We start from the raw sequence: 288,358 nt of genomic DNA, 5'->3' as shown, positions 1-288,358 counted from the left end.
CTCGGATGGTAGCAGCTGGATTAGATTGTGGTTGGGGTGACTCAGCTTTCCAATGACCCTAAGGGGCCCATTTTTACACACCTATTTTTGTAAATGTCCTGAATCATGGGAAGTTCACAACTACAGATGTGCTGGGCTGTCCGCACCACTCTCTGCAGAATCCTGCGATTGAGGGAAGTACAGTTCCCATACCAGGCAGTGATGCTACCAATCAGGATGCTCTCAATTGTGCCCCCGTAGAAAGTTTGTAGAATTTGGGGGCCTGTACCAAATTTCCTCAACCGTCTGAGGTGAAAGAGGTGCTGTTGTGCCTTTTTCACCACACAGCTGGTATGTACAGACCACGTGAGGTTTTCTGGTGATGTGGATACCGAGGAACTTAAAGCTGTTCACCCTCTCAACGCCAGACCCATTGATGTCAATAGGGGTTAGGCCGTCTCCATTCTTTCTGTAATCCACAATCAGCTCCTTCGTTTTTGCGACATTGAGGGAGAGGTTATTTTCTTGACACCACTGTGTCAGGGAGATGACTTCTTCCCTGCAGGCCAGCTTCTTACTGTTTGAGATCGGGCCAATCATTGTAGTGCTGTCGGCAAATTTAATTAGCAGATTAGAGCTGTGGGTGGCGACACAGTCATGGGTATACAGCGAGTAAAACTGGGGACAGTACACAGCCCTGAGCGGCTCCTCTATTGAGAGTCAGAGGGGTGGAGGTGGGGGAGCCCACTCTTACCACCTGTCGGCGATCTGACAGGAAATCCAGGATCCAGCTGCACAAGGCAGGGTGAAGGCCAAGATCTCTGAGCTTCTTGTCGAGCCTGGAGGGAATTATGGTATTGAAAGCTGAACTGTAGTCCAAGAACAGCATTCTGACATAAGCATCCTTCTTCTCCAGATGTGTAAGGTGGTATGTCTCTCTCTGGCTATCCATCCCATAGGATGAAGACGGTTCCTTTCAGTCAGTTAGTGGGGTTTGATATGTGCGTCCTGGAGTGGCTGTACAGGACGATCCCTGACAGGCACTGCTTGTCACATACTTGGCAGGTGAGGCCTGGAGGGGCAGCAGGGGCAGAAGCTCTGTTGTGGCGCTTCCTGTGCCTTTCCTCTGTTGCCTCGTTGGGCTAGTTCTCAAAAGTGTCCACACCTTTTCTGATGGCATCCCTCACTGTGAGCAATCTTGAACCAGATCCTCCCATGTTGGTGGGGCAATGTCAGCTTTCTTGAGGCTCCTGTGCAGAACATCCTTGTCACTGGCCTCCTCGTTTTCGCGTACCACTGGACAGTTGGCCATACAAGATGTCCTTTGGCAGTCTTCCATCAGGCATTCTGACAACATGTCCTGCCCAGCGCAGTTGGGCTGACATCACCAAGGTTGAAACTGCTGGCATTCTGGCTCGACAGAGGACCTCGTCTCGCCAGGTGATCTTCATCAGAGAACATAGGTGACGCTGCTGCAGTTGGTCAAGCTGGGGTAAGTGTCTTTGATATGGGCACCATGTCTCACATCTGTATGACAAGGTTGATATGATAACGGCCCTGTATACCTTGCACTTGGTGGCCAACCTGATCTTCTGTGACCAAACTCGATCTTTCAGCTGACCAAAGGCAAAGCAGGCTTTTCTGGTTCTTGACTCAGTCTCTACATCCAGAGAAGCTGAGGATGCTATTATGCTGCCCAGGTAGCAAAGCTTGTTGACAGCATTGAGACAAGTGTCATCAATGAGGACAGTTGGTTCTTTGTAGCTTGAGCCAGGAGCAGTTGGTACAAAGCTTCTGTCTTTTTCAGGCTGATTGTCAGTCCGAAGCTTTTGGCTGCACTGGCAAAGGGACCGGTGATCTTCTGTAAGTCTACGAGACAGTGGGCAACCCGTGCACAGTCATCAGCTAACTGTCACTCATGCGCCACAATGTCCCTGATTTTTGTTTTTGCTCTCAATCTTGTGAGGTTGAGGAGCCCACCATCAGCCCTCGTTTGTAGGAAGACCCCCAACTTCAGGTCTGATGTGACATCCTGAAGAACAGCAGCGAAGATTTAGATTAGGAGCCAGAGCACCACCCTGTTTTACGCCGTTGCTGATGGAAAATAGGTCTGCCAGCTCACCACACATGTTGATGCAGCCTTCCATGCCTTTGTGGAACTGACAGATGATGTTGTTTAGGCGTGGGGGGCAACCAAATTTTGGTAGGAGCTTCCACAGACCATCTCTACCAACAGTGTCAAACGCTTTGGGTAGATCAACAAATGTGACATACAGACTTCTCTGCTGCTCAACACATTTCTCTTCGAGCTGCCTCAGTGAAAAGATCATGTCCACTGTACTACGGCCTGTACGAAAACCACACTGGCTTGCTGGAAGGACGGTGACACTGAAGTTAGACAGCAAGCGTCTAAGGACGATCTTCGTGAGGCATTTTCCCACAACTGACAGAAGAGAGATGCCACGGTAATTGTTGCAGTCTCTCATGTCTCCCTTGTTCTTGTAGATGGTCACGACTGATGCGTCTTTGACGACTTGTTGTAGTTCTGCAGCTCCCCACTTTGTGAACAGCTGATGCAGGCATGATATCAGTGTGTGACCACCATACTGGTAGATCTCGGCTGGAATACCGACAGGCCCTGGTGCTTCGTTGGGTTTTAGCTGTTTGATGGCTTTGATGACCTCGTGAAGAGTAGGGGGGAGCATCTAGCTCGAACAGTATAGGTCGAGGGTGTACTCTGCCCAGTGCTTCATCGGTGATGGTTCCTGGTCTGTTCAGCAGCTCATGAAAGTGTTCTTGCCATCTTTTCATGTGCTCTGAATTCTCAGTAAAGATGGATGTACTGTCCTTGCTCAGGAGTTGTGAGGTACCTTGTTTTGATGGACCATACACAACCTTGATTGCTTCATAGAAGCTGCTTGAGTCATTAGAGTCAGCGAAGGCTTGTAAGTTCTTGGCCTTGTTCGCCCACCACTGGTCTTTCATAGCTCTGAGCTGCCTCTGAAAAGTTGATTTTGTACTCAAAAAGGCATGTTTTTTGGAGTTTCAAAGAAGAGCCTGGTGGGCAGCTGCCTTAGCTCTTAGAAGGTCTTGCACAGATTGGTTCTCTCATCAAACCAGTCCTGATGCTTGCGCTCAACTTTCCCCAAGGTGTCCTGGGCAGCGCTGTAGATCGTTTCTTTGAAGGCATTCCAGTGCTCAGTAATATCGTCTGGTGGATTCTCAACCAGTCTGCTTAGAGCAGTTTCCATAGAGGATTTCAGGGCATCAGCACACTCGTGATGTTTCAATTTGGTGGTGTTCAGCTTTTTGGGTGGTTTGGCAGCATTCAGTCTGCGTGGAGGTTTGATCGATAGACATAGATCTGACCACACCATTTGATGATCAGTTGAGCACTCAGCTCCACGCTTAACTCTGGTGAAACGAACATTAGCGATGTCTCGTTGTCCGGTGATGACATAGTCAATGAAATGCCAGCGTTCAGATCATGGATGCATCCATGTGCATTTGAGCTTGTCTGACAATCCAAACAGTGTGTTAGTAATGCACTGTTTGAATTCTGTGCACATCAAGAGGAGCAGTAGAACGTTACTGTTACTGTTGCCAACCCGTTGGCGTCCAATCACACCAGGCCACACAGTGGACTCCTTGCCAACCCAAGCATTAAAGTCTCCCAGCAACAGCAGCCTATCGGAAGTTGCCACGCTACTGATGGTGGTTTTCAGCTCACTGTAAAATGCCTCCTTGACTTCACTGGGATTAGTCAGAGTTGGGGCGTTAACGTTGACTATGGTGAGGTGGCATTTTCCTTGCAAAGGTGTATGCAAGGTCTGGATTCGCTCACTTACAGCAACAGGCAGGGTTGGTAGCTTTGCTGCGAGGCCGTTCTTGATAGCCAAGCACACACCAGATTCTCTTCGTTCTTCTTCGGGCCTGCCAGACCGGAAGAATGTGTACCCTCCTTTCTCTTCACAAAGCGTGCCCTCTCCAGCGAGTCAGGACTCCTGGAGAGCCACAACGTCCATGCTGTAGTCCTTTAGCACACGAGCAACAAGTGCAGTGTGTCTCCCTGGGCGATCTGAGTTAGCATTGTCCAACAGAGTTCGTAAGTTCCATGAGGCGACAATCAGGTTTTGTCCAGACCCACCCTCTCGACATCCTCTCCCACAGCCAGCGACATGGTGGGGTCCAAGATGGCTGGGGAAAGTTCTGTTGCAGTGAATGGCCAGACCAAGCTTCGATGCAAGGGATGCCCTTCCCGCGCTTCATGGCACGTGTTTGCAAGATGGCCGTTGATCCTATGAGAGGGTTCATCCGCCCTTTGACAGGTCTTGTTTTTCTTCCTGCAGGGTGTCTAGCCACCCTCCTCACCAGGCAAGCCTGGTGGGGGAGCCGGTTTAGTCGCCGACCACCCGACCATGCGACAGGTAGTACTGGGTTACATGGTACCAGTAGCACTCAGACGATGGTCTGTAGAGCAGTGGCTACAGCAGTGGGAAGCTGAGGGGATGATCAACAGGACACAGAGAGGTAGCTACACCCACGCTTCAGGACACAGGAGGAGAAAAGCAGACAGGCAACCACTGCAGAGTGCCCCTGTGACCATTCCCTCAACAGCAGATTGTTGCCTAAAGATCAATTGGAAGTCAAGGCCCAGTGGCTGAAGCACTTGGTCAATGATCCTGAGGTCCCTTTGTATACGGTTAGGAGGGATAACGTAGTAGAACAGACCCAGCACCTAACAATGATCAGGTTTCTGGCACCGAGTCTGGTTCTGTGGCGCAGGAGGGAAGGGGAAGAAAAGGTGAACTGCAGTGATAGGGGATTCATTGGTGAGGGAAACAAACGGGAGGTTTTGTGGACAAGAACGAGATTCCTGGATAGTATGTTGCCTCCCAGAAACCAGAGTCAGGGACATAGTGAATCAAGTCCACAGCACTCTTAAGTGGGAGGGTGAACAGCCAGAGATTATGGTCCATGTAGCAACCAATGACATGGGTAGGAAGGGTGACGAGGTCTTGCGTGGTGAGGTCAGGGAGTTAGGTGCCATGTTGAAGGACTGTGATCTGAGGATTTTTACCTGTGCCATATGCTGGTGAGGCCAGATATAGGAAGATCATATCATTTAACATGTGGCTCAGGAGGTGGTGCAGAAAGGAGGGCTTCAGATTTTTGGATCATTAGGCTCTCTTCCAGGAAAAGAAGGGAGCTGCGAATAAGGGATGGTTTGCGCCTGAACTGGAGAAGGACTAATATCCTCGCAGGAAAGTTTGCTAATGCTGTATGGGGGTGGAGGTTTAAACTGGAGTTGCAGGGGGGGTGGGAACCAGAGCACCAGAGCAGATAGTGGAGCGGTTGCGGGAAAAGATGTTGTTAAGCCTACGTACAAAATCAGGAATTGAAAGGTTGCGCACGATGGGACTATTGTTCTGCGTTGTGTATACAGTGTTTTAATGCCTGGAGTACAGGAAAAGTGGATGAGCTTAGTGCATGGATCCACACATGGAGGTATAACATTGTCGTCATTATTGAGACTTGGTTGCAGCAGGGCAGGACTGGTAGCTCAATGTTCTGGGGTTCCCTTATTTGCGATGTGATAGAGTGGGAGGGATAACATTACTAGTCAGGGAAAATGTCAAGGGAGTAATCAGACAGAACAGACTGGAGAGCTCATCTACTGAGACTGTATGGGTTGAACTGTGGGGTAAGAAAGGGATTTAGAGGAGCATAGTTGTAGAGAGTTCACAGACTGTTGCAAAAACAAAATGCTGTAAGAGTAGGTGGTTTTAGATGACCACATATTGACTGGAACTCCCATATTGTAAAAGGACTGGATGGTATAGTGTTTGTCAAATGCATTTAGGGGAGTTTCCTTAATCAATAAGTAGTGATCCCAACTAGGATACTAGAACTCCTATTGGGGAATGAATCAGGGCAGGTGACAGAAATATGTGTAGGGGAACACTTAGCATCTAGCGATCATAAGACCATTAGTTTCAAGATAATTTTGGAGAAAGAAAGATCTGATTCTCAGGTTGAGATTCTAAATGGAAGAAATGCCATTTGTGATCGTATCAGAAAGGATCTGGCTTTGGAATATCCCAGTATATTCAGCAGTATAATGGGACAATCCAACAACAGGTCTGGGAAGCATTCTGGGAGCAGGTATCATTTGTGGACTTCAGGAAGGAGAATTTGGGAAAATGCGTGCCAGTCTTCATCGAGGGGTCAGCAGTGAAAAAGGTGAAGCTTCACATTCCTGGATGATAACATCTTTGAAGATCTATCCTGGTTCCAACATATTGATGCAATTACGAAGAAGACATGCCAGTGACTATAATTCATTAGGAGTTTGAGTATATCACCAAAGACACTTGCAAATTTCTACAGGTGTACCCGTGGAAAGCATTCTGACCGGTTGCATCACCGTCTGGTACCAAAGATCAGGACTGAAAAAAGCTGCAGAGTGTTGTAAACTCAGCCAGCCCCATCATGGGCAATAGCCTCCTTGCCATTGAGGACATTTTCAATAGGTAATGCCTTAAGAAGGATCCTTATCATCTAGGATATGTCCTCTTCTTGTTGCTGCCGTCAGGGAAGAAGTGCAGGAGCCTGAAGACACACATTAAGTGTTTTAGGAAACGCTTCTACTCCTCCACCATCAGGTTTCTGAATGGACCATGAACCCATGAACACTACCTTACCATTTGTTCTTTATACTTTACTTATTTATTTTCTATTATATTTCTTATTGTAACTTGTAGTTTTTTTTATGAATTGCACTGGACTGCTGCTGCACATTTTTTATAATGTATGTCAGTTATAATAAATCATATTCTGATCTGATTCTGGGGACAATCCAACACCAGGGCATTGGGATGCAAGCACCACCAGGAGCCCAATCGGCCTTGTGAGACACCGCTGGTGTGCGGATGGTCAGTGGTTCAGCATTTCACACCCAGAGAAAGGAAGGATTTACATTAAGCACCAAGTCCAAGCAACAAGTGAATTGTAGGACCATCGATGTACTGGACTTGTTTATTTGCCAAGGATATTGGATGTTGCTGCAGTGACTTTGAATGAGTCATGCAGAGACAGAAACCATAGGTGTGACAGGTCCTTTATTCAGCATGATGACCAGACTGTCTGGAAGCATTTCTCTTGGACTGCATTGAAGTTTTATACTCTGTAAGGGGAAAGGTAACTGCAATTGCATAAAACCTGTTTCAATGGTTATAATCACGTAGTTTGCTTTAACATTTGGGCAAACAATTTTATTGAGTTGCATATTTACAGAGGGCATATCTCAACTGACAGAACACCTTTTTGGATATTCAAACACCTAGGGGTGATCTGAAGGGTTCAAAGCTCTTGACATTCAAAATACAATTCTTTTGTTACAATATTGAGGCACAACTTCTGGCATATATAAATGCCACAAATATTGATAGACAGAACAATTATATATTTACTTATGTACTAAATGGCAGGAATGTGTCTTTAACAGTGCGGTAGGTTAGCTAGAACAACCACTAGCTGCAAGATTGTTTATTGCTCCAGTTGAGGAACTCAGCTGGTCAAGCAACATCTGTGGGGAGGGTGGTGGGGGGGGGGAGGGAACTGTTGACATTTTGGGTTGAAACCCTTCATCATGACTGCATAACATAAACAGTCCCCTATTGTTTTTTTTTCCCTGTGTTACTTAACAACAGTACAAAATCAGAATACCTCACACCAATGGCCAATTTCAATGTCTTTAAATTAATTAATTAATTAATGTATTGATGTATGTCATATGTGAACAGTTTTTCTGTCTCATCTGTATTAATGGCTGCTATATACATTACAGCCAGACTCAAATTGACATTCAACCCCTAACAGTTGGTAAGATGTTTCAATAGTGCAAAGTCGTGTTGAGGTTCAGCGATATGGATTGGGATTATACAAGACTTTACAAAGAAAAGGGAATAGCTGTCCTACATGTCATCCTCAGCCTTGGTTTTGCCATTCTCTTAATGCCCTGGTCTACCTCAATCCTTTAAGCTTAGGTTTCAGGCATCCCTTGGTCTTCAGCCTCAGCAGATTCTGAGACCAAGACAGCCAGATTTCACTATTGTTTGTGTGAAAAACTAATATCCCTTTTCTAGAAGTGTTCTACCAGAGGAAAGTGTTACTTTCCATCAGCCCCATGAAGTCCTCTAATTACCCTGAATACCTCAGTGAGGCTACTGTTTAATCTTCTAATCTCCAGGAGTGTAATCCCAACTACTACAATTTACCTTCAGCTAGCATTGTATCCATTCCATGGCTGCCCTGAGAGATGATGTGCAGAAATGAACACAGAGCTCCAGATGCTGAATAACCAAAACAGTATACAGCTGTAGCAATCCACCTAGCCTTTGTATTAATGCATTCTTGAGCCAAAGACTAAATTTGTTTTTTTTTTAATATACTCATCTTCTAGATTTGAATAGTTTTTATTTGTCAGTTTTGACTTTGTAACCTCTCCCATCACTATTTCTCAGTTTGCCATCATTTAGAACTCCTTCTGATTCAGTCCTTTTAAATATAAATAAGATGACAACTTCCCTCACTTAATGAGTCATGTTTAACTATCAAATATATCATGCTTGTTACTGTCACATCAGTTGATGCCATTCTCAAACTTAGATAAATGACCCCTCTAAGCTGAATACATAAGCTACTTTTATGTACTCACATAAGTCACTGATGAATATAACAAATAAAGATCCCAGTACATATTCCTCTTGGGAAGGGATGTGGTATTTGCCAATAGTCAATTGAAGCATAAGGTACTGCTCCCTCATTCCCGCCTTCAAACTAATTCCCTTCCCATACTGGTTTTCATTTCACAGAGCTTCACAGTATTTTCCTTTTGTTACAGCAGTAACTGTACTGTATCTCTAAGGAGGAGCTACTTCCTCAGCTGTGAAGAGATTTGAGACAACAGAGGTCATAAATGGTGTGATAAAGAAACAAGTCCTTCTTACTGACAAGGTTGCCGCATGCCTTCCAGAAACTTATTCAACCAATTCCCGCAGACGCTCATCCTCGTCCAGCCAAATGAACACTATGGCCAAGTAAGCACACTTACGCCTCTACTTCCTCAGTAGGCTAAGGAAGTTCACCGTATCCGCGAGGACTCTCACCAGCTTTTACATACACACGACAGAAACCATTTTATCAAGGTGCATCACAGGCTGGTGCAGTGACTGTTCTGCCCAAGACTGCAAGAAATTACAGGGAGTTGTGAACACAGCCCAATCCATCATGCAAATCAACTTCCCATCCACTGACCCTATCAATACTTACCACTTACTCAGGAAAGCAGCCAGAATAATCAAAGGCCCTCTCACCTAGGGCATCTTTTCTTCTTCTACTTCCTATTGGGCAGAAGATACAACAGCTTGAGAGCATTTACCATTAGGTTCAAGGACAGTTTCTATACCACTGTCATCACACTCTTGAATGGATCACTAATATGCTAAATGATTAATTCTTTGTCTTCATTGTTGCCCATATGCTTTATTTGTCAATGCGCACTGCACTTTCTCTGTAACTGCAACACTACACTCCACATTCTGTTTTCCTTTTGACTATCCTGTTGCACTTATGTTAGAATGGTCTGTCTGAATGACACAGAAAACAATATCTTTTCACAGTAACTCAGTACCTGTAACAATAATAAAACCAATAATAAAACTAGGGCATCAAAGGTTATGGTGAGAAGGCGGGGGAGTGGGACTAAATGGGAGAATGGATCAGCTCATGATAAAATGGCGAAGCAGACTCGATGGGCCGAATGGCCGATTTCTGCTCCTTACTCTTATGGTCTTAATTCCCAATACCACATTAGTAACCACCTCTTTAATGATCACTGGGAGTCTAATACCAGAAACAACTCTGCAAAGGCAATTATTGGAAGTGGAAAGCATCAGTTGTTCCCAGGCCCTCAGCCACGTCAGCAGTGCTGAAGTAATCAGAGGGAGTGGACTCTGCGATCTCCATTACCTCTCAGGAAAAAAGATCAGACAACATATACCAGGAGGAGGCTGTGATGCATCTTTTCATTTAAGGGAAGGTTTTCGCCATTGCTGTGGTGGAAGGAAAGGATCATTGACCAGCAGATAAGCAGTTAAGAAACATGAGTCGCTGTAAGGAATGACAAGTGACATAATGATATTTCTTTAACAGGAACCTTGTATTTGCATTGACCAGTTCAACAAGCAAACAGACCTTGCAGGGTTAATAGAACTTCTTTATACTCTATTTGTCCAGTTCTGTTTAAGAGGGGCAAAAAAAACAAGATTAAGGCCTGCATGCCAGATGGTTAAGAAATCTTGTCTAATGCACAAAGGATTAGGTGAAAGCACTCTGAATAAAACTGGCCTGATTACCCACTTCTTGCATGTCTGAAAGTACATTTTAAAATCCCATGACCTTATGTTGGTCTACTTAGTCATGGTGAATGCAGTCTGATTTTAGATTCAACTCAGGTCCCACCTGCTACTGTCATCAGATCTAAAAGCACCTCTGTTGCACAGGAAATATGCAAGATCCAGAAATGTGTTTTTTAATTGTTTGTCAGTGAAGTTGACAATGTTCCCTGTCAGTCATGATTAAGTAGAAGAAAGACCTAAGAAATTAACAAACCATTCATAGCAGAGGATATTATTTTCCTTTAAAGTTTTAAAAAAATGTGACCGCAATTTTTAGGAGCTTTTACAGTGAACAGGTACCTCACTCTCCAGAGCCAGTAGCAACTCCACTCAAGAATCATCCACAAGAATAAGTTAAAGCTTTGCAGTTACAGAGCACATTTGATGAATCACACTTTCCCTAGGCACACTACAAAAGCAGAAGGTGACCAGAAGTTTGATCAAAGGGGTGGCTTTTAAATGAAGAGTAGTGATGGGGGGTGGGGGGGAGAAGAGAGAGAGAGAGAGAAGAAAATTTGAGAGCTCGGGTATGCAGCTTAAGGCATGCCTGTTAATAGTGGAGCTATTAACATTAAGGTGCTCAGGATGACAGAGATTGAATCGTAGAGATTCATGGCACTGGGACAGGCAAGTCAAGGATGGATTCCAACAAAAAAACAGCTCTTACATTTGAGGCATGACTAGAACAGGAGCTAAAGTAAACCAGAGTGTTTTGGGCCACTCTACTTTAGTGCAATTTCCTCACACAATCTAATCCTTTGGTGGACAATTACAACCTGAATTTACCATCTACGTCCGGATCATTAATTTTTAAGTTACATTTCCTATCATGCAATTCATTTATCAAAGACCAAAGGTATTTGCAGAGCTTTCTTGCTCCAATTCAGAATCGTGGAAGTGTCAACAACGTCATCACAAAAGTTCCTCATTTTTGAAGGTAAGTGAGGTTTCTTTCCAAGTATAGCAACAAAATCCCTCATCCCTTTTGGATGATCTTTGCTATTTCCACATCAGCCTGTGGATAGGCATGGTCAATAACAAGGCAAATAGTGAATGGAACGGAATTTTACTTTCCATGTTACTGGGATCCATTGTTGGATGAATATTCCATGCAATATATTTAAAACAAATCTGAATGTGTTAGGACTGTAGCACAGAAGGATAACTGCAACATTCTATCTCAGTTTTGTATTAAAAAAAATTGATAGTATCCTGAAAAAAATTTGAAAACCATATAATACATGAAGCAGATTCGCTAGAATGATCTTTAACTGGCAGGATGTTCAAAGGCATTTTCAATCTCTCATTGCTACAGTTGGCAGTTCCCAACTGCTTCAAAAAGGCAACAACTATACCAGTGCCCAAGAAGAGCACGGTGAGCTGCCTTAATGACTATTGTCCAGTAGTACTCACATCTGTGGAGATGAAGTGCTTTGAAAAGTTGGTTATGGCTAGAATCAGCCCCTACCTTAGCAAGGACCTGAACCCACTGCAATTTTCCTATCACCACGAAAGGTCTACAGCAGACATGATCTTAGTGGATCACCTGGACGATAAAAACACCTACGTCAGGATGCTGTTTATTGACTACAGCTCAACGTTTAACACCCCATCATTCCTACAGTTCTGACAGAAAAGCTCAAAAAACTGGGCCTCTGTACCTCCCACTACAATGAGATCCTCAGCTTCCTAACCAGAAGACCACGGTCTCTGTGCATTGGAAATCACACCTCCACCTCACTGACATTCAACACTGGCCCAACTCAAGGATGTGTGCTTAGCTCACTGCTCTATTCTGTCTATACCCATGACTGTGTGGCTAGGCACAGCTCAAATACCATCTATAAATTTGCTGATGACACAACCATTGTTGGCAGAATCTCAGATGGTGACTAAAGGGCATACAGGAGTGAGATATGCCAACTAGTTGAATGGTGTCACAGCAATGACTTTGCACTCAATGTCAGTAAAACAAAGAACTTCTGAAACAAGGAAACATCCACCAGTCCTCATAGAGGGACCAGAAGTGGAGAGAGTAAGTCGCTTCAAGTTTCTGGGTGTCAGTATCTCTGAGGACCTAACCTGGACCCATAATATCAATGCAGCTACAGAGAAGGCAAGACAGCAGCTATAATTCATTAGGAATTTGAGGAGATTTGGTATGTCACCAAAAACACTCGCAAATTTCTACATATGTACTATGAAGTGCATTCTGACTGGTTCATCACCGTTTGGTATGGGGAGGGGAAGGGTCTACCGAATTGAATTGACTTTATTACTTACATCCTTCATACATATGAGGAGTAAAAATCCTTACGTTACGTCTCTGTCTAAATGTGCCATGTGCAATTTATAGCAACTTGTAATAAATAGCGTGTGCAACAGGACAGTCAATATTACATAGAAATATAATTGTATCAGTATGAATTAATCATTCTGATGGCCTGGTGGAAGTAGCTGTCCTGGAGCCTGTTGGTCCTGGCTTTTATGCTGCGGTACCATTTCCCAGATGGTAGCAGTTGGAACAGTTTGTGGTTGGGGTGACTTGGGTCCCCAATGATCTTTTGTGCCCTTTTTACACACCTGTCTTTGTAATACTCGAATAATGAGAAGTTCACATCTACCAATGTGCTGGGCTGTCCGCACCACTCTCTGTAGAGTCCTGTGAATGAGGGAAGTAAGCTACAGGAAGTTGTTAAATTAGTCAGCTCCATCATAGGCCAGCCTCTGCAGTATCCAGGACATCTTCAAAGAACAGTGCCTGAGAAAGCAGCATCCATTATTACGGATCCCCACCACCCAGGACATGTCCTCTTCTCATTGTTACCATCAGGAAGGACGTAGAACAGCCTAAAGGCGCAACTCAACAATTCAGGAACAGCTTCTCCCCTTCTGCCTTCTAATTTCTGAATGGATATTGAATCCATGGACATTACCTCACTACTTCTTTTATTTCTTATATTTTGCACAACTTATTTCATTGAACTATTTAATATATTTATTTACTTTTTTGATTCCCATTTTTTTCCTTCTCTATTATCATGCATTGCATTGAAATGCTGCTGCAAAGTTAACAGACTCCACGACAGAAGCCAGTGATATTAAATCTGATTCTGATATTACTTGGTTAAAATGAAGGCTAAACATTGAAAACATTGATAAAAATGCAAACACTCATTCTTTTGGTAAGAAAGCAAATTCAATGATTTCAAAATGGGCAGAGTAAATGATACAGTATTAGCCCACTCAGAAATTGTCCTTCAGTGCTGCCAGAAAATTTCAAAAGATACTATAGGACTGGCGAACAAATCATATATGGATTTCTAGTTCTAGAGGATTAAGTATGAGAGAACAAATAATATGGCAAACCATGAAATAGACACAATTAACCCTCCCATACATGCACTCAAACATAAACACGTATATGCAAATATATAATGCACATCTGCCGTATACTTTTGTTTCTAGCTTTTTACCAGGAAATAACTAAAGCCATTAAAGCTAGATCCTTGTGTTTTGAAGTTGATGAGCTGGGAAGATAAAAGCATATTAACTAAGCAGCATGAAAAGGAAAGGTTGAGAGCTTTATTTGGGTAATGACTCATCTTCCTAGAATCCGAGTATAAAAGTATATTAGCATAAAGCTGTACAATGGTGAGGCACCTTCATTGAAAATTAACTCTGAATTCATTGACGTCTCCTCAAAACGAAGCTTAAAAATAAAATGATAAGAGAACATGCGTTCTAAGATCCCAGAGATACGCAGGTATCAAGGGGGAAAGGAGATCACTCATTCAGAATTTCTATAGGTAGACATGGACATTGGGGAAAGGAGATGGGGATGTATCCAGGAAGAACAGTAGAAGGAAATGTCAGTGTTGAGTAGTAAAAACAGCCTGGCACTCTTGACTTTAGCTACCAGCTTCCTGCATTCCAGGACAGAGATTAAGTTCCTTTTCACTTTGTGCCCCAAAGTCAAAGTAAAGTTATTTTCAAAGTATGTATACACCCTATATACTACCTTGAGATGCATTTTCTTGCAGGCCTTTACTGGAAACTAAAGAAATACTGTCAGGCCTGCACAGCCAGGCATCTAACAGGAGTCACCTATCGCTCATTTCCAACTCATCACCTGCAGCCACATCCACGATCTTTTTCACTCAATGAAGCAACCAGCGGCAACTAGTTGCTCCTAGCCTTCAGTTACCTTGTTGCGTCAGTTAACGGTTCTGTCTTGATTTGTGCCCCCTCCCCACCCTGTGGCTTGTTATTTTGCAATTTATTAGTAAAATATCATTTACTTCTAAATTGTCTCTGCTGTTCTGTTTTTGGGTCAAGCTTCCTCTACAATTCCTGATAGTATGAGTGAACCCATTGATTGACCCAGCAGAGTATACTTGCCTAAAGGAAATCATCTGTTGACAGGAGCACACAGCCCCAATGCAGCAGGAATCTGCTTGCAATTCTCTGTCTCGATACAGCAACCCCACAACAGTCAACCTTCTCCCTCAGAGCCCCAGATTCCAGTGCCCAAATGCTTCAATAGATCCGCAACTCAATGCTGCAACTTCCTGTCCCAGAGTGTCTTACACTTCAAGCTTCAGGCATCTCTGTATGTTATGAACTGAGCCAACATTGCCTCCATCATTTCTCTCCCCTGACTGGATGAGTTCTAACCTGGGCTGCCACTAACTGGGACAATAAAACCACCATTTTCAATAAATATCAGGAACTCACCGCAGATGTGTGACGGGTTTTCAACCATCTGGGAAGTGGAAGGGGAATCAGATCTGATACTTTGCCTGTGTCAAGGCTCACGGTTGGTGCTGGATTATGCCGTGGAATTCAGGAACCTTGTGGTGGAGTGCAGCTGGAATGCAGAAGTGCCACTGGCCCATTACTACCTTGACTTCTCGGATGGTTTGAACAATGAACTGCCTACCTGGCATATGCCCACTGACTTTGAAAGCTTCATCACACTCACCCTCTGAATTAACAAGCATCTCATGGAACCACCCTCCAGATCATCAGTCAGAACCCCAGTTCCATCCCCAGAACCATTTCAGGCTGCAGGACCCTCGCCATCAATGCCTCCTGAACCCATGCAGGTAGGGAGCGCTCCCTTAAACTCCCCACCCCCATGAGTGTGAGTGTCAGTAAAGAAACAACTTGTGCACTTACTTGTGCACAGGACATAAGTCACACCATGTTCAGCCTTTTGATTTCTTACTTCGTCTGAGGTCTTACCAACATCTGTCTCCACAACTTTTCCACTTTCTGTTCTAGCATTTTTCCACTTTCTAGCATCATTCCCCTGCAACACTAGTTCAAACACACCGTGTAGAACTAGCAAACCTTCCCGCTAGCATATTAGTGCCCTTCCTGTTCAGGTGCAAACCGTCTCTTCCACATAGGTCCAATCTTCTCCAGAAGAGAACCCAATGATCCGAAAATCATATGTCCTCCTTCCTACACCAGCTCCTTAGCCACATTTTAAACTGCATAATCTTCCTATTTCTGGCCTCATAGCATGTTGCATGGGTAGCAATCCCGAGATCACAACCTTGCAGATCCTGCCTTTAACTTAGTACTAACTCCCCAAACTCACTTTGCAGAACCTCTTCACTATTCCTACGTGTACCACAAACTCTGGCTGTTCACCTTTCCACTTAAGAATACTAAGGGTTCGATCTGAGATATCCTGAACCCTGGCACTCAGGAGACAACGTAACATCCGGGAATCTTGTTCTCATCCTCAAATTTTCCTGTCTATTCCCCTAACTAAAGAATCCCCTATCACCACAGTTCACCTTTTCTCTCCCCCCTTCTCTTCTGAGTCACAGAGCCAGACTCAGTGCCAGAGATCAGACAACTGTGACTGTCCTTTTCTAGGTCATCCCCCCCAACAGTATCCAAAGTTGTTGAAGGGGGGGCACTGGCTGTTTAACTCCTTTCCCCTTTCTGACTGTCACCCACTTTCCTGTGTCCTGCATCTTGGGTGTAACTACCTCTCTATATGTCCTATCTATCACACCCACAGCCTCCCAAAAGATCTGGAGTTCATCCAGTTCCAGCTCCAACACCTTAACATGGTCTGTTGGAAACTGCAGCTGGATGCACTTCTCATAGGGAGACTGGAGGTCTCCCTGCCTTCCCACATCCCACAAGAGGAGCATTCCACTATCCTGCCTGCCATCTCTACTATTCTAACTGAGAAAATATAAAGAAGGAAGAATAATAAGCTGTGTTTTTATGGGGAGGGGAAAATCTACCGACGGCTTTTTTGCCTTCTCTGACTGAAGCCGCACCTTGCTGAAGCCTTGAAGAGCTAGAGCCTAAAATCTCCTCTCTAACTCTGACCAGTCCACTGATGGCCACTCCACTTGCCCCTGCCTTACTTTAATTTGTTCTTGCCAATCAATCCTGAATGCTGATTGGTCACTGTTCAAAGCACTATTATGCCCTGAGTCGCTGCCCTTTCTAATCAAACAGCAAACCTGAGTAAGTTACTTTGATAATAAATTTGCTTTGAACTTTTATTTGAGGGTTACATCAAGAATTTCACAGGAATTTGCATGTTACATTGCTGCATGAACAAAGTTAATGGAGAGAAGTACTGGTAGATATGAAGCAATCTCTTAACTTGACAAAATGAGGTACAGCAGGCATCAGATGGAGACCCTTTCGGAGGAAGTAAGTCTGCATGATCCTACACTACACGATACCTTATATGCTAAAGGTCAAAGGACAATTATATATTTACAATGCATCCACAATGCTTTCTTTGAATTACACACAAACTTCACAGCTCCCACTTTGTACTCACACCGTAGACATTTGAATAAATTTTAATTAGTGTTGTCTGCTCCTCCAATTAACTGTGATTCACGGTTCTTTGGAACCCATTGTTTCGAGCTGCATTTAAAATTTAATCCATAGTTCATATTTGTATTTGAAGTTATTTTCTATGTGTGCTAACCCAAAAAGCGCTCTGGCATACTGCATGAGTTTACTTGGGGTACTCCAGTTTCCTCCCCCATCCCTAAAAAGGAGAGAAGATTGTGGAAGTCGGTCATTTCTTCGGCAGTTGAACAGGGCATGACTGCGCAAACGCGTGTAAGTCAGGTCATGAGGCAGCGGGAGTGTTTAAAAGAGAGAAGATTAATGGAGTGGGCGACATTGTAGCGGGCGATGGAGTAGTGGGAGACAGAGTAGGAAGGCTTTGGCTCCTGAGGCTTCGGCGAGCAGAGGCTGAGGAAGAGCTTCACTCCAAGTGAGGTAAGGCTGGGTGAGTTCCTTTAATAAATCTAATTACCTTAAGAGTAGGTAATGGAGGCGGCAGTTAGGGCAGTTGAGTGCTCCGTTTGCAGTGTGTGGGAAGTCAGGGCGAGCACAATTGTCCCTGATGACTACAGCTGTAAAAGGTGCATCCAACTGCAGCTCCTGACAAACCGAGTTAGGGAACTGGATGAACTTCGGATCATTCGTGAGGCAGAGGCAGAAATAAACAGGAGTTACAGGGAGATAGTCTCCCCTAAAAGTCAGGAGACAGGTAGCTGTCAGGAGAGGGAAGGGGAATAGACAGAATGAGCAGAGCACCCCTGTGGCCATTCCCACCGATAATAAGTACATCATTTTGGATACTGTTGGTGGGGACGACCTACCAGGGACAAGTTGCAGTGATTGTGTCTCTGGCTCCGAGACAGGACCCTCAGCTCAGAAGGGAAGGAGGGAAAAGAGGAGAGCAGATCTGGTCAGCGATTCTGTGTACAGTTCTGGTCACCGAATTATAGGAAAGATGTCAACAAAATAGAGAGAGTACAGAGAAGATTTACTAGAATGTTGCCTGCGTTTCATCATCCAAGTTACAGAGAAAGGTTGAACAAGTTGGGTCTTTATTCTTTGGAGCATAGAAGGTTGAGGGGGGACTTGATAGAATTATGAAATTATTTAAAATTATGAGGGGGATAGATCGAGTTGACGTGGATAGGCTTTTTCCATTGAGAGTGCGGGAGATTCAAACAAGAGGACGTGAGTTGAGAGTTAAAGGGCTAAAGTTTAGGGGTAACATGAGGGGGAACTTCTTTACTCAGAGAGTGGTAGCTGTGTGGAATGAGCTTCCAGCAGAAGTGGTTGAGGCAGATTCGATGTTGTCGTTTAAAGTTAAATTGGATAGATATATGGACAGGAAAGGAATGGAGGGTTATGGGCTGAGTGCAGGTCGGTCGGGCTAAGTGAGAGTAAGCGAACGGTACAGACTAGAAGGGCCGAGATGGCCTGTTTCCGTGCTGTAATTGTTATATGGTTATATGGTTATATCCCAAAGACTTGCCAGTTGGTTGGTTAATTGGCCACAGTGCAGATGAGGGTTAGAAGCTGGGGAAGAGTTAATGGGAATGTAGGGAGAAAGAATAAAAACATAGAAACATAGAAAATAGGTGCAGGAGTAGGCCATTCGGCCCTTCGAGCCCGCATCGCCATTCAGTACGATCATGGCTGATCATCCAACTCAGAACCCTGTACCAGCCTTCCCTCCATACCTCCTGATCCCTTTAGCCACAAGGGCCATATCTAACTCCCTCTTAAATATAGCCAATGAACTGGCCTCAACTGTTTCCTGTGACAGAGAATTCCACAGATTCACCACTCTCTGTGTGAAGAAGTTTTTCCTAATCTCGGTCCTAAAAGGCTTCCCCTTTATCCTCAAACTGTGACCCCTCGTTCTGGAAAGATTGTTGTAAAAGTGGGTAGCAGATATTTGGCACAGACTTGGTGAGCCAAAGAGATCAGATCGACCTTGTCTTCAAATCACTAGGCAAAATCATTCCACAACCAATAATTTAAGTCAGCTGGTTGAATTCAAGACTCCTAACACATCTTTCTCCCTAAATTGATACCCCGCACAGTCAACAGTTGCCAAATTTGTGCATCTCACTACTCGATTCCTGCTGAGATTGTGTAGAGAATGCGTATACTCTGAATCGTTTAAGCCTGAGCAGAGATTTGGTTCAAAAGCTCTTTGTTAAGAAAATGCATTAATCAAAGCAAGAGAGAAATATAAATGAGTAATTTGACTGTCATTTGAGGTGGGCACTGCCAGAAATATCTGGCAATGCTCTAAAGAGTTGGATGATTTGGAAACTGGAAAGAAAAGGCTGTCATGAGAATCGAGTCATAGAGTCATAGAACACTGCAGCACAAAAGCAGGCCCATTGCCCATCTAGTCCATGCCAAACCATTAATCTGCCTAGTCCAATCAACCTGCTCCCAGTCCATAGCCCTCCATATTGATGGGTATGTGGATGCTGGGGGTTCAGAGGGCTATGGTCCTGGTGCAGGTTGATGGGAGTAGGCAGTTTAAATGGTTCAGCACAGATTAATGAGCTGAAGGGCCTGTTTCTGTGCTGTAATTTCAATAACTTTTATTCCAAATTCTTCACATCCATGTATCTATCCAAATTTCTCTTAAATATTTAAATCGACCCTGCATCCACCACCTGTGCTGGCAGCTCTTTCCATACTCTCACCACCCTCTGAGTGAAGAAGTTCCCCCTCATGTTCCCCTTAAACACTTCATCTTTCACCCTTAATCCATGACTTCTAGTTCCAGTCTCACCCAACCTCAGTGGAAAAAGGCTGCTTGTGTTTATTCTATCTATACCCCTGATAATGTTGTATGCCTCTATCAAATCTTCTCCAAATCTTCTACATCCTAGGGAATAAAGTCCTAAACTTTTCAATCTTTCCCTATAATTCAGGTCCTCAAGTCCAGACAACATCCTTGTAAATTTTCTCTGCACTCTTTCAATCTTATGTACATCTTTCCTGTAGGTAGGTGGACACAATAGGACATAATACTCCAAATTAGGCCTCACCAAAAACAAAAACATAAAAACATAACATCTCAATTCCTGTACTCAATTCATTGATTTATGAAGGTCAATGTATGAAAAGCTTTCTTTATGATCCTATCTACCTGTGTTGCCACTTTCAAGGAATTATAGATCTGTATTCCCAGATCCCTCTGTTCTACCACACTCCTCAGTGTCCTATTGCTCACTGTGTAAGACCTACCCTGAAGCAACTCGAAAGTGAAGCCAAGAGAGAAAAGAGAAACGGTTTCATTACAATGACCTTGATTACCCACTCTCTCCATCCCCATTCATCATATTATGTTCACAATATATTGCAGGGATGAGGTCTAAACAAGGATCAAAGATCAACATTACTCACCAAGTAAATTTGTATGTACAATGGGTTCCGGTTACTGGGGTCATTCATTAATCGGGGCAGCTGCTTATTTGGGACAACTCTTATAGAATAAAAAACAAATCAAGAAAGAAGCCAGGATTCCCTTTGTTTATTTGGGACACTATGTCACTTAATTGGGACAGGAGACTGTTGCCGATCAATATCTAACTAGTTTCAGTTAAGTGCATTTCATGAGGATATTAGAGACTACACCATGCTTAGAGCGAACAGTTTTTAAATAGCATCACTTGCATGCTCTTTGGTTCAAAAATGGTGATTTTTGTCACTGATAGTTGGTGAGAAATAAGCAGTAAGACAATTCAGAACTGTTTTGCTCACTGTGGTTTCAAGCATTCAGGCTTGGAGATGCCAAAAACAGCTGGGAGTGAAAAATGAAACAATTTCACCACTTCAACAAGTTAGAAACTACAAAGAATTTGTGGTATCAACAATCATCTTGAATGTTTGAATGAAAATGAAGATTTGGAGGATGCAATTGTTGAAAGCACTGGGTGGCTGCACTGATTTTGTTCATTTCCAGTCAATCAAAAGAACATCGTAGCATGCACTGAATTAATTCCTCTGTCAATAACCATTAGGAGCTAATATACAGTTTTATAGTACAATAATAGTTTTGGTAGTGTTCTAATTTATTCTGGATTTCATGTAGTTACATAATTTGTTTCTCAGTTAAGTGATAGCTTGTTTCTTTTTAATGTCTTTTTCACTATTTCCATTAAACTGGCTAATTTGGACAGCTACTTAATTGGGCCAATAATGTACTGGCCCTGATGTGTTCCAATTAACTGGAATCCACTAAGTTAGGAACTTGCTGTGGTGTGCTGCATGACATGCAACAAAAAAAAACAACAGCAGAATAAAGAATTACATAAAAATAAAGTTAACGGGTTAAAGGACAGATATGGAATAAAGTTTGCATAAATATATAAATACCAGCATGTATTAAGAATGTAAACAGCATTATAAAAAGTGACATTACCATATTGTATGAGTCCTGATGAAGGATATCCGCCCAAAATTTCAGCTGTTTATTCCCTCCATTGATGCTGCCTGACCTATAGACTTCCTCCAGCATTTTGCGTGTGTTACTCTGGATTTCCAGCATCTGCATAATCTCTTGTGTTTACTATATGGTATATTAATGAATAAGCAAATTGTTTTATTAACTCTGCTGACCGTACTTTAACTCACCCAACCCTGCCCCTCCAATTTCTGGTCTGGAAATCCTTCTGTTTTAAAGTCTCCTTTCTCATTAGGGTTATGTGATATCATGGGAGCAGGTGGAGAATGGTCTTCTGAGCTTTCTGAGCTTCTGGTGTATATCACAAGTCCTAGTTATGCGACCACTGACACCAGGCAGACAATCTCTGAAGAGTATTGATAATGGCTGGGGTCACCTGTCTTGTAAAGACACTGCCTGAAACAAGGCAATGTAGACAAATTTGCCAAGAATAATCATGATCATGAGACTATGATCGCCTATGTGATAGGACATGGCACATAATGATGATGATAACAAACTATGCTGACAACTATGAAATTAAAACATCTTGCATCTTGCTACTAATCACCACACTTAGATAATCACATTATACTTACTGAAGAGGAGAAAGGATGCTGGAATGGGTATGAAAGGATGTAAAGAACAACTGGTAATAAATTCAGTAATTCTAAATCAAGCCCAGCAGAAAAGCAGAAATCTTTTATATTATTATATTGAGTACCAAAAATCATTTGATTCTGTCCCACACTCATGGTTAAAAGAAGCTCTTAATAGATATAAACTACACTCAATATTTGAGAAACTCCTACATCAGATAAAGCATTGATCTATTAACATCCAAAAAAGAGCAACCACTGTTATCAAAATAATCCAAGGCATTTTCCAAGTCAACTTTCTAAGACAACAATGGTTTGTCTAGCTTTAAACCTGCTCTTTACTTTACTGAATCAGATGAAAATAGGGTATCAAATCAGGCAACCAAATGAATCATCCCTTGACACACCTTCTATACAGGGACGATTTGAAATTATACGCTCCTTCATCAGTAAAGCTAAAGCAATTATTTCAAATTGTAGAACTATTTTCGAAAAATATAATCATGAACTTTGCACTACATAAGTGCAGAACATTAAACCTAAAGAATGGTGCAATAGAGCTGGCAGAGTATAAAACAGAGCAGCAGAATACAATACAACCGATGGATGAATGTGAAACATATAAATTTCTGGGATACCAACCAGCAAAGAAAATAGATCATAGTGCGATAAAGGGAAAACTTTCAACAGAATTAACTTCAAGGCTTAAGAAATTCTGCCAAACAGAACCTAATAGTAAAAATAAAACAAAGGCAATAAACATTTTTCTATACCCATATTAATGTATTCTGTTGGCATAATATCTTGGTCTGAAACCAATCTGGAAAATTTACAAAGAAAACTAAGAACTGAGATGGCAAATTTTAGAAAACACTATATATACTCAAACTCACTTAGATATAACACTTCTTAGGATGGAAGGAGGAAGAGGAATTATAGGCATAAAACTTTACACAACAGTTAGATAAAACTTCTAAGGATATACTTTCATCAACAAAATCAGGATTCAGTACTCCATACGAGCATATGCAATTCTGATCAGAAGTACACAACACTAAACTTACATGAAAGCGCAACCCATAAAAATGAAGAAATCATCAGAACAGAAGAAGGGTTAATCAAGGGAAATGCTTGATCCTCCAAGGAAGACGTCCCCACAATCTGAGCAGAGTAGATGCCAACAAAGAAGTGTCAAACACCTAGCTCAGAGTTGTAGACCTCTTCCCAGAAATAAAATGGGTATGTGTGGCAATGCAGGTGGTTAACACAAAAGAAAAATTGAAAATACATAAAAAAGATCAATGAATTCAAGATGGTAAATGCTGAAAATGCCATGAGAAACCAGAAACAATCCTGAATATTACAGGATCCTGCAGCAATTTAACTCAACCTGACTGAGCTGAGAAACAAAACAAAAATATAATCATAATAAGAAATAAGTAACAAATATTGAGAACATGAGTTGTTGAGTCTTTAGAAGTCTGTTAGTTGTGGAATCAGTTGAGAGTTGGGCTGAATGAAGTTATCCCGTCTCATTCAAGACCCTGATAGTTGAGGGATAATAACTATTCCTGAACTTAGTTGTATGGGACATGAGGCTAATGTTCTTCCTTCCTGATGGCAGCAGTGAGAAGAGAGAATGGGCAGGATGGTGGGGGCCCTTGATGATGGAGGTTGCTTTCCTGCGACAACGCTCCTTATAAATGTGCTCAATAGTGGGGAGGGCTTAACTTGTGATGGGCTGGGCTGTATCCATTACTTTTTAGGGAAGGAAACATGTTACTTCTCTCTCAAGGGAATCTGCGGATGCTGGAAATTTAAACAACACAACAAGCCAACAGCATCTATGGAAGGGAATAAACAGGATCGAAATGTTGACTGCTCAGTACTCTCCATAGATGCTGCCTGACTTGCTGAGTTCCTCCAGCATCTTTTGTGTGTTACTTTTCTCTCAGTCTTTGACAAGACGTGACTGTAGGTGCAGGGCAATGTGAATGTCCCTAGGACACAGTTAGAGACAGACATCGAGTGCTGCTGGAAGATTATGAACTAGGTGAAGGACTCTCTTTGTTTATCTGAAACATGTTGGTCTTCCTGCACCGCGTGATGTCCGTAAAGGATTGCTGCCAATCAACACATTCCAGGCTGCATGGGTACTGATAGTCACCCTAATTCTTGGTGCAGTCAATGCACAGATTCCTTTGGGTGGGGTGTACAGTCTAAGGTCAATAGACAATAGGTGCAGGAGTAGGCCGTTCGGCCCTTTGAGCCAGCACCGCCATTCACTGTGATCATGGCTGATCATCCACAATCAGTACGCCGTTCCTGCCTTCTCCCTATATCCCTTGACTCTGCTACTGGTCCCACTGCTACTGGTTAGTGAGGTGTTGATTCCAGTGGAGAAGCCCCTCAAGCAAAGCAAAGTGTGTATAACTCTTGGGGTCTATATGAATGGCAATGGTTCTAGGTAGGAAATAATTAGATTAGATTACCTTTATTTATCTCATGTATATTGAAACATCAAAACATTGAAACAAAATGCTATGGTTGTGGCAGTGACCATGCAGTCTAACGATGTGCTGGGGCCCGCAAGTGTCACAATGCTTCTGACAGCAATGTAACATGCCCACAATTTACTGCCCCTGACCCATACATGTTCGGAATGTGGGAGGAATCCGGAGCACCCGGAGGAAATCCATGTGATCTTGGGGAGTATGTACAAGCTCCAAACAGGCAGTAGCAAGAATTGAAGCCCGATCATGATCACTGGCTCTGTAAAGCGTTATGGTAACTGCTATGCTGCCAGCTGGTGGTGCAGTAGCATCTGCACTAGAATTCAAGGTGAGTGGTCCTGGGTTCGAATCCAGCTGGCTCCTTGCAAGCTTTCCATCCGTGCTGGGTTGAGCGTCAGGCTAGCAACTAGACCTCTTAAAAACAGACAAATGTAAAGAAATGGTGAAGGTTGCCGCCTGATGCACCAGAAGGTATGGAGAGGAGCAACAATAACTGCTGCTGAACGTATTTGATCCAAAGCAACAAGAGTTTCTTCACCCCAAAGAAACTGCTACATCCACTGAGTACCTCCAGCAGATTGTAAGAACAGCTTTTCCCTCCAGCTTCTTTTCTTCCCTGTGTATAGTCTAGCCCACTGCACACATTCCAGTATGACAGAAGCACATTTGAAACAAATTACACAGCCCATTTTAGTTCAATCTGATGCCACCAGCACATATCCTCACTCCATCAGAGAAATACCCTCTGATCCACCCATTGTCCCACCATCTCTCCTATACAAACCAACTTGCTTTTTTAACCTCCTCAATGTCTGAAGGGTACATTTTCCTGAATGTCGACTGTTTCTCCTTCCCACATGTGCTGCCTGACCTTCTGAATATTTTCATTTTTTATCATTTTCCTTTTTATATGTAATGGCTGCTCTGTAATGTTTCACTGCTAAGGCTAATGAAATGACTTCTCTGTAATATTCACTGCTGAGGTAACAGTTTCTCTGGAGCAGCAATGTTTGGGTTATGGCTGGAGATAACAGGACTATGGCATGCATGTTAGCCAATCAGCACTTTGTTGCTCTGTCTTGTGAATCTGGAAGGAGACTTTTTGCGATCTTTGGTCGAGGAGAGATGAAGAGGGAAGACGTGTGGAGAGAGTTGGTAGACCACCGGATGGAGTGAGCTGGGATCTGAGGGTCTGAAGGTCAGCAACACTCAGAGGAGATCGACGGTGGAAAAATGGTGAATTCGTGAGCTCCAATATGTGCTTTTGACTTTTCCTTGAAATAGGCCCTTTTTAAATTTTCATTACTAACCCTACATTCAGAGTAAGATTCATAAAGTTCAATCATTTAATTCCATATGGTGTACTGTCTGATATTTTGTGTTGTGGGTTTGTAACTGTGTCATGGGGGGGGCGCTGGGAGCAAACCCCCAGCAAACCCAAATGCAAGACACAGACACTGAAGAACTAGGAATAGGACTTGACTAGAGAGCTGGGACAAGAACACAGACTTGGGCTAGGACATTGGCTAGGCAAGCAGGACCAGGACAAGGAACTGGAAACTAGGAACCTTGGGCATGTACTCTGAGCCAGAGACTGGACAAGGACACAGAACCTAGGACTTGACTCGGGCTCGGGCCCCGAACTAGGCGAGGACACGACGAGGCTTGGGTTCCTCGAGGCAAGGACACGACGAGGCTTGGGTTCCTCAAGGCGAGGACACGCGAGGCTTGGGTTTCTCGAGGTGAGGAGACTATGAGGCTTGGGTTCCTCGAGGCGAGGACACGACGAGGCTTGGGTTCCTCGAGGTGAGGACACGACGAGGCTTGGGTTCCTCGAGGCGAGGACATGACGAGGCTTGGGCTCGGACTCCGAGCCAGAGTCTGGACGAGGAACCAGAACCTGGGTCTTGACTCGGACTCGGACTCTGGAACTAGCCAAAGACATGATGTGGTCTTGAGAGACAGGAACTTTGGAGCCTTGGACGAGGACTGGATGCTCAGAGCCTTAGACGAGGATGACAGGAACGCAGAACACAGAGCTTTTGTCTTTGGAGAGACAGGAACACAGGGACATGGAACCCCGAGCCAGGACCCCTCCTTGGGAACAGGACGTGGGGCCGGGGCTCTACACAGAGTCAAGACCCCTCCTAGGGAGCAGGATGTAGGGCCAGGACTCATACACAGAACACTGAGACAGTTCGCCACTCAAGGTAGTGGCAAACGGCCAGACCTACCTAGCAAAGGTGTGGACACAGAGACAGTTCTCAACTCAAGGTAGCGGCAAATGGCCGGACCTACCTAGCAAAGGCTTGGACACAGAGACAGTTCGCAACACTAGGTAGCGGCAAATGGCCAGACCTACATAGCAAAGGCGTGGACACAGAGACAGATCTCCACACTAGGTAGCGGCAAACGGCCAGACGTACCTAGTGAAGATGATGACACAGAGACAGTTGAAATCAACGATAGACAGTTCCTTATCTTGCTCTGGCAGTTGAAATTGACAGCAGAGCAGGTGAGGCGAGGCTTCAGGCAAGGCTCCGGTGGGAGGGGAAGGGAACAGTCCAGCAAATGAAGCTGAACCCAGGAGCTCTTTATGTAGTAGCCCAAAATCAGAATCATGTGCTTCAATTAAGGCACACAACAGGACAAGGTAAAACTTGAAAACCTGGAATACGGATTGATGGAGCGGACCGTGAACCGGAATGCAGACTTCACGGACTAAACCATGGCAAACTGAGCGGTACATTACACAGCATCCACACAAACGTTATTTCTCAGTTTGGCGGGGCCAGAGGTTGTTTTCCCCTAGACAAACACGAGCTGGTCGAGCCTAAGGGTTAATATACTGTATATCATGTTGGCTCAGTTTTTCTTATTCAATGTACTTGTGTAATCTGGCCTGCTGAGCAGTTTCTACAGCCTTACCATTAACTCAGTACACTGATGTGTATACTGCTAATTATCCCAATTGAGATGCTTTGGTTCACCTTATCTGGAAATTCACTTTGTTCTACATATCCCTCCCTCACATTCTCTTCTACTGAATTCTGACTTGTCTTTTTCTTTCTGATATTTCTGATGAAGGACCACAGACCTGGAACATTGACTGTTTCTTCTTATTGCAGATGTGATCTCATTCATTGATTCCATGGCATGATCTCTTCTTATTTCAGGCAATGTTCCACTCTTCCTCAAGCACTTTAAGGTCTTTTAAGAACAGTGAAATAGTGAATGGGATATCCTCAGTCCTCCAGTGAAACAGTCTCCACCCTATCTTTACAATAACATTTACAAAGTGCCTCTAGAGGCTTCAAAGGAGTGTTATGAAATGAAACCTGGTTTTGAGGCGATGTAGAAAACCCGGCTAAAGAGTTATGAATTAAATAATCCTTTAAGGAAGAAGAGAAGAAGAGAAGGGTCTAAAAGGAGGATTAAGAGTTTTTGCTAAGTTGTTGTCACCACAAAAACAATAAATATTTTGTTATGCAATAGGTTAGCACTGGGAGAGATTCTGCGGGTGCTGAAAATCCAGATGGACACATAAAATTCTGGAGGAACTCAGCAGGTCAGGTAGCATCAATGGAGGGGAATAAACAGTTGATGTTTTGGGCCAAGGCCTTTCATCAGGACTAGAAAAGGAAGGTCAAAGATTGAAGGGATTGGGGTGTGGTTTAAAGGACAAGATCCGGGAGGAGGATTTGAACCTATAATCTTTGATCCTGTAGTGGAAACGCCATAGAACCCAAAAGACATTGACTGGGACTGAAGTGGTTGGATTTAGCTCTGGGACTAATGCAGGGAACAATCAAGACTGAGATTGAACATTATGAAATGAAACCTCATAGCTGGCTGGTCATGTAGAACAAATGGACTAATGTTTTAATGTCTCTGGTGCACTGTGGATCAGTGTCTGTACCACAATGCAAAATTTCGCAAAACATTTGACTTTCTCTCTTTTTTCCCATGGAGTAACTATTTTTAATTCTGATAATGAAATGGGCCTTGGATGCCATCAATGGAATGGAAACATTGAATAATTCCTGATATTTTTGAAGTCAGCTCTAAGAAATGCAACCACTACTGGAAATGAAAGGCTGAAGGAATGAATCATTATATTTACTGTCCAAGAAGTACTTCTGCACTTTCCAGTTTTAACTCTCTCAGTGATAATGGACTGTGGCATTTTAAATATTCATTGATGTGAGCTCATAGCAGGGTGGTGTAACCAATTAAAGAAAAATAAAACATATCTTTATTTACCATTTCACCAGGGTGATAATACATCCCAATGCATCTCATTGCCATTACTTTACTTCCAAATTGCACTCAAAGCTGTAATTAGTGGAATTGTTGTTTTAGTCATGCATGGAATGTCAAGGTTGTTGGAAAGAGTTCATTTATTGCTTATTTCTATTCCTCTTGAGAATGGTGTATTAAGCAATGTTTCCAGACGGCAAAGGTTGTTAGGGAAAAGGTTACCGCAAGGATCAGCAGTTTATTGTTTAGGCCAGGATAGTGTGTGCTTAGGAAGAAAATTTATAGATGATGGCTTTGCTAACTGTTGCTACCTATTTCCATCTGGGAGACAGAGATCATTCAGTCATGCAGTTGGGGAGAATCTCATCATTATTGGCGCAAAATATTAATGGTTTGAAACTGAGCCCCTGACCAGCAAATGGCCAGCTTCTGTCCCACTCTTGTATCCCTAGTAAAGATTTTACTTGCGAATTATGAGAATCCACAAATCCAAAAGTTAGTTAACGGAGAATAGTAAATACATTGTATGATACATCTATATGCAATTTTCAAGCTCCTTATCACCCTTTGTTTTGTATCCTCCAGTGTACTCCCTCATCTAAGTCCTCATAACAGTGTATTTGCTCTTCACTTTCTCTCTATTTCATCCTTCCCCTCCCCCTCTTCAACAATTACCATGGACCATTTTTATACCATTACTCCTCCTCTGTGATTTCTGTTGCTCTCTTGCTCTGCAACCACACCCATCTCTTGCTCTGTCCCGTCCATCCACCCTTTCATACAGGCTGTCTCCCCTCTATATACCAGTCCAGATGAATGGTTTCAATCCAATGTATCCCTTCCTAAAAGGAGAACTGAGATTGTTGCTCCTTTGCAGCACATTCTCACTGACCACTGGAGTACTACCAGAAGACTGGTTGATAACAAATGTTATTCTTTTATTCAATAAAGTTGATAGGGATAATCTTGGGAATTATAGATTAGTGAGTATTACGTCAGTGGTCGGCACTTGGAGAAACATTGTCAGGCCAGACTTAATCAGCATGGCTTTATGAGGACAGGCTGTGCCTCCTAAGCCTGATTGAATTCTTTGAGAAAGGTAGGACAGTGGATATTGTGTACAGGTGCTCAGCAGGGCTTCCCTTGGTCGGGTCATTCAGAAAGCCTGGGGACACGGGATCCAGAGAAGCATGGCTGTGTGAGTTCAGAGTTCGTTTGCCCACAGAAGGCAGATGGTGGTAGTTGATGGAGCAATTTCGGCCTGGCAGTCAGGGACTGATTGTGTTCCACAGGGATCTGATTTGGGACCTTTCTGTTTGTGATTTATATAAATGACTTGAATGAAGAAATAGAAGGGTGGGTTAATAAATTTGCAGATGACACAAAGGTTTGTGTAGTTGCTGTTGATGTTGTAGAAAGTTGACATAGGCTAAAAAGTGACATTGATAGGATGCAGAACTAGGCTGAGAGGTGGCAGATGGAGTTCATTTCAGTGAAGCGTGAAGTGATACCCTTTGGAATGATATTGAAGGTTTAGTTGTGAAATTTACATCGATGACATTTAGCTTTGGTTGCTAAGTTTACTGATGATGCAGAGTTTGATGGCCGAGTTAATGGTGAAGACTACACCCTAAGTCAGCAGGATTGCTGAGGGAAGGGAGGAGTTCAGCAACAAATCTGAGAAATGCAGGGAGCGACGATAACTTGTGTATGGATGTTCTTCAGAGGTGAAGGAATGGCCGCATAGCTTGGTTGGCCACATGCCCTTTATTTCTTTTGGAGCTAATTCAGTTGAAGATGATGGATGGAAACCAAGCTAAGACTCTGGAGCCAGCAGCTTGGGAAAAGGGCGGAGACAGCTGAGGAAGACTTTGACCATGGTTTTCCCTGTGGTGGATAGCAGGGAGAAGCATTGGCAGTTACTATAGTTGGATTTGTCTCCTTACTTAAGGATGGTCAAAACTCCTGTGCTTTTGCAGTACTCCAACACATCATTATTAAGGACCCTTCTATCCAGAACATGCCCTCTTCTTATTTCTACCATCAGAGAGGATATGCAGGAGCTTGAAGGCACCACTCAGGATTTTAGGATAGCTTTTTCTCCTCCATCCAATTTCTGAACAATCCATGGACACGACCTCACTATTTTGCTCTTTGCATGATTTATTTCTTTTATGTTTCTTATTGTAACATTTTTGTGTATTGCACTGTACTGCTGCTGTAAAACAAGAAATTTCGTGACCTATGTCAATGGTAATAAACCTGATTTTTATTCAAATTTTGATTTCCCTCTATCCATTCTCTTTGTCATATCCTCAAATGTTACAAAAAATCTGTCAAATATGACTTGTCTTTCACAAAACTAAGGTTAATTAGTCAAGTATTTCACATTCTTAGAAGTTTAAGGTGATTTGGCATGTCCTGGAAGACTCTGCAGACTTCTACAGTGGTACAGTGGTACAGTGGAAAGCATTCTGACCAGTTGCATTATAGCCTGGTATGGAAAGTCCAATGCACAGGAATACAAGAGACTACAGGGAGTAGTGGGCTCTGTGTAGCCCCTTGAGAGCGATACTGCTTCACAGGAACAGGTGTTGCCATCATGAAGGACACTTACACGAGTAGATGCGTCAGGAAGGTGCATTGCTTGATGCTGTCATCAGGTAGGAAGCGCAATAGCCTGAAAACCCACAATTCAAAGTTAAACAACAGCTTCTTCCCCATTGCCATCAGATACTTGAAAGACCTGAAAAATACTTAATACTACCTTGGGCCATACATTCTTTCCTCTCACTCAATCATACTCTAATCTATTTATATTTATTTTGTTGCTTACTTTGACATGTGTAAGTTACGTATAATTTTCATTAAATTAAGTTTATGTAAACTTACGTGTGTCCTTGTCTTGAAATAGACTGCATTGCTGCTGCAAAGGTAATATTCTTGCCATTTATATCCATCCTGTGCATATATGCCTAGGTTGTATGGAGAGTCCAGGGAAGGGGTGAAGCGGCTTGTCATGTCCATTCTGGGCCAGCTCACTCACCTTTGGGCCTCACCAGACACTCATCTCTCACCTGTGACTCATACCACCAGTCCCAGACTTCCCAGGTTGAAAGAGTGGAACTCCCCCACTACAATATTTTTTTCTACTTTAAAAACTCTTCCATATAGGTCTTCTGTCATTGTTGGATACGACAGACAACCAACAATAAACTCTAACTTGAAATTAATTATCTGACTTTCTGAAATGAACAGTTATTTCCTCTTCGATTATTGATTTTGGCATCATTCCAATAATACCTGTTCAGCAAACTGGGCTGTAGTTCCTCTGCCATCAGCCTTTCTCTTTTCTAGAATAAGGGAGTCACATTGGCATCTTCCCAATTATTTGGCATTCCTCCGGAGTTTCGCAAGTTATAAAAGTTTTCAAACTATTGAAGCACACACAAAGTTTTGGAGGAACTGAGCAGGACAGGCAACACCTATGACAAGGAATAAAAAGTTGACATTTTGAGCCGAGACCCTTCATCAGGATTATCTAATCCTATCAAATCCTAATCAGGACTACCTTCATCTTGCCTACTTACTCATTGAATTACAAGCTCTGCATTCCAAATCATGAAATCAATCTCAAGTGTTCTAAAAGGATTCTTTCCTTGGCGCCTGTTGGCTGCACAAAACTTATTCAATAACTTAAACAGGCACTTGTTGGATGCAACAAGCTTATTCAATGGACTTCAAACAATGGCTTCACTATCTCTGCCACCACTTTCTATAAAACCCTAGAGTGCAATCAGCAACATTTAAAGCCTGCTGGATAAGTACGGTACATGGATAGGAGAGGTTTAGAGGACCATGTGTCAAACAGATACAGACAGGGCTAGCTCTCTGGGCAACACAGTCGGCATGGACAAGTTCAAAAGTTAAAGTTCAAAGTTCAAAGTAAGTTTACTATCAAAATACATTTATATCACCACATACTACCTTTTGATTCATTTTCTTTCAAGCATTCACAGCATAACAAAGAAATACAATGGAATCAACGACAACCTACACACAAAGACTGACTAACAACCTATGTGCAAAAGAAGACAACTGTGCAAATAAAGCAATAATAATGAAAAAATAAATAAATAACACCGAGAACCTGAGTTATAGAGTCCATAGGTTGTGAAATCAGTTCAGTGTTGAGGTGAGTGAAGTTACCATAACCGTTCGCAAACCTAGTGGTGTGGGACCGAAGGATTCTGTACCTCCTTCCCAATGGCAGCAGCAAGAAAAGAACATGGTCTGGATGGTGGGGATCCTTAATGATGGGTGTTGCTTTCTCGAGGCCGTGCTTCTTGTAGATATGGTCAATGGTGAGGAGGGCTTTGCCAGTGATGGACTGAGCTGTAGCCATCACTTCTTGTAGGCTTTTCCAGTCTTGGGCATTGGTGTTTCCATAGCAGGCCATAATGCAACCAGTCAGGATACTCTCAACTGCGCATCTATAGAAGTTGGTCAAAGTTTCAGATGACATGCCGAACCTATGTAAATTTTAAAATTTGTTTTCCACTGTACTGCTGCTGCAAAACAACAAATTTCATGACATGTGCCAGTGATATTAAACCTGATTTGATTCTGAAAGTAGAGGCATTGCTCTGTCTTCTTTGTAATGACATTTGTGTGCTAGTGCCAGGACAGATCCTTTGATATGATATTGCCAAAGAATTTAAAGTCACTAAACCTCTGAACCTCCAATCCGCTCATGGGCACTGGCTCATGGACTTCCAGTTTCTTCCTCCTGTAACTAGCTCTCTAGTTTTGCTGACATTGAGTGAGAGGTTGCTGCCTTGGTACCGTCCAACCTCATTTTCAATCTCCCTCTTATATACTGATTTGTCACCAACTTTGATTTGGTCAACAACAATAATGTCGTCAGCAAACGGGAATGTGGCATTGGAGCAGTCATATGTATAATATGTGTAGAACAGGGTGCTAAGCATCCAGCCTTGTAGTGCCGACCTGTGCTGCTGGTGATGGTAGGGGAGACGCTGTTGCCGATCCAAACCAACTGGGATCTGCAAGAGGGAATTGAGGATTCATTTGCAGAAGACGATATGGAGGCCGAGGTCTTGGAGCTTAGTGATTGCTTCAGAGGGAATGGTAGTGTTGACTGCCATGCTGTAGTCAATGAAGAACACCTTCATTGTGCAAGTGTTCCAGAAGCTGAGTAAAAAGCCAGTGAAATGGCTTCTGCTGCTGATGGTGATGGTAACGGTGACGGTGGTTGTGACAGTAAGCAAATTGGAATGGATCGAAGTCGCTCCTCAGGCAAGAGTTAATTTGCTTCATGACCAACATCTCAAAGCCCTTCACTGAAGTGGATCTAGGTACTACAGGATGATAGCCATTGAGGCAGGTCACCAAGCTGTTTTTGGGCACCTGTAAGAGTGAGAAGGTAAAGATATCAGTGAACACTCCAGCCAGTTGATTAGCACAGGTCTTCAATAATCGGCCAGGTACACCATCAAGGTTGGATGCTTTCCATGGGTTGACCCTCCTGAAGGATGTTCTCACATTATCTTCAAAGACTGAAATCACAGGGTCTTCAGTGTCTGTGGGAGTTTATGAAGGTGGCTGCTTGTACTTTCACTCAAAGTAAGCATAAAAGACATTGAGTTCATCTAGGAGTGAAGCTTTGTTGTCATTTATGTTACTAGGTTTTGCTTTGTGGAAGGTGATGACATTCAAGCCCTGTTGAGCATCATTCTGTGATTCAAGTTTAGGCTGAAGAACCTGTTTCCATGCTCTATCACTCTATGTCTCTATGAGTAACAGAAAATCTAACCACTGAACCATGATGCTCAGTAACATTACCCGTACCAGGTCTCTCACCATTGACACTCAGGGAGTTGTCACTGTCCCAAAATTCAGAAGGAGTGAAGAATTCAAAAGGCTGCTCACCACCACTTTCTTGAGGCCAATCACACATGGGAAGTCAATTTTACTTCCACCTGCACCTCCAAATAATAAGCAACTAAAGTCCATACAGTATGTGGGTACACACCAAATATTAGTTGCTAATGTTATGCTTTGTAACTCCAGAAACTAATAGAAAGAAAAACACAGAAGCTGGGGAACAGGTTCCACTTAGTTTTACTTTAGTGAGGTGCACAAATATGATGTGGCATAATGGCAGACGTATGTTATTCATGTACTTCTTATATATAACCCATAATGAATTACAGAAATAAACAAAGAATGCTTAATCAAACAATATATTTAAAATATTACTCAAATATTAGTGAAATATTAAATACACAACACTCCTCCCTGCTTAGCTATGAACTTCAACTCTACATAGAATGCATTTAACTCCAATATGCAATGTACTGAATGTATTGCTCTCTACTCATCCATATATATAGATGACTGCTTCTCCAGGAGCAAAACATTGAACCTCCTTCTTTGAAAAGCCTCCAATTTGTCTCAGCTGTTTATCCTGCATGCTCCTTCTGAGTTTTAATTTCAGGAGATCCAAGCAGGTGTGCAAGAGACAACCCAGGGACAGCATAGCTGGTGAGTTGTTGGTTGCGGAGTGTGCTACATTGCGACATGCAGCGAAGAAAAATAGCAAGCTTCTGGTTCAGCGTCAGTGTGGTGTGTTCTGCTGACATTGCTCGCAGTGCGTTCTTTTGACTCTGAACAGACCTTTCCTTCAAGCCATTTGTAGCTGGGTGGTACAGTGCAAATGTAATATGCCTTATTCCATCATTTGAGGAATGCAGAAACTGCTCTTCTACAAACTGTAGTCCATTGTCACTGATGAAGTGTTCTGGAGCACCAGTGTTTGAGAAGAGGATTTTCAACACATCGGCAGTGTGCAAGGCTATTGGGACCACTACTGGCCACTTTGTGCCCATGAATGGCCCAGCAAAATCCACATGAATCCTCTGCCAGGGCAATCCAGGCCATTCACAAGGTCGGAGAGGCGTTGCTCTTGGCATCTTCTGGACATGTTGGCAACCCAAACAGGCCTGGATGACCAGCATGTAGCTCCTGCAACACTTTAGCTCTCAGATTGCATGGTACAATAACTCTCAATCCCCACATAAGGCAACCCCTGTCAGGGGCAAGTTCATCCCAGCGCTGTTAAAAATGGGAGATCAGGAATTTCTGCTCCATGTTCTAGCCATTTTGGGTTGCCATGTAAGTCTGAGACAGAGTCTGGTCCTTTCTGGTTTCCCTTTGGATCATCTCTGCTATATAGGGAGAAGTTCAATTTGCATGAGGGAGAAGATGCCAAGAGGGATGGACCTTTTACCAATTTTTCAGGTATTTCCTTTACCAAGGATAAACAGGACAATCCATCATCATTTCTATGATTAGTTGACCTCTTGAATTTGATCTTATAATTCTGTTCTCCAAGAAGTGAGCCCACCTCAGCGTTCATGATGCTGCTGATAGTGGAACACCCTACAATGGATTGAAAATGGACTCTACTGATTGTTGACCAGTAATGAGGGTAAACCCTCTCCTATACAAGTACAGGTTGAAACATTTCACACTCTAAACCAGACTCAAGACCTTTCTGTCAACCTGTGCATATTTTTTTCTCTCAAACTGTAAGGGAACGCGATACAAAGGTATGGGGCATGCACTTCCATCACTTTGGCCTCAATACGTTCCTGTGCAATCGGATCCTCGATGTCCTCCCCAGTCAGTTTGGATTGGCAACAGCATCTCCTTAACAATCTCCATCAGCAAGCATACAGCACAAGGCTGTGTGTTTAGCCCCCTGCTCTACTCGCTTTACACTTATGATTGTGAAGCTCAGCACAGATCCAATTCCATATTCGAGTCAGCTGATGACACCACTGTCATAGGCCAAATCAAAGGTGATGATAAATTAGCCCATAGGAGGGAGATTAAAAATCTTTCTGAGTGGGTGCCATAACAACAACCTCATACTCAATATCAGCAAGACCAAAGAGCTGATTATTGACTTCAAAAGAAGGAAACCAGAGGTCCGTGAACTCCTCACTTCATTAGGAGTTTGCAGAGATTCGGCATGACAGCTAAAACTTTGACAAACTTCTATAGATGAGTAATGTAGAGTACATTGACTGGCTGTAACACTGCCTGGTATGGAAACAACAATGCCCTTGAATGGAAAATCCTACAAAATGTAACGGATATGGCCCAGTCCATCACAGGTAAAGCCCTCCCCACCATTGAGCACATCTACGCGAAACATTGTTACAGGAAATTAGGATCCATCATCAGGGACTCTACCACCTAGGTCATGTTCTCTTCTAGCTGCTGCCATCAGGAAAAAGGTACAGGAGCCTCAGGACTCACACCACCAAATTAAGTTATTATCCTTCAACTGGGTCAGCTTCACTCAACTTCACTTGCCTCATCATTGAACTGTATCCACTATCAATGAACTCACTTTCCAGGAGTTTTCATCTCATGTTCTTGATATTTATTGCTTATTTATTTATTATCATTTCATTGATTTTGTATTTTCACAGTTTGTTGTCTATCATCACTGTTGATGTAAGAGCTACCGGGTGATAGTCATTAAGGCAATTCACATTAACTTAATGATCTCTCAGTGAATCATTAATCCTCTCATTGAATTGATAATGATCGGACAAGTTCTTCAATTCATTGCGTAAGCTTAAATGAACACCCCTTCTTTTTGATTCCATTTATGAAACTTAAAGCGTTCTGCAATCAACAATGGTTTTGGTTCCAAATGCAAACGTTCCTGCATTACATTCACAATACATGTATCAGTAAAGTTCATTTCAGCTGGTTTGGTTGGAGCAGTTAAACTTCTCAGCAAACTGTATGTTTTTCCATCTATTGTACTCAGTAACAGTAGCACTCGTTTTTAATTGACTATTTCATTTGCTTCAAAGTACTGCTCAAGTTGCTCAGTATACATCATCCAGTTGTGCAGTCGAGCACTTCTAAATCTCCAACACAGCCAGCCATTCTGCTTACCCAGTACTCACTGTTTATGAACTCATGAATTTCACCCATTTTCTACCTTTTTTTAACTTGAACATCTCAAACCAGGTTTGTTTTGGAACACCTCATCGCCTCTGTTATGTTTTGTAACTCCTGAAACAAATTGAAAGAAAAAGATAGGGAATGGGTCCACTTAGTTTTAGCTTTGTAAAGAGCGCAAATATGATGTGGCGGAGAAATGATGTACAGCATTCAATTATTTATTATATTTAACCTAAAAGAATTAAGTAAACAAATAATGAATGCTCAATCAAACAATATACAGTATCTACAATAATACTCAGGACCCAGGCTGTAAAAATAGGGGACAAGATCTCCTCTACAATCACTCTGAGCACCGGTGCCCCACAAGACTGTGTACTCAGCCCCGTGCTGTACTCACTGTACACCCATGATTGTGCAGCCAAGTTTCCATCAAGCTCAATATATAAGTTTGCTGATGACACAACAATTGTAAGCCATATCTCGGGTAATGATGAATTTGAGTACAGAGAGGAAATTAAGAATCTGGTGGCATGGTGCGAAGACAATAACCTATCCCTCAATGTCAGCAAGATGAAGGAATTGGTTGTTGATTTCAGAAGGAGTAGCGGACTGCACAACCCCATTTACATCGGTGGCGCACAAGTGGAACGGATCAAAAGCTTTAAGTTCCTCGGGGTCAATATCACAAATGACCTGACTTGGTCCAACCAAGCAGAGTCCACTGCCAAGAAGGCCCACCAGCACTACTCAAATATTACTGAAATATTAAATACAATACAGCCAACATCCCAAGTATTGTAAAGTGCAGTATACAATGCCAGAAACTCAAGCAAGACTATGCTGCTGTTTAATTTATAAGAAGACATTAAGATGTTCACAACTGAATTGAGCAAGTCTCCACGGAGTCTGTCTGTGATGTGATTAATTGTCTCTCTGATGGTCCTTGATCATCTAATATTATCTATCTCTACGGCAACTGCATAATTCTCAAAATCGCTTGCACGACTCATTGTGAAAGGTAAAACAACTGGGAGACATTTGTTATATGTTATGGATTAAATTCTTCAGCTAATGCTATTTTTGCAAGAAAACAGGGGTTGATAATGGGGCATCTTAGCATTGAATTGTTCTGCAGAGTTCTCGTAAATGTTGGCAAAATGAAAAAGTTATTAATTATAATAACTGTTCCCCATCTTAGGTTCAAAAATTATCACCTGTTAGAAACCTCAGTGAACTGTATTTAATGGTGTTGGATCCTGATGTTTTTGTGATCTGGAGGTTCTTCAGAAGTCATAAATGAGTTATTGAACTTGTTGCTTACTATCATTTTCTTCAGTGTTACAAGAGCAAAGAAGGAGATGAAGAAGAAACATGGCAAGAGACAAATGAAAGAGAAAAAGATAGTGTGGTCTTTTCATACCAGATTACACAAAACAGAAATGTCACTGATAACAACTAACCAATAAGAAAGCCAGAATTCAGTAATATGACACCCAGCACTGAAACCAAGAAGTTTCCAGAAAAATACAGAGGCAACTATAACTACTGGAAATTCACTGAACTATCACATACATACAGATGATTATATAAAAATACAAACAAGCTTAAGAATGTTAAGCTACAATTAAAATACAAGAAAACAACAGTTCTACAGCTCAATCCAGCATGCTTGCTTTTAGATTTACTTCAATGAAGCTTCAATATGGATTAAATGACTTTACATTTTCTGCAAGTGTGGAAAGTGCATTGGGATACCAGAGGTGATGCGGGTGCACTTGTTTGAATGTGTGTGTGTGTGCGCGCGCACACACGTACATACATGCGCATTATGTCAGAATGCATAATATCTACGTATCTACATTATCTATCTTGTAAGTCCATAAGTGACCCTGAGATTTATACTCTTCATAGTGTGATCATTGTAATCTGCTCTCAGTACCTTGGAGACACCATTTCATCATGTGCTCTGCAGAACCAACTTATGCCTCTGGTCTATATTGTTTCATACTCTATTTGGCTTAGTTGGTGAAAATTGGTGTTTTTCATACAGAAAGTGATTTATTGACTATATTGGCATCTCAGTCACTTTAACCAATATTAAAGTCTCATAGTACTTCTTGAAATGCTTTGAGATCTGCATTGCATTAAGAACATGCCACATAATTTCAAGTCAATACTGCTGCATCCAAGATTGGTCCTGGAGGACTTTTAATTACCATCCATGAAAATGAAAGGGTTCAAGAGACAAGAGGTTGAAGAATTCTACCTTTGTCTCTGAATGCCTTGAAAAATGATGGTTTCATTCAGTTGAACAGAATTTATCCTTCACTGTAGCTTGTAGAACTAGATTTATCCGTATGTATCAGCTCAAGTCCTAACAGGAACTATTGCCTCAATTGTAAGGACAACATGCCATCTGTAGATCAGACAGTTTGAGTGAATGGATGTATTCCTTATGCAATCTCCAGGATTTGTTTATCCAATGGTTTACTTTCTATCTGGAATATCAAAGAGAAAGCCTAATCCCATTAAATCACTCCAAATGATGTATGATGTTTGATGTTTTGTGGCTTCAAAAACGTCCAGATTTTGTGAAGTAAATCCCAATGCTTCCATCAGAGTTTGTTTGGAGAGACATGAATGTGAAACTAAAGGTAAGGTTTTGCACAGCAGCCTTAACGTATGTTAAGAATCCAGGGAAGAAAGGAAGGGCTGAGGCTTCAGGGATGAGAACTACTGCTCCAGTAGAGGGTGGGTGGACTGACTGATTAAGTAAACTATTTCTTAAACTATCATCACCAACCTTGTTCCTCCACAGCCTGAAATTTGACAGATGGATTAGTTAAGAATGTCCTCAAAGGAATCCTGAGCTGACCAAACCTATTACCATTAACCTTATAGTACATTCCGACTCACTGACTCCATCTGCCTACCTAGCCCATACCTGAGGCAAAACTAGCATTCTGTTAATTCAACTGTGGGTTGAATGCTTTGCTGTAAAGCCAGCACTTGCTTCTCGTGCCCATGACTTGTAGATGCAGATCCTTGCAGAAGATCTGGTGATTAACACACAAGTAACCATTTAGCTGCGGTCTAGAATCACACATAGGTGAGACCGGGTATAAACTATGGATTTTCCCCTTGGAAAAAAATAGTGAACAGCTGAATTTTCACAACATTTCAGAAGTGCTAATACAATAAAGCTTGGATGATCTGGCAGCCTCAGGCAATGTCAGATTTACAGATTTACTGGACCATAGAATGATATTCTTGTCAATACACCAACACAACTTTAATTCAGTTTTTTCAAAGATATTACACAGCAGTATAAGAAATTTGTTGTGAACCTGTTGAGCTCAACACACAGATATTAATTGTAAATGCTCCTTTTCCACTTGGAGCAGTCAAGGGTGTGGGGTTTTCAGACTTGCAGGGATACATCATATTTTTAAGGGGAAGGGAGTTGTCTGAGAGCATCCTTGATCCTTTTGCTCCCATGCTCACTTGCGTGACAGATCCAGCAAAACCTGAATTGGGGTGACCTGCCCAGCAGAGCTGACTGAGTGTGACTGAGACTTCACTGTTGGGAATTTTGGCCTGGGGGAGGATACTGGCGTTGGTTCAATTATTCTGCCAGTAGCTTTGGGAGTGAAAAAAAAACTACAGATGTTGAAAATCTAAAATAAAATGCTGGTCATGAGCATCTATGGAAATGTATAAAAAATCGCCGTTTCAGGCTGAGACCCTTCTTCAGGACTGGAATGGAAGGAGGAAGATGCAGAATGAAAAGATAGGGGAAGGAGAAGGAGGATAGCTGTAAGGTAGTAGGAGAAGCCAGGTGAGTAGGAAAGATAAAGGGCTGGAGAGAAACAAATCTGATAGGAGAGGAGAGTGGACCACAGGAGAAAGCCAAGGAAGAGGAGGTGATAGGCGGGTGGGAAGAGGTAAAAGGCCAAAGTAGGGAATAGAAGAAGAGAAGAGGTGCTGGGAATTTTTTTTAAACTGAAGGAGAAATCAATATTCATGCCATCAGGTTGGAGGCTACCCAGACAGAACGTAAGGTGTTGCTCCTCCACCACAAGGGTGGCCTCATTGTGCCGCAAAAGGTGGTCATGTGCTGACAAGTCGGAATGAGAATTAAAATGCTTGGCCAATGGGAAGTTCTGCTTTTGGCTGATGGAAAAGAGGTGCTCGACAAAGCAGTCCCTCAATTTACGATGGGTCTCACCAATATAGAGGAGGCCACATCAGGAGTACCTGAAATGTTGAAGACTCCCAGCAGACCTGCAGAGAGTGATACAGACGTAAAGTTTCGCACTGAGGTCCCTACAGAGTCCTGATGAAGGTTTTTCAACCTGAACTGTTAACTCTGTTTCTCTTCTCACAGGTGTGGCCTGATTTGTTGTTTCCAACAGTTTCTGCTTTTAGGCGGATTTGGAAGATTTTGTGATTCCTCCCCAGGGCGTTGAGGCGTTTGCTGTAAGTAGTCCAAGTCTCAGAAGCATGCAGGAGGGCAGGGATTACATGCAGTGCCTCATGATTGGTGTGAAGCTCCAGTAGTAAGCACAATGAAGGGGTGGTCAGTGGGAGTCAGAGGAGCTGTTACTGGACTGCTTCAAGTCAGTGGCCTGGCCCATTTCAAGAACTCATCAGAGGATCTGAACAAATACATCACAGTTGTCACAGACTTTACAAAATCAGTCATGAACGAGTGTGGTCCCACAAAATTAGTTAGTGTCACCCCCAACCAGAAGCCCTGGCTGAACCAAGAAATCCACATTCTGCTGAGGGCCCGATCAATATTCAGGTCTGGTGACCAAGTAAATTACAAGAGCTCGAGGTATGGCCTCCAGAAAGTAATTGCCAAGTGGTAATTCTGGACCAAACTAGAAGCAGTAGCAGGGATTGAATACTATCACCTTCTACAGAATAAAATCATGTGACATTTGTGACAACAAGGATTCACCCCCAAATGAGCTCAACACCTTTACTGCTCACTTTGAACGACAAAGCATGGAGGCACCATGGCGAACTCTCACATCTCCAAATGACCCTTGATTTCAGTCTCTGAGGGTGACATGAGAGCATCCTACAGCAGGGTGAATCCAAGCAAAGTATCTCGCTCAGATAGAGTACCTGGCCAAGTAGTGGAGACTTGTGTTGATCAATTGGCTGGGGTGTTCACTGATATCTTTAACCTCACGCTTCTGCATTCTGAGGTGCCCACCTGCTTCAAGCAGGATTTATTTATACCAGTGCACAAGAAGAACATGGTAACCTGCCTCAATGATTATCATCCAGTAGCACCTATATCCACAGTGATAAAGTGTTTCGAGATGTTGGTGATGAAACAAATCAACTCTTGCCTGAGGAGGGACCTGAAGAAGAAGTTGGCTACCAACACCACAGGTCAACAGCAGATGTCATTTCATTTGCTCTTCACTCAACCCTGGAATATCTGTACAACAAAGATGCATACATCAGAATGCTCTTTATTGACAAAAGCTCAGCATTCAATACTCAAAGCTAATCGATAAGCTCCAAGACCTGTGCTTCAATATTTCCTATTCATCTGAATCCTTGATTTCCTCACTGGTATATCCCGGTCAATTTGGATGGGCAACTATATCTCTTTCACTATCACCATCAGCATTAGTGCACCACAAGAACGTGTGCTTAGCCCCCTGCTCTATTGTTTTATACTTATGACTATGAGGCTAAGCACACCTGCAATGCCATTTTTAAGTTTGCTAACAACGCCACTGTCATAGGCTGCATCAAAAGTAGTGATGATTCAGCATATAGAAGGGAGATTGGAAATCTGACTGAGTGATGCCATAGCAACAAACTTTCATGCAATATCATCATGACCAAGGAGCTAATTATTGACTGCAGGAGGAGGAAATTGGAGGTCCATGAGTCAGTCCTCATCAGGAGATTAGATGTGGAAAGGATCAACAACTTTAAAGTGTTCAGCATTATTATTTCAGAAGATCTGTCCTGGGTCCAGCACATAAGTGCCGTTACGAAGAATGCATGGCAGCTCTACTTTCATCAATATCTTCGACAAACTTCGATAATTTTACTCAACTTTACTCACCCAATAATGTATTGTTCCCACACCTATGGACTCACTTTCAAGCACAGTCCATCACATGTTCTTATTATTTACTGCTTATTTATTTTTTATTATTATTTGTTTTTTTTGTGCTTTTTATATTTGTATTTGCACAGTTTGTTGTCTTCTGCATTTTGGTTGTGTGAAGTTTTTCATTGGTTTTATTGTGCTTCTTTGTATTTATTGTGTAGGCCCACAAGAAAATGCATCTCAGGGGTTTATATTGTGGCATATATGTACTTTGATAATAGATTTTACTATGAACTTTTTGAACTTTGAACCTGCCTTCAAACGCTCCCGCAGTGAAAGGCAGTGCTGGCAGGGAGGCCTCTTGGCAGATGCTGCACTAGGATTTGCTTTCTTTCCTATCAATTTCATCATCAGTTCCTGCCTTCATTGAGAGACGCCTCTCAAAGAAAGGAAACAGTCTGTGTTTTGCCAACTTTTTATCATGGATCTTTATGGCTGGGAAGGGTTAGTCGAGGACCTTTGCTTTGTGGAGTTAAGTGTGAGACCTGTTATTCTGAATGCTTCAGTGAGTGAGCCAGCTATGGTTTGTAGTATGGCCTCCAAACATACACAGACACAAACATAATCTACTTCCAGGAGTTGACTGATAAAAGATGGGCAGACCTTCTACAGAGACAGTAATATAAGTTGTACAGTTTCTTGTTATTTCTTCAGCTAAGATACTTTATCGTGGAAAAATTGTTGGGGGTGACAGGCACTTCTATGGTGAGGAAGATTGAGGACAGTGCTGGAGAGATGAAGCAGCTGTGTTTGACATGAGTCTACATTGAGACTGCATCTGTTCATTAGGATCACAGCTTACATGTCATCAGGTGGCAGACACCAGAATTCTGCAAGAAGTCAAATTTAACTGTCTCCACCTGTGACACACAGCAGGGAGACCCCTTGGAAAATGGTGCTTCCTTTCCTATCTACGACCATTTCAGTTTCTTTGAGGTCCCCAGGCATGGGGGATGTGAGGCTGTGACACATAATTTCCCTTCAGCCAAGTTGTAGAATGTCACCAGCACTACCACCTGCTCCAGGGGCCCTGTTGTTTCTCAGATGGCAAATGTTCCTTTCAAATCCATGCAGGTCAGAGGTGGCATGAGGCCGGAGCAGATCACCTTTTGTGGGAACGAGTCACAGACACTTATGTTAAGGTTGGAGTCGTGATTGAAGATTTCTTTGAAGAGCTCCTCCAAGCTGGTGCTTAGTATCTCTCTGATAGGTCACCACTCTCACTGGGGTGGGGCCTTGACAGCCGGATTGTAAAAGGCCTTGACAATACTAGAGCACACACACACATACACACACACGCACACATGCCTTTGTTCACAGCAAGTTGCAGGACTTCCTGCACTCTTTCCGCACTCCTTCTGTTCTCAGCCCATGGGCTTTCTCTTGAAGCTTAGCTTTCATGTGCCAATGGAGTTGCTTCTGCTCATTTGAGGCATGGTTGAGCTTCTTATGTTTAATGAAATTTAGCCCCTCGATCCCTTAGAAATTCTTATCAAGCCAGTCCTGAATCATAGAATCAAACAGCACAGAAACAGTCCCTTTCCGGCCGCCATATACTTTCCGACAGTAGTTCCTATCCAAGCTAATCCCATTTGCTCATATTTGGCCTACATTCCTCTACTCATTTCCTATCTACCTGTCTAAATGCCTCATAAATATTCTAATTGTATCTGACAGTTCATTCCAGATATTCACTGCCCTCTGTATCTGACAGCTCATTCCACATATTCATTGCCCTCTGTGTGACAAACACACCCCTCATCTTCTGGTATGGGGGGAGGGAGTGGTGGTGCTACTGCACAAGATAAAAGTAAGTTGCAGAATCTTGTAAAATTAGACAGCTCTATCATGGGTACCAGCCTCCATAGTATCTTCAAGACATCTTCAAGGAACGGTGCCTTAGGAAGGCAGCATTCATCATTAAGGACCAACGCCACCCAGGACATGCCCTCTTCATGTTGTTACGGTCAGGAAGGAGGTACAGAAGCCTAAAGGCACACACTCAGCAATTAAGGAACAGCTTCTTCCGATCTACCATCTGATTTTAAATGGACATTGAACCCATGAACTCTACCTCACTACCTTTTATATTTCTGTTATTTTGCACTACTTACTTTAAATATTTAAAACACACACACACACACAAACACACACACACACACACAATCCGCAGCATCTCCAGAATCTTGTGGCTCCTCTGATGTCTTTAAATTTCTCCTCCCTCACCTTAAACCTGTACCCTCTGCTTACAGACACCCCTTGGGAGCAAGATTCTGTCAATCGAACCCTTCTAGGCCTCTCATAACTTTGTAAATCTCCCTTCAGCCTCCAGTGAGAAATAACTCATCCTATGTAATTTTTCCTTATAACTAAAGCCCTCCATTCCGGGAAGGTCCTGGCAAACTTTTCCAATGCCACAGATTGGGACTGATGGTGGAAACACAGAATCAGCCGTTATATTATAGATTGGTTTTCAGATAGGAATTTAATTTCATTCTATCTTTCTCTTATCTGAACTGACTCGAGAGATAATATGTAGATTCCTTTCTAGTGATTGGTGGTTTTCTATATATTGGTGGTTTTCTCTATAAGAGTTCAAATGATCAGAATTTTGACAGCCACTGAGGTCAAGGCAGCAAGAAACCAGTCAGTATGAAATGTTTCTACTTTCTGCATTTTACACAGTGAATACTTAATTTTCTTCCATACACCACATTCAGCCCATAGACACAATTGAGTATCTATTTAATCTAAAGAAAATTCCTTACCTAACCCTGGGTTGGGCATGAGTTAAAGTTGAAAAATACTTAAGTTTTGTTTCAGGACATTGAACTTTTGTTAGACATGACCTGATAAACAGGTCATCAATCTGTTCACTATGTAGAACAGTCCATGTTCCAAGCCTTCCCCAGGTATACTACCCAACTCTTCCTCTGCAACATTGATGATTGCATTGGTGCTGCTTCATGCACCCATGCTGAGCTCATCAACTTAATCAATTTTGCCTCTAACTTCCACCCTGCCCTTAAATTCACATGGTCCATCACTGACAAGTCCCTCCCCATCTTGATCTCTCTGTCTCTGTTGTTGTGTGAATGAAATCACCAGAGAAAATTACTGGTAGATGAAAAACAGCTTCTTTATTCAATAAAACAAGGCACAGCAGGCATCATATGGAGATGCATTCAGTGGAAAGGTCTGCTGGTCCAACATGGAGCTTCATATTTTATGTGCCAAACATCAAAGGACAACTCCATATTTACAATGTATGGACAATGTTTTCTTTGAAACTACATACAACCTTCACATCTCCTGATTCAAATCCATACCACAGACATCCAAATGATTTTTTATCAGCATTGACTGGATTGGGGTTCACAGCTTTTAGGAACACATTGTTCAGAGCTGCACTCCAAATTAAGTGCACAATACATTTTCAGATGTGAAGACCGGTAACCAAAGTCAATTGCTAAATATATATTGTCCTACGCCAAAAATTGCTATAATAGTCTCTAACTCTGGAGACAAACTGTGAACTAACATTTTTTATAAACCCTCTGATTTCCATAGTTATCTGGAATATAGCTCTTCCCACCCTATCTCCCATAAAAATGCTATTGCCTTTTCTAAGTTTCTTAGCCTCCACCGCATCTGTTCTCAAGATGTGGCTTTCCATTCTAGGATATCTGAGATGTCCTCCTTCTTTAAAGAATGGAGTTTCCTCTCCCTCTACTATTGATGTTGCCCTCACTCACATCTTCTCCATTTCCCATACATCTGTGCTCACCCCATCTTCCCACCATCGTAATAGTGATGGAGTCCCTCTTTTCCTTACCTATCACGCCATCAGCCTCTGCACCCACCACATTATCCTCTCCAACTTCCACCACCTCCAAAGGGACACTGTCACTGAACACATATTCATCCCCCCCCCCCCAACTTTCCACAGGGATCACTCCCTCCGCGATTCCCTTGCCCATTCTTCCCTCCTCAATAATCGCCCTCCTGGCTCTTATCCCTGCACGTAGCCTAAGTGCTACACCTGCCCATACACCTCCTCTTTCACCTCCATTCACAGTCCCAAACAGTCCTTCCACGTGAGGCAATGCCTCACCTGCAAACTAGTATAGTCGTCTATTGTGCCTGGTGCTCCTGATGCAGCCTCATCTACATTGGTGAGAACCGTCGTAAATTGGGGTACTGCTTCATCGAGCGCCTCCGCACCATTTGCCACAAGCAGGACTACCTGATGGTCAAGCATTTTAATCCCAATTTCCATTCCTGTTCTGACGTGTTGATCCATGGCCACCCTCAGGGTGGAGGAGCAACATATTATATTCCGTCTGGGTAGCCTCCAACCTGATGGCATGAACATCGATTTCTGCTTCTGGTGAACAAAATTCTTCCTCCCCTTCCTCTATTCACTTCCTCTCAGCTGATTATTACTTCCCCGGTCCCTTCCTCCTGCCCTTTCCCCTCTTGCCCACACTCCTCTCCAATCAGATACTTCCTTCTCCAACCCCTGATCCTTCCCACCCATCTGGCTTCACCTTCTAGTCAGCCTCTTTCCTCTCCCCCTCATGGTTTAATTCAGACATCTCCTCCCTTCCCTTTCAGTTCTCAAAACATCGACTGTTCACTCTTTTCCATAGAGGCTGCCTGACCTGCTGAGTTCATCCAGCATTTTGTGTGTGTTGGTTTGGATTACCAGCTGCTGCAGAGTTTTTTGTGTTTGTCAACGATCTGTAACTTGACACAAAAAATGCTGGTGGAACGCAGCAGGCCAGGCAGCATCCATAGGAAGAGGTACAGTCGACGTTTTGGGCCGGGACCCTTCATCAGGACTAACTGAAAGAAGAGCTAGTAAGAGATTTGAAAGTGGGAGGGGGAAGGGGAGAGGGAGATCCGAAATGATAGGAGAAGACAGGAGGGGCGGGGTGGATTTAAGAGCTGGAGAAGGGAGAGGATCATGGGACGAGAAGCCAGGGGAGAAAGAGAAAGAGGGAGGGGAGCCCGGAGGATGGAGAACAGGCAAGGAGTAATAGTGAGAGGGACAGAGGAAGAAAAAGAGAGGGAGAAGAAAAAGGGGAGAAAAAATATATAAAATAAATAAATAAGGGATAGGGTGTGAAGGGGAGGAGGGGCATTAACGGAAGTTATAGAAGTCAATATTCATGCCATCAGGTTGGAGGCTACCCAGACGAAATATAAGGTGTTGTTCCTCCAACCTGAGTGTGTCTTCATCTTGACAGTAGAGGAGGCCTCCAACCTGAGCGTGGCATCTGCAGATTTCCTCGAATCTGTAACTTGACTCTGTTTTTCTCCCTCTCTACAGATACTGCCTCACCTACAGAGTCATTCCAGCATTTGCTGTTCTCATTTCAGACTTCCTGCTTATTGATTCTGAGGAGAACAAAATATGGGATTGATATAGGATCAGCATTAATGGCAAAGATTTATTGAGGCAACGGGTCTGTCTCTGTGCTGTATCTCCCTCTAGCATTCTCTATGACATCAAAGTTCAAAGTAAATTTTTTATCAATTTGTATGTAGGTCACCATACATGTACCTGAGATTCATTTTCTTGTGAGCATACTCAATAAATCCACAATAGAATAATAACTATAGTAGAATCAATGAAAACTTCGGTGATCTACAACCTTTCATAGTTCCAAGTTGTAACTTATTGATTTTTGGATGTGCACTCAAGGTGCTCTAATTATAGGAACATCTGATGGCCCTGAACCTGTACTCCCTGGAGTTTAGAAGAATGAGGGGGATCTCACTGAAATCTATTGAATATTGAAAGCCCCAGGTATAGTGAATCTGGAGAGGATGTTTCCCATAGGACCAGAGGGCACAGCCTAAGAATTGAAGGCTATCCCTTTATAACAGAGGTAAGGAGGAATTTCTTTAGCCAGAGGGTGGTGAATCTGTGGAATTCATTGTCATAGGTGTCTGACTTGGTCCAACCAAGCAAGTCCACTGCCAAGAAGGCCCACCAGCGCCTTTACTTCCTGAGGAAACTAAGGAAATTTGGCCTGTCCCCTAAAACCCTCACTAATTTTTATAGATGCACCGTAGAAAGTATTCTTCTGGGGTGCATCACAACCTGGTATGGAAGTTGTCCTGTCCAAGACCGGAAGAAGCTGCAGAAGATCGTGAACACAGCCCAGCACATCACACAAACCAATCTTCCAGCCTTGGACTCACTTTACACTGCACGCTGTCGGAGCAGTGCTGCCAGGATAATCAAGGACACGACCCACCCAGCCAACACACTTTTCGTCCCTCTTCCCTCCGGGAGGAGGCTCAGGAGCTTGAAGACTCGTACGGCCAGATTTGGGAACAGCTTCTTTCCAACTGTGATAAGACTACTGAACGGATCCTGAACCGGATCTGGGCCACACCCTCCAAATATCTGGACCTGCCTCTCGGTTTTTTTGCACTACCTTACTTTCCCTTTTCTATTTATGATTTATAATTTAAATTTTTAATATTTACTATCGATTTGTACTCCAGGGAGCACGAAGAACAAAATCAAATATCGCTGTGATGATTGTACGCTCTAGTATCAATTGTTTGGCGACAATAAAGTATAAAGTATAAAGTATAAAAAATGTCTGTGGAGGCCAAGTCATTAGGTATATTTAAAGCAGAGGTTGATAGGTTTTTGATTGGTAGATGTGTCAAAGGTTACAGGGAGAAGGTAGGAGAATGGAACTGAGATGTATAATAAATCAGCAATGATAGAATGGTGGGGCATACTTGTTGGGCCAAATGGCATAACTCTGGTCCTATGATTTAAAATGACATAATCCTATACCTATGACTTATGGGCTCATGGTTAATTCAATGAAGCATTGTTTAAATATGATGATTTAATGGAGGTAATGCTAGAATCTGCTTTGTTTGACTTATTAATCAAAACATTCCCTGCTTTGTGTCAAGTTTCCCATTTAAAACTTTTCCCACGTCAGCTTAGAATAGATGTGAAGAACACAGTATGTGTAACAATGTGGGTACGCAGGGACAGATCTAGCGTGTGTCTTGTTCTTCTGATACACAGAAGCAGCCAATAAATCTGTGGCTGGAGGTACATACAGAGGAATTTCACTTCAAGTCATGATTCTAAATATCATGTGAACTGACTGAATATCAAAGGAGTAGGTTCACACTTGGTTCTGGGAGATATAAATGGGTTTTTGGGTAGCAGCTCACAAAATTAAAACAAAGGCAGCAAGAAGCCGTGTTTTTTTTGGTCTAGCTGTATACTTTCAATCTGAGTTGTATATTTACTTTTGGACAACACTCTATGAGAGATGATGGTTGACAGCCTTCTGGTAAATATTCTCTCCCAGCACTGTTGAGGAGGTCTCCAGGACTTGGATGCAGCAACAATGAAAGACTACAACTATATTTTCAAGTTAGGTCAGTGCATGAATCAGCAGAGAACTTGTGTAAAGGTGGGGGTCCCAAGCCTTCAGATCCCTTGTCCTTCTTATTAACAATGGTTGTAGGTTTAAGAGCTGGCACTGGAATAGGCTGTAGTTAATCTTGTATTGTAGATCAAATTTCAAAGTTCAACGTTCGAAGTAACTTTATTATCAAAGTACGTATATGTCACCATATACTACCCTATGATTCATTTTCTTGCAGGCATTCACAGTAAAACAAAGGCGTACAATAGAATCAATGAAAAACTGTTCACAAAGACTGACAAGCAACTAATGTGCAAAAGAAGACAAACTGCAAACAGAAAACAACAACAAACAAATAAATGAATAAATACTACTGAGAACATGAGTTGTAAAGTCCTATGAAACTAATTCTACAGGTTCTGGAATCAGTTCATTCACTTCATTGTTGTGGTAAGAGAAGTTATCCGTGCTGGTTCAGGAGCCTGAAGGTTGAAGGATAATAACTGGGTCTGGACTTGGTCATGTGTGACCTAAGGCTCCTGTAACTCTTTCCCAATGCTAGAAGTGAGAGGGGAGCATGGCCTGGATGGTGGGTGCCCTTGATGATGGATATTGCTTTCTTGTAACTGTGCTTTTTGTAGATATGGCTTTGGAGCTATCATAAGTATAAAGTAACATTTACATCCTTCTATATAGATGGTACACATCGCAGTCTCTGTGCACAGTAATGGAGGGAACCAACGGCTTGGGTGGTGGGCAAAGTGCCAACCAAACAGCTTGGTCCTCCATGGTGTTGGGCATGTTACAAGTTGTTGGAGCTGCACTCATCCAGGCAAGACGGGAGAATTCCATTGAACTGCTGACCTGTGATTTGTCGATGGTGAGATATACCAATTTGATCAGATTTTCCTTCGTCTTACTGCATGAGGAACATGTCTGGAAGGTTTTCTCAGAAATTCATCAATTAGTCCCTCCTGATAATTGGTAATGCTCTTCAACTGAAAGCAACCATGTGATGAATGAGAATAAAGTTCAAACAAGCACAGATTTTTAAAGAGAGGCGGAGAGCTGGGACTAGTCTTTCAACCATCAGCCAAAGCATTGTGGAAAGTCACTAAAAAAAACAGTCTCAAGGTTGCAGTATTCAGAGACAGAATTTCCCTCAAGTCTTCCAGCTCTGTCTATTGTTCCCTTACTTTTTACTTGATTTCACTGAAGTGTTCCCAAAAGCTCAGGAGGTGTGTTCTAGTGTGACTTTGGGTGTGTGTACCATTTGAGAACTGATCATGTGACCAACTGCTCTCTATGTAAGAGTTGTTAAAATGTTAATATTGAAAATGCTCAATCCAGTTTGCCTATCTCTCTCTCTCTTTTCCCCCATTCTCTCTCTCTCTCGTCTCTCTCATTCACTCTCTCTCTCCCTTCTGTTTCTCTCTCTGCCACTCTCTTAAGCAGTTCAGTAATCTGAGAATCAGAAAAGTTGCATTCCAATAGCTCAGACAGATGATTCACACAACAAAGGGGGAAAAAAACTCAGCTATTCCTGCTTGTATGTACATGAACTGTATCATCAAGAATCTAAGTTAAAAGAAACAGTTAATGAACAGAGGCATAATATTCTAGGGCTTGAAAACAGTTACTGTAGCATGAAAGAAGTATTCATAACCCATGTAGTGACACAATTGCAAGTTGCTGTACAATAGGCTTATCAATCAAGTAGATCAGGCAACACTGCCTCACTGTCTTCCAATTCACACACCCATTCAATGAACTATAAAAGCAGCTAGAAATAATTTCTTTATCTAACATGTCAAACGCAAGTTTTTCAAAACTGAATCTGCAATGCAAAAGTCAGCTTGTGTTGAAATTACTGCACAAAAGGAACATTCTTCAAATAATCCAACCACAACGGTTCACATTTTATCAATCAAGAAATTTTGGTTCATTGTGCATTGAGATCTCTGGATCCCTTACAAGAGACATATATACATTATCCAACCTTCCAAAGAGAAATTGGAGTACTGTTCGAAAGGATTCAGGTAAACCTGTGCTTGTACCTGCAGGAAGCTGTTTTACTCATCCTCTGTCTGACCCATTCTCAAAAGGCCACATATCCACCACACAGAAATGATCATCCTTTTTATCATCTCCAATTAATAGCAGCAGCAGTACACCCACAATCATTTATTGACATCTGTGTGTAACTCTCAGTTGGGCTAGCGGCTTAATATAGGGGATAATAATCCCCAGCCCAGCCAAACTTCAGAAATCTCGTTTGGGTGGATGTTGCGCGATGTGTCCCCTGCTACAAATCAGTACCAATAAATAGCAGACAGTGCACAATATGAGATTAAACGATTGAGCTTTATCATTTTTAATTTGACTATATGGTTAGTAAAGAAACAAAGAAAAGAAAAGGGCCCATTCTCAGTAAAGGGCGCAAACGTTGGAGCTCGCTGATAAGGCCATTCATCCACCATCGACCTCCTCCGATCGTCGCTGACCTTTGGACCCTCGCTTCAAGTCCACTCTGTCTGGCGGTCTACCAACTCTCTCCATTCCTGTTTTCTCTCCCCATCTCTCCCTGGAAAAAGACCACAAAATCACTGCTCCCAGACACACAAGAAAGAACAACATCCTGCTCATTGGCTAACATACCCTGTTATCTCTAGTCATAACCCAAACATTGCTGCTGCAGAGAAAGCATTACCTTAGCAGTGAAACATTACCGAGAGGCCATTACATTAGCAGTGAAACCTTACAGTGTGTTACATGAGAACCACCTCCTTGATAAATGCAGACCTTCCTCGTGATGCCAAAGGAACAAAGAAATAAATGCATTATTGGTAGTAGTCACCCTCACGAGTTGGATCCTTGTGCTTTAATTTCATGAAAACATCCTTTGGTTTTCCACTGATTTTTCATCTTTGCTGATACCCTCTTTGTATGTATAGACAATCCTCTCAAAACCTTTTGCGAGCTCTCTGTGTAATAAGGCATTTCCTGTCTCATGTTAACACATGAGAAGCTAAGGAAAGGAGTCTTTTCCTGTAGGTATTCCATGTTCTTAGTTACTGTGATAACCTCAGTATTCTTCCAATTTAAACAAAAACATGTGTCAAAGCAGCAACTTATCAAGTCTGTGGTGAATAGTAAGAGCAATTAGTTTCCGACCCTGCTGAACAGATTCCAAAGAAACAATGACACACCTCTCCTTTGGGGACAATAAGCCACGGCTGATGACTTGTAGTTATTATATACAACCTGTTGCTGGATTGAGATGTTGGATAACATATTAATAATGAAGAGATTTTGCATTTGACTAGGGCTGTGTTACTTCGGTTTAATTGGAAAGCAATAGGTAAATGGAAAACATGAATATATGAAATGTGCTTGTTCAATTAACTCTATCCTTTCTGAACTTATCACTTTAAGCTGACCCACAGTTTAGGAGGGGGTCTTGACAGGGTGGATATGGGGAAGTTGATTCTTCTAGCAGGGCAATCTGGAAATAAAAGGCCATGGTTTAAAAAATAAGGTGACTGCCCATTGACATACAAGTAATGCAAAGTTCAGAGAGGTAAAAGTCTTTGGAATTGTCTTCTTGAAAGGGCAGTGGAAGCAGAGTCTTTGAATATCTTTATGGCCAAGGTAGAGCCCGAATTGAAAGGTTATCATGGGTAGGTTGAAAGGTGGAGCCAGAGATCCTATTAGATCAGCTAAGGTTTTAAATGGTGGAGCAGGCCTGAGGAGCTGAATCATCTATTCCTATTCCTAATTACACTCATTATATTCACTTACTTGTGCTTATCCTAAGTCATTAAACTAGGGAAAGTATTGGGCACTAGTGAAGCAGATTACTGTGCAAATACCTTGGTGTTCATGTGCTAAGCACAACACCTTTGGCTTGAAATTACTATCTTGGAATTTGTCAGTTCACTTCACCAGAAGCTACCAGGATCTGGGAGACAAGAATAATAATAAGGTAGATTTTATATCATTTATTTACTTATTGAGATACAGGGTGCAATAGGCCCTTCTCGCCCTTTGAGCCGAGACAGAGAGCAACCCTAGTCTAATCTTGGGAAAATCTACAATGGGCAATTAAGCTGCCAACCGGAACATCTTTGGACTGTGAGAGGAAACTGAATCACCCAGAGGAAACCCTCGTGATCATGGGGAGTATGTACAAACTCCTTACAGAGGGCAGTGGGAATTGAACCTCGGGTCACTGGTCCTGTAAAGCGTTGTGCTAACTACTACACTACTGCCTCGGAACTTCTAACATATAGTAATAAGGAATAGATTGATTTGTCACATGTACATCAAGACATTTAGTGAAATGCATCATTTGCATCAAATCAAATCAGTGAGGATTGTGCTGGGCAGGCTTCCACCGCCAACATAACGTGCCCAGAACTTAATATCGCTAACCAGTGTGTGAGGGGAAACGGGAGTACCCAGCGGAAACTCACATGGTCACAGGAAGATTGTACAGACTTCTTAAGGACAGCAGCAGGAACTGAACTACAATCGCTGGCTCTGTACCATACTGCTCTTTTTTCATATAGGATAATTGGGATAAAAAGAGCAAACAGTATGGATATTGAGACTGTGGAGAGGAAGGAAAACCAGGCAGAGGTGATAATGGTGAAGGTCAGTTTTTGTCATGGTCTCTGAGGACAAAAAAAACTTGAGCTCCTATGGAAGAATGAAGAGTTAATCTCAAATTACTCATAATTTGATGCAAGTGCTGTAAACAGGCTCTTAGGAAAACAAAGGAGCAGGAGAGTGAAAACAAATTAAAAATCAAGGAGAAATGGTAATCCACATTTTCTGCATTTAATTCAAAATGGGAAACGTTATTCAAAGGACTAGTTTGGGTTCAAGTGAGGGGGCTGATGGGGATGAGAATGAGGATGGTTGGTTTGGAAAGCTTCCAGATGACCAGCCTGTAATGACAAAAAGCCTGACGAACCAGTGGGAACTGTTATTTGGGTACTACGGTGAATGGCAGCCAGAGCACTGCAGGATGAGGGGGTATGGTGTATGCTTAGCGATGCCTCAGGAAGGGGCAAAACTGGGGGGAGTTTGGAACTGAGGACAAGGTCCATGATAAAACTACTTTGGGAAATGGTACGTATATGTGAAATAGGAATGTTTCATCAACTGTGCCAGGCACAGTGGTAACTACTTCCTGAAACAGAAGGAATTGTTTAATGGTGAAAACCTCAACAACATACACTTTGTGGCCACTTTATTAATAAACAGAGTGTATGTTACTTGTCTTCCACTTTTGTAGCCCATCCACTTCGAGGTTTGACATGTTCTGTGTTCAGAGATGTGCTTCTGCACACCACTGTTGTAACACATGGTTAGTTGAACTCTGGCCATTCTCCGCTGATCTCAAATCATTAACAAAGCATTTTTGCCCACAGAACTGACACTCACAGGATGTTTTTTTGGTTTTTACCTTTGCCACATGGACAAAGACACCAGAGAGAAATCATGGTTGATATGAAGCAGTTTCTTTATTCGACAAAATGAGACAGAGCAGTCATCATATTGAGATCCCTTTCAGAGGAAAGATATTTGCTTGGCCCAACACTACACAACATTTTAGATGTTAAAGACCAAAAGACAATTCAGGGCAATTCCATATTTACAAACACAAGAATATCTGCAGATGCTGGAAATCAAGCAACATAGACAAAATGCTGGAGGAACTCAGCAGGCCAGACAGCATCTATGGAAAAAAGTAACAGTCAACTTTTCATTCCGAGACCCTTCATCATAGATGCTGTCTGGCCTGCTGTGTTCCTCCTCCATATTGACAATGCTTCCTTTGAACTACATACCATCCTCACACTTTCCTCTTTGCACCCATACTACAGACACCCAAATTATGAACTTAAATCAGCATTGTCTGGTCTTCCAATTAACTGTGGTTCATGGTTCTTAGGGACACATTGTTCAGAGCTGCATTTCAGACTTAATTCACGGTTGATATTTGGATCTAAAGACTCATGAAGTCAGTTGCTGAAGTTGGTTGCTATGCGTGCTAACCCCAAAAAAACACTCTAACTTTACACCATTCTCAGTAAACTATAAAGACTGTTGTACATGAAAATTCCAGCAGATTAGCAGTTTTTGAGTTACTCAAACTACCCCATATGGCACTAACAATCATTCCATGGTCAAAGTCACTTAGATCACATCTTTTCCCCATTCTGGTGTTGGGTTTGGACAACAACTGAGCCTCCTGACTATGTCGGCATGCTTTTATGCATTGAGTTGCAGCCACATGATTGGCTGATCAGATATTTGCATTAATGAGCAGGTGTACGGGTGTACCTAATAAAGTGGCCACTGAGTGTATGATCTCCTGCTGGATGAGTGCAAATTTGAATCAGAATCAGAATCAGGTTTAATATCACTGGCATATGTTGTGAAATTTGTTGTCTTTGAGGCAGCAGTACAATGCAGTACATAATAAATAATAGAGAAAAAATTGTGAATTACAGGAAGTATATATATTAAATAGTTAAATTAAGTAATGCAAAAATAAAGAATGGCACCTATATTACAATTGTTCTCTAATTCATTGTTCTGTGTAACAGGAGACTCTGTAGATTAAAGTTTACAGTATTGTATTAGAGTGAATTAGTTATTTATTTAATTAGTGTAACTGCGCAGAGTAGGCCATTCTGGCCTCCTGAGTCATGCTGCCCCAGCAATCCCTGAAGACTCCGATGAACCCTAACCTAATCAGGGGACAATTTACCATGACCAATTAACCTACCCAGTGCATCTTTGGACTGAGGGAAGGAGCCAGAGGATGTGGGGAAAACACATGCATTCCGCAGGGAGGACACACAGAGACTCCTTACAGACAGTGCCAGAGGTGAAATCCGAACTCTGACACCCTGAGCTGTAATAGCGTCACGGTAACTGTTACACAACTGTGGCACCCATTAACATTGCATTGTACCAAATTATATGAGAACTTTATCTAACTGGAACAATGAAAGCATTGAATGAGTTGTTATCAGCTTTGAAATGAGTAGATCTATGTTGTTCCTGCTGTGAAGTTGATGGTTAGAGGCATTGTTCAGATTTCGCAATTTTGAATAGCTCTGACATGCACTTATCCATTCTGCTTCCTCTTCTGATTACAAAAACATCATGCAGTTCTTTGAAAAAGAGCAGCATGAATACACAACAACTTTCATCCAATTAACAGGAATGGTTTCTTAATAAACAACTTTTAGAGGGAGTAACTTTTTTGCTGGCCACAGCTTACTCCAGCCCCTATGCAATCTTGCATTACCTTCCTGATCATGTCCATTACCAGTAGTAATGCAATTGCTGGAGTCAAGTATCATCTTCTCCTAAGGGGTCTTCAAGTAGCTATAGAGGCCGATTTGGGATCCACATATTCTGGAGCAGTGTGGGCAAAAGTGGCCATACTTCTTCCATTTCGGTTGTCCTTCATAAACCCAACATCTTTACTCCTAAGCTCGTCCAGACCTCACAATACTGCCCCCTTCACCACCTGCTGATCGCCATGGGATTTAATCTGGGATGTTAGGGTGGATTCCCTTAATGGGGAACACTTGTGTGTGGCTTTGTTTAACAGAGGGAGGTTGAAACACGTGCAGCCATCACATGGTCCTTGACAGATCGGGGCCAGAGTCCAGTGGCATGGAGTGCAAGACCACTGTGGACCCTTCACTGGTGCAGCCTTCCTCTGCTTTCACTACCATTGTCATGATGAAGTGTCACCCAGGAGGGGCAAACGTGAATCTGTCTGTTTGGGAGCCGGGGTTGGGCAGGAAGTGACATCGGAAATGTGACACAAGTCGTATTGTGGAATTCCACAACGGCATCCCCAAGGGTCGGTGCTGGCTCCAGCCTTGTTCAATCTGTACCTCAGTGACCTCCCTGACACCAAATCTGCTACATTTGGATATGCTGATGATGGGCCATAGTCTTCAAATTCATCGATGTCAAATACACTGAAAAAAACCTTACCCAAAATACCAACTCCCGATCTATCTACTTCTCAAATATGAATGTCAACAAAACAGTAAATTCCATACTTCATCTGGACAACTGATCAATCAAACTTAAGCTTAATATCAAACTGAATGACAAACGGCTACCCAACGATCCACACCCATAATACTTAAGAGTCACACCAGATCGAACTCTCTCATACAAGATCCACCTTCAAAGTGTTGCAAAGAAACTAAAATCCAGAATGGCCATGATAAGGAAGATGGCAGGAACCAAATGGGGTGCTAACCAATCAGTCCTGTGAACATCCAGACTAGCAATATGTTTCTCAGTCACCGAATATTGCGCACCCACCTGTGAGAGAAGTGCTCACACAAACATCATCAATACACAGCTTCATACTTTATGAGAATCATTTCAGGAGCTCTAAAATCCACACTCGTCCAATGGTTCCCAACGATGAGCAGAATAGCACCCTGGGAGATCTGTAGTTGAGCAGCTACAGCAAAATTCTACAAGCATATCCAAAATATGCACAATAACATTCCAGTTCATAAACTCATCGAAAATTCTCCCCCAGCTTCCCAATTCAAATCCCAGAAACCTTTCTACAACTTGAAAAACCTCAACTCCTATGACAAACACAATAAGTGGAGCCAATACTGGCACACCAACATGACCCTGCCCCACCCCCACAAAGGAGATAAAATGGACGACCCCATCTCGCTCCTCCTAGGCTTTACTACTGTTACCAGAAAAAGCTGGACAGCCGCAAATAGACTCAGAAGTCGACATGCCAAAACAGTGCAACTACTACACCGATGGGGTACCCGGCAAACCCCAGCTTGCCCCAGGTGTCCCCCAACCTAGGATGTCCTCCACCTGGTCCAAACTTGCCCTCTCACCAAGATCTGAGGCGGCTTTGCCACGGTCCATCGATGCGGCCACAAATTGGAGTAGGAGCTTGACAAAAAACAGTTTAGAAGTGTGAATGAACAAACTGCTGCCATACGAAACAACAACAAGCTGCCATCGTGATGTGTCTTCACTTTTGGCCAGCTACACTCGAGGTCTTGATTGGATTGCTCTCTGTCTGGAAACTCTCCTTTGTCATTACCACCATGGGAGACCAACCAGGAGCTAGGTGCCCCTACCAAAAGCTAAACTCCTGAAGGCATGACTCTCAAGGTCTCAGGAACTCAAAAGCCTCTCCACCACAACAAAGTTGCGATCCTCAAATAACTGCAGGGTCCTACTGACCATACACACTATCTGCAGTATACTTTGGAGACCACCCATCCCTATACCAATGGTCACCATCCCTGCACTATAGTGATCACAACATTCATTCCATATGTTATTCTCATATGAATTACATCCATTCACTGCTCCCCTTGACTGGTCCCATTCCATGTACAACACTCAGGACTAACACCAGCCATCCCTTGCATTAAATTCATGATAATTTCACCCAAGCAACTGCAGCATCTGCAGAGACCATGCATCATTGTAACTGCATCCATTCCTTACATGTTATTTGTGACTGCACCCGTTTGCTGCACCGGTAACAGCACCTTTCCTTGAAGTGTTCGCCCAGCTGTACTCACCAGAGACAGAGAGAGAGGACAAGGGGTTAAGTCAAACACTGCCAATACCTAAATCAACCTGCTGGAGCACGACTTGAACCAAATACCTGGAAGCCCAAGTCAAGAATGCAATCAGCTAAGCAAAAAGACATGCTTGAAAGAGAGCAAAATATTGCAAACAAGGAAGGAAGGCATAAATAGAATAACAACCATTAACCCACTGTAACATCGGAAACTAATCAGTGAAAATAAATCTGTTTATCATGTATAAAATTATAAGGGACATTGACAGAACCTTTTTATCAAGGGAGTCGAGAACTCGAGGGCACAGAGAGGGAGGAAAATTTAACAGGGATCTGAGGACATGATTTTTTACACAGAGGTTGGTGGTTATCTGAAACAAGCTGCCCAGTGAGGTACTGGGGGCAGATAACACTAGCTAAGTGGCATTTAGACAAGAAAATGAATAGGAAAGGTGTAGATGAATATGGGCCTAATATGGACAAATGGACCTAATGTAGATACGCATCATGGTTGACATGAACATGGAGAGTCATTGGGACCTCGACTGTGTTGTACATTTCGATAATTCAATTATTATTCAATCTTAGAATATTTTGCCTGCATTATCCATACTCAAAATCTTAAGGGCTCATCCAGCTGATCACTGCTATTCACACAAATTAATAAAATCATACTAATTCATGCAGTATAATATGACTATTGATTTTGTACTACTGGTTTTTATTTTTATGCATTTTCTTTACAGATTTTCCTACTTGTAACTTTTTTGATGGTTTATGTCATCGTTAATTAAGGTACAGAGGATTCTAGTTAATCGGGACAACTCTTAAAGAACAAAAATGAATTGAGAAAAAAACCAGGATCGTCTACGTTTATTTGGGACACTCTGCTACAGGAGACTGTTGCTGAACAGTTTCTAACCAACAACACTCGTGTGCACTTGTGTGGCTGTTAGACACACAAATAATGCCTGGGGTGAACAGTTTTTAAACAGCATCAGTTCAGTGTGTTTGTGTTCAAAAAGCTGGGACTTTTGTCACTGATATTTGGTGAGAAATAAGCAGTAAGACAATTCAGAACTGTTTTACTTGCTGCGGCTTCAAGTGTTCAGACTTGGAGATGCCAGAAATGACTGAGAGTGAAAATAGAACGATTTCTCTCATTCAGCGACTTAATTTACAGTCTATCAAAAGAACACAGTGTACACTGGATGAATTCCTCTATCGATAAATATTAGGAACAAGTACACAGCTCTATAATACTGTAGTAGCATTGACAGTGTTCTAATTTGTTCATTTAAATACATACTGTGTGTCTCATTTAAATAAGCCAGAATATACTCATCCTGATTTGTCCTAATTAATCCACTGTATTAGCAATGCCATGAACTTCCCAAGGCATTAAAAGATGGCTTTAAGAAATGTGAGGTTAAAGGAAATGATTGTCTGGAGAAGGGTTTTGTATACAACTTACACTTGGCTGTTCAATGATATAAAATAGCACATTCTCCATCTCCCAGACTTTGGTCACATCCAGACCAAACAATATGGTCAGAAGTTTTCTCCCTGCTCTGGCAGGAGAGTTCCTACATAATTGGATTTGGGCAGTCTGAACATGAATTCTAATGGGTAGACAGTCACAGAGAGAAGAAAAAACTTTATAAATTGGCAGTATCTTTGAAGAAGAAATAGAGAGGGCAGGGTTGTGAGAAATGGAAATGTAGCTATTCAGGTTAAGAACTCTGGTAAGATATGTGAAGACTGCTGCACTTGACTTGAGTGTGCTGAATGTCACACCTAGATTTCAAAAGTAAGAATCTCAGTACCAACTCCAAACCAGGAATATATAAAGTCAGTCATGCCACAAGAGGTCACACATTGCAACGGCTTGTAGTGCTGCTGCCTCACAGTGCCAGGAACCCAGGTTCAACTCTGACCATGGGTGCTGTCTACACTTTCATCCTGTGACTGCATGGGTTTCACCTGGGGGTCCCAGTTTCCTCAACTATCCCAAAGACATGCAGGTGGATTGTTTAATTAGCTTTGTAGATCTCCTCCTGTGTGTGGCCGAGTGAGAGAAACTTGCAAGAGTCAATGAGAATGTGTAGAGAATAAACAAGGATTCATACATGATTAGTATACATGGGTGGTTGGTGGCCAGCATGGACTCATCAGGCCCAAGGGCTTGTTTCTATGCTGTATGACGCTGTGACTAGAACTAAAGATGAGGACATCACTAATGAATGAGGATGTTAAAGGTTATGTAACATGTGTGACATAGAGATGAAGCAAGTGGTGGGGAGGATGGGACAGAATAAAACCCAGGGATTTAAGCTTCACTTATTCCATATATTTCAGTAAAACGACCCGTTAAGCTCAATGTCACAATTCATAATCCACAGACATGCCAGTGTACACTATTTTCTGGTTAATCCCAGCAGGTATAAATCTTCAATTGCCTGATGTTCCAGAAAACTGATGAGCCTTTTCCTTAGATTATTCCACACAGATATTGGGGGAAAAGTAATTGTAACTAGATTCCAAGACAGAATTAGGGCTTATTATCAATGATATATCGAGAAATGTGTGGTTTTGTGTCATAAGGGAGGCGCTGGCGGCAGACCCAAGTGCAAAACACAGACACTGAAGTACTAGGAACAGGAAAGGACTAGAGACTAGAGTTAGGGATATGACTGGATGCAGACTAGGAGCTGGGACAAGAACACAGACTTGGGCTAGAACATTGGCTAGGCAAGCCGGACCAGGACAAGGAATTGGGAACTAGGAGCCTGGGTTTGGACTCCGAGCCAGAGACTGGTCAAGGACCCAGAACCTGGGTCTTGAATCAGGCTCAGACTCCGGAACTAGGTGAAGACATGACGTGGTCTTGGGAGACAGGACTAGGTGAGGCTACAGGACTGAACAAGAGAATCCTGGGCAAGACGAGGAAACTCCAGCACAGGACGAGAACACAAAGCCTTGACTTGGTACTCACAAACAGCCAAGCCTTGGATTTGGGATGACAGGAACCTCAGAACCTTGGATTTGGGATGACAAGAATGTCAGAATCTTGGACTTGGGATGACAGGAACTTCAGAACACAGAGCCTTGGTCTTAGGGAGGACAGGAACACAGAGCCTTGGACTTGAGAGACAGGAACACAGGGACATGGAACACAGAGCCGGAACCCCACCTTGGGAACAGGACTTGGGACCAGGGCTCTACACAGAATGATGAACACGACGAAACAGTTCATAACACTAGGTAGCGGCAAACAGCCAGACCTACCTAGCGAAGGCATGGACGCAGAGACGGTTCCCAACACTAGGTAGTGGCAAACAGTCGGACCTACCTAGCACAGGCGTGGACACAGAGACGGTTCCTAACACTAGGTAGCGGCAAACGGTCGGACCTACCTAGTGAAGGCGTGGATGCAGAGACAGTTCCCAACATTAGGTAGCGGCAAACAGCCGGACCTACCTAGCAAAGGCGTGGACACAGAGACGGTTCCCAACACTAGGTAACGGCAAACAGCCAGACCTACCTAGCTAAGGCGTGGACACAGAGACAGTTCCAACTCAATGATAGACTTTTCCTTATCTTGATGCAGCAAGGCTCTGGTCTCACTCTGGTGGCAGAACATGACAAGGTTGCAGGCAAGGCTTCAGAAGGAAGGGGAAGGGAAGGGAACAGTTCAGACTCAGGGTAATGGCAAAGACAGCCTGGCTTACCCAACAGAGGCAAGGACAGGAAGGGACAGATCCAACCACAGGGTAACAGCAAAGACGGCCTGACTTAAACCACAGAGATGAAGATGGGATACTGACAAGACAAACCAGCAGCCACACTCGAACCCAGGGCCACATATTCCCAGCCCCAAGATGAGCATCAGGTGCCTATGATTAAGCCCAACTGAAATAAGGGACAGCCGGAAGACCCGGAGTCCGGAGTCCATGGACCAGTCCATGAACCGGAATGCGAACTTCACGGACTGGACCATGACATTTTGTGGCAGTAATACAGTGAAAGACTGTTGTATTAGATTTTATAAAACATTGGATGAATGTCTGGAGGGTCAAAATGACAATTTAACTCTTTCTGTACTCTTAACATATGGGATCTGTAGAGTAAACAGTGTTAATGTCTGTAGCAATCTTGCTGATAGTAGCTGGATTCTTTCTTTGTCTTTGGCATCATTGAAATGTGAATGTCTGTCAATCGGTTTGATAGTTGGCTTGTCACTCATGTATATGGAAACATTAATGTACTTTTGTAAGTCCAAAGGAATGTTGTGTGCTGCGAGAAAAGAGGAGTGATCATTACAATGTCTAATTGATTTATAAGGGTATGCTGAACACTACGTTAATGGACACAGGATATGTTTGAAGAAGAGGCTGTGTTGAGACAAAAGATCGAAGAGTTTGGTCTGTCTGCCTTGTGAAGCTTGTGAATACATTATGCTGTCTTTCCTGACTTTGTTGGACTTCAACCAAGTGTGAGAAATCACTATCAGTGTCTAGGACCCAGGGGTAGTTTCACAAGCAAGTCACAATTTGGAATTCCTCTGACAACAGCAATAATCAGGTGGTAACTAAGAATCATGAGCCCTGAAATCTTTGTTCCTTGCAGAAATCTTTGTGACTTGCTACGTAGTATTTTGTGAGGTTTATTTGTGATTTCTATTTTATGATAATAGAATAGGTTTAAGCGACTTCGTCAAGTCAAGTCAAGTCAAGTCGCTTTTATTGTCATTTCAACCATAACTGCTGGTACAGTACACAGTTAAAAATGAAACAGCATTCCTCCAGGACCATGGTGCTCCCTGAAACAACACAAAACTACACTAGACTATGTGAAGCAACGTAGTCTACGCTTGTATGCTTGTTACCACATCTCCTGGACACTCAAATTGTTGGAACTGATTAATCCAGCCCATTATGTTTGGTGCAGTGAGCAGCGTCCAGGAAAATGTGAAGGTCGACAAACAAGTCGAGCAAAATCATACCTGAGACTTACCAGGTCCCTGGATGGGTGAGGGTTTGGATCGTTGGCTAATATTCTTAGTAAATAGAGTCTTCCCAAATGTTAGGAGAGGTATGTGTTGCATTGTCTGACAATAAGCTTCCATCTCTAGTATCATAATGCCTAAGACAGATTCTCTGCCTCAAGAAGGGTGTATTTTTCTTTTATAACATCATGGTGGCAGTTGATAACGAAACAGCTGAGCTCTCTGAGGAAAATGAGCAACTACAGCGCAAGTTGGCCTCTTTGAGTTCTCAGAATACTATTTTAAGTGACACACTGTGGGCGGCAGGAGCACGATAAACACTTTGAGCCAAAAATGACTGCTGTGGCTGACAGGGATGATTGGTATGATGATGATTCAGACGGGGACAAAAACAATGTAACTGAGTCTTGCCCCCTCTCTCAAGTTAAAAAGAAACATGGAACTGATGAAAAAAAATCAAGCTACAGCGGCTGTTCTTGTTACACAGAGACCACAATCCATAATTACACTACCACTGAGTTACAGGATTTAGCACAGAGGCTGTGTCAGCAGCTCTCCTGGCACACCCATCTATGGGATTCAAGAGCCTCCCAACTGCTTCTAGTTATGAATGAGTTAATTATGTCGGGAGGACAAGATGGCAACGCGACACAGCTCACAGCAGCCACTCCGGTGGTGATGTCTGTTATTTGTCAAGTAGGGTGCTGTGCACAATCCTGATTTGATGGAGACAGATGTGAGAGCACAGAGGAACATCTGGTGAAGCTTCTGAAATGCCTGCTTTGCTGCTGCTACTACTGTGTGGTCTAGAATCTCCGGAGGAGAAGGCCCCGAGTCCTCGGCTTTGCTTGTTGCCCGGCGGCCAGGGCAGGGTCAACGTGCTCGACAGAGGATGGTGCTTGGAGAGGCTGTGTCGGCGGGGCTGGTCAAAGGCTCGAAGTTTTCGGATGGACTCAGAGTCGGCTGTGGTCAGGTGCTTCCAATGGTGCTGCATCGGCAAGTTTGCGGCGCTTGGAGGTTCATGGCAGGGAGAGTTTCTCCCTTCTGCCGCCTGCGTGAGATGATCAGTCTATTGGGACTTTGAGACTTTTTCTTACCGTGCCCATGGTCTGCTCTTTATCAAATTAAGGTATTTCTTTGCACTGTTGTAACTATATGTTATAATTATGTGGTGTTATTAGTCTTAGTCTTGGTTTGTCCTGTGTTTTCTTGTGATATCATTCTGGAGGAACGTTGTATTATTTTTTAACGCATGCATTTCTAAATGACAATAAACGAGGACTGAGTGTCCTCATAATCTAATCTAATCTAATTCAGTGAGGGTCATTAATGACAGACCCATTGGTCCTGGCTGTATTGTAGGCTGGTCAGGTTGACAGAGCTGAACGCTCTCTGTGGGCGGTGGTGATGTGAGTTGTCCGTGCTCACGACCCTGCCCCTTTAAATTTAAACCTCCCTGCAGACTATTTCACTCCTCCATGATATGGCAAAACAATCTGCCATTTCTCATAATATGCCTTTAATGGCCATGAGACCGTTCCCATTTCACTTGGTGTGCGTACCCGTGCGCTGAGGCTCTGACTGTTGAAGAGACTAGCAGTCTATTGGTCCAACATGAAGAGTCAGAGATAGATTAAGAATAGGTGCAGGTTAAGGCTGCTTTTAAATTCCAGCAGCAGGAACAATCTGAGCGCACGTTGACAGGAACTAGGAATGCCCAAAAGCAGCCAATGACCGTGCCTTGGCAGCTGGTATCAAAGAGCCCCCCTTCCAGTCTTAGTAGAAAGGAAATGGTTCTGTCCCTGCTGAAGGTGGGACTGAACAAGGAAAAAAATTGATGGCATCCCTACTGTCATTCTTTATACGTTAGACCATGAGCATTGTAACCCAAGTGAGTTGCATTCTATAGTCCAGACAAAGGGACCAGTCATCCTTTCAACCCCCATTCTGGAACGTAATGTTAATCATAAAAAACAGGCCAGTCCCCCATTGTATCCAGACTGGGATGAATTGGACTCTGGATGGCAGGTAACTCAGCTTGTCACTTGGGGTATGGCCAGAGCATGGGACAGCAACTTATATTCCTGGTGTCCCAGAGGGAGACGTAAGGCCATACATGCCTATTACCATTTGGTGGTCACATGGTAATAAGCAGCACTGAATCATCTTGATGGACACTGGGACTGAGGTCACCTTATTACATGGGAATCCAGATCTATATACAGGGGATGAGTGTACATTCAGAGATATGGGGGGTCGGTTATGGATCCACATCTATATACAGGGGATGAATGTGAATTCAGGGATATGAGGGGCTGATTATGGATCCACATCTATATACAGGGGAGTGAATATGTATTCAGGGATATACTTTATACTTCATACTTTATACTTTATTGTCACCAAACAATTGGTACTAGAACGTACAATCATCACAGTGATATTTGATTCTGTGCTTCACACTCCCTGGATTACAAATATTAATAGTAAAAACTATTTAAAATAGTCAAAATTAGTAAATATTAAAAATTTAAATTATAAATCATAAATAGAAAATAGAAAAATGGAAAGTAAGGTAGTGCAAAAAAACCGAGAGGCAGGTCCGGATATTTGGAGGGTACGGCCCAGAACGGGGTCAGGATTCGTTCAGCAGTCTTATCACACTTGGAAAGAAGTTGTTCCCAAATCTGGCTGTATGAGTCTTCAAGCTCCTGAGCCTTCTACTGGAGGGAAGAGGGACGAAAAGTGTGTTGGCCGGGTGGGTCGTGTCCTTGATTATCCTGGCAGCACTGCTCCAACAGCGTGCGGTGTAAAGTGAGTCCACGGACGGGAGATTGGTTTGTGTGATGTGCTGCGCCGTGTTCACGATCTTCTGCAGCTTCTTTCGGTCTTGGACAGGACAACTTCCATACCAGGTTGTGAGGCACCCTAGAAGAATGCTTTCTACAGTGCATCTATAAAAGTTAGTGAGGGTTTTAGGGGACAGGCCAAATTTCCTTAGTTTTCTCGGAAGTAAAGGCGCTGGTGGGCCTTCTTGGCAGTGAACTCTGCTTGGTTGGACCAAGTGAGGTCATTTGTGATATTGACCCCGAGGAACTTAAAGCTTTTGACCTGTTCCACGTGCGCACCACCAATGTAAATTGGGTCCTGCAGTCCACTACTCCTTCTGAAGTCAACAACCAATTCCTTCGTCTTGCTGACGTTGAGGGATAGGTTATTGTCTTCGCACCATGCCACCAGGTTCTTAATTTCCTCTCTGTACTCAAACTCATCATTACCCGAGAAACGGCCTACAATTGTTGTGTCATCAGCAAACTTATATATTGAGTTTGATGGAAACTTGGCTACACAATCATGGGTGTACAGTGAGTACAGTAGGGGGCTGAGTACACAGTCTTGTGGGGCATCGGTGCTCAGAGTGATTGTAGAGGAGAGCTTGTCCCCTATTTTTACAGCCTGGGTCCTGTCTGTGAGGAAGTTGAAGATCCAGCTGCAGATCTGAGTGCTAAGGCCCAGGTTCCGGAGCTCAGGAATCAGTTTATTTGGAATGATGGTATTAAAGGCAGAGCTGTAGTCAATGAAAAGGAGCCTTACGTATGCGTCTTTATTCTCCAGGTGTTCTAAGGAGGAATGTAGGACCAAAGAGATGGCATCTGCCGTTGACCTGTTGCTCCGGTAGGTGGATTGCAAAGCCTTATCCTCAGGCCCGATTTCCAAGGTTGGCGGCAGAGGCCTCACTTCCGGCAACAGTGGATGGCCACCAATGGGGAACAGACTTATCCTGTCTCCTTGTCAAAACAGCCTCCCCTTTGATCTGCAAGTTCCTGTTAAAGATGATGTGGCTGTCTGGAGCCTTCGGCAGAAGCATGGAGGAAGGAATATGAATTTGTGTTTCTGGTCCCTAAAGCTTCCTGATGTTGCCACCAGACTCACTGCATTTGACGAACAACATCTTGTCCAATAGAGACTAAAATGCAGACGAGGAATTCCCTCGTCTGGCCCTACCCTTACCTTCCCATTATAGGATGGGTGCTCTCTGACACGCTCACCCTTAAGGCAGGGCATGTACTACAAAGTTCAATTGTCATGTTGAAGCGTTATATTTCTGAGCCGGCATCAAAGGGACCAGACAGAATTAATATAGTGCATGAACTGGTTGCTGAGTCCCCTCAGGCTATGTCACCCATGCCTGAAGCTACTCCAGTCGAAGTCTCAACTGTTGCATGGGGTGTTCCCTTTGATCTTCTGACTCCTGCTCAGCATCAGCACTCCTGGTTCACTGACAGCTCTGCGATATGGAAGAATGGTTGTCATTGTGGGAAGACTGCTGCCTTTAACCTTCTCACCCCAACAAGGTCTGAAGAAGGAAGTCTCTGATAGGTTGAATCAATATGCAAAGCTCGTAGCATTGCATAATGTCATTATGTGTGAAAATGCAAAAAGCCCATATATATATAATGACTCTTGGGCTGTTGTAAATGGTTTTGTTCTGTGGTTGCCCCTGTGGAAACAGCAGTCTTAAACAGTTATGGGGCGTCCCTTATGGGAAACGGAGTTACGGAAGGACATTTGGAGCTAATCATCGCACACTACCATCACAGTTTACCCTATCGGCACCCATTGGAAAGGTGATTTGCCGATGACAAGATTTAACAACATTGCTGACAAACTTGTTTAGGTTGACACGCTGACATCTAACCCAAGCCTCAAATACCATTATTGCCACTTGCTCAGCGGGCCCATGAGTCTCCGGGTCATTTGGGGGCACAGGGTACAGTGGAGTGGCCTAGGCAGCAGGGATTATCCCTTCCCACCAATATAGTTTATACAGCAGTAGAGAATTGTGGGTTATGTTTAGAAATTAAGGACCAACAGCTTTTAAAATGACACTTGGCTGCCATTTGCCATAGGCATGCCACCGCTGAGACTTGGGAAATAGATTATGTCATTCCACTTACTTTATAGAAGTAGTTCCAGTTCTTCCTCACTATGGTGAACACTTATTCTGTCTGGTCTTTTGATGACAATCTCTACTGTTAAAGCTGGTAACCTTTGGGGATTAGAACCTCCAGTTTCCGCATACGCTGATCCCCTTGAAATCCAATCCTATAATGATTCACACTTTTCTGTTTATAAGGTACCTTTGAACCTTTGAACAGGAGTGGGCTGTCTCGAACGGTGTATAATGGGTCTTTCATGTTCCCTATTATCTTCAGGCCAGAGGTCTGACTGAATGAATGAATGGCTTATTAGAAAAGCAAATTTGTTAGCTTACTGCTGCCTCTGCTTTAGCTGCATGATTATTTGTTCTTCCCTATGCTTTGCATCATTTGAACAAACACTTTTGGAAAGGAGAAGCTCCATTTTTGTTAATGAGAGGACTATATATTCCTTTTGTTCTTGATGGCACAACTGAACACACTGATAAAGAGCTAATTCAGTTCTGCAAGGGGGGGCTGGTAGTATAAAGTATTTGTGACATACCCATCTCTTCCTCTCCAATGGAGGGTGAAATTATAGCCGGCAGACAAAGAAATACATACTGGGTGATGGTACGAGGACAGACCTAAACTGTATGTGTGGATAAGGGTAAACTGACTCAGGTAAAATGAAAACATTTTGAACTATCTCTTCACTTTGGTTATTAAAGGTTCCTGCCACAATGTTGCTTTGTTCTGTTTTAAAGCTTGCCTTATGCTTTGTTGGATGTCAAACTTCTGTTGAGATCCGACAAGCCACTGATAAGCTTCCGATTTGTGAAAATGATATGATGGTTTTGGGATTTATCAAATGATTTATTTGATATGTATTAACTGGGGGCCCATAAGTGTGAGAGAATGTTGTAAACCCAGGGTGACTGGCTTTATATGACATTTTTTTCTGAGAGACTAATGAAGTGCGAAATTGATTGTAACTTGACTCTTGCATCCCTGGACATAATGGAGTGTTTGTAAATCTTCGTCGACTGCACCTCTTCCGAGAGATGCTGCCTGGCCTGCTGCGTTCACCAGCAACTTTGATGTGTGTTGCTTGAATTTCCAGCATCTGCAGAATTCCTCGTGTTTGTGTTTGTAAATCCTACTCATTCTTTTGAATTGTCAACAAGATGTCATTAACACTCCCTCTTCCTCCTTAGGAATGAGGACATACAGTATATTTTAATGTAAATGTTGGGGTTAATCCTTGGAGCTACATAATTTCTCATATTTCAACCATGATAATATTAGTTTTAATGATCCAAAGGATATTAATATGTAATCTTTGTTTTAAGCAGAAGGAAGATCTCTATGTGTCTCTGGCCTAAACAGGTATTCAAAGGGATGCATCAGGATGGCATGAACGTGGAGGGTCATTGGGACCGCTTCTAAATAGGTTCAGTCAAGTGCACTTTTATGGCAGTTAGACAATGCACGGAACTTAGAGCAAACAGTTTTCAAATAGTCAGTTGAGTGTGCTTGTGTTCAAAAAGCAGTTATTTTTGTCACTGATAGTTGGTGAGAAATAAGCAGTACGACAATTCAGTACTGTTTTGCTCACTGCGGTTTCAAGCATTCAGACTTGGAGATGCCAGAAATGACCAGAAGTGAAAATAAAACGATTTCACTACATTAACAAGTTATGTATGAAGCATGAAGAATTTGAAGGAATTGACAATCGTCTTGAATGTTACAATGAAAATATTTGGACGATGCAGTTGTTGAAAGCATTGTATGAAGGTAGTCCATTATCTGTCCTCAGAGTCTACTATATGCTGATTTTGTTCATTTACTGTCAATCACAAGAACACAGCAGTGTACACTGGATGAATTCTTCCATCAATAAATATTAGGAACTAATACAGTTTTATAGTAGTGTAGTACTATTGGCAGTGTTCTAATTTGTTCTGTATTTCATTTACATACATACTGTGTTACTCAGTTAAATGGTAGTTTGACTTTTCAAAACCTTTTGAACTATTTCCATGAAAACTTAGCTAACTGGGACAGCCACTTAATTGAGCAAAAATGTACTGGTCCCAATGTGTCCCAATTAACCAGAATCCACTGTATTAGCAATGCCATGTACTTCCCAAGGCATTATGTGATGGATTTTAAAATGTGAGGTTAAAAGAAATTATTGTCTGTCTGGAGAAGGATTTTGTATACAACTTATGCTTGGCTGGTCAGTGATGTAAATTAGCACATTCTCCATTCTTGAGACCTCTGTTCACATCCAGACCATACAATAAGGCTAGAAGTTTTCTCCCCGTTCTGGCAGCAGAGTATCTACATAATTGGATTTGGGCGGCCTGAACGTGAATTCTAATGGGTACACGTTCACAGGAAGAAAAACAATTATAAATTGGCAGTATCTTTACAGAAATAATAGAAAGAGCAGGGTTGTGAGAAATGGAAATGTAGCTATTCTGCTGAAGAACTCTGGTAAGATATGTGAAGGCTGTCGCACTTGATCTGAGGGTGCTGAATGTCACACCTAGATTTTAAAATTAAGAGTCTGAGTACCAACACAAAATCAGGAGTATGTAAAGTAAGTCGTACACAACAGATCACACAATGGAACAGCTTGTAGTGCTGCTGCCTCACAGTGCCAGGAACCCAGGTTCAATTCTGACCATGGGAATTATTTGCATGGAAGCTACACATTCTCCCTGTGGCTGCACCTGGGTGCAAACAGGAAGAAGCTGTTCCTGAAACATTTAGTGTTGGACCTCAGGCTCCTGTACCTCATTACTACCATTGGCAAGGAGAAGAAGGCATGTCCCAAATGGTGAAGTCCCTTAAAGATGGACGCTGCTTTCTTGGGGCATTGTTTTTTGAGGATGTTGTCGATGACAGAGAAATTTGTGTGTATGATAAAGCTGGTTGAGCCTAAAACCCTCTGCAGCTTCTTTCAATCCTGCGCTTTGGTGTCTCCATACCAGGCGTGATGCAATTAGTCGGAATGCTCTCTATAGTAGAAATTTGTTAGAATCTTTGGTATCATACCAAATCTCTCAAACTCCTATTGAAGTGGAGCCACTAGCATGCCTTCTTTATGATTGCATCAATGTGTTGTGATCAGGCCAGATCCTCCAAAATTCCTGCAAATATCAGGCTGCATCAGTAGAGGGAGAAAAAATAATAATGATTCAGACTAAAGACCTTTCATCTGCTGTTGGGACTCCGTGTTGAAGCACAGTCAATCCGGGGCATCTTTTCCAATAACAAGCATACTTGTGGATTTTCTTTTTAGCCAGAGGACATCTCACCAGACACATAGTGCTGTCGTTGCCAGTGTAATGCCCTGCTTCATATTTTTTACTGTTATGCTGTATGTATTTCATTTTGTGCCGCTCTGTAAGAGCTGCTTGTTCTGCTTTCAGCCTGTTTGGGTTATTGCTGAAGATAATGAATGATGTAGAATGTGTGCCATCCAACTAGCAGGAGGTTTTTCTTAGTGAGGGACAATAAGGTTGGCCTTGGGTTTTTGTTCGAGAGGAGATGAAGGGAGGAGATGCTGGGGAGAACTGGTCATAGCATATGGTCATAGCAGTGGGAGACCCGTTTGTTCGAGATGGATTGTGAGCGATGTTTGGAAGGTGGTGTGTGCTTTCACGTTGACCGAGGACCCAGTGCATGAGTGACAGGGAAGTTCAAGATGAGCTCCAATGCGTGCACATTTGACTGTTTAATTAGAATGGGCCTTTTTTTCTTGTTATTCTTCACCTACCCTTCAGTTAAGATTCATAAATATAATTCCTTTAATTGTATACAGTGTACTGCTTGTTATTCCATGGCATTAATTTGTAACAGGGCAGCAAATGACACAACATCCACACAAAGTGAGGTTTGTGGTGGGATCCAGTGCGCCTCACTCTCTAAAGTTTGGCAGGGTTGGAGGTTGTCTTCCCCAGACTTACGCAGCTGAGGAGACCAGGATGTTTCATCAGTCTTCTGAAAGTAGAAAGAAATTAAACATGCAAAGAGCATGCAGAAATTGTCCTTTTAGCCTCGCAACTGTACAAGCTCATGGCCAATCTCCCACTTCAATGCTGCTTTTTTCTTTACTCTTCGATCTCTTAATTCCATCAACATGCAAACAGAAAACTATAAAATACAGTTCTGAACCTCCACAGCCCTCAGGGTAGTCAAAGATCCATCACCTTCCTCATTGCAGTCTCAGATAGCCCACTCCTTATTCTGAGACTCCAACACTTTGTTCTTCTCGGTCAAGAGAAACACCCTCCTTGCATCTATTGCGCTGAGTCCGCCAAGAATTTCATGCATCTTCTGCTGGAGGGCAGGCCATCACCATGGTAATAATTTAATCAGATCATTCCCAGGCAATTTGTCATGTTGCTACAATGCTGCACATTGTTTCTCATAAGGGTGCATGCTGTGTTTCTAGCTCCTGCTGATTACTGTACCCTGATATGAAGAAATTGCAAGTGACATTTAATGCTGCAATAGATAAGTGAATGCAAACCATGAGAATAATAACAAGATAAAAAACATTGATTAAAGACTGAAGGGATCTTTTGGTTAAATAGACAAATCTGCCAATTCAAATTACATACCTGTGCATTTAAACAGCGAATTTAAATGAGACTGATTTTTCTTAATATAATCATCAGATTATTTCATAACTAGCCACAGGACATTTTGAGACTATGCTGATATTGATGAAAATTCCAAAATTGCATGCTCTTTCCAATTCTTGGATTGAACAGTGTCCTTCAAGGACAGGGTATCATTGAAGTGCTAGATTCAAATGCATTTATTTTTCACATGAATGTCCCTTGAACTCCGGATTCTCCAATAACCAGAACCCCAAACTCTAGGCCTCAAACTCTCAACTTGCCAGCTCACATACTGTACTTGGGGGATCACTGGCCTTCGTGATCTTTCCTGCACGGAACTCAGATCCCAGAAACCTTCGAGGACTCATTGGCTCAGGGTGGAGGAGGTAACCTGTAGCCCTCGTCCTCGGTGGTCTGCCAGCCCAACATAATCTTAATTAGTAGAAAGCATCTCTAAATTACTTCTCTTCTCGGGACAGGGAAGGAGAAGAGGAAGAAGCTTGCTGTTATGTATTAAGTCTTCTTTTACCCCATACCTTCTACAGGAAATGCAGAAAACCCCATCTCTATTCCCCAGACTCTGTTCTCCTGGAGATTTTATCTCACTTTCTTGGTCAATGACCCGACACAGCTGTGACACTCCCCACTTTATGACTCTTGGTCTTCAAATGGCTAGACTTATAAATAACCTCCTGACCTCTTCATCCCAGTGAGGCAGAGGTTTCTGTAATTGAAGAGAGTGAAGGGTGTGTGTGTGTGTGTGTGTGTGTGTGTGTGTGTGTGTAGGAATGTGTGTGGAGGAATGGGGGTATGGTGTGGACAGTGAAGAGAGTGGGGGGGTGGGTGTGGGGATTGAAAAAGGAGGAAGATGTGGGTGAGGGGGAGTAAAGAGAGGGAGGTATAAACAAGCAGAATATGCTTACTTAAAGGAAGTTGTCCGTCAACATGAGCACATGATACAGAAGCAACAGGAAACCGCTGACCATCTGCTCACCACTCTCATTACAGCATTACAGCAACCCCATGCCAGTCAACCTCCTCCCTCAGAGCCCCAAATTCCAGTGCTCGAACACTTCAACAGATCCTCAACCCAATGCCGCAATTTCCTCTCCCTGTGCGTCTTCCATTTCAATCTCCAGACATGTTTGCATGTTACAGATGGAGCCAAGGTTGCTTTCGCCATTTCTTTCTTGATTGGGGAAGCTCTGATGTGGGCTGCAGCTAACTGGGAGAATAATACCCCGATTTCCAACCAATATGAAGATATCACCACTGAGATGTACCTGGTTTTCAATCCACCACCGTGGATTGGATGCTTCGCCTGCACTGAGGATCACGCTCAGCACTGGATTACACCCTGGAATTTAGGACCCTCATAGTGAAGTGCAGATGGAAGGTGGAAGCACTGCTGGTCCATTATCATCACAAACTCTCAGAGAACTTGAAAGGTGAGCTGCCTACCAAGGAGATGCCCACAAACCTCAATTGCCTCATCACACTGGCCCTCCGAATTGACAAGCAACTTATAAAACGAAACTTGAAATCATCAGTCAGAATCCCAGTTCTGTTCCCAGAACCACTTCAAGTTGCAAGACCCTCAGTCACTGCCTCCAGAACTCAGGTAGCTAGGGAATTCTTCCTTAAGCCTGAACATTTGTGGAGAGACAACTGTTGTGCTTACTATGGGCCCTCTGATCACCGACACGTTAAATACCCACTGTGTCAGGATGCTCTCAATTGTGCTCCTATAGAAAGTTCTTAGCATCTGGGGGCCCATACCAAACTTCTTCAACCACCTGAGGTGGAAGAGGTGCTGTTGTGGTTTTTACACCACACAGCTTGGTATGTACAGACCACATGAGATCCTTGGTGATGTTTATGCCAAGGAACTTAAAGCTGTTCACCCTCTCGACCCTAGATCCATTGATGGTAATAGGGGCTAGCCTGTCTTTATTCCTCTTGTAGTCCACAACCAGCTTCTTTGTTTTTCCAACATTGAGGAAGAGGTTGTTTTCTTGACAGCATTGCAACTGTACAGGGTACTGGTGAGGCAGCACCTGGAGTACTTCATGCAGTTCTGGTCTCCGTACTTGAGGAAGGATATACTGGCTTTGGAGGCAGTGCAGAGAAGGTTCACTAGGTTGATTCCAGGGATGAGGGGGTTAGACTCTGAGGAGAGATTAAGTTGCCTGGGACTATACTTGCTGGAATTCAGAAGAATGAGGTGAGATCTTATAGAAGCATATAATATTATGAATGGGATAGATAAGATAGAGGCAGGAAAGTTGTTTCCAATGATAGGTGAGACTAGAACTAGGGGACATGGTCTGAAGATTCAGAAGAGTAGATTTAGGACGGAGATGAGGAGGAACTGCTTTTCCCAGAGACTGGTGAATCTATGGAATTCTCTGCCCAATGAAGCAGTGGAGGTTACCTCAGTAAATATATTTACAACAAGGATGGATAGATTTTGGGGAAAAGGTGGGTAGGTGGAGATGAGTCCATGGCAAGGTCAGCCATGATCTTATTGAATGGTGGAGCAGGCTCAACAGGCCAGATAGCCTACTCTTGCTCCCATTTCTTATGTTCTTATGGGTTTGTCTACCTCAATGACACCCTCACTTTCTCCAAGGGCCCAAAGACCATGCCTGTCATGTCCGTTCAGTCCTTCAGTATCTCCTTGAAAAAACAACTGTGCTGCAAGTTAGAGAAATGCTAGTTCCTCACCGTAGTTATCTCCTTTGTGCATTGCATCCTTTCATCCAAAGGTATAAACATGGGCCCAGAGAAAATGTTCACTGTCATTGAGTGGGCCCGAATGCACTCTCTCAAACGGCCACTGTGCTTCTAGGGCTTCTCCAACTTCTACAGCCATCTCATCAGGAACTACAGCCAAATCGTTGCTCCTCTCACCTCACCCGACAAGCCACCTACCTCACAGTTTACCTTGCCTGCTGCCACAAACCACGCTTTAAAGAAGCTTAAGAGATGATTACTTCTATTCTCTACCATCCGAACCTTCTACCTTTTGTGGTGGAGGTAGACAGCGGAGCCATCCTTTCCCAGCAAGGACGAGACAGGAAGACGCACTCTTGCATTTTTTGCTCTAACCAGTTCAACTCTACCCAGCACCGTTAAGGAGTAGGACACAGGAAGCTACTCTCCATCAAACGGGCCTTGAAGGAATGGAAATTCTAAGCCCTTCTTGATCTAGACTGATCACTAGAATATCATATCCATACAACAGACCCACCAACTCAACCCACGTCAGGCTCGCTGGGCCCTCTTCTTTGAGCAATTCAACTTCACCATGTCCTAGTGACACAGCTCCGAGAACACTAAGGCGACTGCCCTATCACGATAGTTAGATCCAGCTGAAATGGAGATCAACCATCAGCCCATCATCCCATCCTCCCAGATCCTCACCCTGGTCTTCGGGGACCTTGAGAACCAAATATGCCAGGCCCCACAGCACAAGCCTGGTCCTGCCAGCACTCCTGTCAACCACATATACGTCCTGGGGGCTATGCACTCTGAAGCACTCCAGTGGGCCCACTCCTCATCCCCTTCCAGCCATCTAGGTGAATAATGGACTCTGGATTTTCTGTGACACTGGTTCTGGTGGTCCAACATGATCAAAGATGTACAACAGTTCATTGCTGCCTACCCTCAATGTGCCAAGCCCATCTCCTCCAACCATTGGCCCTCTGGGCTCCTGTGGCTTCCATTGGTCCCTCAGTGCACATGGTCCCTCATTGCCATGGACTTCTTCCTGGATTTGCCACCTTCTGATGGGGCTGCAGTGAGCATAATAGTCATGGCCTAGTTCTCCAAGGTGGCCCACTTCATTGCTCTCCCCAAATCTACATTAGATGTTGAGATGGTAGACCTGGTTCTCCAATATGTAATTTGCCTCCATAGCTTCCCCTAGGACACTGAGTCGAAACGAGACCCACAATTCAGCTTCCGCTACTGCCAAGTTTCCTGCTCTCTCCTCCGCACCCCAGTGAGTTTATCCTTTGGGTATCATCTGCAGACCAATGAACAGTTGGAAAGAGCCAACTGGCAAGTAGAGAAGTTTCTGCAATGCTTCACCGTCTCTAACTCCTCCATGTGGAAGGATCTGCCGTGAGCTGAGCTGTCCGGCAATCTACACACCTCCTCCGCTGCAGGTATGTCACCCTTTGAAGTGCTTCTGCTACCAACCTGTTGTTTGTTCCCTGTAGAGGAGCTAGTGGTGGAAGTCCCACATACCAGGACCTTGGTTTGCCAATGCCCTCCAGAGGGTATGGAGGGCCATCTGAGCTGCCAGCCATGCCTACTGCTGCCAGGCTAATCACTGGAGTCCAGCTGGACTACGCCGGCCAGGGGACCATGTCTGGTTTTCCACCCAAGATCTACCCCTGTGCACCAACTCCCACAAACTCTCACCCCAGTTCATTGGTCCCGCTAAGATTACCTATTGCATCAATCCAGTCGTTTACCATTTCCAGACACCAACAGCCCTCAGGATCACACTTGAACTACCTCAAGCCTGTTGTCCATGGGCCACTCAACCTATCTGCACCTGCACCTCCAGAAATCTGGAAGGTGGAAGGTGGTCCAGTGTACACTATTCACCAGTTGATGGATTCACGTCATCGTGGACAAGCTCCCCAGTATTTTGTTGACTGGGAAGGGTACAGCCTAGAGGAGAGCTCTTGGGTGTTATCCAGTTACATCTTGGATCCATCACTCATCAAGCGGTTCCGCAGACCTATTCGGATCATCCTGGGCTAGTGGGAGATGGCTGTAAGAGGGTGTCCTTTCAGACCTACAGATGCAGGCTCCCATCTCATCCAGCTAATAGGAGTCACCTATCACTTGTTTCCAACTCATCACCTGCAGCCTATTTAAACCCAGCTGGCTTCCATTGTCCTTATTCACTCATTCAAACTAGCCAGCCTCAATCAGTTACTCCTAGTCTTCAGTTACCTTATTGCCTTGTCATGTTAGGTATCTGCTCTGCCTTGTTTTACAGCCCCTCATGGCTTGTTATTTTGCAGTTTGTTAGTAAATTATTACTCACCGCTAAGTTGCCCGCATTGCTCTGCATTTAGTTCAAGTTCCCTCTACATTTCCTGACAAGACGAGTCTGCAATTCCTTTGGCCATACCAGTCATTAGGAAAGAAAAGGTATGTCGCATCCGGAGTTTCTCCGGTTAGCGGACGATTTCCCTCCACGTCTCTCTGAGGGACGTAGTGGGGATTTGCATACGAGGCAAGTTACAGCAGTGGTTTGCCATTGCCTTCTGCTAGGTGAGCTTCCAAAGGGATCACCAGCTCGTAACCCAGCACGTGGAAAGCGTGCAGGGGAGCTGGCTGGCTGGATTCGAACTTGGGACCTTTCATCCCAAAGTCCAACGCTATGCCACTATGCCACCAGCTGGGTCCACACACCAGTCATTACCAAATCAATAAAAGGTTAGCCATCCTCAAAGCTGAAGAACTGCCTGAGAAGAAGTTGTTATCTTAAGAGAGAGAACAAACTTCTGTCTTCATTGGGCTATCAGTTTCTAGATGTAGCTTGTGTCAAAGGGCAGAAAGCAGGTAGCTATACATTTACACAGAACTAAACTCTGGAAGGAGTTTGTCTGAAATACGGAGGTATTGAATGACATATTCACTGAAATAGACCCATGAATTGCTGATGTCCAAACTGTGTCGAACAAGACATATGACATGAAAATTTTTAAACTGGAAAGAGCATTGGATCTCAATGGAATTGAACAATTTGGATGTTCAGTTGAAGTTGACTGAACACTAATAAAAAGGGAAAAATCCAGGTTACCAAAGACAAGGAATTGGACGCATTGTTTGTTAAGATCATTCTGTACAAGGTAACACCAGATGGCTCATAGAAATCATTAAAAAAGCTTTCTGCATCACACTTCCTGAATTCTGTGATATTTCCGGAACACGAGGAATTGTGTATGCTGAATTTGAAAGCAAAGCGTCTGCAGAAACAGCATTGAAATAGAAATGGGTCTCTGAGGTCAAGGGTCAACACATTGTTATTGATTTTTCTGGAAAGAAAAGTCCATTCAATCGAAAATGAGAACCAAGAGTCCAATACATTATTATTAAACACTGTCGCAGTCAGGTACAGACAATTATTTCTTTAATATTTATGGAAAGGTGTGAATAAAATTGATATGAAACTGCAGCTAACACAACGGAATAAAAATTGAGACACAAAAAGTTCTTTAGATGCTGGAAATCTTGAGCAACACACACCTTGAGGAACTCAGCAACTTAGGCATCACCAATGGAGAGGAATAAGGGCCAAGACCCTTCATGAGGACAAATCATTAGGAGTTGTCAACCTTCAGTCAGCTAAGTAGAACAAAGGAGCATCACAACGATTTTCAAATCAACAGGAAAAGGAGGATGGAAATCATTGGTTGAGGATAAAGAAATGGTGATGGACCCAAAGAGACAGGATCCCCTCCTCGTCAACTGAGTAATTTGTGCAGCTTTGTGATTGTGGAACTGAACCCTTTTAAAAGACCTGGGGCTCAGTGCAGTATGACTGTTTATTACAATAGTTCTCCATGATTGGTTTAACAGTTGCTGAGACCCAAAGCAGCCAATCAAGTGATTATTTACATAATGAGGTAGTACCTTTATTAGCCACAGTCCTCTTTGAACATCCTGTTCCAAATACCGTTTGTACTACAGCAGCTTGAAGATCCATAATTAATTAAAAATGTTGGTCCCTCAGATATAATCATTATGCGGAAGGCTGTGAGGAAAAGGGCTGGAAAACAAACACCGAGAATCAGTCACAGCTTTACTGAAAGTCTAAGCAGAATTGAGGAGCTAAGTGACAACATGCTGCTCTTTCCCTGCTGTTCTTAAAATGACTGCGTTAGTTGGAGGCCAGTTTACTGTCAGCTGAACATTACAAAGGAGGAAATGTTGGCAGAGGCCAACAAAGCTGCTGCAAATATTCCCTCGGTTTCCTTCTTCCCTACTAATCTCCCTCCTGGCACATACCCCTGCAAGTGACAAAAATGCTACACCTGCCCATTCACCTCCTCCCTTACCTCCTTTCGGGGCCCCAGACAGTTATTTCACGTGAGGCAGCACTTCACCTGTGAATCTGTTGTGGTCGTCTATTTTATCCGGTGCTTCCAATGCAGCTTGGTGAGATCTGATGTAAATTGGGGAACCACTTTATTGAACACCTCCACTCTATCCACCAAAAGCAGAATTTCCCAATATGCAACCATTTAAAATCCTATCCCTATTTCTGTTCCGATGTTTCGGTCCATGGCCTCCTCTTTTGCCGTGATGAGGTCACTCTCAGGGTGGAGGAGCCACGCCTCCTATTCCATCTAGATGCATGAGCATCGATTTCTCTTTCTGGTAATATTCTGCTTTTTCCCCTCCCCCCTTTCCTCTTCTATTCCTCACTCTCGCCTCTTACCTCATCTCCTCACCTGCCTATCACCTCCCCTTGGTGCCCCACTTACTTCCTTTTCTTCCAGGGTCCACTCTCCTCTTCAATCGGACTCCTTCTTCTCCAGCCCTTTACCTTTTCCATCTACCCATCTTCACCTATCACGTTGTAGCTAGTCCTCCTCCAGCACTACCTTTTTATTCTTGCAACTTCCCACTTCCTTTGTCCTGAAAAAGGTTTTTGAACCTTCAACCAAACATCAACATTATTCATTTCCATAGACGCCGCCTGACCTGCTCAGTTCCTCTAGTATTTTATGTGTTTCCCACAGTTCAGCCTAAAACAATAAATGTTTCTTTTCTCCACAGGTGTTGTGCCGGTCGTTTGTTTTCATTTCAGATTATCAGCATTTGTATATCTTCTGATTTTTCGTTTACTGCCAGAAATAATCTTCTTTTACTTTAATCGGTTGGTTCTCATTTATTCATTGCAGAATTGTAGAGAATATCAAATCAGGACACAAAGACGGAATACCCTTCCCTAACAACATGACAGAACTATCAATTTGACTTTCAAATATTTCTGCGGCCAAAAGAAAGCTCCCAATCCTTTCGGTTGGGTAAAGCCTCCTCAAAGTTGACTATTTGTCTCAAAATATTTTAACGATAATCTGGGCTGCTCAGTGAATAGGAACTGAATGCAGCTTGGAATGCCAGACAATAGAAATTTCCCTTATTGTGGATGGCATAATATGCTAATTGCATTCTCATGATAATTTGCTGGCAGAACTCATGTTTTTTTTAAATCAACCTCCAGCCTGTACCAAAATAAACTAATAAGGTCAAATGTCAATTAGTAAACAACAAGGCCAATTAGTAAACAACAGATGACATTCCTGGTGAACTTCTGAAACTTGGTGGAGAAGAGCTTCTGATACAGTGACAGATTCATCACTCATATGTGGAAAAAGAGGAAAATATGTCAGGGGACCATGGGGATGTCATCATTGTGACCACATTCAAGAAAAGAGACAAATCTGACTCTGGTAAACACAGAGGGTTCTCCCTGTTGGGAAAAACAATGCAAAGGTTATTCTGAACAGCCTCTAACTGGTCGAGTCAGGATGCGAGATCTGCCCAAATAGAGCATACAACTGTCCATTCACGCTAAATTTCAGCAGAAGCATCAAGCAAGATATGTGACCTTTCAGGATATTGCAAAGCCTTTAAATCTGTCAATTGATTTGGGAAATCTTTCTCAAATATGACTGCTCTTAGAAATTCATCTCCATTCTAAATTTGCTGTATGATAATATGCAAGCTGTAATCATAAAATAGGTACAATCCAAGTCCCAAAGGGGATCAGACAATGGATCACGTCATCTTATTCTTCCTGATGGAAGATCCCACTCCACCTCCAACAAGAGTGGAGCTAAATTATAGGCAAATGGGAAGCTCTCTACCACCTTCATTCCAGAGCAATGATCATTCTAATTTTTGTCATCAATATGCATTCCACAGATGATACTTGTTCTTCAGTTACATGGGGCATTGATGAGATGTCACCAAGATTGTTCCTCAGTGCTGGTCTCTTTATTTAGGGAAATGTGTTAACAGACTAGAAACAGTACAGAGAAGCTTTAGTAGACCAACATCTGGACTGGGTGGGTTGTCCTATAAGAAGGTTGACAGATTTGATTTTTATCTTGATGTAAAATACTAACAGCTCCTCTTTCCATCGGTGTTACTGTTGTATGGAGTGACTCAGGAGAGTCCAAGTGCAGGACACAGGCACGGAGGCAGATTTGGATATGACTTGAACTTGGAACTTGACTTGGACCTGGAACTTGACTTGGACTTGGACCCAGAGCCTGGAACTGGACTTGACTTGGACTCAGAGCCTGGACCTGGACTGACTCAAAGCCTTGACCTGGAACACAGAGACGACAACACCAAAAAAGACAGACGATTCATATCTTGGCTCGGAGGAGCAGCAAGTGGCCAGCAATCCTCAGCTAGACACGAAGAGACAAAATTCTCAACTCAGAGTAGCAGCAAACGGCCAGACCTGCTCAGCTGGGAATGAGATGACTAAACCAACCAACAACTGGCAATACGAACCTTGACACGGAATAGCTCATGAAGCAGCAAGTGGCCGGCAATCACTTAGCTGGAAATGAGGAAACAGAATCCCCAACTCGGAGTAGTGGCAAACAGCCAGACCTACTCAGCTGGAAACGAGATGACAGAAGCCAAACAATGACAGTCCATTTCTATCTAGACACGGAGAAGCTCATGAAGATGGTCCCTTATTCTTGCTGGCTCGGAAGATGGTCCCTTATTCTTGGCAGCTCAGAGTGGCGGCAATCAGCCAGCAGATCTCAGCCAAACATGAAAATGACAGAATTCGCATCTTAACTTGGAGTAGCAGCAAAACAGCCGGCAACTCAGCTGGACGTGAAAATGACCGAATTCACTAAACAGCCACAGGCACCGAAGCAACTTAGAGTCCACGATTCTTGGCTGCCCTGGGATGAGTATAGCCACACTGGCTATGGTGATGAACCAGCAGCGAGTTAATGTAAGCCAGAGTTTTATGCTGCCGGTTTGAATGAGGATCAGGTGCCCTAATCAAGGAGCCCAGTGGACAACGGGGAAAAGGAAATTAAAGGGAAATGAGTAATCAATGGACCAGACCATGACAGTTACCTAACCAACCCTGTTGAGTGTTTCCAACATTTTGTAACTAAAGCAGCAGTTGCTCTGTCTAATCATTATTGCGCAATTGCAATTTTATTACCAAACTCCCTGTGCAAATCCTATTATACAACACCTTTAGATGTGTTTCCATTCTCCCCCTCTCTTTCCCACCCCCACCCTCTTCCTTCACCCTCACCACAGCTCCTTGCTCCCCTTCTGCACCCATCACTCCTCAATCCCCTCCTGTACGAATCATCCCAGCTAAAATGCTTTTGTTTCCTTCCGTGACACTGCTCTGCCTTTGTGCTGAACAGTATCCCACTCACCCTCCTGCCCTGCTGCCACTTCCCAGACCACACTGTGCCCATTCTCCAAGCTGCATTGCTCCCTACGTACTGATGCATTGCTCCCACTCTCTCTACTGCATTGCTCCCTCCCTGCCTGCCTCAGTGCAGGTGACTGAAAACTCCATCTCTCCCTACTGAAGTGCATTTTCTCATGTTATTACACAACTCCTTCTGCAATGCACCTACTGGGGCATTGCTCCCTCGATGAAATAATTATCCTTTCCCCCTGCCGAACTATTCTGTCCCTCCCTGCTTATCCCTCTCTCCCAGCACCCTGCTCATTTATTAATTCTGTCACTGGAGGTATTAACCTCTGCATAATACCTTTATCCCCAGCACAAGCTTTCCAATAAGACCAGGAATGTCAGCATAACCTCTCCTCTATAAATCAGTCTGACTGCCCTGTTGAGATTGCCCTGCCACATTAACTTTTTCATAATGTTTCCAGATACTGTAAGTTTTTCAAACTTAAAATGGTGAATCTTATGAGGTGTCAATTTCAATTTCTCAACAATGTTTCCAAGGGGATATTATATCACATGCCTCTGAGCTATTCCTGTATAAATGTAATTCATCTCACAAAATCATTCTCCTGGTGTCAGAGACAGGTTTAATTCTACTTATGACTTCATTTCCTTCTACCTTGACTGTTCTGCTTCCTCTGTGCAATTACATAAGCAAGGTGGTGATGGGATTCAGGAGGCGACATCCAGTGCCCCAGCTTTAACCCCTGACTCTGCCTCTACAATCATTGATTAGCAACCTCAACCATCCAAAATTGGGCCTGTGGCCCCTGCCCTCTTTCCTGTAGTAAACATTTTCTCTCACCCCATTGAATCACTTGTCCTGCACACGGGTGTGCAGAGAAAATGCAGTCACTGGCTATTCCCCGCACTGTGACTCAGAAACAGGAAACATTTCTAAGTAGGATGAGGGGATAATGGGTCCTGATGAAGAGTCTTGGCCTGACACAACAACTGTTTATTCCTCTCCAAAGATGCTGCCTGACCTATTGAGATCCTCCAGGAATTTGTGTGTTACTCTGTATTTCCATCATCTGTAGAATCTCGTGTTAATGGGGGAGACAATGTTGACTTTTCCTTTCTTCACTCTGGACGGACAAAGTTTACTTGATCAGAGTCAAAACAGAGTTTATTTCTATATTCATAACTCGATGTATGCACAGGTGCAAATAAAAATTACATGCAGCAGCATCAGACAAATAAAATCAAATAGACAACATTCACAAGATAAACATAAATTATACACAATTCTTACAAGAAAGAACACAGGGAAAACAAAAATGTTCACTGTAATAGAAAATGGTCAAAGTGGACATAATGTTCCTGTACTGAAGTTATGATTCGTGTTGTGCAGATCGTTCAAGAGCTGAATGGTTGAAGGGACTTTCTTCAAACAGATTGTGTGGGACTTCAAGCTTCTGTGCCTCTTATCTTACGGTAGCTGTGAGAAGAATGCATGACCTGGATGGTGGGATCTTTGATGATGGAGCCTTAGGTCCCACACCATCAGGTTCAGGAACAGTTATTACTCTTCAACCATCAGGCTGCTGAATTAGTGCAAATAACTTCACTCACCTCAACACTGAACTGATTCCCCAACCTATGGAATCACTTTCAAGGACTCTACCACTGAGGTTCTCAGTTTTTTTATTTATTTATTTATTTGTTTGTGTGTTTGTTAATTTATTTATTGTTACTTGTTTTTTTTGTACTTGCACAGTTACCCAAAAGTACATGACATTTTATAATCTTAAGATAAAAGGTACAGCAGGTGATTCAATACAATTTCAATAGTTACAATGCCATCATTCACTTTAGTATTCTGGGTTGATAATACTTTCTTTGAATTACATGTCTACAGTGGGAGACACCTCTGAATCTTCAAACTCCTTTGTCTCGAAATAATTAATACAGATATTCTAAAACTTTTTGATGACAGAGAGTCAGACATTCAAAATTAATGTTGTCAGAGCTGCATCTGAATACACCAATATACAAAAAACTATTCATTGCCTCGACCTGTGACCATATTTGATATGCTAAGTGACAAAATCAGTCTGGTCTGCCAGCTGGAACTCAAGTCACAATGGGTAAATAACTTAGCCTGTGTTGCCTGGTTTGATGTATGCCAATTAACACGCCCCCATTGTCTCAAAGCCTAGCTGATGCATATGCAAACATCTCACAGTCACCATTTCGCAAACCATATCTCTTAGCCTGAGGGCCAACCTGCTTATTTGCAAAAGTGTGCTTTTAACTTTAATTGACTGCCTGCAATTTACAATCCACATAAAGAACTGAAGACTGATTCTTGTTTGAATTAGTATTCACATAACTCCAGAATGCTCCCCAACAGTCTTCTTTTGCACATTGGTTGCTTGGCAGTCATTGTTTGTGCATAATTTTTCATTGCTTTTAATTCTATCTCTTTGATCTTCTGTGAATGTCTACAATAAAATGGATCTCAGGGTAGTATATGATGATATATACATATTTCAATAATAAATTTACTTTGTATTTTTGACCTTGCCCTTCTTGAGGCTGCACCTCATACAGATGCTACTGATGATGAGGAAGGATGCCCTCTGTGGATGCTCATTTGTCAAAACTGGTAATGAAGTGACTCCCACTGGCCCTCAAACCCAGCCTCACTTGATGGTAGTGCAAAAAGGTATGGAGAGATACAGCGTGCAAGCAAGTCTTCGCACACAGACCACTAAACATGCATTTGCAATAACCCTACATTAATCCTATTTTTAATGATCATGTGGACAACAAAAGAGCTCTGAGGTGGTTTTTGATTAACAGCAGCCCAATAGATTTGTCCTAGTGTCTATAGAAAAGAGTGATAGACACTCAGGATAAAGAAGAATAATCAAAGAAAAGGATCAAAGGAGCAAAGGTTCAAAGGTTCATTCTATTTTCAAAGTATATATGCAGAATACAACACTGAGATTCACCTTCTCCAGATAGCCATGAAATACAGAAAAACCATGAAAGTCATTGAAAGACAAGACAAGACATCAACTTCCCTCCTGCATGAATAAGAAAAAGAAACAGAACTCGCAAACCCCAAACCCTCAACCACTCCTTCACACATAAGCTAACAGAGCAGTTGCTTGTGACCCTCTCCTGGAAGGGACTCCAGATAAAATTATTTTCATATTCCCTTCAAACTCATTGGGAGGATCAAAGTGTCATACCGAAAGTAAGCAGGCCATTCATCCCACCATGTGTATGTCAGCCAATAGGTACACATCCATATTAATGTCATCTTCCAGCAGTTGTCCAATACCTTTCCATGCCTCAGTGATTCAAGTGTCCTTCTTAAATGCTGTCAGTAACTCTTCTTCCACCACTCTGTAGACGCTCGCTTTCCCTTGGTTAAACAACAGAGGGGATTTAGAGGGGATTTGATCTCTTGATTAAATCCCCTCTAAACCTCTTATTCCATACCCTAAGCTCTCTTGTTTTATTCACTGCAGTGTAGGATACCTGCAGTCTATCCTATCTATACCTCTCATTATTTTATGTACCTCAAATATGTCCCCTCTTAACCTACTCTGTTTTCTGTTTCTGGTGGTGGTGGTGGGGGAATAACATAGCCTCTCTAATCTCTGATCATAACTAAAACAGTTCATCCCAGACAACATCCTGATATATCACGGCCACACCCTCTCCAGCACTATCACACCCTGGCCACTGTATGGTAAACAGAGCTACAGGTGGTACTCCAGCTGATGTCTGACCAAGGTTTCACTTCATAGTGTTAGTGATAACAAAACTGATTCTGATTTTATAATTTAGAGCATAATGTCCCTGCTCTTGTTTTCAGTGCCTCATCTAATAGTCATAGTCTTAGTCATAGTCATACTTTATTGATCCCGGGGGAAATTGGTATTCATTACAGTCGCACCATAAATAATAAATAGTAATAGAACCATAAATAGTTAAATAGTAATACGGAAATTATGCCAGTAAATTATGAAATAAGTCCAGGACCAGTCTATTGGCTCAGGGTGTCTGACCCTCCAAGGGAGGAGTTGTAAAGTTTGATGGCCACAGGCAGGAATGACTTCCTATGACGCTCTGTGCTAATGTGGCATTCTATATCTGTTCTTAACCACGTTATCCACCTGTGTTGCCACCTTTAAGGATCTTTGCACTTATACACCAAGGTCTCTCTGTTCCTTAATCTAAGACTATGATTCCTTTCGAGGAAGGGTGTTAATAGGCAATGAGGAATACCTGCAGCTCTCTTAGAGCGTCTGTCATCAGGGACTCCCACCATTCAGGACATGCTCTCTCTCACTCCTACCAGCAGGCAGGAAGTATGGGAGTTTTAGGTCCCACGTCACCAGGTTCAGGGATAGTTATTACCCTATTGTCATCAGGCTCCTGAATCAGAGTGGATAACTTCACTCACCAACTCTGAACTGATTCTACAACCACCAGAGCCACTTACAAGGACTCCACCACTCATGTTCTCTGTATTGTGCAAATTAAAAATGATATAACATTCTTTTTTTGCACTTAATCATTTGTCAGTCTTTATGTATAGTTTTTCATAAATTCTATTGTATTTCTTTACCTTCCTACAAATGGCTGCAAGAAAATTAATCTGAATACAATTAATCTCATCATAAATGTACTTTGATAGTAACTTTGACCTTGACCTTGGAAAGAGAGGAGCATCCTGAACAATTTTAACTTCATAACACTGCTGTATGTAAGTGGAAGGAGAGCTGTGCCAGTTATTTGAGGAGAACTCCCCAGTTTCACTGTGGACTGGGAACTGTTTACATACAGGCTCACTATAATGGAAGCAGTCCAGTATCCATAGCACGCCATTGATAGCTTTCTGCTGCTGACGTCACTTCTCTTCTCACTATCCAAGTCCTAACATACACTCAGTGACCACTTTATTAGGGACACCTGCTCATTAATGCACATATCTAATCAGCCAATCATATAGCAGAAAATCAATGCATAACAGTACGCAGACAAGATCAAGAGAATCAGTTGTTGTTCAGACCGAACATCAGAAAGGGAAAGAAATGCAACCTAAGTGACGTTGGCCATGAAATGATTGTTGGCGCCAGATGAGGTGGTTTGAGTATCTCAGAAACTGATTTCCTGGGATTTTCGTGCACAGCACTCTGCAGAGTTTATAGGGAATGGTGTGAAGAACAAAAAAACATCCATTGAGTTGCAGTTTTGTGGGCAAAATGCCTTGTCGATGAGAGAGCTCAGAGGAAAATGGCCCAACTCATTCAAGCTAAAAGGAAGGCATCAATAAATCAAATAACCACATGTTTCAACAGTGGTATGCAAAAGAGTACCCTCTGAATGCACAACATGTCAAACATTGAAGTGGGTGGGCTAAAGCAGCAGAGACCACACTTGGCTCCATTCCTGTACCTAATAAAGTGGCCTCTAGGTATATGTCTCAGTGCAATCAATGGTCGAATGCAACAAAGCATATATTCATTAGCAAACATGAGGGCAGTAATAAAAAGGGGGAAGTCACGCAGATCAACAGAAACTAAATTCAAGATTCAAGGCTCAAGATTGCTTATTGTCATTCCTCGGTACAAAAGTGTAAAGGAAAATGAAATGATTGCTACTCCAGATCCGATGCAGCATTAAAAAAACACACAATAAGCATAAAGAACATAATAAAAAACAAAACAAAATCAATAAATATAAATATAATAGCAATCCTATAAAACAATGTACAAGTTCCTGTTAGATACACTGATTGATTTTATGTACATCATGTGACCCTAGGTGATGTGAATGTCGTGGTGGTGGGGGGTGTTGAGTGAAATCAATCTCCCCATTTAATAAGTTAACATAAAATTCCTCAGTGTGATACATGACATCAGATCACTGCATGACAAACATGTTGAAGTGTTTTGTGAAGGGGAATTTTAATCACTGGACAAGTTCCAGGAGTGACTGAAACTCTCTGAATGGACAAAGACCACACAGACCCATAGGGATGGGTCCAATAAACTTGCAGTGCTACACAGACAAAATGCTGCAGGAACTCAGCAGGCCAGGCAGCATCCACAGAAAACAGCAGTCGATGTTTTAGGCTGAGGCCCTTCATCAGGACTGGAAAGAAAGGGAAGAGGTCGGAGTAAGAAGTGGAGGGAGGAGTGGGTGAAGTACAGGTGGTAGGTGATAGGTGAAACTAGGAGAGGGGGAGGGGGGTGAAGTAAATTGGAAGTTGATTGGTGAAAGAGATGAAGGACTAGAGGAGGGGGAATCTGAAAGGAAAAGAGAGCAGACCATGGAAGAAAGGGAAAGGGAAGGGAAGGGAGGTGATGGGCAGGTAAGGAGATAAAGGGAAACAGGAATGGGGGAATGCTGACAGAGGGAGGATCAGCAGATTTTCTTATGTTTGTGAAATTTTTATTGCTGCAGTGATCCACAAGAGATTGCCTGTGAGGGTTTTCTCAAGGACAGTTTAGCTGAGTAAACATGTCCCATGCATTCCTTTCATTTTCCCTGAGCTACAAGCTGTGCACCAGTGGGCGGACATAATTATGGGAGTCTCCAGAGTGACGCCTCGCCCTGACTGCTTCCTGCTGAGTGCACAAAACAAAGGTCCAGCCCCAAGTGTTATCTCCTCGTTATTAGATATTGCTTTTTACTCTCCATAATCAGGGACATGAATCACTTTCTCCTCATAAAGATTACCATTATTTACTTTATACTATAGATTATGAAGACACGTAGTCCTCTTTTATTGTCATTTAGTAATGCATGCATTAAGAAATGATACAATGTTTCCTCTGGTGTGATATCACAAAACACAGGACAGACCAAGACAGAAAAAACTGAAAAAACCACATAATTATAATATATAGTTACAACAGTGCAACAATACCATAACTTGATGAAGAAGTCCATGAGCACAGTAAAAAGTTCAAAGTCTCTCAAATGTCCCACATCTCACGCAGACGGGAGAAGGAAGAAAAACTCTCCCTGCCATGCCCGACCACAGTCCGACTCTGAGTCATCTGAAAACTTCGAGCTCTGATCAGCTCTCCGACACCGAGTACTGAGCGCCATCTCTGTCCGAACAATTCGACCTCAACTTCAGTCGCCAACGGCAGGCAAAGCCAGGGATTTTGAGGCCTACCCTCCGAAGGATTCCCGACCACACAGTAACAACAGCAGCGAACGAGCATTCCAGAAATTTCTCCAGATGTTCCTCTGATTTCACGTCCATTCTCCATCAAATCAGAATTGTCCACAGCCCCTATTTAACAGATACGATGTCATTTTTCACCGGAGGGCTGCGCACGCGCTGGCGCACTGCTGTCTCTCCTCCCACCTATAGTTTATACTTTATTGTCGCCAAACAATTGATACTAGAACGTACAATCATCATAGCGATATTTGATTCTGCGCTTTCCGCTCCCTGGATTACAAATCAATAGTAAATATTAAAAATTTAAATTTAAATTTAAAATTTAAATTTGTCACACGTACATCGTAATATCAAACGATACAGTGAAATGTGTCATTGCGGCAATGATCAACACAGTTCAAGAATGTGCTGGGGTCAGCTGGCAAGTGCCACCATGTTTCAGGTGCTAAGGTGGCACCCCCAAAACTTACTAGCCCTAACTCGTGCACCTTTGGAATGTGGGTGAAAACCAGAGCGCTCAGAGGAAACCCATTCAATCACAGGGAGAACATGCAGACTCCACAGTTATACCCAGAGACCAGGATAGAACTGGGGTCTCCAGATTTGTGAGGCAGCAGCTCTACCAGCTGTACCACTGTGCCAATAGTTCCTCACCATCTTAAAGTTAGTTGCATTGCTTTGAGAAGACCGTTTACCCTCTCAAGGGATATTAAGAGTGGACAATAAAAGTTGACATTGCAGCCACATCCATGTTCAGCATATGAATTTAAAATGTACATACAATCTTCCATAAATATATATTCCATTTATTATGATGCAGTGCCTAATGAGTTATACCATAGTTTTAAAATTATTGATGCTGTGCCTCAGTGAGGAGTAATACTGATTCCCTCACTGAAATTACACTGAAGCAAATTATGTATAATTCACGCTAAATCAAGTTTATGTTAACTTATTATAAACCTGCACACATGGGGCAAGGCAAAGTCATCTGCGTGCCCACTGTGCTCCAAGCGAGGAACCCTGGAGCACATCCTCAGTGGCTGTGCAAGGGCACTTGGTGAGGGACGGTACAGGTGGAGGCATGATCAGGTCCTGAAGACCATCGCTGAAGCCGTCAGCGCAGGAGTTGAGTGGGCGAAGCGGTCCCGACCCTCCAAGCAGACCATTGCCTTTGTCAGAGCTGGGGAGCAGCCAATACCTGCCAAAAGGACATCTGCAGGCATTCTGACCTCTGCAAGGGACTGGCAGCTGTCGGTGGACCTCGAAGGGCAGCTGAACTTCCCCAACCATATCGCAGCCACCACCCTGCGACCAGACTATGTCCTAGTGTCTGAGTCAACTAAGCAAGTGGTGCTGCTGGAGCTGACAGTCCCATAGGAAGATAGCTTGGAGGAGACCTTTGAAAGGAAACTCTCCAAGTACGCAGGACTGGTCAGCAACTGTCAGCAGGCTGGATGGAGAGCGAGGTGTCTCCCAGTGGAGGTTGGTTGTAGGGGATTCATAGCCCGTTCTTTAGTTAGAGCCTTCAGCATTTTGGGCATCAAGGGAGAGAGGAAGAGGAGAGCCATCCGCAGTAACACCGATGCGGCAGAGAGGGCCTCAAGGTGGCTGTGGCTCAAAAGAAGGGAGCCATGGAGTCATAAGTAGCTAGCCACCTGAACACAAGCTGGGGTCTGATCAGCCCCGGCTAGGTCACCTGGAGGAGGTTGTATGATGTTGAAAGACCCGAAACACCTGATGATTCCAGGAACATCACTGAAGATGTGTCCAGAAGCATCAATAGATGTATGTACACAACATGTTAGTCACGTTTACAATGTTCTGTATTGTTGTTGCTAAAAGCTAACTTTCGTGGCACTTATGCTCTGGGCATGCATGCCCATGACAATAAACTTGAACATCAGACTTGAATTATGCTGTCCTGTCCTCGAGCATATTTGCCGTGGACATTTTCACATCCTCTGTCAGCCAGCTGCCCAGTACAAATTCTTCCGGAAGCTTTGAGTAAAATTCGGCGTGTGGCTGGCCACAGATCTTGCAACATCAGCCTAATTGTCCATCGTGACTGCATAGGATTTTGTGAGTGAGTGAGTACATCTATATGCTTGTTTGTGCTTAGGTGTACTTGTGTTCACATATATGTGTATTCAAGTGTGTGTTTGTACCTGTGTGTGAATAGACACAAGTGCATAAAGTATGCATGCATTTTGTGGATATCCGTGCATGAATGTGGAAAGCAAACCCATCTGCCATTCATTCTGACCCACTCCTTTGTCTATATTAACCATAGCTGGCCCAGTTCGAACCCCTTCCCATGTCTTACCTGCCACCACGTACGATGGCTGCTGGATATATCCAGACGGTGCTTGGGAAGGACCAGATCATAAGACCTAAGAGCAGAATTAAGTGATTCGGCCCCTTGAGTCTGCTCCACCATTCCATCATGACTGATTTATTATCCCTCTCAACCCTATTCTCCTGCCTTCTTCCCTAATCTTTGACATCCCGACGAACCAAGAACCCATCAATATCTGCTTTAAATATACCCAATGACTTAGCCTCCACAGCCATCTATGTCAATAAATTCCAAAATTCCCTACCCTCTGGGTAAAGAATTCTTCCCCCCCACCCCCATCTCTGCTTTAAATAGATATCCCTCTATTCTAAGGCTGCATCCACTGGTCCCAGATTCCCTAACTATAGGAAATATTCTCTCCACATCACCTCTCTCTAGGCCTTTCAATATTCAAAAGGTTTCACTGAATTCCCTCCCTCTTCTTGGTAAATTCCAGCGAGTACTAGCACAGAGCCAACAAACACTTATCATACGTTAACACTGTCATTGACGGAATCTTTCTCGTGAACTTCTTCTAGACCATCTCAATGCTGGAACAGAAAATGTTTTCTTAGATAAGGGACCCAAAACCACTCACAATACTTGAAGTGTGGTCTAACCGATGCCTTATAAAGCCACAGCATTATATCCTTGTTTTTATACTCCAGTAACTTCGCAATGAATGCTAACATTGCATTTGCCTTCCTTGCCACTGACTCACCCTGTAAGTTAACTATAGGGAATCCTGCAAAAGGACTCCCAAGTCCCTTTCTAACTCTGAATTTAGAAAGTAGTTTATGTCTTTATTATTTCTACCAATGTCCATGACCATACACCTCCCTACACTATATTCCATCTGCCACTTCATTGCCCTTTCCCCCAAACTGCCTAAACTCTTCGGCAGACTACCTGCTTCCTTAACACCGCCTCCTCCGACACCTATCCTCATATCATCCGCAAACACGGCCACGAAGTCATCAATTCTGTCTTCCAAATCATTAACATATAACATGAAAGGAAATGACTTCAAACCCAACCCCTGCGTAACACCACTAAGGCACCAGCAGCCAACCAGACAAGACACACTTTATTCCCACCCTCTGTCTCATGCCAGTCAGCTAATTCTATCCATGCCAGTATCGTTCCTGAAACTCCATGGGCTCTTATCTTGCTAAGCAGCCTCATGTGTGGCACCTTGTCAAAGGCCTTCTGAAATTCCAAGTAAACAACACCCATTGACCACCTACCCTTCTTATTTCTTCAAAGAATTCCTACAGATTTGTCGGGCAAGATTTCCCCTTAAGAAAACCATACTGAGTATTGTCCATTTTGTCATGTGCCTCCAAGTACCCTGAAACCTCATCTTTAATAACGGACAAATTCCATCGACTGAATTCCATCAGGCTAACTGGCCTATCATTTCTTTACTTTTGTCTCCCTCCCTTCTTAAAGAGGGGAGCGATATTTGCAATTTTCCAGTCCACCAGAACCATTCCAGAATCTAATGATTCCAGAAAGATCATTACTAATGCTTTCACAATCTTCCCAAGCACCTTTTCCTTAGTAATAGCAACTACACTCACTTCTACTCCCAGACTCTCTTGAATTTCTGGCATATTATTCACGTCTTTCCAGTGAAGACTGACACAAAATGTTTATTAAGTTCATCTGCTATTTCTTTATCCCTCACTACTACCTCTCCAGCGTCATTTTCTTGCAATCAGATATCGATACTTGCCTCTCTTTTACTCTTTATATATCATAAGCAAAACTTCTGGTGTCTTCTTTTTTTATAATTGGCTAGCATACCTCCATATTTCATCCTTTCTCTCCTTATGGTTTTTTTTTTGTTCCCTTCTGTTGGTTTTTAAAAGCTTCCCAGTCCTCTAGCTTCCCACTAATTTTTGCTGGGTTGCAAGTCAAAGAGGTTAGTGCCTTTGACAAGCATTGGATATGAGCACTAGGTCCAACAGTCTGAGGCCCTACTATTGGCAGACTGCAGGTGTATGCAGTCACCTGAATTCTACCTCATTCCTGAACTCCCAACACAATAGTATTTCAAATGCATCAAGGAAGTTGCCCTCTTTGTAAATCCTGTGTTATGAATGGTGATCTACACCATATGTCTATTGAATTATCCTTGTCAATCTGTGTTATCTAATCGATGTACATTATAAAAGGGATCCTTGTATGTGAACACAATTGCATGATCTCTGAAATTTGTGTAATGACAGCATGTCACTTTTTAAGAAAATAGACTGACTGTGAGCTTCACTCTCTTGTTTACTGAATATATTTAGAAAAAACTGTGTGAAACAGCTGTAATGTTTATAATTTAAGCCTGCCAGATGTTGGAATCACTTTCTCAATGAATCATGTCTGTGCATAGGATAGAAGCCTTGCTAAAACTCCCAGCTGCCACAATCCACACCCTCCCCCCCACCTTCCTGCATCCCAGCACTACGTGCAGCAGGCTACCAGTCATTTCCCAACATCTGGTTCGATGTCTTCGCTGTTGAGTCAACGAGGGAAGTGAAAGGGAGGGCAGTCCCACGTCAAACACAGGAAACTGTGATCAGGCATTCCTGAGCTAAATGAAGGAAACAGGATTTCCGGATTCTTGGAGCAAGGGCTCCAATTGTACCGATTAAAGAAAGTATGTTTTTGCAAAGCAATCATGGGCATTTACAAACTATTTCAGTTTTGCATTTTGTAAAACATTTTAAGAATAGCTACTTCCCTTCCCTCCATCAGACTTCTGAACAGACAATGAACCCATGAACACTACCCCACTATTTTTTCTTTCTTTTTGTATTAGTTATTTGTGTGTGTATATATACTGTATATATTACTGTAATTTATAGCATATTTTATATATTGCACTGTACCACTGCTGCAAAACAACAAATTTCATGACATATATCAGTGATTCTTTTTTAACATTTAAGGATAAATTGGACAGATACATGGATGGGAGGTGTATGGAGGGATATGGTCCGTGTGCAGGTCAGTGGGACTAGACAGAAAATGGTTTGGCACAGCCAAGAAGGGCCAAAAAGCCTGTTTCTGTGCTGCAGTTTTTCTATGGTTTCTATGGATAATAAACCCAATTCTAACCATGTGATTAACATAAAAGAGCTCACCAAGCGAGTTAATGAGGGCTAAAGGAAAGGCAACTGGATGTTAAAGAACAGAAAGAAATATCAGATGGTGTATTTAAATCTTCTTCACTGGGCCCAGTTTAGGGCTGTGGAAGGAATAGAGAAGAATGAAGATTTAAGGGGAATTTCAGGAACGCAAAGTTTAGTCGGCAAAGACAGGGGCCTTGAAGCTCCTTCACATGACTCTAAACAAAATGGTACTGTGCAGTTAAAAAATAAGTTTACGTTGGAGAAGAGCAATATTGCACAGATTTTCTAACAGGTAATGTCCATCAGAAAAATCAGCCTATGCAGTGACAGAGAATATACGAACTCTACATAGGCAGTACTGGAGATCGGAATTCCATCCAGGTCATTGGAGCCTTAAGGCAATGCCTCTCTCCACCTGTTGCTCCACTATCCTGCTCCCTCTGTCATCACATTAAAAGTTCCACTCTGTGTTGCAAGCCTTTGTTTAAACAACCTACATTATTCCTCTTTAAGTACCTTCTATGTTTGACCCTTTGGACAAGCAACCAGGTCCATTGTCGATAGCAGAGATGAGTAGAACATAAAACATAAAAAGCAGTGGGGGCTCCCTCAGTAAATATATTTAAGACAAGGTTGGATAGATTTATGCATAGTAGGGGGAATTAAGGGTTTTGGGGGAAAGGCAGGTAGGTGGAGATGAGTCTATGACCAGATCAGCCACGATCTTATCAAATGGTGGAGCAGACTCGATGGGCCAGATGGGCTACTCTGCTTCTATTTCTTATGTTCTTATACACAATAGCATTTTGTAAATTGGTTCTTTAGTTTTATTGTTGTCACATGTACAGTGAAAAACTTTGAAGTGCATGCCATCATTTCATCACATCTGTGTATTGCGTGAGTAGAAGGAAAAGCAATAACAGAATGCAGACTGAAGTGCTACAGTTACCGAGCAAGTAGAGACAGGCAATCAGATGCACAAGGTAGACTATGACATCCAAAGTAAATTTCATCATACAAGGAAACTTCTCAATAGTTTTATCAGCAGGATCGAAGGTGTTCTTCAGCCAGGTAACACGTGCTTTCAGTCTTTTGCATCTTCTGCTCCGTGGGAGTGGGGAGGATAGAGAATGTTTGGGGTGGGTTGGGTCTTTGATTATGTTGTAACTATTTTGTCCATGTTTACCCACATTTTATTTCATCCCATGCACAAACCAGTCTACAATGCCGATTTTTCTTAATTGACAGAAGCAGTGTTTAAATGAAAGTACTTCAGTAAATTTTCCAGTGTTTTTCAAAACAAAACACCTTAATTTGTATTCTATGAACAAGTTCTTGAATGTAATCTAAATTTATATTTGAAAATAAGTATTTTAAAGGACTCAATTCCTTGTAGATTATAAATGCATTTCATTTTTTGATTTTTTTTGCATTGGTGTAGAAGAAAATCCTTTAATCTAAACATAATTAATTTCAGACACAATTCAATTGTTTACCCACTCACGTGCACAGTCTGAAGAGTATGGTGTTTTTTCTGTATTTAAATTTACTCTATTTAATTTTGTTGAAGTTTTTAAGACACACAAACAATACTTTCAAGAATCAGAAAATCAGTTAACAGTGAGTAACCCTGAGGGTGATATTGTAAAAGCAAATATTCTTGCTTAAAAACGTTTAAAAATATTCCTCTACTGCTATGACAAGCACAACCTCAGGTTGGAGCATCAACACCTCATATTCCTGCACATTTGCCCTTAATCCTGTCACAATGGGGTCACTGGTAGCAGACCCAAATGCAAGACACAAACACTGAAGTACTAGGAACAGGACAAGGATGCAGGACCTGGGCTAGGACATGGACAAGAAACAGAGAAACCAGACAAGGAACTAAGAACTAGGAGCCCGGGCTTGAAACCCGAGCCAGAGACTGGACAAGCACCCAGAACCATGACATGACTGCAGGACTAGAGGCTGGGGTCTTGAGACTTGAGGCTTGGGGGTCTTGAGGCTACAGGCTGGTGTCTTGGGTCTTGGAATGCGGAGGCTGATAACCCAGAGGCTGGAGCTTGGAGACAGACTGGGAACTGTACATCAACATACAGCCGGGACTTATCCTTCAAAAAGCTGGGACTCAGCTTCATCTCCACACCAAGGTGGGACAGGACCATCCATTAAGTAATGGCAGAACAGCTGGACTTACCCAACAGAGGCATAGACAAGACAGGCCCCCCTGCAAGCCAATGGCAGAACAGCCTGAGTTACCCCACAGAGGCAAGGACAAGACAAGACAGATCCTCCTGCAGGGCAACAGCAGAACAGCCTGACTTACCCTACCGAGGCACAGACAAAACAGATCCCCCTGCAGGGCAACAGCAGAACAGCCTGACTTACCCCACAGAGGCAAGGACAAGACAAGGCAGATGTCCCCACAGGACAACAGCAGAATGGCCTGACTTACCCCACAGAGGCAAGGACAGGAAGAGACAAACACCAAAGAACAACAGACAGTTCCATCTCTGCATTGGCAATTGAACTCGACAGTGGGTCCAGTGAGGTAGCCAGGCAGTGAGTCTGGCAAGGAGGGAAAAGACAGGGAAGGGAACAGGACAGTCCAGCAGGGAATCCCTGCTTTGCAGAGGTATTTATGTCTCAGCCCCAAAACGAGAAACATGTGCCTACAACAGAAACTGGGGAAAACCAGAAACCCTGGAATAAGGAACTATGGACTGGATCATGAACCGGAATACAGACTTTACGGACCGGACCATGACAAATCCATCCTCCTGCTCCCATAACAGGGGTAGGGTTCTCCTTGTCCTTATTTATCAACCCACACCTCCAAATCCAGTGCACCATTCTCTACAACTTGCACCATATAAAATGGGATCCTACCACTAAGCACATCTTTCTCTCCCTCTCTCTGTTTTCCATAAGGATCACTCTTGATGCCACTGATGCCCCTCCTGGCACTTACCCCTGCAAGCTTGATAAGTGCTGCACCTACCCCTGCACCTCTTCCTCATCACTACTCAGGATCACAACCAGACTTTACAGCAACACTTCACAGTGCATCTTTTGGGTCAGCCATTATAACCGGTACTCCCACCGCAGCCTGCTCTACGTCAGACTCAACACAGATTGGGGAACTACTTTGCTGAGCACCTTTGTCCTACCCATTTCAATATGACGTTCCATTACTATGGAAGTTTAGTGGGATAACAGCAGCTGTTCCCTGTGTTGTTTTGTACTCTATATTTACACAGAAATATAATTAGCTTTGGCACAGTACAATATTAATTGATTCCTTCATGAAAATGGAGAGGAGTAAGCCTCCTGGTCCTTTAAGCCTGCTCTACCAAGCAACATAAGATGGTTACTTTTTAACTTCGGGTTACAAAATTATCATCTGCCTCGATTCCCTTAAAATCCAGTAATCTATCAATCTTCAGCTGGAGTGAACTCAAAAAGTGAGTTTCCACAGCAATCCACTGCAATGAATTCCAAAGCTTCACTGCCATATGAAAGTGGAAACGTTTTCCCATTTCAACTAACCTACTTCTATTACTGGGACTGTGGACCCTGGTTCCAGATGTTTCAGTCAAGGAAGACCTCTTCCTTACCTTCACCTGTGAGGTAAACCCTCCTTCCTCTAAGTTGTCAAGTTGACTCCTTCCTCTAAACTCATATCCCACTGTTATAAGACTATTGAACAGCTCCCAAGTACAATAAGATGGACTCTTGACCTCTCAATCTACCTCATTATGACTTTCTGCCTTATTGTCTACCTGCACAGCACTCTCTCTAATCGTAACAGTTTACCCTGCACTCTATTTTGATTTTATTTTGTACTATCTTAATGCACTGTTCTAATTAACTGATCTATATAAATGGTGCGCAAGACAAGATTTTGACTGTACCTTGGTAAATGTGACATTAATAAACCAATTTAGCAATTTATCTATTGTAGGGAATAGAATTCCAGTCTGTTCAATCTCAACTTGGATGAAAAAGTTGAATAACACTGTTCTGTACTCAAGAGAATTCAGAAGATTCAGAGGTATCTTGCAAAATTCTGCAAAAATCTGACAGAACACAAGCTAAGATGTTGTATAAAACCGAGAAGGGTAAAATCTGGGAGCATTGTCTGAAAAATGTGATCAGCTAGTCAGGAATAGGAAGAGGAAAGGAATGGCCATTCATCTTTGGAATTCTCAAACCCAAGGACAGTGGATGTTCAGACACTAAGTGTTTGTGTGAGGTTGCTTAGATTTCAATGGATATGGAGAACAAGAGTGGGGAAAGAAAATTAGACCATGGTTTCAGTGAATAGCTTTTTGCCTTCATCGCACACAGAGTAATTTCCAGACACAATCACACTCACACAAACTTTTAAAAACATGCTTAATCCAGAAGCAAGTAAAGTGGCCCCAATCAAAGAGGCACAGTGAACACTATGAAACATTCCTCCACATCAGGGGATCTCTCTGTATTCAGACTGAACACCAACACAATGATGAGAAGTTGGAGGAGAGCCCATTTGTTTACACAGGAAAGGGAGAACAAAGTGAATTCATTTGAAAAGACCACATAGTTTATTGCCCTTGTTTTTAAAACTGCACTCATTGCTGGGAACTGGAAGCAAGCATGAAATTCAATGGAGGCTAAATTTGATTTTGAAAATGATACAGCATTTACAATAGTATTAACCCCACCCAGGATTTGAAATGATATTAATCCCACACAGCGATCACAATGGTATTAACCCCAGCACCAACTATTAATCTGGACAGGGATTACAATGCAAACGGAACTCACACAGGGATTGTATTGCTATTAATCTGTTTAGGGATGGAAACATATTCACCTGGACCAGGGATTGCAATGATGTTCAAAGTTCAAAAGTACAAAGTAAACTTATTGTCAAAGTACATACGTCACCATGAACAATTCTGAGATTCATTTTCTTGTGGGCATACTCAATAAATCAATAGAACAATGACCATAACAGAACCAGTAAAAGTCTGCACCCACTAGTAACATTCAACCAGTGTGCAAAAGACAACAGACTTGTAAGTACAAAAAGAAATAAATAATAATAATAAATAAATAGGCAATAAATATCGACAACATGAAATAAAGAATCTTTGAAAGTGACTGAATAGGCTGTGAGAACATTTCAAGGATAGGGCAAGTGAAGTTATTCCTGTTGGTTCAAGAGCTTGATGGTTGAGGAGGTAATAACTGTTCCTGAATTTGGTGGTGTGAGTACTGAGGCTCTTGTACCTTCTTCCTGATGGCAGCAACAAGAAGAGAGCATGACCTGGGTGAGGGGGATCCCTGATGAAGGATGTTGCATTCCTGCAACAGTGTTTTGTGTAGATGTGTTCAATGAAGGGGAGGACTTTACAAATGATGGACAGGATGATATTCACTACATTCTGTCGGATTTTTCATTCAAGAGTATTCCATTCAAGAAATATGCCTATTTCATCTGGATAAGGATAGAAATGTATTATCCCTATATGGGAATTGCAATAATGTTAATCCATGACTTAAGACATCAGTCATCACCAGGTCTGCTGTTGATTGCAATTTATCAAAAGCGGTAGACTGAGTTTTGTAAGTAGTCTACTATAAGCCTACTGACTCTCACAGCTATCTGGACCATTCCTCTTTTCACCCTGTCTCTTGCAAAAATGCCATACCCTTCTCGCAATTCCTCCATCTCCGCCGCATCTGCTCTCAGGATGAGGCTTCTCATTCCAGGACGAAGGAGATGTCCTCCTTTTTTAAAGAATGGGGCTTCCCTTCTTCCACCATCAACTCTGCTCTCAAACGCATCTCCCCCATTTCACGCACATCTGCTCTCACTCCATCCTCCCACCACCCCACTAGGAATAGGGTTCCCCTTGCCCTCACCTACCACCTCACCAGCCTCCGGGTCCAACATATAATTCTCCGTAACTTCCGCCACCTCCAACGGGATCCCACCACTAAGCACATCTTTCCCTCCCTCCCGCCCCCCCAGCTTTCCGCAGGGATCGCTCCCTACGGGACTCCCTTGTTCATTTGTTCCACCCCGGCATCCCTCCCCACCGATCTCCCTCCTGGCACTTATCCTTGTAAGTAGAACAAATGCTACACATGCCCTTACACTTCCTCCCTCACCACCATTCAGGGCCCCAGACAGTCCTTCCAGGTGAGGTGATACTTCACCTGTGAGTCTGTTGGGGTGATAAACTGCGTCCGGTGCTCCCGATGTGGCCTTCTATATATGGGCGAGACCCACCGCAGACTGGGAGATCATTTCACTGAACACCTACGCTCTGTCCACCAGAGAAAGCAGGATCTTCCAGTGGCCACACATTTTAATTCCACGTCCCACTCCCATTTTGATACGTCTATCCACGGCCTTCTCTATTGTAAAGATGAAGCCACATTCGTTCCTTCAACACCTTATATTCCATCTGGGTAGCCTCCAACCTGATGGCATGAACATTGACTTCTCAAATTTCCGCTAATGCCCCACCTCCCCCTTGTACCCCATCCGTTATTTATATACACACATTCTTTTTCTTTCTCTCCTTTTTCTCCCTCTGTCCCTCTCACTATACCCCTTGCCCATTCTCCAGGCTTCCCCCTCCCCTTTTCTTTCTCCCTAGGCCTCCTGTCCCATGATCCTCTCATATCCCTTTTGCCAATCAACTGTCCAGCTCTTGACTCCATCCCTCCCCCTCCTGTCTTCTCCTATCATTTTGGATCTCCCCCTCCCCCTCCCACTTTCAAATCTCTTACTAGCTCTTCTTTCAGTTAGTCCTGACGAAGGGTCTCGGCCCAAAATGTCAACTGTATCTCTTCCTAGAGATGCTGCCTGGCCTGCAGCATTCACCAACAACTTTTATGTGTGTTGTTTTATAAGTGTGTACTATGTTTATAGTATATATGCTCTATGCTATATACAGCATATAGGAGGGAGATTAAAAATCTGGCTGAGTGCTGCCACAACAACCACCTCTCACTCAATGTCAGCAAGACCAATGCATTGACTAATTAATACAGGAGGAGGACAACAGAGTCCATGCGCCAGTTCTCATCAGGGGATCAAAGATAGAGAGGGTCAGCAACTTTAAATTCCTCGGTCTTGTTATTTTGGAGGATCTGTCCTCAGCCCAGCACATAGGTGCAATTACAAAGAAAGCACAGCAATGCCTCTACTTCCATAGGAGTTTGTGAAGATTCGGCATGGCATCTAAAACTTTGACAAACTTCAAAAGATGTGTAGTGGAGAGTATATTGACTGACTGCATCACAGCCTGGTATGGAAACACCAATGGCTTTGAACGGAAAATCCTACTAAACACAGTGGATACAGTCCTGTCAATCATGGGTAAATCCCCCCCTCCACTATCGAGAACATCTACATGAAGCGTTGTTCCAGGAAAGCAACATCCATTATCAGGGATCCCTATCTCTCAGCGGTCAGAAGGCAGTGTGGGAAGGAGCAGCTCCACGATATAAGAATTCTGCTCTGCAAGTTCTGGGGGATTAGGGACGGAGAGAAGCAGATGTCCTTTTCACTAAAATTGACCAAGTGCAGAAATATTGGTGAACGTATAGCAATGGAAATTAATGCTAGCTGCAGGAAGTCATTAGCTTGCTATACATGGTCAAGATCATTGAAGATATTGCCAAATGTTGCATCCAAGGGTGAAAGTCACTAGCCTCCCCACTCTAGACTTTGCCTGTACTTCTTGCTACCTCAGTAAAGAGCCAGTATAATCAAAGATCCCACCCACCATGGGTATTTTCTCTTCCCCCTTCTACCATTAGGTACAAAAGACAGAAAGCATGTGCAACCAGTCTCAAGGACAGCTTCTATCCTGTTGTTATAAGACTATTGAATGCTTCCTTAGTGCAAAGAATGAACTCTTAACCTCACAATCTACCCCATTTTCATCTTGCAGTTTATTGTTTACCTGGATTGCTTGGTTATACTGTACTATGAATTGTTATTGTTTTACCTTGTTCTACCTCAATGCACTGTATAATAATCTGATCTTTAAAAACAGTAAACAAGTCAAGCTTTTCACAGTATCTCGGTACATGTGACCATAATAAAATAATTCTAATTCCAAAAGTAACAAACTTCTGACTACTCCAATCACAGCAGCGAACATTATCTATCTTATACACCCCCCACCCCCCATGGAGGCTTGGCCACCTCCACACTGTCCTGTAATGACTCACTCTCGACTGACTTGCAGCACCAGCCTTAGACTCTGCTGAGAGCAGCACACCCCTTACCTACAGCCATCCTACCCTCCACACCTCTCACCCTCCCCCTACATCTCTCACCCACAAATATCCCACCCATCACCCCCCCCACCAATCTCCACACACCTCACCCACCACTCATACTGCTCACCTGCCTCCCAGCATTCCTTATCCCATGTTACTCGGAGCTAACATTCATACACTACGTTGTGCCATCACATAGTTAGCCTCTGCAAGCCTAACATCCGAACCTCACAGGTAACCCTCTGTGCTAGCTATTCAACCACAGGTTAGTACTCGCCAACAAACTGGTTTATATTTGGGAGAACAAGATGGCACATTGGTGTCACTTTACCTGTGTCAGCTGTGAATGGACTAATGAGTTAAGCCAATTCTTCAATAGGTTTGACAATTACCCTCCTGTTCACACCTCTCTTAGCACACAAGTCTGGGTGCCATGGCACCCAATGGTCCCTTAACACCAACACCTCCCCTCCTCCCCCCTCCAGTTCAACATGAAAGTCTGGAATGATGACCGTCCAGTGGCCCTGACCTCACACATCATGAAAACCCTAGAGGGGCTGGTCCTGGCTCACTTCTGAACTCAGGTCAGATCAGGTCTTGATCCCTTGCAGTTTGCCTATCAGCAACACATTGGAGTTGACAATGCTGTCGTCTACCTGCTGAACAGAGCCTTGGATAAGCAGGGAGGCACTGTGAGAATCATGTTTTTTGCTTTCTTGAGTGTTTTCAAAATCATGCAGCCCTCATTGCTGGGGTGAAAGCTCTGCTCGATGCAGGTTGGCACTTCCATCATATCCCAGATAATGGACTACCTGAACGGCAGACCACAGTTTGTGTGGCTTCAGAAATGTGTGTTAGACATGTCCATAAGCAGCACTGGGACCCCACAAGGGACTGTGTTGACTGCTTTCCTGTTTACTCTTCATACTTCAGACTTTAGATACAACACTGAGTCATGTCATCTGCAGAATTTCTCTGATGACTCAGTGATAGTTGAGTGTATAAGGGGAGGACAAGAGGATGTATGCAGGGCCCTGGTGGAGGACTTTGTCAAATGGTGCATCTCAACATCAGTAAAACAAGGGAGATGGTGATGGACTTTAGGAAGACGAAGCCTGCACTGCTCCCTGTGACTACTGATGGTGAGGACATGGATATGATGAGGACCTACAAATACCTGGGGTGACTTGAGTGAAGCACCATCACAGAGGCTGTGTATAAGAAGTGCCAGAGTTGCCTTTACTTCTTGAAGAGACTGAGGTCGTTTGGACTATGCAGGCCTCTCCTTCACATGTTCTACCGGTCTGTTGTCACCAGTGCCATCTTCTGTGCAGTGGTGTGCTGGGGTAAAGGCATCAACACGGATGATGCTAGCAGGCTCAATAAACTGATTAGAAAGGCTGGCAAAATTTCAGTGATAATAATTTGCCTATAAAATAGATAGATTGAAGTGGAGTGACTCCTGCTGCAGAAAAACAGAGAAGCTCTAGAAAAGGACAGGAGCAACTGTACCATAATTACTGAAAAATTCACTGAACCATTACACATATGTAGTTGATTATACAACAAAAACAAGTAAATATAGGAAACTCCAAGAAAAGGAACAATTCTACACCCTAATCCAACAGGAGACATGAAAATTTGGATTTTTTTCTGGACTCATTCTGCAATGTTGTGGGAGTAAATGGCAACGTAAAATGTAACCAATGAAAACTATTCCATCTTAAGACAACTCCGCATGGTCCCACATCACCAACTCAAGCTTGATACACAAACTCCCCCCTCCTCCAACCTCCCCAACCCCAACCCACCCTTACCCCCTCCTTACAATCACATTTTCATCATCTAATTGCTCTCTAAGGTCCTCTTGCTTCCCTTGAAATGATCCCAGCCTCTTAATATCTAGTGCCACTCTCTGCTGCCTCACAAACCATGCTGAGCTTCCCTGCAACATCTCCATTAACAGAAGTCCCACTGAGTCACTCTCCCTACTTCTTGCAGGACGAGCTGCTGTGTCAGACGTCAAGAAAGGTACTCACATCAGCTGCTGGGGTTTACTTCCAGTTGCCTCTTTTTTCTCCGGGTTTTCTTTCTTCTGAAATACAGGGTGGAAGAAGTTGGAGCAATCAATTAATGCTTTGAGATGCAGTAAGCCTATCTGATGCACCAGGCAACTGAAGAATGGCACAGTTGAGTAGCGGTTGGTGTAACACTATTACAGCACCAGTGACCTGGGTTCAATTCTGCCACTGTCTGTAAGGAATTTGTACGTTCTTCCATGACCATGTGGGTTTCTTCTAGGTGCTCCAGTATATTCCTAAATTCAAAAGACACACAGGTTAATTCGTCTTAAAAGTGTAATTGGGTGGTGCGGGCTCGCTCAGCTGGAAGGACCTGTTACCATGCTGTATCTCAAAGTTCAAAGTTCAAACAGAGAAAAATGGTGCTTCCTGGATTACAACACAGAGGACATTAAGCACTTTGAATCCATGTCAGCTCTATACAGAACAATCAGACCCTCCTCCTCATTTCCCCTTAGCCCTGCAGTCCATACACTCTCACTTGTCCGTCAAGACCCTTTGAGTTCTTGAGTACTCATCGCGCATGTGCACACGCGCACACACACCCACACGCATGCACACACACACACACACACACACACACACACACACACACACACACACAGAGTGAAGGGGAGATCATGCAAACTTCTCACAGTAGCGGAGAATCAAAGATGGAGAAGCATAGATTGGGCAGATAGAATTGCTTCCCCATGCAGAAGACCGGCGGGGATGGGTATAAGGGGAAGAGTAGCAGGCTTAGTAGGGACCCGAGGAGAAATGTTATTCCCCCATAGGAGGGTGAAATCTGGAACACACTGCCAGAGGGGTTGACGGAGGCAGAATCTTTCACAATATTTAAGTAATATCTGGACAAGCACTTGAATTATCAAGGTACAGTAGACTATGTACCAAGTTCTGCTAAATGGGATTGGAGTAGATGATCAGTATGAACATGGTGGTTTAAAAGGTTTGATTGAATAGTGTATTGCTCTGTCATTGTATAACATGTCAATGCTAAATTGTTGATTTCATGAGTTAATGCACTGATTTTCAGTCCTGCCTCCCAAATAACTGGGTCATTAATGACTCTCTGATGATGGTGAAGGTAATGAATTGGACTACCCTGTTTATGCTGGCAATTTGATAACCTCAATGAGCTGGAAATCGACAGAAAATAATGTCCAAGCCTCTAAGCCTGTGCCAGAAAAAGCCACTCCAGAGTGTTCTTCAAGTCGTATAGTATGAGAACACGCCCACCAACTGACTATTAAGCACCCATTTTCACTGATCTCACTTGGCCCCACATTCTTATCAACTTCCCCAGATCTTTCAACCTAGCACACTTTGAATAGCTGATTATCCCACCAATCCGCATGTCTTTAGGATCTGAAGGAAAACCAGAGCATCTGTGAAGGGCAGTCCCACGTGGTCCCGATGAGACCATGCAAATTCCACACACGTAGCATCAGAGATCATAATGAAACCAGGGACAGTGGAGCTTATGAAGCAACAACTATACTTGCTGAGCTGTGGGGCTGTGCATGGCCAAAGCTCTTTATTGATGTCTCCATTGGAATTTGCCAGTATTTGATAATTTGATCCATTACTAACTTTCACACACATCGACAAAATATTATGAAATTACCCTAGAAGACCATTGGAACAGTGCCATGGCTGTCCACACTCTGAAAGGTGGCTAACAGGGAGACGTACACGTTCACTAAGAGATTTGCAGTGATCCATCACAGTGCCGATTCCTTGTCAAGCTTCATGTGGAAGTTAGTTATCCCTCCAGGAAGCTACAGAGAAACTGCACTGGAAGCTACCACAGAGGTGAGAAATAATACGAGAAAGGGAGAAATAGTGAGCAGCCATTGTAATGTGCTCAGACACTGAAACATGCACTCAAAATATTTCACACAGATGGATTTCCTGGTGACATGACGGATTCATTAATACCAGTTGGTCTCGGGAGTAGTCATATTCCCTTTGTGACAGAGTTGATCCACACAGCCGAAAAGCTGTGACAGTTTGAACAAACCGATTGGATGTGATAACCAACTGGATATTGCACCTTTTACATGTTTCGGTGCTTTATGAAGGAAGTTTGAGGAAGCGCTGGAGATGAGCCACTGAGTATTTTCATTTCAATAGTTATAACTTGATTCATTTACTTCTAATAATGCTGCCTGTTTATATAATGATATTAGAATGAAGAGTGCTATACACTTTCCCCCATCAATGCGTTACGTATATTGTCTGACCTCAACTAACACTCATATATAAAAAACTTAAGAGATTCTGCAGATGCCGAAAATCCAGAGCAAAACACACAAAATGATGGAGGAACTCTGCAGGTCAGGTAGCATCTATGGAGGGGAATAAACAGTCCTAGTCCTGATGAAGGGTCTCAGCCAGAAACATCGACTGTTTATTTCTCTGCATTGATGCAGACCTGCTGAGTTCCTCCAACATTTTGTATGTGCTACCCATATATGAAAGGGTGCAGCTCTTGGTTCTAAGACACATCAGAATCCAGTTTGCATCTCACCACTCCAAAAGGAACACTGCCTTATTAAATACCTATGCAATGGCTGGGAGCACACACACATCAGTTCAGTGGATATGAAGTGTTTACAGAATGCTAAGGCTGATTAATAAATTACTTATGCCTTCTGAAAATTGATGAGATAATCCAACTGTAACTCAGCAATCATTTTAACCATATTTAATTTTGATTAATTTTTATATAATTGGAATAAAAAGTTGACTTAAAACCCCAGCTTTTTACTGGGTATAGCTTTTCAACAATCTATTACTTGGAAAGGTGGTAAACATGTGGCAATAATATGAATGCAGTGTAACAGCTCTGCGGGCAACTGTAACTGTATTTTTACATTAATATTTTTTTCAGGAAAAAACCTTGAGGCAGAGGTTTCCAATCTTTTTTATGCCCTGGACCAACACCATTAAGCAAGGATTCCATGGATCCCAGGTTGTGCACCCCTGCCTTAAGGGCGAATATTGCAAATGAAAGTGGGCAAGGGAGGAAAGAACTATATTCAAAGCAATTGGTGCAGAAGAGCACAAGGGAAGGATGCTAGTTTTAAGTTTATATTGATTATAATTTGCTATGATTAATCAAAATACCCATTTCAGTGAGGGCTGCTTCAACCTGAACTTTTTACTGTGCTGTTATAAGCTTCACTTACCACCTCTTAACATATTCTAAGTCCTGAAAAGGTAGAGTTCAGACAAGTGGCAAGGTGGTACAACGGTTAAGCAACTAACTAGCAGAGTTCTGGACCACTGATCCAGAGATATGTGTTTAAATCCCACTAGGGTAGCTGGGATATTTAAATTCAAGCAACTTAGTAAAGAAAGTCTAGTCAAAAGTTCAGGAGTTGCAAATTGACTCGATTAAATTGTGAAACACATCTGGCTCAGTAATATAAAAACAAGAGATTCTACAGATGCTGGAAGTCCAAAGCAACATAAAGAAAATGCTGGAAGAGCTCAACAGGTCAGGCAACCTACATTGAGATGAACAAACTTTGACGTTTTGAACTGGACCCTTCTTCAGGACTGGAGAGGAAGGGAGGAAATACCCGAATAAAATGTGGGAGATGAGAAGAAGGATAGCTCGAAGGTGAGAGGTGAAGCCAGGTGGCTGGAAAAGGTAAAGGGCCGGAGAGGAAAGAATCAAGTAGGGGAGGAGAGTGGACCATAGGAGAATGGGGAGGAGCAGGGGACACAGGGGAAGGTGAGAGGCAGGTGAGAAGAGGTAAGAGGTCAAAGTTGGGAATACAAGAAGAGTGGAGAGGGAGGGAGTCTTTTTTACTCGAAGGAGAAATCGACGTTCATGCCACCAGGTTGGAGGTTACCTAGACAGAATATAAAGTGCTGCTCCTCCACCCTGAGGGTGGCCTCATTGTGGCACAAGAGGAAGCCAAGACCAAAATGTTGGAATGGGAATGGGAATTGGAATTAAAATTTTGGGACAACAAGAAGTTGCCACAAAGCGGTACCCCAATTTACGATTAATCTCACCAACGTAGAAGAGGCCACTTCAGAAGCACTGGATGACCATGGCAGATTCACAGGTGAAGGGTGCCTCACCTAGAAAACTTGTTTGGGGCTCTGAATGGAGGTGAGGGATGGGGTGAATGGACAGGTGTATCACTCTGGCTGTTTGCAGGGATAAGTGCCTGGAGGAAGATTAGTGGGGAGAGACGAATGAACAAGGGAATCACAGAGAGAGAAATCCTTATAGTAAGCAGAGAGCAGGGAAGAGGTAAAGATGTGTTTGGTGGTAGGATCCCATTGAAGTTGGCGGAACTTGCTGAGTATGATATGTTGGATGCAGAGGCTCATGGGATGTTAGGTGAGACCAAGAGGAACTCTATCCATGTAAGGCAGTAGGAAGAAGGGATGAGCACTACTGTCTGGGAAACAGAGGTGTGGGTGAGGTCAGCATCAATGGTGGGAAAAGGAAAACCCTATTCTTTGAAGAAGGAAAACATCTCTGATGTCCTGGAAAGGAAAGTCTCATTCTGGGAACAGAAAATGGTGGCTCAGTAATGCCTTCAGACAGCCCATCTGACAAGTTTGACCTATATCTACGTCAAAACCATGAATAGGCAATGAATGCCAAACTAGAATGGATTTGTTAAGTAACACACCTAATTACCGATGAGGCCAACATTTTTATACACATTGTATTCAAACATTATCCAAAAAGGTTTTGGAATTACATTTGCTTAAGCACAGCAGGTAAGCCATAGTTGAGTATATTCACATGAAGGGTAAATTCATTTTCAAGGATCTGGTCATCAATAACACAGCCAATTTTTATTGCACATCCCTAATTCTCCTCATGAGTTCTATTTTTGAAACACAGCAACATTAGAGATATAGACTTAAACAGTATGGAAATTGGCCTTCAGCCCAATTATCAATGCCAACCAAGGTGCCCATCTAAGTTAGTCCCATTGGCCCACATTTGTTTCATACCCACTGCCACTCACTAGATGTTTTTTCTTTCTTGCACCATTCTCTGTAAATGCTGGAGACAGCTGTGCGTGAAAACCCCAGGAGATCAGCAGTTTCTGAGAATCTCAAACCATCCCATCTGGCAACAACAAACAGTCCACGGTCAGCCACTTAGATCACATTTCTTCTCCATTCTGATGTTTGATCTGAACAACAACTGAGCCCCTTGGCTGAACTGCTATTTTATTACTAGTGACGCAGCAGGGGGAGACCTAATGAGTTCTGATTCTGCTGGTGGTCTGTACCGTGCTAGTGAGTGTCAATCATACATTATTCAAAAGATAGAGAGTGGAAATTAACCTTTTGTATCCTCTAACTAACCAAGTCTGCCTGCTCAGAGAGTTTACTGTTGCATTCATCATCACTATCTATATCCACACCCTCTCCCCCTTCCCTCCCTCCCCTTAGCGCTAACACCAAGGTCGCACTGGGAGAGCTTTACGAATATCTGGACAGTCTCTTCATAATTGCAGGAGACTTCAATCGTGCTATTGTGCTTTTTGTTTTTTATATTAAGTTCTTTACGCCTATTGTTTTTTTTTGCACATTGGATCCAGAGTAACAATCATTCTGTTTTCCTTCATACTTGTGTACTGAAGAATGACAATAAACAATCGTGAATCTTAAAATTTACATCTGAGGGTTCCCAACCCTGGAACTCACTAATATCCCAGATGATCTGGGAAATAACCAAATGATATAGGCACCTAAGGATGGTTGTGATCTGTGGAACTGTACTCAGATTGAGCAAACACCTTCAATTACTTCAGTGTAAAATTTCACTTCAACATTTCCTTTCTTTAAATAATGGAACTCCAGGAATGATCAGCACCAATACCTTTCTGTCAGCACTGTGCCCTTCTGCTGAACTCAGAATGCCTTGAGTTTACATTAGACATTCTTTAGCCTTGTAGTCATTGCTTCTGAACCATCTGAAGCACTCTCTCAAGACCACCTTGCTTCATTTATCAACATTCCATGTCTTCATAGCAACCGTTTATTTTTGACTCCCCAACACTGCATCTTCAACACTGGGATCCTTCATGATAGGTTGCTGTTGCCAAATAATCTTGGCTGTAAAGTCCAGTTCAGTGAAAGAAGGATATGCTGTTCTTTACTTTAATTATAATCAGGAAGAATTTAGTCCTTCTGTTTTCTTTCCCTTTGGGAAGAGAGAAGTGAACTTTGCATTGATAAGGTGCAACAACTTCCACTGTCCAGTAACCTCAGAGCAAATTCCAACCTCTCAGAGCACTCACCAGTACAGAAAGCACAGTGTCGAAGACAGGTTCAGTGGCAAAGAAGCAGAAAGCTAAAGATGGAATTTTTGAAGACTTCAGAAAATGGGAAAGAAAGATGGATTTTGGAGAAGATTCCAGGGGCCTTTGGTAAGGGATATTTGAGTATCAGGTTGTTCTTTGCTCATTTAGGCTTGACTATTCCATGAGTCTGATCACACTGTAGATTAAAACTCTTTTCGAATGAAAGATGAGAAGCTACCTATTTTTCTTTATAATAAGTCACTAGCAAAGATTTTCAGAGACAATGAGATGTGCACTGCCAGAAACAGAAGAAAATTAGGGCAGGAGTAAGCCACTTGGCCCTTCATATCTGCCCTACCATTTAATTGATCACGGCTTATTTGCCTCAGATCTCCACTCCTTCTCTGAGCCAGTTCCCTATAGCTCCTAATTCCCCTAATCTTTCCACTCAGGGCAGGAGCCAGAATCCAGGTTGGAGTACTCCACGATAAAAGCCAGTGACCCATGTGGATTGATGCTGAACTGTGGATTCTTGTGTGGATGTTGGGAGTGGAATATGAGGAAAGTGCCCTGCCCTGCTCTCTCTCAGCTTTAGATTCAGATTCATTTATTTATTATATGCACATCAAAATGTGCAAAGAAATGCAACATTTACATTAACAACCAGCACTTCCTAAGGATGTGCTGTGGCAGACCCCAAGTGTCACCACATATTCCGGCGCCAACATAGCACGCCCACAATGTTCAGCAGAACAACACAAGCAACAAACACATGACAACAGCAACAAAAAAAAAAGGCAAACAAGACCCATTTCTCCCTCCAACCCACACACCCACTCACACACACAGGCAGGCTTCCAGCCCCAGGACCAGCCACCTGTAAGTCTCCAACCTTCCAGACTCTGACCCGGACCTGCAGACATCGGACCTCCAACTTTCAGATACATTGACCCAGGGATTTCAAGCCTCGGGCCTAGACTTTCGGACTCCCCAACTTTGGTCTTTGTCCCACGGGCTTCAGCCTTCGGATTCGGCCCAAACACTTACCAATCACAGGGCTTTCAGGCTTTCAACTCCAGGCTTTGAAATTCAGAATCACATGGACATCTGAAGCGGGAACTCACTGTGCTCACATGCCCTCATGCCTCCTGCCCGCATAGACTTCCAATCCCTGAACTCACCAACCTAGGAGAACTCACCACCGGCCCTCATCCACAGGGATTACTGGCCTACATCTCAGCGCCCGTCAAACCAACATCTGTTCACAGGGATCACTGGCCTTCAATCATAGAGCTTACCAACCAGGACTGGCTCCTGCCTTGACTTTTCATTTACTTCCCCTAACCTTCAACTCCCCTCATTCCTGTTCCTGAACACTAAACTGCCCCAACTCCCCGCACAGCCCCAAAAACCATCCTTAAAAACCTAAAAAATAGCTTAGTGTGAGCCACAATTTTGACAGACGTCACAGCTGGGCATCATCGCGACCACCACCACCCCACCCCACCCCACCATCTGGCTCTGCTTATAGAGAGGTGGCCAGAAACTTAATCAAATGGTTAGGCTATGCAGAGAGTCCTAAAAGAGAAATTGAGGTAGGTAAAGGTGTAACTAAGAGATGAAATTCCAAAGCACATAAAATCCAGTAACTAAACTGAGGTGGAGAAGCAGAAAGCTATTGTTTAATAATAAACTTCTAGATTGATACTTTAAACAGTAAGTGTTTCCTATAAACCTGCTCATAAGACCTTTATTATTAATATATCACCAAAAATTAATTTATCTACCTTATGCTATCTGCTTACGCCATCATTAACACAAAGCCACTTTCAACGAAGGAAACATTAGAGTGCACATGAAAAATTCCTTAGAGGAAAGAAGGGGTGAGCGGCTCATGATGCTGTCCCTTTTTAAGCAATCATATTCTCAACTTCTCGCTTCTTACCACATTCCATATTTCCATCTGCGCAAGAATTAGTCATAGAGTCGTAGAAAATTACAGCACAGATACTGGCCCTTCAGCCTATCTAGTCCATGTTGAACCATTTAAGCTGCCTAGTTCCATTGACCTGCATCCAGAACATAGCCTTTCATACCTATCAAACATCTCATAAATGTTGAAATCGAGCTCATATGCATCACTTGCGCTGGCAACTTGTTCCACACTCTCACAATTCTCTGAGTGAAGAAGTTTCCCCTCATGTTCCTCTCAAAAATTTCGCCTTTCAGCCTGAACCCATGACCTCTACTTGTAGTCCCACACAACCTCAGTGGAAAAAGCCTGCTTGCATTTACCCTATCTATACCCCCCATAATTTTCTATACCTCAGTCATCTACCATCCAAGGAATAAGGTCTTAACCTATTTAAATCTTTTCTTATAACTCAGGTCTCCCAGTCCCAACAACATCCTTGTAAATTTTCTCTCTACTCTCTCAACCTTATTTACACTTTCCTGTAGATAGGTGACCAGAACTGCGCACAATACTCCAAATTTGGCCTCACCAACATCTTACACAACTTCAATATAACATCCCATCTTTTGTACTCAATACTTTGATTTATGAAGGTCAAGTCAATATGCCAAAAAACTTCCTTTACTACCCTATCTAACATTCCCATGACTGATGTCAGGCTCACGGCCTATAATTTCCTGGTTTATTTTTAGAGCCTTTCTTAAACAGTTGAACAACATTAGCTATCCTACAATCCTCCTGCACCTCTCCTGTTGCTAATGATAATTTAAGTATCTCTGCTCGGGTTCTTGAAATTTTTGCACTTGCCTCTCACAGGGTCCAAGGAAATACCTTGTCAGGCACTGGGAATTTATCCACCCTAATTTTCCTCAAGACAGCAAACACCTCCTCCTCTGTAACTAATTATGGTCCATTATCTTGCTACTGCTTTGCCTCACTTCTATAGACTCTGTGACCATCTCTCAAGTAAATACAGATGCAAAAAATCTATTTAGGATCTCTCCCCTCTCTTTTAGCTCCATGCGTGGATTATCATTCTGATCATTCAAAGGGCCAATTTTGTCCTTTGCAATCCTTTTGCTCTTAACTTATCTGTAGAACCCCTTAAGATTCTCCTTCACCTTATCTGCTAGGGCAACCTCCTTCTTTTAGCCCTCCTGATTTCTTTCTTAAATGTTTTCTTACAGTTCTTATACTTCATAAGCACCTCCGCTGTTCCTACCTGCCTATACCTGCTACGTACCTCCTTTTTTTCCTAACCAGGACCTCATTATTTCTTGAAAACCAGGGTACCATAAATCTGTTCTCTTTACATTTTATTCTGACAGGAACATACTAGCTTTGTACTCTAAAAATTTCACTTTCGAAGATCTCCCCCTTACCAAGTACACCTTTGCCAGAAAACAGCCTGTCCTAACCCACTCCTGCCGGAACTTTTCCGATACCATCAAAACTGGCTTTTCCCCAAATTAGAATCTCAACCCGCAGACCAGACCTATCTTTTTCCATATTTACTTTGAAACTAATGGTATTATGATCACTAGATGCAAAGTGTTCCCCTCCACAAACTTTTATCACCTGCCCTGTCTCATTCCCCAATAGGAGATCAGGTATCACACGCTCTCTTGTTGGGACTTCTATGTACAGATTAAGGAAACTTTCCTGAACACATTTAACAAACTCTATCCCACTTAGTCATCATATCTATTTGAAGGTTCTTCCTTGGTAACATACCACGAGTGAAATTACCCAGCGGATAATGTTCTGCCTGGCACCCCTCCTTAAACTGATCTTTGATCAACTGCAGTAGGGTAAAGCATTTGGATCTATATTATCCATTCACTCCATTTCAATCATCTTGTTAGCTCTTTGAGTCTTCGAAAGGCTCACAATTTTTCCTTCAGGACACTGCTGGGTAATACTGTTTACAGTAAGGAGAAAAATTCATGATGTCTTTTTTAGAAATCCCTTAGCGCATCTCTTTTGCTGCTCCAGCCCAGCTAATGGGTTTTGAAATCTTATCATTGTTCGTCTACAGATCACTTAAAACTACTAATGCAGCAATTCCCATTTTTTTTTTACTATCTGTGACTCCTTACCCTTAACACGAAAGTAATTGGAAGATTTCTGGAAATTTTAATGCACACATAATGATTTAGCTCAGCCCAAGGTGTTAATTACCTCATCAAAGGTCCAGTAAATTCCTTCAGCTTGACCACTTTTGTGGAACCAGGCTAATAGAGGATATCATAAAGCTCATACACGCATTTCAATTCAAGGCAAAGTAAAAGAATTGCAAGTAAGAATTGCGAGTTGCTTCAACAAGCTGGATCTCCTTTTTCAAATTTGGTAGACATTTCAGGGAACAGTTAATAAAGATTATTTGAAAGATTAGCTTTATTTGTCACAGGTACTTAGAAATACACAGAAAAATGCATCATATGCATCAAATCAAATCAAATCAGCGAGGATTGTGCTGGGCTTCCAGTACCAAATAGTATGCCCACAACTTACTTACCTTAGCCCGCACATTTTTGGAATATGGGAGGAAAGTGGAGCACCCAGAGCAAACCAGGTGCCACGTGGTCATGGGAAGAACCTACCAACACCTTACAGACAGCAGCAGGAATTGAATCCAATCCGATGTCTGGCATTGTAATAGAATTACACTAACCACTATGCCATTTCACAATAAATTATTCTAAAATAGTTAATCGAATTACCTAAAGGAGGAAGAGAAGATGGCAGCGTGCACGGCCTCTCTGGTGGATGATATCTGTAATCTGTAATTGTACCGTGCACAATTCTGATTTGATGGAGACAGACGTGAGAGTACGGAGGAACATCTGGAGAAACTTCCGAAATACCTGCTTCGCTCTAGCTGCTACTGTGTGGTAACCGGAATCTCCGGAGCAGAAGGCCCCGAATCCTTGGCTTTGCTTGTATCAGCGGCCGAGGCGAGATCGAAGACGCTCGGCAAGAGGGTGACGCTCAGGAGGCTGATATCGGAGGGGCTGGTCGGAGGCTCAAAGTTTTCGGATGGGCGGACTCAGTGTCGGCTGTGGTCGGCTGCTTCCAAGGCATCAGCAAGTTGACGGTGCCTGGAGGTTTATGGCAGGGATTTTCTCCCTTTTGCTGCCTGCTATCAGGGACTCAGGTGTCGATCGACTCCGGGACTTTGAGACTTTTTTTTACCGTGCCCATGGTTTTTTCTTCATCAAATTATGGTATTGCTTTGCACTGCTGTAACTATATGTTGTGATTATGTCATGTTAGTCTTTGGTTTGTCCTGTTTTTCTGTGATATCATTCTGGAGAAACATTGTATCGTTTCTTAATGCATGTATGCATTTCTAAATGACAATAAAAGAGGACTGAGTGTTCTCATAATCTAAATCTAATTCAATCAAATGGTGGATTTGCTGTATAAAGAGAGATTGAATTGACTGAGACAGTGTCATAGGCAGAGCAGGAGGAGATTTGATTGAAACTTACTGAATTTTTATGGGGCTCAACAGGTTCGGCGCTTTCCTCTGGTTGGCAAGCCTAAACCGCGGATGAGACCTGGGAATAAGGACTAATACTTACAGGAGGAGAAATCTCTTCATTCAGAGAGAGGTGAGTCTTTGAAATGCTCTTCCCTGGAAGGCAATGGGTCTCAGATCATTGAAAACTGATAGGTAGATAATAGCAAGTGAATTGAACTGTCTCACTGACTATCATCTGTTAACACTCACATCTACTGTGATAAAGTGCTTGAGAGGTTGGTCATGTCTCGAATTAACTCCTGTCTGAGCAAGGACCTGGGTCTGCAGCAATTTGCCTTTCGTCACAACAGGTCTACAGCGGATAGCATCTCACTGGCACTCCTCTGACTCCAGCACCCACCATGAATTTGCTGACGATCCAACTGTTGTTGGCAGAGTTTCACGTGGTGATGAGGAGACGGTCAGGAGTGAAATAGATCAGCTGGTTGAGTGTGTCAACAAGACCAAAGAATTGACTGTGGACTTCAGAAAGGGTAAGATGATGGAACACACACCAGTCCTCATCAAGGGATCAGTAGTGGAAAGGGTGAGCAATTTCAAGTTCCTGGGTGTCATCATCCCTGAGGACCTATCCAGGGCCCAGCATATCAATGCAGTTACAAAGAAGTCATGAGAGTGGCTACACTTCAGTTGGAGATTGAGGAGATTTGGTTTGTCACCAAAGACACTCACAAATTTCTATAGATGTACCATAGACAGCATTCTAATTGGCTGCATCACTGTCTGGTATGGGCGGGGGGCACTGCACAGGATCGAAAAAAGCTGCAGAAAGTTGTAAACTCAGTCAGTTCCATCATGGGCACTAACCTCCCCATCACCCAGGGCATTTTCAAGGAGCAATGGCTCAAAAAGGTGGCATCCATCTTTAAGGCTGTCATCACCCAGGACATGCCCTCTTCTCATTGCTACCACCAAGAAGGAGGGACAGGACCCTAAAGGCACATACTCAGCCAATTCGGGAATAGCTTCTCTTCCTCTGCCTTCAGATTTCCGAATGGACATTGAACCTAAGAATATTACCTCACTACTTTTTTTTCTCTTTTTGTACTATTTATTTAACTTAACTTTAAAATTATATACATATATACATTTACTGTAATTTATAGTTTTTTTATTATTATGTATTGTGACATACTGCTGCGGCATAACAACAAATTTCATATGCCAGTGATATTAAACCTGATTCTGATTCTGATTCTAAGCACATTCATCATCTGGGACATGCCCTCTTCTCATTACTATCATTAGGGAGGAGGTACAGGAACCTGAACATCTATACTCTATGCTTTGGAAACTGTTTCTTCCCCTCTGCCATTAGATTTCAGGACAGTCCATGAACTCACATTACATTCATTCATTCAGTCATTCATTTATTTATTACTCTTACTTATTTACTTATTTTTATTGTATGTTACATCTGCACTGTACCACTGCCACAAAACAACAGTGAAAATAAACCTGATTCTGATTTTGATTTTGATGCTACTGGAGAATAACACTGAGACAGGAGTTCAGCCCTTGTCTGAATGAATGACACGGTAGGCTACAGGGGCAAATTCATATGTTGTTATGTTTCCTAGTCGAGGACGTCAGCCGGTTTCCCTCACGAAGAGAAAGCAGTGGTCCTTCAGAACATTCCAAACTAAGTTGCAGTTTATGTTGAAACAAAGGCTACATTTCGAGATTTTAAAAATCTGAATTGCAATTTTCAGCTGGCCATAGTGAGACTATTATTCCAAAAATGCATGAAGAATATACACCAGCTGCTCTGCTACGCTAGGAATTTGAGATAATTTGGTAGGTCACCAAAGACTCTTAGAAATTAATGTAGATGTACAGTGGAGCCCATTCTGACTGGGTACATCACAGCCCAGTACGGAGGCTCCACTGCACATCACAAGTGGTTACAGAGAGTTGTTCTGCATCACAGGCACAGCCCTCCCTTACCATTAAGAACACCTTCAAGAGGCAGTACCTCAAGAAAGTGGCATCCAACACTCAGGACCCTCACCATCCAGGAAATGTCCCATTCTCATTACCATCAGGGAGGAGGTACAGGAGCCTGAAGAGCCACGTTCAGTGATTATAGAAACAGATCTTCCCCCCCCACCATCAGATTTCTGAATGCTTCATGAACCCATGATCTCTGCCTCTTTATTGCTTTTATTGCACTATTGATTTATTTCTGTAATTTATAGTAATTTTATGTCTTTGCACTGCACTGCTATCACAAAATGACAAATTTCATATCATCTAAGTCAGTAATGAAAAGATTTGATTCTAATTCTGATTCTGATTCTGAAAATAAATATCACAGTACCATATCCATTATAGACTCTGGCCAGTTTTCTTCTCTGTCAATGCTGATTTATACTTGTGCATCAAATTTACGCCGTAGGTATCGCCTACCCTACGCCATACTCTACGCTGTAGGGTGATGCACACCTCCCCAAAAATGTACCTCACACGTCGCGGTGACGCAGACTGCAACAACTGTCATTGGTCCGCTTGGTACCATTGCATTTCCGGTTGCTTTTCTCTGTCATGTCCGTACACTGATGCGAAATAAATGGTTGGAGACGATGAACCAAATTGTCAAATCTACCTGCCTACATCCAAAAATATTTGAAATGCATTTCCTCGTCCATGTCTCTCACGAAGAAACTCAACAGAGTGGCATAGAAACCCCACCGCCAATTAGCATTTTGGCAGTGAATTGCAGAGCGACGCAGACACAACTATGCGTGCTCGCTATGGAGTAGGACTACGCAAAAGTATAAATCAGGCCTACGGCGTAGCCCGTACGCACAAGTATAAATCAGCCTTCATCCTGCTGTATGTGGCTCTGGTGCGAATTACCAGTAATACCCTGAGGCACTGATCCACCCAAATTTCTTGACGTGGGTCTGGCTCGAGCTGTCAATTCACAGAATGCAATAGGTAGAAGGCCTGGTACAGGAACTGCAGCAATATTGATCGCTGGGTAGAGAGTGGTTCGGTCAGCTCAGCACATCTGTATTTGTGAATTTCCTTCCATTGAGGACATTTATAGCAGCAGGTGCAGAAAGCAGGCCTGGAAGATCATCAGGGACACTAGTCATCCAAACCATAAACAGTTTCAGTTGCTTCCATCTGACAAGTAGTACCACAGCATTAAAGCCAGGACCAATAGACTACAGGGCAGCTTCTTTCTACAAGCCATTAGACTCTTAAATTCACATGTCTGTATATTGCCACAGAGTCATAATGCAAAGATTTTTACTTCTTCATGTTGTGGGATGGATATAAGATTTAAGTAAATTCTCAAATTTTAGAGAATATAATTTTACCTGATGTCCCGGTGGATCATTACGGATGTTCCAAGAAAACCTACAGACCATGTAATCTATTTACATTGCACTTGCAGCCAAGATCCCAATGGGATGTTCGTGACTGCACAATGTTTGCGGAACGTGAGGTTCACCCAGTGTCCCATGACTGCCTGCATTCACTTCATGCAAACATATTCCCCGTTTGCCATCATTCTGGGAGACCCATGACATGATCGCAAAGACTCCCAACGATAGCTGCTCTCACAACTTGGAATGTAATGCATTTGACGAAACACGCCCGAACTGTTGAAGAGAGACGGGAGGATATTGAGTGGAGCAGGGAAATTGCGGGACCTGGAAGAGAATATGTACAGATGATTAAAGGTAGATGGACTGGTCAATAAGGTGTTCAAAGGCACATATGAAACTCTATCAGTTATATGGCAAGTCATAGAGGATGGGCAGGTACAGTAGGTCATGTGCAAACTTTACACAACATGAGTTAGATCCAAGTTTGAGTCTCGAACACAGTTCTGGTCACAATTCAGGGAAAATTGCACCTGGAAAGGGCATAGAAGAGATTTCAGGGTAGTTGATTGGATAAGCTAGCGTTGTTTGACTAGAAGCACGGATGGGGAGTAAAGAAATTCGCAATGTGTAAAGGTACGTGCAACCTCGACAGAATCAATAGAAAGACCATTTTCACAGAGCAAAACTGTTAGAAACCAAAGGATGCAGAGTTGAGGAAATTAGCAGAATGACTGGAGGGAAGATGAGAAAAAAACTCTTTACTCCTGAGGATGTTAAGAGTCTGGAAATGACAACTGAAAGGTGGAAGAGGGAGAAGCCTTTATCACATTTTGAAAATCCTTGAATATATACAGTACCTGAAGGGTCTTGAACCATAAAGGTGCTAAAAGATGGGATTTAGTTGGAAATACTTTTGCAAGCGACACACGGAAGGTGGACTACCAGATGCCCTCCCTCCATTGTCATATCCTTTGTGATTCTATGTCCCCAAAACACTTTGGAAGCATTGGCATACTGTCTGCTTAGATTGGACACCATTGTAATGTAGGAAACCCACACAAGCTTCCACAAATATTACAAATATTACAAAGGCAATATGTTTTGAATTCTATCAGTCTAAAAGAGAGTACAGGGGATACGCAGAAGTCAGGCTGGTCAACAGAGTTACCAGATGAAAGGCTCCCACAACTACTCTGTGATGAAGACCTGATAACTGATGTTGAGTGAGGCATACCAAGGCATCAAAGGGAGCTCCTTTGCTCTTTTTTTTAAATAACTGGAGAGGGACCTTTAACATTCATAGTGGAGAACAGGCGGAGCTTTAATGTAATGCCTCATCCAAATCTCAGAGAACAGTACTTCCTGACTGCTGTACTGATGAGCAAGCTGAGATGTTTGTGTTCAGGTTTCAGGAGTCAAACATGAACTTGCAAACCTTGACAGCATTCTACCTGTCCACTTACCCTGACCAGAGATATTACATCATTTCCTCCTCACCCGTTTAAGATGGCACAGGTGAATCTCAGCAACTTCTGGCTGGTGGTTAGCGAAACAAGGAAAACAACTGAATACTTTGTTAATCACACTTCTTCTGGCAAACCATCATCGCAAGCAATAGTCTGGAACTTCCCTTTGGACCCAGAGGGAATTCGCAGAACCAAGGCGGGGCAAAGCAGCAGGGCCGTCACTGATTTAAGCTTCATGCCAAATCGAGGCAGCGAGGCCCAGGTCCCAGAGCGTATCGAGGCAATTGAACTTGATGCTTCGACATTGATCCAGGCTCCAGGCCAAATTGAAAAGGTCAGGGTGTTGGGGCCTGAGGCGAGGGACAGGCCAGTTCAGGTCGCTGCTCCACGACGTTTACTCGACTCTGAGCTGAACTACGGGCATCGGACCGTGTCTGTGGACTTCAGTTCGGAACGCTATTTGCTTGTGGTTATTGTTTGCATGATTTGTTTCTCTCCCTCTCTGCACATTAACTGCTCGGCAGTCTGTTTTTGAATGGGTTCTTTTGGGTTTCTTTGATTTGTAGCTGCCTGTTAGGAGGCAAGTCTCAAAATTGTTTAATGTATACATACTTTGATAATAAATATATTTTGAACTTTGAACTCACCCGTGAACTTTATTTCAAAACATGTACTTTATGCATCATGTGCACAGTAACTACAGTTGTACATGACTTTTTTTCTCTACCTTCATTTTGCCATTAGTTCACAACATTCTCCAACAAAGCATCAGAAACTCTCATGTTTTCTTCTTAAACAAAGCACATACCAAGTGTTTGAGAGGCTGTTACACAGGACTCAGCCTCACAGTACCCAGTTGCAGTCAGTCTCTTGACCATGGTCCTTTCTTGCACTGGCTACACAGGTTTTAGTGCATCCCTTAACATTGATGGGGGTATTTGCAGATCATTTTAACTTCCCCCTACTACAACTGAAGGCTCCTACCTGTTTCAAGATGACCACTTTCAACCATAGTAAAATAAAATAATGCACTTTAATGACAACTACTTGGCAGTTCTGACATCCACCATTAGGAATTGCATTGAGAGGCTGTTCATGAAGCACATCCTCTCCAGCCTGCCAGATATTCTTGACCCACTGCAACTCACCTACCAGCAAAGCATCTCCCCGTGTTCATCTCTGGAGCATCTGTACAGTAATGAGTACAGCTCCCCCTTCAATACTATTATTCCAAGCAAACTGATCTCCAAACTCCTAGACCTGGGACTCAACACCTCCCCTTGAAAATGGATCCTTGACTTGCTGACCACCAGACTTCAATCAGTAAGGATAGGCAGCAACACTGATGCCCACAAGACCCTCTCCTCACCACTTCTGCTCCCTATATACTCATGACTATGTGGACACATAATTCTCTCACTCATCTACAAGTTTACAGATGATACCCCTTTATTAAGCTGAGTCTCAAATATTGATGAGCTGGAGTACAAGAAAGTTATGTACAGCCTATGGCATGGTGTCATTGTTACTAACTTTCCCTCAGTGCTATGTCAACGAAACAAAAGAGCTGGTCATTGTCTTCAGGAAGTGGGGGGCGGTGCACACACTCCTGTTCACAACAATGGTGCTAAGGTCGAGCGTGTTTAAGCTTCAAATTCCCAGCCTGCTCTAGTCTAATCATATTGACACTATGACCAAGAAAATGCCCGTGCCTCTTCTTCCTCAAGACACTAAAGAGATTTGGCTTGTCCCCTTTGACCATTGCTAATTTTTATCAGTGCACCATGGAGAACATCCTAACTTGATGCATTATGGTTTGGTATCACAACTCCTCTATGCAAAACTTCAACTAACTACAGAGTTGTAGACACACCTTCACATATCAAGGAAACCAAATGGACTCTGTCTACTCTTTTTGTTACCTCAGTAAAAAGTCAGCATAATCAAAGAGCTCACCCATCCCAGACATTCTCTCTTCTCTCTCTCCACGCCATTGGTCAGAAGATACCAAAGCCCAAAACACATATCACCAAGAACAACTTCTATCCCATTGTCAGAAGTGTCCCCTGATACAATAAGATAAATTATCACTGCAAACAATAAAGAGGTGAGAGAGGGCAAAGCAAATTCGAGAGAAGTGCCCTGTGGCTGCACTGCAAAATCAACGCAATTGAAGTTGGAGCGGTCTTGGTTAGAGTGGACGATTCAGAGGGGAGACGACGGGATGAAGGAGCTCCGATGCCCATCCAAGTTACCCGAGTGTGAGGGTGGATCACTCTAAGTGCGAAGCCGATTTGGAGAGGTTGAGAACGGCTTCTTCAGCAGCGAAATCCAGGTCCAAATCAAATTGCTAGGTGGCGTGTTCTAGGCCCAAAGCAATTCACCGTGGCGAGGCCTGGGTCCTAATGCGAGGTACAATACACTGTTTGGACAATTTAAACACCAGCCCAGATAGACTGGAAAGACAAGATGTCAAGAGTCAGGCGAGGCTGGGTCACTCTAAGCACCAAGCCGATTTGGTGAGGTTGAGAACAGCTTCTCTGGCAGCAGAAACTAGGCCCAGAGTAATTCTCCATGGCGGGACCCAGTTCCTGGAGTGAGGTTCAGACAATTTAAGCGCCAACCCAGATAGTCTGGGGGCTCCTCTCTCTGCAATGTTAAGGCTGTGTGACTGCCCCTGGCTGCTGTGTTTTGTGTCTGCAAACTCTGCAGCGTCTTGCCCCACCAATATGATGAACTGAATACCAAGGCCTTGGGCCTACTCCGAGCTGCTCTGGGGATTTGGATCTAAGGACTCAATTTGGTTCGGAATGCTGTTGTTGTTGTTCACTTCTGTTGCTTGCATGATTTGTTTTTTTTTTCTCTTTTCCTGTGGGCATGAGAGTTGGTTTTACTTTTTTAAATTGGTTCTTTCAGGGCCCTTGCTTTGTGCTTACCAATTAAGCAAACAAATCTCAAGGTTGTATAATTTATACATTTGTTGATAATAAATGCATTTTGAACCTGTGAATCTTTGTATCTGGACCTCCAATCTACTTTGTTTTGCCCTTGCACCTTGTTGCCTACCTCCATTGCACTTTCTCAATAACACTTTATTCTCCACTCTGTTAGTGTTTTCCCTCATACATACTCAGTACACTATTGTAATGAAATGATCTGTATGGATTACATGAAAAGCGAAAAAAACTGCAGATGTTTGAATACTGACACTGAAAAAAGAAACAATTACTGCAAACACAGGTAAGTTATCTACAATGTTTAATTTGGTTTCCCAGTTCCTTCATAGTCAGAAATAGGAAGATTTAACTCTAAAACTACCCAGGGCTCTTGCATGGAAACAACCTCCAAGTATAAATTAAAATGGTGGCAAAATACAAACAACTATGCGTCAGATGACATATCAACCTAACATATAACAAGCGTGGGATCAACAAAAGGATTGTTTTGCTTAAACAGCAAATGTCGAAAATACTCAGCTGGTCAGGCAGCTGTGAAGCAGAAAGGTTAGAGGACTAGAACATTCAGAAGTAGGAGAAAGGATCACCACAAATAGTGACACATTACTGAGGATTATCGTGACTGGTGAACACATTACTGAGGGTCTCTGGAACTGGAGAAAACATTACTGAAGGACACCATACATAGTATTATACAACAAAGCCTCAAGGCCTCACCCTCAAATAGTAAATGCATTAACGAGGGACACTAGGGCTAGTGAACACATTACTAAGAGGCACCTGAAATATGTGGGGACCCCTTCATCATTATTGTGAAACACTCTGAGGCCCCCCTTGGAAATTCTCGGCATGAGTTTCATTCCTCAGATCCCATTGCTGCACAAATATTGACAAATACCTTGAGATGTTCATCAATCTAGATCCTGTCTAGAGTTATAAGGATGCACCTGGGGATCCGCTAAAAATATTGATCTATGCCTGGATTGTTGCTGTCCAGTCAAATTGAGTCCAACTCTTCATGAGCTCATGGACCATTTTCATGGCAAGGTACAGAAGTAGATTGCTAGGCCTTTCTTCCGCACAGACACTGCTGCTGCCCAGGTTGGGACCCCACTGGGTTTGAACTCACGACCATCTGCCTTGAAGTCTAGTGCTGATGCCACTACACCATCATGAATACTAGTCATCAACTTCTAGAAGTGATTAGTATATGAACTGATAAACTCTTAGGGAGGCCAGGCTGAATCTAGCACAGTGACTGGAAAAAGATCACTAACTTTTGTCCCCTAAATGAAATTACCAGAGAGAGTTACTGGTAGATACAGAGCAGCTTCTTTCTTCGGCAAAACAAGGTTCAGCAGGCATCATTCAGAGATGCTTTTGGTGGAAAGGTCTGCTGGCCCAACGTGGGGCTCGATATTTATTTACTAAACGCAAAGGGCAATCCGTATTTACAAAGTATAGACAATGCTTTCTTTTGAAGCTGCATACAAACTTCACGCCTTCTGAATCCATCCATCCCACCGGCTCCAGCAGCGTCTGGACTGGGGTTCACAGCTTTTAGGAAAAGCATTGTTCCAAATTAAATCCACAATACATTATCAAGGAACAGAAGACTGGTAGCCAAAGCCATTTGCTAAATGTAAATGACCTAAACCCAAAATTCACTCTAACACCCTCCGTCTTCTACCATATTGTACCAGCTATTTACACCAGTCACGCAGTTTATTTTCAGTGCATGGAACATCATAGCTTTCCTTTGATATTGAATGCATTTGCCATAGGTGGGTGCTACCTGCTGTGAAGGACCCATCCCAGGACAGTTGAGAAAAAAGTTGTTATTCTGGGTAGGAAATGGGCAGAGTTAAGGTGGTGTCAATTGGCTAGCTCTTCGAGCCCACCTGTGGAAACAGCTTAAACTCCTCTCTTTAATGTCTCTTTCTTTCCTTTTCAAGGTGGCTGGGGTTTTGTTAAGCTCCCTGATCTGCAACAGTACTCAAACACTGCAGTTTTTCACACCAGACCAGTTCCCGCTCCTGCAGCTCACCGGCTGGCCATTTTCCTCCACTCTCCAGGCACAGCTTAGAAGATGGCGCCTCCAGGGTGTGGTCCTGCATGGCCCTGTGGACAAACGGTTCCAGGTTGGTGTTGCCGGGGAAGGAACGTCAGAATTTTGCTGCGTTGGATGTGTGGATGGAGGTCTCTGTAGTCAAGCAATCACACTTTATTTCTCTCTCTCTCTCTCTCTCTCTCTCTCTCTCTCTCTCTCTCTCTCTCTCTCTCTCTCTCTCTCTCTCTCTCTCTCTCCCCCCCCCCCGCCCCCCCCCCCCCCATCTTTCTCTCGATGGTGGGGAGAGTTCGCTGCCAATTCTCGAGTTGGAGAATCTTGGAATAAAAAGCGATGTGGCAGACTGACACCGTAACAGTGACTGTTACTCTCCCCTTTTGCTGCGAAATGGGGTGACACCTCTCTGCCCCTTGTTAGTGAGAGGGAGAGCCTGTGGCATGTTGAACTGTCGGGTAAACAATAGTTTTTGTTGACTGCAGATCATGGTGTCTCTTTGGGTGCTTTGCTGTTGCTTGATGGGTGTTGGGTGCTGATGAATTTTACTGAAATGGGTGGGGAGGAGGGCGAGATTGATACGTTGATGCTTGCTGCGGCTTGCTCGGAGGAGGAGGAAGAGGGGGCTTTGGGGTTCTAATGTTTTTCTGTCATTCATCCTTTCGTGGTTCTTCTGTTTTCATGGACATCTGCGAAGATTAAGTGTTTCAGGTTGTATACTATATACATTCTCTGATAAAAAAAAATGGAACCATTTGAACCATTTAAGATTACATTTCCAAGTCCAAAGCATTTTAGTCAAAAGGAGCTTGCCTTTGGTGTTGAGAAATGAGTATAAGATCAGAATCAGGCTTAGTATCTCTGACATATGTTGTGAAATTTGTTGTTTTGTGGTAACAGCACAGAGCAACACCTAAAATGTGCTATAATTACAAAAATAAGTATAAATAGACAGTGCAAAGAGAGAGCAAAAATAGTGAGGTAGTGTTCATGGGTTGATGAACATTCAGAAATCTGATGGCTGAGGGGAAGAAGTTGTTCCTAAAGCATTGAGTATGTGTCTTCAGTAATCAGTAGAAGGCCTGACTTGGATGGTGGGTTTCCTGAATGATGGATGCCACCTTTTTGAGTCTGTGCCTGGGGATATAGCAGTGTTTTAATTATTTTAATTACTAGAGTCTGCACAGGCTCATTATCATGTTTGTGCCCACATGTCCTTTGGCACCACGTTGAAGAAGAGCTCTTCTGGCCGATATTTAGTACTTGAATATTTAAGTGTAGGTGCTGCAATAAGGCGGTGTAATTGTTCCACCACACATCCTCTGTGTGCTCCTGAGACGTGGATTCAAGGTTCTCCATCCCGTCTCAAGTTCAAGTTTATTGTCATTCAACCATGCACATGTATATTGGCAAATGAAACAATGTTACTCCGGACCAAGGTGCACGACAGTACATATAACTCTCACACAGCACATAAGGTAATATTACCAAGAATAAATTAACAAATAATAAGATGCATTTATGACGCAATTCAAAAAATAAACAGCATCTGCTACTCATAAACAGGAGAAAGTCTGCAGACGCTGGAAGTCCAGAGCAACACACACACAAAGTTGGAGGAACTCAGCAGATCAGACAGCATCTATGGAAATGAATAGACAGTCAACAGTTCGAGACGAGACTCCTCTTCAGTACTGAAATGGAAGGGGGAAGACCATTCCTCCGCCAGTATATGCTACTGGTGCTTCATATGTGATCAGACCCGGATGGTGGCAGGGAGTCCGGTGTTCTCACAGCCCGGGGGAAGAAGCTGTTTCCCATCCTAACAGTTCTTGTCCTAATGCTACCATACAGCCTGCCTCCTTTTCCCCACAGGGTGGTCATGGGCTAAGGATCCCCAGAAATTTTTGGGGAATCAGAATCAGGTTTATTATCATGTGTCATGAAATTTGGTATTTTATACAGTAATACAATGAGAGATATTGAAAACTTACAATTAAGAATTACTATATAAATTACAATTGAAATTACTGTAAGAATTAAATAATATAATAGTACAGAACTGAATCAGTGAGGTATTGTCCGTGGATTCATGGACCTTTCAGAAACCTGATTGTGGAGGGTAAAATGCTGTTTCTAAGACATTAATTGTGTGTCTTTAGGCTCGCATACCACCTCCCTGATAGTAATAATGAGAAGAGTGTATGTCCCGGATGGTGAGGGTCCTTAATGATGAGAGACACCTTCTTCAGGCACCACCTTTTAAAGGTGTCTTCAATGGTGTGTTGTCTTGTGCATGAGGGAGCTGGTTGAGTCTACTACCTGCTGCATCTCTTTTGATCCTGAGCATTGAAGCCTCCATATCAGGCAGTGATGCAACTGGTCAGAATGCTCTCCACCGAACATCTGTAGAAATTTGCTGGAGTCAGTGGTGACTTTCCAAATCTCGTTAAACTACTGATGAAGTATAGCCATTGCAGTTCTTCAGCACCTGAGAGGTGGCTTTCCCTGTGGTTACCATAATCAGACTACTCTTCCTTTCCACACTTCTCCCCAGGTCACCATTAGGGCATTTCTGAGGTTCCCGGTGTTTCCTCCTCTTTCCAGGTGTGAACAACGGGGTCGTGGATTTGTGACTGAACCTCTTCATCACCAAGGTTTAGAATTTCGCCATCTGTGCCCAATTAGGATATGTCTTTCTCCACTTCATGTCATTTCGTGATGGCAGTAAAGCTGGTCTGGATGGGTCCCTGTGGGACGGAGGCAAGGACACTCATGTCCAGGACAGTCACTACCCAGGAGATCTCTGAGGTTCTTTCTAGTGAGCGCTGACAGCCTGTCTGTCCCTTTCCTGGCTCTCAGTGGGATCAGGCCTTCGTTGCTTGGGTCATCGGTGACTCCCACAGCACTGGAAGAAACCGCAGATGTCACAGCAGCTGGTGAGGTGCTGAGCATCTTGTGGTCTCTCTCTCACTGACTGTTCATTCAGTTACTAAATTGTTTAAACTCTAGCAAGGTGAAAACTCAAAACCACAAAAAATCAGGTCATGCGTTATAGTTCTAACCTACCTCGCTATGGTTAGTGCCAGCTCTGTGTTCGCAGATGAGAATGCTGCAGTCTTTTATAACTCCAGCACAAACTACACATGGATCTTGATGATCAACTCCAGTGTTGGGATAAGCATTGATGGTGAATCAGAGCCCATCACCTTTTCAAGAGACCAGTAAGTGAAAAAGCCCAGACCTGTGATTTGATCAACAGGGAACATATTCTTTCAGAAAATCCTTTCCCATTAGCGCTCATTTAATTGAGACAGTGCCTAATGAGGCAGAGCTTTATATGAGGTAATTCTTACCCTCGGCCATTAGGCTCTAAAATGAGTCAACCTATAGCCGAGGAAGTGATGACCTCTTCCTGTTAGGCTGTTTGAGGTAATTAATTTTTTATTCTTTCTTACTTCTTATCTAATATTTGTATATCTGTGCACTTGTAATGCTACTGTGACAGTGTAATTTCCTTTGGGATCAGTAAAGTATCTATCTATCTAATAAATCAGGCCAGGGGTTAGCAGAGCCTATTTGAATAGTTATTGAACTACAGACTTATAACTGAGATATTGATAGCTGAGCTATAATTAGGTAGTGTGTTCCTAAACTCACTTCTAGCATGCTCTTCCCTCTCTCCACAACTTCCCCCAATCTTGTTGGATCTCAATATTTCTCTGGTTCTGGCTTTGAGCATCCCTGCCTTTTATCGCTTTACCAGACCCATCAACACTAAAGTTCTGTCATGCAGAGAGCTCTCCTTCCTCTCCTCTTCACTCACACTTCCTACAGGCCACTCCTTAGATAATTTTTTATATCTAGTACAGATCACTATCAAATTTTGAATGCTTATATTCAGGGAAAGTGCCTTGGGGCATTGTGCTACATTAACGTCATTGTCTAAATATATTGTGGTTGAACTTATACAATAGATCATGACAATAGTTCACAAGGAGAGGAGAACGTCCACCTGTGAATCTTTCTCTAGTTGAATCGCTTGACAAAAAGCGGAGTTAATGCCTTCAGGATGTGCAAAAGTATAGAGGAAGAAACAGTTGTTGACATTTGTTTAAAGGGAATAAAGAATGTACTCTTACACAACACAAGGGTCTACAAAGAATTGCTTATTTCAGCTGCTGAAGAATGAAATTGTTTTATTGCAGGTGTTACATCTCAGTGGTGAAGATAGCCAAGTAGGTGTCTCTTTATATTATCCTTAACTAATGCAGTCTTCTTGCCAATGCACAATGTATCATATGTTGAAAAATGTGGCTTAGTAAGGAACAAGTTTGAAATACACCAATCTAGGTGTGACCAGATTTAAATATTAGAGCAATACAGACCCTAAAAGGGGTAACTATTTTTAAAAGATTAGTATTAAATATTAAAGTTGAGGTCTTCCTCCTATTTGGTTTCACTCTTCTTGGCTGCTCTCTATGATACAGGCAATATAATATCAATGAGCACAATCTATGTTATTAACAATAGTACTCATATAAATGGCTGCCCTACTAATGAAAACAAAATTAATTTTGTGCCCTATATCAAATACCAGTGGCTGCACTATTTTGTATTATACAAGGAATTTAGTTTGGGTGGCAGCCAAAATGTTTACAACAGCCTGAACTGAATTGATGGCATGTAGTTAGAAGGTAAAATTTTCACAGTCATCTTCAGTCACAAGGGACTGCCTAAGAGAAGAAGACTATCATCAAACAGATGAAACAAAAGCATCTATTTTGATACAAAACATTACAACGATATATTATTATCCACAAATTTTCTCCTTCAGGGATTATATCTCCAATAAGTTTTTTCAATCTTCTTCAACACTTGGAGATAAATAATTCTCAATTTTCTCAGACTTTTCCAATTGCCAGTGGGTTGACTTTCCCCTGACATTTCAAATTCTAAGTCTTTGCCAGCTGAATTGACAACTGGGCCCATTCCTTAGCTTCACCAGCATAAATCCTATGCAAGCCCCCTATTCTTAATCCATAATAGCTTTTAACATTAGTTACTAATCTCACTTTCTAATCCTCCCTCAAATTTCTTTTGCAATATTTAAGAAGCAGTGGAATGAACACTTTGATCGGCAAGTGTTGGTAAACAGGTTGGTTCTGTAAAGTTGTTTTAGCCGGGGCTGGTATTGGGGATGAGCTCCCACTACCTATAAAATGCTCCTATTTGTGTGCATCTGAAATAACCTCTGACAGCCAAGTCCAGCTCCTGGCGTTCACATGTGGCTTAGCTACCAAGCCCATTGGAACCATTTCTACTGACAGGAGAAAGGGTACAAGCGGGTTATTGGTGCCTTAAAAGCAGTCGCTTTGGGCAGATGAGGCTCATCAGCCATGGTTGACGGCTCATCTAGGAGAATGAAAAGTCTGATCCCAAACCTCCACTGCCTTGCAGCTATACCCAGTCATCGATAAGGCTTCGGGAGTAAATCGAGGATAAATCTGAAGCTGGGGTCTCTAAGCAGTTCAACACTGACTGGCAACTCCTACGACACAGCTAGTGCCAAACTGTATCAGTCTCTGCCATTCCTCTGGCAGTGTGCAGAGGGGGATCCTGCTACATGGGCAACAGCTTGCTCTCCATATCGTACTGCCCTGGCTTGCGTATCACATAGACAGCTGGGACACAACCTCTATGGTCAGCATTGGCATGGTGGAGCGAAGGGCCTTTTTCTGTGCTGCATAACTCTATGACTCTTTTCATGCCTTTTGAATTCCTGCTAACTCAGAATGAACTATCCAACTTCATTCAATTCCCAGCATTTAATCCATTGTCTTGCAGGTTAGCACTAGAATCATGTTGATCCTGGAAGTACAATAGGATGAATATACTCAGACATGCTTCAGTGAAAATGCATTGCTTAACTGGGGTTGTCAATAACTGCTGCATTCAGATCTATTGTAGACATCGTAACAAAATGCTGCTCTTTATACAGCATTTTCCTCTGATCGAGATAGATGAAGAATAAATGGATATTGACAGCACCAGATACAGATCTAGTGGTTGAATGAAGGCTAATCACAACGTCTATATTTCATTTGAACATGCAAAGCTGATACTCTATTTACTTGAAGGACAGTTATCAGACAACTGCAAATGAAACATGCTAATTTATCTATATCCTTATCAACCAAAACTCTTAGAACTACCCTCAGGCACTCAATAAATTTCACATAGCATTAATGTATGAGCATTCGAACTATTAGATTAGGAAAAACTTTCACTGTTTATTTATTTACAGATACAGCAGGGAACAGGTCTTTCCAGCCCAATGAGCCACATCGCCCAGCAACCCAACACTACCCTAATCACAAGATAATTCACAGTGACTAACCTACTAACCAGTACATGTTTGGACTGTGGGAGGAAACTGGAGTGCCCATAGGAAACCCACTCAGTCACAAGAAGAACATACAAACTCCTTTCAAATGGCACTGGAGTTACACTCCGAACTCCAGAATGGCTCGAGCTGCAATAGCCTCATACTATCTGCTATATTACCATATTAACACAGATTGTCATGGGTAACCGATGTAAGTTTGTGAGCAGCAGAACTCTTGATCTTCTTATAATTGTTATTCCCATCACTGACATCTTTAGGTTCACTAGTAACAGCCATGTTGCTTTGGTCCACGTTCTTCATTGCATATTTTGATTGTGCTGGAGACTTCAGCATGATTATCCAGTTACTTTTTGTTCAAGGAGCAGTCATGTCTAGCAGTATGAAAAGGATCGTAGGAGTATTCTCACTGTTTGGGACTAGCTCAGGGGTTAGATAGGTATGGTACTGTAAGGATACTGATAAAGAGGAATGTATACAGTTAATGCCAGAGCCCTTAATGGCATTAATATACAGAAGGATCTTGGGGTGCAAATCCATTGCTCCTGATTGTAACACAGGTTTAAGTTAGGACTGGATTCATCTTCATCTGGATTCAAGTAGTTTGTATTTTTGCTATAGAATCCAACATCCACAGTCTCTAGTATCTCCATTTTACCTGAATTTTATTTGGTTCAGGACACTTTGCAGTTGGATCTGCACATTTCAATACAAGATCTCTCTGTCCTTTCTCTTCTTATTTTTGTTTGTGGATCCAAATTTTCAGGTCTATGCCCTCTGTGTAAGCCCTCGGCAGGGTTAACGGATTCGCTCATCTCAAGTGTACACTGAGTCAAGCATGGGGTGAAGATTGGAATTAGATTTAGGACCAGGAATTGGAATTGCGATACGATTTAGGGGTGCATTTAGGATTTAGAATGAGGGCTGTAATTAGATGTTAAATTATAGGCTTATGTACCGTATAACCTATATTATAATAAGGGACTACTTTATGCTTTAGTAACACATCGTTGCATGTGCTATTAGGTGCATATTGATCTGTACGTGTGTGCCGAGTTCGGTTTCTGCCAGTAAAGAACCATGAACCTTGGCTCCCATCTCCAGCATTTTTATTAATAGCATTGTTGTGTAACCATACCACATAGACAACAAATTGGCAACGAGATGAATGAACCTACATTGTGTCAGAATGCTGTGTTTTAATTGATAACGACACTCGGAAGAAGAGCACAAGGAACGAGCCAAGGAGCAGGAGAAGGAGGCAGAGCGAGGCCGTGAGTCTGAAAGGAAGCGGGAGCACAGCCGGGGTCGGGAACGTCGGGAGACCAAGAGACACAGTCGGAGCTGCAGCACGTCCAGCCGAAACCACAGCTGGGGCTGACCCCCAGGGACTGAGTGTCTGCCTGCCCCAGAAGGGAGATAAAAAGGAGCAACACACACACATCTAGACGAAGTGCGCTCATGGCGCTAGCAAAAAGGACACGTGAGTCAAAAAAGAAAATAAGGGGAGAACAGGGCTGAATTAACATAACAAAGATGGCAATGATTGGAACCATTACAGCATTTGATAGTGGCATTGAAGACTGGGCAAATTACACTGAAAGAGTCAAGTTATATTGTGAGGCTAATGGTGTTCAGGATGAAAAGAAAGCCAACGTCTTACTCAGCATTATGGGAGCAAAAACATACGGCCTGCTACGGAGCTTGTTAACCCCTGAAAAGCCAGCTAACAAAACATTCAAGCAAAAAGTAGACACTCTCCAACAACATTTAAACCCCAAACCACTGGTCATTGCTGAAAGATTTAAAATTCACAATCGGAATCAGAGCAAAAATGAAATTATTTCTGAGTATTGTGCTGAATTGCGCAAATTATCAGAACATTGTCAATTTGGAGCTGGTCTATCGGACGCATTGAGGGACAGGTTAGTGTGTGGCATGCATTGTGAAACCACACAGAAGAAGCTCCTGTGTGAAAGAGACCTTACACTCGAGGAAGCGCTAAACATTGCAATATCAACGGAAACAGCAGCACGGGGTGCTTCTGAGATACAACAAAAATCTCTGGAATATGCCACAAATAAAATTTCACCGAACAGGAATGAAGAAAAGAAATGTTACCATTGTGGGAACAAGTCACATGACCTGGATGACTGTTTGTTTAAAGACAAAGAATGCAGAAACTGTGGCAAACAGGGCCACACTGGCAGAGTATGCAAAGCTAGTAAACAGCAGAAAAAGGACAAAATACAGAGAAACAAGAAACCCCAGAAAGGAAAACACAACAATGTACACAAAATGGAAGAAAGCAGTTCTGATGAAAATGACTCAGATGAAAGTGAATTGTCTTGTCTGCAACTTCACAGCGTAAAAGAGACAGATGATTGAAGAGTAGTAAGGACCATTCCACAAGTGGCAGGCGTGAGACTGAAAATGGAGTTAGACACAGGCTCAGCTTTAACAGTGATCTCTGTACACGACTACAAATGACTGTTTTCTCACATACCTCTGAAATGAACTAAACTACTACTAAAGACTTACACAGGACAGAAAATGTATCCCAAAGGTAAAATTAAAGTGACAGTGACCTACAGAGACAAAACACAGCAGCTGAACCTCTATGTATGGAAAAATGGAGGACCACCATTGCTGGGACGTGAATGGTTCAGGAAAATCCAGTTGGATTGGCATCCCATCAAGGCGCTAGACATGTCAACAAAGAAGGGAAGCTCAGTGGGGAAGATGTCTTCAGCTCTCCTCTCACCCATTGTCAAATATTACAAAGACGAGGAGGAGCTAGACAGTGTCAACAATGAGAACAAACGCAGTATCCCCAATAAGCAGGATGATGAAGACTACCTGGAAGTAAAAGAGCAGATGTACCAGGAGAACTTGACATCTCTCAAAAGACAGCTACAACAGTTACAGGAAGGCACTTTGCAGGAGTATCAGAAAAGGGTGAAGAAACTAGATCAACAATGCAAGGAAAAAATACAAAATGCAGAGCTTTTTCTGCAACTGGAGACAGAACAAGTGGAAAGGAATTATATTAAAGAGAAGAACGCAGCAGTGAAGGAATTTGAAGATAAAAAGATTGAGTTAGAAGAAAAGAAAAAGATGATTGAGAATGAGAGGCTAACAATGGAACTCACAAGAGATTCTACAGAGGTAAAGCCAATAATGACTAGAAAACTAAGGAGGAGACCGAATGACCCTATTCCATTTACAGACAAAAGCCAAAAACCTGCACCTGTGCAGTTAAATTACTTGTTAACAGATGAACAGACAATGGAAGATCTGCAAACTCTCAATAAGCTTAAATCTCCGAAAAGACCAGCATCTCCGTCTTCTCCTGAGCATCTTCCCAGCACTCCTGCTGAATCACCAGCACAAAAATATGAAGCACGAATAAAAGGTGGAAAGTTATATTACGATAAGAGATGGTATCATAAAGGTCAGGCTAGCTATTTGGAATCTAAGGAGAATACAAAGATTGGCTGTGTAATTAGCTCAGTTGGAACAAATGAGATATGGGTAAGGAAGACAAGTGATAGCACAAAGATGCGTATATATCCCTAGGACAGCTGCACAGAGGAGTCTTCATTATACGGAGGAGAACTGCTGGCTAGAACTCTTAGCAAGTTGGAGGCGCACCTATTCTTAACTCCCTATGCTCAGAGGTCAACTGTTCATGACTTTTATATGGAAATCTGTATTAAAACAAACAAGTTTATTGACAGACTGAAGAACACACTATTTGAAGACACTTTACAAGGCCATCTTAGTTTTGATGATTGTACATATCTTTTAAGAATAACATTCACCTTTTCACAGATTTCACTTTGCTTTCATCATCTTTGCAAGATGGAGGTGACTAATCTTTATCGCTAGAACCTGCCAATTTGTAGATTGTTCAGTTTATCCCAGACAATAGAGTGAAGACCCATTCGCTTCAGTGCCGGACAATCTAGAGAAGACCCTTCTCCCCCTCCCCCCCCCAGAGACTTGAGTTATAAATGGATCTTAGACCAAAAGTTAAAAAAAGGCTTGTTATAATTTGATATTATTATGTTACTTTGTTATAATTTGATATTATTAAGTTACTAAGTAAACAAATGGTAGGCATTTGTATGTAAAGGGTAAACATATTTGTTTAGCATAATGCCCCAGTTAAAAAAACAGTTGATACACTACTCAAATAAAAGGGGAGGAGTGTACCGTATAGCCAACATCAGTGTTCCCCCAATTAGTTTTCCACAAGGGCCAAATTATGTCAAGCATGCCAAGCCAAGGGCCAAAACGTACAGGGTTTTTTTTCATTGCACCAGTAAGTTGTTTTATGGTCAGATGTTGTTATTGCTGCTATTATCATTATTATTATTATTATTATTATTATTAGCAGCAGTAGTAGTAGTAGTAGTAGTGGTAGTAGTAATAATTTAGGTCTGGGATTCTCAAAGCCTGTGTTGTGGGTCACATAAGAAAAAAAATGCACTCTTGAAACAAAATAAGTCCAAAACCAACCATTTAATTATGACTCTAGCTATCACAACTGTCAGCTGTCACATTGAGAACTCATCTGGGACTTAAAATACATGTGTGCGCGTACACACACACAGAGTAAACGTGGTAGTCTTCACCACTTCTCTTCCACACAAAGAACACTTCTCTTTTACGCAAAGAGTTTTTGTAATACTGCCTTTTCCACTGGTTCTGTACTCTCATTTAATCTATTTGTTCTTTTTAATTAAGCTATGTAGCATTTGAAGTAAGAAGTGTAGCTATAAATGAAATTATCAGTACTATTGTTGTAATATTATTATACTACAATAAGATTGACAAATGGACAAAAATAAATTGATTCACTCACCAATCAGTAAGAGAATTGACAGTGATGGGATGAAGCAATCTTTCTGATGTCGGGCCTGTATTCTGTTGTGGCAATCCTGAGGCACTGGCCAATTTGTCCATTGGAGAGTCTGTTTCTGTCCTGGTTCTTGATAGAGTTCATTGAAGAAAATGATGACTCTCATATGTACGTGGAGGGGAACAGTGTGAGTAGGAGCATTGCAATAGCTCTCGTGTTTTTAAATTGAGCTTGGGGAACCACGTTGATCCAAAAGTCACTCACCCCAACATCCTTGTGTTGTGCTTTGAGCAAATCATATGTTCCCATTTCCAAGACCTCCATCTGAAGAGTTGCCTCATGTATGGAAGGCACCAGCCTTTTGGCCTCTGCAGGCCACTGGCTGTCAGCCGAAATGGAGAACGGCTGTCTCAGGAAGAGGAAGATGCCACCTGAGAGTTTAGGGGAGCTTTCAAATCATTCCCTGAAGTTTTCTGCCAGGCTCGTCAGGAAATCCTTCATCACTGGATCCTCCTGCATTTCGTTCTTCTTGCAATATTCCCGCAGACGTGAAAAGTGCAACTTTCTCCCGTGAATGTCTCTCTCCAAAAGGTTCAGCTTTGACCGGAAAGCTTCATTCACCTTGTACATGACCACAACAGTGTGGCTGTTGCCTTGTAATTGCAGATTAAGTTGAATTAGATGACATGATGTCACACAAAAAAGAACATGTGCCATCACCTTGTTGTCACTTAAAAACCTCTTAAATCCTTGGGCTTTTTGAATCTGCAGGCTGGATAAAAACGACACAAGCTCATTGCTCAGGTCACATACCCTCTCCAACACATGGCCTTTGCTCAGCCAGCGAACATCATTATGCAGCAAAAGATCTTTGTTTTCCACTGACATTTCCTCCAGCAATGCTCTGAAAAGGCGATGTTGCAGACTAGAACTCTCACAAACGAAATTTACCAGTCTCGTCACAGTATCCATCGCCTCTTTCATTTCCCCACACAGTTTAGTGCACAACATTGATTTGTGAACAATGCAATGAAATGCCAAGAGTGCTGGGTTAACAGCGGCAAACCTGCTTACCAAGCCTTTGTGTTGTCCCACCATTGACAGAGCCCCATCAGCAACAAGGATCACAATTTTGCTCACAACCAAGCCATTCCTCTCAAAGAACTGTGTCAATTTGTTAAAAATTATTTCCCCAGTTGTGCGCCCAGGCAGAGGAAGCAAACAAAGTAGCTCTTCCAGAAACGTCGTCCCATCAAAAAATCTTGCGAACACAGATAACTCTTCCATATCGGTTCGATCACATATCACTAGTCTATGGCTAGTGATACAGTCATAGTCATAGTCATACTTTATTGATCCCGGGGGAAACTGGTTTTCGTTACAGTTGCACCATAAATAATAAATAGTAATAAAACCATAAGTAGTTAAATAGCAATACGTAAATTATGCCAGGAAATAAGTCCAGGACCAACCTATTGGCTCAGGCTGACTGACCCTCCTAGGGAGGAGTTGTAAAGTTTGATGGCCACAGGCAGGAATGACTTCCTATGACGCTCTGTGTTGCATCTCGGTGGAATGATTCTCTGGCTGAATGTACTCCTGTGCCCACCCAGTACATTATGTAGTGGATGGGAGACATTGTCCAAGATGGCATGCAACTTGGACAGCATCCTCTTTTCAGACTCCACCGTGAGAGAGTCCAGTTCCATCCCCACAACATCACTGGCCTTATGAATGAGTTTGTTGATTTTGCTGGTGTCTGCTACCCTCAGCCTGCTGCCCCAGCACACAACAGCAAACATGATAGCACCAGCCACCACAGACTCGTAGAACATCCTCAGCATTGTCTGGCAGCAGTATGGCTTCCGCTTTCTCCAAATTGGTGAGTAGATTGGAAAAACACTCCTCTGCTAAAACTTCTACTCTTCTTCTTGCTGTGTTAGCCGACAATGGCACCGTCTTTAATATCTCCACAACCGTTTTCTTGGTTTTCTCATCATGACTTAAAACTTCGCCAACCATATCAATTGCACACGTTTTAATCAACTTGGCATCGCGTGCTCTATGGAGGCATAGGTCAAGTGTACAGTGTGGGATGAGATTAAAATAAATTAGAGCAGCGCGCGCTTTATTTACATGTCATGACAGGTGCGTTCACATAAGTGCCAATGGGTCGGCGTGGTCCAGACATTTGGTTCTCGCGGTCCGGACCTGTCCTGTGGTCCACCTATTGGGGTTGTCTGGTCCACATTATAATAAGGGACTACTTTATGTTTTAGTAACCCGTCATTGCATGTGGTATTAGGCACATATTGAGCATGCACTATTAGGCGCGTATAGATCTGTACGTGTGTGCCGAGTTTGGTTTCTGCCAGTAAAGAACCATGAACCTTAGCTCCCATCTCCAGCATTTTTATTAATAGCATTGTTGTGTAACCAGACCACATACACAACAGCTTGGATTATAACAAAGTTGCAGGTTGGGGTTGGATTAAAGTCAGATTTGCAGTTGGGTTTAGGGTTTAAATTAAGATTAGGTTTTGTGACATGGATTTGGAGTGAGGATGAATGGTTAAGATTAGGGCTGAATTACACACTGGAGTTATATTAGACTTACAATCGGGTTTCAGTGTTGGGATTCAGATTTGTGTTAAAATGAAGAATTGTGGCTTGTGTTAGTATTAAGGTTAGGTATTAGAAACTGGTTTTGGAGCAGGGTATGATAAAATTGGAGTTTCGTTGTAGGATTAAGATAAATTAATCCTTATGTAGGGTCTCAGGCTGAAACATCAACAATTTATTCCTCTCCATAGGTACTGCCTGACCTGCTGAATATCTCCAGTACTTTGTGTGCATTCCTCTAGATTTTCAGTATCTGCAGAATCTCTTGTGTTTAAGGTAAGTACTGATGGCTTGGTTTAGGGGGTTACAGAAACGTAGAAATGCCTACCTGTACAAAAGTCTGAGCACATATATATTGCTAAGACTTATACACAATACTCTAAGCTATTTTTATGTCATTTCCTGTGTGTGTTAATTTTTATTTGATTTGAAGCACATAGTGGAAAGACATCCATCTTCATCCACTCTTTATTTGCCCTCGAAACAGCAATATCTGAGAGTCGCTGATATTGGTTAGCATTTAGTAGATACAGTATTGTGCAAAAGTCTTAGGCACCCTAACTACTATATATATGTGCGTAAGACTTTTGCACGGTGCTGTATATTCCACTGCAGGAACAAAATACTTCTGGGTTCAATTCCCGATATATGGTTCTCCTGAGTTCTACCCTATTTTACAATATTAAATTATTTCCTGGATTTTTTTACACCACCAATTTGGTGCAAATAGTGCAAGAGTTCACTTCATATGTCAGTTGCAGATATGTGCAAAGAAATGACAGATGGTGCTTAACCCAAACAAGTGCGAGCTGCTGCACTTTAAGAGGACTAATAGAGAGGAAAGTGTAAAATTAATGGCAGGGCCCTTAGCCTTAATGTACAGAGGGACCTTGGTGTCTAAACCATTGGCGTCCTGAAAGTGGCCACACAAGGAGATATGGTGGCAAGGAAGGCATATGGCATGCTTAAAAGTTCAATGCTCAAAGTAAATTTGCAATCAAAGCACATATATGTCACCATAAACAACTCTGAGATTCGGTTCCTTACCAGTATTAATATTAAATACAAGAAATGCAATTGAATCAATGAAAGACAGGATAGACAAACAATCAATCTGCAACAGACAACAAGCAGTGTAAATATATATTTAAAAAAGTAATAATAAATAAATAAACAATAATGTGAATATCGAGAACGTGAAATGAAGAGTCTTTAAATATAAGTCCATAGGTTGTGGGAAGAGTTCAGTGATGGGGCAAGTGAAATTATCCCCACTGATTCAAGAGCCTGATGATTGAGGGGTAATAACTGTTCCTGAAACTGGTGCTGTGAGTCCTGAAACTCTCAATGGAAGCGGTGAGAAGAGAGTGTGTCCTGGATGGTGGGGTCCTTGATGATGGATGCTGCTTTCTTGTGACACTCAGGAGACAACCTGACAATTTATAAGCTTATGAGAGGCATTGGAAGGGTAGACTAGCAGAATCTTTTACCCAGAGTACAAATGTCAATGACATGCATTTAAGGTGAGAGGAGGAATGTTTAAAACAAATGTGCAGGGTAAGTTTAATACACAATGGATGGTGGGTGCTGGGAGGAGTGCTGGAAGCAGAGAGTTTAGTGGTGTTCATGAGGCTATTAGTAGACACATAGGCATGCAGGGAATTGAGGAATATGGATCATGTACAGGCAGAAGAACATTCATTCAGTTTGACATTATGTTTGGTGTAGACATTGTGGGCTGAAGTGCTTGTTCCTGTACTATTCTGCATTCAATGGGATGTATGTCCAGACCAAATTGTAACTTTAGCTGTCCTCCATAAGCACCTTGCTCTAGAGATCACTGAAGAGTGGAAGCTAAGCAAACTAGTCCTAGTCCAGAACCACGACTGAGTTGGGCTGCTTTGATTTCTGTAGTGTGTTGATACATGAAAGGGTTTCAATTATACCTCTGGAATGAGAGTCTAAATAAGGGAAATTCCTGAGAGCCCCAATTCCCTCCCCAACCACCCACAGCTCTGAGGGCAGAACAAGTAAGACCTTCCTGGGCTTTAACCCATTTCCAATTGACCCACGTGATACAGGTAGGACACTGAAAACCGGCAGCAAGGGAGAAAGACTTAACAGTGACAGACTTTGTCAACTGTTTGGTGAACAATTCACTCAATCATTTGCTGAGTGTTTACTCTGTGATGTTAATCTATTACATTTGGTAAGAAAGGGCAGCTCAAAACGAACACAAACACCACACAGAAGCTGCATTCAAAGCCGCAGATCAAATTGTTCTCCTGCATCCTGTTGTTACTGATTTTACAGCTAACAGTAACTGGAAAAGCATTGAGACATTCTCAATAGTTTATAGCATTCTGGAATTTTTCCACTTAGGTCACACGAAACAATAATTTATGTCCTGTATTCCAGTGGGCATTCTGTGATTCTTTCAGAATGAATTCAGCTGCTCATTACATTAGTAGAATGAGCCTCCTGATGATGATAAGCAAAAGAAGTCCCATTTCAGCCCCTTGGCCTGGGTGAGTTAGTGGATAGCAGTAAGAGGAGAGAGGAGGTGACGAGTGTTAGGAATGATAGTAAGCCTAGCTGCTCCTGAAGAGAACCAAGCAGTCTCCCAGCTCCAAGTCACCATTCCTATTCAGAAATATCCATGAGTAGAACAGAAATATAGATAAGAATTAACTTGCATTGATATAGCACCTATCGCTGCCAGAGCACTTTACAGCCAAAAAATTACTTCTGAAATACAGTCACTCTTGTAAAGTAAGCAAACATGCAGCCAATCACAAACAAGAGAGAATCTGCAGATGATGGAAATCTGAGCAACACGCGCAAAATGCTGGAAGAACTCAGCAGGCCAGGCAGCATCTATGGAAAAGAGTACAGTCAGCGTATTGGGCCTAGACCTTTCTGCACAACCAGAAGAAAAAAAGATGAAGAGTAGGTTTAAAAGGTGGGGGGAGGGGAGGGGAAATACAAGGTGAAACCAGGAGGAGGAGGGGTGAAGTAAGGAACTGGGAAATTGATTGGTGAAAGAGATACAGGACTGGAGAAGGGGGGATCCAATAGGATTAGATTCTACCCTCATCTACTGTCATGATGAGGCCACACTCAGGTTGAAGGAACAAAACCTTATATTCCATCTGGGTAGCCTCCAACCTGATGGGATGAACATCGATTTTTCGAACTTTTGGTAATACCCACCACCGCCCCTTCACCATTCCCCATCCCCTTTTCCCTCTCTCAGCTTATCTCCTTGCCTGCCCATTGTGTCTCTCTCTGGTGCTTCTCCCCCCTATTTTTTCCTCCATGGCCTTCTGTCCTCTCCTATTAGATTCCCCCTTCTCCAGCCCTGTATCTCTTTCACCATTCAACTTCCCAGCTCTTTACTTCACCTAACCCCCTCCCAGTTTCACCTATCATCTTGTGTTTTCCTCTCCCCTCCCCCCCACCTTTTAAATCTACTCCGCATCTTCTTTTTCCCAGTCCTGCTGATGGGTCTTCGCTCAAAACATTGACCGTACTGTTTTCCATAGATGCTGCCTGGCCTGCTGAGCTCCTCCAGCATTTTGTGTGTGAAACACGCAGCCAGTTTGTGCATAGCAAGATTCCACAAACCAGCGGTGATGTAACTGACAAGATAATCTAGTTCAGTGTCTTCAGTTGAAGAATAAATATTGCCTTCGTCATTCTTCTTCAGAAAACTCACCCAGTGTGCAGACAGTTGACTTGTATGGCACTAATATAGCACAAGCAACAAGAATTCTGCAGATGCTGGAAATTCAAGCAACACACATCAAAGTTGCTGGTGAACGCAGCAGGCCAAGCAGCATCTGTAGGAAGAGGTGCAGTCGACGTTTCAGGCCGAGACCCTTCGTCAGGACTAACTGAAGGAAGAGTGAGTAAGGGATTTGAAAGTTGGAGGGGGAGGGGGAGATCCAAAATGATAGGAGAAGACAGGAGGGGGAGGGATAGAGCCAAGAGCTGGACAGGTGATAGGCAAAAGGGGATACGAGAGGATCATGGGACAGGAGGTCCGGGAAGAAAGACAAGGGGGGGGGGGAACCCAGAGGATGGGCAAGAGGTATATTCAGAGGGACAGAGGGAGAAAAAAGAGAGTGAGAGAAAGAATGTGTGCATAAAAATAAGTAACAGATGGGGTACGAGGGGGAGGTGGGGCCTTAGCGGAAGTTAGAGAAGTCGATGTTCATGCCATCAGGTTGGAGGCTACCCAGATGGAATATAAGGTGTTGTTCCTCCAACCTGAGTGTGGCTTCATCTTTACAGTAGAGGAGGCCGTGGATAGACATGTCAGAATGGGAATGGGATGTGGAATTAAAATGTGTGGCCACTGGGAGATCCTGCTTTCTCTGGCGAACAGAGCGTAGATGTTCAGCAAATCGGTCTCCCAGTCTGCGTCGGGTCTCGCCAATATATAAAAGGCCACATTGGGAGCACCAGACGCAGTATATCACCCCAGTCGACTCACAGGTGAAGTGTTGCCTCACCTGGAAGGACTCTTTGGGGCCCTGAATGGTGGTAAGGGAGGAAGTGTAAGGGCATGTGTAGCACTTGTTCCGCTTACAAGGATAAGTGCCAGGAGGGAGATCAGTGGGGAGGGATGGGGGGGACGAATGGACAAGTGAGTTGTGTAGGGAGCGATCCCTGCGGAATGCAGGGGGGGGAGGGAAAGATGTGCTTAGTGGTGGGATCCCGTTGGAGGCGGCGGAAGTTACGGAGAATAATATGTTGGACCCGGAGGCTGGTGGGGTGGTAGGTGAGGACCAGGGGAACCCTAATCCTAGTGGGGTGGCGGGAGGATGGAGTGAGAGCAGATGACTAATATAGCACCTTGGATTATATGCACAATTGAGTAAGTTCTGAAAAAATGTCTTTAAAAAGGGAGGGGAGATAGTTAATTTTAGTGAAGGAATTTCAGAATGTGCATATTTGACAGCTGATTGCACAATGATTAAAATGGGCAAGTTACAGAAATTCCAACTGCAGGACCTCAGATATTTTGGGAGACACTATATGAAACTTATAAAAAGTAGTGGTGGTAAGGTCGTGTGGAATCCAAAAGCATAAGTGAGTGTCTATGCTTCACTGGAAACCAGTGTAGATCCCTAAGCATGAGGATCTGAGACTCTAGGTATAACTAGTATTACCTCACTAGACTCATGGCAGTGGTGAAATATTTACAGCATTTGAAGTCTATGAAGGGCATCTGGACGAGTAAGGTCAATTTTGTAGCAGAGGTGGTGCATACTTTGATAAGAAAATAGAACATTTATGTATTTCTTTGAATTTTGAAAAAAAAAATTGTGTTAAAAAAAAGTTATTAAAAATTAAAATAATACTATAAATTTCAGTTCACAATTAGTCCTTGTACCATTGGACAAAATTTACCAAAGAATTTAGAAAGTAAGGGAGATATAAATATTTAGTGAATAGTTGAGTGGTACAATGGTGCTGCTGATAGAGCCGCTACCTTGCAACTCCAACAACTTGGCTTCATTCCTGATCTCCAGTGCTGTCTGTATGGAGTTTGCATGCTCTCTCTCTCTCTCTGACCATGTTGTTTTTCCCCAGGCGCTCCAGTTTCTTTTGTTTTTATTTCTTAATTAAAGATGTAGCATACTCAAAGGCCCTTCCAGCCCAACGAGCCCGCAAAGCCCAATTACAGCCAAGTGACCAATTAATCCACTAATTCAAACATCTTTGGAATGTGGGAGGAAACCAGAGTGCCAGGAGGAAACCATGGGGAGAACATACAGAGTCCATACAGACAGGTTGAAGCACTAGTAGTTAAACATTATGCTACCGTGCGGCCTCCAACATCTGACATCTCAAATACACGTGGGTTGGTTGGTTAGCTGGTGACTATAAACTGCCCCTAATGTAACTATGTGGATATGGGGAAGTGGGTGGCAGAACCTGGGAGGAATCTGGAGGAAATAGGTCAGAGGTTACCTGAGTGGAAGAATGTTGTTCAATCAGCAGGTGTAAACTTGATGGCCAAATGGTTTCCTTCAGTTTCTTAAGGAAATATAGAAATGCATAAAATTAGAATAACTTAATTCCATATTCCACGCTGAACCTAATAGGATTTGCTTGTCAGATATAGTGAATGTAATAGATTCATGACTGTCATTACCAGAACTACTTCATGAAAAATGAGCCTTTGGTGAAGATGTTGGCTGGTTTCAACTGAAGTTGACTGCTAAAACACTGCAATGCTTTGGAGAGAACAAAGGAAAAACAATGGTTAAAGAAATACGTGCACACCTAATTTTTAACTTCACATTTTTAAAACTGACGTAGGTTTGCTGCTGTGCATATCTCTGGCATTTTGGATTTATATGTTGTCTGCCACCTCTGACCTTAACTATGACTTTCTGGCCTGGAAATAAAATTTTCAGATTCCAGACAAGTTATGTTATCAAGCCCAGCCGGGTCCTGAGGCAGGGTTTCAGACTGAAAAGCTGGTCGTTCTTTTCCTCCTCACAAATGCTGCTTGGCCCTTTGAATTCTTCCAGCAGGCTGTTTGTAGCTCCACATGCCTTGCCCACTCCAGTTCCCCTTGAAGTGTCACTGTGCCATAAAGTGATTTTAATGTGAATTTTATGCTGCACACAGAACTACTTTGACACAGATTCTGAAGGAAATATATTGGATCACCAACAAGCATTGTAGTTATACAGTAACTTTAAATAAAGTAAAATGACCCAAGGCACTTTGTAGGAGTGAATACTAACATGTCTTACACTAGGTAAAAATCGTTACAGTCAAAAGGTTGGTCGTAGGTTTAAAGGAAGAGAAAGAATCTGAGGGGTTTAATGAGGGAATTCCAGAGTTTAGAACCTTGACAGCTTAAGGCATAGTTCCCAAAGTTAAACAATAGACTGGTCTAGTCTATTTAAAGCAGCTAGGATTGGTAAAATAAACACAGAATTTAAAGAAGACCGAATATGGACAGAAACTTACAAAAAAGAAGCTGGTTGAATGATTGAAGTTGGTCCAATGAGAGGACTGAGGTGGCATAAAACAGAGCCTACTTAGAACTCCACTGTTTCTTAAATGGCATTGGGAATGCAGCCTTGCTTGATCAGTTGAGCAGTGCCCTAAACCTTAGCTCCCTCAGCTCCAGGAAAAACATGCATTTTTCAAATGCAGTGGGAATTACAGACATTAGCTAATTAGTTAACCACTACTAGTCCCACAACAAAACTGGGAGAAAAAAACAGGCTACAAATTATAACTGGTTCAATGCAGTGCTAGTTTATTTGAAACGGAGGGAGAATTTTCAGAGACCCAATCTCCATTTGTTGCTATTCTGCCAAAATGTACTTCAACACACAGCAACTTGCATAGTCATTAATTAGTCTCAGTAATTTTAATACTTGTGCAACCGTGGCAGCTTTGTATTACCTAGATGACATCAGTAATCTCGTTATACTTTTTATATTCTTTATATATTTTTATACTCTTTATACTTGGAATGTTTAATATCAACCAGACCTATACACATGTTCCCTGTTGCTGATGCATTTTGTGACCCTAGAATGCCATATAAAACACGACTGTTAGTGCTATCATAGTCTGAGATTTATGATTTCTATTACTGCACAGCCCTTTAAAGTTTAAGCAAATGGAGCACTCTTTGTTTTAAAGAGCAGCATTCATCAAAAAAGATGTTTTACCTGAAGGTGAACTGGACTGGTCTATTTAAAGTGGGATTGCCTGCATTACATTTTGCTATGAATTTAAACAGGAATGTGTCGTTATCAGTTAACATTTCACTATAGATAGGATATTCTTAGCAGCAGGAAGCTTTGGTGCACTGGTTTCCCTCAATTTGAAAAGGATTGTCAACTACATAGCAAGTTGAAGGGTTTTTTCCTGTGCCATGCTCTTCTATGTTCTGTATAGTTGGTACTGAGTACACATCACTAAATCTCTAGCAGTGTGTGACGATTTTCCTGATATAGAAGAAAGCACATCAAGGCAATACAATCTGCCATGCTTGCATAGGTATTAAAATAACCTGAGCCAATAAACTGGGATGAGATTTATGAATCTCAAACCAAATCCAAAGTGCTCTTAAAATTGAAGGTTTACTCCTCCAGCCCAATCAGTCTACGCTGACCATGATGCCCACATCCCTCTAAGCCCTGGGCTTCCATGTACCCATCCAACTAATTCTTAAATGATATTTTCATACCTGTCTCAACCTGCCACTCACTTCCAACTTATCACCTGCAGCCAATTTAAACCCAGCTCTGATCAACAGGGCTTTGTCCACCCATTGAACCAGTCCGCCTCAACCAGCTGCTCCTAGCCTTGTAGTGTTACCTTGTAGTGTTAAGCATCCACTCTCTCTTGCTTTGTTGCTCCTTGTGGCTTATTATTTTGCAGTTTATTATTAAAGAGATCACTCACTGCAAAATCATCTCCACTGCTCAGATTTTGGGTCAAGCCTCCTCCATATTTCCTGACAGGCCTGGCCAATCTCTCCCTACAACTCAGGCCCTCTAGTCCTGGCAACATCCTCATAATTATTTTCTGCACTCTTTTCAGTTTAACCATGCCTTTCTTATTAACAAGGTGTCAAACCTATCACAGTACTCCAAGTGTGGCCTCACTAATGACTTGCACAACTGCAGCATGATGTCCCATCCCCTATACTCAGTGCCCTGACTGATGAAAGCAAACATGTTAAACACCCTTTTCACTACCATATCTACCTGTGATACCACATTCAATGAACTATGCATTTGTACCCCTTGGTCTCTTTATTCCATTATACTACCATTCAAAGTACAAGTCCTGCACAGGTTAAACTTTACAAAATGTATTATCTCACACTTACCTATATTGATATCCATTTTTTACTCTTTGGTCTATTTTCCTAGCTTATCAAGATTCCCCTGCAATCAATAACTTTTTCCACTACCAACATCACCTCCTAACTGTGTTTTCACATTTATGTAAATAATGAATAACAAGGGTCCCAGCACCAACTCCTGTAGTACGATGCTAGTCACCGGCCTTCATTCCCAGTGACAACCTTCACCCACCACCTTTGCTACCTACCTTCGAGTCAATTTTGAATCAGCTTAACTGGCACTTTCTGAATTCCATGGGAGCCAACCTTCCAGACCAGCCTAGCACGCAGGACCTTTTCAAAGGCCTTGCTAATCTTCAAATAGACAACATCCACTGTTCTACCCTTGTCTACCTTTTTGGTTTCATCTTCAAAGAGTTGTATAAGGTTCATTAGGCATGACTTTCCACACACAAAACCATTCTAACTCCTAATCAGACTTTCTACACCCAAATACTGGTAGTATTAGACCAATCTGACATCAGATAATTTTTGGCTTAATTGTGTATTACCCATTTTATTTCAGTATTCCTGCCACTGGGTTGGAAAGTTGTGAGCTCAAGTTGCACTCCAGAAATCTGAGTCAAATTTCTAGTGCAGCACTGAAGAAGAACTGCACAGTTATGTGTCACCCTTCTTTCACCATGATCCCTGGGCTCTCTGTCCTACACTGGCCTCTACTCTGACAATGTCAAAGTTTTACCTGTGGCACCACAGAAAGCATCTACTGTATCCAGATGCAACAAGATTGGTATGGTGGGTGGTCTGCCCAAGACCTCAACAAATTGAAGAGCGTTGTGGACATAGCTTATCCATCAAGAAAGCCAGCCTTCCATCCATGGACTCTGTCCGTACCTCTCACTGCTTCAGGAAAGCAGTCAATATAATACAATACCTCTCCCACACTGGATATTCTCTCATCTTCCCCCAATCATTGCACAGAAGATATAAAAGCTTGAAAAAAATGCACACTGGGCTCACTGGTAGCTTCTATCCCGCTGTTATAAGACAATTGAATGGACATTTTATATGTGATAAAGATGAACTGATCTCACAATCTACCTCATCATGGAACTTGTACCTTACTATTTATCTGCACTGCACTTTCTCTGTAACTGTAACACTATATCCTACATTGTGTGAGTGGTTTTCTCTTTGTACTACCTTGGTGTTGTGAAATGATTTGTTGCATGGCATGTAAAGCAAAGTTTTTCATTATATCTCAGTACACATGCCAATAATAAAACAGTTACCAGTCTCTTTCTTGTTTTCAAATGTCTCCAAAGCCTTGGCATTCCCTTGCATCAAGGATTATTGAGGGAGTGCTGGAAATACGCACTCAGGCTGAAGACCTCAGTGAATGTTGGGCAGGGTTGAATGGAGAAGTGGTCTACTCCAGCTCCTATTTCTTGTTCTGACATTCACTACCCTTAAAGTTCTCCCCCCAGCATTCCCATGCCCCCTGGATATCTGCCTTCTCCTACCCTGGCCCTCTGTGCACACCTGATTATTTCACCACCAGCTGTGATGACTTCAACCAAATGCCATCAGCTTTGGAACTTCCTTTCAATTCTTTATGTGCTTTCAGATGTTCCTTAAATCAAGCATCAGTTCCTAAGCCACCTTTCAGTTTGTGCAAGCTGCCTATGGAGAGCAAACCAGGTTTCCTGAGATTATACTGCTGGGTTTTGCTGGCAATATGGCTCTCAAGTTTCCTACTTAATTCTCCCTCCAATCACAATTCATACACACAAGACTATGCATTCAAAGTGTATGCAAATCAAGCAAATTAGTTCTTTTGTCTTTGTTTAAGTATAATTTTGTTTTGGTCAATTTTTTATAATGTTTCTGTGAAGCATCTCAAAATGCTAGACAAAGCTAATTATGTCATTAACAAAGTGTTGTCACACTTCAGTTAGTTGTAAGGAAGCCAACCTTACCAGCGATGGAAAGAAAAGTTTCTTCAAATATTCAGAAAAATAACACGGGATATTGTCATCAATAATAATATTTGATAAAATAAAATCTTCTATTATCTTTCCTCTTCAAATACTGCCTAACATTGTTCTGCAGCTCTGAAATTAGCTACTTGGAAATTTGAGTCAACCATCTGAAAGATACAAATCAACATTTAGACTCATTTTCCTCTGCTTTGCATCAGGGCACACCCCGTCGGCCAGAAAAACAGAGGAATGAACTACTTTGCTGGACCATGTGTACTTTTGATGCCACATGTGGTTCTAAGGAATCCCAGTTGGAGACAGGCTTGATACCTGAAGTTGTGAGCCACGATCCCAGCAGACCCCAATGGTGTAACCTCAGGAAACTTGCAGAAGAGTTTGTCTAGTTCTCCACCCACCAGTAGTTTACAATGAACTGACAAGTAGCTTAGGAAACAAGAGACAATCTTGAGATGCCGGAAATCAGAGCAACACACACAAAATGCAGGCCAGGCAGCATCTATGGAAAAGAGTATAGTTGACATTTTGGGCCAAGACTCTTCAGCAGAGCTGGAGAAAAAAGCTGAGAAGTAGATTTAAAAGGTGGGGAGGAGGGGAGAGAAACACAAGGTGATAGGTGAAATCTGAATGGGGAGGGATGAAGTAAAGATCTGGTAAGTTGATTGGTGAAAGAGATACAGGCCTGGAGAAGGGGGAGCATGGTAGAAGAGGATGGAATGCCATGGAAGAAAGAACAAGGAGGAGGAGCACTGGAGGGAGGTGATAGGCGGGCAAAGAGATAAGGTGAGAGGGGGAAAAGGGGATGGAGAATGGTGATGGATAGGCAGGAGCTTAGGAAAGTTTGCTTGGTCCTCTCAGTCTGAAGGGTCTGAAAAAAGACATTCAACCTGTCCCTCTACACCTTCGAACAGACTTCTTTTTTGAGTCAGGAAATTAAGTGCTCAGCAACCTTCATTCCCTTTGTCCTGGCACCTCTAAGTCTTTGACCTCTGATTCTGGTTTGGTGATGGTCACAACTGCAGCCCTCAAAGTTTTACACTCCGGAAACATCTTTCGAATGTTCTGTGCCTTTCAACTTTCTACCCTGTTCTGGAACTCCTTAAAACAGATCTCTTCATGTGCTAAATCTTTACTGAGTGTCTGAGAATGTATCATTAACTGAGGTGGAGTGGGTATTTAAGTCGTGTGTTGATCATGGGCAGCAGGGCGCAGAGGTACAAGATTAAGATCACAAGATCACAAAGCAAAGGAGCAGAAGTAGGCCGTTTGGCCCTTCGAGTCTGCTCTGCCACTCCACCAAGAGCTAAACTATTCTTCCCATCTAGTTCCAATTTCTGGCTTTTTCCCCATATCCCTTGATACCCTGACTAATTAGATACTTATCAATCTCCTCCTTAAACACCCTCAATGATCGGGCCTCCACAGCTGTATGTGTCAATGAATTCCATAAATCCACGACCCTCTGGCTAAAAAAAATTATCCTCATCTCTGTTTTAAGTGGGTACCCTCTAATTCTAAGACTGTGGCCTCTTGTCCTGGACTCACCCACCAAGGGAAACAGCCTTTCCACATCTACTCTGTCCAACCCTTTCAACATTCGAAATGTTTCTATGAGATCCCCTCTCATTCTTCTGTACTCTAATGAATACAGTCCAAGAGCCGACAAACGCTCCTCATATGTTAGCCCCTGCATTCCAGGAATCATCCTCGTAAATCTTCTCTGAACTCTCTCCAACATCAGTACATCCCTTCTAAGATAGGGGGCCCAAAACTGCACACAGTATTCCAAATGAGGTCTTACCAGTGCCCCATAGAGCCTCATCAACACCTCCTTACTCTTATACACTATTCCTCATGAAATGAATGCCAACATAGCATTCGCTTTCCTTACTGCCGATCCAACCTGGTGGTTAACCTTTATGGTATCCTGCACGAGGACCCCCAAGTCCCTTTGCACTTCCAATTTTTGAATTTTCTCTCCATCTATATAATAATCTGCCCGATTATTTCTTCAATGTACAACCCTACATTTTGGCTTACTAAGGCTGGTAAGACAGATGGATTCGTGTTCAGAAGAGTTTGGATGCAATCTACGAGCAGCAGGAGGAACTCTGCTCATCAAGCAGCGTCTGTGGAGGCTGAGGGAATGTAAATGTTTCATCTGGACTACCTGCAATTTGTTTGCTCTGGTTTATTGTCTTGCTGGTCACTGGGGTGGATAACTGGTCTTGATGCAAGATCTCCACCTGAAATCTTCCTTTGTCTTCATAGATGTTGTCTGATCAGCTATGTTTTTCCTGCAGTTGTTTTTTTTTGCTCCAGATTCCAGTATCTTTCGTCTCCTGTGGAATCTCTCTAGAGTTCCTCCAGCAGCCTGTTTCCCGGCAGGCTCTTCAGTGAGCATTTGTACGCAATTTGTATCAGTGGAATTTAATCCAGACTCATTCTCCTTAAAGGGTGGGTTACTTCACAGCCCCGATGGAGAGGGAAACTTTACTTATGACACAGGGCTACCGCTTGGTACTGACGGATTTCAGTCGGGAGACGGAACACCACAGTCTGCAATTCACTTCTCCACCGGGGGACGGCGCGCGCTCCAGCCGACGGAACTCGCCTCGTGCCCGTGCACAGTCATTCCTCGGGAACGCTGCGGGTGGCGGGGGCGCGCTTTGTGGCAGCGCAGGGGAGCTGGTCATTGTGCGGAGAGAGAGCCATCGGTTCGGTGCGCGCGTTTGGAGGCTCCGATGCATTGTGAGTCTGTGGTCCCCGTTATGGCGGCGTCGGGTGGGACAGGAGTGGACGAGAGTGGGGGTGGGAGTGAAGAGGAGAAAGGGAAAGAGAAGAGGAAGGAGAGAAAGGGAGAAAGAAGGCGAAAGTAAAAGTGTGAGGTTGGAGGAAGGGAGGGAGGGAGAGTGGGAAGCGGAGAAGAAGGTGTGAGTGTGTGAAACAGAAGTGAGAGGGAGAGAGAACAGAGGAGAGAGGGAAGGAAGGGGATTGAGGCACGGAGGAGTGGAGAAGGGGAGGGCTGAAGTGGGGGAGGAAGGAGAAAGAAGAAGAGCAGCGAATGGGTTGGGGAGGAAAGGGGGAAGGGAGGGTGTCGGATATAAGGAGGAAGAGAAAGGAGGGATGGAGGGAAAAGGGTGGTTGGAGAGAGGGGGGAGGAGGGAAGGAAGGAGGAAGAGTACTGAAAGGGGCTCCTTGTGGCCCTTAGAGGGTAGCCTCCAGCATTAGGAACCACACCAGGAGCTGAGATGCTTCTGGTGGAGTCTGTGTGGGATGAGGAGGTGGAGAGATACTACTAAAAAGGCAATTGAAGGATGGGGGGGGGGGTTGGCAGGGTGTAGTGTGTTGTTTTGGGTTGCAGTGAGTTTGTACTTTCAGAGAGAAGGGTTGTGGTTTAGTGTGAGGGTTGGGGTTGATAAGAAAGAGAGCATGAAGAAGAAGAGTGGGTGTTTGGGAATGGTTGGATTGAAGGAGCAGGAGAAAGCATGTGTGAGGGGAGTTGAGAGATTGGTAGAGAATGAGATTGGGCTGGAGACAAGGCTTCAGAATGAGATGGGTGGAGATGTGAGTCAGAGAGCAAGGAAGATCTTCAGTCAGTGGGATTGGAAGATGGGGAGGAAGTAGGAAAGGGAAGTTGGTCTAGGAGACGATAGGACAGAAGCTGAGAGAACAATGACTGGGAGAAAGGATTGGGTGACAGGGAAGGGAAGATTGGGAGGGATGGAGAAAGTGAGATGTTGTTGTGGACCTGGAATCAGGAGAGAAGGTGGCATCTGCCTTGTAATGTGCTGACCCTGATGATGTCATTAGGTGTGACCCCACCTTCTTTGCTCCAAAGAAGGGTAGACACTCTCCTCAACAGTCGTCAGTGAAAATAGCAGGCACCAATAACAAGTCATGAGCCCTGGCTGCCAACCTTCACTGCCCCAGACTGTATGACGGCATGCTGAACACATTGTTTAATTCCCATCTCTAATGTACATATACAGGCTTCCTTATCATCCAGGGTTTATATTTGCCTTCTCCTTAATTGTTTAGAAAAGCTGTTATGAATTAAAATCAGTCAATTTTTAGCATATTAATTTTATTTCACTAACATTAATACTGTAACAGGGATGTATGTTTATATTTAATGCATGGGGTTGTTTCAGCTGTCCTGAGAAAATTCTACAGTTTAGTGGCTCACCAGCTTAATGTTCCAAATGAATTATTTTTATAACAGAGAAGCCCTGGAATATGATTTAAATCCGCTCTGGAGTTTGTTGTCATAAATCACTTTTGATGATCAGATGTGACTGTTATGTGCTGTACTGACACATTTATTCCTGGCCAGGCTGCTGTTCCAGTGTGCCTAATTGGCAGTTAACTGATAAATAATGGAGACTGACAGTGTACCTTGTACTTAAAGAGAGACCTGCCTACTGCTGTATGCTGCGATTGCTAAACTTAATTTAGTCTCAATTGTTACGCATAATTAGCATTGCTATGTTGCAACACTTCCAATCAGTTTTGAATGTTTAGTGTAGATCGGTCTCACTTCCCCTGTATTGACCCTCTGATTGCAAACTAAGTAAAAACAACTGCTTATACCGCTTCAATGCCCACCATAACTGAAACCCAGCTTATTACAGTGTAGCCAGGTGCTGCATGCTGTAAATATTCCTCAAATCTCCAAGTTTACTAGTGTTGACGATATCAAAGTGTTGTTTGCAGACTTTTAATCTGCTACCTTTGTTGGCATTCTAAAATCTGCAGTGTGTAATATGGTTGGTGTACACCAAAGACTCTTGGATATAACATATAATTGGCTCCAATAAAAGCACAGTATAAATTTCCCGTTGATCCAGTGTTCTTTGCAAGGCTTACCTGCTGTTGTAGTGAAGATGTGCATCTTTGCTGTGACAACAGAAAAGCAGGATGCTTTTAATGTGTGCACATCAGTCCCACCTGCCCTGAGCATTGGCTGTTGTCCATTCCATCACTAAAGTGTTAATTGGCATACCAGTACCATAGCTTGATTTTAGAAAATCTTTGGTCCCATTCAGCAAATGCTATCTTGGTGATATCGATCTGTGCATGAAGTTTCATCATTAACTTTTGAGTGTGTATTTATAGTTCCAGTTTGGACTCAGCAATAATTCATTCCCAGGAATCCTTTTGCTAAAAAACTGTGCAATCCAAGTTTTAAAATGAATGCAAAAGCCAGAATCTTTCAGAGTCAACCAGTATTGATTGAAGAAACTAAAATAAGGCAGTGGATATTTTGGAATCTGGAAGGTTTGTTGTGGTGTTTTCTTCTTGTTTTGCAGAAGTTACTGTATTTTCTCTGGCTCAGTTCCATGAGTGTGCTTTTGAATGTTTTATGTGTGTGTTTTGGCAAAGAATTTTAACCAAGGGAACACCTCAGATGTACCTGAAGTGCCATGTGAAAGAAGCTTGCCACTTTCAAGTGGAAGTCTTGTCGTTATGCCTTTCCCAGTTAAAAATAAATATTTCTTCAGGATAAATATTTTGCTTGTTTTTCCTCCACATTCCCTAACTACCTCACTGGCACCTGACTTAAGATGCAAAAGAGTAAAGACACTTGGTCTCAATTTCATCTTCAGTCATTTACAGAACTTTTCTAAATGGTCATACTCCCACAGTGGTTGAAATCACTTCCGAGGGTTTTAATTTCCAAGCACAATTGGATGTAGGAATATGGGCCATTTAGTAACCTGAGTCTGTTCACTGTTCAATAAAATTCATGCTAGCTGTGACTTAATTCCATGTGAAGTTGTTACCCTTAAAATGTGCACCTTTGATTGTCAAAAATTTTGTCACCCTCATTTAAAATTATAGCTGGACATACATTTCTGCTGTGGGAAAAAAATCATGATGAGGGCTTTGAATAAATAACAATAGATTAAAATTCAATTGTTCTATGGTGAGCCATCATGATGTTAGGAAGTTAATATAACAATTGACACCTAAAATATCCCTCCCTGTAAATGTCATGGTTTACATGTACCGTCGTCCCTCGGTATCCCCGGGGGATTGGTTCCAGGACCCCCCGCGGATACCAAAATCCGCAGGTGCTCAAGTCCCTTGTATAGAATGGCGTAGTATTTGCATATAACCTACACACATCCTCCCATATACTTTAAATCATCTCCAGATTACTTATAATACCGAATACAATGTAAATGCTATGTAAAAGTTGTTATACTGTATTGTTTAGAGAATAATGACAAGAAAAAATAGTCCATACATGTTCAGTACAGACACAAACACCGTAGATCTTCTGGGAACGCTGATGCTGCCTTGGCATCAACCGATGCCGATTCTCCCGTGATCTTTAAGTTCTTGAGCTGTAGTGCTTTACATAGCTAGCCAGCCATCCCTTACTAGTCTTAAACTCCTTCCTCTCGCTCACAACACAAGTAGTGAACGAACGAGAAAAACAATGAGGTGAACAATGCTCAAAAACTGAGTGCTGGACAGAGACTGAGGATCTGTGAAATGGCGGGAGGCTACAGCAGGGTATGCCTACACATCACTTCATTTGCGTGGATTCAGCGTAGTGCTCGGCGCGTGGCAAATTCAAGTTTTGCTTTTTGGAACTTTGTCCTCTCCTATCAGATTCCTATTTGAGCCCTTTTCCTCTTCCATCTATCACATCTTGGCTTCTCACATCATTCTCTTTTCCCATTCCCCACTCTCCTGCCTTCCTCCTCATCTGGACTGCCAGCTTGCGCTCTTCCCTCTCCCCCTACCCTTTTATTGTGACTTCTGCCCTCTTTTCTTCCAGTCCTGAAGTAGCGTCTTGACCCAAAATGTCCTCTTCATTTCCTTCCACAGATGCTGCTGAGGTCCTCCAGCATCTTCAGTGTGTTTCCAGACCTTTATCTTTGGAGTTGCATATTCTAGTAGAGTGCATTGCAGACTCTGCGAGTGTATGAAATAGACATTGTATGTGTGAGAAATAAACTATACATTTAACTGAAAAAGACTATGTGAGAGAGACAGACTCTGTGTTTGCGAGTGAGCGAGAGAAAGACAAAGAGGTTGTGTGGACTAATAAAGGATATAAAATGTTGCGCACCTGCTCAATGTTCATGCACGTGGTTTCTCTACACTGCTTTTGTTTATTTACACAACTGAAATGCTCTGAGAGCTCTTTTACTCAGCAATTCTGGGCTATTTGGAGCCTGGATCAGCATTATTGTCGGTGAATAAGGCAGGAAAGATGGAAAAAAAGTCGCAGTAGTGTTGTCTAGACCGGAAGGTTTGAGTTATAAACAGAGACTGGATACACTAGAGTGTTTTCCCTGGAGTGAAGGTAGCTGAATCACATAGATAGGGTAATAAGCGGAGTTTTCCCAGGAAGGGGAGTTTGAAGCTAGATGACATTTGTTTAAGGTGAGGGGGGAAGAGGGTGGTGGGTCTTTAGGTATGTGGATAGAAAAGGTCTTTCCCACTCCCATTCCAACATGTCGGTCTATGGTCCATCGCAGTCTTCCTGCTGTTATCCCTCCACAACCAGTGTTCCCGCAGCCAATGGACTCACTTTCATGGACTCTTCATCTAATGTTCTGGAAATTTATTATTTATTTATTAGTCCTTCCTTTTTTTGTATTTGCAGTTTGTTGTCTCTGTGCTTTGGTGGAATGCCCTAGTTGGGTGGTCTTTCACTGATACAGTTATGGTTATTATTCTATAGATTTATTGAGTATGTCCACAAGACATACAGTCTCAGGATTGTATGTGGTGACATGTTTGGACTTCGATAAAATTTACTTTGAAGTTTGAATTTTGAACAAATCAAGAAAGCTTCTCTTGTCAAAAAGCTTAGCTTTCATTGGAGATATACTTGTTGAGTGACAAATGGTCCATCAGATTCTTAACTTGTGCCATGCCAGTGGTGGAAGGAAGGGCTTTAGAGAAGAGTCACTCACTGCAGGATACTGGTCTCTGAGCTGCTTTTGTGGCCACAGGCTTACATGATGAGTCAAACTGACCCTCAGCTCTCCATAAGGGTTAGTTTTATGTGTTGCATACACAAAAAAATATACAGTGAAATGTGCAGGTTGCATCAAATCAAATCAGCATGGTTTGTGCTGGGCAGCCTCAGGCTTCCGGCAAGCTTTAGGGACCCCATGATGTTGACAGTGGGAAATCAAATGATGTAATGCTTTTGAATGGCAAGCATTGGGTTTTCCAGTGATGCAGTACTATTGATTTCAAAAATATGTGGATAGGATCTCCCCTATTGCAGGTTGACATTTCCTGGATCGTTTGTGGATAAGCCCGTACTTAATCTTTGTATATGGATGTATGGGCTGCTTTGTTGCTGAGACTGGAAATAGACTTGAATATCATGTGGTTACTCATGCATGTTATCACCTCTGACCTCTGGATGGAGGGAAGCTCATCAATGAAGCGGTTGAAGATGGTTCTAGAACACTGCCCTGAAGAATTCCTGCACTTGTAGTGATAATCTTAGTCAGGCACAGGTATCATTCTGTAAGTCAGTGAGGCTTTGTTTTCAAGCCCATTTATCTTTGAGATGACACAAATTCAGAGTGGTTTAATTTAACCAGGGTCTTGCATATCTGTCCTATGATTTCTGCCCCCTTGGTTGTGCAACATTGGTTTTGTAATATTTGTCCTGTTGTTTGTAATGTGTAGTTCTGTTTGCCTAACTATAGAAAGGTTGTCATATAGAAAGTTTGGGAGGGGGCTGAAAAGCTTCACAAGGCTGCTCCTGGGACTTGAGTTATAAGCAGAGGTAAGATGCACTGGTACTTTTTGATCTGGACATCAGGAGGCTGAGAGATGATCTTGTAGAAGTATCAGTAAGGTGGATTGTCACTGTCTTTTTCTTAGGGAAGACTAATTTTCTTGAGAAGTCTAAAACTAGAGAGCAAGATTAAGGGTGAGAAGGCAAAGGTGCAAAAAAGACCTGAACAACCTTCCGGAGGAAGATGTACATTACGATGTTTCAAAGGCCTTTGGGCAGTGACATGGATATAGAAGGTTTAAAGGGATAGGGAACAAATGCAGGAATGTGGGACTAGATAGGATAGACATCCTGATCAAGATGGATAAGTTAGGCCTAAGGGTTTGTTTCCATTCTTTATGAATCTATGATCTGTAAACATTAGTGTTTTGATTATTTTCTGTAGCTGTTTGTGATATTTTAACAATCCATAAGCCTCCTTGAGCCTTCAGTTTTTCCATATGTATTATCGTTCAGAATTTTTTTGGTACAATAAAATCTCTCTTGCTTATATTTAGGTCATAGTATTTCCCCTTAGTAAATTACTATCTGTTTCTTTCCTGTTATATTTGACATTGTTTAGAATGGAAATAACCATAAATCTAACTGTACAATCTGCCTCTGGTTAAAATCAATGCTTAAGATGTTTACAGAGGAAGGTTGCTGTACCTGTTCTCAGCCCTAAGTCACTTTGTTGGCTAGGGAGGATTATAGTGATTGGGAAACTCTGTTGAGAAGGCTTTAGTTAGCATTCTCTAGTGGGTAGAACTAAAATATGTGATGACAGTTGTAGCTGGCAGTAGTAACCCATGATAATCTTATTAACAGGGACTGGATGTTTGAAATATTTTCAGAGGCAGTCCCACTTAATATTTGTCTTGCATTATTTTAAATACTTTTGACTTAGATTCAGATTTATTTATCGCTTGTACAGTTCTGTGTGCTCGCGTACGTGTACACACACACACGTTTGTGAACCCTATAGAATTTTCTGTTTCTACATATATAACCTAAAATGTGATCAGATCTTTGCATGACCTAAAACGAGATAAAGAGAACCCAATTAAATAAATAACACAAAAAATTATACTTGTTCATTTATTTACTGTGAAAAACGATCCAATATTGCACATATGTGTTGGAAAAAGTATGTGAACCTTTGCTTTCAGCAACTAGTGTGACCCCCCCCCCCCCCTTGTACAGCAATAACATCAACCAGACATTTCTGGTAACTGCTGATCAGTCCTGCACATCAGCTTGGAGGAGTTTAAGGCTGTTCCTTCTTACAAAAATGCTTCAATTCTGGGATGTTGTCCCAGAAGCATTGTAGAACTTCCAGACTGACTTTTGTAAACTTGAGATGTGCAGCAATTATTTTTGTTTTGGAGAGCAGTCCACAATGTTGTGCCAACCATGTAATCTACTCTAGAAGCTGCCTAGAATTTCCCTACTGCATAGCCCTCTATTTTTCTAAGCTCCATATACTTAAAGAGTCTCTTAAAAGACCCAATTGTATCTGCCTCTACCACCTTTGCTGGCAGTGCATTCCACACACCCACCACTCTCTGTGTGAAAAGCTTACCTCTGACACCCCCCTTGTACCTACTTCCAAGCACCTTAAAACTATGGCCCCTCGTGTTAGCCATTTCAGCCCTGGGGCAAAGCCTTTGGCTATCCACATAATCAATGCCTCTCATCATCTTATACACTTATATCAGGTCGCCTCTTGTCCTCCATCGCTCCAAGGAGAAAAGGTCAATTTCACTCAATCTATTCTCATAAGGTATGCTCCCCAAACCAGACAACATCCTTGTAAACCATCCTTGTTACCCTTGGGTTCTTTTTCACCTCCTTCAGCATTGCACGTTGTGCTCTTGATGTGTTCTTTGCAGGATGCCCACTCCGTAGGGAGAGTAGCAACAATACTGATTTTTTGTCTATTTGTAGACAATTTCTCTTACTGTGGACTAATGAAGACTTAGGACTTTAGAAATGCTTTTGAAGCCTTTTCCAACTTCTTGCATTCCTACAATTCTTCTAAGGTCCTCTGAAAGTTGTTTTGATTGAGGCACGGTACACATACACAGATCTTTCTTGAGAAGAGCAGGCTCGTCAGTAACCTGACTTTGTGCGTCTTTTTTACAGAGCAGGGCATGTCTACAACCCATTCCTCCAATCTCATCTCATTAGTTGGAACACCTGACTCTAAATAGCTTGTGTAGAAGGCATTACCCCAGAGGTTTACATATGTTGTCCAACATATACATGTAATTTTGGGTCATTTTTCTCAATAAATAAAAGAACAAGTATAATGTCCCAGTGTTATTTATTTAATTGGGTTCTCTTCATCTAGTTTTAGGAGTTGCATGAAGATCTGATCACACTTTAAGTCATATTTACGCAGAAACACAGAAAATTTTACAGGATTCGCAAACTTTCTGGCACCACTATAACTAGGGTGCCTAAGACTATTGTAAAGTACTATAGTAATTTTATGTACTGCTACCATGGGAAAAAAACATCATGACAAGTGAATGATGATAAACCTGATTCTGATATGGATCTGTGTTATGTATTTGTATCTGTTTATTTCATGCTTGTTATTTATTGCTATTTATTTATATTTGCATTTGCACAGTTTGTTGTTCATTGATCCTGTTTACAGTTACTGTTCTAAAGGTTTGCTGAATATGCCCACAGGAAAAAGAGCCTCAGTTTTGTGTGTTGTGACATGTATGCAGGCTGATAATACATTTTACTTTGAGCTTCTGAGAGTGGGAAGGGGGAAGGGAGAGGGGAATTATCATTGGGGAAAAAGAAAAGGGAGAGGAGAGAGAACCGGAAGTACCGTAGAAGTACAGGTCAACCTTCACTAATCCGACTACCTGTGAACCGGTTCCTTCGATAATCCGGCACTCATTATGCTTAATGTGATCCTTCTGTAATTCGGCATTTTCACTAATCCGGCACTCCTCAGGTCCCAATGGTGCCGGGTTAGTGAAGGTCGACCTGTACCATAGTACCATTGTTTGGAACCAAATGACCCTGCCTGGTGTCTCAGGGCTAAGTATTTCTGCACCCGTGCCAATCCCCCCCCCACCACCACCCCGGCACTCCTTTGCCACTTGCCCCACACCCCTCCCACTGCGCTCCACCCTTATCACTCCCAGCAGCCTTTGCTCCCGATACATTTACAAACTTGCTCTCTGCTCCACTTTGACAAATACAGTACTGTGCAAAAGTCTTAGGCATCCTAGCTATATATATGTGCCTAAGACAGTACCATACGTCGAAACATTGTCTTCAGAGCAGAGATAAAGAAGAATTTCTTTAGTCTGAGTGTGGTGAATCTATGGACAGTTATGGAGGCCAAGTCATTGGATATATTTAAAGCTGAGATTGATAGGTTCTTGATTCATAAGAACATCAAAGGTTATGGGGAAAGTGGGGTTGAGAAGGTTAGTAAATCAGACATGATGGAATGGCAGAGAAGACTCAATGGATTGAATGTCCTAATTCTGCTCCGATGTCTTATGGAAATAAGTTGTTTGCGTTAACAACAAACACACTCAAATGTGCACTGGGGACAGCTGGCAAGTGTCACCGCATATTCTGGTGTCAATGTAATATCCCCAAGATGTTCCATAGAGCAACTCAAGTAGGATTTTGAGGTATTAAGTAGAATTTACCAACGGGTTCACATAAAGAGGTTTTGAATTTGTTTATTCATTGTTGGACTATGGGTGCAAGGAAGGTCCCAAGTTCAATACCAGGTTACTGAGGAGGAAGAAATTGGCCTTTCCTGGTTTAGGCAAAGGAAATTTATGGATTATTTTCTGCTCCTCAGTGCTGTGTTGCATGGAAGGCACACTCAATCAGTGTGTTACAGGCAAAGAGCACAATAAACAGAAATAGATTCCCGCACCCATCTTCTCTTGAAAACTCTGGACCTGCTAACAAGGCAAGAGCGCAATGCTGCTGACAATACCACAGCCAAGACAGGACCTGCCCTCATCAGGCCCCCACCCATTTATCACAGAATGACTGTGGTTTATCCTTTCCCTGTGCTCAGGATCATAGGTGGGAAAGTTCAGCAAGCGCTGCAAGCATAGAGAGCTGAGAGTCTGATAATGGTGGAATTAGAGTTTGAGGTAAAAAAAAATAAGAGAAGGCAAAATAATGTATTGGTTGAGCCCCAGTAATACTGAGGTGTAAAAATGATGCATGGTTGAGAAAAATACATCCTGATGCTTTTGTTGCTGTGTATCTCAGTGGACAGGAGGATGGGGTGGTTTCTGCTGGATAAAATTTAGGTGACAACCAAGGATTATGATTAGGCACAGGAAAGGCAGCCATGTCTTGCACTATACATTTTCCCTCAAAAAATTCATTTTTTTTCCTCCTCCTGTTCTTGCTGGTCTTCCCCACCTATTGAACCTGAGCTAAAGAAAAGAAGAAACCTTAGTCATTCTGAGATGATAGGGTGGGTGCCTTCTCAGGGCAAGCCTTGCCTTGGTGTGTGTCTCCAGCAGTGTAATCTTCTCACCACATTAGCAGGCACAGAGTTTTCGAGAGAAGATGAGTGTGAGATTAAAAGCCATCTATTTCTACTGAATTTGCTATTTGCTTCCAACACATTGCTTGAGCATGCCTCCCATGCAACATCAGCAGCAGAACAGCAATTTATTGCCACGGAACTTTTGCTGCCGTGGAATTGTTTTCTTAGCCTATAGGCTATTGGGTTTATGCCAGCATGGCCCCAGGTAACCTTTTCCACTGAGAGACTGACTTCCAGCTCTTCTTGTCAAGGAGGTATTGGCTGCTCTGTCCCTGCTGAGGCCTAGCCCTTTTCACTCAGCCCTTCTGCAGGGTTTCTACCTGAAATATTGACCGTTCCTTTTGCCCCACAGCTGCTACTTGCCCCACTGAGTTCCTCCAGCAAATCCCAGTATCTGAAATCTCACCCGTTTCTCCATTGATTACTAATGTGATCATTAGTAATTTGAGAAGGGGTGAGAAAAGAGAAAGTCATGGAAAGAAGGTCTGAAGGAGGAAAGAGATTTAGATAGCAAGGTGAGGGGGGCGATGCCACGTAGTTCCTGGTCATGCTCTGGCCTGATGTGTTTGCATAGGTGCCAACAGCAGTGATATTTGAGTTGCTCCTTCTCTGTGTCTTCCTATATCCCCAGAGTATTAGAAAGTGTTTTTAATTCCTTTCAGGTGAAAAGCAATGACTTCCTGTTACTTTACTTGAGCACTTTGTGTGACCAGCTCTTGTAATCTTCATCCTGTCCTAAACTATCGGTTCAGATAGGATTCAGTGAAGCCCAAGTTGTTTGGGTCTGAACAAAGATGTGAGAAATGCCTGTCTGCATGGCTTAATCCAAATAGATTTGCATCTCTTGAGGAAATATTGGTCTTGCTATTTCTGTTCAAACAATTATCACCTCTCCTTCCCTCAGTTCCCTTCTACCACCATGGACACCTCAATTGTTTTTTGCTGTGATATGCTTTTGTAGGCAGCCAATATTATCAAGGGGTGGTCAATCAGTTTTGTGTGTGTGTGTGTGTGCGCGCGTGCGCGCACATGTGATAAATCTGCAGAACAGTGTTTAGGTCTCTGGTCTTCATAGACTTCCCTGCCAGTACATCCAACCTTATTTGCTTAACACAAAAATTCAAGTCCCTGCATCTTCTGCTCCTCAATTTGAGTGGAAGTAAATCATCTTCAATGCTGAAGAATTGCTGAAGTCTATCTTAGGAAGCAACAAGAGGATCTCTGCTTATGTTTTTCTTATCCTTTTTTAAAGAGTGCTGTTCTTGACAAGACCAAGACTTTGTATTCTGCAAATCTTGACTACCGTTGAGCTCTGCACAAATATTTCATGCATTGTCATGAGATGCACATTAAAGCTTTGAGCAAAGCCCACTTTCTCCAGAATGCAATGTTGGCTTAGGTAGTAGTGACAATGCTGCAGGTGTATCCAAGGCAGGTTGGTTGTCTAGAAATGGGAGAACCATTGAACCAGAGAACATATGTTTGCACATTGTTCACACTTGACCTCTGGGTTTGTGGTAACCCACACACTGTTATTTCTGGTCAGCCCCTTACATTGCTGCCTTCTGGCCAAGCTAATTTAAAGAATGAGACACATATTTCTTAGACGTGAAAATCAGGTTGGAATCCTTTGATCAGTTAATAAAAATCTATATATTACTAAAACTCATGCTCTGTCTGTCTGTTTGTGACCTCCAATTAGCGCAAACAGTGCATTACAGTGGCACTTCTTTTGGCTAAATCAAATTAAAATCTGCTAACTTACAGAATGTAGGCAAAGTTCAGCGTTATATATTCATATAAAATTGCTCATTTGCAAAAATCAACAGGCTCCCTTTTAACCCAAGAGCTGATTCGCCATCATGGAAATCGGGATACGACAGCCCGACGCATGTGCACAGCCAGCCTCAGCCACGACACCTACTGGAGCAAAAGGGCAGGGCAGCTCTATCTCGAGGGGTCACATTCTGCTGATTACTATCAGCATGTGCAGGATTGGGACAGATCTAACTGCAACCCATCAGTAAGAGATAATTAAATCTTATTGTAATGATGTACTTCGAGACACCCATAAAACCCTTTGCTGCAAAGGACAGCGGTGACTAAATCATGTCCATTTAGGGGAGCGCCAACCACATCATCAAGAATAATCAGCGTCCTTTGGTGTTACTGCATCATATCTTCTATCCCACATTAGGGTCAGAACAAACTGGTCATGCTAATTATGCTGCGCGGAAAGGGAAGGGGGACATTATGGTCGAGAGATGACGCCAAACGTCGTCAAGAAGCGGCAAGGAGAGGGAGAGAACAAGAATCGGATGAGGCCAGGGCCGCACGACTCCAGGATCAAAGAATCAGGACAAAAAAAGATGAGAGAAGAAAAGACAGAGGAGGAGAGGCATGCACGTCTCCAGGATCAGAGACAAAGAGCAAACAGCAGAAGAGATGAAGAGGCGGGGAATGAAAGGACTGCATGTCTCCAGAATGACAACAAGAGGCACAAGGGTGGCAGATAAACCAGAAATGATGCCATCAAAAGTGTCCTTCATTAAACAAGGAGGAGCTATATTTGCTTTGCTACGCATCATTCTTCTTTAATAAACTGAGGTTTTCTACTTCAGTTTCCAAAGCAAAGCGATATCAATGGCATTCAGGAAAATTTAATGTTCATTCTGGTCACATCAGACTGCACTACCCTTCTCTCAAAGGGTGCCCCAACAGGTCACCCTGTTGTCTAGTATTTTAATAAAACATGTATTTGGACTAAACTTCAAGATGCTGATATGACTGAAGTAGGGCTAATAATAACATACCGCAAACATTTCAGGATCTATTAGCTGATTGTAATTCCATTGCGATATAACAATAACAGACTGCATGGTCCTGTTAAATAGATTGACTTTAGCTAAGGATTAATTAAGGTGTCTCGGTTACTACATCAGCTTGGACTAATCAAAGGGGAATCATCAAAGATCCAGACATCTTTGTGAATTGCCATAACACCAGCATTATAGATATCCAGTGGGACAATGTCTATTTTTTTTGACAATAATTCCCTTAAGTTTTATTTATTTGCTCAAGTTAGTGAACGTCAGTGGCAGGAATGCAATTTGACATCGTTCCCTAATTTCTCCTGAGGAGACAGTTATAAGTCCACCACATTAGTGGATCATGTATCACATGTGGGTCAGATTGGGTAGGAAGAGAAACTTCGTTTTGCAATAGTCCAAAAGTTTCTTTTGCAAAGACAACATTTTTGTTTAAGTTTCAGATTTCTTTCTTCACTTTACTTGCATTTAGATTCCTCAGTCTCCAACTGGACTTGGGTCTGCCGCTAATTAGAGCACAGAATGGTAAAGCACAGGATCGGGCCTCTGGCCCACAATACCTGTGTTAAACATGATGCCGAATTAAGCAAATTCTCTTCTGTCTGCACATGTTCCATATCCCTCCAGACCTTGCTTGCTCATGTGTCTAACAGCCTCTTAAATATTACCCTCCCAGCAGCCCATTCCAGGCACCTATTACTCTGTTTTTTAATTTTTCCTCTTCTCACCTCAAATACATGTCCTCTAGCACCTGACATTTCTACCCTAAAGAATCCAGAGCTCTGGTCTGCTCAGCCAGACCAGTCTGCTCAACCATTAGATTATTCTGTGATGTGAATGGTATATTTTGTAGAATCAGCATGAATTGGCATGTTTAAGAGAAAAATTTTGGAAGTGAGAGTCAGTGAATTTGCTGATTTGTGATGTTGAATCTGCTTTATTGAACCATTACCATACAATGGCAAAGAAAAAATTTCCCCCAATAACGCAGCCTTTTATACTTGTTTTGCCACATTAAATTAATCGAAGTGCAGTGAATACATTTGATGCCAGTAATTTCAGATTTATATTTATCTTGGAGTGTTAATAGTTTTAATTTCATCATTTCCATGTTGAAAGCATGAAATTCTGGCCAGTTGAGTGATATTATCTGATCTGCTCTCTCTATTAACCAATTTCCCTCGGGATCAATAAAGTATGACTATGATTATACCCTCATCCACTCCTATTCTGAACCTAATTATTCGGGATCATAACACAGAGCAGCTTTTTAAAAAATGGTGTTCCCCATGTTGGATCCTGAGAGCAGATGTGGAACTCTATGATATCATTAGGCCTATTTCCATGCTGTTTTACTCTGGACTCCATGGCACCTGGTTTGCAATGATCAATCACCTCTAGAATTAACCAAGCCATAAGAAGAGAGTAATGCATTAGAAGAGAAGAATTGTACAACATTGGAAAAAGGTGTGAAATATTGGAAAAATTGCAACCTGTGAGCTTCAAGGCACTAGTTCAGTCTTGAAGTTCAGTGGATATTTTCAAGCTCCTTCCTTGGTTTCTTCTGTTTTGGATGTATGCTAACCAGTCCAAGAGATATCTGAGCTCATTGTTGAATCTTGTGTCTTTGGAAACAAAGACAGGTGGCTTTTTCTAAATATAAACCCCTTAGCCAGCTGTTTCTATGGCGGATGGTAGTAGAGCTAAACTTTTCAATGAACGTGTTATTTGAAGAAGCTTGCGTTTCTATTGCATCTTTCATGACCCGAGGATATCCTTTGCAGCTGCAATACCAACTTAGTTCCAATGAGCCTTAGGTAATTCTTTGCAGTCTCGGAGTCAGTGGAATACTTCTGGAATGTAATCACTGTTAAATCATACACAGAACAATTTTCCTGCAGTGGGTCACGTGACAATCATCAGATAATCTGTTCTGGTGACGTTATTATTTGAGTGATAAATGCTTGCCAGGATACTAGGCAGTAATTACTCTGCACTTCAAGATAGTGCCGTTTAAATCCATCCAGGAGAGCACTGGGTTTAACATTTCTTTTTCGCCACTGCTTCTTGAACTGTACAGGCAGCAGTGCATTGGAGTGCCTGCGTTTTTTTGTGTGTAAGACTCAGGAATGGAGCATGAGCTCATATTACCTCACGCAGGCACGAATAAACCTGGCTAAGGCAGGGAATGGTTTTTGTGTACTGTCGAGTCTGCCTTGCTATAACTTCAAAATGTGATGCAGAACAAATATTTAAAACAGATGAATAAGGTATTTATTCAATATTTTACTGCTCATAAATGTAGTTTTGTGGGGGATAGCAAATTGCTAGTTTACAAGCTTGATACTCTGACTGATACAGCAGTTTCGTCCAAATCCCCATCACTTTTTCGTTGTTTTAAAGGAACTTGTTAAACCGTGTAGAATCGGACATTTTGTCTGTGGGATGGAGGGTGTGGGGAAGAGAAGAGCCACTCCAAGATACAGTACTGCGATCAAATGGCTGGCAAACAGACTGCACTGGAAATAATTGAACCTTTCCAAAATGACATGTGCAGATCAGATGTTTTGTTTTACAACTCTGCTTCCTGTTTAGATCACCATTGCCTCACACTGAATCAATCAGTCCTTGGTCAACAGGTTTTGTCAGTTATTCAGCAGAGTACTGGAAGCTCATTTTCAAAGTGCTATTCCAGTGTTAACCTTTCATTGGTGAAATCAAATGTACACAGTAATGACGTTTGCAGTGAAGGCCATGCAGGAAATGACTGATTTGACTTCCATAGCCTGAAATGTTTTTATACTGCTGATGTTTCCACTTCAGTTGTATCGTTATGTTCCCTAAAACAGTTGTTAGACAAAAAAAAGTGTTAAGACTTTTACATAATTCATTGTAGAGAGAGATGCTGAGAGCAGTCCCAGGGCACTGTAATTTAAAATGCACTTTTGAAAGTAATTAATTTTAAATCCTTCTTTTCATATGTTTGGAAAAATGAAGAACATACCACTGATAAATTTTGAAACAATACTTGAGTGCAAAATTCACATTGATTCACAGTTGACTGAGATAAATAAAATCCAATTTAGGTTGCTTCAGGAATTTGCACAGTGTGGGTTCAAGGTATTTTGTGTCTGATTTCTGTGAGCTATTTAGAAGGTAATTATTTAAATAGTGAACTTTTGAAGGGCAGGATGGAAGGGTTTTAGAGCTACTCACCAGAAACACGTTTTTTGCTGAGTATCAGTCTGAATAATGAGCATTTCTACATGTCAAGGAATTCCGGGGATGTTGGGTTAGAATAAGGAAGTTTGACAGTTCTGTTTAATATCAGAGATTGTATACAATACGTGACCTGAAATTCTTACTCTCTGCAGACATCCTCAAAACAGAAGAAAAGAACCCCGAAGGTCACTATCCCCAAGCAGCATTAACTTTGCCCCCTGACTTATTCTAGCATAACACCACAGCATTTCCAATGCCCACTATGCCAGCAACAGGAAAGCCCGCAGAGATAGACCGTAGTCCACAGAACATCAAGAATTAACTGTTTACTCCAAGGTTTTCCATATCCCACAGGCCCTCTCTCCCACTAACAAGCGAGAGACAGATATCGCTCCTTCCACAGCGAGAGGGGAGACAACAGTTACTATTTCGATGTTACAGTCAGTCTGAAGTGTTGCTTTTCTACTTTGAGTTCCCCAACTCAGTTATTGTGTGCAGAGCCCTCCAATAGCCACTCCCACTGTCTTCGAAGTTCCGACTCCTGCTACAGTGCGTGACACCGGTGAGAATTTGTGACGCACAGACCCTGAAGTCACCCGACGTCGGGCTGAATCTGGATGTTCCAAAACGCAACCAATCAGTGAGTTCCAAGAATCCGCCATTGTGCAGAATGCAGTTTTTGAATGTCACTGCAGATCAAGATCCCTTTCGGACCCCAGCCACCCTGGAAAGGAAAATATAGACACTAGAATAGGAAGACTTTAACCATTTCAGTGATGAGCTGGGTGAAGTCGCTTGCTGGCGCCATCTTTAACTCCGCCCGCAAAGTGGTGCTGAACTAAGAGGTCAATTATCTTATTGAAGCTTGAGAGTCAAACAGCCTACTCCCGCTTTTGATGAAGGGTCTCGGCCCGAAACGTTGACTGTACCTCTTCCTAGAGATGCTGCCTGGCCTGCTGCGTTCACCAGCAACTTTTATGTGTGTTAGTCCCGCCTTTGTTCTTATTTTGGTCTATGTTCTGTTGTGGTAGTTGAGCTCAGGTGCTGAATGACATCTGCACTTGCATTCACCAGTGTGGTGTAATTGAACTTTTTATATCTGAGTGTGGAAATAGGTTTCCATTCTCATCCACACAAACTGGTTTGTCGATGTCATTCTTTGCCCCTGCCTGCAATGATAAAATGTAGTGTAAACCTTTTGTTTTCAAATCTAGAAAATGCACTCATTGATTGACCCACTAGTGAAGAGCCCTATCGTTGGTAATATTAAATGTTGAATAGACATGAAGTGAGTATGAGGAGCTGGAATCTTTTTTCCACCTTGTTTTGTTCACCAGGTTGGACTAGACTTGTAGTCTTGCTTCTTTTTACAGTACTATCCTGGAATTTGTCCAGAAACAATTCTGCAAGACATTTGGTCTGATTTATGCTTGATTACTCTTATCTCATTATTCTGTGAGCTTATTACTAATGTAAAAGGACGTACATCTGCGGCATCAACAGAGCTTTACCAAGAGGGTAAAGCAGGTCGGCAGTGGTTCTTTAGAAAGGGAGCTTTGAGAGCATTTGTCCATTGTACGCGGCCTATCAGCGGCTATAACTGGAGCACCAATCATGAGGAAGATAGCAGGGAAGGTTCAGGCATAAAAGGGAGACACTGCCTAGCAGAGCGGTCATCGACGGAGTGATCTGAGGCAGAGTGGTAGGACTTTGGCTCACTTGGGCTTCGGCGATAACGGGTTGAGACGAGGTAAGTTACCTGTGAGGAATAGAAACAGGAAGTATGTATGTGAGGCTGGTGTTCTGTATTGGGTGTCAGATGTGGCATGTCCGGGAGACTGCCAGCCTCCTGGACAGCCACATCTGCACCAGGTGCATCGTGCTGCAGCCCCTTAGGGACCGCATTAGGGAACTGGAGATGCAGCTCGATGACCTTTGTCTGGTTAGGGAAAGTGAGGCGGTGATCAAGAGGAGCTATAGGCAAGTAGTCACACCAGGACCTCGGGAGACAAGTAAGTGAGTAACAGTCAGGAGAGGGAAGAGCAAGAGTCAGATACTAGAGAGTACCCCTGTGGCTGTCTCCCTTAACAATAAATACCCCTGTTTGAGTACTGTTGGGAGGGGACACCTATCTGGGGGAAGCAACTGTGGCTGCGCCTCTGGCACAGAGTCTGGCCCTGTGGCTCAGAAGGGTAGGGAAAGGAAGAAGGCAGCAGTAATAGAGGGCTCTATAATTAGGGGGTCAGACAGGCGATTCTGTGGATGCAGGAAAGAAGCATGGATGGTAGTTTGCCTCCCAGGTGCCAGGGTCCGGGATGTTTCTGATCGCATCCACGATCCTGAAGTGGGACAGTGAACAGTCAGAGATTGTGGTACATGTTGGTACTAACGATATGGGTAGGAAAGGGGAGGAGGTCCTGAAAACAAACTGCAGGGAGTTAGGAAGGAAGTTGAGAAGCAGGACCACAAAGGGAGTAATCTTGGGATTCCTGCCTGTGCCATGTGACGGTGAGTATAGGAATAGAGTAAGGTGGAGGATAAATGTGAGGCTGAGGGTTTGGAGCAGGGGACAGAGATTCAGATTTCTGGATCCTTAGGACCTCTTTTGGGAAAAGCGTGACCTGTACAAAAAGGATGGGTTGGACTTGAATCCAAGGGAGACCAATATCCTGGCGGGGAAGTTTGCTAAGGCTGCTGGGGAGAGTTTAAACTAGAATTGTTGGGGAGTGGTAACCGAACTGAAGAGACAGAGGAAGGGGTGGTTGGCTCACAAATAGAGAAAGCTTGGAGACAGTGTGTGAGGGAGGATAGGCAGGTGATAGACAAGGGATACGCTGAAATCGATGGTTTGAGATGTGTCTATTTTAATGCAAGAAGCATCATGAACAGCGGATGAGCTTAGAGCATGGATCAGTACCTGGAGCTATGATGTGGCCATTACAGAGACTTGGATGGCTCAGGCAGGAATGGTTACTTAGAGTGCCAGGCTTTAGATGTTTCAGAAAGGACAGAAGGGAGGCAAAAGAGGGGGGGGGGGCATGGCACTGCTGATCAGAGGTAGTCTCACGGCTGCAGAAAACGAGGAAGTCATGGAGGGATTGTCGACTGAGTCTCTGTGGGTGGAAGTTAGAAGCAGGAAGGGGTCAATAACTCTACTGGGTGTTTTTTTATAGACCACCCAATAATGACAGGACATCGAGGAGCAGATAGGCAGACAGATTCTGGAAAGGTATAATAATAACAGGGTTCTCATGGTGGGAGATTTTAATTTCCCAAATATTGATTGGCGAGGGGTTTAGATGGGGTGGAGTTTGTTAGGTGTGTTCAGGAAAGTTTCCTGACACAATATGCAGATAAGCCTGCAAGAGGAGAGGGCGTACTTGATCTAGTATTGGGAAATGAATCTGGTCAGGTGTCAGGTCTCTCAGTGGGAGAGCATTTTGGAGTTAGTGATGACAATTCTGTCTCCTTTACCATAGCATTGGAGAGGGATAGGAACAGACAAGTTACGAAAGCTTTTAATTTGAGTAAGGGGAAATATGAAGCTATCAGGCAGGAACTTAGAAGCATAAATTGGAAACAGATGTTCTCAGGGAAATGTATGGTAGAAATGTGCAGATGTTCAGGGGATATTTGTGTGGCATTTTGCATAGGTACGTTCCAACGAGACGGAAAAGATGGTAGGGTACAGGAACCATGGTGTACGAAGGCTGTTGAAAATCTTGTCAAGAAGAAACAAAAAGCTTAAGAAAGGTTCAAAAAACCATGTGATGATAGAGATCTAGAAGATTATAAGGCTAGCAGGAAGGAGCTTAAGAATGAAATTAGGAGAGCCAGAAGGGGCCATGAGAAGGCCTTGGCGAGCAGGATTAAAAAATACCCAAGGCATTCTACAAGTATGTGAAGAGCAAGAGGATAAAACGTGACAGAATCGGACCAATCAAGTGTTACAGTGGAAAAAATGTACATGGAACCGGAGGAGATAGCAGAGGTACTTGATAAATACTTTGCTTCAGTATTCACTACGGAAAAAGATCTTGACAATTGTAGGGATGACTTACAGCAGATTGAAAAGCTTGAGCATATAGACATTAAGAAAGAGGATGTGCTGGAGCTTTTGGAAAGCATCAAGTTGGATAAGTATCTGGGACTGGATGAGATGTACCCCAGGCTGCTGTGGGAGGCAAGGGAGTAGATTGCTGAGCCTCTGGCAATGAGCTTTGCATCATTAATGGGTACTGGAGAGGTTCCGGAGGATTGGAGGGTTGCAGATATTGTTCCCTTATTCAAGAAAAGGAGTAGAGATAGCCCAGGAAATTATAGACCAGTGACTCTTACTTCAGTGGTTGGTAAGTTGATGGAAAAGGTCCTGAGAAGCAGGATTTATGAACATTTGGGGAAGCATAATATGATTAAGAATAGTCAGCATGGCCTTGTCAGGTCGTGCCTTATGAGCCTGATTGAATTTTTTGAGGATGTGACTAAACATGTTGATGAAGGTAGAGCAGCAGATGTAGTGTATATCGATTTCAGCAAGGCATTTGATAAGGTACCCCATGCAAAGCTTACTGAGAAAGTAAAGGGGCATGGAATCCAAGGGGAGCTTGCTTTGTGGATCCAGAATTGGCTTGCCCACAGAAGACAAAGAGTGGTTGTAGACGGGTCATATTCTGCATGGAGGCCGGTGACCAGTGGTGTGCCTCAGGAATCTGTTCTGGGACCCCTACTCTTTGTGATTTTTATAAATGACCTGGATGAGGAAGTGGAGGGATGGGTTAGTAAAGTTGCTGATGACATAAAGGTTGGGGGTGTTGTGGGTAGTGTGAAGGGTTGTCAGAGGTTACAACGGGACATTGAAAACTGGGCTGAGAAGTGGCAGATAGAGTTCAACCCAGGTAAGTGTGAGGTGGCTCATTTTGGTAGGTCAAATATGATGGCAGAATATAGTATTAATGGTAAGACCCTTGGCAGTGTGGAGGGTCAGAGGATCTTGGGGTCTGAGTCCATAGGACACTCAATGCTGCTGCACAGGTTGACTCTGTGGTTAAGAAGGTATACAGTGCATTGGCCTTCATCAACCGTGGGATTTAGTTTAAGGGCTGAGAGGTAATGTTACAGCTATATAGGACCCTGGTCAGACCCCACTTGGAGTTATGTGCTCTGTTCTGGTCACCTCACTATAGGAAGGATGTGGAAACTATAGAAAGGGTGCAGAGGAGATTTGCAAGGATGTTGCATGAATTGGGGAGCATGCCATATGAGAATAGGTTGAGTGAGCCTGGCCTCTTCTCCTTGGAGCAGCAGAAGATGAGAGGTGATCTGATAGAGGTGTATGAGATGATGAGAGGCATTAACTGTGTGGGTAGTCAGAGACTTTTTCCCAGGGTTGAAATGGCTAGCTTGAGAGGGTACAGTTTTAAGGTGCTTGGAGGTAGGTACAGAGGAGATATCAGAGGTAAGTTTTTTACTCAGAGAGTGGTGAGTGTGTGGAAGGGGCTGCCGGTGGCGGTGGTGGAGGCAGATACAATAGGGTCTTTTAAGAGACTCCTGGATAGGTACATGGAGCATGGAAAATAGAGGGTTATGGGTAAGCCTAGGTAATTTCTAAAGTAAGGACATGTTCGACACAGCATTGTGGGTCGAAGGGCCTGTATTGTGCTGTAGGTTTTCTTTGCTTCTATGAATTCGTGTTGTTTTTTGTACACCCTTCCCTTGTCAAGACAAATGACTCATACTACTTTGGTTCAGTAAATTAATTTTTTCACTGTAGTATTTTGAAGGTGATCGAACTAAAGGCAGGGGTTAACTTTGGGTGAGTTAAATTTTCTTTATTGTTCACTCAGGCTTAGGTACAATAATCCCTTATACCTCTGTTTCTTTTCTATATTACATCTGCCGCCACCATCTCTTGGTAGCTCGTTCCATGTACCCACCACTCTGTATGTGAGGATACTTACCCCTCAGATTTCCTTTGGATTTCTCCCCTTTCATTCTTAAACCAGTGCTCTTTAGTTCTCGACTCCCCTGCACTGGGGATAAAAGACTGACTGATGTGCTGAATTGGAGGTTCATGCGAATGATCCAAGGATTGAAAGGGTTAAAGTATAAGGAGTGTTTGATGGCTTTGAGCCTGTACTCACTTAGGTTTAGAAGAATCGGGGGAGGGGAGTGGAGGGGAATAAATGTTGAATATTGAAACACCTTGTTAGTGTAGATGTGAGATCGTACAAAGTGACGCAACAGACTTTTAACACCATAAATCAGCGAGTTGTTTTGTTATGTCTTCCCTCTCGCTATGAAATGGGGACATCTCTTTTCCCTTATTAACAAGAGAGAGAGAGCCAGTGGTATGTCGAATTACCAGGTGAACGAGTAGCCTTGGTCTGTGTCTTTATTGATGCTTTGCTTGAGTGCTCGGTTGGGGTGTGCTGCTGCTTTTTGCTGGTGGGGTTGGAGGATTGTTGCTTTGCTGCTGCTTATGAGTGGGAGGGGGAGTTGGGGGTTGCTTTTGGGGTTCTAACATTTAACTGTCATTCATTCTTTGGTGGCACTGCTCTGTTTTGTGGACGTTTGCAAAGTAAAATAATTTCAGGATGTATATTATATGCATTTTTCTGATACTAAATGTACCTATTGAAACATGGAGAGGATGTTTCCAATAGCGAGAGAGTCTAGGACCAGAGGGTACAGCCTCAGGATACAAAGACATCCCTTTAGAACAGAGATGAGGAGGAATTTCTTTAGCCAGAGGGTGGTGAATCTGGAATTCATTGTCATGGACAGCTGCAGAGAGCAAGGCATTTTGTATATTTAAAGTGGAGGTTGATAGGTTCTTGATTAGTAAAAGCATTGAAAGTTGTGGAGAGAAGACAAGAGATTGGCATTGAGAGAACTAATATATCAGCATGATGGAATGGCAGATCAGACTCCACAGGCTAACTTGTCTAATTCTGCTCCTATGTCTTATGGTCTATCTTTCCTGTTAATACCACTCATAATTTTATAGTTTGCTGTGAAGTCACCCCCTTAGCCTACTACATTTCAGTGAGAATAACCCCAGCCTATCCAATTACTCCTTCCTTTTACTGTTCTCCATTCCTGGCAAATACTGATGAATCTCTTCTGCACATGCTCTTTGACTACCACATCCAGTCGTTAGGCAAACCAGAACTGTAGATGGTACTCCAAATGTCTTAGTAAAGTTTTGTACCCTTGCAACAAGACAAAAATATGCTCCATTTTCTCACAGCCCCTCCCTCACCACCACTTTCTTCATTGCCTCTGCTCTTTGAAATATAAAATTGAGAGTATTTGCTGGCAATGCTGCATTTGGAGACGTGGAAGCAAGGTAGACAGACTGTAGTGCAAAGTCACATAAATGTCTGTCACGGCAGAGGAGTAGGAAGCTACAGCAACTTCACTCATTAAAAACAAAATGGTCATTTTACTAGAAAAATCTCTAGGCCGTAGGATAGTTTTTAAAAATATAAATTTTACTTGAAACAATGTGACCTTCCTTATTATTGTCAATGTCACCAGCGCCCCATTCCTCTGGAAATATATTGAATGTCGTGTTTTCTCCCTTTGTGCTCAGACAAGTGGCAACTCTCCATCAACACCTCAACAGTGAAATTCCCCATAGCGGCGTTACAAGTTACACCATCTGAGGTGTATTTCCCTTGACACCCTCTGTGTACATACATCTATTGATGCTTCTGGACACATCTTCAGTGATGTTCCTGGAATCATTGGGCGTTTCAGGTCTTTCAACATCATACAACCTCCAGGTGACCCAGCCGGGGCTGATCAGACCCCAGCTTGTGTTCAGGTGGCTAGCTACTTATGACTCCATGGCTCCCCTCTTTTGAGCCACAGCCATCTTGAAGCCCTCTCTGCCGCATCGGTGGTACTGCGGATGGCTCTCCTCTTCCTGGTTTGCTTGCCCAAGGCATCCTCTCTGCCACCTTCCAGTCAAGTTATATAAAAATAACCAAAAACATGTAAATAAACTGAAACAGTTCAAATCAGATGTATAGTTAACAGAAGCTTCCTTCAAAATGAATAGAAACAAAGGGGGTATTGTGGGAATGTCACACTTGGCTGCGGCATCTCAATGGATGCACATAGGGAAGTCCCATGAACAGCTGAGAACAAAGTTTGGGGCTTCAGCATTTGCAATTAATCCTTAAATTGTTAATCAGTTACCCAGAGAACAGCCTGTTGCTGCCAGTATTTTACCATTGTTTGAATTCATGATGGTTTGTCAGAACTGGGCATAGCCCACCCTCTCAGCTGTTGTGCAATCCTGACCAATTACTGACCTGAAATATTAATCCTTCCCACAAATGCTGCTTGATCTGCTGAATATTTCTCCCATCCTTTTCATTTCAGATTTACAGCATTACTTTAGACTTTATTGTCACCAAACAATTGATACTAGAGCGTACAATCATCACAGCGATATTTGATTCTGCGCTTTGTGCAGAATGTACACACTATTTGCTTAAAATGACCGAACAACACGATCAGGACATGAGCCGTGCAATAAGGTTTGAGAAGGACATAAGGGCGACTAAAATAAAAGTAATATTTGAAAAAAAAATTCTGAAAATGGGGATGGGAGGACTTGAAATTGACACTAATAGCTGGAGCAGAATGGGGAAATATTAGTGACATTAAAGCCAATAATGATGTGTATTCTAATTTTAAAAACTAGACCAATGCTGAATGGGAAGAAATGAAATTTTCTTGTTTTTTTTGTGTCTATTTCACCAGTTAAAATTAGAGAACTGCTCACTGTGTGGCACAGTAGTGTCGCAGTTAGTGAGGCAGCAGTGACACAATTACTTCACAATGCCAGCGATCTCTGTTTTGGGTTTGTACATTCTCCCCTTGACTGCAGGGCTTCCTCCCACAGTCCAAAGACATGTGTCAGGGTTAGTGAGTTATAGGCATGCATGTGCTGTGTGGCGACACTTATAAGCTGCCCCAGCACAATCTGCAGACTGTTTTGGTCATTGACACAAAATGACGTTTTTCACAATGTTTCGATGTGCATGTGACAAATGAAGCTGATAACAGAGCATTGAAGTAACAAGTACACATGTATAGTGGCAGTAGAAGTAGTTCTGTGATCTCTTGAACTGATATAAGAAGAAATATTGCACTGAAAGTCTTTTCTCACCCTGTAAATGACCCTGGATGAAGAGGTAGAAGGGTGGGTTAGTAAGTTTGCTGATGACACAAGGTTGGGCGTGTTGTGGATAGTCTGAAGGGTTCTCAGAGGTTAAAGCGGGACATCGATAGGATGCAGAACTGGTCTGAGAAGTGGCAGGTGGACTTCTACCCAGATAAGTTTGAAGTGGTTTATTTTGGTAGATCAAATTTGGAGACAGAATATAATATTAGTGATAAGATTCTTGGCAGTGTGGAGGATCTGAGAGATCTTGGGGTCTGTGTCCACAGGACACTCAAGGCTGCTGCGCAGGTTGACAGTGTTGTTAAGAAGGTGTATGGTGTTTTGTCATTCATCAACCGTGGGATTGAGTTCAAGAGCCGTGAGGTAATGTTACAGCTATATAAGATCTTGGTTAGACCCCATTTGGAATATTGTGTTCAGTTCTGGTCACCTCACTACAGGAAGGATGTGGATGCTATAGAGAGAGTGTAGCGGAGATTTACGAGGATGTTGTCTGGATTGGAGAGCATGCCTTATGAGAAGGAATGAACTTGGCCTTTTCTCCTTGGAGCAATGGAGGATAAGAAGTGACCTGATAGAGGAGTATAAGATGATAAGAGGCATTGTTCATGTGGATAACCTCAGGCTTTTTCTCAGGGTGGAAATGGCTGTCACAAGGGGGCATAGTTTTAAGGTGCTTGGAAACAGGTACTGAGAGGATATCAGGGATAAGATTTTCATACAGAGAGTGGTAGGTGCGTGGAATGTGGTGGCGGTGGGGGAAGCGGATACAATAGGGTCTTTTGAGAGCCTCTTAGATAGTAACATGGAGCTTAGACAAATAGAGGGCTATGAGCTAAGGAAATTCTACACAGTTTCTACAGTAGGTTCCATGGTCGGCACAACATTGTGGGCCAAAGGGCCTGTAATGTGCTGTAGACTTCTATGTTCTAATTGTACTGTTCATGAATATTTTTAAACAATATTCTCAGTACACTCTCCTGTGTAATCACTGTTTTCCATAACTATACACAATACTCCAGGTGTGGCCCATCCAATGTTTTATAAGGTGGTAATGTGAATCTTCCAACTAACTCCTCTGCTTCAAAAAGGTGATGTTTATAGAAATTGAGTTTATTCAAAGTTTGAGTTTGATATCTTTTTGGCCCCTTTAAATGAAAGCTATGTGGATGTTGAGCACTTCATCTCTATCTGCAAAGTGGAATTACTGGGTGGCCAACTGTTTCAGTTCCTCTCCCTGTGCCTGTTCCAACATATTGGCCCATGGCCTTCTCTTCTGACATGATGAGGTAGGCCACTCTCAGGTCGGAGGAGCAGCTCCTCGTATTTCATCTATGTAGCCTCCAACCTGATGGCATGAACATAGATTTCTGCAACTTCTGGTATTGTTTCTTCTTGCCCCTTCCCTCCTTTTCATTTCCCTACTCTGACCTTTTAGCTCTTCTCCTCACCTGCCTATCACCTCCCCCCCACCCCCGTGCCCTTCCTCCTTCCATGATCCACTCTTCTCTCCTGTCATATTCCTTCTTCTCCAGTCTTTTGCCTTTTCTACTTATTACCTCCCGGCTTCTTACTTAATCCATGCCCCCTCCCCCACCACCTGGTTTCACCTATCACCTTCTAGCTTGTCCTCCTTACTCTCTCCCCACCCCCCCCCCCCCCACACCTTCTTATTCTGGCTAAATCCCCTCTTCCTTTCTAGTCCCAAAGAAGGGTCTTGGCCTGAAGCATCGACTGTTTATTCATTTCCATAGATGCTGCTTGACCTGCTGAATTCCACCAGTATTTTGTGTGTGCTGCTCTGGATTAAACAGAACAGACACAGGAATAGCTGTGAGTTTGCGGATGAACAGGTTCGCTGAGATTTATTAACTGCAGCTCTTACTTGTGTGAGATTTGCCACCACCACACTCCCCCCCCCCCCCCCAAATTTTCTGACTAGGGTAAGGGAGCCATTAATTTGAGCTAGAGACAAATTAGAATGGAAGACCATGACAGCCTTTGGCTGTAGAAGCAGATCATTCTCTGCAAATAAGTTACTTCTGACATGACTTAGTAAAACTGTAGTTTGGCATAATAGATGGAAGTTCCAAAGTTCCTAATCACAAGTATAAATATTAAGTTGCATTGTGCAAATGGTCAAGTTACTGAATTGGGCATCTGGCTCCATCTGAAAGGTTACAAACAGCGTGTTTATGGGATTCCAACCAGCTTGTAATTCTGTAGTTGTTGAAGTTGAATACAACAAAATGTAAATTAGCAGGATGTAAACCCAAGTTTGAAAGCTTTTGGTATAATTCTTATAGAACATAGAATAGTACAGTACAGCACAGTACAGGCCCTTTGGCCCACAATGTTATACCGACCCTTAAACCCTGCCTCCCATATAACCCCCCACCTTAAATTCCTCCATATACCTATCTAGTAGCCTCTTAAATTTCACTAGTGTATCTGCCTCCACCACTGACTGGGGCAGTGCATTCCAGGCACCAACCACTCTCTCAGTAAAAAAAACCTTCCTCTAATATCCCCCTTGCACCTCCCGTCCCTTACCTTAAAGCCATGTCCTCTTGTACTGAGCAGTGGTGCCCTGGGGAAGAGGTGCTGGCTGTTCCCTCTATCTATTCCTCTTAATATCTTGTATACCTCTATCATGTCTCCTCTCATCCTCCTTCTCTCTGAAGAGTAAAGCCCTAGCTCCCTTAATCTCTGATCATAATGCATAATCTCTAAAGCAGGCAGCATCCTGGTAAATCTCCTCTGTACCCTTTCCAATGCTTCCACATCCTTCCTATAGTGAGGCGACCAGAACTGGACACAGTACTCCAAGTGTGGCTTAACCAGAGTTTTATAGAGCTGCATCATTACCTCGCGACTCTTAAGCCCTATCCCTCAATTTATGAAAGCTAACACCCCATAAGCTTTCTTAACTACCCTATCTATTTGTGAGGCAACTTTCAGGGATCTGTGGACATGTACCCCCAGATCCCTCTGCTCCTCCACACTAGCAAGTATCCCGCTATTGCATTGGCTTCTGGTCTTTTTGGAGTTCTTTCAAGAAAGCTTTGAAGTTGCTGCTCCTAGTTTCATAGAGCACAGAAACACGCCCTTTGGCCCAGCTGGTCCATACCATAACATTTACCCTTATTTATGTGGTGTTACAGGAGCACAATCAAATGAAAAGCCACCAAGATAAGTAACTTAAATGCCAATTTAAAGGGAGGCAGAAGACTGCAGATGCTGGAATTTGGAGTCAAAAAATGCTCGAGGAACTTAAACAGGACAGCAGTATCTGTAGAGGGAAATTGACAGTCAGTGTTTTGGGTCAAGATTCTTCATAAGATTTGGGAGCAGAATTAGGCCATTTGGCCTGTCGAGTGTACTCTTTCATTTCATCATGTCTGATCTAATTTTCCTGTCAGCCCCAATCTCCTGCCTTCTCCCTGTATCCCTTCATGCCCTGACCAATCAAGAACTGAAGATAGCTGATAACGGAGCTTATTCGGTGCGTCAAACATCAAACGGACAAAATTTAGTGAAAATAGCAAAAAAAAATGCCACAACTCACAAAAAGATAACTATCAGAAAAAGACATTAACAGCTTCATGATTTGTCCACTGTGAACTATTGGCAGCTCGGGCTCCCTCCCTCTGAATTGCCCTGTTTCTAGGTACCAGGACATACCAGGCAATGATACATCGCGGTGCATGACTCTCCTGCTGGTAGAGTACTGGAACAGAGGTGTTGCTGATAGGTTTCTGCTGAGATATCGGATTTAGCCGATGCATTCCTTCAGATCAGCATAGTTTTTGGACCTTTCTTCCTCTATAAAATGCTGGAGGAACTCAGCAGGCCAGGCAACATCTATGGAAAAAAAGTACAGTTGATGTTTTGGCAGGACTGGAGAAAAAAAGCTGAGCAGTAGATTTGAAAGGTGGGGGAAGGGGAGAGAGAAACGCCAGGCGATAGGTGAAGCTTGGTGGGGGAGGGATGAAGCAGAGAGCTAGGAAGTTGATTGGTGAAAGAGACAGACGGCCATGGAAGAAAGAGAAAAAAGGGGGAGGGGAGCAGCACCAGAAGGAGACAATAGGCAGGCAAGGAGATAACATGAGAGGGAGACAGGGGATGGGAAATGGTGAAGCGGGAGGTGGGGTGGGGTGGTGGAGGCATTGCTGGAAGTTTGGGAAACTGATGTTCATGCCATCAGATTGGCGGCTACCCAAACAGAATATAAGGTGTTGTTCCTCCAATCTAAGTGGGGCTTTATCCCGACAGTGGAGGAGGCCATGGATGGACATATCGGAATGGGAACTGGAATTAAAATGGGTGGCCACTGGGAGATTCCACTTGTTCAGGCGAACAGAGCATAGGTGCTCGGCGAAGCAATCTCCTAATCTATGTCTGGTCTCAATGATATACAAGAGGCCACACCAGGAGATCCGAGTAACACATACACAAAATGCTGGAGGAACTCAGCAGCAGGGTTTTGGCCTGAAATGTCGACTATAAAGGGTTTGGCCCGAAACGTCAACAGTATTTTGTTCCATAGATGCTGCCTGGCCTGCCGAGTTCCTCTAGCATTTTATGTGTGTTGCTCAGATTTCCAGCATCTGTAGATTTTCTCTTGTTTGTTCTCTCTTCATCCATTGCAGGTTAGACTTCGAGAGCTTTACCTGTCAGTAATGGCACTAGCTGGCAGGCCCAGTCCTCCTCTGGCCATTGCCATGTCCAGGCCATCCTCTCGAATCTGAGGAGAGATTTCCCGGTATTCTCACTTTGTTGATTAAAAGGCATCTTGGACCCTTCCACAGGTTTGAAGTTCATTTCTAAACAGCATCATCTCTCCTCTGCTGGACAGACAGAAAGATTCTGAAAAGATTTTCCAGAGAGGGTTCGGAGGTGGTGCCACTTTGAAGGCCCTTCTGCTTCTGGCCTGAATTTGGCCCTGGGCTGAAGTTCTTCCTCCTGTGAAGTCTATGCTGTTTCCCAGGTATCTGCTTCATTGTTAGTTTCAGCAGGTTTCCTGACTGTCCCTGAGTTGAACACACCCCTTTGCGAATGGTCGTCCCACCACTGCCACCACATGTTAGATATGTGGGTTATGACGAAAGGAAAAAATAGCTGGAGTCACTTTTGTGCAAATGTGTTTATTAGATACATCAAAAATTACCGAAAATAGTAAAAAGGAAATGCCAATATTTACAAAATGATAGCTACAAGAAAACACAATAATAGCTCCATACGGATTCTTGTCCATTGTGAGCTCCTGGCAGCCTCTATCTCTCATTCTTAAGGCGATGAGCCCATTTCTTAGGCACTAGGACATACCATCTTTAATTACCCACATATTTAACTTAAGACTACACAGGAATTAGAATATGAAGCACCCCACAATGTCATTACAATCATATTCTCTTCCCACAGGATGATGATGGTTCCTTTCAGTCAGTTAGTGGGGTGGTACCCCGTTCCTCAGAAAGGAACAGTGTGTGCGTGAGTGGATTTTAGGTGAGTAGGGTGCTGCACAGGTCCAGACCCACCCTCTCGACACCCCCTCCCGGATACGGTGGCATGGAGGGGGCCAAGACGGCTGGGGGAAGTTGCAGTGAATGGCCAGACCGAGCTTCGATGCAAGGGATGCCCTTTCCATGCTTCACGGCACGTGTTTGCTAGATGGCTGTTTACCCTACGAGAAGGTTCATCCGCCCTTTGACAGGTCTTGTTTTTTTTGTCCTGCGGGTGACTAGTTACCCTCCTCACCAGGCAAGCCTGGTGGGGGAGCCGGTTTAGTCGCCGACCACCTGACCATGCAACAGGTAGTACTGGGTTACATGGCACCAGTAGCACTCAGACGAGTAACCTGACCAAAACAATATACAAAATCATATTACAAAATAAGCAGAAGTATCTGCCTTAAGTACAATATATACACATCAGTTACTCATCCCCAGTACTAAAGAAATGGAATATTCTACCGTGTATAGTAGGAAAGGCACCATAAGGACAACTCATTATAAGAATATACCAGGCAGAGAAGACATTGAAGTGTGCACACTTAGACATGACAGCAGAATGACAAGGCAATGTTTGTGTGCGTGCACAGAGTGCGTTTACCAAGCACTTTCCGTCCACGTCCACAGGTCCCTCAAAGTTGCTGTGCAAGTTGATAGAGTGGTTAAGAAGGCGTATGGTACTGCCCTTCGATAATTGGGGGAGGGGGGGATTGAATTTAAGAACCATGAGGTAATGTTGCAACTCTATAAAACTCTGCTTCTGTGAACGCGATAGAGACAACCGGATGGTATGTTGCGTCCCAGGTGCCAGGGTCAGGGCTTGGATTAGGTCCACACATTCTAAAGGGGGAGAGTGAGCAACCAGATGTTTTTGTATATGTTGGCACCAATGACATAGGTAAGAAAAGTGATGAGTTCTTGAAGAGAGAATTTAGGGAGCTAGGTAGAAAGCTGAAAACCAGGACCTTCAGGGTAGTCATCTCTGCATGTGCTATGTGCCATCGAGGGTTAAAATAGGATGATTTGGCAGATGAATGTGTGGCTGAGAAGCTGGGCGTGGGAGTTCAGATTTGTAGATCATTGGGATCTCTTCTATAGAAAGTATGACCTGTACAAAAAGTACAGGTTACACTGAACCTGAGGGGAAGCAATATCTTTGTGGACAGGTTTGCTAGAGTGGTACAAGAGGACTTAAACTAATTTGGCACAGGGATGGGAACCGGAGTGATAGGGCTGAGAATAGGGCTGTTGATTTACAAACAGAGACAGTGTGTACTGAGACTGTCAGGAAGGACAGGCAGATGATAGGGCAAAATTACGGTCAGTGGGATCAGTTTCAGTGTAGAAGGAGGGAAATATTGAAAAGGGTGATGAAAAATGATGCTAGAGAGGTAATAATTGGGGGACAAGGAAATAGCGGATGAACTGAATCAGTATTTTGCATTGAAGATGCTAGTAATATGCCAGAGATTTGAAAGTATCAGGGCAGAAGTGAGTGCATTTGCTATTACTAGGGAGAAAGTGCTTGTGAAGTTGAAAGGTCTGAAAGTGGACAAGACACTTGGACCAGATGGACTATACCCTAGTTCTGAAAGAGGTAGCTGAAGAGATAGTGGAGGCATTATTAATGATCTTTCAAGAATCACTTGATTCTGGAATGGTAAATGGTAAATTGCAAATTCCACTCTTCAAGTAGGAGAGATGCAAAAGAAAGGAAATTATAGACCAGTTAACATGACCTCAATGGTTGGGAAGACACTGGAGTCAATTGTTAAGGATGTGGTTTCAGGATATTTGAAGGCACATGGTAAAACAGGCGAAAGTCAGCATGGTTTCCTGAAGGGAAAATCTTGCCTGACAAATCTGTTAAAATTCTTTGAGGAAATAACAAACAGGATAGACAAAGGAGAATCGATGGAAGTTGTGTAATTGCATTTTCAGAAGGTCTTTGACAAGCTGCCGCACATGAGGTTGCTTAACAAGATAAGAGTCCATCAGCGTACCCTCTAAAGTGTGCACGTGTGTGCGCACACACACATCTTTTGCTACTAGCACACAAAGGAATTTGCACTGCGCACAAAAGGATGTCATCCTCTACCTCGTTGGCATGTCAAGTATATTTCTCGACCATACACAATTACATTTCCTTTTTCAGTTTCTGACACAGACGGTGTTGACAATGTGGAGTTTGCGATGATTTGTCTATAGAATTTAGAACTGGCTTTTTTATATATTTATTGAAGAAATTATTGATTTTTATGTAGAATCTCAGAGTGTGATGCATAAAAGAACTGCTAGTTTATTTAAAGCAGAATGGCTTAATGAAACAATAGGATCTGCTACACTGAAAGCGTGTCAGGAGTGTGCAGCTATGAGAAATATTTACGTACAATAGAGAAACTGGTGTTATCTGGGTGTATTGTTGCGATGCAAGTGTAGCTGAGCAGTTTGCAAGTGGGAAGAAGTGGAGTGATAATTGAAAACTTGACTTTAAAAGGTCATTAAGCAAGCAAATCACATATGGATGATGTACAAAAGCTTGGGCGAGAAAATCCTTCATTACCAGTATATATAGTGGCATACCAAAGTTTGGGCACCCCTGGTCAAAATTTCTGTTACTGTGAATAGTTAAGTGAGTAGAAGATGAACTGATCTCCAAAAGTCATAAAGTTAAAGATGAAACATTCTTTTCAACATTTTAAGCAAGATTAGTGTATTATTTTTGTTTTGTACAATTTTAGAGTGGAAAAAAAGGAAAGGAGCACCATGCAAAAGTGTGGGCACCCCAAGAGATATGAGCTCTCAGATAACTTTTACCAAAGTCTCAGACCTTAAATAGCTTGTTAGGGCTATGGCTTGTTCACAGTCATCGTTAGGAAAGGCCAGGTGATGCAAATTTCAAAGCTTTATAAATACCCTGACTCCTCAAACCTTGTCCCAGCAATCAGCAGCCATGGGCTCCTCTAAGCAGCTGCCTAGCACTCTGAAAACTAAAATAAATGATGCCCACAAAGCAGGAGAAGGCTACAAGAAGATAGCAAAGCATTTTCAGGCAGCCATTTCCTCAGTTCATAATGTAATTAAGAAATAGCAGTTAACAGGAACGGTAGAGGTCAAGTTGAAGTCTCGAAGACCAAGAAAACTTTCTGAGAGAACTGCTCGTAGGATTGCTAGCAAGGCAAATCAAAACCCCCATTTGACTGCAAAAGACTTTCGGGAGGATTTAGCAGACCCTGGAGTGGTGGTGCACTGTTCTACTGTGCAGCGACAGCTGTGCAAATTTGACCTTCATGGAAGAGTCATCAGAAGAAAACCTTTCCTATGTCCTCACCACAAAATTCAGCGTCAGAAGTTTGTAAAGGAACATCTAAACAAGCCTGATGCATTTTGGAAACAAGTCCTGTGGACTGATGAAGTTAAAATAGAAATTTTTGGCCGCAATGGGCAAAGGTGTGTCTGGAGAAAAAAGAGTGCAGAATTTCATGAAAAGAATCTCTCTCCAACTGTTAAGCATTGGGGTGGATCGATCATGCTTTGGGCTTGTGTTGCAGCCAGTGACATGGGGAACATTTACTGGTAGAGGGAAGAATGAATTCAATTAAATACCAGCAAATTCTGGAAGCAAACATCACACCGTCTGTAAAATCTGAAGATGAAAAGAGGATGGCTTCTACAACAGGATAGTGATCCTAAACACACCCCAAAATCCACAGTGGCCTACCTCAAGAGGCGCAAGCTGAAGGTTTTGCCATGGCCCTCACAGTCCCCCGACCTAAACATCATCGAGAATCTGTGGATAGACCTCGAAAGAGCAGTGCATGCAAGACGGCCCAAGAATCTTACAGAACTAGAAGCCTTTTGCAAGGAAGAATGGGCGCAAATCCCCCAAACAAGAATTGAAAGACTCTTAGCTTGCTACAGAAAGCGGTTACAAGCTGTGATACTTGCCAAAGGGGGTGTTACTAAGTACTGACCATGCAGGGTGCCCAAACATTTGCTTCAGACCCTTTTCCTTTTTTGTTACTTTGAAACTGTAAAAGATGGAAATAAAAAAAGTAATCTGCTTAAAATTTTAAAGAAATGTGTCATCTTTAACTTCATGCCTTTTGGAAATCAGGTCATCTTTTACTCGCTTAGCTATTCACGGTAACAGAAATTTTGACCAGGGGTGCCCAAACTTTTGCATGCAACTGTATTTCAGTGCCACTGAGCAAAACATTGCACAGCACAAGATTTTTGTGCACTCTGATCAGTACAAGTTAGAACATTGGAGCTCATGGTATGACAAGGCTCTAGCATGGATGGAGCACAGGCTGATTGTCAGGAGGCAAAGAGTGGGAATAAAGGAAGCCTTTTCTGATCGGCTGCCTGTAACTAGTGGTGTTCCACGGAGGCGATGTTGGGACTGCTTTTTACATTGAATGTCAATAATTTGGATGATGGAATTGATGGCTTTGTGGCCAAGTTTGTGGACAAAACGAAGATAGGTGGAGGGTCAGGTAGTGTTGAGGAAGAATGGAGGCTACAGAAGGACTTGGACAGATTAGGAGTATGGGGGAAAAGGTGGCAAATGGAATACAGTGTCAGGAAATGTATAGTCCTGCACTTTGGTAGAAGGAATAAAAGCATAGATTATTTTCTAAACGTGGAGAAAATTGAAAAATTCAAGGTGCAAAGGGACTTGAGAGTCCTTTGTGTGGGATTCCTGAAAAGTTAATTTGCAGGTTGAGTCGGTGGTAAGGAAAGCATATGCAATGTTAGCATTCATTTCAAGAGGACTAGAATATAAAAGCAAGGATGTAATGCTGAGGCTTTCTAAAGCACAAGTGAGGCTTCACTTGGAGTATTGAGAGCAGTTTTGGGTCCCTTATTTAAGAAAGGATGTGCTGGCATTGGAGAGGGTTCAGGGGGTTCACAAAAATGATTCTGAGAATGAAAGGATTATCGTATAAGGATTTTACTCACTGAAATTTAGAAGAATGCGGGAAGATCTCATTGAAACCTATCAAATGTTGAAAGGCCTAGATAGAGTGGATGTGGAGAGCATCTTTCTTATGGTGGGGAGTCTAGGATCAGAGAGCACAGCCTCAGAATAGAGGGACGTTGCTTTAGGACAGAGATGAGGAATTTTTTTGGCTAGAGGGTGGTGAATCTGTGGAATTAATTGCCACAGGTGGCTGTGGAGGCCAAATCATTGGGTGTCTAAGGTGGAGGTTGCTTGATTAGCCAGGGTGTGAAAGGTTACCAGGAGAAGGCAGGAGCTAAGAGGGAAATGGATCAGCCACGATGAAATGACAGAGCAGACTCCATGGAATGAATGGCCTAATTCTGCACCTCTGTCGCGCGATCTTATGATTTTAGACCATATTTAAGAGTGCTATATTCTGTTGTTATAGGAAGGACATGGAAGCTTTGGAGAGTTACCTGAATCCTGCCTGGATTAGAGAAGATCTCTTTTGAGGGAAGGTTGAATGAGCTAGGGCTTTTCTCTTTAGAGTGAAGTAAGATGAGAGGCGACTTGATAGAGGTGTACAGTACAAGATTATGAGAGGTGCTGATAGAGTGGACAGCAGGTGCCTTGTGCTCAGAGTGGTTGTGGCCAACACTAGAGGATGTCCATTTAAGGTGATTGGAGGAAACGCTGGTGAGGGGAGGGGATGTTAGAGGTGGTTCACTTACACGGAGAGTGGTGTGTGCCTCAATCTCACTGCTAGAGGCTGCTCCAATAAGGACAGTAAAAGACTCTTAGGTAGGCACTTGGATGCATGATTATGGGCTGTGTAGGAGGGAAGAGTTAGATTGATCGTGAAGGAGGTTTATTTGGTTCACATAATAACATGGGTTGAAGAGCCTATACTGCACTGTTCTGCTCAATGTTTATCATTAGGAGACATAGTCTTGTGAAGTTACAGCTCGCCTTGCAGTTACAATGCATGCAGAAATGGGAAAAGTTTGGTGTTCCATTTCTGGGACGAGTGCACATGTTCCTGCAGGTAGCTTGCCTTCCAGGGCACATGGGTGCTCATCAGTTGCCGCAGACGGTGGATTGATTTCCAGAACCCCGGATGTGACCTCCAGGTCACCTGACAGGATCTAAGTAATTCACTCAACTACAGAATGCATCAATCTCATGAAGCAGGTCAGGGTGACACGTCAGAGTCCCTGGGCAAGATTTATTTAGCAGTCTGTCACAACAGTTCCAAGGAAATAATTAAAGCAGATGGGGACATTTCATGAAGTCTTTAGTTTCACAAATAGCAACAAGAAATTGGGGTTGGCAATGAGATTTATGTCGTCGTGCTCTGTTATGCTGGCCAGTGTGGTTGCAGTCATTGGTCTTTTGAGAGCTCAGCAGCAGTAAGTCTGAGAGCTTATCAAGGAAATATTTTGAAAAAGGAGCAGTGCTTGGATGTGAGACCAACTTCCTTGCAGGCTGGTTTTCTAGAGCTGCCAGGGAGGATTTAAATTAACTTGTCAGGGGGATGGGAACTAGTGATAAGGATGAGAATGGGGCAGCTGGTATACAAATTGATGCAGTGTGTAGTGAAACTGTCAGGAAGGACAGGCAGATAATGGGGCAAAACTGCAGTCAGTGGGATGAGTTGAAGTGTTACATGGGAGCAAAATCAAGAAACCAGTGATGAATACAGGACTGAAGGTGTTATATTTGAATGTTATGTTTATATTTGAATGCATGCAGTATACAGACTGAGGTAAATGATCTTGTAGCACATTTAGAAATTGACAGCTATGATGTTGTGGGGATCACTGAGTCAAGGCTGAAAGAAATTCATAGTTGGGAGCTAAACATCCAAGTATAAACATTGTATCAAAAGGATTGGTAGCTACCAGAGGGGGTTGGTAAAAAATCAAATCAAATCCTTAGAAAGAGGTGACATAGAATCAGAAGATGTAGAATTCTTGTGATTAGAGTTCAGAAATAGTAAGACCCTGATGGGAGTTATATTAAGGCTTCAGAACAGTAGCCAGGATGTGGGATATAAATTACAATAGGAGATGGAAAAGCTATGTAAAAAGGGCAATGTTACGATAGTGAAGTGGGATTTCAATATGCAAGTAGACTGGGAAAATCAGTTCCCAATCTGTGATTGCAGTCACAGATGTTTACAGCACCAGCATAGTGTTGCAAACACTGAAGATTGCGGGTTGCCTTCAAGAAGGTTGTCTAAAAGTAGTGGACAATTATTAATGGAGGTAAATGAATAAACTCAAGTTTGCGAAGGGAGTGGAAAACAGCCAGAAGACCTTTGCTTGGTCAAGTATGGAACTAATGTTTCCAGAGCAGCAGATGTAGTGGGTCTCAGTGGAGTCAGCTGACATTATGGGGGTGGAGGTAGACACACTGACCAGAATCACAACACACTGGAAATGGGAACTTGAAAAACAATCTGGCTATTAGTCATGGAAGGATGGAGTCCATCAAAAGTTCAATGTGGTAAGCACAGGCACACTTTCAAACCAGTCATGGTCTGTTCAATTTTGCAGCGCTGAGTTCTGTATCTTTTTTACTAACCTGTTTAAAAATCACTTTGGGCTCTTGTTGACCATAATTTAAATTGGTTTTGGCAACTTGTGTGCAATTATTGATATTCATTTGGACTTTTCATTTCTGAAATCTCTTGACATTATTGAAGGAGTTTATGTCACATCAGCCTTACTTAAAGCTGTATATTGCATCTCCGGTATTTAATTCTAATGGTGAGAGCTGTTTTACTACTCTCACTCCTACCACCCATTTTCAGCATAAATATCACACACTGCTTCAATTATGGCTTGGTGCCATTGAATGTCATTTCATCGTTTCTATTATTATGGAAATTAGAGCCTTCTGAGGCCTGGTGACGCTTCAGAATTTTACTTGTTTTCAAGGCAACAGAAACTGGAGCCGTCAATGTGAAGTGCATTATTTTGAAGAAAAGGCACAGATCTGATCACTTTACTGTGCGTCAGTGGGTCTTCTGTTTCAGAGTTTGCGCTCATTTACCTTTGGTAATGTGGCAGAGCAGCCTAATGTCAGAGTCTGTGCAGAAGGCTGAGGAGAGATTTCTCTCTTCTCCCCTCCTCCATCTAAGATACAAAAGCCTGAAAGCAAATACCATCAGTTCCAAGGATAGCTTCTACCTAGCTGCTATCAGACTATGAGAGAGCACCTAGTATGATAAGTTGAACTCTTGACCTGTTAACTTTATTCTACATTGATTAGTTCTACCTCAGGGGTCCCCAACCTTGTCTGCACCGCGGACCGACCGTCGGGGGCGGGGGGTTGGAGGGGGGTGTTCAAGTAGGGGTGCCAACTTCCTCACTCCCAAATAAGGGACAAAAGTAGCGGTCAAATACGGGATACTTGTGTTTACCCCAAGAAAGACTACCATGACCATGAAGCCTTGTGCGGGCACCTGTGTGCGCATGCGTGACGTGCGCACGTGTGTATATGCCGATTTTTTTTTCTCTACAAATCGGTTTTGGCTTAATCTTCCCGATTCTGTTAAGCGAAACTACACTGTACATACATTATTTCTACTTTATATAGGCTGTGTATTTATCATATCATTCCTGCTTTTACTAAATGTTAGTGTTATTTTAGGTTTTATGTGTTATTTGGTAGGTTATTTCAAGTTCAACAGTGCGTGACAGGGAATGAGGAAAGGTGCAGCTGACTCGTATTGTTTCATATCGCCAAATCATATCGTTTCCTCGCGGCCCGGTGGTTGGGAACCACTGTTCTACCTCAATGCAGTGTGTTTTGATCCTAGATTTAGAGAGTTGCAGTATGGTAACAGGCCCTTCTGGCCCAATGAGCCACGCCATCCAGTTATGCCCATGTGACTAATTAACTTACTCATCCGTACGCATTTGGTATGTGGAAGGAAAATGGAGCACCCAGGAAAAGCCACATATCACTTGAGAGAACGCACAGATTCTTCACAGGCAGCAGGAGGAGTTGAAACCAGGTGCTGTAATAGTGTTACCTTAACTGTTACACTGCAGATTCCATGTGATCTGATCTGTATGAACAGTATGCAAGGCAAGCTTTTCGTTGTATCTCGGGGCATGTGACAATAATTTCAAATCCTTTTTTATCTCATTGTTGGTCAATCGTATATCTTGCTCAGGTCTTAGCCCATTTTAAGAAAAAAATAAACACATTAATAGTTTACATACACCTATTGAGGAGAGTTCTACAGATCAGGATGTCATTGCAATGTAACTGAGGTATTACTACTTACTGCACTCCCCTCCAAATCCCCTGAGCTGGTACTAACACTGACCAAGATTCAAACCGTCTGATCTCAGGACAACACTGAGGGCGGTACAGTTGGTTTCAAGAGGTTAAGATCTGACAGAGCAAAATCTTTGATTTTACAACAGAGTTTCACGCAATAATCTTTTATGTGGCCGATGGCCTTGTATGGTCTAATGGCCTCGTGTTTCACAGCCTTGTACAAAGAAGTCAGTTGGAGAATGTGCTTCTGGACCTTTGCTATATACTACTAGCCGTTAGGTTGTCGAAAAGATGGCAATTTCTTCATTCCTTTCTTGTAGAGCTTATACTACTAAAACCTGTAGCTTGTAACCTATTGTAATTGAATGCAGACTTTATTCAGTACAAAGGCCAAAGGATCTTTCGTCTATCTATTAGCTGGTATTTGCCATTCTTTCTTTGGCTGAAATGATTAATGCTGAGGTGTTTTCTGTTGCATACAAAAGTTCGGTGACCCAAGCTAATGCATTATATAAAGCATCTTGGCAAGAACAAATGAAAGCCAAATTTACTTTTATGTAAATTTGGGCCTCTGTCACATCCCATTAGGACTTCCATTTGTGTGCTTGTTTACCACCGGAATTGACTTGTTGTTCAGACTATGTGATATAGTGATGGTTTGTATTTGTCCATAAATTTTGATACATTTTTAGGGACTAATTTGTTTTGTGATTTAATTCTTGCAGATGGTCTGATTACAGAAGGAAGTATAGTAATTGCTGAGCTGGTTTCCAGCCTTTGAAAGTGGCTACCAATGAACCACAGTTTGATGTGCACCTTTGAGGTCTGAACTGAGGTAACAATGGCAGCTCAAAGAATTCGCTCCACCAATACAGGTGGACTTCCCCGATGTAAATCCGAAGGCACGTTAATCGATGTTGGTGACTGCTTCTCTGAGCTCAATTTCAGTGAGGTCAAAGGTGGGTGTTTGTATTAGTTTATTAACAAGAACAGAATGAATATGTTTCTGTGATTGATTTGTTAAATTGTGACCCTTTTATTTGAAAAAAGATTATTTCTGTTTGAAAATTTATAACTTGGTGTCTGGATTAGTCATGAGCTCCTAAGCAATTCAGTTTGACGTCAAAAATAAATTGTTAAATTGGTTTATTTTAGTCATGGTCGCTGAGGTACAGTGAGAAACTTTGTTTTGCACGCTATCTATACAGATCATTTCATCACATTAAGCCATTGAGATAGTACAAGGGAAAACAATAACAGAATACAAAATAAAGTGTTACAGTTACAGAGAAAGTGGAGTGCAGGCAGACACTAAGGTGCTAGTCCATAACAAAGCAGATTGTGAGGTCAAGAGCCCATCTATTGTATTAGGGGACCATTTGATAATCTTATGACAGCAGACAGAAACTGTTCTTCAGCCTGATGATAGCTGCTTTTTACGCTTTTGTAATTTCTGCTGGATATGAGGGGGCAGGAAAGTGAATGAAATGAGTGGGTTCATTGATGATGATGGTGGTTGCTTTGCTGAGGCCCCAAGAAGTATAAACAGAGCCTAAGGATGGGAGACTGGTTTCTTAGCGTAGATGTGACCACAGCTCTCTGCAGTGTCTTGCGATGTCATGCAAAGCAGTCGCCATCCAGAGCTGTGATGCACCCAGATATAAAGCAAGGTATCGATTAGCAACTGAGGTTGAAATATTATTACACCTTTTTTCCAGAGCATCAAGACCTGCTTTTTTGATTGGATGTAATTCAAATTATTTCAGTTAACACTTCACCTCAAAAGGAATGATTCCAAGGGAGGGCAGTTATGTCAATTGTCACAAACTTTAACTTAAATAGACCCTACTAAAGACACTGCTGAGAAGTTGAATTTTAGGTACTGCCAGTTGTTAAGTACTCTTAAAATGATTACTGATCATCCTAGTATTTAACCCAATGACATGGAAGGTTTCAATGCAGTCTAGTGATAAACCATACTAAGGCATCATAACACATGTCGACAGCTAAAGGTGTCTGGAGCCATGATTGGAAAAAATGTAGCAACTAAAATCAGGGTTAATGCAGGAGATCAGAATTGGTGGATTGTAAATTTCTTGAAGATCTGGAGGAAGTTTACAAAGAGATGTAAAAGAAGGTCATGGAAGATTTAATACCAACACAGCTTAGCAAGCAACACGTGGTGTCCATTAAGTGTTTTGTAGGCACTTGTGGCCAAAACTCTCCATTTGTTGCTTAAGTAGCACAGTGCTACGGTGGGTAGGGACGTTGCCTCACAGCGCTGGAGACCTGGGGACCAACCTATCCTTGGGTCCTGTCTGTGCAGAGTTCAAACATCCTGTCTGTTTCCTCCAGGACCTTTACTTTTCCCCCCAATCCAAAACTCTTGCAGATTTGTAGGCTAATAGGCCTAGGCATAGTCATAGTCATACTTTATTGATCCCAGGGGAAATTGGTTTTCATTACAGTTACACCATAAATAATTAAATAGTAATAAAACCATAAGTAATTAAATAGTAATATGTAAATTATGCCAGGAAATAAGTCCAGGACCTGCCTATTGGCTCAGGGTGTCTGACCCTCCAAGGGAGGATTTGTAAAGTTTGACGGCCACAGGCAGGAATGACTTCCTATGACGCTCTGTGTTGCATCTCGGTGGAATGAGTCTCTGGCTGAATGTACTCCTGTACCCAACCAGTACATTAAGTAGTGAATGGGAGACATTGTCCAAGATGGCATGTAACTTGGACAGCATCCTCTTTTCAGACACCACCGTCAGAGAGTCCAGTTTCATCCCCACAACATCACTGGCCTTACGAATGAGTTTGTTGATTCTGTTGGTGTCTGCTACCCTCAGCCTGCTGCCCCAGCACACAACAGCAAACGTGATCGTACTGGCCACCACAGACTAGTAGAACATCCTCAGCATCGTCCGACAGATGTTAAAGGACCTCAGTCTCCTCAGGAAATAAAGATGGCTCTGACCTTTCTTGTAGACAGCCTCAGTGTTCTTTGACCAGTCCAGTTTATTGTCAATTCGTATCCCCAGGTATTTGTAATCCTCCACACTGACCCCCTGGATGGAAACAGGGGTCACCGGTGCCTTAGCTCTCCTCAGGTACCACCAGCTGCTTAGACTTTTTCACATTAAGCTGCAGATAATTCTGCTCACACCATGTGACAAAGTTTCCTACTGTAGCCCTGTACTCAGCCTCAGCTCCCTTACTGATGCATCCAACTATGGCAGAGTCATCAGAAAACTTCTGAAGATGACAAGACTCTGAAGATGACAAGGCCTGTGTAAATTGCTCCTCATGTACAGATGTGTGTGATCTTGGGGGTTGAGGGAGGAGTGGTGTAAATGGTGGCACGGCACGGTGAGCTCAGAGGCCAGTTCCTATGCTGTATGAGTATCATTCACTGACTCTGTGAATCAGGGTCACTGAATGGCTAACATGTACAGAAATGTTCTTCAGTCTTTTCTGGACAGAAAGTTGAAGAGTTGCAAAAAAAAAAGTTTCAATGATTTGAAGATTATGTTGTTAAATTCATGCTGAGGACAGCCAGGAGACTGAGTGCAGCACTTCTTAGAGTAAATGTCAAGGGAGCTGAAATGGTTCATAACTTGATATAAATGCATCACCAATCACCTGGAGGTATTTAGAAAGCATTCAGCTGAATATTTAACCAGCATAGTTAATGTGGTTCCTCTGAGCCATTGTGCTAATTTAAGCTGATGGAGAGCAGTAGCCTGTTCTGTCTTGCTCCAGCCTGTTAATAAAATAACAAACTGCAGAAATCAGGAAAACTCCCATTAAGTAAATGGGAAGAATGAATTCCCTTCAGGTCAACTTGCGTGCAAAGAAACAGCAATTGCTCAAGTAACTTTTGCAACAGTGCAAGCTGAACACCCGGATTCTTAATATATGTCTTGGAGCTCCATTGGTTTACCAATTTTAGTGTCAGAACTTAATTTAAATCCAAAAGTGGTGCTATTTTTGGTCAAGCTGATTGTTCATGCTCTTGTTATGTGAGTGGATGGTAAGTGCCGAACTTGTTTTAAAAATTATAAAACAAAAGGTCATGGATAGGGACATATTTCTGAAAAGAAAAATTTGCTTTGTTAAGAAATTTACATTTCCAGTACATGTCATTCCAATTGTCTCTTTGGGGTATCTTTGTTTATTCAAATCCCACAGGCGAATGCTGATTTTTTTTTTGCATTAGGCTAGATTTTTAACCAGGGATCTGTGTTGTTTCTGATGGAACATACATTACTGTGCAAAAGTCTTGGGCACCCTAGATATATATCTCAAACTTTGCACAGTACTGTAGTAATTTTATGTATTGCACTGTACTGCTGCAAAAAAAGAACAAATTTCATGATGTATATGAGTGATGATAGACCTGATTCTGACATAGGTCTCCATTGTGGACTGAGAGTGGGAAGGGGGCAGAGAGAGGGGAATAATGGTTCGGAACAAGGGAAGGAAGGAGGGAGGGAGCGCAGAGTGCCAGAGAAACCTTCTGTAATGAGTAATAAACCAATTGTTTGGAATCAAGTGACCTTGCCTGGTGTCTCAAGGGCTGGGTGTTTTTATTTTTTAAATTATGGAGATACAGCACAGATAGGCCTTTCTTGCACATCAAACCGCGCCACCCAGCAACCCTGCAGAATCACGGGACAATTTACATTGACTAAGGAACCTACCAACTGGTAGGTTTTTTGACTGTGGGAGGAAACTGGAGCACCCAGAGGAAACCCACGTGGTCAGGGGGAGAACATGCAAAATCCTTATAAACAGTGGTGCGAATTGAACCCGGGTCGTTGGTACTGTAAAGTATTGTTCTAAACACTACGCTACCCTACACCCCCCACCCCTGGCATTCCAACTCTGCCACCTCTCCCACACCCATCCTGTGATGTTCCATCCTCACCATTCCCAACATTCTTTGCTCCTGCCAAATTTACAAACTCGCTGTCCACTCTACATTGACAAATACAGTACTGTGCAAAAATCTTGGGCTATGACACACACCTTAGACTTTTGCATAGTACAGTACTGTATAACAATAATTAAGCTAATAACACCTAATCCTTTCAGTCTGCACTTCATCCACTTCTCTCCATTCCCTGCTTATCCATGTGCCTACCTTAAACCAGTTCTGTCATATTTGCTTCCCACCACCACCTCTGATAGCACATTTCAAGCACTCTCCACCCTCTGTGTATATGTAAAAAAAAATTGCCCTGTACATCTTTTTTGAACATCCCCTCTCACCTTAAATATGTGCCCTGTGATATTAGGTATTTCAACCCTGGGAAAAAGATACTGGCTGATTACTCTGTCTATGCATCTCAGCCTTATAAGCCTCTATCAGCTTTCCTCTCAGCCTCCAAAGAAAACAGCCCAAAGTATAAAATGCTGGAGGATCTCAACTGGCCAGGCAGCAGCTAAGGATTAGAAAACAACCCAAGTTTGTCCAACCTTTACTTCTAGCACAGGCCTATTAATTCAGAAAGCAATAAAATGTGAGTACCTGGAATCCTCAGAAGGTCCTAATTCAGAAAGCAGTCTGGTAAAACTCTTCTGCACCCACAGTTTCCACAAGCTTCCTATAATGTGGTGCTCTACCTGCAACCTAACCAGAGTTTTATAAAGCTGCACGTTACTTTTTGACTTGAATATGGGCTGATTAGTGAGTTTACAGTTGACACAAGGGTTTGAGTTGTGAACAGGGAATAAGACTGTGAAAGAATACAATAGAATATAGATCAGTGGGCAATGACATGGCTGACAGTTTAATCCGGCTGAGTGTGAAGAGTTGCACTTTGAGAGGTCAAATGTCAAGGAAAAGTGCACAGCGAGATCATGGTGTCCAAGTCGACAGCTCCCGGAAAATTGCGAAGCTAGTAGATAGGATGGTACAGAAGGCATACAGTATGCTTTCCTTCATTGGTTAGGTTTTGAGTATGAAAGTCAAGAAGTTGTGTTGTAGCTGTATAAAACTTTATTTAGGCCACATTAGGAGTACCCCTGCTCTTTCCTGGTCATCCTCATTATAGGAAGGATATGGAGGGCTTTTGAGGGAGTGCAGAAGGGATATACCAGGATGCTGTCTGGATTAGAGAGTATTACATATCAGCAGAGGTTGGACAAACTTGCATTGTTTTATCTGGAGTTTTGGGCATTAAGGGGAAACCTTATAGAGGTTAATAAAACTATGAGAGGTAGAGATAGATGAATTATTTTTCTGGGGTAGACTTATTAACTACTAGAGTACATAGCTTGATGAGAAGGAGGAAATTTAAAGGGTATGTTTTTATACACCAATAGTGTTTTTTTTAAGCGTGTCGTACCAGACATTCAGCCATTCTTGTCTGGCACGTGGTGTCAGGATTAACCGGGTCACATTATGAACATTCCTGACTCGACCCTTTTTCTTTATGAGGCCGAGTGGCTAGCTCGACACTCAACCCGGCATGGATGGAAAGTGTGCTCGGGGGTGGCCCGACCTGAATTCGAAGTCGAGAACCTTTGCTTCGGAGTCCGGCGCTGATCTCACTGGAACATGTGGCCAGGAGCAGTGGTAGTAGACAACACAATAGTGGTGTTTAAGATGCATTCAGACAGACACCTAACATGCAGAGAATGGAGGGATATTGATCATGTGCACAGAGATTTAGTTTAATTTAGCTTTATTGTCGGCACAGGCAATGTCGCCTGAAACTGTTCAATGTTCTAATGCAACTGAAGATTGGATCTTGCATGATATGGCTTTCTGTTGTTCTTCCCAGTTAATGGGATGTGTTCTCAGAGCAAGTCACTCTGAAATGACATCAGACTTGGCCTGAGCAAGAGGATCCATTTGAAATGACTCAGAACAATCACCAGCTCCTTTGTGTTGATGCTATCATAGCTATGACCTTAAGGAAGTCGTATTCATTCCAGAAATCAAGGACTAGCATTTACAATTCTGCAACTCTTTCACCACCCCCCCATGTTATTGTACCATTCAGCTGGATTATGACTAAACTATTTCCATCAAACCAGCCTGATCCTAATGCCTTTAATAACCTTTGCCAAAAATATAATGATATCCTGCAGTTTTTACTAACTTGCCTCTCTCCCCCATCTTCCCAACTATGATAAGCTTTTCTCCATCAAGTAGGATTCGCTTAATAATCTGAAATGAGGAAGGGGGATCACTGTTAAATCCTCCTCACTCAAGGTATGCATAAGTTACTCTCATGAGAGGTCTCGGCCAAAATGTTGATTCTTTATTCCTCTCCATGGATGCTGCTGAGTTCCTTCAGTATTTTGTGTGTTTTACTCTAGTTTTCCAGCATATGCAAAATCGCTTGTGTTTGTAAACTATTCTAAACTTTTCATGTACAAGATGTGAAACTTCCTACTATATTCTGTAGGGTAAGTTCAGGAGGAAGCTTTATGTGTCTTCCTTTAAAAAGATAGTATAGCAGTGAAGTGTCACTTTTTAAACTGGCCTTTAGTGGGTGCAGGCACTAAGCCAAAAGATGCCATCCTTGATATTTGCAGTGTTAGCAGACATCAACGTTACTGTGGCTCTCACAGAAGTAAGTTTCAACACATCGTTTCCTTCTGGGGATGAAGGAAGATGTAGGACATTGGATGTTGTGGCCTGGGGGCTTGGCAAAGATAACAGCTGTTCACACAGTACACCTATCTCCTTGGCAATTACATAATAAATGATGATAGATTGTAGCAATCAGGAAACCTTAGGTTTGTGAATAGATATATTTTCAAACTAAATTTTCTGAATTCCAGCTCCATTCTACCCGGGGAATAATCTATTGAAAAACTGGATCCTTTCCTGAGTTTAACTACTTGTGGAATTAAATAAACGGAAATGTAACATTATTGCTGTAGAGATCACACTGTTTCTGTTTTTATACAGGAGAATCCACAGAAAATATGAACAAAATGTGTACAGGTTACAAAACAATGTACAGCAGGGTTTGATTACAGCATTCAAAGTGCCCCTGAATGTGCTGTCTATTTTAAGTGCAATGCTTTGGTTCTCACAGTGCTAGCTGAATGCTTTCTCTGTGCATTATCATTAACGTAGACTGGAAGGTCTCCTTTTGGGCTGTATTGTTTATTGGAGCAATTTATGCTGCATGTCAAAAACTTTCAAAGAATTTGGATGATGTGACACACACAAAATGTTGGAGGAACTCAGCAGGCCAGGCGGCTTCTGTGGAAAAGAGTACACATGACACTTCGGGCTGAGACTTCATCAGGACAAATGAAGGGTCTTGGCCTGAAAAATCTACAGTTTATTCTTTTCCATTGATGCTGCCTGGCCTGCTGAGTTGCTCTAGCAGTTTGTGTGTGTTGCTTGGATTTCCAGCATTTGCAGATTTCCTCTTGTTTGTGATTGGATGTCTGCGATGTGTTTATCAAACTTCCACTGTAATTAAATTTGCTTTACCTCGATGAGCAAGTATGATTGAAATGGTTGATGTATTCCTAATATGAAGATGTAAACTTGATGTTTAAATACATTTATATCTTCCTGTAAGCTAATACTCCTCCTTTTAACTTTTACAGTGCCTTCTCCTAGTACGCTACGATTAAACGCATCTACATCTTTTGGGGACGCGCGAGAGGTTGTGGCTATTAAGGATTACTGCCCTACTAATTTCACCACACTCAAATTTAACAAAGGAGACGTTCTATACGTCTTGGATACTTCTGGCCCTGAATGGTGGTATGCCCACAACAATACAGAAATGGGATACATTCCTGCTTCTTACGTACGGCCTGTTGACAAAAGCTCCTCTCTTCGAGATAGTGGCATGGTAGATAACATTGGTGATAGTTCTGATGAAGGAGTCAAAGAGATGGATTTACTTGGCGATTGGGGAGATGTCTTTGACAAAATGACCTCAAATACCAAACAGAACAATCCGTTTGTGAATGGCCTTACGTCGTCCAACCCGTTTCTCAATGGGAATGCACAGAGCCCCAGTTCCAAAAGTGATCAGGCACCTAAACCAGAGGTGGATCTACTGTTGTTTGATCCATTAGCACCACCTCTTGATAGTTCAAAAATATTAACACCGAACAGTGAAAGTAATAATGTCATTGATATAGACCCACTGATCAGCTCAAAAGCGGAGTTTGATCCGATCCTGAGTCGGAACAATCCTTTCTTCAGAAGCAAGCGATCGTACAGTATGTCTGAGCTGTCAGTCCTGCAAGCCAAGTCTGCAGGGCCTCCTCTCACTAGTTTCTTCAGCAATATGCAGTCTCCAGAACCCGAACAGTTCAGGAGCAGGGAGGACTTTCGAACAGCATGGCTTAACCACAGGAAACTGGCACGTTCCTGTCACGATCTAGACTCCCTTGGGCAAAGCCCTGGCTGGGGTCAGACTCAGCCTGTCGAGACAAATATTGTTTGTAAGCTGGACAGCACTGGTGGAGCAGTTCAGCTTCTGGACACCAATATTAGTATTCATGTTCCAGAAGGACACATCTCCCCAGGAGAAACACAGCAAATTTCCATGAAAGCCCTGTTGGATCCCCCAGTAGAGTTGAACAATGACAAATGTACAACTATCAGCCCTGTCGTCGAGATCAAATTAAGCAACATGGAAGTTAAAACATTCCTCACCTTGGAGATGAAGATCTCTGCTGAGTTGAAAGATAATGTGTCAAGCAAGAAGGACGCCTGCATAACCTGCTTGAGCAGTGACAGTAAAGATGGGCCCTTCTTGCCAATGTCTCAGGTGTATCACTACGGTGACACGGTGCAGGTCCAGCTGGAGAGTCTGGAGCCTTGTATGTACGTTGTTGTGGTGTCTCAGGCCAAGATGTTGCAGTACCCTGCTACAGTGTGGGAATACATTAACAAAAAAATCACGGTTGGTGTGTATGGTCCCAAGCACATTCATCCTTCGTTCAAGATGGTGGTGGCTATCTTTGGGCATGATAGCACGCCCAAGTCCTTGCTAGTAAATGAAGTGAGCCGAGAGCTTGTGAGTGCGCCACCTGTTGCCCTGCAGCTATGGGGCAAGCACCAGTTTGTGTTGGAAAAGCCCCAGGACCTGAGGATCAGCATACACCCCAACATCTCCAACTACGAGGTCAAGCCTTCCGACCAGGTTAAGGTTGTCCGCGGGTTCCAGGTGAAGCTGAGCAAGGTCAGCCGCCTGATCTTCCCTGTTCACTCACGCATCCCTGACGAGATCTCCGATTTCACCCTGAGGGTCCAGGTCAAAAATGATCATGAGGTAATAATCACACAGTTCTGCGTGAGGACACCGCAGCCGCCTCCAAAGTCCGGGGTCCGAAGTAGCGGGCAGAGGAGGTTTCTGAAGAAGAAGGAAGTTGGCAAGATTGTTCTTTCCCCTTTGGCCATCACAAGTAAATACCCCATATTTCAGGACCGCCAAGTAAACCATCTGAAATATGGGAAGCTGCTGAAGACTGTCGTGAGGCAGTGTAAAAACTACTATCTGTTGGAGTACAAAAAGGGAGATGTGATTGCATTACTAAGTGAAGAGAAGATTAAGTTGAAAGGTCATCTCCGAACAAAAGAGTGGTACACTGGGTTCTACCAAGGGAAGATAGGGCTGGTGCATGCTAAAAATGTGTTAGTAGTTGGGAAAATGAAGCCCAGCTACTTTCAGGGACCTGATCTCACTACCTCTATGCTCTTGGAGCAGATCCTACGCCCCAGCAAGTTTCTCACTTACATCTATGCTTCGGTAAGGATGACGCTCATGGAGAATATCAGTAGCTGGAGAGCATTTGCAGATGCTCTGGGTTACAAAAACGTGCCTCTTGTGCACTTCTGCCGGACAGAGATTGACAGTGAGCCGGAGCGAGTGGCATCAGTACTGGAAAAGCTAAAGGAGGACTGCAATGATACAGAGAACAAGGAGAAGAAGTCCTTTCAGAAAGAGCTGATGTCTGTGAGTATACAATATATTGTGTTATATCTGCTATTTCTTAGATGGCCATGTTATGCATTTGCCTTTGCTGGATAATTTCCAGTCGAGCCATTCTTCATCATAAGCTATACAGTGCAGTGTGAGACAGGATGACTGTGGAACAAACAAATTTGCTTTGCGTTAAGGTTTTCATGATCCTGATGATAGGTCATTGAACCTGATCGTTCAGCAGGGTTGGCCTGTAAACTTCAGCAACTGTTCTGGGGTAGAAGAATGGGCCTGGGTATCTTGCCACAAGTTTTCTTCCATCTCCTGGAACTTGGTACTCAGTCTGTACAATACAGAGCAGGTGCCAAACTAAGGTCACACAGGCAGCATCTCTGATCCTCAACGTTTTAGGTCAAAGCTCTTCATTTGAGTCCAGATGGAGAACCTCGAATTGAAACTTTGTCTATCCTTTTTCCAATGAAGATGCTACCTGACCCACTGAGTTCCTCAGCTCTTTGTGTGTTCAAGAAGAGAAGAAAAGCTTATGAAAGGAGTTTTAAGAGATTTGGCATGTCAACAAGTACACTCAAAAATTTTTAGATTAGATTCAACATTATTGTCATTGTGCCGAGTACAGATACAAAGCCAATGAAATGCATTTAGCATCTGACCAGAAATGCAAAGAATAGTGTTATTTACAAAATAACTGTGAATAATAAAAGTGCTACAGTACACAAATATAAAAGTACTGAGACAGTACAATACGGATGCAATACTGCTTAGCGCTGTGTACTGTGGAGAGCGTTCTGACAGGCTGCATTACTGTCTGGTATGGGGGGGGGTGTCTGCAGATGTTGTTCCCTTATTCAAGAAAGGGATTATGGATAGCCCAGGAAATTATAGACCAGTGAGTCTTAACTTCAGTGGCTGGTAAGTTGACGGAAAAGATCTTCAGAGGCAGGATTTATGAACATTTGGAGAGGCATAATATGGTTAGGAATAGTCAGCATGGCTTTGTCAAAGGTAGGTCGTGCCTTAGAAGCCTGATTGAATTTTTTGAGGATGTAACTAAGCATGTCGATGAAGGTAGAGTAGTAGATGTAGTGTCTATGGATTTCAGAAAGACATTTGATAAGGTACCCCAAGCAAGGCTTATCGAGAAAGAAAGGAGGCATGGGATTCATAGGGATCTTGCTTTGTGGGTCCAGAATTGGCTTGCCCACAGAAGGCAAAGAGTGGTTGCAGATGGGTCATTTTCTGCATGGAGCTCAGTGACCAGTGGTGTGCCTCAGGGATCTGTTCTGGGACCCCTTCTCTTCATGATTTTTATAAATGACCTGGATGAGGAAGTGGAGGGATGGGTTAGTAAATTTGCTGATGACACAAAGGTTGGAAGTGTTGTGGATAGTGTGGAGGGTTGTCAGAGGTGACAGTGGGATATCGATAGGATGTAAAACTGGGCTGAGAAGTGGCTGATGGAGTTCAACCCAGATAAGTGTGAGGTGGTTCATTTTGGTAGGTCAAATATGATGGCAGAATATAGTATTAATGGTAAGACTCTTGGCAGTATGGAGAATCAGAGGGATCTTGGGGTCCAGTCCATAGGACACTCAAACCTGCTGCGCAGATTGACTGTGTGGTTAACAAGGCTTACAGTTGGCCTTCATCAACTGTGGGATTGAGTTTGAGAGGTAATGTTACAGCTGTACAGGACCCTGGTCAGACCCCACTTGGAGTACTGTGCTCAGTTCTGGTCACCTCACTACAGTAAGGATGTGGAAACTAGAAAGGGTGCAGAGGAGATTTACAAGGATGTTGCCTGGATTGGGAAGCATGCCTTATGGGAATAGGTTGAGTGAACTCAGCCTTTTCTCCTTGGAGCGACGGAGGATGAGAGGTGACCTGATAGAGGTATATTAGATGATGAGAGGCATTGATCGTGTGGATAGTCAGAGGCTTTTTCACAGGGCTGAAATGGCTAACATGAGAGGGCACAGTTTTAAGGTGCTTGGAAGTAGGTACAGAGGAGATATCGGGGTAAGTTTTTTTATGCAGAGAGTGGTGAGTGCGTGGAATAAGCTGGCAGTGACGATGGTGGAGGAAGACACCATAGGGTATTTTTAGAGACTCCTGGATAGACACATGGAGCTTAGAAAAATAGAGGGCTATGGGTAACCTGAGGTAATTTCTAAAGTAAGTACATGTTCGGTACAGTGGCTTGTATTGTGCTGTAGGTTTTCTGTTTTTCTATGTTTCCTTCTGATTCTATCATTTGCACTCTCTTGTATGCCAAGCTATGCTCTGTAACTTCTGGTTGAACATTGAGTTCTCCAATTTCTGGTAATATTTCCCCACTTGGCCCTTCCTCTTACCTTTTCTCTTCTCCTCTCCTACCTATCACCTCCCTCCAGAGGTAATAGAGGGAGGTGATAGGCTCCTCCTTCCCTTTTTCCCATGGTCCATATCAGATACTTTCTTCTCTAACCTCTTACCTTTTCCACCCATCACATCTGAGCTTCCTACTTCATTCCTCCCCTCTCCACCCATCTGGCTTCACCTATCACCTTCTGGCTTGTACACCTTGCCCTCCCCACACCACCTTATTCTGGCTTCTTCCCTCTTCCTTTCCAATCCAAATGAAGGATCTTGTTCCAAAATGTTGTTTATTCGTTTCCATAGATGCTACCTGACCTGCTGAGTTCCTCCAGCAATTGTGAGTGTTAGCTCAGAAGGCTGTGGCAGAACCATTCTTGCTGAGATATTGCAACAGTCAATCTATGGAGGTGAAAGGACTTAATCTAATGATTCTTTCCCTTATTTAATGCAAATAAAAATCAATTACTATTGAATGCCTATGCCTGTGACCATGTTTGATACGCTAAATAGGGCCTGGTTTGATGCAAACCAATTACCACAAGCTTATTGTCTTAATGTTTGGCTATTTAATTTACCCTGTGGAGCAGGCTGTGCTTTTAACTCAATTTACTGCTTGCAATTACAGAAAAAATGAGGGCTAATTGCAAGTTTCCTGAACTTGGTTACGTTGGCAATAAGAACTGAAACCTGTTTTTTTTCTTGTTTGAGTTAATATCTGCTCTATTCACATAACTCCAGAATACACCATAACATACCCTCCTCTTGGCCCCAGGAAGGCCAAACTTTAAGGAGGGTCTGATTAAATGGGGCAGTGAAAATTGCCCTTCTCTTTGGATCCCTTCCCCAATTTGCTAACCTATGTGTACCTACATCTACAGAATCTAAAATCTTTAATTGGCTATCTACAACAGAGGTCCCCAACCTTTTTTGCACTGCGGACCGGTTTAATATTGGCAATATTCTTGCGGACCGGCCGACGGGGGGGGGGGGGGGGGGGGGGGCGGCGGGTAGGGTTGCCAACGGACAAGAGTAGCAGTCAAATGCATTGTTTACCCAAAAGACTACAATGACCATGAAGCCTTGCGTGCGCACCAATGCGCATGCGCGTCATGACCTGCCGATCCCCCCCCCCCCCCCAAGGAAATCCTTTTTGGCGATTCTGTTCGTGGGGGTGAGTGTTAGTCACTACCAGAATATAGGTGATAAGTGGGTAATACACTCAATTTTGTTTCTAAAAGGGTTTATCTAACGAATTTAATATTAAACACAGAGCCCCATATTTTCCTCGCATGAATATAATGATAAATCAATTATCAGGGGAGCTTGAAGTAAGTGTTGAATGAACTTCCAGTAGAAGTGGCAGAAGCAGGTTCGATATGATCATTTAAAGAAAAATTGGATAGGTATATGGACAGGAAAGGAATGGAAGGTTGTGGGCTGACTGCAGGTCGGCGGGACTAGGTGAGAGTAGCGTTCGGCACAGACTAGAAGGGCCGAGATGGCCTGTTTCCGTGCTGTAATTGTTATACGGTTATATAGGTCACTTATAAGTCAATAGCATCATAACATTTTAAGTAACATTTGGATATTAAATGCACAGCACATATTTTCCCCATATGAATACATAAAATCATTGCAACACACCAATATCGCTGAATCAGTGGGAGCCCTGGGCTTGTTTCCCTGCAACAAGACCGTCCTATCGGGGGGTGATGGGAGACAGCGATACTCGAAGGGGGTTCCTTATGTCCAGTCTATTCCGCAGTTTAATTTTTGTTGCATTCATTGCAGAAAAATGTTGGAAATGGAAGCAATGTTTTCAGTGCTTTCATGGCTATCTCAGGATATTTAGCCTTGACTTTGATCCAAAATGCTGACACAGATGTTACATCAAACATACTTTTCAGCCCGTTGTCATTTGCAAGCTCGAGGAGTTGATCGCCTTCCCGCCCTGACACGGATGACACACGGGTCATGACCTCGCATGCGTAATGGCTGATCAGTGGCCGTGACAGGGAATGAGGAAAGGTGCAACTGACTCATATCGCTTCTTCGCGGCCCGGTGGTTGGGGACCGCTGATCTGCAAGACTGCACAGAGATGGCAATAAAACAATCCAGAAATTTGATCACCCTTCAAGCTCTGACAGCTAAAACCATCAGTTGTGGCTGTCTGTAGTAAACCTGTGGGCAGGCTCACAGCAAGGTAACTTTGTTTCTGGTTCACCAACAGCAGTTCACATTCCATCCCATGGCAGGAGATTATCAGAATGATCTTGACAATCAGTCTTATTGATCAATCTACATGAGGGTTTGTGGTTGGTCTCTATTCAAATAGCTGCAAGGTCTTTGCCCCAGTGGCACCCCCTCCCGGACTGTCCTTTCGATCGTTGGCCCAACCACTGAAAAGGCCCAGTTTATTAGTGTTCACCCCCCATTCAGCTGGGGTGGTTGCCTTCTGACACTGAATGTGATTTCTTCTCTCCTTCTCCCCCCTCCCTCTCCCCTTCCCTCTCCCCTCTCCCCCTCCCTCTCCCCTCTCCCCTCTCCCTCTCCCCTCTCCCCCTCCCTCTCCCCTCTCCCCCTCCCTCTCCCCCGCCCTCTCCCCCTCCCTCTCCCCCTTCCCCCTCCCTCTCCCCCTTCCCCCTCCCTCTCCCCCTTCCCCCTCCCTCTCCCCCTTCCCTCTCCCCCTCTCCCTCCCTCTCCCCCTCCCTCTCCCCCTTCCCTCTTCCCCCTTCCCTCTTCCCCCTCCCTCCTCCCTTCTCCCCCTCCCCTCTCCCCTCCCCCCTCCCTCCTGTATATGTGTTTCTGTTCTCTTTCATCTGTGGGTCTTCTTCCATCAGGAGTGGTGTGGTATGACACAGTAGGCTGGTTTCATCACCTAGATTCTCTGTAATGACAGTGTTATTGGGTGGACCTGATCCCTTGTTCTCTCTGTGAGGGTGAAAAGAAGGTGAGTGATTTGGTTTAACCTGAGTCCAGTGTTTCCACTGGCTGCCTCACCAGGTCTGTACAGTACACAAACATGTGTCATTTGTCAGGAGCACCACCTGTGGCCCTGTCCACCTGGCAACAAACCCTGCCTTTTTAGGCAGCTCCCTTCCCATGACTTGGTCTCCTGGCTGTGGGAGGATTATCTTCTCACCATCTGATCAGCAATGTGTTGCCGTTGTTTTGCTCAGTCCGTCAACACTTAAAGCTGTTACAGAGGTTCTCTACATCCAGAGTCATTTTATCCCTATAAGTTCTAGGTTCACTGCAGGCTGTAATCACCCTATAAAGGAGTCACATTGCTCACCCCATCGGTAATTCATTGGGGCTCAGACCCAGCGTGTGCTTTGGTGTTGCTCGTAACCTCGTCAGGATTCCTGACATCAACTCATATCTTTCCCGTCTCTGTTATACAGTAGCTTTAGCTCAGGCAGTTTTGATTGTTAGGTTCATCCTTTCTCCCGTGAGCTCTAGGGGTTGGTAGGGTACATGGAGTTGTTGTTGAATCCCTAACAGTTTGCTCACCTCCTTCATCACTTTCCCAGTGAAATGTGCTTTTTGATCCAAGTCCACCTGGGCTGAGGTTCCCCACTTGGGGAAGATTTCCTGAACTATGAGGGAGTTCCTGCCTCCCTCACTGTGTCTACTCTGAGGATCGTACCCTCATTAGTTGGACAGATCCTGAAATACACTGGAAGCTGCACTTCATCGATTTCAAGTATCTGGGACTCACTCTTTCTTGCCTTCACTGTTTCTCTCCCTACAGCCCTAATGTAAGCAGCCTCTCCAGTGGTTGACAAAGGCAGGTCAGATACCAAACCTGCCCTTGTGTTCACTAACATATTACATTGCCGGTCCCCTGACACTGCTTTTATTTACATCCATGGGTCACCACTGGTGATGATGGGGACCGCTGCCAGCTATTTGTATGACCTGAAGGCTGGCTTTACTAGTTCGATAATCTGGTCAGCAGTCAGATTCGACAGAGAGGGCATTGTTGGTTTTGGGGATTTAGGTTCTATTGTGGTCTCTACCTGTCTTGGTGGGTGACCCTCATGTCTCCTTTCCCTGGATTGCACAAGATTTAATGACACATTGAACTGAAACATTTGCTTACTTAAGCTCAAAGGCTTGTATTTGTGTGGTAATTGTAGAACATTCACTCTAGTTGATGATCTTAAAGCAGTCAACAATAAAACCAATGATAGTTAACAGTGCAAATTTCTTGGACATGTTTTAGGGTATATGTGTTTTTGTGATAGATACATACCCTAACTCAACAAATATGGGCTATGCCATGGGACACAATTCTTTCCCCCTTTATCAGCTTCATTACAAAATAAAACAAACTGGGATTTTGTGTATGGAATTCAACACAGACGCGCTATCCGTTTGCACTATTCCAGCACTGTTACTAGGAAACCTTTAATTACAATACTATACAAATGTTGGGTCAGTGAAATAGAAATGGCTGGACGGTATGGTGGGACCATACCATGTTTATCCTGACAGGATAAGTTCATAGTCCTTGCATATTTTTACGGAGTAGAATCTTTGGTACAGCAAAGCTGAGCTCACTTGCACTTCAGTTCTGCAACAGATTTTTCTAAAGCATTCCTTCTCCCAGTTCTTTCCTTACATTCTTGCAATTTTTTTTTATCAAATATTTTTCTGGTTTCTCTTTAAAAAGCCACAAATGAGTCTCTACACTCAGCATAAAAGCTGAACCAATGCAACTCTTATCAGTTTCCTATCACCATGGTTCTTTTGCTGATGACCTTTGGTTATTAGCCTCATAACTATTGCATAAGTCTTCAGTCCTTCCTCCATTTTAAGCACATCTGTTAAATCTATTTTTAGGTACCTTTGCCATTCGTCTGTGTACTTGACCACAACATTGACCCCACCTCCTCACCTTGCTCGGGATACACACATTGTGCCCCATAAGCAGTTTGCCATTATCGGCTTAACAGCATTAATCTGGTTAAATTGATTCTGCAACAAAACTGTGAGTATCGTTGGTGGATGGTGGAAGTTTGAGCCTTTAAAGATGGGAAATGAAAACATTGTGATTGGTGCCAAACATCTAAGATCTTAACAAATTTATAGCTAAACTGCCTGCCTTTAAATTTTTTCCTCCAGTAGGCGTTATTGGTCACTTTTATGGCAATTTTCACCCTTTCTGCATTTGTCCCAGTGGTTAGACAGCAGATTCCAAAAGCATTTGTTGTACATTTAGAACTGAGTTTTTATTTACAACCATGTAGTTAGAGTTGTGTACAATTATATAATTTGTTCACTGGGTGTGGTACTGCGGTACTACCAAGTGCCTTATCTTTTGTAGCATTTTTTTGATGGAAGCTCATAGAAGACCTTGTAAGAAATTAAGTGGAAATTTTGAAAGGTGCTAAATTTAGCAAAGTATTTTAATCTCCTAGCTTCTTTTATTTCCTAAGGAAAGATTAATTGAATTATTGACTTGTTTTGTCTAGCTTGATCGACAAATCAGACTCTCACCCTACAGGCAGGGACAATGGGCGTGTACCGTAGTTTCCTGCAAAATTTCCAGCATAGTCTGGAGAAATGAGATGACTTCATTGTTCCTCTATTAGACTGATTGCAAGTGATGATTCATTTTGAATAGGAACTTGCTTAGAGAAACAGATGTGTACATTAAAGGAGTTTAAAATTAACTAAAGACATTAAATTGCAGCTTGCTGCTTTGGACTTCACAGCTCAGTGGTAGTGTTAGCAACCTCACTAATCAATGTACTTCTGCAAGCTGTACATTGAAGGTGAGATTTATTACGCCCTCAAAAACCTGCAAGTTTCCACTTGTGCATATCTTTACAACTAGATAACTGACTTCAGTAATGCTCTGCAAGGGTTAAGCAGAAATCCATTGCTCAAGTGAAACACTCCAGGGAGCTGGAAAACTAATATTAAAAACATGAAATACTGGACATATTCAGGCACATTGTTTGAAATTGAATAGAGTTGATTCGTTTGCTAAAAAAAAACACATGTCCTGCCCTCAACTAAACTATAGTCTCAGTATTTCAAATTTTGTTTTTGGTGAGTGTGGAAAAATAATTTCTTCTTTCTGCATTGAAAATCAAATAATTATCTGGGATCTGCTTGGTGTATGGTGGATTTAAGCTGGAATGTTTTGTTTACTGATGTGAAGGTGCATTGTCAGCCTAGGTAATCTTGCTTCCAAAAACAGCGCAATATAAAAGTACCACAAACTAAGAATGTGTGACACCCTGATTCTGATACCTTGGCAACTCTGTGCTTGAATGTTCTTTATCTCTGCTTTGTCCATTTCAAGTCCCGGATAGTATTCAAAGGATTTTTTTTGGGAGGGGATTTGTAAACTAACACAAAATAATAGATTGGTTTGAGCAAGCGCCAGTATCTGTCGTTAGTTAATAGTCATTCAGGCATACCACCTTGCTCTTCTTCGGCACTGGGATTATCGTTGCCTTCTTAAAACATGAGGGGATCTTAGACTGAAGCAAGGAGCAGTTGAAGTTGAAGATAATCTTGCTTCCAAAAACAGCGCAATATAAAGTACCACAAACTGTAAGAATGTGTGACACCCTGATTCTGATACCTTGGCAACTCTGTGCTTGAATGTTCTTTATCTTTGCTTTGTCCTTTTCAAGTCCCGGAAAGTATTCAAAAGATTTTTTTTGGGAGGGGATTTGTAAACTAACACAAAATAATAGATTGGTTTCAGCCAGCGCCTGTGTCTGTCAACTAGAACCTTCAATTTTAAATTGAATGTCTTTAAGGATTCCATGATATTGATCAACTAGAAGGGAAAGGTGCTGGATCATGCAATTCTTTAGACTGTTGAGTTTCGATCTGATGCCGTCTCTATTTGGGGAAAATCTGTTTGTGATTTATGTAGGAATAATTAATGCTACTGGCCTAGTATTACCAGTAATTGCACCTTTGCCAGCCATAATTCAGGAGTAGGCCTGTCAGTCTGGAGTTTAAAGGTCAAGTTAATGGTCCACTGCGAAGGATTGACTGCTTGCTCTGTTTAACACCTCTGTGCTTTCCTGATGAAGAGTTTCCCTGATGAGAGCACGGCCTTTGGTTTCGCTACTCTGTGCCTGAGGAAGTAGTTCTCTGGGTTTGCCGAAGCTGGTTATCTGGTCATCTTTCTGGAAGCTGTTTTATTAACAATACAACAGTGACCATACTCCAGTACTTGATTGGTTTTAAAGAATGTTAGGGTATGCAGAAACCACAAATTGTGCATGGTAATTTGTTTATTTTTGCAGCTGAAGTACTAGTGATGGCACAGACTGAACATTGTCTCTATAACATGCTCCTTTATCAGATCTAACTATTCTAGAATTTGAAATAAAATTATAAATCTGATCCACAAGATAATTCTAATCCATTCTCATTTTGTCCACCAAACCTCCACCTTTTAATCTTTGGGAAAAGTGAAGAGTAAGGTGGAAAACTTTGATGCCTTCCTTCATGTTTTTTTCTAGGGCTGAAAATGGCAAGTGAAGACATTTTTGACTGTGATTCTAGAATACAATAAACCACCTATCCCAGGAACCAGTCTGGGGGACATCTGCTGCATTCCCTTAATCACAGACGTGAATTTACCTCGTAGACCACATCTGTGGACAATATTCCAGATGCAGAGCTCTTTTATTGCAGAAATATGTCTTTATTCTTGGCTTGAACATTCCTTCATTTGAATTTGCATTCATTTATGTGCAAGGGCACTTTGAACAGCTTAACCTTCCAGTTTCCGCTCTCTTTTTATTTTTCTGCCAAAATTGATGACCCTGCCTTTCCACATTAGCTTGCATCTGTCCGGCCCTTGCTGTTACTCTTCACAGACCGAACAGCCACCCAACTTGACTATCCTGGATTCCCCTCATTTAGACTGTTGTACAAATTACGAACGTTTTGAGACCCAGCTCTGAACCCTGCAATATACTATGGGTCTATTTTCCCTCTTCAACGTTTACACATTTATTTCTTTTGTTTATTAAGCAATGTTCAATCTGTGCCAATAAATTAAACCCAATAGTGCATGGTCTAATGGTTAATCTACTGAGTGGCTTTTCTGTTATCCATTCTGCTAGTTATAACCTCAGAAAACTCCAGCAGACATATCATTAACAAATCCATATGATTCTGCCCATTTTCCCACCTCCTTAATAATAGATGACAGAAATTGATCTGCTTATCTGTCTATTAATAAAATGTGCTTTATTAAAATTACCCTAGGATATGAATGTCCAGATCAGATGCAAAACAAGTATGGAACCATCCCCTTCTGCTAATGTGGAAGAATATGCATGCAATTTTAGCAGGGAGGCTTGGCACATATAATTTTCCTGCTAATCATTTTAATTAAAAGATGACTGTATTTACACTATAAAACTGTATTTCCGGGTACTTCAATAATTTGAAATAATTGGGATGCATTGAAAAAGCAACTAACTTAAAAACACAAAATATTCTGCAGATTAAAAACACAGATGTTGACAATAAAGATTTTGAGAGGGCATTTTTTTTCTATAAATGTACATTTTTTTAAGGTTGGCATGACCTCTCAGAGGAACATACAACCTTTAGTCATTAACAGAAGTGTTTGAATCTATGTCCTGCTGCACTATTCCACCTTATGTTGTTGGCAGGTACTAAATATCCTGAAGTGGGTTGATCATCATTACTGCCAGCTTAACGAGTGATGTCTGCATTTACTGCACTTGGAAACAATTATGAAGGTAATGCATTTCCTCAGCAGGCTATTTCCCACATGGATCATCTTGCTGGCACCTATCATTCCCAAAATTCTTGACCAGAGAGTGCTGAATTCCTTTCACCTGCTCTAAGCTACAAAACAAGCATGTTTCTGTACAAAGATCGGATGATTTTTGTGTACCAGCCAGTAGGAAATAGTGGAACTTGCAGTCAATAATCACTGAGGGAAAGGTAGTTACTTTCTATCTCATGCAAAATATATCTTTCATCAACAAAGGTCCATTTGGTTTCTGTAGTGTTGAGATTAATGAATAACAACATAAATATAGTGGTTTAAGAAACTGTAGATGCTATCCATTACTTGCAGTGTTAGCTGCATTTCATTCAACAGTGTATGAAATCATTATAGATCAGCAGTTCTCAACCCGGGGTTCACGGGCCCCTCGGCTAATGGCATAAAAAGAGGTAGGGAACCCCTGTTATTGATCCAAATAAAACTGTGCCTAAATCCAATCAGCTCTCGCTGCCTTTTAAAGTCAACCTGTTTCATTGGAGCAATTTTACACTGTAGTTATATGGATTTGAAGAGGCAGTGAACTGGAAAATAAAAGTTGCTATCAGTTTGCCTCGCTGCTTTGATGAATTTTAGTTCAAGTTTGTCTGCTCTGTGAACTGGCCGTGTGATCTCAGACTGATAAATGATGACTGTTAAACAGAGGAAAATCAGCACTATTTATCTGGTGACTTTGCCTCAGATCTCTGCTTTATCGGATACAACTCGTTCTGTCACCACTGAACAATGTGTGATTTATTTTGCTGCACAAGCAGTGTTGTGAATTTATCAATGTTTTTCCTCTCAGATGCAAGGCTTTGCAATAAGTATCCCATTTGATCAAATTGTGACCATTCCATGCTGTAGTCAAAGTTAAGTTATTCAAGAGGTTTTATTATTTACAATAAATGACCTCAATAAATCAGATCCTAACATTTGGGAAATAGTACAGTTAATTGTGCAGATAATGCCTCCTTTGTTCAGCCTTAATAAACACTGCCCATTTTCTAAGCTAAACTTGAGGGAAATAAAAGAGATGCCAAGTTACCCTATGCTATTATCTACCTGAATGACTAATTGACAGTGGTGAGCAGGTTATTAAACATTCTGACAAGTCTCCAGTGGAGAGTGCATGATCAAAACAGGTGGGTGCAATTAGCACGTATTTAACATGTCAAGAATGCTGCAATAATCATAGTTCATTGCAGCCCATGTGGCCAATGACGAAGTGAATCACGTTCAGAATCAGGTTTACTGTCGCTGACATATGTTGTGAAATTTGTTGTCTTGCGGCAGCAGCACAGTGCAATATGTAAAAAAGTTACTGTAGGTTGCAGTAAGAAATATAAAAATAACTAGAGCAGGAAAAGAGTAAAGTATTGAGATAGTGTTCACGGATCTTTCAAAAGTCTGCAGGTGTAGACGAAGAAGCTGTTCTAAAATGCTGAATGTGGGTCTTCAGGCTCCTATATCTCCTCCCAATGGTAGTATTAAGAAGAGGGCATGTCCTACATGGGTGGCCTCCCTTAATGAGGAATGCCACTTTATTGAAGTGCCACCTTTTGAAGATGTCCTTAATGATGAGAAGTCCTGTGCTGATGATGGAATTGGCTGAATGTGGCTTTTAATGCTCTGCAGCTTTTGTTGATGCTGTGCATTGGAGACTCCATTACCAGGTGATGATCCAACCAGTCAAAGTGTTTTCCACGGTACATCTGTTGAAATTTGCATGAGACTTTGGTGACATACCAAATCTCCTCAAACTCTTAATGAGGTGTAGCTGCTGCCCTTAACTCCAAGTGGAATCATCGGGACGCCATCATGACGGTATTTTTTTTTAGCGGGCTTTCTTATTTTTACGAGGCTGAGTTGCAACCCAGCACGGATGGAAAGTGTGCAAGGGAGCTGGCTGGATTCGAACTCGGGAGCCTTTGCTCTGAAGTCCGGCGCTGATGCCACTACGCCACCAGCGGGTCTTAGCTACTGACATGTTTTCTCTTTAATATCGTCAGTGTGTTGGTCCCAGAATAGATCTTCAGAGATGTTGACACCCAGGAACTTGAAGCTGCTCACCCTTCCACTGCTGACACTTCAATGAGGCCTGGAGTGTGTTCCCTCAACATCCCCTTCCTGCAGTTCACAATCACTTCCTTGGTCTTACTGATGTTGAGTATAAAGTTGTTATGACAACCACTCAACTAGCCAATCTATCTCACTCCTGTGTGTCTCCTTGTCACCATCCAAGATTCTGCAACAACAGTAGCAAATTTACAGATGGTGTTTGAGTTGTTGAATGGCACATCCTTGAGGTGCACCTGTGCTGATGGTCAGCGAGGAGGAGATATTATTTCCGATCTGCACTGACTGCGCTGAGTCATGAATTGGAAGCTGCCTACAAAGATTCGATAATCTGTGTGTTGTGAATGTCACCCTTTCAGTTTGTATTGTCATCAGAGCTAACTTACAAAAGCTGCTGTTTGCATTGGGGTTGATAATCAGACTGATGACTGGTGGAGACATTTTTAAGATTATTGGAATCTTTGGATTGCTTCCAGTTGGTGAACTGGGCTGTGTTCAAAGACTAGTTAGGATCTGAATAAATATTCCATGGTTGTCATGAACTTTATAAAAATGAGTGTGCCTCCACAGAATTATTCAGAGTCTTCCCCGATCAAAAGACCTGGATGAAACAATCTGCTGAAGGACCTGATCAGTGACATTTAGGTCTGCCGACCAAGTAAAATACAAGAAGTCCAGGTATGTTCTCAGGAAAGCCAAACTTGAATCACTGAAGGATGCTGGACAGCTGTGGCTGTGCTTGACTACCATCAGCTCCTACAAAGTGAAAGTAAGCACCATAGAGACAACAAGGCTTCACTCACAGATGAGCTCAAAGTCTTTTATGCTCACTTTGACGGTCAAAACATGAAGACACCTTCACAGTCTCCCACAGCCCCCACTGACCCTGTGATATCGGTCTCTGAGGCCGATGTGATAGCATCCTTTAGGAAGGTGAACCCAAATGCACGGAAATCATCTGGCCCAGACTGGGTACCTGGGTGAGTAGAAAAAACTTGTGCCGATCATCTTGCTGGAGTGTTTGCTGATATCTTTAACCTCTTCCTTTGGTAGTCTGAGGTACCCACCTGCTAAAAGCAGGCTTAAGTTATACCAGTGCCCAAGAAGAATGTGCTAACCTACCTCAATGAATATTATTCAGTAATACTTACTGTACATCACTATGATGAAGTACTTTGAGAAAATGGTGATGAAACATACGAACTCCTGCGTGAGAAGTGACTTGGTTCTACTCTAATTTACCTACAGTCACAACAGGTCAACAGTAGATGCCAAAGCAACACCCATAAAATGCTGGAGGAAATCAGCAGGCCGCGCAGCATCAATAGAAAAGAGTAAACAGTTGATGACCTTTCATCAAGACTCTTTTCCATAGATGCTGCCTGGCCTGCTGAGATCGTCCAGCATTTTGTGTGTGTATTGCTTTGGATCTCCAGCATCCGCAGAGTTTCTCGTGTTGGTGGAACAGTGGATGCCATTTCATTGGCTTTTTTACTCAACAGGTGTTCCTGGAACATTTGGACAGTGAGGATGAATACATCAGGATGCTCTTTATTGGCTGTGGCTCAGCATTCAATACAATCATCCCCTCAAAACTAATCAATAAGCTTCAAGACTTTGGCCTCAATACCTCTTTGTTGAACAGGATCCTCAATTTCCCCACTTATAAACTGCAGTCAGTTCAGATTGGCAACAATATCTCCTCAGCTGTGTGCTTAGCCCCTGCTCTGCTCACTTCATATGCATGACTCTGTGGCTAAGCACATCTCCAATGCCATATTCAAGTTTGTTGACAACACCATAGTTGTTGGCTGAATCAAAGGTGGTGACATATCTACATGTAAGAGGGAGATTGAAAAACTGGCTGAGTGGTTCCACAACAATCTCTCACTCAATGTAAACAAGACCAAGGAGCTGATTATTGACTTCAGCAGGAGGAAAAAGAGGCCCATGAGACAGTCCTCGTCAGGGATCAGAGATGGAGAGAGTCAGTAACTTTAAGTTCCTTGGTGAGGATCTGTCCTGGGTCCAGCATGTAAGTGCCATTACAAAGAAAGCACAACAGTGGCTCTACTTTCTTGGAAGCTTGCGAAGATTCAGCACGACGGCTAAAAACTTCAACAAACTTCTATAGAAGTGTAGTGGAATATATATTGACTGGTTGAATCATGGCCTGGTATTGAAACACCAATACCTTTGAACAAAAAAGCCTACAAAAAGTAGTAGATGAGGCCCAGTCCATCATGGGTAAAGACCTCTCCACCGTTGAGCACATCTACATGAAACGTTGCTGCCAAAAGCACCATCTGTCATCAAGGACCCCCACCATCCAGGCAATGCTCTCTTCTTGCTGTAGCCATCAGAAACAGAAGGTACAGAAGCCTCAGGACCCATACCTTCAGGTTCAGGAACAGTTATTACCCCTCAACCATCAAACTCTTGAACCAGTGGGAATAACTTCACTCATCTTCACCCACCCCATCACTAAACTGCTCCCATACCTATGGACTCACTTGCAAGTGCTCTTCATCTCATGTTTGCAATATTTATTGCTTACTTATTCATTGCTATTATTATGATGTCTTTTTTTCTTTTAGTTTTTGCACACTTTGTTGTCTTTGGCAAATTGATTGTTTGTCCGCCCTGTTGGGGGCAGTCTTTCATTGATTCTATTGTGATTCTTGTATTTACTATGAATGCCTGCAAGAAAATGAATCTCAGGATAGTATATGGCGACGTATAGTGGAAATTCTTCAAATTCCTTGGTGTCCACATTTCCAAGGATTTCACCTGGTCCCTGAATTCCTCCATCCTGATCAAAAAGGCGCAACAGTGCTTTTATTTCCGTGGAGCATGAGGAAAGCTCACCTCTGTCCCAGGATACTGACGGACTTTTACCACTGTACCATTGAGATTATACTCACCAACTGCACCTCAGTGTGGTATGGCAATTGTCCCGTATCAGACCGCAAAGCACTCCAGCGTGTGGTGAAAACTGCCCAGCGGACTATCGGCACCCAATTGCCCACCATTGAGAATACCTACCAGAAACGCTGCCTGGGCAAGGCGAAAAGCATTATCAAGGATGCATCTCACCCTAACCATGGACTTTTTACTCTCCTCTCATCCGGTAGGCGCTAGAGGAGCCTCTGCTCCCGCATCAGCAGGCACAGGAAGAGCTTCTTCCCTGAGGCTGTGACACTGCTGAACCTCTCACCACAGCGCTAAGCAGTATTGCATCTGTATTGTACTGTCTCAGTACTCTTATATTTGTGTGCTGTAGCACTTTTTTTATTCGCAGTTATTTTGTAAATAACACTATTCTTTGCATTTCTGGTCAGATGCTAAATGCATTTCATCGGCTTTGTATCTGTACTTGGCACAATGACAATAAAGTTGAATCTAATCTAATATGTACTTTAATAAAAATTTACTTTGAAGTTCCCTGAGATGAAGGTTCTTGTTAATCTGGGAAATCCAAAGACTGCTGTCCTACCAGTAGGGGAATCCCATCATGGCCAAATTGAAGTAAAGTAGATTTATTATCAAGGTACACAGATGTCACCACGTTCATTTTCTTGCAGGTATACTCAATAAACCCATGGGATAATAACCATAACAGAATCAATGAAAGACCACTCCAACTTGGGCATTCAACCAGTGTGCAAAAAAACAACAAATTGTGCAAATAAATAATAATAGTAAATAAATTAGCAATAAATATTGAGGATATGAGTTGAAGGGTCCTTGATAGTGAGTTAATAGGTTGTGGGAACATTTCAATGATGGGGTGAGTGAAGTTATCCCCTTTGGTTCAAGTGGCTGATGAGTGATGGGTAATAAATGTTCCTGAACCTGGTGGTTGAGTCCTGAGGCTGACAGGAATTACATTGTTTTTCCTGATTCACCCTCTCTCTGGCCCCACCCTCTGACCTTAGACTTTTTTTTCCCAGATATTTTGACATACGTCAAACTCCAAAGACCAGCCGGCTTGATGAATTTGTGCAATCAAGCCACTTTGAAATTCTGTGCTGAAATAGAGCTAATTTCAGCTCCAAGGCAAATATTGGGACTTGGCCCTTACTATGAAATATAGTCTACCTGAAGGCAGTTGCATAATAGTGACAACTGCCATAAACAAAAAGATGATGAAAGAAAAGAAAATAATTATTATTTGTCACAATGACTCCTCAACATAAATGAAGCTGATTCACAATTCTTGCACCAGGGTTATCTATTCCTTTTGTCTCGCTGGTCGCTAATAGATTAAGGTAATGAGAAATAATATAATTTTGAGCCATTGAGGCAAATACATAATTCCACCCCACTGTTGTGCATGAGGTGTTTGCTAGTGAAATTTGTTCACTCACTTACCCATAGTTAGATTCAAGATACTCATTGTCTGAAACATTTTGACTTTCCTCCCTGCAGAGTAGCAGTCTCCCTTCATGAGTCTCACTGGATGTCATTGGACTCCGGAGCCATGTTACATTGTAGCATTGGCCTGAAAATAAAACAAGCAGTGCCTGCAGATTGTGATTTTCAAAAACATTTGGGCAAGGTTGCTGTTTAGCTTTGCGTTTTCCTCCTTTTGTCTATCTGTCCTGTTGCAATGAAATTCTGAGGTCTCATTGCTGTAGTTCTCTACCTAGCAGCTCAGATTTGAACTGACAGGGATGGGAAGCTTAAGCTGGTTTGCCCTCTCATGGGTGCATTATCTTATTGCACGCTAACAGGAAGGCAGCTGCTGTGACAAACTGGCACCTGTTTTAGAGCAACAAGCCATCTGCTGGAAAAAATTCATGAGGGTAGCTTTTGACCCATAATATTGACAGTTCCTTCCCACCCACAGAGGCTACTCAACCCACTGAATTCCTCCAGCAACACACATCAAAGTTGCTGGTGAACGCAGCAGGCCAGGCAGCATCTCTAGGAAGAGGTACAGTCGACGTTACGGGCCGAGACCCTAGTCCTGACGGAGGGTCTCGGCCCGAAACGTCGACTGTACCTCTTCCTAGAGATACTGCCTGGCCTGCTGCGTTCACCAGCAACTTTGATGTGTGTTGCTTGAATTTCCAGCATCTGCAGATTTCCTCATGTTTGCGGTTTTGAATTCCTCTAGCAGACTGTTTGTTACATTAGATCCCAGCACCTGCAGTGTCTTGTATCTCCTGTTTTTTGAAGATATCACTGTTGTGAGAGCTAGGACCTGTGAATGCACGGATGTACAAACGCTTCTTGTGAGTTATATGCTGCCATTTTGTTATTAATCTTGCCTGTCACCTGAGACTCCTCATTTCAGGTTTTTGCAGTTTGTTCTATTTCCCTGGTTATTCTGCATCAGTCTAGCAATGAAGCAGCTATACCCAATCAAGTTCTTTGTTTTCATTGACTTTGAAATTTCACTGTTATAGTCATTCAAAATCAATCATTTTGTTTGTGTCAGTGCAAAATAAGAACCCTGTTTTTATCCAGAACTGCCTGCCTGCTCTGCTTCCTACAGCTTGGAGATAGATTCCACATAGTGTCATGGAGGTCCTTCTGTTCAATCGATCTGTGCTAATCAAGATAGCCATCCAAGCTAGTTCCATTAGCCAGTGTTTGGTCCATATCCCTTTAACTCTGATCCATGTACCTGTACAAAACCTGCCTCAGCTGCTTCCTCTGCTAGTTTATTCCATAGATGGAGCACCTGCTGAGTGAAAAAGTTCCCCTTCCTATTCCTATTAAATCTCTCCCCTCTCATGTGCATTCTAGTTCTTGATTTCTCACCCCTCAAGAAAAGAGGTGTGCATCCATTTGATCTACGCCCCTCGTGACTGTATGCATCTCTGTCAGATCACCCTTCATTTTCCCACGCTCCAAGAGGGAAAAGTTCCAACCTGCTCCATAACTCAGGCCTTCAATCTTCATAAATCTCCTCTGCACTCTTTCCAGCTTAATGGTATCTTTCCTGTGGCAGAGTGAAATATTCCAAATGTGGTCTAACCAACATATGGTACAATTGTAACATAATGTTCCATCTTCTATACTCACTACACTGATTTATGAAGGCCAGTGTGACAAAATCCTTCTTCACCAATCTGTCTAGCTGTGACTGATACATAGAATGTATGGTAAATTAGTATTAATAATTTTCTCTGACTTTACAATTAGAACTAATCTGTAATATTGAATCAGTGTTCCCTCTAAGGGTGTGTGCGTGCACACATCTTTTGCTATTAGTGCACAAAAGGTTGTCACCCTCTACCTCGTTGACATATTAAGTATATTTCACAATCATTCCCAACCACATTTTCTTTCCTGAAAGAAATTGTAGATTCACTATGTGTCCAAATACAAAGATGCAAAGAGCTGGATGTGCAAATTCTAGTTCCTTTAAAGCGGAATGGTTTAATGAAACAATGGAAACTACTACACCAAAAGCTCATAAGGTCAGGAATGTGTAGCTACGAGAAATATTTATGTACAATACAGAAACTGGTGTTACCTGCTAGTACTGTCACAATGCAAATTTTGCTGGAGACTTTGCAAGTGGGAAGAATGGAGTGATATTTGGAAACTCGACTTTTTAAAGTGTCATTTAGCTGGCAAATTGCATATGGATGGTTTGCAAAAGCTCCAGCAAGAAAATCCTTCATTACAAGCTACAGGCCTGGTGCGTGCTTTGTGAGAGTGCAAATGAACAGGAGTGAAAATGATCAAACCCAGAGGAGATCAAAGTTCTTATTGAGAGTGTTTTGCCGGTTGTTAAAATGAATATGTCTGCGTATAAAATTCAGTGCGCAGATGTTGTCACTGGGCAAAAAAAATTGCACAGCCTAAGATTTTTGGACACAATGGTCATTACAAATGAGAGGAAATATTGTATTGAATGTGCTGCTGAACTTTATAACACACGTTAAAATGTACATTTTGTTTCAAAGGGGGTGTTGTCTTGTTAACATACTGGATATGCAAGAAATGCTACTTATTTTGTACATAGCATGTATCAGCTCATTCTGTGTGGTGGGTGCACAGGTGGTGACACCCCTAGTGGGAGTAGCACCCAGTGGGCTGCTGCTCATATTCAAGCCTTGGTGAGCATTGTTGAAGGGAAAGGAGTAGAATGTCAGCTTCTTGACAAACAATGAGCATTGTGCAGCACGCCCTCTGCTTTGTTACCCTGTCATCCTGTATCTGATTGGGAACAAGAATGTATCAAAACCATGCTGCCTAGTAAACAAGCAGAAACTTATTCTATGTGTTTGCTTCTAGAGTGTCATAGAAAACTACAGCACAGAAACAGGCCCTTCAGCCCATCTAGTCCGCGCCAAACCATTTAAATTGCCTAGTCCCTTCAACCTGCGCCCAGATCATAGCCCTCCATTCCCCTCCCACCCATGTACCTATCCAAATTTTTCTGCAGAAACTTGTGTGCAATGTTGTCTCTTTTGTAACATAAGAAAATATGGGAAGCAGTTTGCATGGGATAGTCTTGCAATTAATAACAAAACATTAATTGCACAACCAGGATATTGCCTGGATTCGAGACTGGAGGAGCTGGGCTTGTGCCCTCTGGCAGGAAGGAGGTTCAGAGTGACCTGAAGGTGGTTTATGAAATTATCAGAGATATTGGATAGATAATTTGAATCTCTTACACATGGCAATGTTATCAAAAATATGAGGAAGTAGGTTTAAGGTCATCATCATCAGGTGCTATGCCCAGTTTGAGCTTTGACTGCCATGGCCCACACGCTCCTGTTTCGGGTCAAGTGGATCAATTCATTGGTATTCATTTCCAGTTCTCTGGCTGCTGTCTCCATCATCCTTTGTGTTTGCCTTCCTCTTGCTTTCTTCCCTTCAATCTTTCCCATAAAACTCCTCTTTCCTAATCACATGTCCAATGAAGTTACGTTGCGTTTTCATGATCTCATACATTATTTCTCTTTTTGTGCTTACTCTGTTCATGACATCCTTGTTAGATATTCATTTCATCCATGATATTCTTTGCATCCTCCTCAAAAAGCGCATCTCTGCTGCTTCAATTCGTTTCCTCATGTTACTAGATATTGTCCAACATTCTGAGCCATATAACATAACTGGATAAACGTAACATTTCATTACTCTGAGGCGAGCTGTCATGCTTAGTTTAGTATTGGTCAGTATACTCTTCATTCCCGTAAAGTATCTTTTGCCATCCCTATTCTTCTTTTGATGTCCATGTCGCACCTGCCATCTGATGTCACCCAGCTTCCTAAGTAGCAAAAGTTCTGTACTTGTTTTATGTCTTCCCCGTTTATTCTCAGCCTTCAGATAGGATTCTCCTTCTTTTTGCATATCACCATATGTTCTGTTTTTTTGCAATTGATAGATAGACCCATCTTTGCACTTTCTTCAACAGCTATATCAATTAAGTTTTGTGGTTCTTCCTCTGTACTTGCAATTAACACAGTGTCATCGGCATATCTGAAATTATTGACGTTTTCACTGCCAACTTTGATTCCCAAGATGCCTGTTATTTTTTGTAATATTGTTTCACTGTACGCATTAAACAAATCAGGGGAGAAAACACACCCTTGTCTAACGCCTCTCTTGATTTTCGTAAACTGACTCACTTCTCCATCTATTCTTACAGCGGCAGTTTGATCCCAGACAGATTTCTGATTTAGAAACTCAGTGACTCAATGCAAAACATATCCAGGTTCAGACTGTAATAGTGACCATAACCCAGTAATATGTTATGTAAAAGTAAAACTTAAAAAAACTAAAGGTTTAAGGTAAGAGGAAGAAATTTTGAAGGGGATTTGAGGGGAATTTTTTTTTTTTGCACAGAGATAGGTTGATATCTTTAACACACTTGCAGAAGAGGTGGTGAAATCAGACACAATTGTTACATTTAAGAGACATTTAGACAGACTCTAAAATAAGCTAGTTTCAGAAGGATATGGCCCTAGTGCCAGAATAATGTAGGCAGGCCAAAAAGCTTGGCATGGACATGTTAGGCTGAATTGTCGACCTACTTCTCTTTGAAAGGTTCTGTGGGACTTTTTGTGTTCATCTGGGAGAGCAGATAGAGCAACAAATCAAATACTTAAGGAAGCTCGTGGTTGAGTGAGATGCACGTGAATTTCTGTCTCAGCTGAAAGGGCTCTTGAGGGCCCTGAATGGTGGTGAGGGAGGAGCTGTAGGGACAGAAAGGTCAGAGGAGATGCTCAAGCAGACAGAGCTCTGGTTTGGTGTCACAGCTGAGATGTGGCACCTTACCTGCTCAACTTCCTCAGCATAGAAGTTAAAGAAACGGCTTCATTTTGTGTATTTAATTCCTGGCACTTGAAGCAACAGGCTTCTAAAGTCAAGGTGTTAGAGTTGCCCTTGATTCACAGTGAGTACCTTTGAAGTCCACATTTCATCTATCTGCTTAATCGATTTGCGATTCTTGCGATCACATAATATTCCATGAAATGTGTGGAATGGAGGAATATCAGGAGTGCTTCACTGGGCACTGAACAGGGAACGAGCAATAAAGTGGGGCTCCTGTGGATTGCTAGTACAGACTCAGTGGGTTCAATGTCCTTGTGTGTGTGGTCAGACTAGAGTTCTGTGGACACTAAGGAAAGCACCATAGCTGGTGATGAGGAAGGAATAAGTATCAGGTTTATTAATTCCTGGGATTGCTCAATCAATCTACTTCAATTGCACCAGTGGTGTAAACCTCGCATTCCGGCGTTGTTCAGTTGTGCGAAACCCTGAATGTTGCAACTTCATTTTCTTTCCAATCACCTTCCCTCATTGTAATTACTGGTACCTCCACGTGCTGTCCCTTCACCTTCAAATGTTGCAATGCTTTAGGGAGTGGTTTTGTTCTTACAAAAACAACTGATACCTTGTTCAAAGCAATAAAATCCAAAGAATATCCATTTCATTGATTTTATTGAAACTCAAATTTTGAGTTGGTACATGGTAATCTATACAGTACGTACTTTGAAAATAAATTTGCTTTGAATTTCAGTAGGTGACTGTAGTGTTTGTGAATGTGCGTGATTTTGAAAAGCATTCAATGTGAATGGCTCAAGAAATATAAAAAGAAGTGTCTTGTGGTAAGTATCTTGTTAGCCGAGCCCAGGCACCAAAAAGTAGGTACTAAATGAGAAATTAATCTCATTGCACAAGTCATAGGGGTGACTTCTAGTGCAGGAAAACTGGAGCTGAAGCTCACAGGCATTGAATTACATATATGGAACATTAACATCATCTCTTACCATAGAGATACCATTTCTTAATTCATATGTTTTGGACTTGTCCACATCTTGAAAAATATTGGAAGGAAGTTTTTCAAACTACTACTTTACTTTTCAAAGTCAATTTTAAGTCTAATCCTCAGACAGCCCTATTCAGTACAGTATTGTTGCAGGGCAAGGTATTAAGTTGAAGACATCAGATTTACGTATTTTGGCCTTTAGCTCTCTTATAGCTAGGAGGGCGCTTTTGTTTAAATGGAAGGATGTTTCTCCTCCTACTCCTGCTCAATGGTTATGCAATGTTATGTCATGCTTAGATTTAGAGAAGATTCGCTGTTCAATTTCTGAATCTTGTCAAGACTTTCAAACACTGTAGGGACCCTTTCTGAATTATTTTAAAAACTTGCAAAACCCTCAATTCGTTGTTTAAATTTAGATGTTGGCCATTATTAATTTTTATTATATGAGAAGGTATTTTGCCTTTTTTTCTCCTTAATAAACAGCTTCGGTCTTGGTAGGGGTTAGACTTTTTTTTTGTAATAAATTAGTATATTTCAATATAACTTTGACTAACCTACATGAATATGGGGTAATAAGATTGTTATTATAAATAGATATAATGTAATTGGTAGTTGTTTTTTTCAACCTTTGTATATACTTTCTTGTACACTGTATTCTTCTACGTACAAATGTTTGTAGAAACTAATAAAAATGTTGAAAGGGAGCTACCATTTCTGATTTTGCTATAACTTGATTTCCTGGGCTTCTTTCCCTGGTGTTTGATAGAGTAATGTTGGGAAAACAAAGATCTGGATTAGTTCTACCTAAATGGGTCCTAGATTAAAGAACCTCAGCTACTCAAGTATTTTGAGATTCAGAGGTTTTCAAAGCAAGATAGATTCTGAGAAGATTTGACATCGATCTACTGGATAGTTATAAATTCACTCAATATTCCTGTTAAAAGATTATTCTCATTTGTGATTTTGGAACAGAAGGCATGTTTAGCCGATCTAAGCATGGAAATAGAATGAATACCAGGTGGTTAATTTCATAGAAAATTGAGAGCTTAATACATGGTTTACAGATGGTGGCTGATGACTTCTGATTTGTGAGAGGGAGATGGCACAGAGATTGCAAGATGTAGATAACAATAGCATTGATCATATGATGTTAGGTCTTGAGGAGGTAGGACGGGACTTCTCTGGGTACTTATTCCCTTAATCCCACCTTTCCACTCCAGAAGCTGAAGACTAAAATCTACATTGACAGTGATAACCATGTGCTGCACTGTCAGAGGTTCCAGCAATGAAGGAGTGAACTGTGGCATCTGAAATGACTATATAGGAGTCTGTGGTGCTGTTTTGAAGATGAGCAGGGGTTTTGTTCCTATTGCTTTGTTTACTTTCCCAAACAACTTTGAAAAAGCTAGTTCGTTACTCATTCCTGCACATTGCTGCTTTCAAGTGCTGCACATTCTCTACGTTACAGCTGGCCACATTCTCAAAAATAGTTCTCTATTGACTGTAACGTTCTTTGGGATTTCTGGGTGTTATGGAGGGCGCTGCCTAATTGCAAGGCTATTTTTATTACTTCAGAGTTTTGTTCCCTCTTGTCACTCCCAAGGTGGAACAGAGTAAGTGATGATAATCTGTTCTTTCAGCATGGATGAAGGTTGAAGGAACCAGCTGGAGTTTACCTCCCAGGCAAGTTCATCTGTCTTTATCTCATTGTGAGTTGACGAATTCTTCTTTTTGTTTCCAGGCCTTGTTGAAGATGGACTGCCAGGGTCTGGTTGCCAGGCTCATTCAGGATTTTGTGTTGCTCACTACTGCTGTCGAGGTGGCCTCAAGGTGGAGAGAGCTAGCCGAGAAATTGGCCAGAGTTTCCAAGCAACAGATGGATGCTTATGAAGCTCCTCACAGGGACAAGAATGGAGTGATTGAAAATGAGGTAAGGTTATTTAGCTTGGCAGGTTTAGAGAATCAGTACTCACATCTGGATTCTGTAGCAGAGCATTTATCCATCCACTCTCAAAGAGCCACTTTGAGTGTACTGTATTTGATCATGCTGTATATATTTTTTTACAAATCTTACAACATCATACTTGGTTTTACAGGATGACGGTAATGCACACAAAATGCTGGAGGAACTCAGCAGGCCAGGCAGCATCTATGTAACTATGCTACATCAACAACTGCATTGGTGCTGCTTCCTGCACCCATGCTGAGCTCAGCGACTTCTTCAACTTTGCTTCCAACTTCCAACCTGCCCTCAAATTTATCTCATCAATTTCTGACACCTCTCTCCCCTTTCTTGATCTCTCTGTCTGTCTCTGGAGACCATTTACCCACTGATATATTTTATAAGCCCACTGATTCTCACAGCTACCTGGGCTATACCTCTTCCCACCCTGTCACTTGTAAAAATGTCATCACTGTCTCTCAATTCCTCCGTCCCCACCTCATCTGCTCTTCAGTTGAGGCTTTTCATTCTAGAACTAATGAGATGTCCTCCTCCTTCAAGAAAAGAAGAGGGCTTTCCTTCCTCTACCATCAATGCTGCCCTTACTTGCATCTCTTCCATTTTATGCACATCTGCCCTCACCCCATCCACCTGCCACCCCACCAGCCTCCACGTCCAACACATAATTGCCGTAACTTCGGCCATCTCCAACAGGATCCCACCACTAAGCAGATCTCCCCCACCACCCCCAACTTTCTGCTTTCTACAGTGACTCCCTTGCCTTAGTACTTATCTTTGCAAGCGGAACAAATGCCACACCTGCCCCTTCCCAACAGTCCTACCAGGTGAGGCGACACTTGACCTGTGAGTCTGTTGAGGTCATTTACTGTATTAGGTGTTCCCAGTGTAGCTTCCTGTATATCAGTGAGACCCAGTGTAGACTGGAGAACACTTTGCTGAGCACCTTTGCTCTGTCCTCCAAAAAACACCGGGATCTTACAGTGGCAACCCACTTCGATTCCACTATTCATTCCCATTCTCAGTCCACAACCTACCCTACAGCCACAGTGAGAGAACATTCAGGTTGGATGAGCAACACCTTATTTTCTGTCTGGATAGCCTCCAACCTCATGGCATGAACAGGATTTCTCAAAGTTCTGGTAATTAACCCCCCCTTCACCATTCCCCATTCCCATTTCCCTCTGTCACCACATCTCCTTACCTGCCGAACACCTCCCCCTTCCCTTTCTTCCATAGCCTTCTGTCCTCTCCTGTCCGATTTCCCCCTTCTGCAGCCCTTTATCTCATTCACCAATCAACTTCCCAGCTTTTCTTCGCTCCTCCCCCTCTCCTGGTTTCACCTATCACTTACTACCTTGTACTTCTTCCTCCCTTTCCTCCCATCTTCTTGCTCTGATTCTCATTTCTTTGATCCACTCCTCATGAAGGGCCTCTGCCCAAAATGTCAACTGTTTACTCTTTTCCAAGTTGCTGCCTGGCCTGCTGAGTTCCTCCAGTATTTTGTATGTGTTGCAGGTTTTCTCTTCTTTATTGAATGACTAATTAATTTGATTGATTATTTTTTCCAACTTAGTTATTAAATTGTCAATTTCTTCTCTCAATTTGTCTTAGTGAATTTTGGAGAGATTATAATTGCTCTCCAGTATGTTAAGCTGTGGATCTTCTAAATCAGTGAATATTTTTGCCATCTTAAAGACTCCTAATTTGTCATAGGTGATCGCACTTAATATAATGCTTCCATACCAAAGATTATCCAAGTATCAGCTTAAAGCACACAGAGGTGTTGAGAGGTGGGGCCCTAAGAGTGAAATTTACAGTCCAAAGAGAGAGTCATAGCTAACAAGACCTACCATTTTGCTAGGACAGGGCTGCTCAGTTCAAAATGGCATTCAAAGGTCCTTTTTTTTTTAAAATGCCATCTGCACTTCATTGTTCTTCAAGGACCCCTGACATCCAAGCCATGTTCTCTTCTTGCTGCTGCTGTTGGGAAGGCAGTACAGGAGGTTTAGGTCCCACACCACCGGATTTAGGAACAATAATTACCCTTCAACTACCAGGCACAATTTGTATTTGAACAGTTTGTCTTTTCCACATTGTTTGCTTGCTAGTCGTTGCTTATCTGTAGTTTTTCTTTGATTCTATTATATTTCTTTGTTCTGCCAGAAAATGAATCTCAGGGTAGTATATGGTGACTTATACTTTGATAATAAGTTTACTTTGAACTTTGTAACGTGCGCTACGAACACTGGTAAATAGAAATGTCTTAACTTCTATGCAGTCAAGAGCACACGAATTCTGTGTGCAATGCAGGCGAGTTAATTATTTATGGATCAGGGCAAAAGTTTTGATTTTTAAAAGTATGAAACAGCAATTGTTAGACATCCTATATTTTTGAAGTTTTCACCTACACCATTGGCTGTTTTTCTCTGCACAGATGCCACCTAACCTTCTAATTGTTGTTAGTGGCAAAAATGGGGATGGTTGGAGATCAAAAGAAAGATTTAGAATAATTTAATGTTATACAGAAGCCTAACATAAAAACCTATGTCAATATAACAGTAAATATTTTCCATCTCACCTTAACACAGTGATCACCTATTTGGAAAAAAAACTGTTTAAAGTACAAATATGCTAGATGTGAACAACTGACACTGTGGTGTAAATAAGCCATCACCTGACACTCAGTTTTGCCAGGATTTCAATGTACTATGTAAAATCAGACTGTTTACATTAAACTTCCATGTGCTTGAGAGAAATTTTCATCATTCCATTAATTTTTAACTGAAGTCATATTTATACAATCATGTGGGCACATTGCTTGTTCCCCGGTGGATTTAGTGTTTTAATAAAATTACGTCAACTTAGTGGAAAACAAGCGTGTTTCTTCAGATTCTTTGTGAATATATCTGAATTTTAGATAGTTTGATGTGGTTGAAGTGTTTATTCTGCATCAGGTGGGTACCCTAGAATAATTTGACAAACATTTAGATGGAAATGAAACAGCATCATAAATTCTCTGTAAGCTATCAAAAATTGAGATTTAATAACTCACTACAAAGGACTTCCTTTCTAATACTGCTACTGCCAAATTTCTCAGATTCTATTCCAGTTAAGATGACTATGCTGCCAGTCTGTGTACAAATATACATTCCCACAAGTGGTATTTATGGGCAAGTTATAGCTCGCCCATTTGTATTCAGTGCAGCAACCAACTGCAAGACGTAAAGAGCTGGGAATATCAAATTTCCATCCCTTCCCCCACCAATTCAGCAAAAAGAAACCTAAACTTATGGCAGACACAATTTCAAAAAGAGTCCTCTATACAATTCTACTTACAGTTTGTGAAAAGCTGAATTCAGTAAGTTAAGTTGGTAACAGCGCAAAAAAAGAAGTGTTAGAAATCTAGCCAGGATCAAACTTACCAAGACTAAAGGAAGTTTATCAGATCTCTTGCACAATGTCTCCAGAAATTGTTTCCCAGTGCGATCATGTTTGCTGTTGTGTGCTGGGGCAGCAGGCTGAGGGTAGCAGACACCAACAGAATCAACAAACTCATTCGTAAGGCCAGTGATGTTGTGCGGATGGAACTGGACTGTCTGACGGTGGTGTCTGAAAAGAGGATGCTGTCCAAGTTGCATGCCATCTTGGACAATGTCTCCCATCCACTACATAATGTACTGGTTGGGCACAGGAGTACGTTCAGCCAGAGACTCATTCCTCCGAGATGCAACACTGAGAGTCATAGGGGAAGTCATTCCTGCCTGTGGCCATCAAACTTTACAACTCCTCCCTTGGGGGGTCAGACACCCTGAGCCAATAGGCTGGTCCTGGACCTATTTCCTGGCATAATTTACATATTACTATTTAACTGTTTATGGTTTTATTACTATTTAATTATTTATGGTGCAACTATAACGAAAACCAATTTCCCCTGGGATCAATAAAGTATGACTATGACTATGACCAATCCCCGAAAGCCCTGGATCTGGTGGCCCTCCAGTGGCCATTCACATCTGCACTTTCAAAAATTGTGCTCTAGGAAGCTTTATCTAGTCAATCTGTCGGCATCTGCTAGCCTGAGTTGAACTTCAGAATGCATGTGTTGGCACGATAAGGCACAAGTCTCCTGCTAATTCCCGGGTCTCCCATCCTGTAGGTGCGGGTTAGCATCTCTCAAAATCATCACAGAGGCACCTGTCCAACTGCAAAGTTTGACTTACTCTGCTTGTTTTAAGGCCCACCTTCATTGTGAAAATGTTGGGCCACTGCCTCACCAGTTCACCATGGCTCTGCTCCTGGGAATATTTCCTGGAGTAATGCTTAAAAAGTAGAATAGCATCTGATGACTGATTGTAAACATAGAATGCTACGTGATGGGTCAAATGTAACAGATTCTCACATGTACGTCGTTTCTGTGGAGTCAGATGAGTACTCCTCCTGGCCTGGGATGCCCCTTTCTCAGCTCTGCACTGTACACCACTGCATCCAGTGCTCCTGTACTGCAGTATCCTGAGGTTGTTCAGCTGATCAGACACCTTTTTTAAAGATTGTTTATTGATCTGTATAGTTAATCATGTGGATAGGCAGCGGCTTTTTCCCAGGGCTGAAATGGCTGACATGAGGGGCATAGTTTTAAGGTGCTTGGAAGTAGGTACAAGGGGGATGTCTTTCACACAGAGAGTGGTGGGTACGTGGAATGCACTGCCAGCGAAGGTGGTGGAGGCGGATACAATAGGGTCTTTTAAGAGACTCTTAGACAGGTACATGGAATCTTGAAAAATAGAGGGCTATGTGGTAGGGAAATCATGGGCCAAAGGGCTTGTAATGTGCTGTAGATTCCTATGTTTCTGTTAATTTGTCACATGTACATCGAAAAATGCAGTGCAATGTGTGGTTTGTGCCAAATCAAATCAGCGAGGGTCGTGCTGGGCAGCCCGCAAGTGTCGCCATGCCTCTGGCGCCAACATAACGTGCCCACAACTCACTAACCCTACACCCGTACGTCTTAGGAATGTGGGAGGAAACTGGAGCACTTGGAGGAAACCCACATGGTTACAGGCAAAATATACAAACTCCTTAAAGGTAGTGGCCGGAATTGAACCCCGATCGGTGATCATTAGCACCAGTGATAATAGCATTATACTTGCTGCTATACTACTGAACCACCCTCTGTGCTACCGTGCTGTCCTCTATACTGCCTTGTGTGGGATCTAACTTTGACTGAAACTGAGGCATTGGCTGTCCATCTCCAATTGTCCCTGAGCTTGCTGGTTCACTTTCAGACACTTTATTGCTTTCCTTCCTTCTCTTTCCCTACACTGCCAGCCAGGCGGTCTGGTTTCAGATGATTGTCTTGAATTGTCAGTGATTCTCTCTAATCTCCAGATATGAAGGGTTGTAGATCACAAAGCTTGCCCTCTGTAGGGATAGAGTGTTTTCAGTGTGTTCATGTGACAGTAGATAAATGTTGTGCACAAGGGAAGTCTTACCCAAGGACTGTGGATTTTCATGCAGTCTAGAATTTCAACAGCCTGTTTAACAGACACAGTCCATTACTCTGTGTGATGTAGCCACATTTGACCTTCAGCAATAACAATCACAGTCGTTTACTAATCCTGGTAAACTGTTGAATGACTGAACTTGCATGAGGCCTACTTACAGGTGTTTCTTTGCTGCTGAACTGACCACAGAATCAGAATCAAAAATGGGTTTATTATCACTGGTGTGTGTCATGAAATTTGTAACTTAGCAGCAGCAATGCAATACTTGATAATCCAGAAAAGAAAAAAACAATTTAAGTGAAACAATTACAGTAAGTATATTTGTGTATTTTAAATAGATTAAAAATAGTGCAAAAACAGAAATATTATATATTTTTAAAATAGTGAGATTGTGTTCATGGGTTCAATGACCATTTAGGGATCGTATGGCAGAGGGGAAGAAGCTGTTCTTGAATTACTGAGTTGTGTACCTTCAAGCTTCTGTACCTCTTTCTTGATGGTAACAAATGATAAAAGGCCATGTCCCAGGTGATGGGGGTCCTGAATAATGGGTGCCGCTTTTCTGAAGCATCGCTCCTTGAAAATGATACTACAGAGGCTAGTACCCAAGACAGAGCTGGCTAATTCTATAACATTCTGTGGATGCTTTAGTGCAGTAGCAGACAGTGATGCAGCCTGTCAGAGTATTCTCCATGGTACATCTATAGAAGTTTTCGGGTGTTTTAGGTGACAAACCAAATCTCTTCAAACTTTTAATGAAAAGTAGCTGCTGTCTTGCCTTTATAGCTGCGTCAATATGTTGGGACCAGGTTAGCTCTTGACACTCAGGACCTTGAAATTGCTCTCACTCTCCACTTCTGATCCCTATACGAGGATTGGTTTGTGTTCCCTCGTCTTACCTTTCCTGAAGTCCACAATCAGCTCTTTCATCTAAAGCAAATTCCTCGTCCTTAGCCCAAAGCAAATCCCTCAGGCACAACCGAAGTGTGCTGGTGTTTCCATTATACTAAACGTCACAGCGTAGCCTGACATGTGAATAACAGCTTGCTTAATGGTAGCCAGAGTTTATATCTGCCTCCATTCTGCCTTCCTTCCCAGTTCACAACTTGTCATTGGTAAACAGACCTGCTAATCAAAGGGACAGAAATTTGTCAAGTTTTACAGGATGTCCTAAAATAATCACGAATTGATGAATTATTATCGTGCATTGTTGCATCTGGCAAGGTCCCAGACTCAAGCTGAGGTAATCATTTTGACTCTAGTTGTAGTAGACCTGATTGCAAAACTCATATTGAACTTCTAAAATATCACTGTAATATTAGGACAGTTTGTTGTGGATTTAAGGTTACTGATAGTTTGCTGTTAATATGGGGAGGAGAGGTCTTTGGTTTGATTAATTCCAACAAATTTTAGTTCTAATTATAATTCTGGCCTCAAGGGCCTATTGCACCAATTGATGTCTAAGAAGCAAGAGTAGCCCATGTGGTCTCCAGTCTTGATGTACCTCTAAAATCATAAACATGAGATTCTGCAGATACTGGAAATCCAGAGGAACAAAGACAAAATACTGGAGGAGCTCAGCATGTCAGGCAGCATCTCTAAGGAGGAATGAACAGTTGAAACTTCGGGCTGAGACCCTTCATCAGGACTAGAAAGGAAGGGGAAGAAGCTAGATCAAGAATGGGGAGGGAGAGGAAGGGGTACAATGTTTCCTGTAAGATAGCAATGTGCTAGGTTACAGGTGCTTCTACGGCACCAACCAGAGGTGGTGGTATCTTTTATTTAAATATTTTTATGATCACGAAATCCTACTGGACATTAATAACTTAGTACTTGCTGGTCTACCCCATCAATAAATTGCTCATTAGCAGAGAAACTGAAGGACTTGGACATGGTGCAGACCGTGCTGTTGCCTGCGTGAGAGAGGCATTGGAGTGGGTGCGTGAAGGAGGTGTGTAGTCTAACAGCAAGTGGTTGTCTTAGACACTTTTCTTGTAATCGCAAGACCCTGTTGGACATTGTTAATGTGGAATGCTGCAAGTCTGATTCACTGGCTTATTGGCAAACTTCAGGGGGTGGATAGTGGGGGAGTTGCATGGTCTCGGTGGTAGTGAGGACCAGGCTTCAAGCAGCAGCATTGCCTCTTTGCAGCCGGCCAGGAGAGTGGTGTCAGAGTCGGTGTGCTCCACTAGAGCGCCAGAGACCTTGTGGCACAGCATACACATTAGAGTTGGTGCTGCCTTCCACTGTTCACTTGGCAGAAGGCAAGATGTATTGTGTTTGACTGCTCACCGCTGCAACATTCATTGACTTGGGGACATAAGGTATATTTTTTGTGTGACTGTATTTTACTGCTGTCTTGTCTGTGCTGTATGTGCCTTCTGTGGTATATGACTGTTGATGCTTTTTACCTTGGCCCCAGAAAAATGCTGTTTCATTTGGCTGTATTCATGGATGTTTGTGAATGGTTGAATGACAATTAAACTTGAATTTGAACTTGAACAAGCTGGCAAGTGATACGTGAAGCCAAGTGAGGGGGAAGGTGGGTGATTGGGGGAGGGTGGATGGAATGAGAAGCTGTGAGGTGATAAGTGGAAAAGGTGTTTGTTTTTCCTTTGTAAAATCCATTCCTTTCTGGTCAGGAGACTTCATGACCCATTTTTAAAATAAGTTGGTTATTTCACAAGATCTTTGCCCAATGATCCAATCAGAAATTTTTTGAAAATCATTAAATAATACATCCTGGTTGTACCTTTCTGTATGGAGCTTCTAAATTGGTAAAAGGAAGTGAGATTGTTGCAAAGACAACTGAATGGAAATGTCCTTTGCTACCTGAGAAACTATAGTGCTTTAAAAGCCCAAAGTATCATTAAAAAAAAGTAGTAGCTCTAATTGGTTTGTATCCTTCCAGGCTATGTGGAAACCAGCCTATGACTTCCTACTGACATGGAGTGCACAAGTTGGAGACAGCTACAGAGACGTGATTCAAGAACTGCACATGGGGCTGGACAAGATGAAGCATCCCATCACAAAACGCTGGAAACACTTGACAGGAACCCTCATCCTTGTCCACACTCTTGATATCCTCAGAGCAGCAGCCTTCAGTCCTCCTGATCCAGACGACGTTGCTAATTGAACTGTACTTTCTCTCGCCCCTTCAGTGAAGACTCAGTGACAGCAGAGAGTAAGTTCAAGTCACTTGGCCTAATTTCTCATTAGTGCCAGCCGGAATTACCCAGCTTTGCAACGCTGGGGCTTCCTGTGTTGCAAAGAACATCAATTGTCAGTTTTATGGCACGGTGTTCAAACTGTTACCATGAAAGGCAAAACTCAGTCTGGCTCCTAAAACTTTTTTAAAAAGAGCCAATGAATGTTGGAAGTAAAGTCTGAGAGCTTGTTTTGCACAAAATCAATCACGTTATATATGAGAAGTGGATAAATCCTCCAGTGAGTTGTAATACAGCTCTCCCCCGATGACCATCCCCCAACACCCTCCCCACTAACAAAGTGGTTTGACTCATAAAGAACTTTTCATCGTGCAATAATTCGTGCAGCTGGAGATATGGTAAACTCTTAACTTTTCATGGCTGATACCTGCTGTCTTGGATGGTGAGAAGTCAGAAGCTACTCCAAAGCCTTCGAATAAAAATGCAGTAAATCTGGAGCAAAACAAACCACACTAGTTCTGCCAAGTTGCGACATACAAATCATTCTTCCAATGGCCATTGTTGTCAGACAGGAGAACGTGGGTGCATGAGAGGTTTATTTTCCCATTTTAAATATCTTGGTTATTTGACAAATTCCTTCCCAATGACCCAGTCAAAAAGTTCTTAGATGTTATTAGCTTCTGCAGGTCTATATTTGAAAGACAGTTTCCAAATGTGTTCCCCACATTCATTGCTAATCAAATGATCACTAACTGGGGGCGACTTGTAGTCAAAACTCTAATGAAGTTGCATTAATGGTTTTGAACTTGTAACAATTGTGCTATGGTGTAAGAAAGCTAATCTTTTTAAATGTGTCAAAGGACTGAGCAATGTTCTAGAATTGATCTTCAGTCCACTTCCCAAGAAACTTCTTGAATGTAGTTTTTAAGCTTTGTAAATATAGCAGAAGCCCTAACTACCTCAGGTACGTCTAACTTTGTATTTCACCTGCGTTAAAAATGACAGACCAGCTTTTAAACATGTTAACTCACTCCCCTCTCCCCCCGCCCCTAAGGCAATAGAAGTGTTTTTCACTGTCGTTGTCTTTATATCATTCCAAGTGTTTGCCTTAAAGCTGTACTTTGGAGAGCTGCAAAGGGAAAATTGGACATGTTGAAACATGTTTGCACTTTGAGCTGGGAAACTGGCCCCAGTTACTGCATGTTTCAACACTGACAAACCACATGCAGTGATTATTAACAATCAAACCAAATCCATTCTGTAATGCCATCCAGATAGTCAGTAATTTCCAATCTAAGGCAATGATTTTTAAGTAAACCAGCATTGGGCTAATGTGAGATGATTGAAAATGCAATTGGTCAGTAGGAGGGGTAGCAGGAAAACAAAGCAGCACAATATGAAAAGTTTTGTACTGCAGGTATATAACAGTGTAGGGTCCAAGTCTGTGCATTTTATGGACAGTGGCTGTCTAGCCCATGCAGTTCCTCTTGCAATACAACTGGTACTGGATTCCAGAAGCAACCAGGTTTCATTTTATCAACATAATCCTGGAAATCATAACGTGTACCTATATTCCTTGGTGATCCTTGTCACAGGTAATGTGTATTGTAATGCATTCTTTTCTCAAAGCGTGATCTGCTTGACTAGTACACTTCACTTTCCTTTCAATGACCCATTCATTTTTGCGAAGAGTTGAAATTTCTTTTCTGGAAGGTGAATTTGCTTGACTTTTGATTAAGGACATCCAAGTCACAGATCACTTGGAATTATTTGTCTGCCGTACTGATTGTCAACCATGTGATTTTTATCTTTGCTGAAGAGATTAGTTACTTTAGCCATTTCACTTAAAGCATTTAAAGATTGCATTGACTGATGCCAGCAGAGTTGTTAATAATGAATGATTGAAGAAACACCCAGTGCTTTACACCACATTGAAACAATGGAATCAAAAACTCATTTTCCTGTTTGTTGCTCCTAATTGTTGACCGCCCTTTTGTTGTGCAAATGCATTTATGGGATAACTGGTATTTCTCGGGCAAGGGTCAATGAGGTGTCTTGGGTGCCCAGTTTCAGTTACGTGATTGCTCATTTCAGTAATACTAGCCATACAATATTCAGAGCTGCAATACCTTCAGTGATTGCTACATTTCTGAGGGACTCTGCTAGACTTGAGAAAGAAAGTATGACAACATATGTAGACTTCATTATGGTTTGTCGGTGATCCAAATCTTTTCTCTTGTTTTGCTTGGGATTACAGATTGCATTTGCATTCATATACACACTAACGTTACATGCGTTGCTCCTTTTTTATTTTGGAATGCATATTGTGTTTCTTGGAATTAAATTCATTTATTCGCTGGCACCCATTTAATCCAAATTGACCTGAGGTGAATTCATGTTGAGCTGAATCATTGTGGGGGCATCAGTGACTTCTTGAGTTCTGTGGAATGGAAAACTGATAGCCCTTAAACTGAATCTGTAGTAAGTCTGTTAAAAGCTATTGGTTATTGTTCTGAGTTATAAACTGTGTCATATCATCTCTTATCTCAAATTGTTGCAGAACTCTATTTGAGAATCTGCTCAGGGTCACTTTGTATCGTGATCCAGAACAAATGACACCCTTCTTGAACTGATTGGTTACACTTATAGCTTGAACATTTCAAGCTGCTTAAGCTTTTTCTAGGGTATAAGATTAAATTTAGCTTAATGTTTCAGCTTCATGTGCTTTGTTTTAATTTGCTAAGAAAACCAAATTTCTCTTTCAAGTGTTGATACTGAATGTGTTGCAGATCAAACTCTGTGGCCAAAGCATTCTAAAATTGAAGATTTGTAAAGACAATTTGTATATTCAGTACGTACTGTTATGTTTTATTTAAATAGCACATAACAGACTCTTCACATTACATGATAATTTCATAAGGAGAAAATGTGATTGCCTTCTCCAACTCCTCTCCCTCGCATCCAAGTATGATATTGTGTGCAGAAACATGCCTTGAATCTCCTTATATATTGGACTGCACTACGTTACTGGGTAAAACACTTCAGTGTCTGTTACTCTGAATTAATGTTTTATCCTATGATATATTTGAAAAATTCTTTCTAACTAATTAAATTGTGTCTTCTTGTCACTTGGTAAACATAAAATTATTTTATTTTCTAATTTCATTTCTAAATACAGTTATTTTGTTCTGCCTTGTTTAAACCCACAATTACAGTTAGCTGACTTTTGAATTATTTTGTAAATATACCAGAAGAGTAGGCTTAAAATGCATTAAATGTGTAGTGTCATTTCTCAAACCTGTACATAATGTTCATTTGGCAGTATTGTTCTAGGTCAGTTAGTGGAACGTATTGAATGCATCTCCCCTCCTGCCCCTTCAAAATCATCCTTCTCCCCTACTCAATAGAGTGAGTTGTTTCCATTCTGAAATATATTTCCCTGCAGGTTGTAAATTAATGTAAATATGCTGTCTTTGTTCTGTTTTGGTCAATATGTATAGAATTGTTCTGCTTTCGTGCTACAGATGGTGTGCAGTATTTAAAGCTGCATCAGTGTGTGTGTCCAGTCTGTGATGATTCTCTTGTGTATTTCAGGCAGAATGTTGTCCAAGAGAAATGGCCAGAGTTCATTTCATCAAGTCAGTCCTGAATGCCATAATCTTGAAATTTGTACCTCACTCACCCACAAGTTGCAGGGTAGCCTGACCTGATTTGCTGACTTCTGTAGGAGTGTTTTCATTTGCACACCATATTTCCTCGAGTTGATCGTGATGATGTAACACTAATGGTAGTCTCTGGGCTTGCAACAACTTAGACCCAGCAACTTAATCCTTTGTTAGTTATCTTGAGCAGTATTCTTCTTAAGTGTGCATGTACATGGGCATCTTTGTAGATTAATGCTTCTTTTCATCTACAACTTTCCCCAAATTTAAAGTACGCAGCAATTTCAAACAAAAATATTAGCCCTGCTGCACTTCAGAGAATAGCTTTATCAGTCGGGGTGGCAGGGGGTCTTTGAGGGTGAAAGGGTGAGTCCTCAGTTTCATGCAGTAGAACTTAAAAATGTGTCAGTTGGCAACCAATGATCTGATGAACTTACTTGAACCTGTAATGCCTTTTCATTTCTCACTGTCCCTTGTTGCATCCTTTATTCAATCCTAAATGCCTAATATGTATTTAAAACAATATCCTTTTCTATTTTTCTTAACTTCCTTCAGAAAAATAAATCAGCAAGCTAATCTGGAACTTGTACATTGTCTGCCATGAGCTCAAGCTCTCAAGCTTGCTTCTCACCTGATTCCTGACTCTGGAACACCGTGTGCACACAATGTTATGTTAATTGCTATTGTAGGCTGCTGGTTAAAGATGCAGATTGCCTTATTTCTGTGATTTTGTAAACCACTGTGCTTTCCATATCTGTATTTATAAGAAAGTGATTTCTAGTTATATTGACACCTTTTGGCTGATTTTAAACATAATTTTTCAATAAAAACTGTTTCTTACTGCGTTCCCTGTGCCTCATTATTACACGTACCTCTCATACACATTGCACACACCATGGACAACACAGTAGAGTAGCATTTAGAATAATGCTTTACTGTGCCAACTGTAAGATCAGGGTTTAATTCCCACAGCTGTCTGTAAGGTGTTTGTACCGTTTGTACATTCTCTCTTGGCTGCATGGGTTTCCTCCAGCTGCTCTAGTTTTCTCTCATATTCCAAAGACATACACGTTAGCGTTAGTAAATTGTGGCATACCATGTTGGTACCAGAAGCGTGGTGACATGTGCAGGCTCTCCTCCAGAACTTCCTTGGACTATGTTGGTTGCTGATGCAAATGGTGCATTTCACTAACTTCCAATGTACATGTGACAAATAAAGTTAGTCTTGATCTTTAATCAATGTGCACTACCGTGAGATGGTGTTTGTCATTGCCTCATTCAGAGAAGTTCTGAGAACAAGATTCCTGGAAGGTATGTTGCCTCCCAGGTCTCAGGGTCTGGGACAGCTCAGATTGAGCCTTCAGCACTCTTATGTGGGAGAGTAAACAGCCAGAGGTGTGGTCCATGTAGGTACCAATGACAAGAAGTGTAACAAAGTTCTACAAAGGGATTTCAGGAAGTTAGGTGTTAATTTGAAGGGCAGCATCTCAGGGTGGTGATCTCAAGATTGCTAGAATAGGAAGAAATAGGTCAGAAATAGGAAGATTATACAGTTTAACATACGGCTAAGGAGTTGGCGTAGGAAGGAGGGCATAAGATTTTTGGATCATTGAGCTCTCTTCCAGGTAAGATGGGACCTGTAGAGAAGAGACAGTTTTCACCTGAACTGGAGGAGGTCTGATATTCTCGCGAGAAGGTTTGCTTGTGCTGCACAGTGGGGTTTAAACTAGAGCTGCAGGGGGATGAGAACCGGAGTGCCAGAACTGTTAGTGGGCAGCTTGTAGATACAGATATTGGTAGAACATCGGACAAAGTCAGGAATCAAAAGGCTGAGCATGGTGTGATTAGTGCTCTGAGCTGCATATATTTCAATGCAAGAAGTATCGTAGGAAAGGCAGATGAGCTCGGCATGGATCAACACCTTGAATTATAATATTGTAGCCATTAGTGAGACTTGGTTGCAGGAGGGACAAGACTGGCAGCTCAATATTCCAGGGTTCCGTTGCTTTAGACATGACGGAGCAGGAGGGATTAAGGGGGAGGGATGGCATTACCAGCCAGGGAAAATGTTACGGCAGTGCTTAGTCACGACAGACTGGAGAATTTGTCTAGTGAGTCATTATGGGTGCAACTCAGAATTAAGAAAGGGGGGTAATGGAGTAATATTACAGACCATCCAACAGTCCAAGGGATTTCAGAGGAGCAAATTTGTAGAGAGATCACAGACTGTTGCAAGAAACATAATGTTATAGTAAGTGATAGTAACTTTCCACATATTGGCTGGGAATCCCATAGCTGTAAAAGGACTAGATGGGATAGAGTTTGTCAAATGTGTTCAAGAAAGTTTCCTTATTCAGTACATAAATTCCCAACAACAGTGTGTGTGATACTTGATCTACTATTAGAGAATAAGACAGGGCAGGTGACAGAAGTTTGTGTAGGGGAAAACTTTGCATTTAATGATCACAATACCATTAGTTTCAAAGTAAGTTTGCAAAAGGATAGGTCTGGTCTGTGTGTTAACATTCTAAATTGGAGAAAGGTCAATTTTGATGGTATCAGAAATGACCTGGCAAGTGTGGATTGGGACAAGTTGTTTTCTGCAAAGTTGTATTTGGTAACTGGGAGGCCTTAAAAAGAGAAATTTAGAGAGTACAAAGCTTGTATGTACCTGTCAGAATAAAAGGTAAAGATAACAAGTGTAGGGAACCTTGGTCATCAGGAGATATCGAGGCCCTGGTTAAAATGGGGAAAAAAGTGCAGAGCAGGTATGAACAAACGAGGAGTTTATGGAGTATAAGAAATACAAGAGAACACTAAAGAAAGAAATCAGGAGGTCTAAAAGAAGACATGAGGTTGCCCTAGCAGACAAGATGAAGGAGAATCCTAAGGGATCCTACAGATATGTTGAAGAGCAAAAGGGATTATGAAGGACAAATCTAGAAGATCAGAATGGTAATCCTGTGTGGAGCCAAAAGAGATCGGGGAGATTCTAAATTTTTTTTTACATCTGTATTTTCTCAGGAGACAGAGTCTAGAAGTGAGGTGAGGTGGCATCAACTTCGTGGACCCTATACAGATTACAGAGGAGGGGTGTTTGCTGGCCTTAGGCAAATCAGAGTGGATAAATCTCCAGGGCCTGACAAGATGCTTTTTTTGGACCCTGTGGGAGGCAAGTGCGGAAATTGCTGGGTCCCTAACAGTGATACTTAAATCATCCTTAGTGACAGGAGAGGTACCAAAGGATTGGAGGATAGTCAATGTTGTTCCGCTATTTACGAAAAGCTCTAAGCATAAACCAGGAAATTGTATGCCAGTGTATCAGACATCAGTTGTGGGAAAGTTATTGGAATGTATTCTAAGTGACCCGATCTATAAGTATTGGATAGACATTGACTGATTAAAGATGGTCAGTATGTCTTCGTGTATGGTAGGTCATGTCTAACCAATGTAGAGTTTTTCAAAGAAGTCCCCAGGAAAATGGATGAAGGCAAGGCACTGGATATTGTCTACATGGTCTTTAGCAAGGCATTTGACAAGGTCACACATGGCAGGTTGATCATGAAGGTTCAGTCACTCAGCATTCAAGATGAGGTAGTAAATTGGTTTAGACATTGGCTTTGTGGGAGAAACCGGAAAATGGTAGCAGATGGTGGGATCTTTTACTGGAAAACCATGACTAGTTGAATGTCACAGGGATTGGTACTGGGTCCATTTGTGTTTGTCATCTATATCAATGGTGTGAATGATAATGTGGTTGATTGGATCAGCAAATTTGTGAAAGACACCAAGATTGGGGGTGTAGTGGAGAGCAAGGAAGACTATCATGGCTGGCAGTAGGATCTGAACCAGTTGGAAAAATGGGCTGAAAAATGGCAGATGGAATTTAATGCAGACAAGTGTGAGGTTTTGCACTTCGGTAGGGCCAACCAGGGTAGGTCTTAAACAGTGAACGGTAGGGCACTGAGGAGGGTGGTTGAACAAATGAATCTGGGAACACAGGTCCATAATTTGCCGAAAGTGGCGTCACAGGAAGATAGGGTTGTAAAGAAAGCTTTTGACATATTGGCTTTCATAAATCAAAGTATTTAGTACAGGAGTTGGGATGTTATGTTGAAGTTGTACAAGATGTTGGTGAGGCCTAACTTGGAGTAATGTGTGCAGTTTTGGCCACCAACCTACAGGAAAGGCGTAAATAAGTTTGGAAGAGAACAGAGAAAACTTGCAAGGAAGTTGCCGGGTCAGAGGACCTGAGGTTATAAGGAAAGATTAAACAGGTTAGGAATTTATTCCTTGGTATACAGAAGATTGAGGGGAGATTTGATAAAGCTATACAAAATGATGAGGGGTATAGATAGAGTAAATACAAGCAGGCTTTTTCCACTCAGATTAGGTGGGACTACAAACCAGAGAATATGGGTTATGGGTGAAAGCTGAAAAGTTTAAGGGGAAACTGAGGGGAAACTTCTTCACTCAGAGGGTCATGAAGTGTGGAATGAGCTGTTGGCGCAAGTGGTGCATGTGAGTTCAATTTCAACATTTAAGTGAAATTTGGATAGGTACCTGGATGGTGAGGGTATGGAGGGCAATGGTCTTCGTGCAGGTCGATGGGAGTAGGCAGTTTAAATAGTTTCAGCATGGACTAGATGGGCTGAAGGGCCTGTTTCTGTGCTGTACCTGTCTATGACTATGACGAGACTCAGTATCAGGCCTGGATGATGATGATCAGTTAATTACAAGCTGGCCAATCCCCACCACAAATCCATTCTGACTGCATTAAAGCTACTAAGGCTATCATCTGACACTGATGAAATTGTACTTTCCACAGGGGGTGTGTTGATGTGTTTTAATATTTTTTTTAACATTGAACTGTCACTGGATAGTTGTGGTGGTAGGGGATTTTAATTTTCCATACATTGATTGGGACTCCCATACTGTTAGGGGTCTAGATGGTTTAGAGTTTGTAAAATGTGTTCAGGAAAGTTTTCTATATCAGTATATAGAGGGACCAACTAGAGGGGGTGCAATATTGGATCTCCTGTTAGGAAACGAATTGACGCAAGTGATGGAAGTCTGTGTAGGGGAACACTTTGGTTCCAGTGATCATAACACCATTAGTTTCAATTTGATCATGGACAAGGATAGATCTGGTCCTGGGGTTGAGGTTCTGAACTGGAAGAAGGCCAAATTTGAAGAAATGAGAAGGGATCTAAAAAACGTGGATTGGGACAGGTTGTTCTCTGGCAAAGATGTGATTGGTAGGTGGGAAGCCTTCAAAGGAGAAATTTTGAGAGTGCAGAGTTTGTATATTCCTGTCAGGATTAAAGGCAAATTGAATAGGAATAAGGAACCTTGGTTCTCAAGGGATATTGCAACTCTGATAAAGAAGAAGAGGGAGTTGTATGAAATGTATAGGAAACAGGGGGTAAATCAGGTGCTTGAGGAGTATAAGAAGTGCAAGAAAATACTTAAGAAAGAAATCAGAAGGGCAAAAAGAAGACATGAGGTTGCCTTGGCAGTCAAAGTGAAGGATAATCCAAAGAGCTTTTACAAGTATATTAAGAGCAAAAGGATTGTAAGGGATAAAATTGGTCCTCTTGAAGATCAGAGTGGTTGGCTTTGTGCGGAACCAAAGGAAATGGGGGAGATCTTAAATAGGTTTTTTGCGTCTGTATTTACTAAGGAAGCTGGCATGAAATCTGTGAAATTGAGGGAATCAAGTAGTGAGACCATGGAAACTGTACAGATTGAAAAGGAGGAGGTGCTTGCTGTCTCGAGGAAAATTAAAGTGGATAAATCCCCGGGACCTGACAGGGTGTTCCCTCGGACCTTGAAGGAGACTAGTGTTGAAATTGCGAGGGCCCTGGCAGAAATATTTAAAATGTCGCTGTCTACGGGTGAAGTGCCGGAGGATTGCAGAGTGGCTCACGTTGTCCATTGTTTAAAAAAGGATCGAAAAGTAATCTGGGAAATTATAGGCTGGTGAGTTTAATGTCAGTAGTAGGTAAGTTATTGGAGGGAGTACTAAGAGACAGAATCTACAAGCATTTGGATAGACAGGGGCTTATTAGGGAGAGTCAACATGGCTTTGTGCGTGGTAGGTCATGTTTGACCAATCTGTTGGAGTTTTTCGAGGAGGCTACCAGGAAAGTGGATGAAGGGAAGGCAGTGGATATTGTCTACATGGACTTCAGTAAGGCCTTTGACAAGGTCCCACATGGGAGGTTAGTTAGGAAAATTCAGTCGCTAGGTATACATGGAGAGGTGGTAAATTGGATTGGACATTGGCTCGATGGAAGAAGCCAGAGAGTGGTGGTAGAGAATTGCTTCTCTGAGTGGAGGCCTGTGACTAGTGGTGTGTCACAGGGATCAGTGCTGGGTCCATTGTTATTTGTCATCTATATCAATGATCTGGATGATAATGTGGTAAATTGGATCAGCAAGTTTGCTGAAGATACAAAGATTGGAGGTGTAGTAGACAGTGAGGAAGGTTTTCAGAGCCTGCAGAGGGACTTGGACCAGCTAGAAAAATGGGCTGAGAAATGGCAGATGGAGTTTAATACTGACAAGTGTGAGGTATTGCACGTTGGAAGGACAAACCAACGTAGAACATACAGGGTTAATGGTAAGGCACTGAGGAGTGCAGTGGAACAGAGGGATCTGGGAATACAGATACAAAATTCCCTAAAAGTGTCGTCACAGGTAGATAGGGTCGTAAAGAGAGCTTTTGGTACATTGGCCTTTATTAATCGAAGTTTTGAGTATAAGAGCTGGAATGTTATGATGAGGTTGTATAAGGCATTGGTGAGGCCGAATCTGGAGTATTGTGTTCAGTTTTGGTCACCAAATTACAGGAAGGATATAAATAAGGTTGAAAGAATGCAGAGAAGGTTTACAAGGATGTTGCCAGGACTTGAGAAACTCAGTTACAGAGAAAGGTTGAATAGGTTAGGACTTTATTCCCTGGAGCGTAGAAGAATGAGGGGAGATTTGATAGAGGTATATAAAATTATGATGGGTATAGATAGAGTGAATGCAAGTAGGCTTTTTCCACTGAGGCAAGGGGAGAAAAAAACCAGAGGACATGGGCTAAGGGTGAGGGAGGAAAAGTTTAAAGGGAACATTAGGGGAGTCTTCTTCACACAGAGAGTGGTGGGAGTATGGAATGAGCTGCCAGACGAGGTGGTAAATGCGGGTTCTTTTTTAACATTTAAGAATAAATTGGACAGATACATGGATGGGAGGTGTATGGAGGGATATGGTCCGTGTGCAGGTCAGTGGGACTAGGCAGAAAATGGTTTGGCACAGCCAAGAAGGGCCAAAGGGCCTGTTTCTGTGCTGTAGTTTCTATGGTTCTATGGTTCTATGGAGACTTCCCTCTGTAATTAGAATCAGAAATTCATTGATGACTTCCAGTTAGATTATAATGCTAAACAGAGATATCCTCTATGAGGTCACATGATGGCAACTTGCAGCCTAAGGCCAGACAGCATCTTGAAACTGGAGAAAGGCCCGTTTGAGTTTTTATATATATATATATATATGTGTGTGTGTGTGTGTGCGTGCAGAAACCTCTGGATCCATAAATGATTTCTGAAGTCTTCACGCTTGTAGTCAAATTGCAAGCTTATTCTACCAAGCAATAGTGAGAAAAGTTTCTTTTGTTGTTTGAGCTTGTCATTGAGGTAACATAATTACCTTGGCATGAATTCAGAAAGGGTGAAGGAATAGCTAATGCAGTCAAAAAATTAGCCAAACTTTGCAGCTCAAATAGTTTAGTGGAATGGAGGCTTTATCTGGGTGCTGATGTTTTTCTGAATTTGGCATGCAAATCTCACACGAAGAAACCAAAAAGGCTGGTGAGGTGAATATTCAGTGGCAGGAATGTGCAAGGCTTGGAAATATTGAGCGACTGAATGGGCCCAAACACGTTGGACAGAGAAAGGTATGTGTTATGCAGAGGCTGGGTCCCCCCACTTGTATTTATGTGGAGAGATAGGATAGGATTTTCTCTTAAGCAAACGAGGCTGAGGGTGACCTCAGGTGTATACAGTAAAATTATGAGAAGGATAAATAGTCAAGATCTTTTTCCATTGTTAACAGTATCAAAGCAAGGAGGCCTAAATTAAGGTAAAATAATGAAGCTTACAGAGGAAAGCTTTTTTTAAGACATAGGCTGTGGTAGAAATCTAGAACACGTTGCCAGAGGAGGAGGTAGAATGATATACTGTATATATCCAGTTAAGATATAGAAGGATCTGGACCTCATGCATGCAAATGGGAATAGCGTAGAGGATCAAAAGGTTCGCTTTGATGTGGTGCACTGAGGAGTCTGTTTATGCACAAATCTCAAACTAAGTATAAAGCACAACCAGGTTAAAGCAGCAGTTTTCAAAAGGTTAGTGTTGCTATAAATAGCAGCTATCTTTTGAAATGGGCAGTGCAGAATTCCAGGGATTGTATCATGAATAAACAGGGATGAAGGTGTCAGCAAGCATTGTCTTTCACTCATCAACATTCTTGGCTGCGATATCAATTCATAGTTCATCTGAGGGCAAGAGTTCATCTGAGGGCAAGGGAGGTTGAAATGTCGGATGCTCAGGCATCTTCATGTGCTGTCCAATCCACTGAAGGATTTTACAAGCTTTGCAAGAGTCTCATTGCATCAGGGAGTCATTGAGTGTGTGAACCAGTTATTAGAAACAGATGATGCAGTATCAGTCTGGCCAATTATTTGAAACAGGCCCAGCAGAAATAGGATGATTGCAAAAAAGTTGTAGGAGTTGAGTTTTAATGTTAGTGGGCTTAATGGACCGGTGAAAAGAAAAAGAATCTTAACACATATTAAGAAAATGAAGGTAGATTTAGCCTTCTTACAGGAAAGGCATTTAACAGAAACAGAACATCAGAAATTAAAGAGAGATTGGGTGGGTAGTGTTGTTGCAGCTTCAGTTAATTCAAAAGCAAGGGGAGTAGCAATTTTGAACAATAAAATGTTACCAAATAGAATATAAGATTCTGCGGGGAGATAATGTGATTATACACTGTCAACTTTTTTCTGAATTATGGAGTTTCATGAATATTTATGAACCAAGTGAAAATGATGCAAAATTCATACAAGAAGCTGTTTTGAATTTGGCTGATGCACATGAAAAAATATTAATAGGAGGAAATTTTAATTCTTGCCTAGACCCAGTCTTAGATAGATCAACTAAGGTTGTCACAAAATCTAAGGTAGGAAAACTAACTTTATCATTGATGGAAGATTTAAATTTGATTGATATGTGGAGAAGAATTAATCCTAAAGAAAGAGACTATTCGTTCTATTCTAATAGACACAAAGCTTATTCAAGGATAGATCTTTTCCTATTATCAATGCATATTCAACACAGAGTGAAAAATATGGAATATAAAGCAAGAATATTGTCAGATCATTCTCCTCTATTAATGACAATAATAATGACTGATAAGGAAGAAGTGGCTTATAGATGGAGATTTAATTCAACATTATTAAAACATCAAGATTTTTGTGATTTTATGAAAAAGCAGATCCAATTTTCTTTGGATACAAATTCTCATTCAGTGGATGATAAATTTATACTATGAGATGCGATGAAAGCATATTTGAGGGGTCAGATAATAAGTTATACATCTAAAATTAAGAAAGAATATATGGCAGAACTAGATCAATTGGAAAAAGAGATTACAAAATTAGGAAAAGAATCTCAAAGACATATGACAGAAGAAAAACGAAGGCAACTTGTCAATATGAAGTTACAACATAATACGCTTCAGACATACAGAATGGAAAAACAATCATAAGAACTAAGCAAAGGTATTATGAGTTAGGTGAGAGAGCACATAAAGTTCTTGCTTGGCAGTTGAAAACAGAACAAGCTTCCGAAACGATAAATGCAATTGGAACAAGTGCAAGTAAAATTACTTATAAACCTTTAGAAATTAATGAAACCTTCAAAAGTTTCTATTCTGAATTATAACAATCAGAATCACAAAATGATGTTAATGAGATAGAAAGGTTTTTATCACAAGTAACTCTTCCAAAATTGAATTCGGAAGAACAGAAGGGATTAGATATGCCTTTTACATTAAAAGAGGTTAAAGAAGCTTTAAGATCACTCCAAAGTAATAAATCTCCAGGAGAAGATGGTTTTCCATCTGAATTTTATAAAAAGTTTAAAGATTTATTATTTCCTCCCTTTATGGAGTTAATACGTCGAGCAGAAAAAATGCATAAACTCCCAGAATCTTTTTCAACAGCGATTGTAATAATATTGCCAAAAAAAGACAGAGATCCTTTAAAACCAGCATCATACAGGCCTATTTCTTTGTTGAACACGGATTATAAAATAATAGCAAAAATTTTATCGAATAGATTATCTGAATATTTACCAAAATTAACACATATGGATCAAACAGGATTTATTAAAAATAGACAGTTGGCAGATAATGTAACTTGGCTACTCAGTATAATTCATTTGGCACAAAGAAGGGAGGAGATGAGTATAGTAGTAGCCTTGGATGCAGAAAAAGCATTTGATAGATTGGAATGGGATTTTTTATTTAAAGTATTAGAAAAATATGGGTTAGGAACATCTTTTATAAACTGGATTAAAACTTTAAATACTAACCCTAATGCTAAAGTAGTGACAAATACTCAAATTTCAACACCATTCCAGTTAAAAAGGTCAATTAGACAAGGTTGTCCATTATCACCTGCTTTATTTGTACTGGCAATAGAGCCTTTAGCAGAACTAATTAGAATTGATCCAGATATTATGGGTTTTAGAGTTAATCAGGAGGAATATAAAATTAATCTTTTTGCTGATGATGTTTTGATTTACTTAACAAACCCACAGCATTCGTTACATAAATTATCTTCTAGATTGGATGAATATGGGAAAGTATCAGGGTATAAAATAAATTGGGATGAAAGTGCAATTTACCTCTTACTAAAGGAGACTATAGCCAATGTCGATTAGCAACCCAATTTAGATGGCCGGTAAATGGTATAAGGTATTTAGGTATAAGACTTGATAATGATGTAAAGAATTTATATAAATTTAATTATTTACCGCTGTTGAAAAAAATTGAAGATGATCTTGACAAATGGATGATACCACCAATAACATTAGTGGGTAGAGTCAATGTTGTAAAAATGAATATGTTTCCTAGATTACAGTATTTGTTTCAAACATTACCAATATAATTGCCACAGAAATTTTTTCAAGAGTTAAATAAATGTGTGAGAAAATTTCTTTGGAAAAGTAAGATGTCAAGAATATCATTGGAAAAATTGACATGTAAATTTGAGTTAGGAGGGTTACAACCTCCAAACTTTAAGAATTATTATAAAGCAAATCAACTTAGATTTATTGCATCTTTCTTTGATGATCGAAAACCGGCATGGATTAGAATAGAATTAGATAAGATAGGAGAAAATATACCTGAAGATTTTATATATAAATGGGAATGTAAATGGATACGGGAAAAGAAAGAATCTCCTGTATTAAAACATTTGATTGATCTATGGAATAAGATAAGTGTTGATAATGAAATAAAGAAATCCTTATTAGCAAGGAGACCTTTGTTCCAAAACAGACTTATTCCTTTTACAATGGATAATCAACTTTTATATAATTGGTACCAAAAAGGGATTAGATCTATAGGAGACTGTTATGAACGAGGTATATTGATGTCATTTGAACAACTAAAGAATAAATATAAAATATCAAATAACACTTTCTTTTGTTACCTTCAATTAAGGGCTTACTTAAAAGGCAAACTGGTCAAACAATATTTTTGCCAAAACCCAATGAAATTGAAATTTTAATTCAAAAAGGAAAAATTTAAAAAATTATTTCTTGTATGTATAATTTGATCAAAAACAGACAATTAAACAAGGAATCCACAAGTCAAAACAAAAATGGGAAACGAATCTGAATATTAATATTGATGAAACAGATTGGTCAAGTCTGTGTCTTGACAGTATGATAAATACAATAAACATTTGACTTAGATTAGTACAATATAATTTTTTACACCAATTATATATTACACCACAAAAAATAAATAGATTAAATTCAAATTTATCTGATCAATGCTTTCGGTGTAATCAAGAAATTGGTACTTTCTTACATTCTACTTGGTCTTGTTCTAAAATTCAACCTTTTTGGATAAATTTAAGAGTCTTATTGGAACAAATTACTGGAACTCAACTTTCACATAACTCTGTATTAGGTGATATTGAAGGGATAAAACTGAATCTTAAATTGAATAAATATCAGAAAGAATTCATAAAAATTGCATTGGCAGTAGCTAAGAAGGCTATAGCAGTTACTTGGAAATCCAATTCTTATTTAAGTATGAATCGTTGGAACAATGAAATAGCTAGTTCTATTCCACTCAAAAAAATTACTTATAATTTAAGAGATAAATATGAAACATTTTTGAATATTTGGCACCCTTATTTACAAAAGATAGGATGGCATATTTAGTTGCTCTGATGATAAAGATCTTGGTCCCTTGGGGAAAGTAATAAATAAATATACTAAATTTATTTTGAATCCCATGGAGCATGTGGAAACCTTCCAATACCCAGGCAGTTCTTTTTTTTCTTCTTTCTTTCTTTTTTTTTAGGTAGAAGTATATATCGGGGGGGGGGAAGGGTTAAGGGGAGGGGGGAGGGTAGACATTATCTTTTCATGTGTTCACTTTGAAAACTCAATAAAAATTATATCAAAAAAATAAATAAATAAAGATGTAGGAATTCACAGGGTTCAACAACAGCCTTGGTGACCACAGTGTCCATGTTTGAAATTGCAAGGTATTGTGGTCATCGACAAATCTATGCCACACAACAAGGGTGAACAGTTCGTTTTCTCTCTCTCTCTGTCTCTCTGTCTCCTGAAAAGTAAGCCAGTCTGAAAAGTGGGATAGGTCACTGTGTTATGGATGAAAAGTCTGTCCATCTTTGTGTGTAGAATTTTATTGATTCCATTGTATTTCTTTGTTTTACTGTGAATGCCTGCAAGAAAGATTCTCAGGGTGATATTTGATGACATATACATACATATGTCAATAATAAATTTTCTTTGAACTTTGAATAAGAGTTCAGAATGCAGCTCTCAATCCTATGGCCATTTGTAGGTAAAGACTGGGGAAAAAAGTTGATTACTGATGCATGAAAATTACTTCTCTCAAAGGGTGGTGAATTTCTGGAGCTCTTTGCCCCTGAGAGTGGTGGGGTTGGATAAGTAGTTGAAAGAATTCAAAGTTATGAGGAATGGCACAGAGGAGGAGCTGAGCCCTGAGGTAGATCTGTATGGTGGGGCAGTCTGGAGAAACCTGCTGGCTTACTTCTCATCTTACTTCCTAGAATTGGTGAACCGATTCATTGCTGTCACTTGTACTGACTAACAGTGAAAATCTTAGTTGTGCATGCCTTTCATTACAACAGTGCACTGAAGTGGAACAACTGAAAACAATAAAGTGTTAAATCACAGAGAAAATGCACTGCAAGCGAACAGTAAAGTGCAAGGTCATGGCAAGGTGGACTTTACTGGGCACCATTCTTTGGTCTATTAACAGTGGGTTAAAAGCTATAATTGAGCCCGGTGATAAGTGCTTTCAGGCTTCCAATAGGACAGGGCAGAAAATATAATATGCGGGTAAGTGGAGTCTTTGATTATCTTGGCTATTTCACCGAGGCAATGAGAAATACAGAGAGGGGAGACTGGTTTCCATGATATACTGAGCTGTGTCCACAATTCTGTGCGGTTTCTTGTATCATGGGCAGACTAGTTGCCATATCAAGACGTTATGCATCAGGATAGGAGACTTTCTATGGTTCATCAATAAAAAATGGTGAGGGTCAAATGAGGACATGCCAAATATCCAGTCAGGCTTCTGCTCTCATCTCCCTTGGATACCCAGAGACGTGGTTCAGTTCAGTTCCTTATGACTTCTGCCAAGAAACTGAGATCTCTCTTTGTCCACCTTCACTGACTGAATAAGTATATAGAGCACTGGCTGATAACAACCCAACCAGCTGTGAGAAAACAGTTGCAGATGTGGGAACTTAAAGAAAGCAAATTAATTCTACAAACCACCATCTACTGGTATGGGCAGATCAGTCAATCCTGGTTGGGTGGGGGTGGGTCTTGTGGTAAATTGGCAGAATCCGACATTGATTTATTTTTTAAGGACAATTCATATTGTTTGCATGATTTATACTATCAAAGAGACTATTTCTCTTTCTTTTTAAATCTTTTTATTAAGTATACAAAAGGGTAAGCCATATAGGCACTAATACACTGTTAGAATATAATGAAATTACAGGAAATATTAATACAGAAAAAAAAGTGATACAAACAATGTAATTTAAACATAACATACTAAGGTAATATAATAGTATACTAATTTTTATATATATATATATCAATAGAGAAAAGGAAAAAAAAAACCCCAAAAAAACCCACCGTGCAATTAAACTAAAAGCAAAGCAAAGCAATGGGCTAACTTGGAACCAAATAGAGTTAAAGAACTTAAAATCACGTCCTCAAACCCGACCTCCATTAAAAACAGTAAAAAAAAAACCAAGAAGGATATATAAATATGGAGCAAAAAAGAGAAGAAAAAAAATTACATTAAATGAAAATATTGAATAAAAGATCTCCAGATCTATTCAAATTTAAGTGAGGAATCATAAAGATTGCTTCTAATTTTCTCCAAATTCAAGCATAGTATCGTCTGAGAAAACCAAAAAAAGGTGTTAAGCTCTTTCCAATGTTGTAAGATACATCTTTTCGCCATTAAAGTAAGAAATGCAATCATTCTACGGGCTGAAGGAGAAAGATTACTGGAAATTTTAGGTAGTCCAAAGATAGCAGTAATAAGGTGAGGAGAGATATCTATATTCAATACCTTTGAGATAATATTAAAAATGTCTCTCCAAAAAGTTTCCAGAGTAGGACAAGACCAAAACATATGAGTTAAAGAGGCTATCTGCCCCGGACATCTATCACAAAAAGGATTAATATGAGAATAAAAGCGAGCTAATTTATCTTTGGACATATGTGCTCTATGAACAACCTTAAATTGAATTAGGGAATGTTTAGCACAGATAGAGGAAGTATTGACTAATTGTAAAATCTGCCCCCAGTCATCCACGGAAATGATAGACCCCAATTCCTGTTCCCAATCTACCCTAATCTTATCAAATGGAGCTTTCCTAAGTTTCATAATAATATTATAAATCATAGCCGATGCACCTTTCTGACATGGATTAAGGTTAATTATAGTATCTAAAATGTATGTAGGAGGAAGCATTGGAAAAGAAAAAAGTATAGTACTTAGGAAATTTCTAACTTGTAGATATCTAAAAAAATGTATTCTTGATAAATTATATTTATTAGATAATTGTTCAAAAGACATAAGGGAAGCATCTAAAAATAAATCCAAAAACTGTGAAATACCCTTAGTCTTCCAAATTTGAAAAGCACGATCCGTAAAAGAGGGAGGAAAAAATATGTTACCTAAAATAGGAATCGCTAGCCCAAATTGGTTAAGATCGAAAAATTTTCTAAATTGGAACCAAATACGTAAGGTATATTTAACTATCAGGTTAGATACCTGTTTAAGGCGTTTCAAATCAAAAGGAAGAGAGGAACCTAAAATAGAGCCAAGTGTATAGCCCTGAACAGATTGTAATTCCAATGCTACCCATTTAGGAATGGATAGTATATCCTGGTCAAGTAACCAAAATTTCATATGTCGAATATTGATTGCCCAATAATAGAATCTAAAGTTAGGTAATGCTAAACCTCCATCTCTCTTAGCTTTCTGTAAATGTATTTTACCCAGTCTCGGGTTTTTATTTTGCCAAATAAATGAAGAAATTTTTGAGTCAACTTTATCAAAAAAAGATTTTGGAACAAAAATCGGTAATGCCTGAAATATATATAGAAATTTTGGCAGAAAAAACATCTTAACTGCATTAATACAACCAATCAAAGTTAAATATAAAGGAAACGATTTAGATGAAAGTTGAATAATATGGTCAATTAAGGGTAAAACGTTAATCTTAAATAAATCTTTGTGTTTACAAGTAATTTTAATCCCAAGATATGAAAAATAATTATTAATCAATTTAAACCAAAAGTTATGATATAAGGGAAGTTGTTTATTAATCGGGAAAAGTTCACTCTTACTAAGATTTAATTTATAACCTGAAAAGAGACTAAATTGTGCTAATAACTCTAAAGCAGCAGGGATGGATTTTTGAGGATTAGGAATATATAAAAGTAAGTCATCAGCATAGAGTGATATTTTATGGGACTTTAAGCCCCGAGTTACCCCAGTAATATTTGGAGATTCTCGAATGGCAATTGCAAGAGGTTCTAATGCAATATCAAATAATAAAGGACTAAGAGGACAACCTTGTCGAGTACCTCGAAATAGAGGGAAAAAAGGTGAGCTTAGAGAGTTAGTACGGACTGAGGCCACGGGAGAATGATATAACAGTTTGACCCAGGATATAAATTTCGAGCTAAAATTAAACATTTCAAGCACCTTAAATAAGTAAGGCCGTTCTACTCTATCAAAAGCTTTCTCAGCATCTAAAGAGATAACACACTCAGGAACATTTTGTGAGGGGGTATAAACAATATTTAACAGTGTGCGAATGTTATAAAAAGAGTAACGATCTTTAATAAAACCCGTTTGGTCTTCCGAAATAATAAAAGGAAGTACTTTTTCTAATCTGTTCGCTAATAACTTAGAAAAAATTTTAGAGTCAACATTTAATAAAGATATTGGTCTATAAGACGCACATTGAGCAGGATCTTTATCCTTCTTTAATATTAAAGAGATTGACACTCTATTGAAAGATTCAGGAAGTTTACCAAGATTTAATGAAGCCTAGAAAACCCTACAGAACCAAGGGATTAATGAAGGTGCAAAACATTTATAAAATTCTACGGTAAACCCATCAGGGCCAGGAGCTTTCCCCAGGTTCATAGAGGAAATAACATTCTTAATCTCATCAGTAGTAATGGGAGTATCTAGCATAGAAGACATATCCTGTGAAATCTCAGGGAAGTCTAGGTTATCTAAAAAATCATTCATATATTTAGAGTCTCGAGGAGACTCTGATTGATATAAGGAAAAATAAAAATCAAGGAAAGTATGATTAATCCGCACATGATCAAGTATCAGTCGATCATTTTGATTATAAATCTGATTAATTTGAGATTTAGCATAATTAGACTTCAATTGGTTAGCCAACAGTTTGCCAATTTTGTCACTGTGTACATAAAATTCACTTCTTGTTTTCTTTAATTGGTTTACAATCGAGGACGAAAGTAATAAACTGTGTTCCATTTGAAGTTCAGTTCTTTGTTTATATTACTCCTCAGAGGGAGCTGTAACATATTTCTTACCAATTTCCTTAACCTTATCCTCAATTACCAACTCCTCCTGCTTCAGTTTCTTCCTCAAAGCAGCAGAATATGAGATAACCTGACCACGAATATAAGCTTTAAAAGTATCCCAAAGAACGTTCACAGAAATATCCTCTGTATAGTTGATTGTAAAAAAAAAGATCAATCTGTTCATTCATAAAGTTAACAAAGTCCGAGTCCTGAAGCAACAGCGAATTAAAATGCCATTGTCTATTATTTTGTGTATTGGCCAGAATTTTAATAGAAAGCTTAAGTGGAGCATGATCCGAAATGGTTATAGAGTCATAATCACATTTAATCACTGAAGAAATAAGACGAGAGTCAATAAAGAAATAATCAATTCTTGAATAGGAATGGTGAACATGTGAAAAAAAAGAAAAATCTTTTTCCTGAGGATGCAGAAAACGCCAAATGTCTGTCGACCCAGAATCAGAGAGGAATGAATTAATCAAAGTTGCAGATTTATTGGGTAAGGTCCGTAGAGGAGCCGAACGGTCCAAAGCTGGAGATAAACAGGTATTAAGATCTCCGCCCCAGATCAATGAAAACTCATTCAAATTCGGGAACTGATTGAATAATGATTTATAAAATTCCGGACAGTCCATATTGGGAGCATAAACATTGACCAAAACTACCTTTTTATTAAATAATAGACCACTAACCAGTAGAAATCTACCATTCGGATCAGAAATAATATCTTGTTGTATAAAAGTAACTGAGGAGTCTATAAAAATAGAGACACCTCGAATCTTAGCGTTAGAGTTCGAATGGAACTGTTATTTCTTCCAGAATTTAAAAAAACGTAGTCTGTCCCCCCTCCGCACATGGGTCTCTTGTAAAAATAAAATTTGTGCTTTAAGTCTCCGGAACACTTTAAAAACTTTTTTTCCTTTTAATAGGATGGTTAAGACCATTAGTATTCCAGGAGACGAAATTAATAATAGACTCCATAAACCCTAAAGTCAACCCGCAAAAAGGAGGATTGACGACAGGCTCGACCCACGAACCCGGAAAGGGAAAAGAACAAATAAGAGATATCGGAAAAGAGAACGCAACCAATACTTCAATAGTATACATAGCCCAAGAAGCAAAGAGGCTATTTCTATCCTGGATTTTTGCCTAATGAATCTTTTTGTTTAGTGTATCTACATAATATTACATGAATCTCTGAATAGAAAGTGTCAGACTTTATTGACTAAATCTCAGATAATCAATGAATATTGTCACCGTCACAGGATCAGAAATAGTATTCTCCTAACTGAGGCTCTTTCACAGAAACATTTGAATTTCCACCATTCCTGTAATGCAAAGCATTGCTCTGTAGCATTCCACAAGAACAATTGAAACTAGCCAACTGCGCCATACCAGTGCGAACAGCTCAACGCTATTCCATCACATGAGGTGACTGTGCCTGGAGCATGCTGCGATAGGAGGTTGCCTGGCAACTTCCGGTGTGGTGGGTCTCTAGCATCTCCAGTTTGACAGGAGATGGGAACTAAAATATAGCATAGGTAGAGGTTCATTGGTGGATTTTTGGATAAAATGGGAAATAAGAACCATTGTCTGTATTAAAAACTCAGCAGGTCAGACAGTATTGGGAGAGCGAGAAACTGAGTTGATGTTTCTTTAATTTAAACTTGGCAAAAGCTGAAAATGAAAGAAGCTTTAAATGATAGAGCAAGTGGGGAGGTTGGAGAGTTCAGTGTGTGAAAGGGAGTGGTGGGGGCAGAGATAGCAGTCTGTGGAAAGGAGTAGGAGGGTAGAGTGAGCTCTTTGAGGGAGGGAGTACGGAGGGTGGAGATCAAAAGAAGCAGAATGACACATGCTTGTGGAGCTGGCTGAGGGACAGTAGTGATTAACAAAGAGACTAAGAGTCACACAATATGGGAGCAGACGCTTCAGCCTACTGGGTTATCAGCCATCTACCACCTGCCTATGTTAATCCCATTTTCCAGCACCTAGGTACAGTAGTAGTCCTCCACATCTTGGTATTCATTGAGGTTCTCATTTTGACACTGAAATATGAGAGCCTCTGCTCCACCAACACTCATGCAGTGCATTATAGATTCTTAAACACTCCCAGTAAAAGATTCTTCCTCACGTCTCCTCTACTACCTCTAAACTTAAAGTTGCTTGTTTTTGATATGGCTATCTCCACAAGACACAGACATTTCCTGAATTCTCCAGCAACAGCCTTGTGAATATACTTAAGTATTAATTTACAACTTTGCCCACATCCTCCAGTTCCACACTTGGATAACTCTCTGAGTTAAATTTTACTGAAGGAGTAAGGTGTGCCCAGAGAAAGACAGAGGCAATGAGAGAAATCTGAAGATAGCAGAAGACGAGAGAAAAGAAACATTACCATAGATGTGAGAAACCCACCAGTAATAGCTCACTGCCCCAAATTGTTGAATTCAATGTTGAGTCCTAAGAGCAGGAATGTTTCCAAGTAAAAGATAAATCCCTTGGAGTTTCATTGAATCAATGACTAGAGACAAAGAAATTAAATGGGAATGAGAATGAGAGCCAAAGTAATAGGCAACTGGAAGCTCAGAGTTACCCATGAAACTGAGTGGACGTACTTTATAGAGCCTTTGTCCAGTCTGTGTTTAGTTTATACAGTGTACTGGGTACCAGAAGCAGTGCATTAAAGTGGACTGAGTCAGTCACTGTGTGAATGTGTATCTGGGTCACAAGACAACAGGAAAGGACAAGGTCAACAACAACAGCTGCTTCCCTGGTGTCTGCCTGAGAAGGTGGCTGTAGATAAAAATCAGTGGTCCCATAGGAGTGGGACGTGTACCCTGTACCTTGGAAATCAGATGCCGACTGCAAATCAGGTCTAGTGATTCAGAGGGGATGGGGCACCATATTATGGCATTGTATTAGTATATGCAGAGATAATTTTGATTATTGTTGTAACATAGACAATTATAGCCAAGTACAGGCCCTTCAGTCCACTATGTTGTGCCATCCTTTTAACACATTCTAAGATCAATCTAACCCTTCCCTTCTACATTTCTCCATCAATAGAAAATTGTTGCTGAACTCCCTAGCGAGGATATAAGGTGTTAAAACATCTCCAGACCAACTACTACTACCATGTTGCTTTAGGCAAACTACTTCTTGCCCAGGTACCGTCAGAGTGGCCCAAATGAGTCTGAACCACAGCTACCTCCGCCTGAGGAGAACATGTTGAGCCAGACAGCTTAGAAGGTGGATGTGTTGGATCTAACTCCTGGATTGATCAGTTATATTCGCCAATGCCAGAGGACATTTGTCTGAAGTGAGTGGAAGAAAATTTAGGGAAGATGTCAGAGGTTATTGCCCTTAAACCACCAGGATCCTGAATCAGCATGGATAGCTTCATTCACCTCAATGCCAAACTGATCACTAAACATAACCTTTGGGCTCATTTTCCAAGAACTCTACAACTCACATTCTCTGTATTATACTTTACACTTTATTATCACCAAACAATTGATACTAGAATGTACAATCATCACAGCGATCTTTGATTCTGTGCTTCCCGCTCCCTGGAGTACAAATCGATAGTAAATATTTAAAATTTAAATTATAAATCATAAACGGAAAATAGAAAATGGAAAGTGAGGTAGTGCAAAAAAAACCGAGATGCAGATCCGGATATTTGGAGGGTACGGCCCAGATCCGGGTCAGGATCCGTTCAGCAGTCTTATCACAGTTGGAAAGAAGCTGCTCCCAAATCTGGCCGTATGAGTCTTCAAGCACCTGAGCCGCCTTTTTTTCTCAGCGGTTGATCGGGACAGGACTGCGCAAGCGCATGTACGTTGGTCCGTGAGTCAGCGGGAGTATTTAAAAGAGAGCAGTTTGTGGAAGATGGCCATTTTTCTCGGCAGTTGATTGGGACAGGACTGCGCAAACGTGTGTACGTCGGTCCATGAGGCAGCGGGAGTATTTAAAAGAGAGCAGTTTGATGGAGCGGGCGACATTATAGCGGGCAACAGAGTAGAGGGAGACAGAGTAGGAAGGCTTTGTCTCGAGAGACTTCGGTGAGCAGAGGCTGAGGGCGAGCTTCACTCCAAGTGAGGTAAGGCCGGGTAAGTTCCTTTAAAAGGAGAACGGTCTGCAGCAGTATTTTATTTGAAGCAAGGAAGGCGGCCAGGCTGTAGCGTATTGGGTAGGTCATGACAGCTGAGATCGGCCCCGTGGTTTGTTCATCCTGCAGCATGTGGGAAATCAGGGATACTTCCAATGTCCCTGATGACTATGTGTGCAGGAAATGTGTCCAGCTGCAGCTTCTGGCAGACCACATTGAGCGGCTGGAGCTGCGATTGGATTCATACTGGAGCATCCGCGATGCTGAGGAAGCTGTGAATAGCACGTTCAGTGAGTTGGCCACACCGCAGGTAAAGGCTACACAGGCAGAAAGGGAATGGGTGGCCACTAAACAGCGTAGCAGTAGGCAGGTAGTCCCCTGAGGTCATCTCCCTCCTAAACAGGTATACTGTTTTGGATACTGTTGGGGGAGATGTCTCATCAGGGGAAGGCAGCAGCAGCCGAGTTCATGGCACCATGGGTGGCTCTGTGGCACAGGAGGAAAGGAAAAGGAGTGGGAGAGCTATAGTGATAGGGGATTCGATTGAAAGGGGAATAGATAGGCGTTTCTGCGGCCGCAAACGAGACTCCAGGAGGGAATGTTGCCTCCCTGGTGCAAGGGTCAAGGATGTCTCTGAGCGGCTGCAGGACATTCTGGAGTTGGAGGATGAACAGCCAGTGGTTGTGGTGCACATAGGTACCAACGATATAGGTAAAAAACGGGATGAGGTCCTACAAGGTGAATTTAGGGAGTTAGGAGATAAACTAGAAAGTAGGACCACAAAGGTAATAATCTCTGGATTACTACCAGTGCCATGTGCTAGTCAGCGTAGAAATAGGAGGATATTTCAGATGAATACGTGGCTTGAAAAATAGTGCAAGGGGGAGGGATTCAAATTTCTGGGGCTTTGGAACCAGTTCTGGAGGAGGTGGGACCAGTACAAACAGGACGGTCTTTACCTGGGGTGGACTGGAACCAATGTCCTAGGGGGAGCGTTTGCTACTGTTGTTCAGGAGGATTTAAACTAATGTGGCAGGGGGATGGGAACAAGTGCAGAGAGACAGAGGGGTGTAAAATGAGGGTAGAAGCAAAAAGTAGTAAAGTGAAAAGTAAAAGTGGCAGGCCGGCAAATCCAGGGCAAAAATCAAAAAGGGCCACTTTTCAACATAATTGTATAAGGGCTAAGGGTGTTGTAAAAGTAAGCCTGAAGGCTTTGTGTGTCAATGCAAGGAGCATTCGTAACAAGGTGGATGAATTAAAAGTGCAGATTGTTATTAATGAATATGATATAGTTGGGATCACAGAGACATGGCTCCAGGGTGACCAAGGATGGGAGCTCAACAATCAGGGATATTCAATATTCAGGAGGGACAGACATGAAAGAAAAGGAGGTGGGGTAGCATTGCTGGTTGGAGAGGAGATTAACGGGGGCAGAAGATGCTGGTGGGAGTTGTGTACAGGCCACCTAACAGTAGTAGTGAGGTTGGGGATGGCATTAAACAGGAAATTAGAAATGTGTGCAATAAAGGAATGGCAGTTATAATGGGTGACTTCAATCTACATATAGATTGCGTGAACCAAATTGGTAAAGGTGCTGAGGAAGAGGATTTCTTGGAATGTATGCGGGATGGTTTTCTGAACCAACATGTCGAGGAACCAACTAGAAAGCAGGCTATTCTAGACTTCGTATTGAGCAATGAGGAAGGGTTAATTAGCAATCTTGTCGTGAGAGGCCCCTTAGGTAAGAGTGACCATAATATGGTGGAATTCTTCATTAAGATGGAGAGTGATATAGTTAATTCAGAAACAAAGGTTCTGAACTTAAAGAAGGGTAACTTTGAAGGTATGAGACATGAATTAGCTAAGGTAGACTGGCAAATGATACTTAAAGGATTGATGGTGGATATGCAATGGCAAGAATTTAAAGATTGCATGGATGAACTACAACAACTGTTCATCCCAGTTTGGCAAAAGAATAAACCAGGGAGGGTAGTGCACCCGAGGCTGACAAGGGAAATTAGGGATAGTATCAATTCCAAAGAAGAAACATACAAATTAGCCAGAAAAAATGACTCACCTGAGGACTGGGAGAAATTCAGAGTCCAGCAGAGGAGGACAAAGGGCTTAATCAGGAAAAGGAAAGAAGATTATGAGAGAAAACTGGCAGGGAACATAAAAACTGACTGTAAAAGCTTTTATAGATATGTGAAAAGAAAAAGATTGGTTAAGACAAATGTAGGTCCTTTACAGTCAGAAACAGTTGAATTGATCATGGGGAACAAGGACATGGCAGACCAATTGAATAACTACTTTGGCTCTGTCTTCACGAAGGAGGACATAATTAATCTTCCGGAAATAGTAGGGGACTGAGGGTCTAGTGAGATGGAGGAACTGAGGGAAATACATGTTAGTAGGGAAGTGGTCTTAGGTAAATTGAAGGGATTAAAGGCAGATAAATCCCCAGGGCCAGATGGTCTGCATCCCAGAGTGCTTAAGGAAGTAGCCCAAGAAATAGTGGATGCATTAGTGATAATTTTTCAAAACTCTTTAGATTCTGGACTAGTTCCTGAGGATTCAAGGGTGGCTAATGTAACCCAGCTTTTTAAAAAAGAAGGAAGAGAGAAACCTGGGAATTATAGACCGGTTAGCCTAACATCGGTGGTGGGGAAAATGCTAGAGTCAGTTATCAAAGATGTGATAACAGCACATTTGGAAAGCAGCGAAATCATCGGACAAAGTCAGCATGGATTTGTGAAAGGAAAATCATGTCTGACGAATCTCATAGAATTTTTTGAGGATGTAACTAGTAGAGTGGATAGGGGAGAACCAGTGGATGTGGTATATTTGGATTTTCAAAAGGCTTTTGACAAGGTCCCACACAGGAGATTAGTGTGCAAACTTAAAGCACACTGTATTGGGGGTATGGTATTGATGTGGATAGAGAATTGGTTGGCAGACAGGAAGGAAAGAGTGGGAATAAACGGGACCTTTTCAGAATGGCAGGCAGTGACCAGTGGGGTACCGCAAGGCTCAGTGCTGGGACCCCAGTTGTTTACATATTAATGACTTTGACGAGGGAATTAAATGCAGCATCTCCAAGTTTGTGGATGACACGAAGCTGGGCGGCAGTGTTAACTGTGAGGAGGATGCTAAGAGGATGCAGGGTGACTTGGATATGTTAGGTGAGTGGGCAAATTCATGGCAGATGCAATTTAATGTGGATAAATGCGAGGTTATCCACTTTGGTGGCAAAAACAGGAAAAACAGATTATTATCTGAATGGTGGCCGATTAGGAAAAGGGAAGGTGCAACGAGACCTGGGTGTCATTATACACCAGTCTTGAAAGTGGGCATGCAGGTACAGCAGGCGGTGAAAAAGGCGAATGGTATGCTGGCATTCATAGCAAGAGGATTCAAGTACAGGAGCAGGGAGGTACTACTGCAGTTGTACAAGGCTTTGGTGAGACCACACCTGGAGTATTGTGTGCAGTTTTGGTCCCTTAATCTGAGGAAAGACATTCTTGCCATAGAGGGAGTACAAGGAAGGTTCACCAGATTGATTCCTGGGATGGCAAGACTTTCATATGATGAAAGACTGGATCGACTAGGCTTATACTCACTGGAATTTAGAAGATTGAGGGAGGATCTTATTGAAATGTATAAAATCCTAAAGGGACTGGACAGGCAAGATGCAGGAAGATTGTTCCCGATGTTGGGGAAGTCCAGAACGAGGGGTTTAAGGATAAAGGGGAAGCCTTTTAGGACCAAGATGAGGAAAAACTTCTTCACACAGAGAGTGGTGAATCCGTGGAATTCTCTGCCACAGGAAACAGTTGAGGCCAGTTCATTGGCTATATTTAAGAGGGAGTTAGATATGGCCCTTGTTGCTAAAGGGATCAGGGGTATGGAGAGAAGGCAGGTACAGGGTTCTGAGTTGGATGATCAGCCGTGATCATACTGAATGGTGGTGCAGGCTCGAAGGGCCGAATGGCCTACTCCTGCACCTATTTTCTATGTTTCTATGTTTCTCCTGGAGGGAAGAGGGACGAAACGTGTGTTGGCTGGGTGAGTCATGTCCTTGATTATCCTGGCAGCACTGCTCCAACAGCGTGCGGTGTAAAGTGAGTCCAAGGACGGAAGATTGGTTTGCGTGATGTGCTGCGCCGTGTTCACGATCTTCTGTGTTTCTTCTGGTCTTGGACATTTATTTATTTGTGTGTATTTATTTCTTCTTTTGTAGTTACATAGTTTGTCTTTTATTGCACATTGGTTGTTCATCAGTCAGATAGGGTAAACAGTCACAAACTCCCCCTCCCCCAGGGTGGAGATGTCATGTACTAGAAGTTATGAATTTAAGGTGAGAGGGGTAAAGATTATGGGAGATGTGCAAGCCAAATTTTCTTCAGAGAGTGCTACGTGGTAGGGAGCAGGAATCATGGTGGCATTTAAGAGGCTATTGGATAGGCACATTAGTATGTGGGAGATGGTGGGTTATGGATCATGTACAGGCAGAAGAGATTTAGTTTAATTTGGCATTGCCTTTGGGCGGAAGGGCCTGTTTCTGTGCTGTGCAGTTCTGTTGTATTCTTTATTCTATTTTCTAAAAGCAAAGAAAAACTTTGAAGATCTCCTGTTATTGGAGGAAGTGTATTAAAACAGACTGATTAGCCAGTTGTCATACGGAAAGCAGACAGATGGAATAAATGGGTTGCTTTCAGGTTGGATGTAACTAGTATCGTTGTGACTGATTAAACAAAGCCACATGGAAATTGTAAAAGTCATTATCAAACAAAACACATCTTTGGGAAAGAATCTAGAATTGTCTCCCTTCACAATGTTTTACATGGTTTAAATACAAAGTAAACAATAAATGATTAACTATAGTTTCAATGGCAATATCACCTACTTTAAAAGTCTGAAGTAACTTTGCACAATTACATATTACAATGGTAGCACATCCCAACTAGCAGAACAACTTTGGATATTTCATACTGGTTCCTTGTCCAAAAGCTTCTCAGCTTCAACACCAGACACCCAAGATGAATCTCCTATGTTAAAGTGTTGAGGGATGACTCCCTGGATATACAGCTAGCCAAAACGGACCTGTCCTGAATTGGTTATTAAATGTCAGGGATACACCTTTAACAATGTGTTGATACAGGAGGCGGTCACTCAATGCCTTCCCTGGTCTGATTGTTTTGCAACTGATTTTGGCTTATTATTGTCACATACACTGAGATATGGTAAAAAGCTTGTCTCGCATACTGTTTGTATAGATCAGATCATTGTATTGAGGTAAAGTGTAGAGATATAACATGTAGAATAAAGTGCATCCCAGGTAAATAATAAAATGCAAGATCATAACGAGGTAGATTGTGAGGTCAAGAGCACAGCTTATCCTACTACGGTCCTTGAGCTGGTGATATATGCTTTCAGACTTTTGTATTTTTAGTCAATGGAAGAGGGGAGAGGAGAGAGAGTATCCGGGGTGGGTGGGATCTTTGATCATGCTGTCTGATTGACTGAGTCAGCAAGAAGTACAGACAGGGTCCAGGAAGGGTGGCTTTCAACATAAACATTTATCCATTGTCTTCCGCTGCGTTGTGCGCAGTGCAAGTAGTACAGAGTCAGAATGCCCCACATCCCTTACCCACACACACGTTTATATAGACCAGGTCAGCTCTCCACTGTGTCCCTTGATATTCAATGATCCCGTGGTTGATGGGCTGAGCAGATCTAAGGATGATACTGCACTTAAAACTGAGTGAGTGAGTGAGGCCTCCGTCGGTCAGGGTTGGCCATGGATGTTGCGTCCTAGCTGTTGAGATATGTAAGCCAGGGCAGTATGATATGGAGAGCAAGCTGTTACCCCTGTAGCAAGCTCCCCGTCGCCCCCCTGGACTGATCCAGTTTTAGAGTCAGAATACCACAAATTATATTATGACCGATCTGTTATAACAGATAGGACAATCCATAATAACCTTCTGAATATAATAATACAGGATAAACAAGCAAGAACAACTTAATAGATATAGCCATTCCAAACACACATAGCTTACAGAATTCAATTAAGTGAAAAACACCAGAAATATGCTGAATTAAAAGTAGAAATTGAAAGACTTTGGAACATGAATGAGGTATACATTGCCCCGATAGTAATATTTACAACTGTTATCATCCCAAAGGCACTACACAATAGCATTAAACAATTCAGGCTACACAGTAATATTTATGTAAATCTTCAGAAAGCCACAACACTAAACACCCCTAGAATAGTCCAAAAGTTCCTCGCAATTGAGAATGAGTGTGTTTGGCTATGCCCGTACCTTAGGTTTTACCAGCTTGAGCTGAGAAAAAATAAATAATAATAACAAATATATAAACAATAAATATCGAGAACACGAGTTGTAGAGTCCTTAAAAGTGAGTCCATAGTTTGTGCTAACAGTTAGTGATGGGGTGAGTGAAATTATCCCCACTGGTTCAAGCGTCTGATGATTGAGGGATAATAACTGTTGCTGAACCTGCTGGTGTGGGACTTCTCACCACTGCCTTCAGGAGGGCAATGGTGAGAAAAGTGCATTCTCTGGATGGTGGGAATCCTTGATGATAGATGCTGTTTCCCTGTGGCAGTGCTCCTTATCAATGTGGTGAGGGCTTTACCTGTGACAGACTGGGCTGTATCCACTACTTTATAACATTTTCTGCTCAAGGGCATTGGTGTTCCCAAACCAGGCTGTGATGCAACCAGTCAGTATATTCTCCACCATGCGTCTATAGAAATTTATCAAAGTTTTTAGGTGACATGCCAAATCTGCACAAATTTCTAAGAAAGTAGAGGTGCTGCCATGCCTTCTTTGTAATGACAGCTATATGCTGGTGGTGGTTACATGATAGGTGGCGAATCAATCAGGCTTTTCTGGATAATCTAGTTGTACTCATTGGTAAGTCCTGATATGTGTTAGAGTGATTTTTGGGTATAGGTCATTTACATTTAGTAAATGGCTTTGGCTACCAATCTTCTGCCTTTGAATATGTATTGTGGATTTAATTTGGAACAATGGATTCCTAGAAGCTGTGAATCCCAATCCATACGATGCTGGCGTCTGTGGGATGGATGTGAATCAGGAGGTGTGAAGTTTATACGTAGTTCCAAAAGAAAGCATTGTCTAAACTTTGTAAATATGGAATTGTCTTTTGTGTTTAGTAAATAAATATCGAGCCCCACATTGGGCCAACGGACCTTTCCACCGAAAGCGTCTCCATATGATGCCTGCTGTATCTTGTTTTGTCAAATAAAGAAGCTGCTTCATATTCACCAGTAATCTTCTCCGGCGATTTCATTCATGTAACAGCACGGAGAATGCCAAAAATCAAAGTCCAAACGTCAATCAGAAGTCCAGAAGTTGAGGCCTGACAACTCAAGCCCTAAATCTACTAGGCCACTGGGGAAGTTGAAGTCTCATTGTCAGCAAATCTGTGAGCCCACTAGAGGCTGGAGATGGCCTATCCTGGGGATGGAGGCCTGTGTGTGTACATGGGCGGAGAGTGGGAGGGAAGGAAAGGAGCTTGTATTGATGTTGTTGATTTGTTGTTTGCTATGTTCTGTATTGCTCTGCTGAGCATTGTGGGCATATTATGTTGCCACGGGGATATGCGATGACGCATGCAGGCTGCCCCAGCACATCTTTGGTTGTTAACACAAACAACATATTTCACTATGCTTCAAAGAACACATGATAAGTAAATGTATCTACATTCGAGTATGATGGTATGTTAAGGCCAACTACTCATAGTAGATTGAACTAACCTAAGGTAAATTTCCAAAACTGATGTTGAACTGACTTCTCCAAGTAAATCCGAGGTGTCTAGGGGTTACCGGATATAACGTAGCCTCAAGCCAGCCACTGTGCTTGAACTTTTATTTTGCATGCTAGGTGAAAACTGGGCTTGTATTTGAGCCATTCCACTTCACCCCAGCAGTTTCCTCCATGCAGGCACTCACAAGAAGATTGGCTCCTCCTGGGCGAGGTCTTGGAAGATTGCCACCATCAATGGAACCTAAACCCTTGGGAGAGTCAGTGCCTCTGAGAGGTGGGGTTTAAAAATAAACACTGATAATAAAGGACATTATTTGTGAAAAAGTAAACAACGTTGCGTGACTGGGTGACGCGGTTGATATTTTAATATTTTTGTTCTCAGAAATGAGGGTGGTGCAGCACTCTTTACTTAAGCCTCTTCCTGCCTTTCTGTGGGGAGTGTTCAGCGCGCAGTCCCTGAAGGAAATGAAGATGCATAGCTCTCAGATGTTGAAGAAGAGTGCACTCTGGTGGATGGCATGAGTCAATGCTCACACTTGAATGTGAAAGGGCTATCATGCTTCATGTTGTGAGTTTATTGTCATGGGCACACATACATGCAGTATAAATGCTATGAACTTTAGCTTGTTGCAGCAGCAACACAACACATTACAGTTGAGGATAAAAGTAAGTTAATGTAAATCACAGAAACCAGACTCCCCCTCCATGGACTCTGTCTACATTTCTCACTGTCTCAGTAAAGCAGCCAACATAATCAAAGAGTCCCTGCCACCATAGATGTTATCTCTTCTCCCTTCTCCCACCAGGTGGAAGATACAAAGCCTGAAAGCATGTATCACCAGGTTCTAGGACAGCTTCTATCCTGCCATTATAACACTACTGACCTCGCATTCAAAGTTCAAAGTAAATTTATTATCAATTATGTATGTATTACCTTGAGATTCATTTTCTTACAGGACAATTAAAGAAGTACACTAGAATTTATGAAAAAAACACTCATAGATGCTGACTGACAAACGACAAATATGCAAAAGACAAATTATGCAAATGAAAAGTAATACTGAGGACATAAGTTGTAAAGATCCTTGGAAGTGAGTCTGTAGGTTGTAGAATCAGTTCATATTTGTGGTGAGTGAAGTCATCCATACTAGATAAGGAGCTTGATGGCTGTATGGTAATAACTGTTCCTGAATCTATGGTGTGGGACTATCTTCCGTACCTGCTGCCTGATGGAATTAGCAAGAAGGGAGCATGGCCTGGATCGTGGGGGTCTCTAATGATGGATGCTGTATTCTTGTGGCAACACTCCATGTTAATGTGCTCAATGGTGGGGAGGGCTGTATGTACCATTTTCTGTTGTCTTTCTCCATTCCTGGGCAATGATGTTTCCAAACCAGGCTGTGATGCAACCAGTCAGGATACTCTCCACCGTGCATCTATAGAAGTTTGTCAAAAGTTTTGATGGCATGCTGAATCTGTGCGAACTTCTAAGAAAGCAGAGGCACCGTCATGCCTCTTTGTGATGGCACTTATGTGCTGATCACAGGACAAATACTCTGCTCTGATAACAAGGAATTTAATCTAATCTCTACATCTAATCCCCTAATAAGGATTGCCTCATAGACCTCCAGATTCTTCCTCCTGTAATTGATAATCAGCTCCTGCAGTTGTGATCTTGCACTTTCTCTAACTGCAAAACTGTAAAAATTGCTTTCCATTGCATTATCTCAATGCACCACCATAATGAAAGTTCTACCCTGTACCTTGCTACGTGTAACAACTATAAACCAATTTACCCTTTTAAGCTTAAATTGACATAAATAATACATAATTTGCATATTTGAAAATTAACTAACAAAATAAACATAATAACAGTAGTGCAAGGTAAAGAGAGAAAATAATATTGTCCAATATAGTATCAAGGTTTTCCTGATGGCAGGAGGGAGGAAGTTGTTGTTGGACCTTGAATCAGAATCAGAATCAGGTTTATTATCACCAGCACGTGATGTGAAATTTGTTAACTTAACAGCAGCAGTTCAATGCAATACATAATATAGAAAAAAAAGTAAAATAATAATAACAATAAATAGAGAAATAAATAAATAAATCTTGTTCAGTATACTTTATACAGTATACGTATATTGAATAGATTAAAAATCATGCAAAAAATAAATACTATATATTAAAAAAAAGTGAGGTAGTGTCCAAGGGTTCAGTGTCCATTTAGGAATCAGATGGCAGAGGGGAAGAAGCTGTTCCTGAATCACTGTGTGTGTGCCTTTAGGCTTCTATATCTCCTACCTGATGGTAACAGTGAGAAAAGGGCATGCCCTGGGTGCTGAATGTCCTTACTAATGGACGCTGCCTTCCTGAGACACCGCTCCTTGAAGATGTCCTGAGAACTTTGTAGGCTAGTACCCAAGATGGAGCCGACTAGATTGTGGGTCTTCAGGCTTCTTGTACCTCCTGCCTGATGGCAGCACTGAAAAGAGAGCATTATTGTGACTGTGATCAAAGTCACTGGAGAGACACTGAAGCTGTTGATACAGACATTGAAGCTGTTGTTTGTCACAACAAGCAGGCATCATCCTGGAGACTCTCTCAGTACAGGTTCACAATCACAAAATACATCACATTTTTATACCCTTAAGATCAAAGGTAACAGCAGGTGATTCAATACAATTTTAGTAGTTACAATTGTTACATACTTCATGGATAGCTTGTGACTGTCTTATGAGGATGATGTAATGGTCTTGCGGAGGTCACATGATGTAATTTTCCCGCCGATGTGAGTTCATCTGATGACATGTTCTCACCAGATATATAAGGGTAGACCCCTGGTGATGCAGTTAGTTTACTTTACTTTACTTTACTTTATACTTTATTGTCGCCAAACAATTGATACTAGAATGTACAATCATCACACGGATATTTGATTCTGCGCTTTCTGCTCCCTGGATTACAAATATTAAATATTAAAAGTATTAAAAATAGTAAAAATTAGTAAATATTAAAAATTTAAATTATAAATCATAAATAGAAAATAGAGAAATGGAAAGTAAGGTAGTGCAAAAAAAACTGAGAGGCAGGTCCGGATATTTGGAGGGTACGGCCCAGATCCAGGGTCAGGATCCGTTCAGCAGTCTTATCACAGTTGGAAAGAAGCTGTTCCCAAATCTGATCGTACGAGTCTTCAGACTCCTGAGCCTTCTCCCAGAGGGAAGAGGAACGAAAAGAGGGCTGGGTGGGTCATGTCCTTGATTATCCTGGCAGCACTGCTCCGACAGCGTGCGGTGTAAAGTGAGTCCAAGGACGGAAGATTGGTTTGTGTGATGTGCTGCGCCGTGTTCACAATCTTCTGCAGCTTCTTTCGGTCTTGGACAGGACATACCAGGTTGTGATGCACCCTAGAAGAATACTTTCTACGGTGCATCTATAAAAATTAGTGTTTTTGGGGACAGGCCAAATTTCTTTAGTTTTCTCAGGAAGTAAAGGCGCTGGTGGGCCTTCTTGGCAGTGAACTCTGCTTGGTTGGACCAAGTCAGGTCACTTGTGATATTGACCCCGAGGAACTTAAAGCTTTTGACCTGTTCCACTTGCACACCACTGATGTAAATTGGGTCGTGCGGTCCGCTACTCCTTCTGAAGTCAACAACCAATTCCTTCGTCTTGCTGGCGTTGAGGGATAGGTTATTGTCTTCGCACCATGTCACCAGGTTCTTAATTTCCCCTCTGTACTCAAACTCATCATTACCTGAGATACGGCCTACAATTGTTGTGTCATTAGCAAACTCATATATTGAGCTTGATGGAAACTTGGCTACACAATCATGGGTGTACAGTGAGTACAGCAGGGGGCTGAGTACACAGCCATGTGGAGCCCCAGTGGTCAGCGTGATTGTAGAGGAGAGCTTGTCCCCCATTTTTACAGTCTGGGTCCTGTCTGTGAGTAAGTTGAAGATCCAGCTGCAGATCTGAGTGCTAAGGCCCAGGTTCTGGAGGTTAGGAATCAGTTTATTTGGAATGATGGTATTAAAGGCAGAGCTATAGTCAATGAAAAGGAGCCTTATGTATGTGTCTTTATTCTCCAGGTGTTCTAAGGAGGAATGTAGGGCCAGAGAGATGGCATCTGCCATTGACCTGTTGCTCTGGTAGGCGATTGCAAAGCGTCGAGGTTGACCGGTAGGCTGTGGTTGATGTGTGCCATAACCAATCTCTCGAAGCACTTCATAGCAATTGATGACAGAGCCACAGGTCGATAGTTAGTCAGGCATGCCACCATGCTCTTCTTCGACACTGGGATTATCGCTGCCTTCTTAAAACATGAGGGGATCTTAGACTGAAGCAAGGAGCAGTTGAAGATGTCAGCAAACATTCCAGCTAGCTTGCTTGCACAAGCCCAGAGAACCCATCCCGGGACGCCATCCAGGCTCGTCTCCTTCCTTGGATTTATCTTCAGGAAGGCCCTTCTAACATCCTCCTCGGTGACGATGAATCTCAATGCCACCAGGTCCGGTTCGTCCGGAGGGAGCGGGACGCTCCTCTTCTGTTCGAATCTTGCATAGAATATGTTAAGTTTTCAGTTAGATCGTCAGTCAGATACTCCGCTACGCTGCGTATTAGTCTCATGACGCAGTATAGTTTTAAAACAGAGTTTTACTTTCTGTAAGGTACAGAAGTGTTGGGCCAGCAGTTTCACCAATAGCTGCCAGATTTGTTGATGTACCTTTTCAGTAGTATTGGTGAGTGAAGCTGGGAACCTGAAGGAGTCGTTCAGCAGTTTTGGAGAGGATCGACCATTATTGAATGCGTTCAAGAAAGAATGATCTGCATGAGATACCCTCTGCTAAAGCAGAAAAGGTTGTGCAGTCTCTAGTCTATTCTACAGAGAAAAAGGTCAGTGCCTTTAAACCGTTTTATTTCCGTTGTCATGAATCCTGCAGACAAGGCAGGTTCCGGCTGGGATTGACAGTAACGTCAAGTCTTTGAGGAATTCTTTACTTCAGGAAAGTCTCTCCTAATTGACTGTATAAATCTCTTGGACTTCCAAATTTACCATTCTAAGAACTGTGCTCTAATTTACCACTTTAAGACTGTGTTTGCATTTACCGCTTTAAGAACTAGTACTGAGTTTGGCGGTTTGTTAGATGGCCGCATAGTGGTTTATTTCCGCTAAGTTTTTCATTTGTTTATCTTTTTACTAATTTTGAGCAGAGTTTAATAAATGTTTATTTGTTTATAAAACCTGACTCATTTCCATATTCATTGTTGCAGGTCACGTGACACAATGACATTATTTGCCGACGACACCACATTGATTGGCCTTATCTCAAACAATAACGAAGTGGCCTACAGGGAAGAAGTCATCTCTCTGACACAGTGGTGTCAAGAAAACAAACTCTCCCTCAATGTAGCTAACCAAAGAAGCTGGTCATGGATTACAAGAGGAATGGAGATGGGTTTAACCCTTATTAACATCAATGGATCTGGGGTTGAGAGGGTAAACAGCTTTATGTTCCTCAGCATCCACATCGCCTAGGACCTCACATGGTCTGTAAACACTAGTTATGTGGTGAAAAGGCACAACAGCACTTCTTTCACCTCAGATGGTTGAGGAAGTTTGGTATGGGCCCTCAAATCCTAAGAACTTTCTTAGGGGCACAATTGAGAGCATCCTGACTGGCTGCATCACTGCCTGGTATGGGAACTGTACCTCCCTTAATCACAGGACTCTGCAGAGAGCGGACAGCCCAGCGCATCTGTAGTTGTGAACTTCCCATGATTCAGGATATTTACAAAGACGGGTGTGTAAAAAGGGCCTGAAGGATCATTGGGGACCTGAGTCATCCCAACCACAATCTATTCCAGCTGCTACCATGCTGGAAATTGTACCACAGCATAAAAGCCAGAACCAACAGGCTCCAGGACAGCTTCTTCCACAAGGCCATCAGACTGATTAACTCATGCTGATTTGAGTGTACTCTATATTACATTGACTGTTCTATTTATTATAAATTACTATGATTGCACAATGCACTTTTAGGCATGTGTGTGAAGGATGGAAGAAATAAAGTCAATTCAATTCAATTCAATTCAATACTTCAATACTTTGGGTTGACAAATGGTTCCTTTGAGACACGTAGTGGAAGCACATTGTAATTGATAAGACACCTCTGAAGGTCCAAAAGCCTTTAGGAGAAATTAATTAACACAAGTATTCTGAAACCTTTTGATGACAGGGAGCCAGACACCCAAAAACAGGTCCTGAAGAAGGGTCTCAGCCCAAAACGTTGACTGTTTATTCAAGTCAAGTCAAGTTTATTGTCATTTCGACCATAAGCTGCTGGTACAGTACACAGTAAAAACGAAACAATGTTCCTCCAGGACCCTGGTGCTACATGAAACAACACAAAACTACACTGGACTATGTGAGACAGCACAGGGCTACCTTAGACTATGTAAAACAACATAAAAACTACACTAGACTACAGACCTGTACAGGACTACATAAAGTGCACAAAACAGTGCAGGGCAGTACAATAATTGATAAACAAGACAATAGGCACAGTTCAGGGCAAATTACAATATAATAATAAATGATATAGATGTCAGTCCAGGCTCTGGGTATTGAGGACTCTGATGGCTTGGGGGAAGAAACTTGCACAGTCCGGTTGTGAGAGCCCGAAAGCTTCAGTACCTTTTGCCAGATGGCAGGAGGGAGAAGAGTTTGTGTGAGGGGTGTGTGGGGTCCTTCATAATGGTGTTTGCTTTGTGGGTGCAGCGTGTGGTGTAAATGTCTGTAATAGTGGGAAGAGAGACCCCGACGATCTTCTCAGCTGACCTCACTATCCGCTACAGGGTCTTGCGACCGGAGATGGTGCAATTTCTGAACCAGGCAATGATGCAGCTGCTCAGGATGCTCTCGATATATCCTCTGTAGAATGTGGTGAGGGTGGGGGGTGGGAAATGAACTTTTCTCAGCCTTCGCAGTAAGTAAAGACACTGCTGGGCTTTCTTGGCTATGGAGCTGGCGTTGAGGGACCAGGTGTTCTCTGCCAGGTGAACACCAAGAAATTTGGTGCTCTTAATGATCTCAACATTGGAGCCATCAATGTTCTGCCGAGAGTGGTCGCTCCGTGTCCTCCTGAAGTCAACAACCATCTCTTTTGTTTTGTTCACATTCAGAGACAGGTTGTTGGCTCTGCGCCAGTCCGTTAGCCGCTGCACCTCCTCTCTGTATGCTGACTCATCGTTCTTGCTGATGAGTCCCACCATGGTCGTGTCATTGTGAACTTGACGATGTGGTTCGAGCTGCGTGTTGCAGCACAGTCGTGGGTCAGCAGAGTGAACAGCAGTGGACTGAGCACGCAGCCCTGGGGGGCCCCCGTGCTCACTGTGATGGTGTTGGAGATGCTGCTTCCAATCCGGACTGACTGGGGTCTGCCAGTCAGGAAGTCTAGGATCCAGTTGCAGAGGGAGGTGTTCAGGCCCAGTAGTTTCAGCTTTCCAATCAGGTGCTGAGGAATGATTGTGTTGAATGCTGAACTGAAGTCTATGAACAGCATTCGAACGTACGTGTCTTTTTTGTCCAGGTGGGTGAGGGTCAGGTAGAGGGTGGTGGCGATGGCGTCGTCTGTTGAGCAGTTGGGACGATACGCGAACTGCAGGGGGTTCAGTGAACTGCAAGGTGCTACCCCACCTGCTGAGTTCCTCCAGATTTTGTGTATGTTGTTAGAACGATTTTTGGGGTTAGCACATGTAACAAATAACTTGATTCAGCCACTAGCCTTCAGATTCGATTATGAACTGTAGAGTAAACTTAAAATGCAGCTCTGAACTATGGCTTCCTAAAAAGGAGGGAAGTACAGGAGCCGGAAGACACACACTCAACTATTCAGTTTTTTAGGAACTACTTCTTTTCCTCCACCATCAGATTTCTGAATGGCCTACGACGCTATGAACACTACCTCTTTATTTTTGCTCTCTTTTTTGCACTACTTAAATTATAAACATAGTGGCCATTTCATTACTATCGGTGTCCCGTTATTGTCGCCTTCTGTCAGTTGAATCAAGTTAAACCATTCTGAGCGGATAAAACTTTGGCAGACATTAAGCTAGATTTCTGCATTCTGTTATTGCTCTTCTTTTGTACTGCCTCGATGTATGTGATGAAATGATCTGTAGGAATGGCATAAAAAGCTGTCTTTGGCTGTACCTTACTTAGTGCACGTGACACTAATAAGCCAGTTACCAGGCATTCATCAATGGGAGTGAATGAAGGAGAAAACGTTCCCTCTGCTGGCCATCCTTGGTATTTCAAGGCACATCACCAGTCATGTATTAGATTGATAATAGTCCCTTCCAACAGGTCCTGCCAGATCAGTTTGTAAGTGAACAGAGGCTAAATAATTGGCTTATTTTGCTACCTGTTGGTGAGATCAAGCAGCTACATTTCCTTGATGTGTTCTGCTGCTCACACTGACTCAAGTTACCTTTGTCAACAGCTGCAATAGACCTTTTCTGAAGGAAGGTCAGTAATCTTTACTTCTATTTCTCTATCCACAGATATACCCTGACCTGTGATGTGTTTTCAGAGCTTTCTGTTTTTATTTCAGATTTTCTGCATCTGCAGTGTTTCGTAAGTGTATTAGAGTGTTATCGCTGTATATCACTGTTCTTCTATCTTCTCTGGATCTATATCCTGGAACAGAACTGGGGAAGCACCTTGATCCGAAGAACTGCAGCAGTTCAGGAAAACGGCTCACAGCCATCTTCTTGAAGGCAATTAGAGACGGACGATAAATGGTGATCACGTAGATCCCAGAGAAACAACATCTGACACCCAAATCCAGCGGAGAAGATGATTTCAGAGAGAGGGTAGGTCACTGCTGCATCACTGCCTGTAACAGAAACTGCACTGCAGCCAGGAAAGCTCTGCAAAGGGTCGTCAAAACTGTCCATCACATCACCAGCACCAGCCTAGCCACCCTCAAGGACATATATACAGAAAGGTGCTGGAAAAAGGCCATGAAGGATCCCACTCCCTGCTCATGGACTGTTAGTCCCACTCCCATCAGGGAAGAGGCTATGGAGTATCCGTGCCAGGACCACCAGACTCAAAAACAGCTACCTTCCCCAAGCAGTAAAGCTGATCAACGTCTCCACCCACTAACCGGCCCATCCTCACCCCTCACCACCATGACTTTTATCATTACCTGTAAGGGTCATCTTATGTGCAGACACTCCTGTGCCTAGCATCACTTTATGGACATAGAATCAATCTATGTATACAAGCTGTCTTATATATTTATATTTATTGTGCTTATATTTATTATTGTCTTCTTTATCTTACTTTATTTTTTGTGCTGTATCAGATCTGGAGTAACAATTATTTTGTTCTCCTTTACACTTGTGTGCCGAAAATGACATTAAACAATCTTGAATTTTCTGGTACTTACACCCTTGACACTCCAGATCCTGCACCAGTCTGTCTCTCTCCACAGCTCGTGTGGGAGCCTCACTCCTCCATCTTCCAGGCTTGTCACCCTGCTGCCCAAATGGAATCTGATCATTTCTTCCAATTACCTCATTTGCATTGACATTGAATTGGCCATTTTGGTTGCTGCCTTGATTGATAAAAAACAAAGGTTGTGTCTGTTGGCACAATATGGGATCGATTGGCACCCCAGAAACCAATGGCCTGCCTTATCTTTCTTTTTACTTCAGTATGTGCTACCAGCTTGATGTAATTCAGGACACAAAAACAGGGCCAAGGCCTAAAAACTCAATTCCTACCCTAGAAGGTCAAAGCCAAAGTCAAGGTAAATTTATTATCAAAGTATGTATGTGTTACCATATACTGGAGGGACTCAGCAGATCAGTCAGCATCTATGGAGGCGAATTACTACCTGATCAGACATATTAATGTGTGGCTGAGGGACTGGTGTAGGGGACAGAGGTTCAGATTCCTGGATCATTGGGGCTTCTTCTGGGGGAGGTACGACCTGTACAAAAAGGATGGATTACACTTGAACTGAAAGCGGTCCAATATCCTAGCAGGTAGGTTTAATAGAGCTCTTAGTGAGGGTTTAGACTAATTTGGCAGGGGGATGGGAACAGGAGTGATAGGACTGAGGAAGGGGAAAACAAATAAATCGAAGATAACGTGTAACAGATATAATAGAAAGGACAGGCAGGAGATGAGGCATAATCACTGCCAGTGGGATGAGTTACTGGGCAATAGAGGTGTGGTGCAGTTAAAACAGAAAGCAACAAATACTGGACTGAAAGTGTTATATTTGAATGCATGCAGCACAAGAAATAAAATGGACGATCTTGAAATTCAGCTACAGATTGGCAAGTATGACGTAGTGGCCATCTCAGAAACTTGGCTAAAGGATGGATGCCATTGGGAGCTGTACATCCAAGGATATATGGTGTATCAGAAAGATAGGTTAGTGGGCAGAGGGGGTGGTGTGGCTCTGTGTATAAGAAATAATATTAAATCGTTAGAAAGGTATGACATAGGATGGGAAGGTGTAGAGTCTCTAAGGGTTGAGTTAAGAAATAGCAAGGGTAAAACGACCCTAATCACAATTGTATACAGGCCTCCAAACAGCAGCCGAGATGTGGATTACAAATTACACAGGAGATAGAAAAGGTGTGTCAGAAGGGCAATGTCATGATAATCACTGGGGATTTTAACATGAAAGTGGATTGGGAAAACCAGGCCAGTACTGGACCTCAGAAGAGAAAATTTGTAGAATATCTAAGGGATGGCTTTTTGGAACAGCTTTTTGCTAAGCCCACTAGGGGATCAGCTGTTCTGGATTGGGTGCTGTACAACGGTTCGGAGGTGATAAGAGAGCTTAAGGTTAAGGGACCCTGAGGGAACAGTGATCACAATATGATCGAGTTCACTGAGAAGACTGAGAAGTAGAAACTAAAACCCTATGTGTCAGTATTTCAGCGGAATAAAGGAAATTACAATGGCATGAGAGGGGAACTGGCCAAAGTTGACCGGAAAGGGAAACTAGCAGGAAGGACAGCAGAGTAGCAATGGCTGGAGTTTCTGTGAAAAATGAGGGAAGTGCAAGACAGATATATTCCAAACAAGAAGAAATTTTCAAATGGAAGAAGGACACTATCATGGCTGACAA

General features: G+C 42.3%; 1 protein-coding gene and 2 long non-coding RNA genes across 6 annotated transcripts; 1 reads left to right on the top strand and 2 right to left on the bottom strand.

Moving 5' to 3' along the window:
* Window positions 1-54,035: 54,035 nt before the first annotated feature.
* LOC140198587 (uncharacterized) lies at window positions 54,036-152,002 on the bottom strand. Its single transcript, XR_011886207.1, has 5 exons — window positions 151,924-152,002; window positions 151,094-151,175; window positions 150,910-150,975; window positions 109,347-109,402; window positions 54,036-54,251 (listed from the first exon to the last, which is right to left on the bottom strand). It is a non-coding gene; the product is annotated as an uncharacterized lncRNA (long non-coding RNA).
* LOC140198586 (uncharacterized) lies at window positions 93,181-96,866 on the bottom strand. The gene is made up of 3 exons (XR_011886206.1): window positions 96,788-96,866; window positions 95,867-95,933; window positions 93,181-93,648 (listed from the first exon to the last, which is right to left on the bottom strand). It is a non-coding gene; the product is annotated as an uncharacterized lncRNA (long non-coding RNA).
* A 6,458-nt stretch (window positions 152,003-158,460) lies between the features above and the next one.
* LOC140199415 (SH3 domain-binding protein 4-like) lies at window positions 158,461-286,753 on the top strand. 4 transcript variants are annotated; one of them, XR_011886413.1, is made up of 6 exons: window positions 158,461-158,535; window positions 199,838-200,071; window positions 207,707-210,075; window positions 235,268-235,456; window positions 282,474-282,699; window positions 285,815-286,753. XR_011886413.1 is itself a non-coding variant. In XM_072261473.1 (6 exons), the coding sequence occupies exons 3-6, from the start codon at window positions 199,954-199,956 to the stop codon at window positions 244,124-244,126; spliced, it is 2,901 nt and encodes a 966-aa protein (XP_072117574.1). In that variant the 5' UTR covers window positions 174,081-174,204; window positions 175,309-175,796; window positions 199,838-199,953; the 3' UTR covers window positions 244,127-248,660. The 4 variants fall into 4 exon arrangements, 3 of the variants coding, with proteins under 3 accessions (XP_072117575.1, XP_072117573.1, XP_072117574.1); XM_072261473.1 differs by lacking the exons at window positions 158,461-158,535; window positions 282,474-282,699; window positions 285,815-286,753 and adding exons at window positions 174,081-174,204; window positions 175,309-175,796; window positions 243,902-248,660; XM_072261474.1 differs by lacking the exon at window positions 285,815-286,753 and having other exon boundaries at window positions 282,474-284,098.
* Window positions 286,754-288,358: the final 1,605 nt, after the last annotated feature.

This window comes from Mobula birostris, chromosome 6 (assembly GCF_030028105.1).
Source record: "Mobula birostris isolate sMobBir1 chromosome 6, sMobBir1.hap1, whole genome shotgun sequence".
NCBI classification, from domain to species: Eukaryota; Metazoa; Chordata; class Chondrichthyes; order Myliobatiformes; family Myliobatidae; genus Mobula; species Mobula birostris.
The sequence above is the reverse complement of the archived record's forward strand: the minus strand, read 5'-3'. Positions and strand labels throughout refer to the sequence as shown.

Coding starts and splice junctions, on each gene's coding strand:
- LOC140199415 (XM_072261472.1), top strand. CDS start 199,954: ATGGCAGCTCAAAGAATTCGCTCCACCAATACAGGTGGACTTCCCCGA. Junction 200,072..207,706: donor CAATTTCAGTGAGGTCAAAG/GTGGGTGTTTGT, acceptor TAACTTTTACAG/TGCCTTCTCCTAGTACGCTA. Junction 210,076..235,267: donor TTCAGAAAGAGCTGATGTCT/GTGAGTATACAA, acceptor TTTTGTTTCCAG/GCCTTGTTGAAGATGGACTG.